A 224657-nucleotide genomic window follows, 5' to 3' on the forward strand; every position below is an offset into this window, starting at 1 on the left:
TCGTCATAATTTATACTAGATTGATTGTATTTAAGTTTTCGCTATCTGTCCTCAATATGTAACGCTCGATATGCTCAAACCAGAAAAATATGTAGATTTTCTTTAACACTAGCAATGGATGTCCATTGCTAGTAAACAGTTAATTGTAGTGTACAAGATATTGAACAATGTCGAATGTTATTGGAGTAACTCTTGAGATTGGTCTAGCAAGAGAATCAAACATGATGACCTAGACACTAGCTAGGGCGATAATTGTTGACCAAAAAAAAAAAGAAGCTAGGGCGATAATTAACTCGTTGATGAATGTGAAATAAAAATTAGAAAAAAAAATTAGTTTCATACGAAAGAAAGAGTTTAGTTTTTTTAGCATACATTGGACCCGGGTCGACAGATACCAGATTAGTCGTATGATGGAAAGCTAAACACTTGATTGGTAGATCAATCCTAGTTACTCGTTTTTTTTTCCACTAGTTTTTAACTGGGAGTAGCTATGACAAAAAAGATCCGAAAACGTCAAAATCTTCCTTAGTGTAATGCTTAGTTAGGTTGCATTCGTGTCTTAGTCGAAGTTAGACTATTTACATTATTGCACGAAATTTTACGTTGTATGTATTTGTAAAATAATAAATCATACGAAAACACTAGTTGTATTTGTATGAGCAGGAACATCACAGCTAATCAAGTCCAGGAATACAATAATAAATATTTGTCTCAGACCAACATTTTTTCTTGTAAAATTAAATCAGACAGAAAGTAGCATCTACAACACTAGCCATTCGTCGTTCGAATCATTAAGTAAAATGACTCTTCATACAGTATATAGTTAAGTAAATAAACTGTCAGAAGATTTTCTTAAATAGGATCTTATAAATTATAAAACTGGTCTATAAATTATAGTCAATAAATGAATACTATAGTCGCCAAGAATACATCTGATAATGTTTTCAAAAAAGAAAGAAAAGGGTACATCTGATAAAGGTTGGCCGACGTTGAACTCGAGACTACAAGTCTACAGTAACCTAATTTTAACATATCTATGGACAGAACAATTAAACAAAAACAATCAGTTTGAGAAGGAACAAAATGTATGTGTTGTTATAATTATGCCGATAAATCCCAACAAGAAAACATTAGAACTAGCTAGATCATCATCATTCATCACGTCAATTTACTTGAAAGTTAATTAATTGCTAACCAAAAAAAAATTGTTTACTTTGTCAAACATGAAATGCGTAAATATTTACTTAAAATGCTGCAAGGGTTATGTTGCTTACTGGTCAAGTCGTGTTTACTAACTCAAATTTGGCCGAAAAGATTGATTATACTCAAATAATAGGCCAACAAAAACCATTATCTTAATCCGTGCCTTTTGTCTGGCGAGAATCAATTCGTTAACTTGTCATAATATTCGAGCAACCTTATATATACAATTATACATACATGTATACCATATATATTCTCACAACTTTACGTGATTTATGAACTCTAAAATGTGCAACGGCATACATACATAAAAGTTTATTATTATAGTTGTGACACCCGTCACCTCTTATCTGGAGAATAGCGTGTCAGCAACAGTATCTCATAACACAATAGCCCATATACACGACTCCACTCACCCTAAGCCCAAATAAAATCCAAATAAAAAGCCCAGTAGCACCAATTCCGTCCAAATATCATATACTCGTCAGTCTCAGCTGAAAGGGAGCAAATGAAGGGTGAGTAACGGGGAAGTCACTCAGTGAGATATGAGATATTAAACCCGGAGTCCATGGACCCGGACAGAGCACTCCAAATAAATATAATTTAATTCTAACACGTTTCAAACACGGTACCTAAAGTACCCAGAGATCAAAAAATGGTCCTAGCGAGGTGCACACTCGCTGCCCACTAACAGGCCAAAAACACCACCGAATATGTGCTCGGTAACACACGCCCGTAGACGATTTATCGACCTCCAAGCCTTGGCACAACAGGTCGACTACGTTGTGCCGCACCATCCACCACACCCAATGTATTGTCTCCAGCCGATACATCCATGGTCGACTATCATCCAAATCACATCCATATACTATATATATATATATATATATATATATATATATATTATCAATTATAAATGAACAAGCATTGTTGAACCATCTAACACACTAGTTCCGGTTAAGCAAACAACCTAAAACTAAGCAAACAATGACAGACTCGATCTCACGTAGACGGAGTACATTAGAAATAAATTATACTTATTCGAGGTCTTAAGCCGTGTAAGAGAAGCTCGGGAAAAGACCCTCACCTTAGCTAATATTGGAGATGAATCACAAAAATGCTCCAAGATCTCGTCCAACAAAACTCAGTCCAACTTTAGAATTAATTACTTGAAATACAAGTAACACTAAAGTTGCATGATTGCATCCTGCGCGCATGTGCATGAATAAGGTTTACGTTATATATGTTTCTTGCGACACAAGAACCAAAAACAATGGTACTTAACCTCACGGCTTAAGCTTCTTGGACTCCGTCGACGGGAGCTGTGACTCAGGTGGCTCACGGTTCATAATGGTGCTGATCGGTGTTGGTAGTGTCGAGACGCTGACGGATCTGGTTTCACTCTCTCTTTCTTAGTCTCCGCATGTTCACGCTATCCATTGAATGGATCCGACGTGAGCCAAGAGCATGGTAACATCGATGGATCTATTGCAACAAGATTATGACAGTGGCATGACGACGGCTCCGGTGGTGATAATTAAGATGATGACTCCGGTGGTGGGACACGGCTTGATAATGGTGGCTGGATAAAACTCCGGTGATCACGGCACGAGTCCGTAGTGGCATGGCTTGCTCCTCCTTTGGCTCATGGTTAACGATGGTGGTGAATGGTGTTAAACGCCACAGCTCCAGTTTAGATCGTTCCTCCTCCATCTCTCGGTTAAGTCAGCCATGACGAGGGCTGATAAAGGCTCCGGCGCGGCAAGGATCTCAGACCCTCCTCCGGTGAGATGATCATTACGGTGGTGATCCTCTGATGAAGACTATGACGAATGGTGGTTGGTGATGAAAAGCCCCGCTGGTTTCCGCTTGTAAAAATGTCGGCTAGGTTAACATGAGGAAGGAGATGCATACGGTTTTATATATATCGCTTTGGTTTAGCGATTAGTTTGGTTTAGTCCAATTAAATAATCAAACCAATTTCAATATCGGTTTAGTGAAAACCGGGTCGTTACAATAGTATGCAAAATATTAGACCAAGGGAATCGGTTGAAAGGAGATGTGGATAAGATATTAATTAGTTTTGGCATATATATATTCTACCATACAAATTTACATAATTTCTCTTATTTTCCCTAACCGTTATTTATTTTTTGTAATCCGAGCATCATCTACACCAATACTCTAACGAATCATAGATAAGAATATATGAATGAATCTGGTTAGTTTTACATGATATCCAATTGAATAATCCATTTCGAGCGATTCATGATTAAAAAAAAAGGATATCTAGTTGCCGCCACTGAGAGAATTCAAAAAAATTGTCGAGCACAATAGCGAAGTCATTAGTAATATATTGACTAGATCTGAAATTCTGAATGACAAAAAATACTTTAATTTTTCATTAACCTTACATAATGTTACGAATAACGTTGGAGTCCGCATGATATAATTTGTAAAAAGGAAAGAAACCTTGAAATCCTTCATCCTACAATACATTCCACGAACTACAATCAAGATTATTAGAAAAAAAAATTCTTACGTTTCATACACACAATCACCATAGCTTGGATCGGTAGACGGTAATAATGTACATACTCGTATCATTGAAATAGCATGCTTCGTCGGTACGTCCGTTACTTTGGTAATACTCATTCATTACAAACGATGCATGATTTCTAAGAGTATTTGGCTCAAACCAGGGTCCACCAGGTTTGATTGGGTTACAGTCAACATTTCCTTGGCTACATCTGTCGCCGATAAAGCTGTCACACACCACTGATGCTCTGAGAGGTTTCTTACTCTGGAACTTGCAAGAGGAAGATAGTCGATTGCAACGATCGATAGAATCAGGAAGAGGAGTGTTGATGGCGGACACATAATTTCAGTGATATTCTTTGTTAGAAAATTGTTGAATATTTATGTGAATTTGAACAGTTGTGCTTTTCTTTATATATATATACTAGGGTAAACCCGCCCGTAAATAAACTGATAAAACAAATTTAATTAAAAATTGTATTATTTTAACTAAAAGTATCACTAAGGTTCATAATTGTTTGGTTCACCGGCTTACAACTTTGTAATCTGTGGTTGATGTTCCCTACATTCCCTTAGACCATATATAACTGCCTTTGGTTAACTTCTTGAACACCTGCCTTATATACACTTTTAGAGTGTGTAAGTCATTGATAGAAGGAAAAACCACCTGTTTTGCTTTGGGGAGGGTTTCTACTACATACACCAGAAAATAGTTCAGAGAAATAAAAATCTTTTTGAGGAATATGTTGAAACAATCAAGACATATATAAAGAACAATGATAAGACTACCACACCAAATATATATACGATCTTGTCTGAAATCATAAATAAAATGCAAGAGATTGTCTTTTACCCTTTTTAAAAAATGTTTCGGAGAAGTCAACTGTTAGAGCTTATGTACACATAAGTGAAGAATAATTGGTTGTAGATTCTTGAAATTTTTTTTTGTAAACGTGAAAGGCCAGAAGATCTTGAATAAAATAAAAACTCGGATCATTTAGCCGTGAATATACTTGAACCCCATTAAAAAGAATAAGCCAATAATTTTTAAGTATGTGAAAAAACCAGGAGAAGAATAAGAAGAACAGAGTAATAAGTGGATCTATGTAAAATCCTCAGTTCTGTTCCGCCTTTCTTTCCTCTGCATATTGACTCTTTTTGTTTTTTTTTTTTGTCAAACATGTCAGTATAAAGTTAAAAACTAATCCCATAATGTAAATAAGAGAAAGAAAATATCTAGAAGCTGATACCGCTGATTCTTAAGTAACCCGTTTTCTTTGGATACTAAAGAATTACGTATCTGACACACACCTATAAAGAACGTGGAATCATTATGTTCTATACATAACATAATCTGGAGTTTCACCAAACAACGACATTACTCAAACATCACCTTATAAGAGTTAGAGGGAGAGAGAGTTGTTCGGTTTTACCTTCATGAATTCACAAATTTCGCTCGATTTACAGGACAACACGCCAACAACATATGAAACCAGTGACACACATGTGGATACCGGAAAGAAGCTTCGTAAAATGAGACTTAGACTGCTTCTTCCGGTTTTCGACTTGTCATCAGCCACAACTTCACATGTAAATCACCAACCCAATCCAAATCAGCGAACGATAGAAACGTACGCGGAAACAAAAAACTTTTAGAAGGATGAAATGCAAAACGCTAACCTGCGGTCGTAAACTTCACCAAGCCTTCAATTGTGAATTTATGTTGGTATGAAAAAATAAAAAAAAATTTGAGCAACTGTAAATTCTATGTGCACGGGAAGAACGAAAAAGAAAAGTTTACTTACTGATTTCCATTAATAAGAATCTAGGATGATGATGAAAGCTTCTTTTGTTAGGGACTGAAACTCTCGGCCATGAAAACCCATAAGCTACCCGCCTGGAAAGGAGATAAGGAGCATTAAATGACGAATTGTAATTCATCTTGTAACGAATAGGGGAGATGAACCAAGAAACGTCAGGAACAGAGATTGAACCTTCATTGTTTCCCATTCTGTGCTTGAGAAAACGAATGGCCCTAATCTAAGGTCGACAAAGGAGAACGCCGTGACCTTGTCTGTCGATTTTTTCAAGCCCAAACGTTTAAGCCCTTTAACATAAAACAATAGTGAAGCTCATTAGAAAGATAGACACGTGTCAAGCTCTCATATCTCTATTTTATGACGTGGCTGTAGGAGGGTTGAGAGAATCTCTCCTTTATATAATTAGATTAGATTAGATATATATATATATAATGAAGAAAAATAAATATTCAAAGTCAAGTAAATCTATAACATATATTTCATTTCCTTAAAATAAAGTATAGTCAAATAATTTCTTTTTAACACAGAAAAGTATAATCAAATATTTCTCCTCAATTATGTATATATGTATAGTTTTTCTCTCTTCTAATAATATGACACATTAATATCATATATTTTTTTTTAATAATTTGAATAAACAGATATATCCCAATATATAAAAAAAGATTGGGAATGAGCTCTCATTCTATGAGTCTATCTACCTTATGAAATATAACCAGCCAATGGAGAGTTCAGAGATCAACAAGATGATAGGTCAATAAAAAGTTAGAGCCCAAAAACTGCTTCGTACACGACTTTTTATGCTGAATTGGGCTCTTTACAATATCTTTTTCTTTTATCTTCAAAGTTGGCCCATTTTTAATCCATTTACACACCTTCGTTATCTTCTCCCAGCTTCACCTTCATCGTCGTTATTCACATCAATTTCATTTTCATTCGTCAATGCCTCCCTCCCACTATCAACACTCATAAATTCCATTAATATTACTCCATCAAGAGACATGCAACAGTTTCGATCAAAACGAACTATTTCCACGCCTATATAGTAACAATTGCGCAATCTTTTAACCTCTTCCTAATTATACATATTATAAGTATTAAAACCATTTTTTCCTCAATCCGAAAAAATCAAAACTCGTATCTCCATAATGTATTATGTATGAACTAAAATCCACACAATCCCATTTAGATAGGTTTACTACTCAAAAATTTGAAACATAACCAATAACTAACCTAATTGAATTGATATAATCTCTCCTTTTTTTTAATTTACCAAATCTTGATCCGGAAGTTGCGTCAGATTTGTATTTGGATCTCAGGTTGGGTCAGATTTTAAATCCGATCCAAAACATACTAATTTGGTACCGGTTTATGTTCAAACCACCAAAAGTAAGCTAAACCTTTATTTATGGGAATACGAGTTTCAATTTTTTCTGATTCAAGAGAAATAAGAGAAATAAGTTTTAATAATTCGTGAATTTTTAATACTTTTAATATGTAGAATTAGGACTAAGTTAAAAGATGATGTGTAATTGTTGTTATACGATATTTCTAGTGCGTAGACGAGCATTTTGCCTTAGAATCTAAATAAAAGTTTATTGGGTTAAAAAGTAAACCATGTATGGGCCCATATAGGATAAAATTTAATAATATTATTAAATTATTTTTTCCAACATTCCCGTTAACCCAAAAAAGGAGAGGGGGAGAGAGGAAGGTCAAGCGACGAGAAAGACGAACCAAGAAGAAGAATATGTATACGAAATACGTACACTCCTGATTCTCTTCCACCCCACGAAAATACCTCCGATCGCGAACCTAAACCGTTTGACCCAAAAACGGTGTATTTGCTGGTGATGTTTGTTGGAATCATACAATAAAGAATCTAAAGATAAAGATTAGATTCTTGAGGTTTAGGAAAAATCTTCGTAGAATCAAATGAGAAAAATAACATCCAAGAGATTTTATTAATCAAAGATTGCATTACAAGAATGATTTCTAGTGTAAAGTGAATCAAATCAATACAATACTAAAAGGGGGATAATCTCAACTCTCAGCTATGCAACGTCATCAGAAATAATTGGCCAATCACAACATTTCATTCTCAGTTTGGGCTTCAATTTTTAATGTATGGGCTTGGAATTAGTTTTGATTTCGATTGAGCCTTTCACGTCTACGTAAACCTACGTCTACGGAGACCAAGTCGCGTATCTCTCTGCCTCTTCCCCATTTCTCTTCGTCTTCTTCCTTGAAACCTCAGCGTTTCAGTTCTGATCATCCCCTTCTTCACTTTCAGATTCTTCCCAATCAATTTCGCAATCAATTTTTTTCTTAAAAGTTTCGTTTCATCTTCCCCCTTTCCTCCTTCTTTATATAATGTTTTTTTTCCGATTACAAATCAAAACCGTATATTTACTCGAAACTCGATCGATGGCGATGAAACCACATGGGAAGTCGATTGTCTTCTCCGATTACGACGACAAAGTCGTGTTCTTCAAAGATCTCTCCCTGGGTCACCACGAAGCTCAGTTGCGGTTTTGGCTCATCCATTTCTGGGAGGCTTGGAACCCAGTTAAGAAGACGCTCAACGGCATGGAGATGCTACTCATCGACGAAAAGGTAGAAGACGCTCATCGGCATGGAGATGCTACTCATCGACGAAAAGGTACAGTAATGAATCGTTTGTTATCCTTTCAAAAGAATTATATCATTATCGTTCTTCACTTAATTATTATTTTTCCTTATGGTTGTTATCCTTTGAAAAGAAGTTATCGTTCTTAACTTATTATTTTTTTTATGGTTTTATTCGCAGGGATTAGTAATATGTTAGTTACTAAGATGCCGAAAGCGAATTCTTAATCATTCTCTTTTACAGTTACCGTCTATTTCAAAGGCTATGGCGGAAGTGACAGAAACCGTGGATCAGATGCGGAGGAATAGGTGGTTGCCAGGGAGAAGCGACTACTATATGTGTGGTGAGCCAGGTTACATGGTCAGAGACTGTTTGGAGGACACGGAGGCGGTGGTGGCTACGGTTGATGGACAGGAGGAGGTGGTGGCCACGAGGTGGAGTCAGGTACGAAGGTGGTCAGTATCAACAAAAATTTGAAGGTACTCTCAGTAATATTGCAAATTATGATTGGTCAAGACCAACTGAATTAGACATTGTTCTCTCTTTAGCCAGTTTCAGATCGGATCATACGTATATGATAGATCTTTTGCATTCGATTTAGCATTTTCTTGAACTGTGACTACCATTTCTTTCATTAAGATATCTTCACCTCAGATACAAACTATATCTTTGGTTTGTTCTGTGATAACCTCAGGGTCCTCTATACGATAAGCACTTGAAGCTACAAAGGTTCTTGCTGATGATTATCAATGCAATGGCACTGCTTTTTATCTTTGGGTAATTAGTTTTCTTCTTCTGCTCTTTATCCGTACATTCTCTTGATATCTAAGCAAGTCACCTACCTTGCTTTTTGTTCTCTGATTCAGGCAGTTATGTCACAACATTAACACCAGCCCCACTACTCTCCCCACTCTCCCTCAATTAAACATGATAATTATCATGAAAGCTAACCTTTTGGAGCTGTATATACTATAAATATGTTTCATCTCTGCGATGAAAATTCCAAACAGCTAAAAAAATCTAAAACTCCGCTATTTACAAGTGATGGATCGTTTGTGTCTATTAGCTTTTGTTTGGATGTTTACCTGATTTTAGGTGATGCAAGTGATGGATGATACCCTTTACCAGGTTCTAGAGTTGCGTCAACACCTGCTAAACCAAAAAGGCAAGAACTCTAGACTCCACTGGGGAGCTCACTAGCCACCACGGCTAGGAAACATACTAATATAAAAACCAGCTATCATAAAAAAAACAAGTTCAGTTCCATCGGATACAAATCAAACCTAAGAAAAACTTGACATGTTTTGGTCTTTTTCTTCAGATTTGAAGCTGCAGGAAGAATAAGGATATGGAAGAGGAGATAAACAAGAGAATAATGGGTGGGGAGGCTTTGACAGTAGAGGATGGTAATAAATCATGTTGGCATCTTTCAGTATTTATAATAACAGCAGACGTGATTCAAGCAACTCTTGAGATATTTATAAAATGTGAAATGGATGGGTATGTATCAAAACCCTTTGCAGCAGAGCAGCTATACCGAGAACTTTCTATCTTTTTCAATGACTTCAGATACAAAATCATAAGGGCTTGAAGAAGAAGGCTGAAGGAACACAAAACTCGTGTCTCCTTTGCATCTTGAATTAGTAGTAAGCCTATATATATGTATCTTCCCATCTAAACTAATCATACTTTCTCGATTGCCAGTAATGTCTCTGAACTTTCTTTAGGAAAGTAAAAAAAACAGATTGATAGTTGCAAAAGAGTGTATATAGGAAGGCATGTGTGACAATATTGTGGCCAGGCCAAGAAGTTAGAGTAGTAGCAGGAATCGATGTATATATTTTGGGTTGCTTTGTGTACCTATATATTATTTTGGCTGACTCTCGCTATGTTCTGTTAGCAGCATACCTATATATATGATTTATGGTTAATGTCACTGAGAAGCAAAAATAAATGGGGGAGAAAACTTTTCTGTGACAATATTGGATTGAAAAAGGTCCATTGATTGTGTAAGTTCATAGACTAATGAACTTTGCTCTTATCAAATAGCAGCCACTACTAGAGAATTATCCCCAAACCTTCATGTATTTATTTAATTATCCATGCGCACACATATAACAAAAAAAAACCAATTTTACATATATTTTTTCCTAAATCTACACATCAGTATTTTTTAATATAACACATCTTCCCATGAAAATCATTAATAAGTTGGAAGGTAATATTTGGAGCTAAAATACGAAGACTATATATATCTTATGCAATATGATAAAACGAAATATAAAAAAACTCAAAGAAAAAAAGATATTACATTTGAAAAAATAAAATAAATTACATTTTTCAAATAAAGTATTATTCTTTGTACTGAAATGCAAAATTAAAACATCATACAATTATTTCAAACATTTAATTTTAATATCTATTAAATCACTTTGCTCTTCGCAACAAAATAATGACGATGGATAAAAATAACAGTCTATATACAAAAATATTTCTCAAACCAATAAAATTATTAAATTTTATTGCAAGCAATAAAAATATAGCCAGAGAAAAATAAAATAAATTGAAAAAGTACATCTAAAGCATTAATAAGACTTATAAAAACAATATTTCAGTGTTTACCTATTTTAAAAATATAAATCAACGACATATAATTTCTAAGTTATATCCACGGAAATACATCCAATAACAAAAATTCTACGATAAACGTATCTAAGAAATATTCGATGGATGATGATGATGTAGTATTTGTTATCATATGCTTACTATAGTTATTCAAGAACTACAATTGTATTAATCATCAAATGTCATGCAAACATCTGTAATGCGTGTAAGCTTACAAAATTACAGTATATATTTATGTTTAAGACTATTAAGTATTATAGACTCAGTGTAATAGTATTAGTTATGAACTATTATCTTACAAAATTAAGTATACATATAATTTAAATATACTATAATTTTTTTAAAGTTATAAGAAAATTGTAAAAACTAATAAATATAAAATAATATGAATTTGAATTATCATGTGCGATACTTTATAGTTTTTGTTCAGGAAATTGGAGAAAAATAGTACCCGCTTCAACATCGAAAACAAAAAATTATTACAAAACATACTATAATAGACATTGTCATCGTCAGAAGTTAAAAAAAACATTAACATATAGAAAGACAGTTTTAAACACATCAGTTTGTTAAAAAGTAATTCATCAAATCAATAGCCAAATTATCCTTTCTAGACCTTTACAGTTTCTGATCAAATATCATGTAATTTTAAAAAAAAAACAATTAACAAGATTAACAAACTCAAAACATATAATATCAGCGTTTGCACTCTAATAATATGAACTTCATTTTATAAGTTATATTTTGTAACAATCGATATATGCATTATCTATATTCAAAAAATATAGTAGATTAAATTAAATTAAAATTTATATAAGAAAACTCGGGCGTAGCCCGGGAAAATCACTAGTAATGTATAAAATCCTTATAAGATGTGTTATAGGTAGAACTGGAAATTTTAGTTTTTACCCGCGGGTCCCGTTCCGCAAAAAAATTCAAAAAATAATATATTTTTTCATAAAAAATATATAAAATACTATAAAGTCAGAAAATAATATATAATTTAATTATTTTATTAGAAAATTAAGTATTATATAATTAAAATATAATTAAAATAATTATTTTATTAAAATTTATATTACCCAGGGGTCCCGCGGGTTATCCGCAAACTTGGGCGGGGCGGGTGCGGGTATGTGTATCTTTCTTTGTGGGTCATGCGGGTCGAAGTTTTGAGTGAAAAAATGAATCGACCCGCGGGTTGGCGGGGCGGGTTGACCCGCGAACCCAGCTCTAGTTATAGGTCTAAATGGAAAAGAGAGGATCCTTTGTAATAAGAAGGTAGCTCCTTATTTATAGAAGAAAGATATCTAGGGTTTCCTAACAAAGTAGGTCTAATTCATTGTCTTAATGGGCCTTGAGGGAGGATGTAAATCCACCCCCAACAGTAAGCCCCCCCCCCCCAAGTTCGTAGAGAGGGATGAAACCGATCTCTGCGAATTTTACGAATAGGGTTTATGAGACAATGAACTAGGCACATACTCATGTCGCAGACGATTTTCATGAACGGGTCGTCATGGTTAGGTTGCCATAGATGAAGTGTCATAGAAGGACCGTCTCGGGCGAGCTGTCATCGACATACTTCTGATTCCGATCAGACTTCTTACTCCGGGATGGTTGCGCGAACGATCTGTGAGGACAGTGTTCTGAACCACCGGAGCAAGTTGTCATGGATGAAGCGTCGATCGACAAACTGCCAAAGACAAGTCACCATAGACATCATCATGAACGTACCGCCATGAGCGAACCACCACAATCAAATCGCCACGGGTGGACGTGTCTTCGCGGTGTCACGTCATGCTCGAGACTTGCAAGCAATCCGAGTAACTGCGAGAGAGCTATCCATGACGAGTAACCGCAAGAGAGCGATCCGTGTCGAGTAACCGCAAGAGAGTGATCCGTGCCGAGTAACTGCAAGAGAGCGAGTCGAGTGACTGCGAGAGATCGATCCGAGTGACTGCGAGAGATTGATCCAAGCGACTGCGAGAGAACGATCTGCGCCGAGTAACTGCGAGAGAGTTATCCGTGACGGGTAACCACAAGAGAGCGATCAGTGTCGAGTAACTGCAAGAGAGCGAGTCGAGTGACCGCGAGAGATCGATCCGAGTGACTGTGAGAGAACGATCTGCGCCGAGTAACTGTGAGAGAGCTATCCATGACGAGTAACCACAAGAGAGCGAGTCGAGTGACCGCGAGAGATCGATCTGAGCGATTGCGAGAGAAAGATCTAGGCCGAATAACTGCGAGAGAGCTGTCCGAGTGAATGCGAGAAAGCGATCAACGCCGAGTAACGAGTAACCGCGAGAGAGAGAGAGATCTGAATTCTCCCAAGTTTGATATGCTTTGAAGATAGCTCTCATTGTTCTCCCTCCTTCTAGCGCCAACTGTTTGACCCAAAAACGATGTATTTGCTGGTGATGTTTGTTGGAATCATACAATAAAGAATCTAAAGATAAGGATTAGATTCTTGAGGTTTAGGAGAAATCTTCATAGAATCAAATGAGAAAAATAACGTCCAAGAGACTTTATTAATCAAAGATTGCATTACAAGAATGATTTCTAGCGTAAAGTTAATCAAAGAATGTATAAAATCCTTATAGGATGTGTTATAGGTCTAAATGGAAAAGAAAGGATCATTTGTAATAAGAAGGTAGCTCCTTATTTATATAAGAAAGATATCTAGGGTTTTCTAACAAAGTGGGTCTAATTCATTGTGTTAATGGGCATTGAGGGAGGATGTAAATCCACCCCCATCATAAGCGGTGGGTGTTTCCCGGAAAGGTTTATTGATGTTATAATTTTTTAATCTCATGAACTGGAACTTCCTACGCTTAGAAACATTTTTTTCTTACCAAATAAAGTCACTCCACTAACTGTAACCACTGATTTTGTTTCCCCAAGCTAAGATGTATTCAAGATCTCCAACAACTCAGTGGAAGAAAGACGCTGGGAACCAAACTGATGACACCGATTCTGAGCCTCAAATGAGCTATGAGAGTGTTGGTTCTGATGCTGTGGATACCGAGATGAAAGATGTTGTTGTCTCTTCTCCAGAGGATAAACTCACTCAGCCTGAAGGACAACCCTCTCTCTCTGATGCCACAGTTTGCTAGTGAAGCTTGTGCAGCAAGCAAGACAGCACGTGTAGTCAATACTACTTCATCTAAAGTCTCAAACGCTGGAGGTTCTACTAGTACTACGCTAAGCCTTGAATTCTTTCAAAATGAGATTTAGCGATCAGGAAGTGAGGATGAGAAATCTACTAAAGATGCTGTGACTCGTGGAATGGACGATAAACCGGTTTCTCACGTTGGTGACGTGCCAGAGGAGCTTCAGCTAGAGTTTGGCGATAAGAAAATGAGTGCTTCAGCCGTTGCTAGTGAAACAAACCATGATCATTCTGCTTCATCAAAATGTGAATTTATTTGAAAGTAGAGAAGAAACGGTGAAAGAATCTCAAATAAGGATTCTTGAGAAGTGGTTTAAATTTGCAAGATCAAAGTAGTTTTTGGTATCATTCAGAGAATCAGAAAAGAGCTTTAAGTTTTCCATGTTTTGTTTAGAAACTTAGAATAGTTAGCAAAATTATTACTCTCTCTCGTTTGTGTTTTTGCTATTTTGCCAACAAACACATAGTATATACTTTTGGCTAAATCTTTTCCCTTGGCATTTTTATGCAACTTTAGAGGTTCTTTCACAGTCCCATTTACAGGAAGAAATATGAAATAATTAAGCTCTTATTGTTGTGAACAGAGAGAAAGAAGAAATCAGTTAATCTTATTATTCCATAGGTCACGATATAGGGATACAACATTAGGGATTCAGAATCCTCTAGAACATGGGCTTATGGGCCTAATGGACATCCACATAATAGTTTATAACACTCTCCCTTGGATGTACATTAAAAATTATTTCCTAAAGCGCATAAGATGCTACATCATTAAAAATCTTACCAGGAAAACCCAGTGGGAAAAATCGTGGTGAAGAGAAAAAGAGTGCAGCGCGCATCTACTCCCCCTGATGAGAACATAACTTGATATATCTGAGAGGACACAATCCAATGTGATGAAGTAACTTCTTCGTCTTGGGGTTGGACTGGTTTACTTATATTGGCAGATTTGACACTCCTCACTGAAACTTGAATATCTTGGTGACCGTAGGATAAAATTACTTCAAACCACTTGGAAATCGAAGCTAACATCCATGTATAATTTTAGGCACCGATCTGGCTCTGTTAAGATGAAAATATCGAGCGGTATTAGGTATTCAGAGAGAGCTTGTACATGTCCCATGAAAACAGCCATATCTCGAGTTCTAATGACTTGATTCAAATTGGAGATGAAAATATATTCAAAGATCTTTCTCCGGACACCAATTTCATATTTTAATTCCATCTAGAAGGTCTCCTTTGATTCAAAAAATTTCGACCTTTGATTCTGTTACACGAATGGAATGTGTTCATCACTTGATTCTTCTTCAAGTATGACTGATCTTAATCTTTCTCTTCCTCTTTTCTCAATCTCAAAATACATTGGAAGATTGATAGATTTTTGTCACTTAAGTGATAAGATTCATTTTTAAGTATCTATCATTTGCGTGTTCTTTATTGCCTCGTTAAAACCTTGACATGGAAAACCCAATAGAACAAAACCAATGACAAGGAAAAAAAGTACAACCACATACATCATCATATTCTCCCCCTGAAAGCATCATCTTAGGGAGATGTATTCTCATCATATATACATAATCCTTTTAGGAATTGCTATAAGCATATTCTTAAAGATAAACTCGTTTGATTGTCAGAGGATCTCTTAGACCATTGGACTTCTTGTCCATAAAATTACTTTCACACAAAAGATAGTATTTTGGTCTATATTTGGACTCCATATGTACAAATTTCCTTTTATAGACAATCTTTTAAACTTTCATATTGTACATACTTGTACATACGAGTTATTCCCCTCTTCTTATGAATTTTACTAGTATGACCATTATCCTTGTCATACGAAATTACATCTTTCAATTATGTAAGAGATTAGTAAATTTTCAATATCATGGTACTTCATGTTCTCGAGAACTAGCACTTACTGCCTCTAACAGTCCAAATCCTTATGGGTTTACTGCTTTTTACAGTTTATATTCTTTTGAATCTTTCACATAAGTTTCATTGTTCCAGTGGCTCTCAGTTCTTTTTCTTTGTTGCCAGACTAAAGAAACTTGAAAGTTGATGCTTCCACCACATGATGATGTGTTTCTTTATAATCAATTACAGGCCTGTCACAATCCTTGTTACAACATCACATCTTATGATTTCATCATCACATCTATTTCACATAAAGATCTATTTATGTGCCAATGGTTTTACACTTCAGGTGTATGGACTACTTGCCCAAATACTCTTCTCTTTCGAAGATATCTAATCCTGCATCTATTGCTTATTTCCATATTGGCCAATCATTTCTTTGTGTGTGTACACTTTTCAATAGATGGTTCATGATCCTCATTCTCATCAACTGCTAAATTGCATGCATATTCACGACGTCGATTTGATATGGTTCCATATTGTTCAAACATGACATAGCTATTTGAGATTTCTTTATTCTCAGGTCCCTGAATATCTTTCTTGTCATGTTTTCTATCTCTTCTCGAGATCCTTAATATTTCATTCCTCGATTCTGCCATTCTCATTCATGCTCCTTTTCTTTTTAGAGGATTATTATATTTGGAACCGATAGGTCTTTCACGCTTCAAGCGCTCTTTAGACTCACTAGCAGTTTGATATTGTCATTCTGGGACATCCATTTTAATTGGAGCATTTACAGCTGGCACTTGTGACTTAATCACTTTCTTATGGTTAGTAAATGAGTCTGGCAACTCATATGCTAATCTTTGTAATAGAATTATCTCCATACATTTATTTTGGACTTCTATTTACGCTCTTTAGTCCGAGGATCAATGATAATTCATTTTAACTCATTCATTCTCCAACGTAACTGTTTATTTTCTCCCTCTATTGTTGGATAGACTAACTTTGAGTCTTTACATAAATCTTATAAAAGCTTCTAGATTTTATTATTAATGGAGATCATATCCAACATATTCATAACCTCCTTTGAGGTCCCATCTTTTAGTTGTATGGTGGAGCAATTACAACGTGTGCAAATTTTCTAGATGGGGATCTTTGGTGCCCGACCCAAAACCAATTTAATAGGGAGAGTTTATAATTACTCTTTGGCATTACGCGAATCATTGCTGCTGCATCTTACGTATGAACATTAGCTACAACATATTCATCATGTATTTCAACATGCATAAAATAATTATCAAAGGCTTGTGACTTCACCAGTATTACCAATAAATCTCGCAAGCATCAGGTTGCGGATCTGTGACAAGGATACATACGACCTTCTTGTCGATGCATTAATTATAAACACATGGTGGATGATCAGTCCACCAGTGGGTGATCAAGCCCACAAACATCTCCTTTTATTTATAGATTCTAAATCTATTTGACTGGTGAAAAACTGTATTTTTATATTGCTTTGTAAGCAAGCAGCATATATAATATCATCCTTAAGAATTTTCTGGTTTTTCAACGAATGTCCATATGATTATCTTTCGCATCATTATTAAACCGGAATGGCATAACCGGTTTGCCAAACATTACACTTTCGGTAAACTTTTGGTTTACTATTACATTTATCTTCATTTTCTAATCATTTGTGTAGTACAAAACAATAGTGTCTTGCGTAATACTTCTGATTGAAGGTATTCAACATTTCTCTTTACTTATTGTCTCAACATTATTAGATTTTAAATTCCGTGGTTTTATTTTATAAATGATTCATAAAGTCTATTTTCAGTCTGAATATACTTCTGGATGTTCTACTTATTAGGGATGTGGAATCCTCTAAAACATGGACTTATGGATATAATGGACATCCAAGTAATAGTTCATAACCCTTATTTGAATTCTGCAGTAGTTTATCTAGTAAAACTTCGTGAACCATAAATGTTGACATGGCCCATTTGAAAAGTTACGTCTTATGTACAAGAACGAAAAGAAAAAAAAATTGGATATATGAATTACTATTTTTTTTGGAAAATAAGCGTTGTCTTCTTTCCTTGTTACGAGTTAGAACTAAGATTATTATCTTAGTTATTTTTTAGTGGATCCTAATATTTGTCGCTTTTTGTAAACCATAACATATAAAAAAATGTTGAAGGAATAAAACAAAATAAGAGAAACTAATTAAATGGTAGTAGGTCCAAAACCAGGTAATCTTGAGTTCAGATCTGGACAAAGACAAAGACGTATCCAGGAGCGGATCTAGAAACGTTTCTAATCGGGGGCACAATATTTGAAACAGTAAAAAAAAAATTTGATGGGGGCATATTTTCAATTTTCTCCTGTAAACTAACAATAGTTCATCAAATTAGTTTATGTTACTTAAGAAAAAATAAAAATCAGTAAGGGGCACGTGATCCCGTACCGTTGTTAGTGCGTCCGCCCCTAGACGTATCCCAAAAAAAAAATGACATCTCAAAAGTTTTAAGTTCTTACTGGTTTAGCCCTTTGACGGTATTCAAAGGTTAATACGATGAAAAGTGTTTTGTTCTTTAAACTTTAGTTTTGTTCTTTATTTGTCCCATCAAAACTCAATTTTCTTGGAAGTATATACTTTTAGTTGATATTAGAAAAAAAAAATGAAAAAAGGGCTGATATTAGAAAAATTTTGATATTAGAAAATCACTTGACAAAAATTATATCATTATTGTTGATATTGAGTTTAAAGTAATCAAATAGTTTAAATTGTTATTGAGTTTACGAACCTCGTGAGATTTGGTTGGAGATTATAAATAGTTGTATTTATTCAATAATAGTGTCGACTAAAAAAAAAATCAGCTACTGTAACCAAATCTAACCGAAAAGGTATTGCCGGCAATGAAAAAAAATTGGGTGGTCAAACTCAAAAAATATGTGTGTAGCATTGACAATTCTCTAACACCTTTGTTAATTTTTAGTCTAATAAATGTCTAAAAATCCAAATATTGATAAAATTTAGCATAAATTAAATCATTTTATTTTTTATGTTCCAATGTGTACATTTAAAATGACACAATAACAACATATGGTAAATTCAACCATTATAACATGGTTATTTATATTAAATACTTGCGTATCTTGCTGACGCTAATATGGTTTAATGTTAAAGATGAATAACTTCTCTAAAGTGAAAGAGAGGAGATGCTTCTTTCTCTTTTGGGCGCAGAGAACATATATTAAAGAAAGTTTCTGTAGAGTAAAAACAAATTATTTATTTAATTATACCATTGGAAACAACGTAGACATATTGAAATATGATCAAACGGGTGATGCAATAACACATTGGTAGGCTTTAACCGCTCCTACAACAGCAACAACCACAACCACCAGGGCTGCCACACCCTCAATGATTGGCTTCCTCCATAGTTTTTCCCTCAATGAGCTAAACTTACTATGAGATTCACGTCCACACTTAGCTATATTACTCCCATCAGCATCCGATTTACTGACTCGAGTTCCTGATGTGTTTCCCTGAGAACCAAGATAAGGAGCCACTGCTGTGGGGCTTGTCTTTGGCATTGTCACGTATAAAACTCCCTTCGAGAACTTTGCACGAATCTCATTTCTGTTACAACTCTTTTCAACTTTCGTTTCTTTCCTAAACTTGATTGATTTGGTTTTGTCCACAGGACAGCTTCCTGTTATTGTTAGTATACCGGTGTTGCTAATTTGTATTTTAAGATGCTCTTTCTTCAAACCTATACAAACACAGTTCCGTTTTTTATTGATAGAAAATTGTAAGCGGTGGCCTAAAGTTTTGTTAGTAGATTTTAACTGATTTGGAAAATGAAACAAAATCATGTTTTGCTTGATTATTAGTTATTTATCTTACCATTATCAGGTGCTATCAGCTTAATGATTACATATAGTAGTAGAATCTGTGTTATTCTTTTATTGAATTTTGTTAGAATTTTAACAATTGTTTAATTAAGTTCATAAATTTTTTAACAGATTTGAAATATTTTAAAACTTAAAACATACATGTAAGGATGCAATGCAGTTTTCACAATATTATGATACTATTTTAATTTTTTACTTATGTAAACTTACAATATAAATATTGTTTCTTGTGTTTTTAGCGTCAATGAGTAATCAATTTTTGCAAGTTAAAAGATCGATATTTTTGTATTTTATGTATTAAAAAGTTATTTAATTATGGAAATACTATTATTTCTGTATTAAATCAATTAATTATGGTATTTGAAGATATTTTTTTCAAAAAAAAATGTTTGTCATAAACTTACTAATTGATGTACCTGAAGGAAGATGTAGCTCAACTATGTCGACGTCTTCCGTTCTCCTCCATCGACAAAAGGGTTCGATTTCCTCGTAAAAGTGCGTCGGTCCACCTTCCTTAGTTACTGCCATTATTTAAATATCAAAGAATGCAACAGATAAGCAAAATATTGCTGAAATTTGCCTCTTAATTCTAATTTTATCGGGGAAATAAACGAAGGTTGGTGATTGTGAGGATGATCTATCTGATAGCTTCTTATATTCTTTGTTCTTTGCAAGGGATTTGGATTTCCTCTGCGCTGAATGATTCGTTTATTGGGCATGAAGGTTTGCTTTAAATAATAATTTATTTGTATTCTGAATTTATACGTTTGATTGTATCTTGGGCCATTGGTGTTTCTTCACATGCACAACTATTTACTCTTTATCTCTTTTAATAATTGGAAATAATTGTATTTCTTACTATTTTTTTCAATATTGATTATTTAATTAAATTTTATAATAATTTTTAAAATATTATGATTTAATGATACATTAATTTCATTTTATGAAGATGTATTCAAAATATGATGTGTAGTTTTCCAACTTTTTTTGTTTATATAATTATTTATTTCTAATTGACTACCATTTTACTCTTTTGTGCTCATAAAGGTATAAATTATATCCATACCATATAAAAATGTAAGTTTTAAATATTATATAATTTTGTACATATAAACTGCTAATACGTAATTGTGAATATTTTAATTATACCAGTAGCTACATCTTTATTTGAATAACAAAATAATTAATCTATATGAACAAAGCATAATGTTCATTTTGACTTTGCATTTAGGAAAGACTCACAATATATAAATGCATGATCATAATATATTTATTTGGTGCACATTTGTATGAATGACTCTTATTTAATTATTTAAAATGTATATGATAGTTTTCAAATTTTGTATCCACATTATTATATGTAACTTATATGATATATAAATTCATTACATAGTGTAGATTTTAATATTAATATAAAAATTAAACGAAACTATTAATATAGAGCTGCACATAGTTTATATTAGTTAAGCTTATTTTCATTTTGTATGAAATTTTGATATTGTGATTAGGCTGTAGTTTTATACTCCCTCCATTTTCTTTTATATGACGTTTTAGGATGTGTGTTTTGTTTTTATATAGTTGACGTTCCCGGAAAACAATGCGAAGTATAATGACATTTGACTTAATTTACCCTTATACTATTATTTTTTTCAAAATGGAATGTTTGTTACGAGAGATGATAATTAATTGATGGAGAAGAGTAGAAAAGATATTTTATTATGTGCCTTAATTTGTGTGAAACTTATAGGCTTCTAATGGTAAAAGCAGTTCAAGCGGGATAGATCAAACAGATCATGCAGATCAAGCAGGACAAGTGCAGATCAAGCAGGACAAATGCAAATCAAGCGGATCATGCAGAAGAGAACCAGATCAAACCGATCAAATAATTTATTATAACTTATGAATGACAAAATCATTTAAAAACTATATATCATATATTAAAACAATAAAAATGACACCTAGATATCTAAACAAATATCTTAGATGTTATAGTATCGCCCGAAATACCTGTAAATGTTTTATAAGATACTTATACTTCTTTTATTTTCTTATTTAAAAAATTAAAAATTATATCACAAAAAATAATAAGTAGAAAATAATAATTTTGTATTGTTAAAGTTGTAAATAAAATAAAAATATTATATTCATAAAATTAGATAAATATATTTTTAAAGTTATGTGTTGTAACAAAGTTATTTATTGACCAAACAAAAAAAAGCAGATCAACACTACCAAATGTTGGCGGGTGAGATCTGCATACAGATCTCCTGCTTTTTCCACAAAAAGACAAAAAATATTTAACTGCATGCAGATCTCCCGCTTGAACTGCTTTTACAAACAGAAAAGAGTGAATGGTAAATGCAGTGCGGAAGAACTGCACTTGTCCCGCTCCTCCATTCTGACACATAGAACATCATTTAAAAGAAAACAGGGGGAGTATATTCAACAATAAATTAACCCTTGTATTTAAGAGATTGGCTAATTTAAAACTTAAAAAATTTCATGTAAAATGTATTTTATAAATTTATTTTATCGTAACATATATATTTATATGTAAACAAACTATCTTTTAAAAATACTAATATGAGATTAAGTTTGTATGAGGAGTCCGTTAAAAAAAATTATGTTCGAAATCAACAAAAATATCACTTAACTTATCGTAAAAGAGAAAATAATTATTTAATGTGTACGCCAAGAGAAAGTGGATATATATTGAATCTTGAGAAATGAACATGTAGCTTTGAAAATTCCAAGATCAAACGAAAATATTAAATCGCGACAAATATATAAAACTAAAATAACATCTTTCATATTTTCTGTAAAGTGAATGAGTTTGTTTCATAATAATAATTTAATTTAGTTTAATTTGTGTACTATTACGCAACTGATTCCGGCCTCAAGAATACGATCAGTTGATCCGCTAGCCAGTGAATACAACAACCTTCAAGATACAAAATTTCAAACTACACTCACTCTCACATCATATGCATGAGTATCATTGCTTCCTTAATTAATGCATGGATGAGAATCTACAAGTCAATGAAACTTCTTTACCATTTATCAAATAAGCTTCCTAATTTGTCAGTACATCAAACCAAAATGAAACTGACTTCTTTTAACTTCAATTTGTGAAACCATTTGGCGGAATCCCTATATATCAACAGCTTTCTCCATATCCACGATCCATATTTGGTATTCTCTCCAAATAGTTGTAACTTGATCCATTTAACCCACCATAATGGCTGCGAGATAGCTATTCTCCAAATCAGTTTCAAACAACATACTACTTTCACTTTCTTCACAGGTCTTAATACAACATACTACTTTCACTTTCTTCACAGGTCTTAATACCAATCCTCTATTTTTTAGCTTACACACTTCATTCCACGCTATTCTTGCTTTCTTAGTTTACATCAAGACAAAAAAAAGTTTAGATCAAGACCCAACCAAAAATGACGTAGAGCAATGTTCATATATATTATCAAACAATGTCGAAATTTGATATATGGGAAAATGTTCTCTCTCTTGAGAAACTCAGTTCTTCCTGGCTGCCTTCATCAAATCTATTGCTCGTAATATGAGAGGATTCCTCTATAAATTTTTTTTTGTAACAGCCTTCTTTTGGGTTTAATTAGCTCGGCTTTGTGGTGGTTCTGACCAACGGTTTCATGCAGCTACTTGGCAAAGCTTTTATATACCTCTTGTGATCTTTGAATTGTTAGAAGACGGTAATCTAGTGTTGGGATAACCAAAATGGTGGTTGCATAATGGTTCGGGAGTATTGGCATTGGTTCCTTTCTCCTTTCTTTTTCTTTGGTCTTTCTAGGACAAAGCAAGAGTTATTGGATCATTTGTTGTCTTTCGCTTTGGTTGTCGATGGGGTTTGTGATTTTGGTAAAGACGGTGTTGGATCTATAAACCTTGATTTTTTCCAATTTTTTGAAGCTTTAGAGGTTTTTGGGTGGTATGGATTTTAAGCTTTTTGATTATTAACTTTTTTTCAGAGGACTGAAACGGATTTAAGAAAATTCTCGTAGACTCAGATTCGTAGCCTAGAGTCGGTAACTTTATTTTTTAGATCAATATTTTTGTGTGCAATGACGCTAAACGTCTTTCAAGTTGTTGACGAAGCTTTGGCTTTGGTCCAGATTGCTTGAATGTGTCTTTGAATATTGCCTAAACTTTGTGGTTACTTCTTGGTCATGTAATTCGGTGAGGTTGAATGATTTCATGTGGCTTTAGCATGAGAATATTCTTTGTTTTTTTTTGTTTTGGATTTGAAAGTCTAATTGGGTATTGATATATTTAACTGTATATATATATAAGTATTTTCTTATAAAAGGAGTGAAAAATATCAAAAGTATCTTGGTTCACTCTTTGTTATATGTTTTTTGTCCAAACTTTTTACATCAAGTTTTAACTAATATATATTTTTAGCAAAAATGGAAGATTGAGTAAATGTTTTATTATTATTATTGAGCTAAATTTATTGAAACTTATCGTTGATTAGAACATTATACTTTCAACAATCAACATCCCATGAATTATGGTTGATTAATTCAACAGAAAACTCAAAAAATGAGGAATAGTGGCCAAAGAGTTTTTAAAATGATCAAGGAATTGCTTTCCGAATGAGACTGTGAAAAGGTTGGGTCGTCTTGCGTGCCATCCAAATTAAAATACATTTTATTGTTCGCCTCAATCATATTTAAATCACATTTTCCTAAAATAAATTGGTTTAAGAAAGAAAGCATGTGATACTGATTTGGAAAATTATGTCACAACTGCTAGAAAGCGGGATTTTAATAAAGGCATGTCAAAAACAGAACAATTTGGTAAAGGAAACGTCTAGGAATGTGCAACTATAATCTATTACAAGGTTAAGAGATACGCCTTGCACGAAATCAACATTATATATATAAATTATTTTATGTATTAAATATTTTTACATATTATAAAATAATAAATATATATTAAATAATTAAAAGTCAGTAACTATTAAAAATCTAATTAAATTGGTGCGAACAAATAAATCAATTGTATTAATCCAAAATTTTTTTTATTTGATAGGATATGTTATTTAATTTAAATGATACTAACATAGATAATATATTTTAGTATATTTTTAATATTAATGTCTATTAAATGATGATTTCTACTCATATAGTTTTTTGATCATTTGTATCTTTTATAGAAAAAAAATTAAATTACTGATAAAATTTTTTTTATTGTGGGATTAATAGTTTTAGTAATTTATAATTAAAAAAAATAAGTTGTCAATGATCGTTCAAAACTTTTATCAAAATAATTGTTCAAAGTAAATTTTGAAACTAAAATATTATATTTTATATGGTTTATAGTTTAATTTAAAACGATATACAGTATAACCTCTTTAAATTAATACTCTATAAATTAATATACACTAAAAATCTCCATAAAATAATATAATTTTATAGTTCCAAATCGAGTTTTTGGTTCAATTAGTATATTTATAAATTAATATCTCTATAAATTAATAAAAAAATTATAGTTTTGGTGTAGTCCCAATATTATTAATTTATAGAGCTTTCACTGTATATATTAATCTTATTAATTAATTAAATTAGACTTTTTACTTATATAATTTTTGTAATCATTTGTATTTTGTCATAACAAAAATTTTAAACCATGGATCATAAAATTTGAATGTGAGACTTTTAACAGTTTTAGTAATTTATAGCCGTTTGTAAAAATTCAAAATATAACATATACATAAAAATCTAAATTTTTATTATATGGTTATTGTGGTTGTTTAATTTATTTAATAGCTTAAAATTAAACAAATATGATAGAAGATACACTATTTTTTATCAAATCTTTATTATTCAAAATCATTAATTGCCATATATACTTTAGCCACATTAGGCAATTCCGTAAATTTTATTTAAGGAAATAATAAAGTACATTAATGATGAATTTATTGTTAGTTTAATAAAAAGCTTATTATATAATTAGATGGACCAACATATTTCTCTAATGATTCTAAGAATCATTTTAGTGAAGACATGTGGCTACAAAAAGAAGTTGTAATGGTTCTCAAATAATATATGGGGGATTCCGTTCATAAATTAGTGGACAAATAGCCACTCAAATCGTAATATACATTGATATTCGTAGAGAAGGTTGTCGACATGACAACATGTGAAGTCTCAAATAACTGAAATAAAAAACTTTGAATATATTTTGGCACGGTAAGGTTCAACATTAAGTTTTTGTTTCAGATATTTGAAGGGCTTTATTATGTGTCTGAGATATCACTTTTAAGACCATTTTCATTGTTACATATTATTTTAATTTTTTTTGTCAACGATTACATATTTTATATCTTAGCACAAAAACTTAAAATACATGTATATATATGCCTTCTCAGGCGTCCACGTGAGAGAAGGGGGAAAAGAGGACACATGTCATCCTCTCTTTCAAAGATAATTATTTTCCGGTTTGCCCAAATCTTAATCCTTCATTTCGTCTAGATTTTGCGAAACTTGATAGTCACCGGTTACAAATCAAAGGTTCACACACTTCATCCACTAATTAATCATTTACTCTCTCCCTTTAGTTTAGTAATCGATTCAGTTTTTGAGATCCCGAATAATGTGAGAGGATTTTTAATTATGATGGCGACTAATTTGAGGCGGAGGATTACCCAGAGATGGAAGGAAAGTGGGTAGGGAGGACGCCGGAGGGAGTGGGACTGGTGGTGAAGCTTGCTGGCGGCGATTAAGTAGCAGACAGGGATGATTGCGAAGGTGGCGCATTTTGTTGATCATAAAACGAGAGATAAGTATTTTTGTGAGTGACTGGATAGCTTATTTTCTTCGCAGTAAACTGTCAAAAGAATAATACTGAACAGAATTTGCAGTGTCACCACCTGCTAAAAAGATATGTGGAACTTTAAGTCAATGACAGATGATGATCCAATGAAGTTTGGGTTTGGCTCACCAGCAATCAAAGATAAAGAAGATTATTCTGTTCATATGCTTAATTAGTACACTCACGTGAGCTTCCCTTCCCTTTTTCACTATCTTATCTTGCTATGGTAAGAGCTTAATAATGTATAGAATGTGGTTACTAGCCTTTAAGTTGAAGGCATGGTTTCTGTATAATGTGTATGAAATTCATATGTGTAACAGAGATGATGAGCTTTCTGGATTGGAAGTGTGGGGGTCTTCTTTTGAGATGCCAAAACTGGATGTTTTGAGACTTTAATCTCTTTTCTATAAATAAAATCTGTTCTACGTGTACTCAGTCCTCACTACAGCCTCCTTTCTACAGGTGTAGCACATTATTGTACGGTTATGGACTCTTTTATTTTGTGTTTACGGTCGTGTTTCATTGTTTTGATCTTTGGTTCCAAACTATAGCCTGAGCATCTTAGAGAGCATGCCAAAGAAGGAACAAATGCAATTTCTTATGAATCTGATGTGGAGAAGACCCTAAGGAGAAACACTTCTTCGAACCCCTTTTGATATACCCGAAACCGCACAGAAATCACTCACTCACCCATCTTCTTCATGGTGATTCTTGCATAGATGAGAAATGATTAGCACAAGACGTTTGTTGGTTGTTTAATATTCATGCGGGATATTGTCTCCTTCTTCACTATTTGGTAAAGCTAGAGGAAACTGTGAAACAAATATACTATGGTTAAATTATATATATGATGGGGCTGATTATTTGAATTGGTTGAGCAGGAGATTTTTTCTTTGTCAACTAGCAGGAGATTTACTTATATAATTTGCACTGTGATGCTTGATTTACGTGATTTCTTTTTATGTAAGTTAGCAAGTAGGACAATATTTTCGTTTGATCAAACAAGTAGGACAATATACTCAAAAGTATTATTATCAGGCCAAGCCATTGATTTAGAAGAGTGAATGTTTAGCTGTGATAAGAAAAGGAATAAAACAATAAATCACCACAATGAATTATAGATGTGAATAGCAGAAACTCCAAAAAGAGAAAGCTTGATAGCATTTGAAGAAAAGGATGTATTGTCCTGAATATCAGAATTACCCATGGTTTAAGTAATCGGTGACTACCATCTCCAATTAGATGAGCAGTGTTTGGTGACAACACATCTATATATATATAATATTTTTGTTCATCTAAATAAATACCTAGAAATGAAAAGATATTTTGTGAAATCATTTTAGCAGTAATTAAAAAGCGAGGAAACAACCAAACTTATCTACGAAATAAATATCAGTCCCGTCTTTTACAACAATATTATACGTCTACCACCATAGTTTGAATTTGCGAGCATGTAACTTTGTTCAGCATGGACAATTGTGTAGTTACGGATACATATGAAAGAAAATACCTTCAATAAAATATCAATTATGACCACTTTATTTGACAAAACCACAGATCAAATCTAAACAACTTACATGGATTCATATTTTAAGTACACAAATATACTGAATGAATGAAATGTAAAAAAAAAGTTTCCTAAGCAATAACTCAGTAACTACAATCTATAGAAAGAAAATAAGAGTAACTAAAAATTAAAACAACACGGACATATGGCTATATTTTCTTCACCAACATAATAATTTTTGTATAACGTTGATATTTATCTATACGGTATAATAATAGAAAAAAACTCTACCATGATTCTTTTATTAAAATTGAAGTTAAAAAATTTTTTTGCATAGTTTGGATGAACTTGGTAAAATACAATGACCATACAAAAATACATAAATCTAACATGAATGTACATAACTTAATAAAGCGACTCTAAGAAAATAGCTCTTCGAGCATAAATCAAAACTGAACACTGCTCTCTTTCGAACCATTTAAGTATTGTATTATAAATTTAGCCAAATAAAGCGACCTAAAGATCTAGTCTCCTTACATTCAACAAAAAATCTATCCCTTGAAATTTAAAATTCACACATATAACCAAACAATAGAACTAAGAAAATAAAAAACAAATATCAAAAATAGCTAATGAATATAAACATTTTTTATTAAAATTAATGTTTATCCATTATTTGTTCGTTTATAATATCATTTTCAATCAATACTGATTTTAAAATGTATAATAAATTAATATAATATATATATTTATATTTATATAAAATAATTTTTAATATAAATTTCCGCCCGTAGGGCGGACTAACCCGTAGTATATATATATATATGAAAGCTAAAAGAGATGTAAAAGAGTAATTCCAGTGAATTTTCGAATAAGAAAGTTTAAGATACCCATGAAAAACTCCCTTAACACATATTTATTTATAAATATCCTAATTTATTTAAATAAAACTTAATTAAATAAGTAGATTAAAACAAAGTATTAATATTGTGAAATTAAAGTTCCTTTAAAAAAAACTCTACCAATGTGAATGATTTAATAAATCTCAATTGCCCAAAAGAAACGAATTAGACAATACCAAATGCAATATGAATTAAAAGTGCAGATAGAAGATAGTTTATTGAGCATTTTTCTATTCTTATTGTCACCAGCTTTGGCATGTGATCATATTTAAAGTTAAAGATTCACAAACACACACGAAATCCCAACTTTACATGTTTGAAAAGTAAAAAGGAGACATAATATTTTAAACAGTGAATTCAAAAGAAACCCAATTGTTAACTGAAAGCAATTGAAAGTGTGTAATCCCACTTGTCACAACAGACAAATTAATAACATTGACCATACGATGTGTATCCCACTCGTACACATCTCCGAAACCCGAAAATGGTTTCTTATTAAAGAGAAATTACTGCAGCCCTTTACCGTGTTTACTCATCCTTACTGGGTATCGTAAAATGTGTAATTACTTCGTATTAAAAAAAATCACTAAAAATGCGAGGGGAAACTATTATATAAGTTTTTCATATTATGGTAAACTTGGTGGGGTTTAAGTTTGATAATTTGCAATTAAAAACTTAGATATATAATTTTTCAAAAAGTTTTCGGTAGGCTTAATCGAGTGGTGCTTTGAATTAGTACCAAGAAACATGCCAATTGTCATCCAGGTCAAGCCCAATTTTCTCTTTGGCTACACATATAGTATTTTATTACATTATAATATCATATATGTGTAAAGCATATTATACAGCACAAACAAAATCAGTGGTGCTCAATATTCCCACCGAACTAGCTCGAATGAAAATCCTGAATGGTGAGCTTTTTAATAATTTAACTTTTTCTTTTAAGAAAACAGTGTGCTATTTAATATACTATAGTTTGTCATATAGAAAACAGCATCTAGTCTAGTGGTTTTGCGATTGTTATTTTTTATAGTTGTTGACCTAATTTAATTAAAGTTAAAAGTGATTTAGTGTGATCATTAATCATCCTATATACCTAATTTTATGTACGGATGATTTGAGATGATGTAGATGTAGATGTAGATGTAGATGTATAGAGCTCGGAATACATATTTTCTACTTGTGACTGAACATGTGAATCATTGTTTGTAAGACTAGCGTCCTTGCATATTTCTTTAACACAGACACACAGTTACCATTTACCAGCATACAATACAATTCAGTCGCATTAGAAACAAGAAAGATACACAAACGCATCTTGCTGCTACTAATATACTTGCTTGAACTTTTCTAGTTTCTACCGTCACTAAAATTAAAATTTCAAAATTAAACTGAAAAATCAATAATGCCAACTCATGTACATGGATAAGTTTTGTGCTGCTATATGTCTTGTAGACTAAAGTATATGCTTAGAGGTGGCATCATTTGGCATCATTTGTATGCTCTTAATGCTGTAATTTGCCACAAGAATAAATAAAAAGCATATGATATTATTATACATATACTTTTTATTTGACTCTGTAATTGATTTTATAATTTAAAGCCGCCTCTAAAGGTTGAAACTGGCGTGTAAAGCTATACATCCTGCTAGTAGTTTTTGATGGAAACAAAAAAGAATGAAAAGTGGAATTACCCCGCAATAATTTTCATACAACTCCATCTCCATGTGCTGCCTTCTAAAGCAACAACACACGAATATTCAATATAAATATGCATCTCTCTTTGTGTGCATGTAAATGTACATAAAAGTATTTTCAACGAGAAGATCGTCATCGTTCTATAGTGTGAGTATGGTGGATGATTAAATTAAAGTGTTGGGTAAAAGATAATCTAGTAGAAGATGGAATAATTAGAAGAATGATAAATAATAATAGTGTAAGAGATATATAACTTTATATATAAAGTTAGATATGTTTAACATAGACATGATAAGATGGCTAAAATTACAGTTTTGGTTTAAATTTTTCAGCCGATGTCAAGTCGTGTGGAGTTCCAGTTAGAGTTAATCGGTTTTGAATCCGAACCGGTCTCTGGATCGAGTACGAGTTGTGTCGAGTTTGTGCCTAGTTGTAGCGAATAAGTGTTGAGTCTGTGTCGAGTTCGTGCGGAGTTATAGCGATTTTTTGCTTACACCCTAACTGAACCTTTTGCTTCCATACGGAACTGAACCAAACCAAACTTATAATTCAAATTAATTTGAACTTTTTTAACTCGAACAAACCAAAAAACCAGATTTCTGAACCTAACCGTTTCTACCCAGTGCACAGACCTAGTACTGGACATAAAAACAAATGGAATAGAAGAGTTCCCCACTATGTAGACATTTGTCATTGTAACTAAGTAAGAAGGTTGTCTTGTTGGGAATAAAAGTGTTTGGTTATAACTTTTACTTTTCAATCACACTACAAGATGACAAACAAAAAGTAAAATAAGCATGAAAAAGGCCGAGACGTTTGCGTTAGAGACTAAGGAATCTTATTAATATGAAAAGGGACCTTTGAAATCACATGCCAATGAGATGATAGATTCTACAAAGAAAAGATTCGTTTTTCAAAAGAACGAACAATTAAGTACCTCTTATAAGCAGGTAGGTTTCCGGTACTTTGTTAAGTTTCTGAACTTTCAACTTAAACCCAATTTGCGGTAATTTTAGTGGTCCAAATCTTTCATATTACTTATGTCTATTGAAACTCGGATATGAAAACTTATATTCACACACTCTTTAGACATTAGATTTATGGTCTATTAATCTTTACATAATCCCAATATACTTCCTCGAGATAATGACTCTTCTAGCCTTGGATCTCGCAAACCATCATCATCGGGCTTGAAAGCACAAACAACTTTTTGGCCAAATTAAAAGTGGGTAGATTGATTACTAAATTTAGTACTTAGGTTTAGGACATCTGATAGTATGTTAAGTTTTTTTGCTTTCAACTTAAAATTAATTGACATTAAATAGAGTTTTCCAAATCTTTTATTATTCATATCCTATTGAAATTTCGATGTGAATCTATATTCACACACTCTTTTAAAAATTAGAGCTTATGGTCTATTAGTCTCTGTGTAATCCCAATAAATTTAAAATATTATCTAACTAATTTTGGATAAATGGAACTCTCCTTGATGATGTGTCTGTTTAAAGAAGGATTGTTGGAAGATTACTCTATCTCACTCATAACACTATCAAATATTGCATATGATGTCCATAAATTCAGTCAATATATGGCGAATCCAAGGTACTCGCATTTACAAACTGCTAACATGGTTCTCAAATCCTTAAAAATACATTGAGTCAAGGACTATTTGTTTTCTCCACATCGAAAAACAACCTCACAACGTTCTTTGATGCTGATTAGTTTGCTTATCCGGTACAGAAAGATATGTTATTTGATATTGTATGTTCTTCTATGAGTCTCTTGTTTTTTGGAGATCAAATAAACAACCAACAGTCTTATGAATCAGTTCTGAAGCTGAATACAAATATATGGTTGACGCTACTTGCAAGTTAATATGGATTAATTCACAGCCTTTTCAGTTATTTACATTATGCACCACCAGGACCAGCCACATTGTATTGTGACAATCGATATGCTCTGCATATTGCTTCTAGTCAGGGGAGGAGGCACTAAGAGACTTGTAGGTCAAGTGACCCCCCGCCCTCCTAAAATTAGGGGGGCAAATTAGTGTATTTAAAAAAAAAATACTATAATATTTAGTTACAGTCTGGCATTTGACACCATTAATATTAAATTTATATATTATGATCCTAGTCAAAAATATTTTTAGCTCTGATGCTGCTTCTAGTCATGTCTATCATGAGAGAATGAAATATATAGAAAATGACCGCCATCTAGTTGAGGAAGGGCGGTAAAGTGGTTGTCTCAAGACTACGTGTACAATAGGCAAATTCAACTAGCTAATGTGTTCATCAAATTATTCAACCTTAAATATTCAAGACTACGTGTACATGTCTTTTTCTTGAACTCTATTTTTTTGAATTTTTCTTAGTTTATGTTGTAACTGAAACTACTCAGTTATGGACATATGTACAATGTGGCCGTTTCTGTGGTGAAAGTCACGCATGTGAGGAGTTACTATAACAAGATGAACTTTCGTAAATAAAAGTCAGTTAACTTATATGTACACGTATATGAACCAGTCCCAACTGTAAATTAAATTTTGACTAACAAAGGAGAAAGAATTTTATTTACGAGAACTCATTTGGTAATAGTAACTCCGCCCATGCGTGACATTCACCACGGAAACGGCCACATTATACATATGATAACTGAGTAGTTTCAGTTGCAATATAAAGTTTTAAACTAAGAAAACTTAAAAAAATAGAGTTCAAGAAAAAGACATGAAAAACAAGAAAACCCGGTTACCGGTCAAAAAATATTTCTTACTTTATTTTATTACATTTTATTTCCACTGACAGAAAACTTAACTAATTTCTTTGGACAAAAAAAAACTAATTAAAGGTAAATTTTCTGATTTTTTGGATTTAATATTATTTATTTATCAGAAAGTTTCCATCTGAGTTTGCTTTTTCCCGGGAAAGGGTTAACGTCCATAAGACTAACCCAAACGTCGCTATAAATAGAGACCCATCTTCTTCTTCTCCTCCATCGTCCAACCACCAAAAATCTTTTTTTACCCCAAACCCAAAAAATAAACTCTTCCATTTTCAGACAAAACCCAAAAAAGATAAACTCTTTATTGTCTTACCTTGGAATGCACGTTGAGCTCCTTTTAGATCGTGTGATTTAGCAACGAGGGTTTTGCTCTGATCGGTGAGAAAAAATGGAGCAGAAGAGCGTGTTGCTGTCAGCTTTAGGAGTTGGTGTTGGTTTAGGGATTGGGTTGGCATCGGGTCAGAGTTTGGGTACATGGGCAAACGGGTCGGGTTCTGTAGAAGATGATCTCACAGGAGAACAGATTGAGCAAGAGCTGGTGAGACAAATTATTGATGGAAGAGAGAGTACTGTCACCTTCGATGAGTTTCCGTATTTCTTAAGGTATCTTCAAATCTAGCTCTCTTTTTATTGTTCTTTGTGCACTTAAAATATGATTATGATTAAAAAGAATCTTGAGTTCAATCAAAGATTCAATGCTTTTCTATGGACTTTCAGATCTATGGAGTTGAGATAAAGAGTGTGTTTGAAATATGCCAACTTGGCAAGTTGATTGTAATTTACATCTTCTTTGGAAAAAGATTCATTATATTTATACTGAAAAGGATTTAATATTGGTTATTAAAAAAGAAAATGATTGAATCTTTGGAAAAATGATGATCTTTTTTTCAGTAAGAACATATTGGTTTGATTTAGCATATTTTTATTGGTGGTGAAAGGATCTTTGAATCTCTGGGTATCTAGGTTCAAAGAATGATAGAGATGTGAAATTCTGGGAATTAAAAAGTTTGCTTTTTCATTTTTCCAAGAAAAATATTTAGAAAGGGAAAAAAAATGATGGAAAGTGGGGTAGGTTAGTTGCACAACAAGCATGTGGATGATTTGGCAAAGGAAGACAGAGAGAGACAGCAAAGAAAAACAGAAAGATTCTTACATGTGATTCTACTAATTTAGTTTATCAATTTCCATTAATTCTTTTATATTTTCTGCTAACATTGTTTTTTGGATTCACTTCTCCATAATCAAACAAGTTTTTGTATGCTTTCCAAGAAATGTAATAAGATTTTTAATATCAAGAATCAGTTCACTTAGTGAATTATCTCTCTTATGATAAGATTTGAAGATATATTCTAATCTGTAAAACCTGAACTTTTGCATTTGGCTATATTTATGTTCTGGGTAATAAGACGAAGACAGTTTATAACTAATTCAAGATATGTTTATTTTTGTATGGCAGTGAGAGGACTAGAGTGTTACTGACAAGTTCAGCTTACGTTCATCTAAAAGAGTCTGATATATCGAAGCATACTCGGAATCTTGCACCTGCAAGTAAAGCCATTCTACTCTCTGGTCCTGCGGAGTTCTATCAGCAAATGCTTGCAAAAGCTTTGTCTCATTACTGTGAATCCAAGCTATTGCTGTTAGATATAACTGATTTCTCTATTAAGGTAAATCAACCAACCAATCGAACGCAAATAGTTTTCTAATTTCTCACAAGTCCTAAGCTTTCTCTATTATATATTTTTGTGGAAACAGATGCAAAGCAAATATGGATGCACCAAGAAGGAACCTGTAAGTTATAGTCCTATATATGCTTTATTATGCTGATTGTTTCAGAGCAATGACTCTGTTTTTCCTCTGTTTCTTGGTTTATAGTTTCACAAGAGGTCTATATCTGAGTTAACATTAGACAAAGTGTCTAGTTTAATGGGTTCCTTCTCGATGCTCTCTCAACGCGAAGTTGATCCAAGAGGTAAAACACACAACAAAAGCTCTCTACTCTGTCTTTTATTACTTCAAACATGACCTAAAGAGAGTTAAAATTCTTGTAAAATATTAGGGACATTGCGTCGACACACCAGTGGAAATGATCTTAAATCAAGGTTTGTCTCTGTTTCCTTACAATGAACATATTTTTTTTGTCTTCGTGAGCTCACTAGTTCCTTTAACTGCAGGAGTATAGAGACTTCAAACCGTCCTCCAAAGCACAAGAGAAATGCTTCTGCTGCTCCTGATATCAGTAGCATATCCTCTGTTTCAGGTTTGGAAACTGTTTATCACTACATCTTCAAGTTCTTACATCTATTTGCTTCATATATGAATTTTTTTATGGCATTATAGGTTGTAACAAACGCAACACAAATCTATGTTTCGACGAGAAACTTTTCCTGCAATCACTTTACAAGGTAAACACACAAACTCTTCACAAGTATTCTAAACATTTTCGACGATTTTTCCATATTTGTTGTCTTTCTCTGGCAGGTTTTGGTCTCTGTATCAGCAACAACTCCGCTAATAGTATACCTCAGGGACGTTGAGAAGCTTCTTGAGTCAGAAAGATTCTACAAGCTGTTCCAAAGACTCTTGAACAAGCTCTCTGGTCCAGTCTTGATTCTTGGGTCAAGAGTATTAGAACCAGAAGATGATTACCAAGAAGTAAGCGAAAGGACATCCTCTCTTTTCCCTTACAACATTGAGATCAAACCACCGGAGGATGAGTCTCAGCTCATGAGCTGGAAAAGTCGTTTAGAAGATGACATGAAGATGATTCAGTTTCAAGACAACAAGAACCACATCGCGGAGGTTCTTGCTGCTAATGACATTGAATGCGATGACTTAGCTTCCATATGCCATGCGGATACAATGTGTTTGAGTAACCATATTGATGAAGTTGTGGTTTCTGCGATCACTTATCATTTGATACACACCAAAGAGCCTGAATACAGAAACGGAAAGCTTGTTATATCTTCCAAAAGGTAAGTACTAAACTACTAATGCATCAGGGCCGGATCTGGACTAAGCCAAACATTAGTCTTGGTCCTTCAAAATTTTGAAAGTTTTTTACATATGCATAGACACCTAAATTATGAAAAAAAATATTATGAATTTTTTATTGAAAAATGTTTATAGCTCTCAAATTCTCGGACCGCATTTACAGTTTTTGCCAGCTTACTAAACTAATTCATATGATGTTGAAACATTGGTTTAGGCCCCTAAATTTTTGAAAGTTTTTTACACATGCACAACCCCCTAAATTATGGAAAAAAAATTATTATAATTTTTTAAAAAATGTTTATAATTCCCAAATTCTCAGAACGGCCCTATAATGCATTCACAGTTTTTGCCAACTTATTAAATTGATTCATATGATGTTGCAACAGTTTGTCTCATGGACTAAGTATATTCCAAGAAGGTGGAAGCAGATCATTTGAGCTAGACACAAACACTGACTCTAAGCGTAAAGGAGGAGAAGTGTGTTCAAAGAGTGAGTCCAAACCTGAATCATCTGGTCCTGAACACAAAAACGAGTTGGAGAAATCACTTCCTTCAAACAAGAATGATAATCCATCACCTCCCAAAGCGCCTGAGGTTGTTCCTGACAATGAGTTCGAGAAGCGGATAAGACCAGAGGTTATACCAGCAAATGAGATTGGCGTGACATTTGCAGATATTGGTTCGTTAGACGAAACAAAAGATTCACTTCAAGAGCTTGTAATGCTTCCACTTAGAAGACCTGATCTCTTCAAAGGCGGTCTTCTCAAGCCATGCAGAGGGATCCTTCTGTTTGGTCCTCCTGGTACTGGCAAAACTATGCTTGCAAAGGCCATTGCAAATGAAGCTGGAGCTAGTTTCATCAATGTCTCAATGTCTACAATCACTTCTAAATGGTTTGGAGAAGATGAGAAGAACGTTAGAGCTTTGTTTACTTTAGCAGCTAAAGTATCACCAACGATTATATTTGTGGATGAAGTTGATAGTATGTTGGGGCAAAGGACAAGAGTTGGAGAGCATGAAGCTATGAGGAAGATCAAGAATGAGTTTATGACGCATTGGGATGGGCTTATGACCAAACCTGGTGAAAGGATTCTGGTTCTTGCAGCTACGAACAGACCCTTTGATCTTGATGAAGCTATCATTAGGAGGTTTGAGAGGAGGTAGTACTATAAGTAAAATGCAAAATCTCTATAATCATTCTTGATGAATATACTATTGTGACTGATTTTTTGTTTTATGTTTTGGGAATAACAGAATAATGGTGGGACTTCCTTCTATTGAGAGCAGAGAGAAGATTTTGAGAACTTTATTGTCTAAGGAGAAGACAGATGAACTTGATTTTCATGAGCTTGGACAGATGACAGAAGGTTACAGTGGAAGTGATCTAAAGGTTTTTTTTGAGACATCTCTAACCAAAAAAACTCAAAAGTCTTGTGTCAAATGGAAACTGACTGTTTGTTAAACATTTGTGCAACAGAACTTATGCATCACAGCTGCATACAGACCGGTTAGAGAGCTAATTCAACAAGAGAGATTGAAAGATCAGGTAAAAGGAGTGGAAGACCCTCTCTTGTGCTCTTTATTTATCGATTTCTTTACTGATTTTGACCATTCCTTGATGGTTTTAGGAGAGGAAAAAGAGGGAAGAAGCAGGAAAAGGCACGGAAGAAACAAAAGAAGAAGAAGAAGAAGAAGAAGCTTCAGAGGAGAGAGAGATTGTTTTGAGACCTTTGAACATGGAAGACATGAGAAAAGCTAAAAACCAGGTCAAACATCTTATCTCACTTTTAAGCAAAAAAAAAAAACATCTTATCTCACTTTGATAAGAAAAGGCAATAACATAAGCAAACCCTAACTAAGATATGTTGTGTGTTTTGCAGGTAGGGGCGAGTTTTGCATCAGAAGGATCTGGAATGAATGAGCTGAAACAATGGAATGATTTGTATGGAGAAGGAGGCTCAAGGAAAAGGGAACAGCTCACTTATTTCCTCTGAAAACTACTAAACCCTAAAATTGTGGTTGTATGTTGCTTGGTGCACAAGGTATCAAACTGATCCGTTTGGTCTTTGGCAAATCAAAAAAACAGAGAATCTTTTTTTACTTGTTAGGCTATTCCATATTCAGATCAAATTTTTAAGCCCATCTTCTTCTCTTTCTTCTTTTGGGTTCTTAAATTTTTCCTTAAAATTAAACTGTGATATTTTTCTTTATGTTCATAATTTATGTCATTGTGAAAGTGTAGTTTATGAATGTGGTAAACATATTTACATAAATATCTGCCTGCCTGGTCTTTTTTGCTTGTAGTTAATGTATGTAGCAAACTTACTCTGTCTTCTTAGTCTAGATTGATATTCTGAAAATTAAATTTCTAACTCCAAAATGTTAAACTGGAATTTAATTGAAGATTGCATATATCAAAGGTTTAAATGGTAGGATCACCCGCTTGCTTTCAGTGAACTGGGTTCCAAGTTATGTATTGAACAATACTAGGGTCTTCACCCTGCGCAAGCGCGGGGATAGAAGGAGTTCGATTTCTATGTAGTAAACAATTGTGCGGGCTATATATATTTTGTGTCTTATTGTTTTATGGTCCCATTTCATATTTATTTGCATATTTGGTTTCATACCACAATTATCTCTTGAATTGTCATTTCCATTCATCTCTCAAATCATCACACTTTTTATTTTCTCCTGCGAACTATTTGGTTTTCTCCAAATGGAATTACTTGGAATGTGCAATAGGGTTACGATGACCAAATGTCATGAACATATAACTATGATCAAATGTCATGAACATATAACTATGATCAAATGTCATGAACACTTAACACTTCAGTATAATTTATTGCTCTTTTTGTTCAAACTATCGTCCATATTTCTTGCTTATACTTCGGCCTCCGTTCTGATTTGATTTTACCCGCAAGATTATATAATCACATGCATGTGTTAATTTGTATTTTGTATGTTTCCCAGTATTTGTGATTCCTTTCCATTTGCAATGACACATATATCTATCGGTCAATTTTGCATAACTTTGTGTTTTTCTAGTCTTGTCTATCCAGATATTTTCTTCGGAATAAATCGTAGGTACCTGCGTGAGGTAACACCTTTGACATGGGTGTGGATACTAATTTTTTTGTTTTTTTAACTTTCTTGCTGAGACTACTAATGTCCTTTTTTTCCTTTCGCCAACTGATTTCACTACCATACAATTTAAAATGCAATTTCAGTTTCTTGAATCACAGATTCTCACAAATTGAGTTCATATCTTTTCCAATTATATACAGTATCATAATCAGGTAATATAACATTATGATATTTTCTGTCCTTTTTTATGTCTACATTTCCTATGACTACATTTCATTCTTAGCATTACTACCTCTTGTTGATGAATAAATCATGTCATGGGCACTCAGTTCTGTTGATAGTTTAACTGCAAATTAATCTTGTTAAGATGCAACAAAAAGTCAGGAGGCCAATAAGGACTTGAGCTAGTGAAGCTCAATGAATATTATTTTCTTCTCTTTTTCACTGGATATGTAGTAGAACATGTCTAAATTTAGGTAAAATTTAATTCACTTGTCTGCTCATTAGCCGATGCATAATGATTTTCAAAAGCCTTTGAACTGCTAAGCCAGATTATAGACATGTGTTTCTCAATGCCTCACAATTCACATATACAAACTAATTTAACAAATGTTTATAAACTGAAGCTTAACAGGACTGGAGTTGACCAAAACAATATTGTTTTCGGTCAATCTTGTGACTAACAAAACTTGTTGACGTGAGTATTACCTGCTCGTTAGAGTTGAAGATTAGCGTGTTTATATCTCCAATTTACACAAGCTCTTTCTTTTTGATCTCTTCCATGGTATCAACACATGGGAACCTCTGATGCTGCATCTCCCAAGCTGCAGGTTACACATAAGATGCCAATGATTAACAAACATTTAAATATGATTTCAAGCCAAGATAGAATGAGTCGTAACCTGCTTGTGAACTCTTTGATGGCAGGAATGTTGGTGTCATAGTAAAATTTGGTAGATGGTGTGGAGGTCAGATAGAGGTTACCTGTACAAGCAAGAGTGTTGCCTGACAAAATATATGTATGGAAAACAATGAATTGGGAAGTCGCATGTGGGAGAGCTTCAAATTTTGAGTGGCTGACGGCTGATGGGGCAACAGTAGCATCGGAGGATGATATGTCCGAAGAAGGGCTCTAGGTTTCGAGTGAAGATAAACTCAAAGAGCGTGTTTGTGAAGCTTGATTCCAGTCTTAGCCCCCTCTTATTTGTAGGGTTAGAGGTGTTCCTCGGTTTTCATACGCATCAGGCTATTTTAGAGCAAGGGAGACAGAGAGTTCGTGGGATTTATTGACTTAAATCTGAACTGAAAATTCATTGCAACATTCAACGGCGAGTGAGAAAGAGAAGAAAAGTTGCTTACCATGCGCCCCTCTTTCTCTCCCAAATTTTCGAGATCGCATCAGGTGGAGCCATTCCGGACAGTCAGGCCGGCTCCCACCCACCCCTCCTTCAGCGTCTGAGCTTACTGACAGAGTAGTTGGCGTCCGGTGACATTTCAGTGGTGCTTCTCTTCTCCCTCTTCCGATACCGTTTTTGGATCCATGGAGCAGTGGATCCATAGGAGAGCCTCGGGGGTCTTGGTGGGATCTACCTTAACACCAGCACTGGTGCAAGTTCTCACTGCTTCTCAGAGTAAAAATCGTCACATAGTGAACACATAAAACAAACCTCATATTTGCATGCCTACCTTTATACCAACGATAGCAAGCAAAGTCAACTCATCTTCTAGTAAAGACCATTTATCCAAGTCCTCCTGTTCCTTGGGAACTTTGTTCAGCTCTTGTGTTCTGCATGCAATAGCCACACACCGCAGGCTATTTTTCGCCATGGCATCAATAGCAAGTCTGAAAAACTCGTGTCAAATAATTTCCAAACCAGAAATGTTATTGATATTTGATATGAGAGCAAAGTACAGGCGAATCTTATAGTCCTCCTAATTTACTCTCTAGCACCAATAATAAGAACTTGGAGAGATTGGTAGTTACAAATGTTGTGTCACATCACCTTCTGGCTATCAGAATAAACAAACATTTGATACCTTATACGCGCAAGACAGAATAGCCTTCTCTGTAGGAGATCCAGAAATCTCCACCTCTCCACCATCCTACAGTAATAACGACATGAGCACTAACCAAGTGATGGCTCGTCGGTCGAAGGGGCTGCCTCTGCTAGAGGACGGTGGAGCCCCGGCGAATACCGCAAGTCAGTCACTGGGATTTCTATCGGCAGTGCTTCCGAGACGGCGGTTCTTTGAAGGTACACCGGCGACAGTTCCATCGGCTGGCATGGACACGCCACCGTAGTGATGACCCGGATAACTGAATCTCCTTCGTGTTCTTCCCCCATGTTCCTAATCTTTTTGTTTGAGATATGTGGTTTGTTGTGTTTCTTATATTTCCATGTAACCTAGCAATCTCTGTTTCATAGGTGTACAGTTTCTTGAGAAAGAGAAGAAGCCGAAGAGATAATGAAGATAGAAAGTCGAGAGATAGAAGATTTTTCTAACCCAGTAAATAATCTATACGAAAACGCGTTAGTAAAATAAATATATATTGTTTAAGTAGGACCCATTAAAAAAGAGACAAAGAGAGTTTGCTGACGGGCCCAACCAATAACATGTGAAAGCCCAAATCAAAACAAAACAAAACAAACCACACCGAAAGCTCACCCGAGAAACAATAAAACACGGGAGACCCACTGTCGACGTGTCGCCTCAGGGGGAGAGAAACTCTCCTATTATATACTAATAGATTTGGTAACTAGAGGAGAATATGATCCTGGGACGAGGGGACATTAACTACCCCAATCCCTGATTAGCACTCTTCCAAATAGTTTTAGAGTAGGTGCAATAAAAATTACAGATGATACTAGGACTCGTTTGTTGAGCAACATAACAAGCAAATAGGCTCCACATCCAGCCCCCAAGCCAACAACTATCAAGAGATGGATTTCTGTTCAGCAAAAATAGTTACTCCGAAATTGAGGATGAATGTTTGTAGTTTTTTAAACAGTTTCTGGTTTTTGATTTTCCAAAAACCATTTTTGACCCAATCAAAATTTTTGAGAATTAGATTTTCTAAAATTTAGAAAAACTAGTTTTTAGAATAACTACATATTTCTAAGCAAAAGCCAAAATCTAAGTTTTTCTAGTTTTATGGTTTAACAATGATTTTTTGAAAATATAAATACTGTTATTTAATAAATATTAATATAAGAAACAATATTCAAAAGATGAGTAATAAAGTAAATATATATTTTACTTGGTTGCTTACCGTACGAAAGTACTAAGTAATATTCACAATCACATACACATAAATATACTATTATATGTATATATATACATAGTTTTGGAATTTTAGTTTTAACAATATAGGTCCAGCCTATTTTACGAAATACTTTTGTAGTGAAGTCTATCACCAAATAACATTGTTTTAGAATTTTTGGATTTGTAGCTAATTTATTTTTCTTTGATACAAACATTTCAAAATAATTAATATTAAAAATTTAAACCTATCAATAAAATAATTTTAGTTCTTAAAGTAAACTATTACAAAATATTATGTATATATGGATGTTAATATTTATAAAAAATATATATAATAAGTTTATGTGTGTTTTGGTAATAATATTATGTGTGTTTTGGTAATAATATTCTATATTTCATTATTTCCAGAATAAATATTTTACCATTACTAAAGTTTTCATTTTATTATTTTAAAAGAAAAAATAAAAAACTAGAACTAAAATCTAAAATGACCAATCATGTTTTTTTTTAAACTAAAATCTACTGCAAAATTAAAAACCAAAAACCAAAATCTAAAATCGAAAATTCGAAAACGAAAAACGAAAAATGAAAATCTAAAATCTAGAAACCAAACAAACAATCATTACTAGAGCGATTCAGAATATATATAACTATACTTTATGCCAAATTAATGGACCAAGTAACATAAGGTTTGAAATACGTATTGCATCCAAAACTCCTTAGAACAGAAATTCATGAACACTTTGTGGTTAATTGACCCAGTGGGAATATCACTAGCATCACTACGGTTCACTAGCATGCCAAAGTTGAACCGTAGTGATGAAAGAGAGAAGACGTAGCCTATGTGTGAGGGATAATGAGGAACTTGAGTAAGCAAAAAGGGTAAATAAATGCAAGTCTACGCAATGTTCATTATGTACTATTATATATAGCCTAATGATATTTAGTCGTGGAAACCATTATTATTGTGTTTCAATTTTATGACGCAGAGTATTTTTTAAGGTAATAGCCAACGTTATATTATTTGTTCAAATTTTCTTTATTGATTTATCTACTTTTTAGCCCAATTCGTTCAATACCTAATAAAGATAGATGTAATGATGCATATTGCATACACAAATTCCATGACAAATGCGTGGATTTAGTTATTCACGTGTAGGCATATCTTTTGTGTTATATTCTATGTCATTTTTAGGTAACACTTTAGTCGGTATAGCTCAACGCTTTCCATAGAATCCTTATTCTATTTTTATCACTAACTATTATATAGTTTAAGAGTTAACAACAGCAAAATATAAACCAAGTTCTAAAGACAATTATGTTTAGTTATAGACAAAAAAAAAAAAAAAAGCAATCTGATGGAACTAGTCAAGTATGGAACGAAGGGAACTGGATTATTTTGCTTTGTTGGTTCATAATCATACGTTGCTGCAGTGAAAACAAGAATACTAGAACAAGAATGGGATCTTAAAATTGAACCCAAAAACATTTAAAAACAAAGCTGAAAAGTATAAAACATTGTTAGGCTAATCAATAACTTATTAAAAATAATATTTTGATTCTCATTTGTATTAAAGTTAAAAGAAAATGTGTTGAACAAAAAAAGTTACAAAGCAAACCGTTCTTTAGACCCCTTTTTTTTTGTGCACACCGTTCTTTAGACTTTAAAGTGAAAGAAGGTCGAAATTTTTGAAATTCACAAAAGAAACAGCTTTTGAAGTCAAAGCTTTTGAGGTTAAAACCTTTGGTCTAAATGTATAAACACATACACAATAAACAACTTATTCTTTCATAGTAGAGACAAAAGGAAAATTGAACTATGTAATGGACCAAATATACTTTTGTCATGGAAAGAACACGAACTTATCTTTTAACAAAAAGGTAAGAACGTCAGGGAGCCGAACTCTTCTTAATTTTCTAAGTAAATATGTATTTGTCATTCTTATTAATTAACTTCCATGTAACCATGTTCTTCGTTTATCTTCTTCTTTTTTAAAAAAAAAAACTTTCTATTTACTTGCAAGTAACCATTACAGCTATGACAAAGTCATGCAGTTTTTAAAAGTAGAGATAAGCGAGAGCTAATTAGCTGATGTTTAGAAGTAATACAAGTTCCTAATAGAGAAGAAGGGATAGAGTAAGGACCGAGAGTTCTCAAACTCAAGTACTTGGAGAGTTCATAACGTCAAAGACGAAATTATCCACGTCCACCTCTTTACCTCCACCGCGATTACCCCGTCCACGAGCTAGAGGATGCGATCTTTTTGCTACCTTAGGATATGAGTTCGTGGGTGCCCTCAAACAATTATAGCCAAAACATGTATTATGTTTTCGTTGTTATAGTTAACTATGTTTCAATGTTTTCACATTAATCCAAAATTTGATCAAACTATTGACAATTCTGACATGGTATTAGTATTTAGTACTAACGTATAATTGCATTTAAAATAATAATACTGACAAAAAATTATTGAGTTATTAAGAAAATTGCTTTCCAATTATGTAGCTTTTGGATAATATCTTGTAAGATTCAAAAAAAAAAAAAAGATTGAGCTCACATGTAAGTATACTGTATACATATAATAAAAGTTTTTAAGAAATGAGAAATTAGTCAATGAAGAAAAAAAAAAGTCGCTGGATAGGGATGGTTATACTTTTATTTGCTTGAATCTTCTAAGATTACAGCTGGACTAGGATTTGGATATTGAAGACTTGGCGGTTGCTTAATTATGTTTTGTCTACAGCTTTGGACAAAGGTTTCAGATTCCTGAACATGTTCTTGAAATCTTTTGCGACCATGCCTCCCCTAAGCATTTCACAGGAATTTGCAAATTGTTTTGTAATTCCTTTGATCCTATCATGTTGTTATATGTTTTCATGTTTTAACCTTGGTGTGGCTGTGTTTCTTTGCTTCCATCGTTTGGAACAATTTCTCCTATATGGAATGTAGCCATCTTAGCAATAATGCAATCGTTTGGCCGGTGCACACAAAAAGGGGAGGGATTTAGATTAAATAACTGAAATTCTCCAAATCATCAATCCAATAAGCCATCATTAATTATCACTGGTATATTTTTTGTTATGTTTTTTTTGGCTGATATATTTCTGTCCATATTATTGTGGTTAACCAAGTTTTTCCATTATTTTAAGCTCTTCGTATTTGGTTCGTTTGCTCTTCTTTCCAAATATAACTCATTGTTTGAGATGTAAATATTGTTATTTGACAGCAAAAAAACAAACAAAATAAAGCACTTTAGCTTACAAAAGCTACTACTACCATATGTGTGTTGTGCTTATAATGATAAACAAATGAAGACAATAGATGGAACAAATGTTTTAGCATGTGCATGTAAAAATAAAAATAATAAAGCAAAAGTGAAAAAGAAAAAGAAAAAGAAAAATAAAAGAGAAAAACAATAGAAGTAAAGAAAAGGAACGGTAATAAAAAGTAGAGAAATTTCACTATTCAAAAAAACAAAATTCATCTTAAATGCCATTTTCATTTATCTTTTTTCTCCCTTTACAAATTCTTTTTTAATAAAAAGATTATTTTCGAAAAGCTCAGCTTCTCTTTCTTCTCCCTTTAAAACCTTAACGTGCCCATTCCGTTGACAAAAGCCAAGCTCTTACTATCTCTCTCTCTCTCTCTCTCTCTCTCTCTCTCTCTCTCTCTCTCTCTCTCTAAATGGAAGCTCTCACCTTTATGAAATTCTGGCTAACCAACACCACCGTCAATAAACCCCGCCGTGAAACCAGAATCTCAGAATCCGCCGTCAGATCCTCCGTCGCACTAGAAGATTCCGAAGTTGATCTCTGCGAGGGAGATGATTCCTTCTTCGAGCTCGAGATCTCTCTCTCCGATTTCTCCTTGCATAAAAACAAAACCCCTGAAGAGAGAGAAGTAAAACAGACAACGTTTTCTCTCTCTAAGAGCAAAGTCATCCCTTTCGTCGAACCCACTTCAAAACCCCAATCTCCGACAACTCCACTAAACACCGGTCGAAAGTTTCGTGCTTTCTCCTTCAAGAAGAAAGAAAACAACAGAAGCCTCAACGTAATGTTCAAAAACGAAGACGAAACAACAACAAGAAGCTTAAGAAAAACGACGACCACTGCGAAGTCACAGCTCAAACCCGACACGATGTTCTTCGAGGACTCTGTTTCCTCTGTTTCTTCATCAAAGAGATTCTTTGACCTCATAAAGCCTCTATACAACAAAACAACCAAGAAACAGAGCGTCAACACTGTATCCACATCTCCTGCGTCTTCACCGGCGACGGCGAGGGAGAAACAGAGGAATAATAAACCGTCCGGGATTCGAAGACAGCTTGGGAAGAGCCGGTCGGCGTCTGCGACTTTGTCTCCGGCGAAGAGAGTCGACGAGTCTTTACAGGTGCAACAAGATGGAATTCAAAGCGCCATTCTCCACTGCAAGAAATCGTTTCAAGGGTCAGAATCGTATATGCTATCGCGATCTTGCAGTGAATCTTACTCACAAGAGAAGCTCAGTACTTCGTCGTCTGAAGGTAAATTATCAATTCTAATATTTGGATTATTTTATTTAGTTTAAGATAAATATCCGAAAATGCTAATTAAAATTCTTATGTTTTTTTTTTGTAGATTCGTATTTGTTTTCAAGATTATCAAGCGAATCAATGTCGGAGAAATCATTCGATAGCCTGACTTCAATCAAGGAACAGAGGGAGAAGATTAGCGATTAGTTTTTTTGTATTAAGATATTTTAGTTCCTTTTGAAAAATTAGTTTAATCTTGTTGCAGGATCAGTAATGTTTCAGATTAGTGATGTGTCTCATTTTTTTGCTTTATGTAGTGACGGATCATTATGTGAATCCTGACACCTAGAAAATCGAAAAATTGAAAAATAGTAAATATTATATATATTTTTATTACATAACTCTGTCGTCTTCGTCTGTCACACATCTCACAATATGCCATAATTAATCTTCACAGTAAGGAGCTAAAAATATTTCTTGGTAGAATTTTTTCTTTTTTGAGAAAGGGCTTTTCTTGTAGAAAATTGTTGCTTTGAGCTTTTGATTATATGATATGAGAGTATTATTAGTTATAAAAAGGATCGTTTATAGAGTGGATACTGAAAGTACAGTGCATTGAAAATTGAACGTTAGCATGTTAATATATGATTATGTATTTTGGCTTAATTGCCACAATAATATATGAATTCAGAGTAATACTGAATTTGCATGTCCCTGGTAAATATTACTTTCTAAATTGTAAGCAAAAAAATTCTTGGTTACTATATTAAAATAAAAATTACTAAAATTAAAAGATTAAATTACAAAGAAATATTTAAATTAATGTTAACTTTCCTCACTTGTCCATTTGGAAGTGACTTGACAGTCACTGGTCCACCGCCCACTTTCCAAGAAATATATATGAAATCTGACCGCACTGCTAATATTCATCATCTTTGACCTCTATATGGAGTAGTACAGTTTTGTCTGTATATCTATCAGGTTGCTCTCTTCAATCTGTCACCATTCACACAATCCATTAATCTGTACGGTAAAGTCGAAGTTCGAATTTATTTCGTAACCTAAATATTAAATTTCGAATAAAACACCAGCTCTTAATTCATTCATATTTTTACTCACGTTATGAATCATGAATTGGATAATCCATAACCTAGACGATACCAGTTCAAGACTAGAGTCCACTGGGAGTTTACATCCAGCCACATGGAAGATCCATTCAACCTTAGTCTTTATGAGTTTGACCATATCATTATGTAGAGTATCTTTGTAATCAATTCTCTCTTTGACTCCACCTTGTATGAACCACTATACCACTATATATAGTGGTGTAAACAATAAAAAATAGACAACACATTCTTACAAATCTTAACACGTTATCAACACGAGACTCTGTCCACCTGAGCAATCTCATCCGCCGGCGATCATCTCTTTTCCGGCCATCTCTTCCGGTCCTCAGCCTTGCTCCGCCGACCAAGTCTATCCCTCTCACGGTTTTCCGGCCAGCTCCTCCACCTCTCTCTCAACCAGCTCATCCGCGGATCAGCTCTCTCTCACGGTGGTCCATTCAGATCAATTTGGTGTTTTGTAAAAGGTAAACTAATCTATCCATAAAATCTAAGAGCACCACATATCTGAATCATGATTATTAGATCTATTTGAATCATAAAACTTATAAAAATCTATAAATCTAAAATTATCACAAATATTAATCTTGAATCTAAGATCTATATGAATCTTGATTCTAAAATTATTTGAATCTCTAAAGATCTAAGAATCTCTAAAAACTTATAAAACTTATTAATAATCTAAGATCTATATGAATCTTGTTTCTAAGAACTATTTGAAATTATAAAAGATATTAGAGAAAATCATAAACTCCTTTTAGCTAGCAAGCCTTAAAATCGGTTCCCATTTCTCCTATTTTGATCCGGCCTTAAATCCGGATTGACTAAAGGATTGAAACCCATAATCTTGCTTGATCTCATTTAATAAAATGATGATTGATCCTTATTCAAATTCTAAAGGGCCTTAATACCATATATATATAATCAATCCAATTTGAATTATAATTAAAAGGATTACTGGATGCAATGATCAATTGATCATTCTCATACTAAGACTGCTTAAGCAAATAGATTATATGATTTGGGGGAAAGCTTTATTGAAATCATATACATTGATTTATTTTATTGCTTACATAGAATTCTGAGTGCTTGAATTACTCGTTAAACATTCAGATGTCGAGATTTGAACCCTCAGATTACTCTGCCTTAAATCTCTCTGGAGATAATTACCTAGAATGGGTAAAGAATACTCTTGTTGCCCTGAGATCCAGAGGACTCGGACAATGCATCAATGAGTACAATGATATCATTGACAGTGAAAGGCATAGAGCTATAACGATTATTCGTTATCATCTCACTAAGGAATTAAGAGACTTGTATCTCCATGTTGAGGATTCTTGTGACATTTGGTTACAGTTAAGGAAAAGGTTCAAACCGGTATCGTGGCAAAAGGCCAACCATGAATGGAAAATCCTCATATTCCAGAATTTTGAATCCGTGGACAAATATAATTCTGCTCTAATGGATATTGCTTATAGTCTTGAACTTTGTGGTGAAAGGATAACACATTATTCTTTATAATATAAGACCTACTCCACATTCCATCCAAAGGATGTGCTGTTGCTACACACGGCTAAGAAGTTCACCACTTATAATGACCTTTTTCATATCTTTTGGCTTCTGAACAAAGAAAGCAGAAAATCAAAGATACCATCAACAGATTTGACAAGATTCAGAAAAGATACATTGAGTTAAAGAATAATGAGATGAGGCCTCCTATAGCTGATGAAGCTGAAGTTGAACGTCATATGGCAACACATGCATTGTGAAGGCCATATTATATAATTGTATTTTGACATTCTCATTTTAATGTTTCCTGAGTTTATGTTTCATGAATTGCTTTGATACTTTGCTTTATACGCGACTTCATTAATAAAATGAATTACTTTGAGTTCATCATTATCTTATTCAAACTGTTGTTTGATAAGAAACTATATATATATGCCTTTATTGTGCCAAGATAAATATGATTGAGGATTAATACCCCAACTCACTTTTCCAAAGAGTTCAAAGAAGCCTTTGACAAATGGCACGACATGCTCTGCCATCCAGTCTGCCATCCAGGCTCAGTTATAAGATACTCTTGAACTCAACTGGACATTCCTTGAAAGAAAGGAAAAGAAGCTCGACCAAGGCTTTGCCTAAATGGCATTATATTCACCCTATAAGGTCTATTGAATTAAGAAGAAAAATGGTTTCCAACAATTGACAAAAAAGAATAAGAGTACCTAAATTAAAATCGCCTAAGTGGTCGAGACTACATTCTCTATTGATCTAGTGATCAATATGATATTAGGCAAATAGCCAGGGCAATCATGTTTGATTAACCCACGAAATTTATCACTTAGATGGCATTACCATACTTAGCCATTCGGATTATGATTCAAATATTTAAAAGGGCACAAATGTTATCCCATAAGATCTCACGTGTGTGCAATATATCTATGCACAAGGGAATTTATTGTCCCAAGCACCACGAATTTGAGTATGTTCATGAGGGGGAGTGAGGACAAATCCCATGATACATGACCATATTAAAATCTGTGAAACATGGTCCACAACCATATTACATATTGGTTGAATTTGATATAAAGACCATTACCTATAAGGTTCAAATTCTAAAAGTTCATATGCTTGTGGACACTATGAGTTATAAAAGAATGAACCTGCATCAGACCATAGTAATTATATCAGGCCATATAAGTGATCATAGATATTCCCACCTCAGACTGATACGGGTCATGAGTCCAGACATATATCATCTTAAGATATTATGAAAGAATCCACCACAAATATAAGTGCCATCTAAGATCATGTGAACTTAGAATCTTATAAAGAAGATTGGAAATATATGTTGGATATATATTATGAATATACTTTATCCATAAGTTTAAAAGAAACCTTGAGCCAAAATGAGTGATCTAATTATAGACCAAGGAACAAGGATTACATAAGGTTTATGAATCCGAATATCCAACAATGAAAGGAGAAAAGTAATAAGATGGTATAAAGAATGATAAAGAATGGTATCTACCATCTGGTATCAACCATCAATGTCTTGGCAAAGATCCTCGGACTAAAAAATAATTTATAGACGTCCATATGCTACAATGATAGCAAAATAAAATGCCAGGCACATTGACCCGAGAGAAAGAATGACTATGTCATCCCAGCTTAGCACCACACGGTTTTGATGTCTTAAAGACACAAACAAGTTGCTACAAAGTCTATATAAGATAGACCAAATAAATGTTCCAAATAAAGTTCCATAAATTCTAAGTAACCTCGGAAAGAAAGAAAGGTGCATGAGATAAAATCCGAGTTTTATTAAAGGAAACCATTCCAGACATTGAGATATAAGGCTGGCCAGCTGAACAACTAGGTACCATACCATATAGCTTGGGACACCAAGTTATAAGGTTATTAAGGTCCTAGATAATGAAATCTCAAATTAATTTATACCATGTCTGGAACTAAAAGGAACTATATATATATATATATATATATATATATATATATATATATATATATATATATATATAAGTGTGTTGACACATACATTCATAGAAAATGCGCAAGTATGTAGCACATGAATACAAAGATATGTATCGAGGATCATAAACCCACACAAGAGTACTCAAAATGAATAATGAAAGAAACGTGGGGTTTAAAGTGACATATAAAAGGCGTATTGTATTGGCCATGAATATGTAAACGCCATATGATGCCCAGTGAATATATAAATCGTGAAAGAAGGATAAATCGTGAGACAGACCGGGAAAGGTCTATATAATCCAATGTGGTGGATACTACTACATATTTCACTACATAAGATGTCTGGAAGAAATTCAAAAGATGTAGTATGCTATATATGACTCACTGGATGATGATGATAATATTATTAGTACCAAAAGGTTTACCAAACGGTATTGAGCTCAGAATCAAAAGATGAGAAAAAAAGTTCTCTTGAACATCATTTTCCTAAAGTTGTTCATGAACTGAATTAAATTACTACATGTAAGCAAGTGAAGAGTTCTATAAGAACAATTCAAATCAGTCCATAGAGGAATTTTAAATTCCTTGTGTTTTATACTAACCAGCCTAAGTTAGGTTAAATGGTTATTCATTAAACCTTAGAAAAGGTTAGAGACCATCACCACAAATTAACCAAATTTTGGTAATACTTATGGTTGGTCGAATTCTCAGCATGAACCAACCAAGCTGTGGTATGAATGAATAAGCTATCATAAAGATAAGCTATAAGATCGAAGTTCATCTTTGAACAAAAGGTATAGGACCACATTATGCGTCCATATGCGACCCAACGGGTCCGACCATCATATATGAAGATAATGCAGCTTGCATTGCTCAACTTAAAGACGGGTATATCAAAGGTGACCGAACAAAACATATTCTACCCAAGTTCTTCTTTACCCATGAGTTGCAGAAAGCTGAAGAGGTCAACGTCCTTCAGATCCGGTCTATTGAAAATTCAGCCGACCTCTTCACCAAATCATTGCCCTCTTGCACATTCAGGAAGTTCACGCAACAAGATTGGCACGCGTAGACTCAAGGACCTTCAGTGATGTCCAAATCAGGGGGAGTAATGTGTGTTGTACTCTTTTTCCTTTCTCTGGTTTTCCTTTTTACCACATTGGGTTTTGGGTTTTCCGAGAGAGGTTTTAATGAGGCAACATTAGCATGTTACAAACCCTATATGGTTATGGCATCCAAGGGGGAGTGTTATGAATCATGAAGTGGATGGTCCATAACCTAGACCATACAAGTTCAAGACTAGAGTCCATTGGGGGTTTACATCCAGCCACATGGAAGACCCATTCAACTTTAGTATTTATGAGTTTGACCATGTCATTATGTAGAGTATCTTTGTAATCAATTCTCCCTTTGACTCCACCTTGTAAGAACCACTATATATAGTGGTGTAAGCAATAAGAAATAGACAACACATTCTCATAAATCTTCTCTCAAATCTTAACAGTTCCTATTATAAGCTTCAGATTTTGAGGGGCAATTAGGCCAGCACGATGAATGTTTTAATTAGGTTCATCAGTTTATTATGTTTCCCTGTGTGAATTACTCGTTCCGTTTCAAAAAGATACATATTTTAAATTTTTCACATATATTAAAAAAATACATTAAAATTTGATTGTGAATGCATTGTTTTTTTGTGAATAACAATTTTTTATAATTTTTAGCAAATATAAATTCAATAAATACCATTAATTTTTTTGAAATTTGCAATTTTTTATTAAATAATACATTGGAAGAATAAAAAATATATTTTTTTGAAATAATATTTTTTCTTATAATATAGATCTTTCTGAAACGGAAGAAAAGTGTATTTCAACTTTGAGTACAGTCAACTTATTTGTTAATTATGTGGAATTCATTCCTTTGTTGACTAGAATAGTATATTTGGGTTGATTACATGCGCTAACAAACGACCTAAACGAGTGACTATGTGACATATACTACATATTTTTAAGTTATTGTTTAAGTATATTAGAAAATCATGCAAGTTAGAGTTTGTGATCCCACCACAACAACCGACCGAAGTTCGAACACAAACTTTAAAAAGTCCAAAAAATAATAATTTTCTTTCTTCAAACGTAACAAGGGAGTATAAAATAGTTATCCAATTAATGGATGTAAAACCAGAAGAAACACATGAGACGACAAGAATTGACTAGCTTTGACAATGTGTGTCTTAGCTTTCATGTTATTAACCCATTGTTTGTTCAATAAACATTTTTACTAAGATACATCAAGCTAATTAGCCATTTGCAACAAAATTCAGTGGGGTTTTAGGTTGCTGGTTAGGGTTTTACTTTTCTTGAATATTGGCATACAAATATACATCTATATTATTAAAAGAAAAGTATCCATTTGAAAATGTTCTTACTTTATTAATTAAACTTCCTATTTTTTTTGTTTGTCTTTTTCAGTTGCATTTATGAAATATCCTAAAACGAATAAAACTGTCTAATTTATTACTTGTCTTTTCAGTTACATTAATGAAATATGCTTAAATGAATTTAAACTTCCTATTTTATTGTCTGTCTTTTTCAGTTACCTTAATGAAATATCTTTAAATAAATTTGGACATAATGTCATTTAATCAACAAAAAAACTCATGAGTTATCCTTACATGCATAATTTTAATAATGGAGATTTTTAAAAACGTGCATCATTAAAATGTTACCTAAAACATGCAGCACTAATATATAACATGCATCAATAAAACTAGAATTTGACTCACACAATTGTACGTATATTATTTTCAGTTGATAAAATTTAAAAATAATTATTAATTCAAAAAATATTTAAGAATGACTATGTTTTTAAAAATTATATGGTATTATTTGCTCATAACTCATTTGTCATTTGATAAATTGTTAGAAAGAAAATTTTAACATAATATAACTCAGTTGTCATTTGCTAAATTTATAGTTTTTATTTATATTTTTTATTATTTAATTATAATATTTTTTTTTATATTTGAAAGATAAATGAATTTTCTTTAAAACAATATTTTTGTAAATGTATTTTTTTTTAAAAATAATCAATTAAAATTGTTATTATCATTGAATATCATTATTTTTGACATAATTTGAGTTTTCGTTTACAACAAAACTTATCATATTTTATGATAATTTTAATTTAAAATGTAATTTTCATATTTTTCAAAAAAAATCTAAATTTTTTTTTAAATATTTTGTTATAATTGTTAAAAAAATATTGAGTTGCATTTCAAATAAAAAGGTAAAAATATTAAAAATATCTATATTATTAAAAGAGAAGTACCCATTTGAAAATGTTGTTACTTCATTAATTAAACTCCCTATTTTTTTACTTGTCTTTTTCAGTTGCATTTATGAAATGTCTTAAAATGAATAAAACTGCCTAATTTATTACTTGTCTTTTCAGTTACATTAATAGAATATGCTTAAATGAATTTAAACTTCCTATTTTATTGTTTGTCTTTTTTCCAGTTACCTTAATGAAATATCCTTAAATAAATTTGGACATAATGTCATTTAATCAAAAAAATATTACCTAAAACATACATCATTAAAAAACGTGCATCATTAAAATGTTACCTAAAACATACAGCACTAGTATATAATATGCATCAATAAAATTAGAATTTGACTCACACAATTGTACGGATATTATTTTCAGTTGATTAAATTAAAAATATTTATTTATTCAAAAAATATTTAAGAATGGCTATGTTTTTAAAAATTATATGGTATTATTTGCTCATAACTCATTTTTCATTTGCTAAATTGTTAGAAATAAAATTTTAGCATAATATAACTCAGTTGTCATTTGCTAAATTTATGGTTTTTATTTATATTTTTTATTATTTAATTATAATATTTTTATTTTATATTTGAAAGAGAAATGAATTTTCTTTCAAACAATATTTTTGTAAATGTATTTTTTAAAAAATAATCAATTTAAATTGTTATTATCATTGAATATAATTATTTTTGACATAATTGAAGTTTTCGTTTACATCAAAACTTATCATATTTTAGGATAATTTTAATTTAAAATGTAATTTTTATATTTTTCAAACAAATTATACAAATATTTTTTAAATATTTTGTTATAATTTTTAAAAAATATTGACTTGCATTTCAAATAAAAAATTAAAGATATTAAAAATATTCTAATTAAAATATGTAAAATTTAATATAGTTTTAAGGAAATGGTCAAAAAAAAATTACACATAAAAAAAATAATGATTTTTGTTAACTGGGCGGATCATTATTTATATGATATCGCAAACGAAAGAAAAATTTATGTTTTTACAATTATCTAATTAACTATGTATACTCATTTTTTTATATTTTTTATATGATATCACACATTCGTAAATAAATAGATAGTTTAAAATGCAAAAAAAAAATTACTTAATGAATATAATATGAATGAATTTTACAAATACATCATTTAATAAAATAAATAATTAAAACACTGAAAATTTATATCCGCGCTGGCGCGCAGATCAGGATCTAGTTTCCATTAAAATAGTAAATATGTCCATTCCATAAATAGTTCTCTGCTTAAACTCACATCATATTGCCTATTGGGAATTCATTTGTTTTGGGTTTTTAACTTTTTGGGAACACATATTTAAGTTTTATTTGAGTATCTATACTATTATATGAGAAGTGAATTTGTTGATTTGTCATTTTTTCCATGATTTTAGTCAATTTGTTTATTTGTCATTTTTTCCATAATTTTAGGATATTTTTCTCATTTGTCATCTTCTCCAAGATTTTAGTTAATTTGTTTACTTGTATCTTTTCCATAATTTTAGGATACATCATTAGTTTAATTAATATTATTATTTAAATTTTTATATTGATATCTATATATTTATCATGATATTTAATATAATTAATATATATTTAACTATTCAAAAGATATATATACAATTATTTTTTAAAAATGTATATATAATATATAATTATTATGATATTTAAAACATTTAATTATTAAATAGATATTAACAATATCTAGTGATAATATCATCATTACTTTTATCTTATATTAATTTTATAATTTTAATGACTAATATTATAGCCATTGTTTCTGATTTTTATTGGATTTATTGATCAAATACAGATTATTAAAAAAATTATATATAAGTATACTAACATATCTGAATTAATCGGTTTCATTGGTTTATTCGGTTTGATTGCTTAATATATTGAACCATATTCATATACTGCACTTTCTTAAAATAACATCCATTTGGTTTATTCAGTAGTACTAAATCCAAATTATTTTCTCTATTTCGGTTTTGTTTGGTTTTAAATAGTTCGGTTTTACCAGATTCAACACTTCTAAACTATCTTTATTTTGTTAATGTTTTATATTTGTGATTTTTATCATCCTTTCTGTACCACATCATTTTTTCAGTCAAAATACAATATATGTTAATTTCAATACAAATTTCGTATTTAATTATTATTATAGAAAAGATTTTGATCTAAAATCTACATCTTATAAATAAAAATATGAAACAAAGAATATAATTTAATACATTGATTACCAATATGAATATTAAAATTTTATATTTTATAATAATTTAAATTTTTTATCTAATTGAATTATTATTATTTTTTAAAAATAAAAGTTAGAATTGAAAATTGTTAAATATATTAATCCGCACAAGGTGCGGGACATCAGCTAGTTTATAAATAAGAAATTAGATTCCATTCAGATTTTTATAGGTACAATTTGGGATCATGTAAATGTTTATGTATGGATTTTAATAATAAAACCTTCCAATTAAATTAGGTTTGAATAAAAACCCATAAATTTAAGATTTAACGGTAGTAGCGTTTTGATGGTACCGTAAAGAAAGGGCCTTTTTTTCTCAATGTAAACATATGGTCTAATCCTTTAAGTAAACTAAGGTCGGAGGTTTTTTGAGGAATTTTAATATTGAAAATTTTTCCTATTAAAACTAACAAATCTTAAAGGGTGCTACTAGGGGTGGACGTTTGGGTCTTCGGGTCGGGTTCGGGACGATTCCTTTAGGATCCGGGTCCTAAATATTTGAATTCAATAGGTACTTAGAAATTTTTGGTTCGGGGGCGGGTCGGTTCTTTTCGGATCCGTGTCGGTTCGGATCTATAATTAAAATACCCATAAAATACGCGTAATTTTTCGAGTCTATATCGGATCCGGATTAGGTTCGGGTATTTAAGATTTAAAAGAACATGACATATACAACTCCATCATATTTAGTCGATATTTGTCATATATATCTAAAATTTTGCAAAATAACTTAAATGAAACTATTAATAATTAAAATAAAAAAAATTTAAATTCTAAATTTTACTTTTAAAATCTTCATATTACTTATAAAATGTTACAAAATAATAAGAATTGTTGTTAACAAAAGATATTTCAATTAAATCATAAAATAATATATATATAATAGAACACAGAAAATCATAGTTTTGAATATACATATTTTTAAGTCGGGTACAAATCGGTTTTTATCGGGTCGGATCTATTCGGCCCGGTTCTTTTCGGATCTGGATCTATTCGGGTTGGTTCTTTTCGGTTCCGTTTTTTCAGGTAAAAAAAATTTAGACCCAAAAAGTACTGGTAAATTTTTGGTTCGGTTCCGGATCGGATATTTTTAGATCAGCTTTGGTTCGGATTTTCGGGTCCTGGTTGAAATGCTCAGGCCCGGGTACTACATAATTATTCATTCAGAAGAAAGTAACAAAATAAAATAATGTGAGCTTTTAAAAAATACCACGTGGTCTTCGAAGCACATGCTAAAAAAGCGTAAGAAGGCTCGCAGATTAATGGGTAGACTAGAGCCACGAGAGGAGCCATTAAAAAATGGAACCAGTCAAAGCTAAATGACCGAGGTGTTGGTGAAAATTACATTTTCATAACTTTTGGTGATAGTAGAAGTATAATGTTTGGACTCATTGAGTGACAGTTAGGTGGATAATAAATGTGGATTTGAACTTTTCAACAAGAGTGATGACATTCATGTATTTGGGGATGTGTGATGTGTTGAAAGTGAAACACATCATTATACAAACATCTTTACGCGTTTCATAAATTTTTGCAACTTCTCCACTTCAGTTTGGCGTTCGTTTCAAGCTGTGACCATCGTGTCCTCCTCCATTTCCACTCATGCTTTTACTCGTATTTTATTTTCCGCCTCGTTACTTTACTTTCAATTTTTCGGCATTTTATATTTTAGTTTACCAATCCTTCAAGTTACAAGGAAACTGCATCGTGTATGAACCACATTAACTTGAGAAACATGTCAATAATTCTTACGTTAATGTCAATACATTTAAAAGGTGATCTGTTTCTGACATTAAAAAGTACATATATGGTCATCTTTTTTCTTTAACGTATGTTAAATATCGTATGTATTATTTTTTCGGAATAAAAGAGGAGATAGTAAGAGATCGATGGTGTGAAATTGTTGTAGGTATAGAGACTCAAATGTGTTGCGCCTAAAAGTCTAGGCAGAGATGATAACTACTCGAATAATATTTGACTTACTTCTCTCTTTGTAACTTTTTCTTTAAATTCATCCTCAATCCTCATATTGGAAAAGGTACCAAGAAAGAACATAGTGGAGGATTGGCAATAAATATCAATTGATTGTGTTACTATAGATATTCCAAGCAACCAAGTTTGATTAGTTTATAAAAGTTCATTTTCTCATTTTTTTACCAAAACAATCCAATTGACATAGCACATATAGTTCAAGTGTTTTTTTTTTTGGTAAAAAGTTCAAGTGCATTTTGTTAGAATGTGTTAATTTGAGGTGTGCATAATTAGGGGAATCAAATATTGAGATGATTCAATTCAAGAGACAATTTTACTGTGATATTTTTTAATATGTCTCTGTTCGTCCATTATTAAAAAAAAAATTTGTAACCAAACCTTGCATTGTTCATTTGATTTAGGTCACGAGAATAAGTCGCACAAAACAGAGAACTAAAACATAGAGAATGAATAATAAATGGAATATTGGTCAAAAAACGGAATAAATTTTCGATGATGTCATGATGAAGTAAAATATATTAACAACTACAAAATTTCATTATCACACAATAATACTATCGAACTTTGCTTCGACGAAACATTTAATAGTTAATACGGTCATAGTAACCATGCAAAGAACTACAAATGTTGATGTAACTAGACTGCAGAGATGAATAACACAAGATATATATACCAATATTTGGAGAATCAACGGATCAGCTTCAAACATTATGTACAAGAATTATAATACAAGATTCACTCTAAACTACCAGAAAAAACAAATTATTAACACTTCCATTTCTCTTATGTTTTGTTCTTCTACATCTAATAATAATCATCACTATCATGACAATTAATAAAATAAATAATGAACCCTGTCTATATCATGTCGAGAACATTCCACCTTACAAGGAAGCAAGGAGCAATCGAAGCCGTAGAACCATACACGTGCAATGTTAAAGCGCCACAGAAGAGGAAGAATACGTTGCACCATAGAAGCGACACTCACCGTTTTATACTACACAGAATAAAGCGAACTTCTTTTATCTCTTTTGGTTAAATTACCTAGACTAAAAACAAAAAGAAGAAGTAGATTTGATTGTCCCCTTCTTAGATTTTCATTAGATGCTAATGTAGAGCACATGTCTCCGACCAACTTAGCTTAATGTCGTTCGTAAATCTGTTTGCCCCGCGAAAATTTCCAACTGTCTGTTTATGTATATGCACAATGAGCTAATCATCACATACTGAAATACAAATGATCTGTATTTAGACATATATGTGATCGATAATTATACTTTATTAACGAGGATGCCAATTTGAGTTGAGGTTCTTTTACATTACTCGAGGTCTCTATGCTTATCATGGGACTTTGAATGCATTGCATGTGACTGTTTGTGATAAGATAATTAATGGAGTATCTTGTTATATCTAACCATAAGCTAAACATGTTAATAAAATAACGGAATACTTCATCTAAACAAATTGATGCTGAATAATAAATCATAAAACACTAAGATGTTAGTTTTTGTAGATTAGCTATATTTGTTATAGATTATAATGTCGTTTTAATTCTTATACGTGTATAATATAAATTGATAAAACGATTCATTTCTCGGTTTGGAATTTGTAAGACGATTAAATCAACATAATCGGTCTGTTAAATTGAAAATTCTGTAAGGATATTGAATTGCACAGGAGAACAGGAAATGTTTCTCTGGACGTCTGTGGTATCAGGGTTTGTACGAAACTTGAGAGCCAAGGAAGCAGTTGCTAAATTTCATGAGATGCTAGGTTTGGGTTTGCAACCGAATAGCTTTACATACTCTGCAATCTTGATCTTGTGTTCCTCTGTCCAGTTGGTGGATAAGGGCAAGAAGATTCGTTCACAGGCAATAAAGGTCGCTTGGAGGACAGCATTGATATCGAAAATTCACTTGTAGATATGTACATGAAGTGCTAGGCATCATAAAATGTCTGTCTCTTAGACAACGTTAATCTTAGGTCAAGCGGATTACGGATTTGAGCAGAATTGTTTTGAAGTGTTGATATAGAGATTGTTGCCCCAAAAAAATGTTAAGACTAGGAGTAGAACCTAATGTTGTTACTCTATCCATGACCGACCCGAGATTTTGAGAACCATAGACGATTTAGTAATAGTTTTCAATAATTTTTTTTTTACAAATTTGAAGATTCGTTTCTACTTTCTATATTATTTTTTCATAAATTTTGGAGACTATAGGCAATGCTTGACTGGCCCCGACTCTATCTGGTGTTATCTGAGCTAATCGGGTACCATAGAGTTCAAGGTAATCGGGTACATGTCTTAAAGAAAAGTAAATGCTCTTTGCAAAGGGGATGAAACATCATACGTTCTTTGAGAAGAAAGATAAAAACATTTATGAAACGAGTGATATTGTTCTAGTTTTCAAAGATTATTAACCAGTTTATTCATAGGCTCGCTGTCTCTGAACAGTGGCCAAACAAAGCAACAAAGAACACAAACAAACAATGTAGAACTGGAAGTTACTCACTCCTTCAACTGCGAATCAGTGGAGGTAGCGGCAGCTGGGATTTTTGTTTTGGACTCTGAAATTAGACCTTCAAGGGTTCTGTAGAAATCCTCAGGAAGAGGACCAGGTCGATGCTGAGGAACGTGCTTGGGAATGGGTGCATCGTTCTCAATTACTTCACACTCGTAGTCATCTGGAACACCCCAAGGGTCCCATTCTGCAATCGCAAATCAAAAGACATTACAGCTCCACGGTGATGAAAGTGTTTGTAAAATGAGCAAACTCAGAACAAAAGGTTCCAAAATTCGATGAACCATTGAAAGTCTGTTCCGTAGCATAATACAGCACAAGAAGGTGATAAGGGCTCAAACAGTAGCTACTTCTACAAAAGCCGGTTACAGAAATAAGATGCCTGAAGCCTAACTACTTAAAGGATCATGCAATTCCTGTGTTTTAGAAGGCGCCTGGCGCCAAGGCGAGGAGGTTAGAGCCTTGTGATCAAACATTTTCAAACACCATCATTATGGTAATTGTAATTTCTTCATCATTACACAACACAGAGATAACCAAACACGCCATGCAACCCAAGAAGTCAAACAAAGTCAGCGAGATCATTAAGCTTCAACAGATTCTCCAAAAAAAAAAGGCCCAAAATAGCTCAAGCATCAAAACAAGCCAACAACAACAAGATTAACAAAGACGAAGACAGCAATAACCTCAACAAAACTGGAACGGGAAGTAACTTCACATTTAGAACATGACCAAACCTATGTGACACTGAAGCAAAACCGTTCCAAACTAAAGCAAACAACGCAGACATTCACCCATACGCCCAAGTTAGCAAACATTACAAAAAGCTCAACTTTTGCATTTATTCAGTTTCAGTTTAAAATTTCAATACCCATGAATAACTCAATACTTTCTTTTCACTAACTTGACAGCCGATAAAGAGGACACAATGAAAATCAACACAAGAATGTGATGGGAGCTCAAAAAATAGTTACTTCTACAAAAGAAGAAGAAACGAAGATGCCTTAAACCTCACTTAAAGGATCATGAAACTCGAAAAAGAGCGGCTTTCGCAAGCATATACTACCAATTTAAAACACGACCAAACCTATGTGACAGTCACTGAAGCAAAAACCGTTCCACACATAAGTAAACTACACAAACATTCACCCATACGCCTAAAGCTAGCAAACAATAACAAAAGCTTGCCTTTTGCATTCCCTTACTTCCATTTCACACATACTTCCTTTCACTTAGCCTTTATAGCCCATAAAGATGACACCTTTGCAATCCCCTGTGTTGAGATTTCTCTACCTAACATTCTACAGCTCAAAGTTTTCCCTAACAAGAAACCTAAATTAACATTCTAATCTCAAAATCTCAATCTACATCCTCAAAATCAGATAAAATAGCAAAACGAATCGCATGATAATGCAAAGAGAAGGAGAGAGCACACGCACCGATCATCTTCGCAATGAGTGTGAGCTCATCTTGCGCCTCCTCGATGAGCTCCTCGACTTGACCGCAGCCAAGACGCTTCTCGATCGCCTCCCAGTCTTCCTCTTCCTTGCACACATTGAGACGGTGGCGCGTGAACGATTCCACCGCTTTACGGTATCCTTCGTCCTCCGGCACGGCTTGGATCTCCTTTAGGGTTTTGCTGTAGAGATCGATCAGCACCGCCCTCGCGTTCGGTACGACGTCGAGCCCCACGATCCCCGTCGTCTGCTTCACTTTGGCCAATAACGGCCGTCCGATTGCACGAAGGAACATCTCAGCCGTTGGATCTCTCTCTCTCACTCTTCTCTCGCCGGCGAAATCTCAGAAGGTTTGTTTGTTGTTTACAGTGTCAACTCTCACATTTACGAAAGCGAGATCCTTCTTTAATGGGCCAAAATATGGGCCTTTATTGAACTCTATTTGTGTATTCTTATATGGGCCTTGGTTTTAAGCATTTTATTAAATGCTTGAATTCGAATAATTTGTTAGTACTCCTGATTCATATGGGCCAACTCTTACGTTGGATATTTTTCCTAAAAAAGGTATTATTCTCTATTTGTTTTCATTTTTAGTGTATGTACTGATTTGCTTGATCTCAGTTTCAGAAAAGTATGATTTTTATGAGACTGAGACAAAACATTCACTATCCAACGCCGTGCAAAGAAAGGTTTACGAAACTGACATAACTAATATTTTTTCAACAAACAAAACTGACATAACTAATACACTATACAAGTTGAAGTTTTTTTTTTTTTTTAAACCAAAACGAGTCAGCTCTGGTGTTAAAGGAGTTGCAGCTGTAACTTCTGCCACCTGGACTCGATTCGCGCTAGAATAAACTATTTACATTGTTTGGGTTCCCGGCAAAGAGGTGAAAACAGCCTCAAAATTGAAGATTTTTAGTAATTGTTGTTATTTAATGAAAGTGACACCGAGATCATGCGATGGTAACATGCTATTCTATTACCACAAATTTATAGTTTTTTTTTTTGTGGGAATTCCAGATCTTGGACCAATTCTTCTTCTATACGCAGAATCATCTCAAAATGGCGGGAGTAAATCCCGAGTTAAAATTTCAACGTTTCCCAGGCTTCACGTTCAGCTTTATTGCATAGTTGTGCTTATTATTTTATTTTTATTTTATTTTGAACTTAGTTAGAGCATAATTAACCCACAAACATCATTGGGTCTCTTAATAAATATTTTACTAATTAAATGTAATTAAGAACCTTGTTTAAGAAACACTTTGATTCATACCCTCCAATGGTAGTTTCTTATTTAGGGGTTCCTAAAAAAATATTGTTTTTTATTGCTAAAAAAAAACAAGACCAAACCATGCAAATAAGCATAGCAATGAATACCCACAATGTGTTCATCCAAGATGTTATATATGAGGCAAAAGAGATACTGCATCCAAGATGTTCAATTCCATTGGTCCATATGAGTAAACATTTGTTATTTTAATTCACTTTGCAGTTAATATAAACAAAGACGTTGTTTTATACTAAAGAAGAAAAATGCAAGAACACACTTTACCATTTCAAACTAGGATCACAAGACATGGTTGGCTCCTGTCAAATGAATCTTGGTGTGCTGCAACTTCACTAAACGAATTCCAAACCACCTAGGCTTTCATTCAGCAAAGAACCTGAACAAACGGAAGTAATACAAAGGGAAAGGTCAAAACACAGCAAAAAAAAATCATCACAGTTCACATCTATACAAGTCTCCGATCATCTTGCACTGATTCCATAGATACAGAGACCAACCTAATAAACCATTCTCAGCTTAAAAAAAACATTAGGCTACAATGACACCAATCTTTTGTCAGCCCAAACTACAAAGATCAACACTTTTTTCATGACCAGATGATCATTAGAGCAAAACTCAATCTCAGCAATCAATACATTGCTTTTAAGAAACTAAAAAAAAAAACTTTGAATAAAGACCAGAGAGGAAGACGTACAAGTGTTAGCTGAGATGGATCTTGTTGTTGATGACAGTGCTGAACCAGCAACAGAGAAAGAAGCAAGGAGAAGCCATATCAACATTCCTTTCCCTCTGTTCAGCCTCTCCATAAGCTTTCTTCTATGCTTAATCCCGAAACCCCTAATTTCATTCCAGAAGATGGCGAGTCAGTTAAAAACCCTAATTTTTAGAAACAGAGAGAAGAGAAGCAAAGACCTGACGAAATCTATGGCTGGGGAAGTGAGATTAAAAATTGAGGAGATGGGTTTTGTTTTGGGAGATGTGATTGACTCGAAAGAGTGAAGCTTTATCCAATTTCCTCCTCACGAGATTCTTCAGAGATTGATCAAAGATCGCGAGATGGTTAAAGAATCAACTAGAGCCAGAGAGTTGTCGTTTCTGTTTCGAGAGAGAAAGCAAAGAACCAAAGAAAGGTCTGAAACTCACTAAATTTTGACACCTGTCTCCTAACATACGTTTCTTCCTTCTCCTAACTAAGCGACGTATCTTCTATTTACTTCTATTTTTCATTTTTTTAAAAATCTTAAATAGGTTAAAAATCCAGTTAAGAGCTTGCCTGCTCTTATTTTTAGAGAACACGTAATGAAAAAAGTGAATAGCCAATAACCTGACATCAAATATTTCACATATTTATCAATGGGATACTATACGAATAATTTATAAAAGGAATTGTTAATATTTCTAATAGTTTTATATAATGAAAACCTAGTCTATTTTAAAGTTATTATCAAGATTCGGTAAATTAGTTTTTAATAGATTGGTGTTCAACATTTTTTGACAATTGTGTATCATCGATATATATAATATATACGATATTTATATTAGTTTTGCAAGTTGACAAAAATAAATATTAGTTTTGCAAATTTTCTCAAGAAGACTTGGATTTTCTTGCGTCACTGGGTCAAGAAACGAAATGTCATCGTAAGCCTCATTCGACATGTGGGAACCCTCAAGTCAATATGTAGACTTTTGTATTTTCCTTCAAATTGTTTTTATTTTATTTTTTTGTAACTTAAAAATTGTTTATTTACTAAAGAAGACTTTCAGTCTTGACTCTTTCTTAGTCTCTTTATTAATTTTTACGATGTAATATATAACTAACTACAATTTGTTGGCCAAAAAAAGCTAACTACATATTATGTGGAAAATCTAGGTGTTAACAAATGATTTGAAATAACGACATAACTGTGTACAAATATATGTATCGCATTTGTATCCAGTTATGAACCGATTCACTCAACTAATCCCTCCCAACATATTTCATTTACTATTAGAGTACTAGCTAAAAACAAAGTAAGTATTTAACATAAGAAAAGGTCTTAAATGAATGAAACCGCGAAAAAAGATTATTGATTACTGCATGATTAAAAGTGAAAAGTTAATAAAACGTCACTAAGCTCAACTTCATCAAACATAAGCTAACTGTTTTTATTGAATAGACTCATACGGGAAATGTAGATTACAATACCCAAAAATACACTCTTCCATCAAAATTAAGTGCAAATATAACTAATATTATCTGAAATAATTCTAGGAAAATTTACAAAATCACACAAGGCCCTGGTTCCTCCACCACAACTCTAGAATACCCGCCTGGTGGACAATAAGAACTTGCATATATAGCAGGATGGTATTGGTACTGGTTGCTCCAATAGGCAAGCGGGTTGACAATAACCTCGGGTTGTTTCGGTTTCTCCGGTTCCTTTTTCTCAGGTGGTTTAACAACTTCTACCGAAACGATATCTGCGGTACAAATCTTCCTTAGCTTCTTTACGAGTTTTGGTACATCAACTTCTCCTACCACCGTCATTTTCCCGGTTTTGTCATCCATTGCTACCGAAGTAACCCCTAAAATATATACAAAAATCATGAAAATGCTTATTTCCCCAGTTTATTAAATGTTATTATCATAGTATTGTAAATGTTGAAATTTATAAAGATACCTGAACACTTAGAAACGGTCTTCCACGCTTTCTTCCTGATCTTTTCCTCGTGAACACTCAGTTGCAACACAGATTTCTGTCATTTTAAATCCGAGATCAGTATCGCTAATTGCATACTTTTTTATTTTAAGTATGATTGATGAGTTTCTATATATAATGATTACTCAACCATCAGTTAGACTAAATATAATTAATTATTTCAAGAGATGAAAGAGTGTACCTGCGCAGTCATGGCTCAAGAAAAAACTATAGAAGAGCTTCGGAAATTTCTGATATTTTTAAGAGAGAGACAGAGAGGAGAGATGATTTGAGACGTTGAAGCTTCTTGATGACAATTGCAGTTTCAAAGATTTCCCTATTATATAGAAATTTCACAGGAATTTACGAGGAATTTCATTAATATATGACTATAAAAAGTAAACGAGTCAATATCTATTAATTTTTTATTGTTGTAGGAATTATTTGAAAATTACGAGGCCGTGACGAAATCAAACGGAAAAATCGAAGAAGTGTCCACTACTCATAAGGCCGCGTGTACGACCAAGACACTGTTAGTTTTTTGACGCTATTTGACTCTTCGGTCACGTAAGAACTTCTTAAGCAAAAGAAAAAAAAATAAAAATATATATATGTTATAAAAAGAACTGGAATTTATTTGTATCGCAGGAATTTAAATAAGGGCAAAATTTTATACCCGTAGAATATTTTAACACTGATAGAAAGAGTGTATTAGAGAGAAGAGAAGGTTGAAGTGTGTTCTTGAAATGATCGAACTTGATCGTATATATAAAGAAAAAATCTACTGTGCAAATAGTGCAGCGGGCCCCACATCATTTATAATTTCAACTTATGCGGCGCTGTGTTCTCTGACTTTCATAACACTCCCCCTTGGGGGCCGGTGACACTATCCGCCCCCGCTTAACGTCTTTGTTGCCTCGTTAAAAACCTTTCCAGGAAAACCCAATGGGAAAAACCATAGTAAGGTAAAAAGAGTACAACTACGTAAGCTCCCCCTCGAATGAACAGTCATAGATCCTTCTGATGGCGCATCCCAATGTTATGGATGTGTTTTCTGAATACCGAGGTAGGGAGTGATTTTGTGAAGAGGTCGGCTGCATTGTCGCATGATCGAACATATCTTATTTCAATCTCTTTATTCTTCTCGAGCTCTTGAGTGTATGAGAAGAACTTCGGAGGTATATGTTTGGTTCTATCGCTTTTGATATATCCTTCCTTCGTTTGAGCAACACATGCCGCGTTATCTTCATATAGAATAGTTGGCTCCGCATTTTCGTCAATCCCACTGCTTGAACAGATGTGTCGGCTTATTGATCTTAGCCATACACATTCTCTACTTGCTTCATGGAGTGCAATGATCTCAGCGTGATTTGAAGAAGTAGCAACAAGTGTCTGCTTCTGAGAACGCCAAGATATGGCGGTGCCTCCAATTGTAAAAACATATCCTGTCTGGGATCGAGCTTTGTGTGGATCTGACAAATAACCTGCATCTGCAAAACCAATCATTTGACCTTTTGAACTTTTAGGATAAAACAAGCCTAAATCAGTTGTTCCTTGAAGGTAACGAAAGACATGTTTAATTCCATTCCAATGTCTTCGTGTAGGAGACGAACTGAATCTCGCTAAAAGATTAACAGCAAAGGATATGTCAGGTCGAGTACAATTTGCAAGATACATAAGAGCTCCAATTGCACTTAAGTATGGAGTTTCAGGACCAAGTATTTCTTCATTTTCCTCAGATGGTCGAAACGGATCATTTTCAACATTAAGTGATCTAACGACCATCGGGGTGCTAAGAGGAGTTGCTTTATCCATGTTAAAGCGTTTCAATACTCGTTTGGTATATGTAGACTGGTGTACAAATATACCCTTTTGAGAATGCTCAATTTGTAATCCTAGACAATATTTTGTCTGCCCGAGATCTTTCATCTCAAATTCTCCTTTCAGATAGTTTGATGCCTTTTGGATTTCGTTTTGAGTTCCAATAATATTAAGATCATCAACGTACACCGCGATTATCACAAATCCGGATGTTGTTTTCTTTATGAAAACACAAGGGCATATAGGATCATTCGTGTATCCTTCTTTTGTTAAGTGTTCGCTGAGACGATTATACCACATTCGTCCAGATTGTTTTAACCCATATAATGATCTTTGCAATTTTATTGCACATAACTCTTTAGGTTTGGAACTTAACGTTTCTGGCATTTTAAATCCATCTGGGATTCTCATATAGATATCAGTATCTAATGATCCATATAAATATGCCGTAACGACATCCATGAGACGCATTTCTAAATTTTCATTGGCCGCTAGGCTCATCAGGAATCTAAATGTGATTGCGTCCATAACAGGAGAATAAGTTTCCTCATAATCAATTCCTGGCCTTTGAGAGAAACCTTGGGCTACGAGACGAGCTTTGTATCTTGTAATCTCGTTTTTCTCATTTCTTTTTCGGACAAACACCCATTTGTACCCAACTGGTTTTACATTTTTGGGTGTGAGCACAATAGGTCCGAATACATTTCGTTTGTTAAGCGAATCTAATTCGACTTGAATTGCATCTTTCCATTTTATCCAGTCATGTCTCTTTTGACATTCATATACAGACTTTGGTTCTGGATCTTCGTTTTCTTCATTTATTTCCTTTGCTAAAAGGTATGAGAAAACGTCATCAATATCATCCATCTCATTTCGTTTCCATATCTTTCCATTATGGATGTAATTGATAGAAATCTCATGATTTCCTTCAGATTCAAGATGCTTTATATTGTCATTCGATTCACAATTTTCTTCGTCCAAAATATTTTCTGTTATTTTGGGAGTATCATGCTTTTCACATTCCTTACGTTTTCTAGGAAGTTTATCCTTTGAACCAATAGGTCTACCGCGCTTTAAACGTGTTCCTGATTCACGTGTATCAACTGCCGTTCCACCATTTTGTGGTATTTCAATACGAGCAGGAGTATTTGCAGCGGGTATATGTGATTTAGTTACCATTTTGGTATCAGCAAATGCATCAGGTAGCTGATTTGCTATATTTTGTAAATGCATGATACGTCGAACTTCTAGTTCTGACTGTTTCGTAGGAGGATCAAGGTGTAATAACGATGGTACACTCCATTTGATCTCTTTTCCTACTTGTTTATTGTCTCCCCCTAGAGTTGGGAATTCTTTCTCATTGAAATGACAATCGGCAAATCGTGCCGTAAACACATCACCAGTTTGTGGTTCTAGGTATCTTATTATTGATGGAGAATCATAGCCAATATATATTCCCAACCGTCTTTGCGGTCCCATCTTTGTACGTTGTGGTGGTGCTATTGGAATATAAACCGCACAACCAAAGATTTTTAGATGAGAGATATTTGGTTCTTTTCCAAATGCTAACTGTAATGGGGAATATCTATGGTATGCACTTGGTCTTATCCGAATTAGTGCTTCTGCATGCAAAATAGCATGTCCCCATACAGAGGTTGGGAGTTTTGATCTCATGATCAATGGCCTTGCAATTAGTTGCAGCCGTTTAATTAATGATTCTGCCAAACCATTTTGTGTATGAACATGAGCAACAGAATGCTCTACTTCAATCCCTGATACCATACAATAATCATTAAAAGCTTGGGATGTGAATTCACCAGCGTTATCTAATCTAACTCTTTTAATTGGATAATCTGAGAACTGTGCTCTTAATTTGATTATCTGAGTTAGAAATCTCGCAAATGCCATATTTCGAGATGATAACAAACAAACATGTGACCATCTACTCGATGCATCGATTAATACCATAAAGTAGTAGAATGGTCCACACGGTGGATGTATTGGTCCACAAATATCACCTTGGATTCTTTCCAAAAACTTTGGTGATTCTTTGTCAACTTTGGTTGGTGATGGTCTTATGATTAATTTCCCAAGAGCACACGCATCACATGTCATTTTATTACTTTGGTATATATCTTGGGTTTTTATTGAATGACCATGTGAGCTTTCAATGATTTTTCGCATCATTGTAGTGCCTGGATGACCAAGGCGATCATGCCATAATGTAACATCTTCTGGATTTCTTTTGATCACAAGATGTGATTCTATAGCATCAATATAAGTGTGATGCAATCCAGAAGGAAGTTCTGGAAATTTTTCCAGTACAAGGCCTTTGCCTGATTTTTCAGAAGTTATATACAAATACTTTTTTCCATTCTCAGTTGCAGACTGAGTGTTATACCCTTGACGGTATATATCTTTGAAACTCAACAAATTTCTCTTAGAATTTGGAGAATATAAGGCATTATCTATGGAAAACTTTGTTCCATTAGGCAACATAAAGTTCGCCTTGCCAATTCCTTCGATCAGGTCTGTAGGACCTGATATTGTGTTTATAGTCATTTTTACTGACTTTAAAGTAGAGAAATATCTCTTATCCTTCAGTATAGTGTGCGTTGTGCCACTATCTGGTATGCAAACTTCTCTACCAATTTGTTTAGTTGTTGTTCCATTTGCTTTCTTATCCATTTCTGTAACACACAGTTAATATCAATAAAGAAAATAAACTTTCATAAGTAAACATATTATGCATCAATAACAAGTACACAATAATTATACATTAGATATTTTGAAATACAACATTATTCTGAAAGTGAAATACATAATATTTTATGGCATCACTAGGCATTATTAAGCTTGATCAGTACAAGCACTTCAAATATTTTGATGAGTGGCCTCGTCGAAATCTCCCATAAAGTCAGAGGATTCGAGGTATGTCGATGTTGTACCCACAAGGTGTTCATTGAGATTTACTTCCTTTGCCTTGCCTTTAATAGATTCTTGGTACAATTGGCATAGATGCCGAGGAGTTCGACATACTTGAGACCAGTGTCCCTTCGATCCACATCTGTAACAGACGTTCTCATTTTTATGAGTAGGGTTTTCTTGGGTTTCTTTTCCTTTTACCCGATCAGATCGATTCCATGTGTTGGATCCCCTTCCTCTTGGGTTGTTACTCCTTTCATGGTTGCGGTTAAATCGATAACCACGACCACGACCAAAACCACGATTGTGACCACGGCCACGACCACGCCCACGATAGGAATAATTTCCTTTTTCCGGATTTTTTATATCCGTTGCATTTACCTCAGGAAATGCTTTGGTTCCCGTGGGTCGGGCATTGTGGTTTTTAATGAGGAGTTCATTATTTCTCTCCGCTATCATAAGCGCCACAACGAGTTCAGAGAACCTCGTATACCCACAATTTCTATATTGTTCTTGTAGAACATAATGATTTTTGTGGAACGTCTGGTAAGTTTTCTCGAGCATTTCTGCTTCCGAGACAGGCTTACCGCAATAATCTAATTGCGCCGCTATTCTCAATATAGCGGAATTGTACGTTTCCACTTTTTCAAAATCTTGAAATCGTAGATTTTTCCACTCATCAAGCATGGGGGAGAGTAATTTTTCTTTGGTTATCAAACCTCTCCTTCAGAGCTTTCCAAAGATCTAAGGGATCTTTGGTTCTCGCATAATCATGCGTAAGATTTTCATCTAGATGCCTTCTCAGAAATATTACGGCCTTAGCCTTTTCATGAGAGGTTGATATATTGCCATCTTTTATTGTTCCGAGTATTTCCTCGGAATCTAGATGAAGCTCCATGTTTGTAACCCATGCCGTGTAGTTTGTCCCAGTTACTTCCAATGCCGGAAACTGAAGTTTCTCGATTTTTGCCATTTGTATTTCTAAAGAACATAAATAAAAATTATTAGAATATTATTCATATTAAAAGGAACCGTTTACATTAATCATGCAAGCAATTACAAGGAGAAGCGATGTAAAGAAAAGTAAACCGATATTCATCCTAAATTCTCTTGGAGTAAATTCTCCAACGGATAAACCATAAATAGAAACACAAATAAAAATGGCACATAAAAACAAAAGTGCGCGAATCATCTTTCTTGAAATTCAAATCGGAGGAGAGCGATTTGAAATTTTTTTTTTTTTTTAGGAGAAGATGAAATATTTTGGATGATGAAATGGAGTGAAAATGAGTTGTATTTATAGATGAAAAACACTGTTCATAACCGTTGGAGAAAGGGGAAATTTTGAAAAAAATTTCTTTGTGACCGTTGGGGTTAAATCGAGTGTACCAAAAATTAGTCTGAAAATATCGTATTAAACGGTCAACCAAATCTATAAAATTTCATAAAAGTAAAAAATTATGACAATAAAATATTTATGTTATGACAACAAATCATGCGACGGCTCAGCCGATCAATGCAGAGTAATAAATAAATTGTACGGCGGCTCGGCCGACCAATTAATAATAAACAGGATATAAGGCGGCTCGGCCGACCAATAAATAATAAACAGAATATAAGGCGGCTCGGCCGACCAATAAATAATAAACAGAATATAAGGCGGCTCGGCCGACCAATTAATAATAAACAGAATATAAGGCGGCTCGGCCGACCAATAAATAAATTAAATTACTAGTAAATAATATAGGCGGTATTCCGACCATTATAACATGATATAAATAATAGTAGAGGCGGTATACCGACCATTATAACAGGGTATAAATGATACAAATAAATTTTACCGAATCGCAGAGTGATCGTGCTGATAACGTGTTATAAAAAGAACTGGAATTTATTTGTATCGCAGGAATTTAAATAAGGGAAAAATTTTATACCCGTAGAATATTTTAACACTGATAGAAAGAGTGTATTAGAGAGAAGAGAAGGTTGAAGTGTGTTCTTGAAACGATCGAACTTGATCGTATATATAAAGAAAAAATCTACTGTGCAAATAGTGCAGCGGGCCCCACATCATTTATAATTTCAACTTATGCGGCGCTGTGTTCTCTGACTTTCATAACAATATATATATATACACTAATTATATTCTTTTTTAGGAGGTTTAGCCGTTTAGGTCGAAATCCATAATCCTTCAAACCCAATACCATAACATGTAATGTTAGTTTTGTCTCAGCAATAATTTGAATTGGGACCTCTAAGACAATGTTCAGAATCCTTAGTTGAGCTAATGACCTCTTGTCTTAATATACTAATTATTAAGTGTTGAAACCTTTGCTTTCAACTTAGTCACTAATATAGATTATATATTTTTGTTTTATGTGGTCTTGTTGAAATTGATTTCTAGTCATTCCATTTGGTGAAATGTTTTAATCGTAACTAGGTTTGAACTACATTATAATATTATATGATGAGATCTTAGTTCAAAAAAAAAAGAAAAGAAGATGAGATCATGGTGTTTTAAATAATTGATTTCATGTCTTTGCGTTTTGAGTCTTAAGGTCGATCGTTTGAATCTGATTCCATAACCTCGCATTGAATGATCTTAGGCTTTCATCCTTATCATTCAGAAACCAACTCTTAGCTTGTTAGAACATCCACCTCACAACATTTTCAAACAAAAACACAAAGGCAGAGTCCTCCTTCTATGTGTTTGACACAATGACTATGGTCATTTAATGACCATAGTCACTCCATCACCGATAAAGTCTAGATATTAACTTACTACCTCATAATCCCCAAAGCTGACTCATGCATCTGTGGATAAGCTCTCCCTCCACGTCGTTTCTTCTCTTCCATGCATCAGTGGTGTATCTTAGATTCTTAGGAAACATGGCAAAAGCATTTCATTTATGATGAAGAAGATACACACACATAACGTAAAGATTTTTTATTTATTTATAATATTTACGTTAAATAACTAATTAAGAAGTACTTATTGTTACAGTTACATTTTAACAAATATTTTAAAAAAAAATTGTTACGTAACTGACCATAATTTTGTTAACGTATGTATCTATTTATCACACAGAACGTTGGTTATAAACTCTTTTGTAACATAAGTAAAAACCACATATAAATTTGACACTTGGGAACAAACTTTACAATAACAACAAAACTCACAAAATAGCAAATTGATTTCAATAATTCAAAAACATTTTATTGAACTTCCTGGAAAAACACGAAGACCAGCACTGCTTTGATTTTAACTTTTCTTGCTTTATCATGTAAGTTTATTTTGGCATATTAAGATGATATGTAAAATATTTTATCCTCTTTATTTACATCGTAGTTTAATAATTCAAAATATTTAAACATTCTATAGGTATCTATAATAATACAGGAGACTTACCATTCTTCTCATGCGTCCACGTCATATGGAAGGAGGGGACAAATGATGACACACGTCAGCCTCTCTTTTTCTTTTTGTTTCTGATGCTTACGGACTCAATATTCTCCAATTGTGGCCTATCAAACATTTGGCCCATTGATCGTTTGTTTAATAAAATCAGACCTGGTCCAGATTTATCTTTGCTATCTTTTGTGGGCGTGGACCCCGACTCAAGAAGCGTTCTTTTGTTCTGCGTCATCCTCTTCATAACCCTATAACAATTTTTTTGGCAGAGAGAAGGTTAGAGTAACGGCTGCAAATCACTTTTAAGTACACACCATTAATTTCACATTCAATTTCAATAAACCCGAGAACCCACTACTTCTCATTACCGTCCTGTTCAGCTTCTTTGCAATCTCACGCCTATAAAAAGGCATCCGCGGTGCCATGGTTTTTACAGATTCTTTTCTTTTCCACTCAACATACAGAGACGAACCTTGAAGAACAATGGCGACTTCCAAGATACCACTTTCCGAATTGAAGCCCAGGCGTTGTAGTCGAACCGTTGTCTCACGGTTCTTCGTTTTGGGAAGCTAAAAATGTGAAGAAAGGTGAACTTACATCGACATGCTGCTTTTGTATGATAAGTTAGTATTTCATTGATTTTGTTTTGTTATTGTTGTTACTTTGTTTCCTTTCTTATCTATCTATAATAATAAAGGAGACTTACCATTCTTCTCATGCGTCCACGTCATATGGAAGGATGGGGCAAATGATGACACGTCAGCCTCTCTTTTTCCTTTTGTTTCTGATGTTTACGGACTCAACATTCTCCAATTGTGGCCTATCAAACATTTGGCCCATTGATCGTTTGTTTAATAAAATCAGACCTGGTCCAGATTTCTCCTTACTATCTTTTGTGGGCGTGGGCCCGACTCAAGAAGCGTTCTTTTGTTCTATGTCATCCTCTTCATAACCCTAATATCAATTTTTTTGGCAGAGAGAAGGTTAGAGTAACGGCTGCAAATTACTTTTAAGTGCACACCATTAATTTCACATTCAATTTCAGTAAACCCGAGAACCCACTACTTCTCATTACCGTCCTCTTCAGCTTCTTCGCAATCTCATACCTATAAAAAGGCATCTGTGGTGCCATGGTTTTTACAGATTCTTTTCTTTTCCACTCAACATACAGAGACGAACCTTGAAGAACAATGGCGACTTCCAAGATACCACTTTCCGAATTGAAGCCCGGGCGTTGCAGTCGAACCGTTGTCTCAAGCTTCTCCGTTTTGGGAAGCTATAAATGTGAAGAAAGGTGAACTTACATCGACATGCTGCTTTTGTATGATAAGTTAGTATTTCACTGATTTTGTTTTGTTATTGTTGTTACTTTGTTTCCTTTCTTATGGGTCTCATTTTCACATAATCTCTTCTTGCCTACAGGCATTTTTCATCCAAGCCTCAGTAACGGTCCATCGCCTAAACACATTGAGACAAGCTCTTAGGGAGTGAGCTATATATGAGCTTATTGGGGTTTGATGTGAACAGAAGCAACAACGATTTCAAGCTTTTAGATTCAATCGTTGCGATCAGACTCCACGAGTTTACTAAGTTGGTCAAAGTCCATGATGCTGCTAATCACATCCCAACTGAGATGTTCATGTTCCGTGAGCTCGAGCAAGTCATTGCGTTGACAAATACAAATGTCGAGTTGCAGGTACATCTTTCTATTTTGTAGCTTCTGTTCTCAGTAGTTGAATATTTAAACATCTCATGCCAGCGACCTATTCTTTTTCAGACATCATTGGTGAGATTTGCGAGACCATGACAACATACGATGATCAAAGCCATACGACTCAATGTGTGATGGTGAACATCTGAGTTGATAAGTAATATCTTTGGACACAGACTATTGAATATTTTTCATGTATTTTAATCACCACTCCTGCTAATCTATATATATATATACTACGTACTTCCTGAGTAGGGACATGATTGTCTGCTTAAACGTTTTTGACAGCCTTACTGAACTCCTTCACAAGAGACTGGAAACTGGTGTCTGCCAGCCTAGAGTGATGATGTGATCAGCAACAACCCCAAGTTTGTAGGAGGTAAATGTTCTTGAAAGACAAGCAGATATTTTCACAAACTTAAGTTTCTCAAGAAGGCCTCTCACTTCCTGAATGCAAATTCTTGGACACACTTTTATTTTGACAAATATGTGGTGGCAAGTTAGAGTTTATTTGATGAAGAACCTTGAATGTAATGCATTAGATAGAACATGTTCACACATAGGAGTATAGGACCTTCTTCCTCAAGTTCTGCTTTCATCCCACTTTCAGATTGTGTGCCACAGCCGGTGGTGACTCCACCAGTGTGACACAGTAAGGTGGTGTCAAGGAGCCGGAGACTGTTTCATTAGCGGAGTTGACGACCTACTTTCTGGAGTCGCCACCACAAGTATGTTTTATTAATTATCACCTTCTCAATTTTTCTCATACTTGGAATATTAAACTCATGAACCTCATTCACAGGCAGGTTATTGAGTTTCTATACACAACCAAAGTTTTATAGGAACTACAAACAGATGGTGCTACATCTCATGTGCCAAGTGTTTCAGAAAACTACAGCGTGAAATTTCCTAACACAAGTGATGTTAATGTTCTCAGGTTCTCTCCTTAAGCATATATCTTAAACCTCTTAATATCACATAAGTCCTTTAATTATTTGAAACTCACTACTTTCTTTGAATTGAAACATTGATGCTTTTTAAGGTGCAGCGGGTGAAGATTCGGCTGTATTGTAGCATCTGACGCAGCTATGACTAATGTGACAAATGTTAGGGATGTAGAGGTTCCTCATCTAATGGTTTGTAATCTAACCATAATATAAGCATATACTATACTGTTTCATGTTATTTAGGATTTACTGATGTGTGCTTTGATGAACTTCAGGGACAAGGTGAGGAGCAAGACCCAAGGAACCCATCCAAAAAAGCTTGGACTTAGTTTCCTGCATTGAGCACATATCCATCGGTTTCTCCCATGCATTGGTTAATTGAACTCACTTTATGTTTTCCAAATAAGGGTTAAGACACTTAGTCCACCATCTAATTCAAGATTTCTCTCCCTTTTGGTTCGGTTACTTAGTAAACATTTGGAGTTGTTAATTTTACATATATATATATATATATATATATATATATATATCTATATGCAAGCACTCTTACCAAATCCACACTCGATATGAAAACAAAATTAAAAAATCCATTTACATTATATTTTCGTCATCTTTAGTCAAAAAGACGATCACCTAACACAAAAACTTTTGTAACATACTAGAATCAACTTAACACAAAAAAACTATTGTAACATATTGAGAGGTGAGAATCATACCACTCATACTTCAGTAATTTACATATAAAGGAAATCAAGTCTCTTCGTAGCCTAACTCTATTTTTCTTTAATGTAAGACTCTAGATTCGTTTAGAACGACAAAGACTAGACGATAAAGACTAGAGATTACTCTCTTCTCACTTACTAAACGATAAAGACTTAGACATTACTCTCTTCTCACTTACTGCTACTCATTTTTCCTAGAGGACCCACATAATGTTTGCCCAAAAATCACGCCAAGAACCTCCATTAACATACTTTGATTCTGTAGGTTTCCCCATGATATCTGAAAATAATAACGGGTAAAAGTTTCCGACTTCATGTCTACACTTGGGATGCAAGTAAACTGGAGTTAAATTAAAAAAAAAAATCAGAAAAAAGTAAACTGGATTTTAGAACCAGTGCCATAGCAGCTGAGTGGCCCACGTCTCTGATTGTACTCTAAGTCCAATTACTCCCAATATTCGTTATTGTTAATTTTTAGTTATTTACTACTGCAGTTACCCATCGATTGGTAGCAGCTGTGCATGTGGTTACCTTAAATTAGTAATGTCCACTAAAAAAAATCCTCTCTTAACCCAACCATCCAAACCTTACTTCCGTCACTTATAATCTTTATCAATGATCAAAGCATTCGGTGATTAACTTTCATGTTCGTTAAATTCCCTATTTAAACTCTCTTAGCGCTTTTATCCCATACTCTGAAGCATCAAGCCTTGCTTCTTTTAACTCGGCTTACATATGATCTTCACAAAATGACATGCGTACGTTGCCTAAATTTTATAACAAACCTGTAATACATCGCCTAAATTTTATAAGGAACCTGCAACCCTTTGTTTTTTGCAAACTAACCTGCAATCCTTCGTTCATGCACGTTCCTGATTATTATTTATAACATAGAAGAAGATGGTTGGAATTATGTATATGCTGACATCTTTGTGTGTTCTCTGCATATTAGAATCTGAATAGTAACAAAACGTGTATATATATAATATGGATATTTTGTTATTATTAATTTCGGTATGGCGTAGTTTTCGACGTTATCATTCAAAGCCTTAATCTCACAAACACAATAACACAAATTTAGAAACCCCGCGTGAAGCAATAATTCTAGATTAGTCAAAAACAAATAATATTTAGTTAAGGAAAGTTTTGAATAAAAACATTGTTAGAAACACACTCATAATCACGGGTAGAATACATTCAAATATACCACAATCAAACATAAAACTTTAACACACAACTGATAAAATATAATAAATTACTACATATATAATCTCATGCAAATGCAAAAGAAAAACGTATTTCCATTAAAAATATAAATGAAAATGAATACTGAAAACAAAATAGTACAATGACAAAAAATATATTTGATAACAAATAAAAATTCAGACACATAAGAATTATAAACAAAGGTCCAATGTTAACATAATAAATATAATCTTCAAAAAATAATTAATTTATAAGATGATCTTAGAAAACAAATATTTATAATATTCAATTTAGAGTAATTTTTTCAAATGATTTCTAAAATATAAATATATTTTAACATAAAATAATTTTGTTGTAAACTCACCCGCACTACGGGCGGGCCAACCCCTAGTCATAAATATGGCATAATCTAATTCTGAAAAGAGAACCCATTCTTCCAGTCCAGCGGTAACTCCTCAAACTGATTTTCCAATAAGAGATCTTATATTTGATAGTAAAAGAGCGGACGTATTTGCCCAAGATTTGTGTGCTGAATGTGTGCATCGTTGTCTTAGAAAGAAAAGATATATGCGTTATTGTAAAAATCGTCAATGTTATTGTGACGATAGTAGGTACACGTAAGACCATATCCTCCATGTTTTCCTCACCATCCGTAAAATAAAGATAATAAAGTTAATTTTGAATAAACCTATTTTTTTCTTTCTAGGTATTTTATTTATCTGTATACTGTCCATATAACATATATGCATTGAACATAAATTTAATGCAAAATCGGTCGGCATAACAAAACGAACTAATTTTACAAAAACAATATGATAAACCTTTTAATTATACTTTAAAATAACTTTGAGCTGTTCATTTTACACATTGATACGACTGCATTCAACTGCTTAGTAACTTGTTACATCTCATTAGATACACAAACAGCTACACAACATGTATATGTAGTAGATGTTTATTATTAGGTTTTTGGAGACTAGATTATTTTTCATTCATTTCATATGAATTCTTATTTTGATAAAGATTCTGAAAGAAATTGCAATTATACACAACTTGATACATCACAGTTACAGCAAAGAATATTGAGAGCAGCATTTGACTGCATCAATTCAAGAATCAAGAATTGTTTCACCCAAAAAAAGAAAGAAAGAAGCTTTTAGACAACATAAGACTGACTGATCCTCTCATAAATAGAAACCCATCGCTTGTTTCAAATTGTGAATTGTGGATTCGGCTATCTCCGTGGCTCTGTCCGCACCTTCTGACAATACTTTGTCCAAATAGGCTGACTCTGCTGTTATCTCCTCATAACGCACCTGCACAATGGAACAAACATAAACCAAACCAAATAACACATTACACAAAATGAAATGCTTATATGATATGAAATGAATTGGCAGACCTGGATTGGACTAAGATGCTCGATGACAGCATCTGCAAGGAGAGGCTTAAATGTGCCCCAGCTCATATCTTTGCATTCCTCCATCACTTCCTGCGACCCATTCAAAATATAACAGTCTAATATCACTTCTTGCCTTGTGATCCACAGTCTTTTTAAGAGTCAAAACCCATTATGTCTTTTCTTTATACCTCTTTTGTCTTGCCTGAAACAATCTGATATACGGAGAGGAGATTGTTGCATTCAGGTCTCTCGGCATTGTCAAATTCAAGGCTGTTGTTGGAGCAACAGGAAGCAGGAACTTTTTCAATATCTACTAAACTAACTAACTTGTGCATTCCATGTAAAATTTCTGGCGACGTTATTAGCACTTACCCTGCAAATGAGTCTGTCTTGCACCGTTTTATCTTATCCGCAATCAACTGCAAAAAAAAAAAAAAAAAAAATTGAGATTAGATATGGATTTAGTAGCAAACGAGATTCACATACAAACAACATGACACAGAGTTACAAGTATTAGAAACAATGGCGAGTTTCAATCTACTTACATCTTTTGAGTCAAGGAGATTGATCCGGGACTGATCAGAAGGTGCAGACTTGGACATCTACAAAGATTACATGACAGTAAGACCTCAGCAACAAGTAAAGAGATTCCTCTTATTATTATACCTTGGAAAGACCATCTGTAAGAGACATAACCCTGGCTCCAACTTGTGGTATGAGTGGTTCTGGTATCTACATATATGTTTTAATTCGAAAACCGATTAACCATCTGTGATAAAAGCCACACAATGAGGAGTAGACATAGTAGCATTGTGAAAGCCTCACCTTAAAGATAGAACCACCACGCCTAGAAATGCAAAAAAAAAAAAACACACCATTAAGAAACATGAAAATCATTGATCAGAAGCACTTGTTTGAATGGTATACTTTAATTTACTAATACTAAATGCAAAAATCAAAATTTATAATACCCTCCAAGCTTCTTCCACTTCCTTCCACCATATAAATAATTCACACGCTGTGCCAGGTCGCGTGCAAGTTCTAGGTGCTGCTTCTGGTCCTCACCGACAGGGACAAAATCTGACTGCAAGAGGCGTGTTTCAGAGTATAAGCATCAACAAAACGGTCATCTTACAGGCAATAAGCAGTTATCTACATGCACTTCTTTAAGAGGAAAAATAAATAAGCCTTAATGTTCCTTTTTCATTTCCATAATTTAAGATGAGACTTGACTCCTTTTAAAGCATCACCACCTTATACAAGAGGATATCAGCAGCCATCAGAACTGGATAAGTTAACAATGAGACGGAAGCATTCTCACCCCCCTGCCAATTTAAAAAAAAGAGACCAAAATGGAATCAGTAAACAGAATCCTTTATGTAAAGCAATCACATAATACTTTTCAGGTTTATGCAGCAGAAAGACTATACTGTTATGATGCCCAATACATTATAAGATTACATATATAGGCAAATCTCCCTTATATATTTGGATCACACAATGATGAAAAAAGAATTGTTATACAACATAAGGATACACAACAGAAACGCACCTCCTTGCGTGATTTCTCTTTGAACTGAGTCATCTTCTGTAGCCAACCGATAGGTGTGGATGAACTCAAAAGCCACATTAACTCCACATGAGCACGGACGTGAGATTGCACAAACACCGAAGCCTACAAAGGTCAGCTCTTTGATTGGTTATTATTGCACACATACACATTTTAACTGCTTTCACATAAAGAGTTAAAAAAAGAACCTTAGAAATATCTACACCACATGCTAGGTAGAGCGCTGCGGTATCCCTAGTTGCCTTTCTCAGTTCTTGCACGTCATAAGGTAATGTTATCTACAATATGTCAAGACACAAGGAAGTGTCATTACCTAAACTTAAAACTTTTGAAAGGTAGTGAAGATACATACCGCATGAAGGTCAACGATGAAAAAGAGTGTTTCGTATGTGTCCTACAGACATATAAACACAGAAAGCCTGAGAAACAGAAGAGAGACATACCCTTTTCCATAAAGCCTCGAACTTTACCAAAAAAAAAGCAGCTAAAGTTGATGAATTTTAGTAAAAGTCTAAAGCTTTATAGACTTTGACTATACAATAGCAGTGGATGGAGCAACCTAAGGATATAACAACAAAACCCATCTAAATTTGATGAATTTTAGTGAAAGTCTAAAGCTTTAACATAGCAATCGGAGCTACCTAAGGACAAATTTGAAGAAAGAAGATTGCATTAACCTGAAGAGTGACCCAGTTTTTGATAGCGCCGAGATAGTTTCCGAGGTGAATTGAACCTGTAGGCTGGACTCCAGAGACCACACGTTTCCTGCCATCAGAAGACTAAATGGAATCAAAAGAGAATTGTGAACTAAAGAAGAAGCATGAGGCAGAGACAAAGGGCTTTACTTTACAGAAGAAGAAGGGGGAGTCTCGTCGGAGCAGAAGCATCGGAATCGAGGAACGGGAAGAGGGTTTGCGTGTCTGAGAAATCTGCTGGTGCTGTAGCCGAGACGAGCGAACCTGGAGGAAGAGGGAGTTGATGAGCATTTTGAAGAGAGTAAAGGGAAGAGAGTGAGAGGGTAAGTAACCTGGAGGAGGAAGAGAGGATGAGACCCGTCGCGTGTGCCATTTTCTTTGTCTTCTCTGACTCTGGGCGTCTCTGATGGTCTACGGAAATACTCTTAACCGAAAACGAACCTGAATTTTATAAAACCGAATGAAATTAATCCAACTAACCAAATTTAAATAAAATACATACACAAATTCATTAATATTGTTATTTTGTAAATTTTTTTTAATCAAATACAAAAGGGCAAAAATTTTAATTATTACTTTTTGTCACAAAATAGCATAAGAAGTGGAAAATTCTCAAAATAGCATTTAGTAATTAGTAAAAGTATTAAATTATTCTACCTCCTAAATCTTAAACTCTAATCTCACCTCCCAAATAGTAAACTTCAAACTTTAGTCACTAAATCCTTAACCTAAATGTATAAATATATTTCTTTATTTAATAAACTTTATTTTGGAAATTTTCTCGTTTGCTAATTTTTAAACGAAAAAATTAATTTAGTATTTCTCAAAACAAAACTGAATTAAGTTTTTGAAACTAGACTAAACAGATCATAAAACATACATAGTAAAATCTACCTTTTCAATGATGAAAAAAATCTGAAAATTTATCAATTTTGTTAATTTTTATGCTGGAAAAAAGTATATTCGTTTATAGAGTATTTATCGATTATTAATATATAAAATTTTAAATGTATAATTTGTTAACTGTTTATTGAAACCTTGAATCCAGAGTTTCTACTTGGTGTTAGATAGATCAAGTCATTAAATCTTGGCTTCTCGTATACTGTACTTCTTTGAAGACCTCTTAAGTGTTTTTGTTATGGTATGCAGAATACAGTCTATTCTTATATGGATTTTATATGACTTTCTTCTTTGTATACAAAGTAATTTATTGTGCTCATTAGTTGACTAATTTAGAAACTACTTACAATATTTTCTATAATTCAGGTAATTTAGAAACTCTTTTACATTTGAATCCACAACAGTTATTTCTTTGTCGTCGGACAGCATCCAATAAAACACCCTTGATATGTTCTAAGTAAACATTATCATTCTAATAAGGGAGTTAGAACTGAACTTATAAGAAAACCCAACGATGAACGGGGCATTCCACAAAATTTAGGATAACATCCAAGAGAATATTTTAGGTTTTGTGAACTTAAGACTACTCAGAAATATCAATAACTAAGATTGCTAGGGGTTGGATAATCTACTAAATGCTGGTTAGTCTACTTTACAGTGCATTAAGTACTTCTCCCCCTTTCCTTTATTGATTGACTAACATAATTTAGTTTACGAAACTTTAAAGTGAACCAAAAAAATAATACCAAGATGTAAACAGACACCATATTATTATTCGAACATACATAAACAACATTTCACAGATGCCAAAAAAATCCAACATTTCACAAGAGATGAAATATCAACATACATAATACAATAGTTCATAGAACTCAAACTGATCACAACGACCTCAAAATCGATTCCTTTAAAAGAAACCTATCTTCCAACGACGGAAAGATGGGGCCTTCTTCACTATTGGTTCAGGCTTCTTAACAGGATCCGGATTTTTCTTCGGTTCTCCATCGTGTTCAAGCGCGATAATGTCAACATATTTGTATATCTTCTTAAGCTTCTTCGTCATTTGAAACTTGTCGAATTCTCCCGACACCTTTAGTTTACCTTTTTCTTTCACGTCTATCAACGTAACTCCTAAGTACAACAAAACTATCGTTTAAAAATTTGTAGTCGTAAAAAGATTAAATTACTTATCTTTCTATATAAACCGGATATCTTGCCATCAATGGTTTATTGATAAACCATTGCTTTATACATGTTGCCATACCTGGAAAATCACATACGACTTTCATAGCTCTCTGTTTGATTCTTTCGTCAAACACATCCAACTTGAATACAACTTTTTCCTGCAAAGATTATTTAAGCTTTACATTTTTATTGAATTTCTATAATTATAGAAATGGATATATATATTTTAGCAGGCTTTCTACGGCGGATAAAACCTGCTGAAATGAACCGTTCTGAAAATTTAAGTAAAACAAAAGACAACAAACCTGCATTTTCGGAAAATTATAGTTTGGCGATTACGAAGAATGAGAGAAGATTTAAAGGAATGGGGTTTCAACTTGGTGGCTTGCTCATAAACCTTGCCTTCCCCCGTATATATAGTGCTTTTAGCTAGCGAGTTTAAAAACGAGCAAGTCAAGTAATCGAGGCTACACAATGAAGTAGTCAATTTGGTACGAATAAACCATGATGAATAAATACATTTCGAGTCTTTCTATATAATAGAACGTTGTCTGCTCCTCTTTAGATTAGTATTTCATGGCTTCAACTAATACCGTGTTATCATGTATATATGTGATGTTTTCTGTCTTTTTCTTGTTAGTAGCAATGACATCATTCTGACGAAGATATGATAAAGAACCCTACAACTTCGTCGAAGGTATGAGTTGAATATCCAATTTGGTATGATTAAATGCTGAAAATATATGAAATATTAAAACGCTGATTGGCTGTGCATAATAAATAGTTATAATGCATTCAAGAGTAAATTGAAGAAAGGTGAAAAATAAAATAGAACAAAACTAAACAAGAAAATATAGACTATATGTGATATTATATAAATCGATTAAGTCGTGAACATTATTTGCGAAAGTATACAGGAAAAGCTTGTGTTGGTCTAGTTTCACTTCATGGCGTGGGATATACATAATGCAATACAAGTTTTCCTATTTTGATTATAGTTCTAATTGAATATAAGTACGAACAAAAACTATAAGTATGGCAAGCTAGCATACCACATACCAGGAATTACAAAAAGGGCTGAAAAAGAAGTTACCACAAGCCCCTGAAAAGTATTGAAGATTCAAGTAAACAATAAACAAATTGTGCCATCAAATAATGAGTTTTCAGCTACTAATTGGTGAATTGTCTTTACTAATGGTTGCACGTTCAGATTCTAGCTGTTAGAGCTTAACTAAATAGATTTTTTTTTAGTTGGATCTTTAATAATCTTCAGGGGCTTTACCACTTGCTTATTAGGAGGTTTTACTAATTTGAAGGCCATTACCCAAGCTTTTTCTGCTTTGGTTCAGGGCGTTACTAATAAATGAAGAAAAGTTGTACATGTTGGGTTGATAGTGAAATAGAAAGTTCCATCTAAGTTTTGGTTTTGTTTAAACTTTGTCTAGGGTATCCATTAAAATTAATAACTTATCTAATGAATCGCAGTTTCACTTATGTTGGTGATTAATTATGTTGAGCACATAAGACATATGACATGCTCAACTGCTCACTACTGTCTCATGAGAAGTTCATTAGCCCATGGAGTTAGGATTTTTTTCGAGTAAGGTAGATTCTGTATAAATGTATGTAATGAAAATCAGAGATGTAATTTTAGGGTAGCCACTTTGTGCAACTCTTCTGCTTTCTTTTTTTAATCTTATTGATAAAAAAATTGCTTCGTTTATTCTACATAGTTTTCTCCTTTCTTTATTTCTTCATGCACTAAATAAAAAGCCTTAATGAGCTATAATCTATTTAGTACTGCTCTAACAGCTAGAATCTGCTATTGCTTTGAATACATTTACAAGTTATATAGGTTTTGATGATAATCATAAATTTGTCCAACTGACAAAATGTCAGTCATGATCATGGATGTCATTGTAATGATCTCCGAGACATCTCAATACAGTTCCACTCTCTAAACAACAACGCTTAGCGCTAAGAGACTGCAAGTTTTTGGTCACGTGCAGTCCCACGATGCCGTCTCTTTTTTTTTTTTTTTTTTTTTTAAATATATTTTATTCATTTCTTCTCCGAAGGGCATCGGGACAGAACAATACAGCCGGTACGCCGGAGAAACTTCAATCCTAGGTTACAGGTGATTTAAGCTAGGCTAAAAATTACATGTTTAAGCATAGAAGATATAAGGTTGTGGGGAAGAAGACTGAGGAAGCACGCTCCCTCCTCCGTTAGACACCACAGCCACCAGATCCAGTTTCCAGAGACTTCTCACGGCAGGGGTGACGGAGGCCCGCCAGATCCATCGCCAGTTACCATCAACGGAGCCACCCACGGAGTGTCCCGCGACCACAAAGCGTCGACTTCAAAATGAGACCAACTCCAAAACCCTAACCGCCGTTAGCCGCAATAGCTTCACCGCCTCACATGTCCGAGAGATTGTGTGTACCTCCACTCTTTGCGGCGGAGAAAGGAAGAAGACGCGCCGGCGAGATTCAAAACATAAGAGAACCGCCATCCCGGATGTGAGATCCACCGACACCGACGAACAACCCTTTCAATCGGAGCTTAACCCTAGCCCCAATGACTGACAAGCGGGTTCCGGCTGGGTCACCATCGTCCTCTAACGGCGCACACCAACCTCACACCGACGAGTCACCAGAGCGGGATTTCTAGTGGCCACCGCTTTAGAAAACCCTCCCGAGTCACAGCAAAGAGAGAGGGCCACCTCCTAGTAGCACCGGGTCTTACCTATCCCGTCTCGTCGAGCAGTTTCCAGAGAGGGAGAGCCACTACGAACACCGACATCGCCGCCGGAGCACCGTAGTGTCTCCACCCTTTACAATCGGTGTTTGAGTTTTTGAGAGAACGAGGAGAGAAGCGTGTGTGTTTCAATGCCTCTCAAAGGCTTTACAACAATCTTCATGATGCCGTCTCTAGAGCCGTCGTAATCGTACCCAACCTCGAAGCACTTAAAACCGTTGCCTACTTTAAACGTTCTCTCGCCTGAGTTGTGTAAACATAACAGGCCCATCAAGCATGAAGAATGAAGAAGTGATGGGCTCTCAACAACAAGTGAAGCCCACTGCTTCACAGTCAAAAGACTTTAACGGCTAAGTCAGCAAAACGTAAAGACAACGCTTCCTTGGCTTCAGACAGACAGAGTACGAACTCTGTCATTAAGATGCAGAACAAATATGGTCTCCTTACTAATAACGAGTCTTGAATAGAGCTTTACAGCTGAGCAGAATATGCTACAGGATATTCCTTTAGGTCTACACAAGTTCCCTTTGTATAAATAAGTTATCTTGTAAAACTCTAACCTTTGAGGAAAATAAGAATGAAGAGTTTAAATCTTTGAAACATTCCCTTTGTTCATCTCTGTTTCTCTGTAACTTACATGGTATCAGAGCTCACGGCGATTCATGGCGACTCCAACTCCTTCAGATGTATTTACTCCGGCGTTACTCTCTATCACTCAAGTCGTTACCTTGAAATTGAGTGACATCAACTACTTGTTATGGAAGCTCCAGTTCGAAAAATTCCTTAACAGTCAGCTTCTCCTAGGCTACGTAAATGGCTCCACTCCTCGCCCACCACCCACGCTCACAGTTCGCAACGGAGATCAAGTCACAGAAGTCAACAATCCGGCCTTTCTTAAATGGGTTCACACAGATCAACTCATCATGGCCTGGTTGATAGGATCCTTGACAGAAGAAGCTCTCAAAAGTGTTTATGGTCTTCATACCTCTCAAGAGATCTGGTTTGCGCTTGCTAAGAAGTACAACAGAGTCTCAGCTACAAGAAGACTAGACATCCAAAGACGTCTTCAGACTACTCTCAAGGGATCCAAACCTCTGTCTCAGTATCTGTCTGAAATAAAGACTTTGTGTGACCAACTGGACTCCATTGGAGCTCCAATATCAAAACAAGAGAAGATCTATGGGGTTCTAAATGGTCTAGGCCGAGAATATGAAACCATTGTTACCGTGATTGAAGACTCTATGGACACACCTCCTGGACCATGCTTTGAAGATGTCATGTATAAGCTTATTGGATTCGAAGGCAAACTCCAGAAATATGAAAGTCCTCTTGAAGTCACTCAACATCAAGCCTTCTACACAGACAGAGGATGATATTCTAACTGTGGCAGAGGTCAGAATCGTGGAGGATACAGAGGAAGAGGCTACTACACGACACAAGGGAGAGGATTTCCTCAGCTGTTTGGGCAGCAAGCTGGACGAGGTTCTTCTCAGTCTGATCAAAGACCTACTTGCCAGATCTGTGGCAAGTACGGACATCCTGCTTACAAGTGTTACAGGCGTTTTGATCATTCATTTCAAGTTGAGGAGATGAAACATGCTTTAGCTACCATGAAGTTCTCAGATGGTTCTGGAGGCTCAGGACCTGATTGGCATCCAGACACGGCAGCAACTCATCACATTACAAATGATCCACAACATTTGCTTTCTGCGGTCCCATATGAAGGACATGACTCTGTGATCGTTGGTAATGGTGACTTTCTGCCTATCACTCACATAGGATCCATACCTCTCCCAGCTCTCTCAGGTAACCTCAACTTGAACGAAGTGTTAATTTGTCCAAACATCACTAAATCTTTACTATCAGTGTCAAAGTTAACAGATGATTACCCTTGTGAATTCACTTTTGACTCTACACATGTGTATGTTAAGGACAAAACAACACAACATCTTCTCTGTCAGGGAAGAAAGGATAAAGGTCTTTACCAGTTGGACAGTCCTCAGTTTTTAGCCTTCTACTCAGTTCGAGAGCAAGCTGCCTCTGATCAGGTCTGGCATAGAAGACTGGGGCATGCTCATCCTCAAGTTCTTCATCATCTATCTTCAATAAAATCTATCACCATCAATAAGAAGTCTCAGTCGGTGTGTGAAGCTTATCAGTTAGGAAAGTCTTGTAAACTTCCTTTCTTAGAGTCTGTTTTTCAAGCCATTAGACCTTTAGAAAGAATACACTGTGATGTATGGGGACATGCACCTAGTGTTTCAGTGCAGGGGTTCAGATATTATGTTGTATTCATTGATAACTACTCAAGGTTCTCTTGGATCTATCCTATTAAGTTAAAGTCTGAAGTCTTTTCAAAATTCAAAATATTTCAGCAACTAGTTGAGACTAGTTTTAAACAGAAGATTAACATCTTTCAGAGTGATGGAGGTGGAGAATTCATCAATAATCTGTTCATTTCTCATCTCACTAACTATGGAATCAGACATTACATTTCATGTCCACATACTCCCGAGCAGAATAGCCTTGCAGAAAGAAAGCACAGGCACATTACAGAACTTGGTCTCTCCATGATGTTTCAGGCTCACTTGCCTACAACGATGTGGGTAGATGCGTTTCTTACAGCAAACTATGTGATCAATCTACTACCTACAACAACAAACACAGATAAGATCAGCCCTTATGAAAGGCTCACCAACAACAAACCGATCTACACATCGCTAAGGGTGTTTGGAAGTGCTTGTTTCCCTTATCTGCGTCCTTACACTCAACATAAGTTTGATCCCAAGTCACTGCAGTGTGTCTTCTTGGGATACTCCGAGCAACACAAGGGTTATAGATGTCTATACCCTCCCACAGGACGTGTATATCTCAGCAGACATGTTCTGTTTGATGAAGCAGTCTTCCCCTTCTCAGATAGATACAGAGAGCTAGTTCCTCCTCAGCTCACACCTCTATCTCAAGCTTGGTGGAAAACCACAGAAAAAGAAGAGGAGGTTCAGACATCAACTCAGATAGTTCTAGAAGAAGAACAATGAGTTGGAAAGCAATCTACACCTCACACTGCAACACCAAATGTCACTACCACAGTAGAATCAAGTAACTCTCATCACTCTGACAGTTCAACTTCAGAACACATCACTGACTTAGAGACTAATGATGAGAATGAAGAACAGTCAGCTCCCATTATTGCCCCACCTCAACAAACCAATGAAAACAATGTTCACTGGATCAAGAGTGGGCATTGTTAAACCCAACCCAAGATACGTCATACATACCGTCAAAGGCATTCCTACGGAACCAAAGACAACTGCAGCAGCTCTTAAACACCCAGGATGGACCGGAGCTATGGTAGAGGAAATAGATACTTGCAAGGAAACTAACACCTTCAGTTTAATTCCTTTACCAACTGGTGTCAGACCTCTTGGAAGTAGATGGATTCACAGAGTCAAGTTAAACTCAGATGGTACTTTCAAATGTTTCCGATCAAGAGTGGTTGCTAAAGGTTATGAACAAGATGAAGGAATTGACTTCTTGGAAACTTATAGCCCTGTGGTTCAGACTGCAACAGTTAGAATGGTGCTGCACTTGGCAGTGACAGAGAGATGGGACATCAAACAATTAGATGTCAAGAATGCTTTCTTACATGGGGATCTACATGAGTCTGTATACATGATACATCCTCTAGGTTTTGAAGATAAAGATCACCCTGATTATGTTTAGAAACTACACAAAGCTATCTATGGACTCAAACAGGCTCCAAGAGCATGGTTTGACAAATTTAGCTCCTATCTCATAGAGTTCGGTTTCTTGTGCAGTACACATGATCCATCTCTGTTCCTATATCAAAAAGGGACAAACATCATGATGCTTCTCTTGTATGTCGATGATATGATTCTTACAGGAAACAACACGAACCTTCTGTCTGATTTTCTACAATCATTGGGTGAAAAATTCAGAATGAAAGATATGGGACAGCTAAGTTACTTCCTAGGGATCCAAGCTACATACACCGAAGAAGGATTATTTCTGAATCAGGAGAAATATGCAACTGATCTGCTTCAAGCCGCTGGCATGCTAGACTGCTCTGCAATGCCGACTCCCTTGCCATTACAGACTGGACAAGTACCGCATCAAAAGACTCTCTTCTCTGATCCAACTTATTTCCGTAGTCTAGCTGGCAAGTTACAATATCTCACGCTTACCAGACCTGACATTCAATATGCAGTTAACTTTGTGTGCCAGAAGATGCACATGCCAACTCTATCAGACTTTCAGCTCCTGAAGAGGATATTGCGTTACCTGAAAGGAACAATCTCAATGGGACTTTCTCTCACAGCTGATACAGACTTGACACTGCGAGCATACTGTGACAGTGACTGGGCAGACTGCAAGGATACACGCATATCTACTGGAGGTTTCTGCACTTTCCTTGGAACCAACATCATTTCATGGTCTGCAAAACGTCAAGACAGTGTTGCTCGATCATCCACAGAGGCTGAGTATAGGTGTCTATCGGATACAACAGCAGAACTGTCCTGGATATCAGCCATGCTCAGAGACTTTGGGATACAGAACCGTGATCCAGCTGAAGTATATTGTGATAATCTCTCTGCAGTTCACTTGACGGCGAATCCGGTGCTGCATAAAAGAACCAAACACTTTGAAACACACTTTCACTATGCCAGAGAGAGGGTAGCTAAGGGCTTACTTGTCGTCAAACACATTCCAGCAAGTCAGCAACTAGCAGACGTCTTCACCAAGTCTTTACCTGTACGCACCTTTACTAAGCTTCGATTCAAACTCGGAGTGGCAGAAACTCTCACCTCGAGTTTGCGAGGGGATGTAAACATAACAGGCCTATCAAGCATGAAGAATGAAGAAGTGATGGGCTCTCGACAACAAGTGAAGCCCACTGCTTCACAGTCAAAGACTCTAACGGCTAAGTCAGCAAAACGTAAAGACAACGCTTCCTTGGCTTCAGACAGACAGAGTACGAACTCTGTCATTAAGATGCAGAACAGATATGGTCTCCTTACTAATAACGAGTCTTGAGTAGAGCTTTACAGCTGAGCAGAATATGCTACAGGATATTTCTTTACGTCTAGACAAGTTCCCTTTGTATAAATAAGTTATCTTGTAAAACTCTAACCTTTGAGGAAAAGAAGAATGAAGAGTTTAAATCTTTGAAACATTCTCTTTGTTCATCTATGTTTCTCTGTAACTTACAAGTTGATGAACTAATATCAATTGGGGAGTTCAGAAATAAAGGAAAAAGAGCTTTCTATGATTTGTAAATGCATACAACTAACCCGTTTCAGAGATATATATTACATCAAAATCTCGAGCAGATCCATCATCGCTAACGACAATATTCCTCTTGCTCTCTCTTAAGGTTTATTAACAATCTTGATTTGACAAATTTCTCGATCAGTCAGTCATGTAGCTAAAACTACAGTTTACGTTTGACTAATTTTCATCGATTTGGTATTAAATTTGTTATTTTCAACGTAATTATAAGAACTGAAAAAGAAAACATCTACATTTTATTACAAAAAGAGGAGATTATTCATGTGGAGGAGTACAAAACAACACACCGTGTTAAATGAGGACCAAAGTAGGAAAATGAGAACATATAGGTGGTTGAGATGGTGTGAGAGAAGTACATAGGTTCTGGATCATTAAGTTAAAATTAATCTTAAGTTAAAAAAAAAAAAAAAAACAATTTTAACCTTTTTTCTTAACTCGCAAAACTCGAATTATTAAGATCAACGATCAGGATAACTCGAAAATAATAGGCCTAAAAATGGAGTGAAAACACAAAAGAGAAGACTTTATTTAAAAGGAAATCCAAACACGTGGCACGTTATAATTAGGTGAAGCGACCGACCTGAGACGAGCACACAAGAGTTTCATCGTGAGACACAAAATGCGCCTATACATACACACGTACACTATATATTATTATCTCTGCCGTCTTCCTCCTCCTCGTTACACATCTTTCAATTTTTTGGTCATGGTCTCTAGAAACCCGAATCCAGCAGACGGTTGTTTCTTGGATCCGAAGGCTATGACGGTTGTTCCTGCGATTGGACCCTTCGCGGCGGTGGCGGATGCGGCGGAGACGGTCTCTTCGGGGGAGGATCTGAGCAAGAAGATTAGGAAGCCTTATACCATCACCAAGTCGAGGGAGAGCTGGACGGAGCCTGAGCACGACAAGTTCCTCGAAGCTCTCCAGCTGTGAGTTTTTTTTCATCCTTTTTTTTTTTTTTTTTTGAGCTCACCATTTCGAGATTAGTGGCTATTGCGCCTTTGAAATTCACCATTTTCGAGATTCGATTGGATGAGAATTAGCCGCGATTTTGGCGAATTAGGGGTTTCTGAAGAATTAGGGTTTCAGGAATGTTTTTGTCTGATAAGCATTGAGAAGGTCAGGATGCGAAACACAAGAGAATGACTCTGTTGTTGTGAATGTGTTATTGGAATAGCTGAGATATGTCCTGAGGCGTCTGATGGGGGGGAATGATTTGTATGTTAGTGAAGAGGGTTTTTGTTGAAGACTGTCTTTGATGCTTTTTTTCTTTGCACAATTATAGTTTAGGGAGTAATTGAAGCTGTACTAAGGTTGGTAGTATATAAGAGGGAATGATCTTGGGTTATGTTCTTGTGGAGACTTGGAATTGCTTAAACTTCAAGGCATGTGTGTATAATGCGATGCATACATACAGCCTTATATGAGAGAATAGACGCATTTTTATATTAAAGCTTGTTTGGTTTGTGCTTATGTTTTTCTTTATCATTTTAGGTTTGACAGAGACTGGAAGAAGATTGAAGCTTTTATTGGGTCAAAGACTGTGATTCAGGTACAGTAAAAAAAAACGCAAAAATATCTTCTTCTGAGCTTCTTCTTTGGTCTACTTTAGTTGTTTGACGCTCTCTTGGGCCCTCTGTGTTACCTTGGAATGTGGTTGTTATCTCTCATTTTGATGTCTCCACAAAGTGTTCTTTTGGAATGACTTTACTGTCTGAACTATTAGTAGCAAGATGGGCACATGCTTTTGTCGCTGATCACGTTTATATATTAAATAAAGTGCAAACTTTGGATTTTCTTGCATTAGACAAGTGAGTTTGTCTGTAATATTGCAGATACGAAGTCATGCGCAGAAGTATTTTCTCAAGGTACAAAAGAGTGGGACGGGCGAACATCTCCCTCCTCCTCGACCTAAAAGGAAAGCAGCTCATCCATATCCTCAGAAGGCTCACAAGAACGGTAGCTACTGAAAATTGCATTTTTATAATGTTAGTTTTGCGTATTGAGAAACTATATTGATGCAATTTTCACGGCGTGTGCAGCTCAACCTCAAGTACCAGGTTCCTTCAAATCATCAGCACCTGAACCAATTGACCCGAGTAGTTATATGTTTAGGCCCGAGTCTTCTTCGATGCTGATGACTTCTCCAACCGCTGCTGCTCCGGCAGCTCCGTGGACTAATAATGTGCAAACAATCAGCTTCACACCTCTCCCAAAAGGTTTTACTCTCGTCTACAAGCAATCACTATTACCCTCTGTTATGTAATCTCCTTTTTCGAATTTTGCTAAATGTTGCTATGGAAACAGCAGGAGCAGGAGCGAACAACAACTGTTCTAGTAGCTCTGAGAATACTCCAAAACCACGATCCAACAGGGACACAACCGAGCAGGCGAATCCTGGCCATTCATTAAGAGGCAAAGCTTTGTTAAACATCTCTCCTATTTATCTACTGCTTACGGTTTCTTACCAGACTACTTCTTCTTTGTTTCAGTTTTACCGGACTTTGCCCAAGTTTACAGCTTCATCGGAAGTGTGTTTGACCCATATGCAAGTAATCATCTACAAAAGCTGAAGAAGATGGACCCCATCGATGTGGAAACGGTATGATTCTTTGTCTTTTTCAGTTTTACAAATGGAACAAATGAAAAAAAAAACTAATCGTTGTTTTTATTTGATTGCCCCTATCAAGCAGGTGCTACTATTGATGAGAAACCTATCCATCAACTTGTCTAGCCCTGATTTTGAGGATCATGTAAGAGTATCTTCCTTTACAAACTCAATTTTAAACTAGAAACCCTATGTCAGAGCTAACCTGAAAACTCTTTTAATTGATGTCGAGACAACAGAGACGGCTTCTCTCGGCTTATGATATCGGTTCTGAGGCAGCAACCGATCCTGGTGGAGGGAGTAAAACCTTGAATAAAGATCCACCCGAAATCTCTACTTGAAGTTAATAGAAAAGGGGGAGAATTATGATGTTAAGTGTCTCAGGTGAGCAAAACCCTGATTGGCTACAGAACACAGAGGTTCTGTTGTGGGTTTTGTTTGTACATATGAAGAATGATGAAGCTGACATTGAGCGGTTTTTGTTTTATATATATATATACATATTTTGGACCATGTATGGTAAAAGCAGAGTGTATTATCTTTTAAGTTAAATACCATTAGTCTTATCTCTGCCTATTCAGCTTTTGTTTAAGCATGTTACAGCCTGTCTGTGTCTGATGGAAGACCAAATCTCGCGTCTTAGGTTTTTCCTTTTCCTTGCGTTTCTATATAGTGTGTAACATAGGAGCCACATAAATTTAATTATATGGATTGTTTTTTCGTTTGCAAAATAATAATCCCTGCTCCTTTCCTCAACAAAAGATATATATATACCAAAATCCAAAAGTATCTTCTGGCGCGACAATACTGAGGATCCATTCCGTCCTACTCCGTAGTGGAAAATTATCGTTAATTCTATTACTATTTACTAAAACCATGGTTCGACGTGCTCTTATATCCCAATTCAGCCTTTCTGTCTTATGACAAGTTTTTGACCTGTATTCGCTTCGTTTTTTCAAGTACTCTTCGTTGCCAAGGCAAGTATCAAGTCATTGAGTTTTGCTACTTGCAAGTCCAAGATAAATAACAAGTATCACAAAAAAAGCTACGACTCGGCTTGATATTACTCGTTACTTGTTTTAGACCGACAAAATGATAACGAAACCATAAAAACCCAAGCCCTAAACAGATATTTCTTTGTTGTAGAAGTAAACAATACTTTAATATCAAAATATATGTATTAAGTTCTTCTTCTTTTTATATTAGGTGCAAATATTTTATTTATAATAACTCTTGTTTTTTTAACAAATCGAATAAATAAACAAACTTTAATAACCTTCTCTCATAGATTATTATCTATCAAGTAATTCTTAGAAACTTGGAAATATATTTAAATAATTAATAAGTACTCGTAAGTAATAAGTAATCGAACAAGACAAATAACTTGCAAGTAACATATTTTTGGACAAGTACTCGAAATAACAAGTATTCGTTTTCGAGAAGTCAAGTACAAGTCGAAAAAATTCATTACTCGTTCAAGGCAAGTCAAGTATCAAGTATATGTAAAAAAGCAAAGAGTCGCCTTGCGCCCACCCCTACTATTTAGTACTGTATTTATTAGTCACTGTTAATCTAGTAGTAGTAAGATTACTTTGTAGAATGAAATATGCTTTTATCACACATAAAAACACTAGTATTTGGTATTTTAACTAAAGCAAACAATCAGTTTCTGTTGTAAAAGAATGAGGAATTGTTTCCGTGTATTATTAATGAATCAATAGAGGTTCCTTATATAAGGATTACAAAGTATAGGAAAAAGAAATTATCCAAAACCTAATACAACATGAAATAGGAAAAGATCTAAAACAGATAAATTGAAACTTCCTAGATCTAAGGTCGGCCAAAGGATAGGCCGACTCTCTCTCCTCAGCCGCCGGCTCTCTCTCCTCTTGGGCCGCCGACTCTCTCTCCTCTTGGGCCACGGTTTGGCCTTGTCTTGGTCATGGTTATGGGCCATCCACATAATGATTTATAACACTCCCCCTTGGATGTCATAACCATATGGGTTTGTATCATGCACGACGTTGCCTCATTAAAACCTCTCTAGGAAAACCAAAAACCCAAGGTGGGAAAAAATGAAAACCGTAGACAGGAAAAAGAGTACAACACATGACACTCCCCCTGATGAAGGCATCACTGAAGATCCTTCAACTGGCGCATTCCTATCTGATGAACCAGCTTCCTGAACGTTGAGGTTGGCAGAGACTTAGTGAACAGATCGGCCGAATTTTCACTGGACCGAACCTGAACCACTTCGACTTCTTTAGCTTTCTGCAGATCGTGGGTGAAGAAGAACTTGGGCAAGATGTGTTTCGTTCTATCTCCCTTAACGTATCCATCTTTGAGTTGAGCTATACAAGCTGCATTGTCCTCATAGATGATCGTTGGTTCTTCCTTTTCCTTTCCCACGGCCAAACCACTTTCCCTTAGGATATGGCCGGTCATGTTCCTCAACCACACAAGCTCTCGGCTTGCTTCGTACATGGCTATGATCTCGGCATGATTAGATGATGTTGCCACTAAGGTTTGTTTTGTGGACCGCCAACTTACTGCAGCCCCACCGTGTATAAACACGTAACCTGTCTGAGATCTAGCATTGTGTGGGTCAGATAAGTACCCAGCATCTGCATATCCGGCCATGTTCTCTTTTGGCCGATCGGTATAGAACAATCCGAGATCGGTTGTTCCTTGCAGATATCTGAACAGATATTTTATTCCGTTCCAGTGCCTAAGTGTCGGGCATGAACTGAATCTAGACAGTAAACTCACGGCAAAACTTATGTCCGGTCTAGTATGGCTAGCCAAATACATTAAGGCTCCAATGGCACTTAGATAAGGTATTTCCGGCCCGAGCATATCCTCGTCCGGCTTCCTTGGTCCGAATGGATCCTTCTCAAAGTCTAAGGACCTCACGACCATAAGACTTGACAAGGAATGAGCCTTGTCCATATTGAACTGCTTGAGTATCTTCTCTGTATATGTCTTTTGATGCACAAGGATTCCATTATCCACATACTCAAATTGCAGTCCCAAACAGAACTTAGTTTTTCCTAAGTCTTTCATTTCGAATTATTTCTTTAGACATTCGACCGTTTGGGAAATCTCTCCAGGGGTTCCAATCACATTCAGGTCGTCCACATAGACAGACATAATCACGAAGCCCTTGCTGTCAAATCTCTTTATAAAGATACATGGACTTATTGGATCGTTCTTATAACCTTCTTTCATTAGGTACTCTGATAATCGATTGTACCACATTCGACCTGATTGTTTCAAACCGTACAAGGCTTTATTCAGCTTAATGCAATGCTGTTCTCGAGAACCTTTCTTATCTTTGAGCTCAATACCATCTGGAACTCTCATATGAATTTCATTATCTAGTGGACTGTACAGATACGCAGTTACTACATCCATTAGGCGCAGATCAAGCTTCTCTTTCACGGCCAGACTGATCAAGTATCGTAATGTAGTTGCGTCCACCACAGGGGAATAAGTTTTCTCATAATCTATTCCTGGTGTCTGTGAGAATCCTTGTGCTACAAGCCGTGCTTTGTATCTCACTACTTCTCCTTTCTCATTTCTCTTCCTTAGAAAGACCCATTTGTATCCCACTGGTTTGACATCTCTAGGTGTCACGGTTATAGGGCCAAAAATGCCTCTTTTCTTTAATGATTCTAACTCCACGTTTATAGCTTCTTTCCATTTGATCCAATCTGATCTTTGCATGCATTCATATATGGACGTGGGTTCCAGATCCTCATCTTTTTCCATGATCTCAAGTGCTACTTTATAAGCAAAAATATCATCGACGTCGATATCATTTCTGTTTCATTTCGTTCCAGACATTATATGGTTTATAGAGATCTCTTGATTGTCCAGCCCTTGTGTCCCATGAAGTTCGGCGTCCCGAACCCCATTATATGGGACGGTCGGATCATATGGCGTGGCTGGCTCACTTGGCTCGACCGTTCGGGTCGGCTCGGCCGGTCCATCAATGTCCTGGACGGTTTCCTTAGTGCTCTCGGATCCAGCACCTCTCTTGGATTTCTGAGGCTGTTTATCTTTGGAACCAATAGGTCTACCACGTTTGAGACGTTGTTTAGACTCTGTAGCCACTTGACCTTGTCCCTTTTGGACGTTTATATGTATTGGTGCATTACAAGCCGGGATATACGATTTTGTCACTCGATTTGGGTCAGCAAATGAATCTGGCAACTGATTAGCTAGCTTTTGAAGATGTATAATCTTTTGGACTTCCATATCACATTCTTTAGTCCGAGGATCTTGCCAAGATATAGATGGTCGAGACCATTCGATTTCATTGCTCAACCGGCCGCCGTTCTCTCCCCCTAAGGTCGGATATGTGGACTCATCAAACCGTGAGTCTACGTATCTGGCCTTAAACAAATCACCGGTTGTTGGCTCAAGATACTTTATAATACTTGGGGAGTCATATCCAACGTATATTCCCATCCTCCTTTGTGGTCCCATTTTAGTTCTCTGTGGTGGAGCAATTGGAACGTAAACGGCACATCCAAATGTTTTGATGTGGGACACGTCTGGCTCATGACCCGTGAGTAACTGGGATGGCGAATATCTATGCTCACTAGATGGCCTGATGCAAATCAGTTCTGCTGCATGTAATACGGCATGTCCCCACGCTGATACCGGGAGCTGTGACCGCATGAGCAATGGTCTGGCTATCAGCTGGATACGTTTAATGAATGATTCGGCCAAGCCGTTCTATGTATGTACATGTGCCACGGAGTGTTCTACACTTACCCCCATGGACATACAATAGTCATTAAACGTCTGGGACGTAAACTCACCAGCATTGTCTAGACGTATAGTCTTTAAAGGGAAGTCTGGAAAGTGTGCTCTCAGTCTTATTATCTGAGCAAGCAGGTGTGCAAATGCCAAATTTCGTGTGGACTGTAGACAAACATGCGACCATCTGGTCGATGCATCAATCAGGACCATGAAATACCGAAACGTCCCACAAGGTGGGTGTATTGGTCCACATATGTCTCCCTGAATCCTTTCCAGAAAATTTATGATCTCTTTATTAACTTTGGCTGGTGATGGCCTGGTTATGAGTTTCCCTTGTGCACATGCTGCACATGTGAGATTGTACGGGACAACTCCTTTGAACGTGTGCCCTTGTGAATTCATCATCAACTTTCGCATCATGTTAGTACCGGGATGGCCAAGCCGGTTATGCCATAGAGTGAAATTGTCGCAGGCATTAGCCTCGATCATACTGACCTTTGCATAGTATAGGCCAGTAGACATTGCAGGTAAGGTTTCTAGGATCCTTTTATAGCCTTTGGTGATCGAAATTATGTTAAGGAATTCTTTATTTTCTTCTTCCCATGTTTCAAGATGGAAACCGTTCAATCTTATGTCTTTGAAACTTAATAGGCTCCTTTTAGAGCTTGGGGAATACAAGGCATTTCTGATCTCTAGATGAGTGCCCTTAGGCATCAATACATAAGCCTGGCCGTGACCTTCAATCAGGCCGGCTACACCTGCAATGGTGTGTACGTTTGCACTTTGCATTGTGAGATTTAAGAAATATCTTTTATCTCTAAGAATTGTATGACTTGTGCCACTATCCACCACGAGTATGCTCATTTTGTCATTCATTTCTATAAATAATATTTCATTTCTCAGAGGCTTCAAAGCTTTTATTTATTAAAGTTGCAGAACACCGAAAATAAAAACACCAAATCAATCATAAAAACAATCATAAAGCAGTAAAAACAAGTCGTATCGAAAATTTAGTCTTTGAGACAATCAGAAGTCTCAAAATCCATAAGGTCGTCATTTGCAACATCAGATTCTTTATCAGCCTCATAACCGGAATCATGAACCATATGAGCCTCCGGGTTCTTGTCCTTAAGACTCTCTCGGTAGAGCTCACATAAGTGCTTAGGAGTTCTACAATTCTTGGCCCAATGGTTGCTCATCCCACATCTGTGACAAACGGATTTGGTCGAGTAAGACGGTTTGGATATACCGCCTCGACCTCGTCCATATCCGCCTCGGCCACGACCGGGATTGGAACCACGGCCACGGTTATTGTGGTTTCCTTTCCGGCCGGTCAAGTGTCTATCTCGACCGTTCGAGTAATTGTCACGGTTTCTGTATCCACCACGGCCTTTGCTATGTGATCTCTTATCATTCTGGATGTAATTGCACTCGTTGGGATTTTTCTTTTCAACTTCATTGGCCTCTGGTAACGGGGCAGATCCGGCAGGTCTAGCTTCACTGTTCTTCATCAGGAGCTCATTGTTTGCCTCGGCCAGAAGCAGGCACGAGATCAGATCAGTGTATGTGGCGAAGCCTTTCATTCTGTACTGCTGCTGCAGGATTATGTTTGAGGAATGAAACGTAGAGAACGTTTTCTCGAGCAACTCTTCTTCGGTTACTACTTCACCACAAAGTCTCAGCATTGAGACAGTCTTAAACAAGACCGAATTGTACTCATCCACTGACTTATAATCCATGAATCTTAGATTCTTCCAGTCATTTCTAGCTTTTGGGAGCAACACCGTTTTCTGGTGATCATATCTATGCTGTAAAGCATCCCAAAGCTCGAGTGGATTTTCCATCGTAATGTACTGATCTTTTAGACCTTCAATGAGGTGATGGCGTATAATACTTATAGCCCTGTACCGATTCTTATCAGTCTCATTGTTGTCCTTGATGATAGTATCACCAAGACCTTTTGACCTTAAGCTGATCTTTGTATCTAGCGCCCACTGTAAGTAGTTATCTCCGGAGAGATTAAGGGCTGCGTAGTCTCTATTTGAGATTTTGACATCTGTATCACATTATCATTTCAATTTAGGTTCAAAATGTGATCATGTGGCCGCATGGTTTAACAAGCTCGGCCACAAACTTGTCTTACGCATCTATGAAAAACAATCAATCTAATCGACCATGGAGCGGACAAACAAGCCGCACGGCTATGTGGACAGTCAATAGGATCGGACGTGTAAATCTAAATTGACCATGGTGCGAACAATCCTAACATTTGATTCTACATGTACCAGGGAGATTAATGCCACACGGCCATATGAATTTAAATGCAATCAGATTCGAATTCATATGTTTTCTACATGCTGGTCGATTTCATTAATCAATGCGAATGCAATCCAATTCAAATTCATATGTAATGCAAAAAACCTTAGCAATTAGATTAGGGTTTCTACTTTAAAAATCTAAGGCTGTCGGTTTTAAAGGTTTCAAGGCCTTTAGGATTTCAAGTTCTAGATCAGATTACTTCAATCAATCTAACAATCCTAAAACCTCAAATCAATCAATTCAATCAATAAAAATCGAATTTCAGCTCTTTAGGGTTTAGTGTTTCGATTCCTAAATTAGGGTTTTCTCAAAATCAAATCAGGAACAATCAATTCAAGTTCTAATGGAATCGATTTCTATCTTTCTAGTTTAAGAGATTGCCGATTTTAATCTTTGTAGGTTTTTAGGGTTTTGATCAAGATCAAAGTTTCCATAATTATGGATTAGGGTTCTTGATCAATCTAGGTTCTCAGATTAAGTTTATACCTTTGTTTGTAGGGGATTTAGAACCGGACCACCTTTAGAGAGAGAGAGAACCGATCGGATGCAATCGGGTCGCGGATGGGACGATCGCGGGCTGGAGGCGTCTCGGCTGCGAGCTGCGCGGAGATCGGGTCGGATGCGATCGCGTCTCGGGTGTGGATGCGAGCTGGACGGTTCTTCTGAGCTGGAACGTGATTTGAGAACTTCTAGGATTCAAGAGGGATCAACTGGGTTCTTGAATGAACTAAGAACAAGATTAGGGTTTAGGGTTGTGGTCGCCGGTTTTGGTTTTTAGGGTTAGAGGTTTCGATTTTGTCTCAGTGATCTAGAGACGATCGTGCTGATAACGTGTTGTAAAAGAATGAGGAATTGTTTCTGTGTATTATTAATGAATCAATAGAGGTTCCTTATATAAGGATTACAAAGTATAGGAAAAGGAAATTATCCAAAACCTAATACAACATGAAATAGGAAAAGATCTAAAACAGATAAATAGAAACTTCCTAGATCTAAGGTCGGCCAAAGGATAAGCCGACTCTCTCTCCTCAGCCGCCGACTCTCTCTCCTCTTGGGCCGCCGACTCTCTCTCCTCTTGGGCCACGGTTTGGCCTTGTCTTGGTTATGGGCCATCCACTATAAATCAATGATTTATAACAGTTTCAACTTTGTCCAAAAAAAAAAACTAATCAGTTTCGTAGAAGGAATAAAATTCAAAGGTTGATCAAACTAATCTAATAACAGTTGACTACGGCCGGATTATAAATACCCATATTTGATAAATTTTCAGCCCATTAAAGGCCCAAAACAAAGCATATAAAGTCATCGTCTTCTCAGATCCTGAAAACCCTAGCTCATTCACACACCCTCGAGTTTCCCTCTGCGTCTCTACTCGAAGAAAGCTCGCCCCCACAGCTCCAAAATGGTACGCATAAGCTCTTTCTTTCAATCTATTCAACCTCTTCTCATCATCCTTTGGCGAATTCTAACCATTTTCTTTCTTCCTTGTGTTTCAGATTATGTCAGAGGAAAACCGCAGAGAAATCTGCAAGTACCTTTTCAAAGGTTCGTGCTTTATCAACTTTAACACTCTCTGCATCCGTTTTAGCTGATTAGGATGATGAGATTGTGATTATATATATATATATATTTCTCATCTGTGTTTTTGCAGAAGGAGTTTTGTTCGCGAAGAAAGACTTCAACCTAGCGAAGCACCCTTTGATTGAGTCGGTACCGAACCTGCAAGTGATCAAGCTGATGCAATCATTCAAGTCCAAGGAGTATGTTAGGGAGACATTCGCCTGGATGCATTACTATTGGTTTCTCACCAACGAAGGGATTGAGTTCTTGAGGACTTACCTCAACCTTCCTTCTGATGTTGTTCCCGCTACTCTGAAGAAGTCTGCTAAGCCCATTGGGCGTCCCTTTGGTGGTGGCCCACCTGGCGATCGCCCAAGGTTTGATCTTTTTAAGAAACTCTTTTGCTTGGTGTGTGATAAAAGCTTGTTCGTTCCTTTGCGTTTTTGATTGATGTATTGTGTGTTGTTTTTTTTTTAGAGGACCTCGGTTTGAAGGTGGAGACCGTCCTAGGTACGGTGACCGTGATGGGTACCGCCGTGGTGGTGAAGGTGAAAAGGGTGGAGCTCCAGCTGATTACCAGCCTTCTTTCCAGGTGATTTCTCATTTCCTTTCGCCTTTTATTTGCATCTGTGACAGCATAGAACTATTGAACTGTGTCGGAGTCTTTTGGTTATATATATTTAGCTTATGTTTTGTGATTTTGAGCTCTCTTGTGTTGACATTCTTTTGCTGTTTTTTTTGTGTGTGTGTGTGTGCAGGGAAGTGGTGGTAGGCCTGGTTTTGGCCGTGGTGCTGGAGGTTACAGCGCGGCTGCACCATCTGGTTCAGGCTTGCCTTGAAAGAGAAATGGTTTTTAGTCGACAGTAAGAGGCTGTGGAATACTTTCTTGTTTCAGCTTTAAATTTTGCTTTTGTAATTCGAATTCTGGACTATCTTCATGTTTTTTTTTATCTGAGTTAAGTTTCGTTGTTGGAGCAAACATCCGTTCTTAAATTAATGATTCCCTTCCATCTTATCTCTCTTGTTCAAATAGTTTGTTTTTGGGCAAATTATATTTTTGTCTAGTCAAGTAGAATTGGGTTTTGGTTTATACTTAGTCTGACAACCTTCAGTGTCATCATTTTTCTTCACACTTGCTGTTGGTATCATATACTTTGATAAGTAAGAAAGTAGTAAAATGAAGAGTGTAGTAAAGCTGCAAAAACTAAAGAACACTCTAGTTGCAGAAACCAGAATTGTTAATTAGTTACTTAGCCAGGGTAATGTTCACTTGATAGTATAATGACAAAAACTGGACATGCAGAGTCGGCCAAATAGGAAAAGTAAGACCTTAAAACAATCCAAACTACCAGAAAAGTTTGAACGAATTCTGTTGAAACTCCAAGAGGCCTCTTCATCTTTTACTATTTGTTTCAAGATTCTTTGCAGGGTTATGACCAAGTAATATTGTGTCCATTGCATTATAATTTATCTTTGACCACGATGAGGGACTGGTTTCGCCACATTCTCCATTATAATTGGTATTCATCCTCTCATTGTATGTCCATGTATTCATATGAAACAAATTTTGACACCAAACAGTGCAATCAAAAATCTTAAATGTTTAATCGATTATCCAATATTCCTTCAATATTATATAAATTTATTAAGAGAAATTTGGAACTGCATAGTTTTTTTTTTTTGTCGTATATACATCTAAGCTAAATCAAGTGGAGAGCAGACGAGCCGATTCTCTGAGGAGCCTCTTCATCTGTCCGGGTCTGATCTATATGGGAGAAAATATAATCTCTGGTCCTTGCATCTTTTGCTAATCCATCTGCTCGGCCATTCCGACTTCGAGGAATATGAGACAGTCTCACATTCTCGAAGTTTTCCTGTAACCTCTGGAACACCTCAATATCTGTCGCGAAGGCTGGTCAGTCCATCGGGTTTGTAGTCATATCCACTAAGTTCGTGCAGTCCATCTCAAATCGTACCGAAGTGATCCCTTTGTCTCTCATACATGAGGCTGCCCAAAGTAACATTTCGATCTCGGCATGCAAAGCTGAGAGGCTCCTGTTACACGCCCGTAATCCGAAGTATTCTAAGCCCATTTGATCCTTAAGACTCCACCCTAAGCCACTGACACTGCCATTATTGATCCATGATGCATCAATTTGACAAGTAGGGATTCAGGGTATCCAAGGGGCATTGTCTCAATCTCTGTAGTAGGGGGATCTAACTGCATAGTTATTCATCGCAATATATGTTTTGTGGATTATCTATCAAATCCAATAAGACACTAAGATCAATAGGAACAATCACTAGGCCTGGGCGTTCGGGTACCCGTTGGCATTCGGGTCGGGTTTTTCGGGTTTTTGGATTTCGGGTTTACGCTTCTAGGTCCCATACTAAAATTTTATTAGTAATAAAATTTTATTAGTATGGATCGGGATCGGATAATAACACTTCGGGTTTGGTTCAAAATTGTATTGCATCATAAAACCCATAAAGTAATCATATATCGTACGGATTCGGGTTATATCGGTTCGGTTCGGATATAACCAAAGCAAAAAACAAAAATTTTGAAGTAAAACATAAAGAAAAACATCTAAATTAAATAAAAATTAATCTATCACATATAAAATTGATAAAATAACAATAAAATGTTAAATCAAGAATGAAAACAGACATCATTTGTAAACAATATGTATTGCCTTATAGAGAGTAAACTTTTTATTTCAATGAGCAAATTATAAAATACTTATTTATAACTAATTGTGTACTTAAAGCATTTATTAAAATTTTAATATTTATTATTATATATAATATTGCCACAAATATTGAATTTAATAATTGGAATACTTATATATATTTCAAAATATTTATATTGACTATTAATTTTGGATTTTTTGGGTTACCCGTTCGGGTTCAGTTAATAACACTTCGGGTTCGGATATTTTTTGTACCACTCTACAAAACCCGTTCGGGTATTTTTACGTTTCGGGTCGGATAACGGGTCAAGTTTTTCGGTTCGGGTTCGGTTCGGATTTCGGGTTCTGGATTTTATGCCCAGACCTAACAATCACCATAAGGGTATGTTTTGGTTAATATGCCGATAATGCCAAAAACGCGTTCATCACATATGATGCATGTTTTATGAGTTTATTGGGATTAAAACAGGATCCACCTGGTTGGATTGCTCTACAATCAACTCCTTGACTACATCCGAAATTTATGTTTAGTTGTAGCTGCAGTGGTGTCGAGTCTACACCTGCTACACAATAATATTGTGTGGAGCTCACTACAGGAAGGTGGTGGATCATGATGAAAGATAAGAGAAGGAAAAGAAATATCCACGTAGACATTTTTGCCATCTTTTTGAAAATGAAATATTCAAATGATATGCAAAAGAGTTATACTTGAATTTTGTATTGTGCGTATTACAATTTCTGTGCTTTTTGTACATAGTAAACTTAATCAGTATATTTATAACATTTCAAAATATTTCAAGAAACAGAAGAAAATCAAATAGAGTTGAAAACATTGTTTGAAATATTTCGTTTATAGAAATTAATCATCTAGTCAAAGGTTTAAAATTTCATACAAAAATAGAAAAGCAAAAATGGGTGAAAATCTCTACTTTTCTGAAGTGATGAACCTAAAGTTCCTGTGAAATAGCTTTATTTTGTAGGAAAAATAAAAATTGAAACATAGATATCCAATTTTAAGAAAAAGTTTATATTGAATTGAACATTCCACTGTTTTTTCTGTAATTTGAAAATTACTGACAAATAGATCTGATTTTCAACAAAAACAATGTCCCTGATTTTCATGTTTAATGCATGATGTTGTGACGTTGATTACAAAATATTTTACCAATGTGTAGCTCCTTTGTTCGGTTGACTTGCCATTTATTTTTCATTCTTCTCCTAATTGTTTCATTGCACGTTATACTTTGGAAGCAAAATAATCACATTAAATCCATGCATAGAAGATCCTTTCGTAGTGATATACTGATATTTTTCTTACAAGACTTCTATCGCAAATTTCTTGTTTCTTTGTTATTTTGAGAAATTACTGGATGATACCCGATAAACCAGGCCACACTATTGTTGTTTCTTGTTTGTATATGAAGTAATAGAAAGGTTAAAACGTGACGTACATATTATGATTCTTTTTTGTCAATAAAATAAAGACTCTATAGAAACATTACTAATACTAACCAAACCGGCACTCAACGATCAATGACGGTTGTTGACGACCACTCCGTGTACCTTGTTCGTCCTAATGTGAGGACTTCCTAGATTATGTATATAGATCACTAAAATACGTATATTAGTGGTATGTCTCTTTTTGTTAATATGTTGGATATATATACTGGATGTTTGATATTAGTTTCTTATTCATTTTATACACTAGTCTTGGCCATGTACGTCCTAGCATTTTGAGCAAAAGATTAAAACTGTACATCATTTATCTTTTTGAGCGATAAAGAACTGTTGAAGTTGAACAACTCTAAAACGCACTAGTTGTATTTGTCAGGTATTATGTTTCTTCGCAGCTCTGTTGTAAGTTGTAACATAAACTTGGAAAAATATATATGAGTGATTCACTTATTGTATAAATCAATTTTGAATATCTTGGAAAGATTTCTACAAGGGCCTTATCGCTTTACTGCAGATTTTTACACACTTATACAGAAAAAAAAACCAATTGGGATTGGTATATAGGAACTAGAAAGGAATAAAATACCACAGTGACTGAAGAAAGAGACCAAGTGGTAATGGTGTTGCGCAGGTATCGAGGTTGATGGAAATCTCCAACCTCTGATCTGCCCTTGTTTATATGTTTGCCATAAAGCGCCAATAATTTGTAACAATACTGAGAGATAAAAACAAAGGAACTTGAGCTTTTTAGCCTTTTACAGCTATAGTTTGCACGAATTTTACAGTAGTTTTACTGTTTGAAAAGTACACTTTTCACCTTCAATAATGATGTTATATAGCCCCCACATGTACGAGTTAAAGTTGCACTTTATGCGCATATTATAGCAAACAAAATACGCCACATTTGAAGAAACTCTGGAGGCAAAATAACTAAAGATGGAGAGAAAGGAAGAAGAAATGAAGTCTCATGTGAGAAGAGGGTTGTGGAAACCTGAAGAAGACATGATATTGAGAAACTGTGTCGAGTCTCATGGAGAAGGAAACTGGGCAGACATCTCTCGTCGGTCAGGGTTGAAGAGAGGTGGCAAAAGCTGTAGGTTGAGATGGAAGAATTATCTAAGACCAAATATCAAAAGAGGAGGCATGTCACCTCAAGAACAAGACCTCATCATCCGCATGCATAAGCTTCTCGGAAACCGGTATTTCATCTTTCTTTACCTAGCATTGATCCTCCTCATCACTTTCTTAAATACTAACTCTCTCCTGTATTAGATGGTCGTTGATCGCTGGTCGACTTCCGGGTCGGACTGACAACGAAGTCAAGAACTACTGGAATACACATTTGAACAAGAAGTCCAATTCCAGGAAACAGAACGCAACTGAGTCAGTGGAAGCTCCTACCGACAAGCCAGTTATGTCTACAGGAGTGAGAGATAGCCATGGAGATCAAGGAGAAGGAGAAGAAGGCACTACTAATTGGATGGAGGAGTCTAACTGTTTGGCTTATGACGACCACATAGGATCTCCCCTGCCTCTCATCTCTCATTACACAGACACTTTTTTGTTTGACCCATGTTTCGCCTTCATGGATTGCTTTCCTCTGCTTTAGGACTTTCCTGGTTTTATCTCTAAGGGATAAATTCTTGCATAGACTTTGCGAGTCATAATTTGCATTTAGTTATACAATTTAACATTGAGCGACGCAAGAATAAATCATGTATTTGTAATAAGCCTGATTCATTAAGGATCATATTCTACCTTTTTTTTTTTTTTTTAAACACAAACGATTATATTAAAACTAAAAAGAGTTTAAGCAATTACATTCGAAGCTAGGTTCAACAGTAACAAGATAGAACCGGAGGGATCCTCGATGGTTTGATGAACATTATAAAAACAAAACACTAGAACAAGGGACAACAAAGCTAACAAGAGAGTCTTGCTCGACAATTGGAGAACCATGGGAAGCATCAGCTGTGTCCCTGAATAGGTTACTACCACGAGCCTGAAATGGTCGTAATCGACGTTGATTAAACCAAACAGCAAAGTTTGGAAGGAGGTGGAACGAGCATGAACAGCTCTAGCTCTGACATCTTCGAAGTTTTCCGAAGAAACTAGGTGAATCTGTGATGGATGTACAAATAATGGCAATTTCAGCACAACATCACAGCTTTGGGCTAGGTGAACCCTTTGCACTAAGGCGCGATGGCGGACCGTGGACAGACATGATGCTTTGGAGGAGGAATGATGGCTCAAGTTTAAAACAATTGGCAAGTTTAAACTCCATAAATGGTTTTGGTTCAAACCAAAGCATGTGTCAGTTGAGTACCAACGGCTCTCGGAAGGGATTGGAATGACGGGGCGAGGCGGCGGAGAGGTGATACTCTTGACTATCAATGATGAGAGAATGTGAACTGAGGTCCGGCTGAGAAAGTGAATTCCGATATTACCGTATCGGGATCCATGGCTCTCGTCGGGACCTGAGCTAAACTGCAATCCCATTGCAACATATTGAAAACTCATATCAGAGGATCTGTCGGGGTTGAGAAAATATATGACCAGTGGTTCACAGAGTTGAGATGGTGGAGAGACGGGACAGAGGGGAGGAGACGCTTCAGGTACACATAAACCCTTAGATCTGGCGAGCCCATATTCGAGACGACTTGATCTGGTGGTTCTGCTTTTGACAGCCAAATTATAGGCTTTCTGAACTGTGAGATTCAGAGCGTCCGGCGGGGCAGAATGGAGACCAAAACGCCGTGGACAAGACCTTGCATTGTCAGATGAGTAATTGGTTACAGAGAGTTTGGCGGGGCAGCTAGCAAGCCCTAGTGAATTGTGGCGGTGGGAGGTGATGACAAACACGAATGGAGAATGGGGAGACTCCCTTGAGAACACAGATCCGGCTCCAAAGTTGAATGACGGGCTCGCCACTGAAGATAAAAACACCACCTAGAAGGATAGAGCCACTGCAAGGGGTGATTCGAGGAGACGTCTTGACTTCCTCCGTTGCACTGAACAAGGCTTCTCGTTGTCAATCTTCAACAACAGAAAGCATGGAAACAAGCAAAGTAACAAGTAAGAACATAACAGATCTACGAAGAAGATGAACGGATTCGTCTTGGATCATATTCTACCTTATTATCATCATAAAGAACTTTTCCAAGGATATTTAGATTTGTTATTGTTTACATTTTTTGACAAAACTACTTAAAGAACTAACTAGTAACGGAGTAACAAAACCAGAAACATAACTAAAAAACGCAAAACGAAACTTAAAACAATTAATCGAGAAAGCAAATAGTAAACGACGAGGGTATAAATGAGGAGGTGCGTCCGGACACACTCACAAGGGATATGCAAAGCGACTGGCTTCGTGGACCACATGAATCACGAGTCTTGTCCTAACTCGCATTCAACAAAAATTACCCTTCAACCCAGGAATCCTCTAAACTGCGTCCCAAACACGGACACGTACATGGAATCTGTATACTCAGAGGAGACGTCAATATGAACCACACTGACCGAGCCAGAGATGCCGACAAACTGAGTCATGTCGATAAAACCAAAGCCGTTACATCGTCTAAACAATTTCGAATTTTCAAATTTTTGATAATTTGTATGTTTATTCAATTTTAAATTTGTTCAAATTGTAAAACAATATTCCTCAAATTTTATTCTATCTAACAACTTTAATAGATTTTATTGATTTCGATTGAGATCATATGTATAGATATTACAAAACATATGATTAGCTCATTTCATCTCGAACCTGTTGGGATATGACAACAACATGCATGAGGAGTACACAAACCATAAAAAAAATTATGTTCTTTACAAAATGCAGTGCAGATTCTGTCGCCTCCATAGAAGCATGCTTCTGTTCCGCTGAAGCATTCGATATCCTTCAGATCTATGCCAAAATTTATTTATATGATAAAACTCATTAAATCAGATTCAATATATATATGTTCATTAAAATAAGAAAAGATTATGTCCACAATTATAAACGGAGGGTAAAAGAATAAACCAGTACTTGGAGTAGTAGCGGCTGTTGCACCATAGTGAATCGAGGATATGAAGAACATAGCAGCAAAAACAAATACGATTAAAGTCTTCATGGTGATATGTACTTTGATTTTTTTTTTTTTGAATGATACTTCCTAGCTATGATATTTGCTTTGCTCAGCCTTTTTTTTCTTTCATAAATCCCTCTTTGTTTAGACTACATATAGAAACCCAAACATACACAAAAGGTAACTTCTAGTAAAGGATGAAAACCTTTTTCAAAAATATCTTCCTTATATTATAGTCAAACTAAAATTATAGAGTATGATTTTTTACTTAATTTAGTTTATTCTTTTATACACAATTCAAAACTCAACTGATGAAAACAGATAGGCTGGTTCGATAAGAAATTTGTAATGCTGCTCATTTTTGGTTTGATTGTTATTGGTTTAGAAACTTCTTTAAGGTCACGTCCTGAGAGCGTCAAATTTTTAATAGCTCCCCAAAGAAGCAGTCTCAAGCGTACATGATCACTGGATACAAACTCATTCATAATATTTTCTTTGTGAGCTGAGCACATTAAGATGCACAACTTGTATCCAGCTTCGGTCGGATCTCTAGAAATCTGCTCTACAAGTGGTGTAAGCTCCTTATAACTTCCAAGCGATTCATCATGAGGGTAAGCAAGTCCTTCCATGGTTATTTCTCTCTGTCCCAAAAACAGGTTTAGAGCATCTCCAATGTATTACTCCATTTTCTACTCTAAAATGGAGTAACTCCAAAATAGAGTTAAGTTTTACTCCAATGTATTACTCCATTTCCCACTCCAAAATAGAGTTAAGTTTTACTCCAATGTATTACTTTCATTCAAGAAATAAACTATTTCATCATTTTACACTCTAAAACTTTAGAAAATGTCTATTCGTTCTCAAAGTTATTCTCAAGAAGAAGATAAACTGCTATGTCAAGTTTATATGGATATTTCTCAAGATCCAATAAAAGGCGTTTATCAATCATCCGATCAGTTTTGGTCTCGTGTGATGCAAGCTTATGCAAAAGGAAAAGATACAAGCTGGGCTGAACGTACAAAAAGATCTATGCAGTCTCGAGTTCAAACTATTGAAAAGGCAACAAAGAAGCTCCATGCATGCATCAAACAATGTGAAAATAGACATCAAAGTGGTGTTTCAAATGATGATATTGTAAGTTTTTTTATATAATTGGTCAATTATACTTATCTTTGTTTGAATAATTAATTTATTTTTATGATGTGTAGTTCAATCAAGCAAAGTTAATGGTAAGGGAAGATCCACTATTCAAAATTGGTTGGAAATTTGATCATGTTTGGAATATTCTTAAAAATTTCGAAAAATTCAATGGTGGTGTCTAAAAAAAAAGGTGTCAACTACATGTGGTTCCGACATGGAAACCGAAAATCCTACTATGGATTCTCCTACGCAAGCAACTCCAGGTCTGTCTTCATTTTCTTTGAATTCAAATCATGATGAAGACGTTATTGGTGAATCCCCATCTCAAAGACCAAGGGGGATGAAAAAATCCAAACTAAAAAGAAAATTTGATGATCAAACATCGGCGGTTATCAACAGTTTAGAAAAAGGAAATAAACAACTTTTGGAGCAACTAAACCAAACAAATGCACAAAGAGAACATCATTTTGAGATTCAAAAAAAAAATTATGCATTGAAAGAACTGAAGGAGGAAAACAAAATGTTATTTTTGGATTTGAATTCCGTACAAGATCCAAATATCCGAGCATATATTCAAGCTCAACAAGCACAAATTTTACAAAATCGAAGTCTTCAACAACAAGCTCAGCAAGCTCCTCCTACATCTACATCGTTTGGACAATATTTTAATAACTTTAATGGATCCAGAGGTGATTTACCGGATTATTAAGCAATTATCTTTGTTGTAAGATTTATTTTATGTTATTTCTTTTGTATGGTGCTTATCTTTTATTTTTTATATGTATGATCTGTTATGTTTTATATTATATATATTTTGTTGCATAAAATAGTTCATTAGATGCCTATATATATAATTAATAAATGTTAACAGTAAATTTTATAATATATATAGTAAAATAATATTAATATACTTATTTATAACAATTTTACTGAAAATGAAAATATTTAAAGGTGGATGACCATTTTATAAATAAAAAAGTTCAACTCCATTTTGGAGTAATGAGTTGGTTTACTCCATATTTGGAGTAATCATGTCTATTACTCCATTTTGGAGTGGGTTTTGGAGTGGGGTTGGAGATGATTTTACTGCAAAATGGAGTTTGGAGTGGGTTTTGGAGTAGGGTTGGAGATGCTCTTAGGTGACTGGTATCAAGCTCGTCTTTGTCTCGAGTATTGTGTTTGTACTTGAAATGCCACAAAACTTACCACACTTACTCTTCTTCTTTGAACCGAGCTCGTCTCTTAGAGCATCTCCAACCCATTGCTATTCCCACCTCTATAATAGCATATAGAGGTGAAATTGCTCCAATCCACCTCTATTTATTCCTCTATAATAGATATTTCTATTTTTTTTCTATTTATAGAGAAAGAAATAACATTCCTCTATTTATAGAGGAAGAAATAGCATTCCTCTATTTTTTACTCTACATTTAGAGATTGCTATTTTACAGAAATACATTGGAGCATATCTCATTTCTATTATAGAGTTCCTCTATTTAAGAGGTGAAAATTGTTGGGCCTAATTATTAAGCCTAATGGCTCAAATAATATATGGCAAAATGTGAAAACGAAATGGGCCTATGGGTTCTTATAAAAAGCCTTGTTGGCTTTAATGAAATGAAGTTAACAACATCCCATATTGGTTGGGAGAGTTGGTTTTGAGGAGTATATATATGTCTTCATGACATGAGAGGTTAAACAGCTTAGAGGAAGAGAGAGCTCCCCACGCGCGCGCCGCCGCCGCCGTCCGGCTGGGCTTGGGCTTGGGCTTGGGCTTGGGCTTGGGCTTGGGCTTGGGCTTGGGTGGAGGGCCTTTGGCCCGATAAGAACTATTCTTTTTGGACCAAGTTAAGCTCAACGTTTTGTCAGTTCTTTCGGGAAAAAAACAACATACAATTTTATTTAAAACGATAAGTAGTTTGTCTAAAAATTAAAAAAACGTCATGCATGTTATCCTCTCGAAAATTTAAAACGAGATAAGAGAGAGTCTTGAAGAAGAAGTTTTGGAACTCAACTTCCCTCGATCTCCGCGAGATTCTCGCCCACGTGCAGCAGCTGTTGCGGGAAGTGGGTCTTCTCCGGCTCTTTAAATATCGTATCTCCTCTTCCTTCATTTCTTAATTTTTTTTTTCCTGGTCGAAATCCAACAGCAAAAAAATCCCTCTGCGTAAGTCTATATTGCGAGAGTGTTTCGTAGAGTTTATAGTTCGATAGAGCGATCACGAGTGAGGCGTGATTCGTCTGCCATGGTTGTATCCTGGGACTCTATATTCGTACAGTCTCGTCTCACTAACGGAGCGAATATTTTGAGTTAAGGAAAGAGATCATATCTCGCCTCCATGTCTATTTGCGAATACGGTTTCTTATCGTCCTCGTATTCGTTTTTCTATATTCGTCTATTTCTTTAACTTCGCTTTTATTATATCGTTTACATCGGTCCGGTTTTCCGGCTTTTACAAAAATAACAAAATACATTGGAGATGGTCTTATGTTAATCTTTCCGTGAGAATTCACACATAAATCTTGATTTGACCTGCAACTAACAGCCCATTGTCACGAGCTTTGCCTCCAATGAAATCCATATGAATCAACTCCAACAGTAAACGAGCCTTGATATATATCTCTACTGAGGCAAACTTCTCCACTAGGACTGAACCTTCCTCAACTATATCATCTAGAAGCATCTGATTATCACCGTACAAACCAGAGACCAGTTGATAATTTGTGTTCCATTGACTTGTCCTTGAACTTGAATCGCCAAGATTTTGACCATTTGTACTGCCTTACTCTAGTTCTCAACAATTCTTCATGGGGAGACGTAGTGTCAACGAAATGGATCTGCACAATCCAGCTTCATGATAACAAACAAGTCCTGAGGCATCTCAACACCATTAGAGAAGCTACTCTATGCTTTTCCTTGTCAACTGCAATTCAGCGTCAACAAAGTAGCTAGCAGTAACAGCATTAACTTCAGTAGGTTTATCTTGGTCGGTAATATCTTGAACCATTGTTTTAACCACCTTTTGATCATCAACACTGTCTTCCACCATTTGATTTGCAGCAAGTCTAAAAGAAACCTTCATTTCCATTGGTGCTGATCTTCATTTCTAATCAAGGTTAACCAACAAGTCATGTCTTTGGACATCAGGAAGCTTCTGTCTCTTCAACATCAACTACCCTCTCAACAGCAGATTCCACTGACTTCTCGTCCTCAAATGGTTGATCATCACGTTCCTTGACCAAACTTTGGAACCGATTATGCTTCAACTGATGATCAGGGGTGTCTTGTTCTTCACACAAACTCATTTCCATGAGCGCCTTTCTCTTCCAACACTCGGTTGCTTGTGTCAGATCGTCCGCAGTTCAACCAACTCTCTTTCGCTATCGGGCTTTGGTTGGGCCATTTCTCTTCCCGATCACTATTGGGTCAAGACAACTACCGGGCCTTGACCAGTGATCTGGATCCATATTCAAAACAACTCACTTGTCTATACTAATAAAATACTATTTGAAACTCCAGTGCACATCAACATAAAATTCTTACTTCAAAAAAAGCCACGTGACATTATTACTAGAAAAATAATAAATGAAAAATAATAAATAAATAAGGGAATTTGTTAAATATACCAATAAAGGAATAATAAGTAAATATATAATAAAAAATAAATAAATAATAGGTAAATATAAAATATAATAAATAAAATATTATATTAAACATCTATCATAATATTATCATTTGATATAAAATCAAGAAAATTAATATAAGTAAATATATAATATAAGAAAAAAATAAGTAAATATAAAATTAAGAAATGAAAAAACTCAATTAAACATCTATGTGAAAAATGTATAGTAAAATAAATAATAAGTAAATATACAATATATAAAATTAAAATATTATGTTAAATAAATATTCATTATAAGAAATATAAATATTTCATTAAACATCTAACTTAATATTATCATTTGATATAAAAGAAAAAAATAGAATAAGTAAATATACAATATAAGAAAAAATATAAAATAAGTAAATATATAATATAAGAAACAGAAAAACTAAATTAAACATCTATCTGAAAATGTATAGAAAAAGAAATAATAATTAAATATATAATATAAAAATAAAAAAAAATAATACAAGAAACATCTATTATAATATTAAAATAAGTAAATATAAAATATAAGAAAATAAATAATAAGTAAATAGAAAATATAAAAAATAGAAAAACTACATTAAACATATATCTGAAAAAATTATAATAAAATAAATAATAAGTAAATGTACAATATAAAAAATAGAAATATTACAAAAAACATCTATCGTAATATTACAATTTGATATAAAAGCAAAAAAAATAGAATAAGTAAATATACAATATAAGAAAAAAAAAATAAGTAAATATACAATATTAGAAATGGAAAAAACTACATTAAACATCTATCTGAAAATGTATAGTTTTACATTTTTAGTATTTCCAAATATTTTTATCAGTAAATATACAATGTAAACAAACAAGCATATAGTATAAGAAATAGAAATATTACATTCAACATATATAATAATATTATCATTTGATATAAAATCAAGAAAATTAGAATAAGTAAATATACAATATAAGAAAAAATAAACAATAAGTAAATATACACTATAAAAATTGTAAAACTAAATTAAACATCTATCTGAAAAACGTATAGTAAAATAAATAATAAATCAAATATACAATATAAAAAATAGAAATATTACATTAAAAATCTATTGTAATATTAGATAAGTAAATATACAGTATAAATAGTAAATAATAAGTATATAACAATATTAAACAACTATTTGAAAAATGTATAGTAAATAATAATAAGTAAATTTACAATATAAGAAATAGAAATATTACATTAAACATCTATCGTAATATTACCATTTGACATAAAGGCAAGAAAGTTAAAATAATAAATATACAATCTAAGAAAAACTAAATAATAAGTAAATATAAAATATAAGAAATGTAAACTACATTAAACATCTATCTGAAAAATATATAATTTTTCTGATTTTTTTCTAAGGAAATATGTGAAAATATAAAATATTTGTAATTAGATACGTTTTGATATATGTTACTCATTGTACCATTATTTTCTATTTCGAGAAAAAATAAATGGTTAAACACCAGTATCACTTAAGTTAAGCACACCAACAAAACAAAATTCAAACGTCACAAAAAATTATCATATCAACATTATAATACAATAATTTCAGCCTAAAAATATGAAAACTGTTTTATTACGCAAACCATAAATACAAAGCACTTATTTATTCAGACAAACATACAATTCTAAATACAACACCAAACGAGTAATTATATAGTTAATGTTTAAAAATTAAAATAGATTAGCGCATAGTGTGGTTTAACCCCTAGTCTTTCAGTCAAAGGTACGTGATTAAGTAAGCAAAGCTGAGGAGAAAGTAGTTAGCCCAAACTCACCGATAAGTCTGAGTGGGAGACGAGAATGTTCTATCGTTTTTCATTAAAACCGATTTATATTTCTATTCTAAAGCGACACTTGTTTGTTTTTTTTGTTATTTCGGTAAGTAACCTGTTTATTTTTAAACCGGTTGGTGCTCAATGTTGTTACTAGGCCTTGGCACGGATCGGATATCCGGGTCTTTGAAGGTATTTGTGATTTGCTTCATATGTCACAGATATCTAATTTTTCGATTTGTTTTGCTTCGAAAAAATACGGATATTCAGAAAAACGGATATCCGGAAAATAAATAGATATTTGTGGATATTTACGAGTACTTTCGGATATCTCATATGTTTTGATTAATACAAATAATCTTAAAATTTTGATACAAATTTGTTTTGTAAAATATTTTTTGCATGATATATATGATAAAAATTAAAAGAAGTAGTGAATCTACATAGTTTATAAATTTTTTGAACTTATTTAACAATTATAATAACACAAAACTTAAGAAAAAAATTATTTGTCATAAATGTGTTCTCTTCCTTTTATGTAATACTTTTATATAAGTGATAATGTGAATTGAATTTATCAAATCATATGTTATAATAATAATTATATAATTTTATACATTAGAAACTTTAAATATAATCAAGAGATACATGTATTTATATATTGCCGGATCAGATCGAATATCCTAGTTGTTACGTGTGAATCCGTGAAGAACCGCGGCGGCTTTTGATATTCGTATATTTTGTTTCTATTTTTTAAAAGAGCAACCACAACGAAAACTGGATAATTATTATATGTTTTCAAAAATGTGAAATATAAATTAATTTTCATGAATATTTTTTCAAAATTTGAAAAATTATTTATACTAGTATTCAAAATCAATCTATACTTGATTCTGATAATATTTGAACTTATTTTCTTCAATAAAAATAATTTTTTGCTTCAAAGTTTATTTATATTTGATTCCAAAAGTATTAAATTTATCTTGGTTTGCTCAATATTTACTTTTCATTTCAAAAGTCTAATTTGATACTTTTATCAGTAGCATTTTTGGAAACCGATATAGTTAAAGAAATTATATGGAATAGGCCTATTATAATTTACCTTCATTAACTGCAATCATAATTACACACATATTATATTAGATATTAAGTCGTTTTGAAAATGTATATATTTAAAAATATATATTTAATAAATCTTCAAACTCTATTGTTAACTGTAATGAACTAGAAATATTCAATATTTATCACGTCTAAAATCTAAAAATATTAACCAAAATTGCATTGTAAATCCGGCCAGTATAAGAAAACAAATCATATATACAAAAAGGCTATTTTGAGTACAATTGAATCTGAAATATATAAAGCTTAATTATTTTAAATATAAAATATATATCCATTTTTTCACATATAAATATTTTGCAAACACTGAATTACTAAACAAAAATTGTGTACAAATATATTGATAAGGTGATATAAAACTATGAAGTGTTTATAATTAAAATTCTTAATTTTTGGTAACGTTAAAATCAGAATATACATGTGTTTAGACTGGAACAAACTCTATTACATTATTATTTAAGAGAAACCTTATTAGTATATAATAAGAAGACAAATCATATATTTAAAATTAAATGAACTTACATCATTTCGTGCGTAAGCATAACTTGGGTACTATCTGAGCGTCACGGCTACAGGTGAACAGTTAAGAAGAGTCTCAATTAGAGTGTTGTAGTTACCATCTTTCATTTTGAGATCGGAAGAGAGGAAAATATTCATATTTAAGAAACAGAATGACAAACAATTCCAATAAGACTAATAATTTATATTATTTAAGAAATTAAAAAAATTAATTTTTTGGAAGACAAACGATTATATCAAGTTAATAAAGAGTTTAAACCGTTACAACCGGATGTAGAGTCAACGAAAAAAGTATAAACGAAGACTACTACAACAAAATAAGAAATTATTCATTAAAATGGCGAAAAGATCCTATCGTGTTTATTAAGAATATGTCACTGATATTTACACTTAATTTCAATTATTCCTATGGATATTAGGGATAATGTAAATCTGAGATTAATCCATTACTATATAAATAACTAATATATATATCACATTTTTAATAGCCTATCACGAATTTAATGCAAAAGAACTTGTGGATCATCCATCTAATCTACTTATTGATGTACTTTCCTAACTTATGCAGGTTATATCAAATTTAATACCTTGTGTGTTTATAGAAGGTAGTTTATACATACCGATTTTATAATATAAAATTTAGTTATATTTTATTGTAAATTTTAATTTGTATTGTCATTTAAACTTATACTTTGTTATGTCAATACATTACCTATTCCTATATTATAAATAATAGTTATCTAATATATATATATATATATATATATATATATATATGTATATGTATTAATATATACATATATACTATATGTTTTTCACCTATACATTATTATATATATAAACCTTGTTTAATATTAATTTACTCTGATTAAATTGATTTGAATATAGCCATAAAATAAAATTTGAATTTGAATTTAATTTTATTTTAAGAACTAATTAACTCTTTGATATTCATATATTTTGTTTCAATATTTTTTTTTAAAAACAGCAACGACAACCAAAATTGGATAATTATTATATGTTTTAATAAATGTGAAATAGAAAATGAATTTTCCTGAATATTCATAAAAATGTTGAAAATTTATATATACTAGTATTAAAAATTTTATTTAAATTTTATTCTGATAATATTTGAACTTATTTTCTTGAATGAAACTAAACTTTTGCTTCAAATTTATTTTATATTTGATTCCAAAAGATATGAAATATTATTATTATATTTTTTCCTTCATTAACAGCAATCGTTATTAGATAAGCCATTTTGAAAATGTATATTTAAAAAGTTAAATTGAAGATAGCTTCAAAATTCTCTTTGTTAATTTTAAATGAACTAGAAATATTTATCACATAGAAAACTTTTTAAAAAATATTAACCAAAATCGTATTAGAAGTCTGATCAGAATAAGATAGCAAATCATATATATATAATGGTGATATATAAAATGTCTAAAGCAGAATTATTTTAAATATCAATATAAAATCCATTTTTGTCACATATAAATATTTTGCAAACATCGAATTGTCAAACATAAATTGTATACAAATATATTGATAAAGTGATATAAAAATATGAAGTGTTTATAATTAATTTTATTTTTATTTTTTGGTAACATTTAAAATCAAAATATACATGCGTTCAGCGTGGGACAAACTCTAGTACAATATTATTTAAGAAAAACTTATTGGTATATAATAAGAGGACAAATCATTTAATCAAAATTAAATGAACTTACAACATGTGGTACGTAAGCATAACTTGGGTAGTATCTTTTAGTTATTTTAGCTAAAAGACTATTTTTTGACATACCCTAACCCATGAATATTATTTCTTATTCTTATAGAAAAATTAAAAACATTTTATTGTATTTTAAATCATTTTCCATTGAAATACTTTATTTTTCCTTTGTTTTCTCTTAAATAAATTTCTCTTTATAATTTATTTTATTTTTTACTTTAATATAATATTAGTTTTCTGAAATAAAAATATAATTTTTTAGTTTTACTCTTAATAATTATTTTATTAAGTATAAATTTTCTTTCTTTCAATACATAGATTAACTAGCAACTAAACTGAACATTTTTATAATGAAATTGTTTTGCGAGATATGAAAATTATATTTACTGACGTTTATATTTACAGAAAATCTCGAAACGAAACAACTCTCAGCAGGTTCCTTCGCTCCATTGTTCCCAAAATCCAAGTTTATAAAGAAAAAACACAAAACTAAAACTTGTTTTCTGACAGGAACGCATTGGTGTATATATGCGGAGAAAGGGCCTTTGAACTCCATGATAGTTGTGATAATTAATATTATATCAAATTACTGCATGCAGTGGCCGAAAGCTTAGAGTGTTTGGATATGACACCAAGCTTCATGTGCCTTTTCTCGAGAGCAAGTTGCGGGATTATCTCTCTTCGTGCGGAAAGATCACGGATGTTCGTTTTGGCGTTATGTTTGTGTGTTTATTTTCGCTCCATTTTGTTGTCTTTTTCAGGTATGTATACTATTATTTGAAAAGTGAATTTGTTTACTTGTCACATTCTCCATGGTTTTAGTCAATTTAATTACTTGTGATCTTTTCCATGATTTTAGGATAAGTCATTAGTTTAATTAATATTATTATTTATTATTTATTTGATATATATATATATATATATATATATTTATCATGATATCTAAGATAACTAGTAAGTAGTAACCATTAAACTATTCTATTGATATATATATATACTATTATTTAAAAAAAATAGTTTTTAATATATAATTATCATGATATTTATCACATTCATTTAATAAATTGATAATAACCATATCTACCGATAATATCTTCATTACTTTTATCTTATATTTAGTTTATAATTTTAGTGCCTAAAATCATAGTCAGTTTCTCTGATTTTTATCTGAAATATTGATCAAATATATATTATTACAAATTATCTATATGAGTATACTAATTTATCTGAATAAATTGGGTTTTTTGGTTTATTCGATTTGAATGCTTAATATACAGAACCATATCCATATACTTTTGGTTTTTAAAAATAACAGTCATTTGGTTTATTTGGTACTACCAAATCCAGATTATTTTCTTTATTTTGGTTTGGTTCGGTTTTAAATGGTTCGATTTTACTGGATTGAACATCCTAGAATATCGTTATTTTGTTAATGTTTTATATTTGTGATTTTTATAATCCTTTCACTGCCACATGATTTCTTTTCAGTCCAAATACAATGTGTGTTTAATTTCAAATACAAATTTCCTAATTTAATTATTACTACTAGAAAAGATTTTGATTCAAAATCTACATCACATAAATAAAAATAAAACTATGAAACAAAAGAACATAATTTAATATATTGATTACTGATATGAATATTAAAGTTTTATAATTTATAATAATTTGAAATTTTTATCTAATTTAATTATTATATTTTGTTAAAAAAACATTAGAATTAAAAAAATGTTAAGTATATAGATAAATTAATTCGCACAGGGTGCGGGACATCAACTAGTTATGTGTTATATCCGTACTATTCCCTATATATTAAAAGAGAAACATGACAACATTTGAAGTTGCCATGTGTCATCACAGCAATGAGTTTTAAAATATTTAATGGGGGTTATTGGTTGTTGTATTTTAATAGATTTGAAAATCTGAACTAAATCTAGTGTTATTGGTTCTATGATTTTCAAATATGTATTAAAACCATGTGTTATTGGTTTAATGATTCATAAATTTTATCAAATCAAGTGTTATTCAATCGTAAGTATTTATTAATAAATTTGATTTTATAATGGATTTGAATGAATTTTTTTTGGATTTTTTTGTTAAAAATACAAATACTCAAATCCGAGGGAAAACCTCCGGATTTGTAAATACTAATCCAAAAAAATGTAAAAATCTGTATATTTTACTTGGATTTATAAATACTACATGAATTTCCAAATCAATCAAAATATATAAACCAATAAACCAATCAAAATATATAAACCAATAACACCTCCTAATAAATACTACATTGATTTTTAAATCAATCAAAATATAGAAAAATAGGTGGGTCCATCTAAATATATAATAACTTTTTTATTAAAATAACCATAAATTCATTATTAATGTTTTCCATTATTTTCTCATACGAAATTTCCTAATGTGGCTAAAGTATATATGAAAATTAATGATTTTGAATAATAAAGATTTGATAAAAATTAGTGTATTCTCTATCATTTTTCTTAATTTAAAATTAATAAAATAAATTAAACAACTACATTAACCATATAATAAAAATTAGATTTTTTTTGTATATGTTTTTTTTTTACATCAATTTAAAACATACTCTATGAAGACTCTGCAAACCAAACTGGTAACTTTGCATTCATATGAACAACGAAAGACGTTTGTTTTCTGGCACTCTATTTTTTTTTTGTATATGTTATATTTAGTAAAACTATTAAAAGTCTCACATTCAAATTTTTGTGATCCATGGTTTAAATTTTTTTGTTATGATAAAATACAAACGATTACAAAATCGTATAAGTAAGAAGTTTCATTTAATAAATATTAAGTGTAAAATATATTAATATTTTAATTTCGAAATTTGATTTCAACAACTTTTTTGGTAAAAGCTTTGAACAAATATTGACAAATTAATATTCAAATTTTAAACATAGCCTTGAATTTAAAAAAAAAATATAATTACTAAAACTATTAATCACATAATGAACTTTTTTTTTATTAGTGATTTAAAGTTTTTGTTATAAACATATACAAATGACCAAGAAACTATATTGAGTAAAAGCATCATTTAATATATATCAATATTAAAAATACAGAATATATATGTTAATGTTATTTAAAGTTAATTATATACCATATAAAATATAAATATTAATTATTTTGATAAATGCAATTTATTTATCTTTTCACACAAATTTAGTTATATATTAATAGTTGCTGACTTTTTAATTATTCAATATATATTAATTATTTTATAAATATCTAAAAGAGCATATAATAAAGATAAATAGTATATATAATGTTCGTTCCGTGCAAAGTGCGGATTTTAACCATGTATGGTGTTATTGTTGTTTCTTTTAAAGATGTGCTTGCCTCTATATTCGTGGAGATGGCGTAGTAGAGAAGGCGCTGGAACTCCCTGTGAGCGAGGAGCGGGGATTCAAAGTCGCTCATGAACCCAAGAGAGACCCTAGCCGTCATCCCCATGTTCGTTATTCCAGGCTCTTCTTTGTTATTAATAAAAATACATATAATTGTTATCAACAGATAAAAAAACTATGATTTGACATTGCTAATATCAGCCAGTATATTAAAACTTTTTCATTTTGCCTTGACACATTGTTTTTTTTTCATCCGTTAGACTTCTTCGTTTATTTTGAACCAAGTTCTTGTTTCAACATCTTCATATCTTTCGGTCATGATGCTACCAGAAGAGAAAATACAGGCTAGAGGGAGAGACTCTCGAATCCATCATTACACTATTATGACAAGTATATATAACTTTGTTCTTGATTCTCTTTAACAGAGTAAAACTTGTCATCAATTTTCTCTTTGTATAGATGCTAAGTTGATGAATTCTTTGAACCAGTTTAGAGGTTATCATTGATTATGACTATAAACATTTTATTTTCTCTATTTATGGCAGTGGAATCAAAGCAAATGAAACATTGATATAATATTAACGTTCTAAAATCCTATAAATTGGAATCAAAGCAAATGAAACATTGATATAATATTAACGTTCTAAAATCATTTCATCAAGTAGGAAACGAATAGAACACAAATACACTACCGAGTTAAATTTACCAAGTGGGCCTTTTATGGTTTTAACACTACGAGTCAATATTTTTGGTGCCTTTCAATCTTGCCTTGGAGGAGATGCAGCCATGGTCTCTCTCAATGTAACTACAACAACACAGTGGTCATCAGCAGTTTTGAAGAATGGGTTTAAGTAGTTAGAAGAAAGTATGAGAGAGAGAAAGTTCTGATGACATGCTAACCTTCAGGTTGGCTTTGTACAGCACGTTCTTGAGTCTGAGTTTGACCCTCTGTTTGGCTTTTACCAAGAGACGAAGCTTTGAGCTGCTCTTCAGTGATCTTGAGGTAATCCTCGGTTGTGTAAGCTTTTTGTGATTGAGCATCATCTGCTCATTTCAAAAAAAAAAATCACCTTCACTAAAACTCCATTCATGAATATGAATATGAAAGAACAATAACAGTGATTACAGATTAGCCAATGCAAGAAACAGACGAATCAAACCACCTATTGTCATATGTCTAGCCTCCTAGTTTGATAGCATATTTATAATAAACTTAAACCACTCACTGGGCTCACTTGCAGTCAAAGGATCTTCAATGTTTCTAACAGATGGTGGAGGAGAGCGAGCAGTGTTCATTCTGTTCTGGTTGTACACATCTGGCGTTGAGATTTCATCGAGTCCAATTTCACGCTCAAGGGTGCTTTTGAAATCTCTTGAAACATCCTATACCAACAACCAACGTAAGCAACATTTTATTTTCCTTAAAGAGTCTTCTTGAGATTAACAAATCAACCTGTAGCTCTCTAATGGTGGGCTGAAATGTACGCAGTGTTTTCCCAAGAGTTCTAGCTACCTACACGGATCATTAGGTAATTTAGATAAAGACTTCCACAGAGATTCAAACTCAACTTAGCCAAAAATTCAAACACTCCAATTCTTCAAACGATAAACTATTCACAAGTAGTAGCATAGAAGCTATATATACTAACCTCTGCAAGGCCTTTAGGACCAAAGACTAACAAAGCGACAACACCAATAACCAAAGCCTCAGGTGCTCCAACGCCAAACAAAGACGCACGAATCACTAAACCCTTACTACATCTTCTCTTCTTCTCTGCACAACAAAACTCACCCAATTACACACAAAAAAAATGAACAGATTCTTACAACAAAAAGGAACCAACTTTGTGAGGAGATAGAGAAATTCGACACCTGGGTTTGAAGATTTCGGGGAGATGGAGATGCCCATATGCTTTAAGCCAATGTAGGGAGAGAAACGAGAAGAAGAACCCAGGAGAGAAGCCCATGAGGAGAGCTTAAAGCTCGAAGCTTTACAGGAAGGTTGCAGAGGAGGGAAAGAGAGAAGGTGAGATTGTGTAATCGTTGGTGAAGATGAACAAGAAGAAGCTATAATCTGAAAGGCCATGGCCATTGGGCAGCAGCTTCCCAAGTGTATTACAAGTTTTCGTGTGTAGCTTTGAAGCAAACTCACGCACTTCATCACCAATCCATTTAGCGCTGGGGCATTCGACTCAAACGCAAACCGAAGTAAACCGAGAGTTTTCGGTTTTCCATCCGATTAATCTGAAGAAGCGATCCGTAAAATTTAAAATCAATTCGTTTCTCGGTTTGATTTGGTTCGGCAAGCAGAATGGGCCGTGAAGAGACGGAAGGATAGTAAATTACGTTACTTGGGCTTTGGCGGATATCCGTTTGCTTTGCCACTATCTGATTAGAGAACCTACATGAATTATGAAATTCTGACCAACGACGAGAACTATATTGTATACTTCTTTGGCTATGATTAAATTGCTTACCATAATTAACACTCCTTGAATTCTATAATGAGCTTGGCTATTTTTTACTGTTTTCTTGCAACAGTTCTTGTAGGATCAGGAGTATTATATCCATCATCCATACTTAACTATGAAGATCAGTCATAAGAACTTTCAGCTTAAGAAAGTTGTTGATCCATCGAGTGACATGAGCAACATCAGGCTCATCCCATTCTCATTTGCATTCGTACTTTAGCTTTAAATTAGTTCTTAATTTATTTATTTTATATTTTACTGTTTTGTAGTTATTTTTTACTTATGTTTTCTTATTTTTTACTTTTTAATTGAATAAGTTGGTAAAATGACATCACGCTCATAATTTAGCTTAGAGACTTATATTTTAAGTTGTAAAAAACGAACAAAAAAATATATATATAACAACAGATTAGTTAATTCGCTTTCTGTGTAACATTAACTTAGGTAATATCTGATTGTCACCGCTACAGGTAAATGGTTAAGAAGAGTTTCAATAAGAGTGTTATAGTTTACCATTTTCCATTCCAAGATTGGAAGGGGGGGAACTATTCAAATTTCTAGATCTGAGATTGGGACGTGAGGGCTATAAACAAATACATATACTCAAAATGAGCATTTTCGAGGTCTCGGCCTCCAATGGCATTAGGGCCCTCCTTAGACAATGCAGTGAATCTTGTAACAGATTCGGGGTTCATCTCAGACCGAATCAGTTCAACATCGTTGGAAAGCATTTCAAATTAGGAATTCCCTTTTATCTTTTGTGTTTAATCTCAGTTGTTTTCTTTTTTGTTTAATCTCATTCTCATTTACATTCGTAAAAGTAGTTTTTTCTATCAAATACTCTAAATTAGTTTTAATTTTTTTTTTGTATTTTACTGTTTTGTAGTTATCTTTTACTTAATTTTTACTTATCTTTTACTTTTAATTGAATAATTTGGTAAAAACATTAAGATGGTTTCATTCTTTCCCAGGAATTCCAGCTTTTACCAAAAAAAAAAAAGAAACACCACGCTTATAATTAGCTTAAAAACTGAGATTTTAGGTTGTAAAAAGAAGAAAGAACAACAAAATATATGACAAAATAGTAAATCCTCAACGAAAATAACCAGTTACCTCACGGATTCCCATCTTGAAGACTCTCTAGCATACTCTCATTGACGAAATTTGATGATAAAAAATTGTTGCTTGTGTTTTATTTATTAGAGTTGTTGAAATCACTTCTAGTGCGTTCATACGGATCTGAATATTTTGTGGAATCAAAACCAATTTGAATTAAAGAGAATGCCTTAGGTCTTGCGAGTAAAAGCTTTTAATAAATCACTTGTCCATTGATTCATCGGTTCAACCATAAACCGAGTTGATTGTCATCTCCACATTCTTCCATTCAATCCATCAAGCTATTAATTTTGAGTCCGTGTGATAAAAAAGATCATTACTTCTCTGATTCAATGGTACTCGAAGTATTAATATCAAAACACATGTGTACAGTTTTAAAAAGTCGAGAACTTTGGTTCTAAACTTAAAAAGCACAAAAAAATTTAATTTGTGTGTTATTGCAATTTTAAAGTGGTCGTACAATTAAGGGCAAACCGTAACCAGGTCTAAGAGAGAGCATATACTTCGGCGAATGGCGATAACCGGGAGAAACCAAGATCTCAAACCGTGACAAAACCAACGACAAGACAATCTTGTATTCCATGGTGGTCAGGTTCCGACCAATACACATTCTCCCTCCGAATCCAAATGGCATAAAACCCATCTTATTCTTACAACCACCGTGCAAACTGCCATTAAATCTCTCCGGCCTAAACTCGTTGACGTCGTCTCCCCACAACTCGGGGTCGTGGTGCATCGCCACCACATCAATCCAAATGTTCGTACCGTTTGGAATCACTCTGCCGTTCACCTCAATGTCTTTCCTGGCTTGCCGTTGTGCGTTTGGCGCCGGCGGATATAGCCGGAGAACTTCGTTCATCACCCAACTCATCTGCATAAATAATAGGAAGTTTTATTCGTTAGTATATAATATTCAACATGTAAGTGAATTAATCAACTAAAATGTGATTGTTAAATAAAATAAGATTACGTGTCAGAACGTTTTAGTCATGGATGACAAGTAGAATATTCATTAATATGGATCGATGTCATGTGGTTTGGGATTTAGTACGAAGCTGAGGTGGCATGTCTATAAAAATTGTCAGTTCATCCGTTGACTAGTTTTTGATCTAGAGGCGACGCGCCTCTTTGCAATAGTATTTGATTTCTATGTGACCCTTGACCTTGACCATGACCATCACGACCACGACCACGTTAATCAGATATTGAATTGTATATAATTAAACTTAAGTTTTAGTTTTCGTGTGATCCTTAAAACTTTAATTAAACTTATTTATGTACTGAGGCACATAATATGCTATCGTGCATTAAATAGTGTGAACATGCCAAATTGAACATATGTGAACGCGTTCAAATATAGATGCGATCTAGTGTATAGCATGCATATAAATTACCCACGTGGAGTACTTTTTTGGTAACGTACCTTCTTTAGTCCGGCAAGTTTGTTATACTCAATCTCGGAATCTCCGATGACTTGTCTTATCTCCTCTCTAAGCGTGTCTTGCCACTCAGGATGTATCGCAAGAAGCATGAACGTCCACGTTAGCGCTAAAGCCGTTGTCTCGTGGCCAGCGAAGAAGAACGTTTTGCACTCGTCTACAAGCTCTGTAGCCGTAAACTTCCCTTTATCGGCCTTAAGCAACATTCCGAGAAGATCATGTTGGTCGTCTCCATCGACCAAAGATCTCTTTCGTTCGTTTATGATCGACAAAAGGAGACCATCGATCTCTTTGCCTAACTCTCTAGCTTTGAGAGTTTGCTTGTAGGCCAAAATGTTGCTAAACGGTACCCCTACGTAGCGATTTGAGTTGAAGAGAGCGAATTGCACGGCTCTTAGGTTTTTGAGGACTTGAGCTCCGTTTTCTCCCTTGACTCCGAAGCTTGTCTTAGCAATGATCTCACCGGCTGTTCCTATGATCTCGTTCTCCATGTCAAATTCTGGATTGCCTGAGTTTATCTGTATGGCCCATCGGTCCAACATATTGGAGATTGATTCCACCATCATACTTGTCATGGCCTATTAAGACGGTCATTAAAAAGTAGTGAGAAAAGGAGAAACATTTTAGTACTAATCTTTGATTTGAACAAGTCTTTTCAACTCCATAAGACCATGAAATTTCTGTCATGGAAAATGGTGGCTCATGCTTTTAGAACATGGCTATAAAGTCTAACTTGTTGAACTAGATTAGTCACCCTAATAATTTTCTCTCTTTTAGACTCTTAATTACCAATGTAAACGATTTGAAAAAAGGGTTTAATTTCTAATTATACCTTAAGATTAATAGGGGCAAACGCAGGAGTAATGATGTGGCGATGTCGTGTCCAATCATCGCCTTCCACCATAACCAAACCGGTACCAAACATTGGCTCTCTGTCTTTCTTGAAAACATTTGGCTTTCCCCAACTCTTCCCCAATACACCTTTCGACATAATACTCAAGAATTCAGGATCGGCTACGTACACGAACGGCTCTATGCCTAGCCAGTACACAAATACTTTCCCTGCATTACATAACGAAAACCAATAATCTATGTTAAAATTTACATATTGTAATCTAAAAACGTTAGTAATTAACTAAACCGGTTATTGAAATGACGTTGTTTCACATACCGGCCTAAATCGTCACAAATAATATCTAAGACTCATATTAAATATTAAAAAAACTATGGTACAAATGTTAGGAACTAATTAAATATGAGAAATGAGAGTTATATTATATACCGTACTGTTGTTGCCAAAGAGCAAAATGTGGAAGTGCGGTGGAATGTATGTCATGGTTGATTATGGTGGACGATTTGCTCTTCTCCACCATTACCATGGCCGTCTTTAGCTTCTTCATGTCATTAAGATTTCCTAATGGAAAACTAGGAGGTGGACCGGAAAATCCGTTTTCTCTAAGTTTCTTTTGAGCTCGAACCGGCAATATCCAACAACGCAGGAGGAGCTTCAAGAACATAAGGCTGAGAACTAGGACCAAAACATTGATGAACATGTACCCAAATCGAGACATGACAAGCAGTTGATCCATCTCGTATATCTCTTCAAATATGTAGGAATAGATATATGCGTAAGTGTTTCTTTGGTGGAATACTGGATGTTGTATTCAGAATGTATGCAGATGAAACATGGGAATCAACCAAATGAGGTATTTATAGATGTTTTCTAGGTTCGGGTGTAGAAGAATGTCAGACTTGGACCAACGAAAGTCTCATCTCTCTTTTAATTTATTATATTTGTTGAATTTTATTTTATGTTGCTTCATAACGTTTCTTGACCATTTTCTGGTCAAACATTATCGGCATTTAGCATGCCTCTCTTATTCCTTTTTGGCTATAGTCTTGTGGAGTTTCTCCGGCTGCTTTTTTGAATGAATAACTGAAAGTGATATAAATGTATGGATGTTGTATTTTATAATCCTTAAAAGGTAAAAAGCTAAAACACAACTTACCTGTATTTTTTTTGTCACCAAAATAATATTTGTTTTTCCCTTAATCTAGTTGATAAATTACGCAGTTGACCAACGGAAAAAGGATGAATTAATTATTAATTATCTATACTATTAAAACAGCAACATGACCTATTGATAAAGGGTATGTCCAACAATTTATTTTCTTTTATTTAAGGAGCTTCTAATTAAGTAATTTGCTTAGTGGACACATTATGTAACGCCAATTTGCATAACCGTTTCTTTTTAGTTAATCTTAACCGTTTGATATTAATGCCAATGGAAAATATGAAATGCAGTTACGTCGTTTTTACGGTAATTTATTATTTGGACAGTTGGACCACGAAAAATTAAATCATACATGTAACTACATTAAATTGGTGACTTATTAAATTCCGTGTTCAAAAACGCGGCCGAGTTGCCGATTACTCGGCCGAGTACTCGCTAGGCGTCACCTTGCCGTAGAGAAAGCACCCAAGTCGGCTGGTCTAGGCGGTCAACGATTTATTCCCGCGTTTGACCGCGTAATACGAAAAATCGCCGCGTAATACGTTCGATCCGAGTAGGTCTAATTGGGCCAAACGTTTTCTATATCTATTTTCTGTAATAATAACAACACAAAGCCCAAACGTTTTTTTTTTCTATTTCTGTATAATTGTGCCATTTATCAGTGTTCTGATTTTTTTTAAATACTGAGTTGAGTTTGGGATTTTATTTGTCGAAGAAAACCCTAATATCACGAGCTCTCAAATTCAATCTAAGAACAAATCGAGTGTTTAAATCTAAGACCAAATCAGGTATTGGATATCTCTTTTCATTTGATTTCTTTCTCTGTTTCTTTATTTTTACTTGATTTCAATTAATTATTTTTTGGGTTCTTGTTTCGTCACGACTCGAGCTTAAGTGTTCGTACGTTCGTACGTTCATGTTTACTCATTGTTTGTTTCATTGTGTCACTTAGGAATCAATGGATAATTCACCAACAGATACACCTCCACCTCTTAAGCGTAACTCAAATGATGTAGGATGGGAGTATGGAGTCTTGTGTGATGCAAGAAGTCTAGACAAAGTCAAATGTAAATTGTGTGGAAAAGAGTTTTCTGGTGGTGTGTTTAGAATGAAAGAACACATTGCTCATCTGAAAGGAAATGTGTCAGCTTGTCCTGTATCAAGTAAAGAAGATCAAGAGAAGTGTAAGAAGGCGGTTCTTGAAGGAAAAAACAAGAAGAATCTGAAGCGAAAACATGAGGAAGCTTTGCGGGCAGAGGTGAACATAAGTAAAGACAGTGGTACTGAAGAACTGGAAAGAGAGCTTGGAGCACTTAAAACTCCTCACTCCCAAGGTCCTATTGATCAATATGTGAGCAGCATTAACCCTGAAGCTTCTTTGGCGGCACATACACGACAACAGAGTATCCACGATGCCATTTCTAAAGAGAAGTCACATGTTGTTCGCCAATACTGTTCTAGATGGCTTTACCACACGAGTATCCCTTTCAATGCCATTGACAATGATAGTTTCAGACTATTTTGTGAAGCATTAGGACAGTTTGGGCCTGGTTGGGTGCCTCCAAGTCAGTATCAGCTTAGAGAGCCATTGCTAATTGAAGAACAACAGAGGACAAAGGAAAAATTGAAGATCTTAGAAGAAGAATGGGAAAGGGAAGGCTGCTCATTGATGACCGATGCATGGAGTGACATGAAAAGAAGAAGCATAATGAATCTGTGTGTTAACTCAAGAGGTGGTACATGCTTTCTATCATCAAAGGATACATCAAAAGATTCTCACACTGGTGAGTTTATCTTTAACTATATTGATCAATGCATTGAAGATATAGGAGCTGATAAGATTGTGCAAGTTGTTACTGATAATGCGACCAACAAAGTTGCTGCCGCAAAGATGCTTAAGCAGAAGAGACCGAGAATATTTTGGACTGGTTGTGTTGCCCACACAGTTGACTTGATGCTTGAAGGGATTTCGAAGTTGTCTGGTTTTGCTAGAATAATAGATCAAGCGAAGGCTGTCACCATCTTTATATATGCGCATCATAAGACCTTATCTATGATGAGAGCATATGCAAAGAGAGACATTGTGCGGCAGGTGCAACAAGGTTTGCGACTTGCTTCTTGACACTGAATAGTTTGTACGAGAAGAAGGCACAGTTGAAGAATATGTTTGGAAGTGATGAGTGGCATGATTGCAAGCATTCAAAGTGTGTGAAAGGTAAAAATGCGAGTGATATTGTGATGTCTTACTCATTCTGGAATAGTGTGATGGTTATTCTGAAGGTCTTCAGCCCTCTTGTGAAAGTTCTAAGGTTGGCGGATGAGGAAAAGGTTCCATCTCTTGGGTTTATTTTTGGTGAGATCTTAGAAGCTAAGAAATCTATCAAGGAAGCTTCTGATCACTTGGAGAAGAATTACCTCCCTGTTTTTCGCATCATTGATGATAAAATGAAAGGTAGATTGGATACTCCATTGCATATGGCTGCCTACTTCCTCAATCCGTTTTATTTTTACAAAGAACCGAATATCCAACTTGACGTGGAGGTCATGGAAGGATTCCTTAGTTGTGTTGAGACTTTCTATCATGGAGACTTTGTAAAGCAAGATTTATGTGTGAATCAAGAAGTTAGTCTATATAAGAACAAAAGTGGTTCTTTTGGTAGAGCCTTGGCACTAAAGGGATGTGAAACAAAAGATGACAAATTTGATCCAGGTTTGTTTTCTCATTTCACTTGTTTTTATTTGATCATTTGTCTTTTATTTAATGGTTTTCACTTGCTTTCTCTTAAGGAATTGGTGGGCAACGTATGGATGTGGTGCACCTACTCTACAAAGGTTGGCAACAAGGATACTTGCTTTGACATCTAGTTCTTCAGGATGTGAGAGAAATTGGAGTAGCTTTGAAGGGGTTAGTCTATAGTCATCTAGCTTCTGTTTTTTTAATCTCATATTGCTTACACTTACTAATTTTTTTTTTATATTGTAGATCCACACAAAGAGAAGAAATAGACTAGGTGTCAATCGCTTGAACAGTCTAGTGTATGTTCATTTCAATGCAAGGCTACTTAACAAGCAGAAAAAAATCAGAGAGAAAAACACGGATGTGATATTTGATGATGGCAATGAAGATACTGTTGAAGACTGGCTTGTGGAACATGTGGAAGAACCAGATAGTGATGTTAATTTTCTGATTGGAATCCAAGCTCCAAGGGTAAGAGATTTATATGATGATGATTTTGAATCTGAAGAAGAAGAAGATATTGTTGACATGGAGTTTGAACCTGATGTCTTTCAAGACATTTTACTGTTTCCGGAGACACAAGTTGCTTCGTAAGGTCAGTTTATTGTCTTTTTCATTGCATATTGTCTCTGTTTTGGTTTACTCTTTCTCTCGATGTCTGATTTTCTATTTTTGTCAAAGTTTTGGTACAGAGATATGTGAGGAGCGTGATGTTTTGTTCTCAAGTCATGTTTTTGTCTTTGTTTGTTTCTGCTTTCAAAGTCAAGCTGACATTGTTTTATTTTTCTTTGCAGGTGTAACGTACAAGATATTCTAACACATCTTTCTACTACACGGTGATAACATGATCTTTGAAGATTAGAACTAACTTTTTGTACATTCTTAAGATCAAAACAATATCTTTTTGGTGTATCCCGTGTATAGAAATTAGCTTTTGTTTTTTGAACTCGATGTGTATTAGAAAAAATTTCAATATATTTTGGAGTATAAGCTTTATGTTATAAATTTATAATATATAAGCTTTATGTTATAAATTTATGAATTAATATATATTAATTATTAAAAATTACTCTCCGATTAATCTCCGATTAATCACCGCTTTTTTGAAAACTCGCTAGGCCCGACGTCGCCGCCCGACTCGCGCCTAGCGCAATTTCGAACATTGATTAAATCATACATAATTACATTAATCTGGTTAGTACACGTAAGATAGTTCACATTATATTGATGTTTCTTTGCATACAAATAATTTCTGGTTTAATTCGTCATCGGTCCAGACCATGCCTATTCACATGTAACTCCAGTTGTATAATAATGTGTACACATCTCAATAAATGTCGAAAATATGATAGACCATAGACTTACAATATAACTTTATCCAACAAACATTGGTTGAATTTGGTAACAATATGACTTCAGATTTTCAAACCAAAAGTGATACCAAGATGAAGGAACACAAATATATGTGATTGTGGTAATCAAACGAGATCACCGAATTCGAATTACATACGTGTTTGTTATTATATACAAAAGATATATACAAACATGAATCAGTTTATCATATTTTTATTCAAATATAATATTAGATAAGATGTTTTCTTTTCAAATCTGATTTTTTTTTCGTTTGATTTTGGTGGACATATACTCAAATATTAATGGCCTTAGATCTTAAATAATATAGTTCCTAACGTATTTATGATTTAAATGGAATGAATTCTAAACAAAACCCCTTATAAATAGAACAAATTAATTTATGTAACAAAGTATTTAATTTAATTTTATTAAATTTAGATATAACCCTACGTTTTTCTACAAATATATACCCTACCCACTACGTTATGATAATCATACGTTATATAATTGTATATAAATATTTTTTTTAATATATAAGAAAAAATTACATAAAAAATTACATATTTATAGAAACATAAAAAACAAAAAATAATAACAAACCAATATTATACTCGTGGGTCAAGATCTAGAACAAATAAATATGATTACAAAAAAAACGGGTATACGTACATATGATTACAAAGAATTGAGTGTATGCCGAATCAAATTTTAAATTGCTATTATTTTATAAAATAGATTTTGATTAAGATTTATATATAAATATAATTACAAAGAAAAACACAAATATGATTATATAGAAAAACACAAATATGAAAATCAAATTTCTAAAAAAAAGTTAAAACAAAAAATATAGTTAAAATAAAAATATAATCGCCCTTGAATCTAGTTAAGGTTAATATATCCCTAGGTTATAAGTGGTCATATATTTTTTCTAAAGCAAAAATGTTATTTTATTATTTTATCAACATTTACCAGCTTTTTAATAATCCAAAACACATTAAAAAATATCATTTTATAGGTTATCACATTTACCACATACTAATCCAACGAGGTTTTGCTGTATTTCACCACAAACTTCTTCGTTTAACAAAAATGAAACCATAATTATTTAGTTAAATCAAAAAGAAAAGTTTAAGATGTTGTATTAAGATTTATAAAGCCGGTTAATGAAAAGAAGAATACTTGGTTTCTAGGTCCAGTCTAGTTCCCAGCACGATGTAAAAAAAACGCGTTCAAACACAATCTAGTGAGATTGATCATGAGAAATCGTTTATCTTTGGACCCAATATGTGAAATCAATCACTTTCACCAACTAATTGCTAATTGTAACAGTGACAAAAGGTCTTCAAATGCTCTAACAGTTTAGTGTGAAACCCTTAGGCTCCAATCGGTTACCCCAAGATATATCAGACAATCTATCAATTTCTATATTTAATTTTGAAATCACGTCAATATACAATATATTATTTAAACCACGTAACATTGAAATATCTGGATTGGACACGTAGGGTGGGGTCTCTTTATCAGTAGAACACACCTTCGTCTTTTGTCCTTTTTCCATTTTTGGAGTTTTAGTATTTTAAGAGAGTCGCATGTGCGCTATAGTAGAATAAATATTAATTACGCAAGTTATGAACATAATATATTTTAAAAACTATAAATATAAGTTGGAGTAAAGAGAGTAGAGAGCAATAGTCAAACATTTCGCGTATGAACTACGAACAGTTTTTATAATCACACGCGTAAAGCTGATATGACTTGTGCGATGAACACTAGATCTGACAAATATGAAATAAGGTCTTCTTTAAACAGCCTCTTGTTGTTTTCTACCCAACAAACAATATTCTATCTTTTTGGTTCATGTTGCAAATTACATGCCAGTATTATGAATAACACACCATTAACACAATCAGTTTTGAAAAACTGAAATTCATCAATCAATTGTATGGCTTGTCAGTTCTGAACAAAGTATATACATTTACATGAGAAATAAACATATTTTTCTTAACATGTTTACAAAAAAAAAATACAGATTTTTTTTAACCTTTTCATGTCATCAGTATTTTCAAACATAAATTATTTATTTTTGAAGAGTTTCTCCAAAGAAATTAAATTTTCAATTCTCATAATTGTTTTGAAGAACATAAATGATGAATCATATATATGATAATATTAATCTAAATTCCTGAATATATTTGATATCTCGAAGAATTTTTTTTGGGTGTAAATATCTAACCAACTGTTAATTATTTTATAAATAACAAGAATATATGATCTCAAAAATATCCATTTATAGTTTTATTTTATTTTTGAATGTATATTTTTTATTTGCGTATTATTTGGTTAATATATATTTTTGAACTATAAATAAATCATCGAAACTGTATATTTATTTAAATTGCGATTAATATCCTATATGCTAGGTGTTAGAGCACTGTCAGACTAACGCTTCATTTTCTAGTTAACGGCTATAGCGATCAAATTCAATCGGTGACAAGCATGTGGCATAAATTTTCGTTATATATAAGATTCTAACAACAGAAATCTCATGTGAATGGAACCACTGGTAGTTGTTTGTTTGGGGTTCTTGAGGCGTGTTTTAGGTTTATGGGTCCACCAGCCTTCGATCCAATGCATTCACTGTTTCCTCATTTAAGACTGAACCGCGTAGATTGATCCGAGTGAGTTTAAGCACCCGACCACTCCTGTCTTATCCCCAAACTGGAAAATTAATTTAACATTGCATCTCAACACCGAGATTAAATTAGACAACTAGAGTTATGCAATGTTAAATTAATTGTGCACAAATAGAATTTTAACAGTCCTAATTTTGGAACACTTCTATCAATTTCTTTAAGACAAAAGTTCAAGAAAGCCATAAACTTTAAGCGATATATATTTGTTTTTTTGATAAAGGGTTTAACTTTAATTAAGCGATATTTTGCTAAAGAAAACATCGTTATTCAATTCTCTTCGAATCCGGATACAAGTTTAGCTCTATAAGCTACAATATTCAATTATCTTCGAATCCGGATACAAGTTTAGCTCTATAAGCTACAATAAAAGCACATATATAGCCGTTTAGCTCTATAAGCTACAATATTCAATTCTCTTCGAATCCGGATACAAGTTTAGCTCTATAAGCTACAATAAAAGCACATATATAGCCATATTCACTTATATCATATGTTCCCTTCCCGAACCATAACCAAAGTTATGTTGTATCTTGTCTCCTTCCGTTCGCCCACGTGCATCACGTTACCTAAATAAGTTTTCATTCTATACAACGGATATATAATATAGGTAATTTATTTTAATTTGCACAACTCAGCCATGTGGTGAGCACAAAGATAACTATTATTTCCCCTTTTTACATTAGAAATGTACCATATAAATAATTTCTAACTGCATTTTAAAGCTATATATGACACGTTCTCCCTATCTAAAACATGCATAATATATTTTGGTCATATGGATTATGTTCTATAAACTGGGGTTATACATGCATACATGAATCAGTTAGATCATATGTAAAATTGATGTAAGCTTTTGGAGAAAGGAGAGATTTATTTTCATTCACGAAGGAAGGTATTTATACAAGTATGCAAAATTTAATTTCAATATAATACATGCTAGTATATATTAGAGCAAAAATATGTTGGATTTTCGAAAGATGGGACGAAACTAATATTACATGATGTAGTTTCGGGTCCGGAGGATTAGGGATTCAGCTCGAACCTGTAATTCAAAAAAAAATTGTATTTCTTTTTTCAATATTCTTTTCTAAGGAGTTGGTGAAATGTTTTAAATTTCCAACTTGAAAAGTAGGTAAGCGTAGGACTGATAGTACCTTTGAAAGTAAATGATCATATTGTTTCTTGGTAAAAAACCTTCTCGGTCAATGATGAGCTTATGTAAATGGTACAATTTTGCCACATGGTCCAAAAAATGTTTTGAGACATATATTGTGGTCTCTTTGAATCCAAATGGTTATACAACTAGAGAAATAAAATAAATTGAGATCATGCATTTTCTCAAATTTTACAAATTACAATTAAAAAAATCATCATATTCTGCAGAAAAGGGGGTTTTGCTAACAAAACTTTTTTTTTTGGTTCATATACTATTCAAGAGAAATGTTTGGAGAACCAAGAATTTGAAAAAAAAAAATATTTTTATTTGTTAGGGGATAATTCTATATAAACATAAGACAAAATGTTACAAAGTCCAGCCCATACTAATTTCAGAATACGTCCTCTAAAATCTTTTGTTCTACCATGTGTATCGTGATTAGGTGAAGGCTGTTAGCTCAGAGAAACGGCAAAACTGCCAATCGGAAGCACACTTGAAAAACATTCAGAAGACTGTAAATGTGGTAGTGTCTTTAGTCAACTTGTGTCGCTACGGATTTTCCTTAACATGTACCATTAGCATAGGCACATTGCGTGTGCAAAAACTGTCATTATGGAATGCAATGATGAGTGTGTTATAATGACTTAAACAGGTTACAATCCTCGGAATGGCTATCAAGTACGGTGGGAAGTATGTGGACTCATTTCTAAAAGGTATAATCTCTTCCATAATTTCACACAAGAGTTGAATTACCTGACGTTTTGTTGGCTTATTTGAGATTTGAAACAACAAATGTGCAGTTTTTGATTTCCTGGAAGCACATTTTCAAGATCATAATGAATTAGTCTTCCAGCTGGTAAATTTGGTGTTCTTTGCCTTTTTCTTTACTGATCTCTCTGTCCACTGAAATTTCCACCACTGGCATTCGAATCAGGTCAAAGATCTCCAAAAGGCTACAAGAACATTACAGACTCTATGCGTGGTCTGAAACTAAGGTTAGTTTAACAAACCTTAGTTTAACTACGGTTAGAGATAGATGAAATGACTATATGAGTTTTTTTTTAAGGTATGAAACAATCAGCCATCACCAGCAAAATACCAGCAACAAAGAGATCTCCAGAGCGCTTTCTGTTTAACGTGAAGGCTCTTCTCCGTACAACTCACGAGGCTCCAACTTCTGGATGGGTACGACATGACTGCACACTAATCTCTCTTCAAAATCTCAATGGCTTTATCGTTACTGAATGCTGCGAACCATTTATATAGATTCTCCTCTAAAATTTTTACTTCCGAAAACTTGAAATCTAAATAGATCCGAACCAATTATAACCTTTTCAGTGAGCGGGTGAGAGGATTTGCTCCCAGGCACAGTATTCGAGCTAGTTTTCAACTGTTTGGTTTCTAGCACACTGTTTCTTCTCAAGCTGGTTTATTACCTCTTTTAGAACGTTTTTTCAAATTTTACCGCCTGGTAAAAGTCAAACCCGGGTTCATACCCCCGACTTGGTCGGAGGGTCGCCGTTTCCGACTCCTTTTCACCGGGTTTCCACCCCCTTACCCTATGGAAGACTTCTCTATTCCTCTCATTGACATTCCTCGGCTCTCTCTCTCCAGCCCTCTCTCAAACATGGAGCACCTGGAGGTGTCCCGCCCTTGAATCCCTACATTCTCCCTTGCTTACCTCACTGTTGAGGGACTATCGGAATTTTTGGTTACCACTTACCCACTATACATGCTCCTCCTGTCTCCTGTCGACTGCTTCGACTACTACCTCGTGCACTGAGGGGTTTGGGCTTACTGTGATTGAGACAGACCTCCTTCTCTGTCTTTTCCAGTAGCTATCTTTGTGTTTCTCACTACACTCCCTGGTTCGCTCTGCTCTATCTCTCAGCATGTCTCACCGCTACTCTAGAGCCGAAAAAGGAAAAGGCCTTGCGGAACACTCTAAGCCACGCCGCAAACTCCCTGTTCGTATCCCAGCTGAAGGGAATGTGGCACGCCTTGAAGACTTCAATCTCACCCTTATTGGCAGGGTTACAAACCTTGCAGCTCAAAATACAAGAGCGTTGGTGGACTTCTTCCTTCACCACTGGCATGTGGTGGGTACGATAACAGGGCGCGACCTAGGACCTAATCTGGTGCAGTTCAACTTTGAATCAGAACAAGATCTGCAGTCTGTCTTAACAAAAGCCCCCTACCACTTTAAACGCTGGATGCTCCTCTTAGAAAGATGGAAACCAGTTGTTTCAGATTCCTTCCCAGCCATGATTCCGTTCTGGATCAAAGTACATGGTATCCCACTCCACTATTGGTCACTAATAACCTTAGACACTATAGGTAGTGAACTTGGAGTGGTAGAGGCTAAAGATGTGGATCACTGCAGAGTAAGGGTCCTCCTAAATGGACTAAAACCTCTGGAGATGAAGATGGATATCAGTCTCCCATCAGGTGATGAGATTCCAGTAGAGCTCAAATACGAAAAGTTGGAGAAACACTGCTTCCATTGCTTCGCCCTCTCTCATGAGAAGAAAGACTGCCCTCTACTTCCTCCTGCCCTTCGCTCCTCCTCTAGTCATCTCGGAGTAACTCAACTCAACACTCTTGACCGTCTGGAAGCTAATAGAAGGAGGCTGGAAGATCGCAGACCTCCAAGACAGTTATCCATTTCGCGTGACAGGGAATGGAGAAGAGAACCTTCTCACTCCCTTCACAGGAGCTCCGACAAGACCTACGTCTCTGACTATATCAGAAGGGACTATAGGAAAAACTATGACTCTCAGGGTTGCTATGAGCGCGATAGGACCTCTCTTGCAAGAAGAGCTGATGATTATTCACTCAGTCGCTCTGAAAACCAGAGGAACCATACCGCTAGACCCCCACCAGGGCATCCCCCTCCTCCCACTTGGAGGCCTGTCACTATGGCTGGGAACTTAAAGACTCCAACTCAGTCGATTCAGTCTCAAGTTTCCCATACCCCCTCTCCAAGACCCTTGAGGGAAGTTTTGCTCCCTCCAGGTAACGCGACGGCTCGAAACACAGGAGATCATGAACCTCACTCTGGAGAAAGACGCTCCGCTTTTGAACGTATCTCAGTCCCTGGTCATGATACAGATAGGACAGAGGCACAACATGAAAAAGTATCCTCTACGAAATCTCTAGGAAGTCAGCAACATGGAACAGAGGAAAGGCGTTCTGCTCTTGAACGTCTAACCTAACCTATAACCCCAGGGCATGGGGTCATTGACTCTCAGCAAATGCATGACCCCTACCATGAGACCCCAGATGTACTTGCTCCTGGCGCAGGTGACAGACGCCCAGCTCGAGAACGTCTATCGGGTCAACCAACACGAGTTCCTCTTCTCCACAACGGAGTGGCCAATCTGGACTCGGGTCGCCTTCAGGAAGTGAACATTCAGTACCTGGAAGACACTCTCCCACCTGTCTCTGGGGGTCTCTCTCTAGGCTCAAGCTCGAGGGCTCAAACTTTCAACTTTGGTACTGTTAATGAAGCACTGCATGGCAACTCACCTATTCGTTCATTGAGTGAAGATCGCTTACATGTTGCCCTCGGACTAGGACCAGTGTTTTCCGACCCTGACGAGCACTCTGTTCCCGGTAACTCTCAGGCGCCTCTACGTTCTGCAAGAATTGCTCTCATAGCAGCCAAGGCAGCCAAAGCAGCTGGAAAAAAGAAAGTCTCCAGCCTTGCAACGAAAACAACTTCGAGGAAGAGAGGTAATCAAAGCCCTCTCCCTGGTATCTCCCTGAAGAAGAGAAGGGTTACTAAGAGCTCACCAAAGCGGCGGAGTAAGGTTGCGGGTTCCAAAGAAAATGCTGTGGCACAATCAAACTTAACCAACACTCAACCTAGAGCAATATTAATCCCAGCGACATCTAAGAGGGGAACGGATTTTCAGACCGTTCCAAGCTCTCTTCCTTAGCAAGTATGAGTTGGAACTGTCAAGGAATGGGAAGCGACTTGACAGTTCGTCGTCTAAAAGAGATCAAGAATAAGATCTCTCCTGACATATTGTTTCTCATGGAGACGAAGAATCAAGATGAAGCCGTCTTCAAGCATTTTCGGGGCTCAGCTTACACTAATCACTACACTGTTCCACCCATTGGCCTTAGTGGTGGCTTGGCTCTGTCTTGGACTGATAACGTCCATGTGGACGTGTTGTACTCTTCTCAAAACATTATTGATACTCACGTTCAATTTAATGGAAAATCATGTTTTGTGTCGTATGTGTATGGTGCCCCACAAAAGGAAAATAGAACCCTCTTCTGGGAAAAACTCTCCGAGATAGGAGACGCAAGAACCGAGGCGTGGCTCATTACCGGTGATTTTAACGATCTTCTGGATAACTCCGAGAAATTGGGCGGTTCAGCACGATGGGAAGGATCGTTCCTCGCTTTCCGTAGCTTCGTTACCCAGAATGGTATATGGGATCTGCAACACTTCGGTAACGCTTTCTCTTGGCGCGGGACACGCTATAATCACTTCATCCAGTCTAGACTGGATAGAGCCATGGCCAATGTCACTTGGTCTGAACTGTTCCCGGCTGGTCGTTGTGAGTACTTGAGATTTGAAGGGTCAGACCACAGGCCGGTGCTCACCTACTTCGACCAAAACCTGACAAAGAAGCGGGGTTCTTTCAGGTTTGACAGACGCCTTTGCAGTAAACCTGAGATTAGAACCCTGATCGATGACACTTGGAAGAGTTCTGGCGAAGACTCTCTCCTTACCAAGATCAACAGGGTACGAATTAAACTGGTGGAATGGACAAAAGCACAGAATGCTACCTCCAAAGCCCAAGTCTTAAACCTCCAAAATGTGCTGGAGGCGGAACTCTCTCGTACCACCCCTGACCAAGCCTCCATTGATGATCTAAAAGCACAACTTCTCGAGTGTTATGAAGAGGAAGAAAAATTCTGGCGACAAAGGAGCCGTATCCAGTGGCTTAACAGCGGTGATCGCAACTCGAGCTTCTTTCACGCAGTCACGAGGGGTAGACGAGCTCAAAATAGGTTCTCTGTCATTGAGAATGCAGCGGGCCTGGCTTTTTACAAGGAAGGAGAAATTGTTAACACGATTGCGGATTACTATAGAGACCTCTTCGCTTCTTCCTCAACTGGTCAGCTACAAGTAGTTCAAGAGGCGATCTCCTCACGAGTTACACCAGAGATGAACGAAGCCCTCATTGCCCTGCCTGATGATCAGGAAATAAAAGCAGCCGTCTTCTCTATTCACGCCGACAAAGCCCCTGGGCCTGACGGTTTCTCAGCAGGCTTTTATCAAAGCTTCTGGGATATCATTGGTGATGACGTCTCTAAGGAGATCTGGAACTTCTTTGCCTCTGGTTCTCTGCGCAACCGGCAAAACGAAACCCATGTACGTCTCATCCCCAAGGGGCTTGGACCAAAGCGGGTGTCAGATTACCGACCCATTGCGCTGTGTAACACTCAGTACAAGATTGTTGCAAAGATCCTCACAAAGAGATTACAGCCAATGCTGGACCGCTTGATCTCTGTACACCAGTCGGCGTTCGTTCCCAAAAGAGCTATCTCGGATAACGTCCTTATTACCCATGAGATCTTTCATTACCTTCGCACCTCGGGAGCCCGGGTTAGGTGCGCCATGGCCATCAAAACAGATATGAGCAAGGCATATGACATGATTGAATGGGATTTTCTTCGGGAAGTGCTAGAGAGGTTTGGATTCCATGAAATATGGATCGTTTGGATTATGAAGTGTGTCTGCACTGTATCCTATTCCTTCCTTATCAACGGCGCTCCCCAAGGCTTCGTTTTACCAACCAGAGGCCTGCGACAGGGTGATCCCCTCTCTCCTTATCTCTTCATTTTGTGCACGGAGGTCCTCTCGGGTCTCTGTCTCCAAGCGCAGGCGAATGGCTCTTTGCAGGGTGTGAAAGTAGCTCGGAATTGTCCCCCGATCAATCATCTACTGTTCGCGGACGATACTATGTTCTTTTGTAGATCAAATGTCACCAGCTGCACAACCTTCCTCTCTATCTTATCCAGATACGAACAGGCTTCAGGTCAATGTATAAATAAAGCCAAATCCTCAATCACCTTCTCTGCGAAGACAAGACCTGAAGTGAAAGCTAGAGTTCAGGAGGCACTGGATATCTCAAACGATGGGGGAATGGGCAAGTACCTAGGCCTCCCCGAACATTTTGGCCAAAAGAAGAGAGAAATATTTGCCAGCATTGTGGATAGAATTCGGCAACGCTCACACAGCTGGTCTACTCGGTATTTATCGAGTGCCGGGAAGCTAGTTCTTCTCAAAACTGTCTTGGCGGCCATGCCATCATATGCTATGTCCTGTTTTAAACTCCCAAAATCCATATGTAAACAAATCCAATCGGCAATGACAAGGTTTTGGTGGGACTCTTCTCCAGCGGTTAAGAAACTATGTTGGGTTGCTTGGGAAAGACTCACCCTCCCAAAATCAGCGGGAGGATTGGGGTTCCGAGATATCGAGGTCTTCAACGATGCGCTTCTTGCAAAAGTCTTTTGGCGGCTGCTCCAATCACCAGACTCTCTACTGGGGCAAACATTACTGGGAAAATATTGTCACTCCATCAGCTTCTTGGATTGTCCTATCCCGAGCTCAGCTTCTCATGGATGGAGAGGGATTTTGGCTGGTAGAGAAGTACTGAAACTGGGGCTCGGCTGGGTGGTAGGAGACGGGAAAAATATAAACGTGTGGAAGGACCCTTGGCTCTCTACTTCCTCACCGTTGCGTCCTATAGGTCCCCCGTGTGCTGATAACAAAACCTTGCGTGTTATAGATCTCATCTCCCCTGTCTCACTCGACTGGGACGTCACAGCAATAAGAACCCACCTGCCTCAGTATGAGGATACCATTCGGAAGCTGGTCCCGAGCCAAATGGACATGGCAGACTCTCTACAATGGCTCCCAGAGAAGAGTGGCAACTACTCTACAAGATCGGGATATGCTCTTGCAAAGTTACAGGCCTCGCCTGACCTACCTTCCCCTTCTTTTGCTTGGAAACGAAATGTATGGAACCTGCAATGCTCCCCCAAACTTAATCTCTTCCTCTGGAAAGCAGCAAGCGGAGCACTTCCCGTTGGCTCTGCCCTCTCTCGCAGAGGAATGACTTCTGATACAGCTTGCAAAAGATGTGGAGCAGTGGAGAGCGAGATCCATGTTCTGCTTCATTGCCCCTTCGCAGCCAAAGTCTGGGATCTGACACCGTCTCTCTCTAAACCATCTCCCTCCATCAACACTGTTCCCCTGCTGCTTCAAGCATGTTCAAAATTGGTTAATCTCCCTTCTACTGGGCTTTGCTCCCCCCTGTTCCTATGGATACTCTGGAATCTTTGGACATGACGCAACCAGTTAATCTTTGAGGATAAAAAGTACACTGAACAGGAGGTAGTGTCGAAAGCTCTTAGAGATACTCTTGCTTGGTCCAAAGCGCAGCTCCCTCGGCAAAAACCACGATCTTGTCCACAGATTGACCACCATAACCCCATCAATCACCTTACAAGAGGCTCAGGTAACTCTCTCTCGATAGAATGTTTCTCTGATGCGGCTTGGCAGGAGAGCAATGGTAATTGCGGGCTGGGTTGGACTTTCCAAACCAAGCTAGGGACTCCACTCTATAAAGGAACATCTTCCCGTCGCTGTGTGGTGTCTGCTATAGCAGCAGAAGCCCAAGCAATTAAATCTGCACTACTAGCTGCAGCAAATGCAGGCTACCGTGATCTAGAAGTCTTCTCGGATTGCAAAAGCCTTGTCACCTTGATCAACTCAAATGTTTCATCGGTGGCTCTGAAAAGTCTCCTCTACGACATCTCGGTGTTGAGTCGAAATTTTTCCTCTATCTCCTTTACTTTTACTCCTCGTGTGAACAATGTAGTTGCTGATGGCTTAGCTAAATCAGCCATGTCTTCTCTTTGTAACTCCTCCTTCATGGAATAACTATGTTGTTTGAATTTATATAATGAAGGTTTGCCCAAAAAAAAAAAAAAAAAAATAGATCCGAACCAAACTCGAATAGATATTGAAACGCCCACCCCTGCTTCACTCCAACAACAACAAAACACACCAATGTCAAATATCAGATAAACTAGCACTGAGTGAATGCTCGTATACAACCTAATGCCGTAGACCGTTTATATAGATTCGAGTTTACAGTTATACAACAAAATAGTATTTATTTTGGTTGCAAGAAAGAAACACAAATTAAAAAAAAAAAAAAAAAAAAAAAATCTGAAAAGCCTAATGATTTTCTTACGTATAAGAAACATTTGGGCCTATTTATAACTGGGCCGAATAAAGCCCAGCCCGTTCGAAGCAACACAACGTTGTTACCCCTAGTAAGAGCTTCTCTTTGACAAAGCCGACTTCGTCTTTCTTCCTCTTCACCGACTCTATCGCCGCCGCGTACTGAAGCCAATCGTCTCTCTCTCTCTCTCTCTCTCTTTTGTATTCAACTATGGTGAGCCAAAGACAAAGACTTGCGCGTAAGAGGTACAAGGAAGCTCACCCAGAGGAGTTCCCCAAACCAGAACCAACGCCTCCAAAGGATCCAAACAAGAAGAAGAAGAAGAAGAGCTTGTTCAAGAAAAAGAAACCTACCTCTTCCTCCGATAGAAAAGGCTCCTCCTCCACGAGGCATCCTCTCCGCGTCCCTGGTATGAAACCTGGAGAAGGCTGTTATATCTGCAAGTCCAAAACTCATATTGCTAAGCTCTGCCCCGAGAAGTCTGAGTGGGAGAGAAACAAGGTTCTTGCTTCCTTCCTCTCTTCTTTGGTTTTGATCGAGTTTGTAGATTTGACCCGTTTGTTCTGTTTTGTCTGTAGATATGCTTGCAATGTAGAAGGAGAGGGCATAGTCTTAAAAACTGTCCGGACAAGAGCGATGAGAGCAGCTTCGAGAAGAAGCTGTGTTACAACTGTGGAGATACTGGCCATTCACTTTCTCATTGTCCTAATCCTTTGGTAGATGGTAAAATCTCTCTGTGTATCTTGTCTGATGAGCTATATAACACGTGGTTCATGTTGATTGGAGACTTAACAGCAATGTTCAAAAAAAAATGCTAGGCTGTAGTTAGACATTTATTTATGAGATTATTGATTAGTCTGGTGGCTAGACCGATTTTTTGAATGTCTAATTCGAATTTTTTAAACTCGTTCTAGTAAAATCGATTTGCGGCGGCGCCTAGACCAATTTTTTGAACGTTATGCTTAACGTTACTGGTCTATAATGTTTTGGTTGTGATTGTACTATATTCATCTGTCACTTAGATTCTATTTGGTTTGCTGTTTTGATACTTTTGTAGGAGGGACGAAATTTGCAAGTTGTTTCATATGCAAGGGACAAGGGCACATAAGCAAGAACTGCCCACAAAACAAGCATGGAGTCTACCCAATGGTACATTACTCAAACCAGAACGAGTTTCTTCTACTTTTTCAGCAATATGATTTTGATGGGTTTTCTTTTGTAGGGTGGGTGTTGTAAAGTGTGTGGTAGTGTGGCTCATCTCGTCAAAGACTGCCCTGATAAACTCGACAGAGACTCTGCTCCAACTAAGAGATCAAGTAATATTTCCTTTTAATTCATGATTCGATGCAGTTTTCTTTATATATCTTTTAAAGACCATAACTTTGTCCCTTGCATGAAACGACAGGGTTCGATGCTACACCAAGAGGCAAACTCACCAAGTTCAGTGGGGATGATCTTGAGGACGATTTCTATGAAGAGCCTAAAAGCAGCAAGAAGTTGAAGACCTCCGATGCTACTACACCTGATGATTTAGATCAGAAGAGCATCCCGGAAAAGAAACAAGGTCCGAAGGTTGTCAATTTCTTTGGATGATACAAGAGGATCTAAAGGGTCTATCAATTTTGTAGGGAAAATATCAGACTTTTGTTGTTCTCTATCTTCCTCTAGAGTTTGTGTTGGGACAATTTGCTATTTAGAGTTTAACAACAGTGCATGTAATGGAACCAGTGAACCACAGTGCCACTTCTGTTTCAGATAATCTCTTATAGGCCTGAGCAAAAAATCCAATTGGACTGTAAATAAGATTTACACAAATAGATTTTGTAGTGTGATCTAAAATGTATATGAACTAGAATTATCATTAACCAAATTTGAATGAGTTTGAAAAGCCTAGAATTTGAAAAACACTAATTAACCTTGAAAAACTTTGACCCGAAAACCCAAATATATGAACCATGTGTGTTATTAACTGAATCCAAAATGAGCTTTGGATTCAAAATGAATACTAGACATAAATATAAAATATACCCAAAGTATTATCAGCTCAATCAGTCCCGAACAGGACTAACATACTGAATACAAAAAATCCAAAAATGCTAAATTCGAACGGATATCGGAATATCTCTTAACCGACCAGACAGACCAGATTGCAAATGGTTTTGTCAAACCAAACGCTAGACATAGTCCTCAATATTGATGGATAAAGATGTAACTATGCTAAAATTAGCTTGGAAAATTTTCCGAGAAGAATGGATGTGGTTAGGCGATTTGAAGGATAGGAGTTGAAAAAGGTGTAGGTTGATCTTAAAGTAAGAGAGGCATTAATGGTTGTCCGAGTTATTCTCCATTGGCCTATTCAAATCAAAAATTAAGAATCTCTTCTTCCCCAAAAAATTCATTTTCTTGTTGTTCGTCTCACAAAAGTGGACAAAAACAAAACATAACTAGAAGTTCCGTTTCTCTAATCTCATTGGTGTCTTAGGTTAACCTCCATCAACCGAACGCAATGGTATGCTTTCTCATTCTCTTTGTAGTGAAAATGTGTTATAGATGTTTGAAAATTGTTTCTTGTCATGCCTCGATTCATCAGTGGCGTTGTTCACTTATTATAATGGTTTCATTTCTTGTATATAACATAGAAATTGGCGTCTGAAACAATCGTAATCTTGAACTACGCTTTATCCGTGTACAATCATAAGCTTAAGTTTCTACACTAAACTTATGTTTTATGTGAATTAAAAAGGCTAACTCGGCGTCAGGAATGGCGGTGGAAGACGAATGTAAGCTCAAGTTTTTGGAGCTAAAAGCTAAGAGAAACTATAGGTTCATAATATTCAGGATAGATGGACAACAAGTGGTGGTTGAAAAGCTTGGAAGTCCCGAGGAGAACTATGACGATTTCTCAAATTCCCTACCGGCTAACGAGTGCCGCTACGCTGTGTATGACTTCGATTTCACCACTAACGAGAATTGCCAGAAGAGCAAGATCTTCTTCATAGCTTGGTAATACAAAACCCCTCATCATACATACTTTTCATGCTATAAAACATATATTATTCTTTATTATTAAAAACATGCATTATGCGGATTTGAGTGGTAGATACATGTCATGGTTGTTAAGCTAGATGGGCTTCCAACCTAAAACCATTTGGTGATAAGTGGAGTGACTCATCTATCTTATATATTACTTAGGATCCCTTCCAACTACCGATGTGTGACACTTTGTGTCTAATACGCCCCCTCGAGATGATGGCTCTTTGAGCGTCAATCTCGGAATGCTCGGGCAAGGATCGAAGGCCAACTTTGGGCCGGGTCGATGTGGATCGGGTTGGACTGCGTGGATCGGGCTCTGATACCATGTTAAGCTAGATGGGCTTCCAACCTAAAACCATTTGGTGATAAGTGGAGTGACTCATCTATCTTATATATTACTTAGGATCCCTTCCAACTACCGATGTGTGACACTTTGTGTCTAATAATGGTCACATACTCACATGTTATGACTTATGAAACCTATATAGATTAAGAAATATGGATGATGCATATATATTCGTAGGTCACCGGCAAAGAGCATAAATCAGTAGAATACATGTCATGGTCACATATTATGAAACATATACACATTAGGGATTATGGATGATGCATGTATATTCGTAGGTCACCTGATTCTTCGAGGGTGAGGATGAAGATGGTGTATGCGAGCTCAAAGGACAGGTTCAAAAGAGAATTGGATGGTATTCAGGTGGAATTACAAGCCACAGACCCGAGTGAGATGAGTTTTGACATCATCAAAAGTCGTGCTCTCTAGATTCATATATGCCTGATCTCTTATCATATATGCATAAATGCTCCATCATCATTATTCAAAGAACTTCTCCATGTTATGTTATGTAACTTTCTTGGTTTCATTCCTTCTTCTTCTTCTTCCTCTTGACTATTTTTAATCTTTTTCTATTTACATATTAATTGACATGGGTTTTATACTTTGGCTTTGGAGAAGCTTTAAAACCTGTAGTTTCTCGTGTAACAGCTGCATATTTTCGTTGAAAAATAAAACATAATATGTCTCCATTACGATCATTTTTCATATTTATGTCCGAGTGGTTAATAACATAATCGGTCCTGAGATTTTTACCCTAAAAAAATAGTATTAAATATTTTCAAATCGAAACCAATTATAAAAAAATAAAAAATCTATCAAAAGCAATTATTTTTTTAAAAAAATTAATCAAAATGTCAAAATTATATATCAACAAAAAAAATCAGCAAAAACAGTGTTTACAAGTGGGTAAATAAACAGAGTGAGACATCATTTATAAACTTGTGAATGGCGGAATATATATTTTATTATCTTTTCTTTAACAAAAGAGATATTCTTTCTAAAAAAAAAGATAATTCAAAAGCTCTCTATGCAAATTGGAAGACAGTAGTCTCTATTTATGCATTGGGGATGATGAGATTCTTTTGGGGAAGATGACGCAGAAGATTTCTGTCAAGAAAGATGGCTCTCGAACAGTGGAATGAGACATGAACCTTTGTATAATTTCTTGGCGTTTTACGTTGGTACAAAAAATTGCTTGGAAGAAAAGTTAACGTCCTTGCAGATAAAAAAAAGTTGACGCTCAAGGAATTGTTGGAATTCATGAGTGTTTGTCTCATGCCAAGAGAGTATTCAATTAACTTGTAACAGAATCCCCTTCAACCACACAACAGGAACTCACCATTAAAGATCAGAGACAACCAACTTGTGATTGAATCCTCACACAAAGCATAAATATAACCAAGAATCCTAAATAGTAAACTAATTATATAAGTCAGAGAATCTCTAGAATCTCTAGTTTGAATCTAATCCTTTAGAAGTAACACAACACTTTAGAGTTTGTGCACTTAAGATGAATGAGATTTAGAATCAGTAAGCTAGAGTTAAGAAGAGATAAAGAAGAGTTTAGAATGAATTTTATAAGTATTAGGCTGCCTTAAGAGAGAAGGAGTTAAGACAACCTCTAAACCATAATGCTTAACTCTCTACATTGTGAATATTGTTTAGACACAAGATAGAGAGAGAGTCACGAATTTAGACTGAAAGAAACTTGTATATTGATGCTAGTTGGTGTTACAAGAGATGGTGAAGGTCTTTAAATAGACAATCACTTACAATAAACAATTACTAAATCAGGAAAAAACTAAACAACTAATATAATGGGGAATTGGAAGAGGCCAAAAGGATATGGACAAGGAGATGCACAACCAGATGAGGAGAAAGGGACATAAGAGAGGATGGCACAGTCTGCTTGAGTGAAAGTGACATGAGTAAGGTGCATTCTTCATGGTTGGATAGTGACAAATCTGGTTGCTTCTCCAAGCTCCCATATGATTTCTTCTTGTCCAATTCTGACCAGAAATAAACCCTTTGCATCCAAACTTAGTTTACTTGAAGCTTAAACATATTTGAGAACTTTGGATTCGGCTGTCCACAATTCAGCTGTCCACTATTTATTGTCCATGGTCAAGTGTCCACGATTTGTTGTCCACAATTTGTTGTCCATGATTCAACTTCAACAATGGATCATTGGCTTCTCTTGATGAACTCTCGGTTGATCTTGAACTAACTCATTTACTCTTGGTTCTATTTTCTTCTTCATTTCAACAGGAATTAATACTAATTTATTTATTTAGTTAATTAGTCTTAACTCTTAACCAAACTAAAACTTAAATCTTAAATTCAAAATATTAAGAAACATAACAAATGATTTGACCAAAAAAAAAAAAACATAACAAATGTTAAAATCTGAAGAGATTTTGGCTTCGCTTGATAATTGGATCCGAAACTGATTCGAGAAAACGAATACACAATTTCATAAATCACATGATATATATATATTGTCTCATACGATAGTATTTTTTAAGTTTTTGTCACAAAAATAGGTTTCAAAGAAAATGACTAAATTTTTTTTATTAAAGAATAAAAATACATTTATCTCCTAGGGTTAACTAATCTAGACTTAAGATTTAGAGCTAAAGCTAAAATTTTGAGGATAGGGTTTCGAATTTTAAAAAATAAAAAATTAAAATTTTCAAAATAAAATGGAATATTTTAGTTTTTTTTTTTTCGGAACACAACTTTCATTCATCTAACTTTTTTCGGTACAAACATAAGAGGAATGATCTATCCTCTTAAATCAAAAGCATAAACTACAATAACAAGCCACATTAAGAAAGATAGGTCTTCCAAAGAAGATGACTGTGAATTCAAGACAAAGTTTGGATGTGTCGATAGAGCATTCCCGACAAAAGTGGGCAGCTGAAACTTAGTCACATGATGTTGAAGGCCAACTCTCATCTGCAAGACAACATATGGTAATCTCGGTTGCATCTTCTGGCCCCGTACAGACCGGTACGCAAGATAACAAACTAGTGGTAAAGTTGAAACCAATGTTCGGCAACGCCGAGAAAACATCTTTTTTTACAAGAAGAATGTATGGTAGAAAAATCCTATCCTCCAGAGAAAAGAAATAACTATTTGAAAAAATTGTCATATATTATTTACTTAAAAATTAAGCGACCAAATGTGACGATAATCCGAATTCCGAATGCTGACTTCTAAATTATGTATATGCATACAAGGATTATATACGACATGCTCACATGCACATGACAGCATGTTTCTCTTAGTTGCTTGCATAAGAAGAAACAAATTTCTTATCTACCTTAATGAGAGCACGTTCTCTTTATGTATCTTGCGGACGTACTTAGTGCGGCCAGCAGTTGATTACTGATTCATTAAGCAAATTTTATGTATATGTATAATGTATTAGGAACACATTGTGAGAGACAAGGTTTCACTTCTTAGATTTAGGTTAGGTCAAGAGAGATGAATGAGAATCGTGGGCTGAATCCCGTAAATAAACTTGAAGAATGAATATGATTTTATTGATGAGTTGAAAGATGATGAATACAAAGGAATGTATCTTGAGATGATTACTAAAGAATACGTAATGCTTTTAATCTAGTACAAAAGTTGATATATGGAAAAAAGATGGCTTGTCTTTTATCTTCTCCGTCTTTATATAGTCTAGGTTTCGTTGGCAACCCTTCAACTGTTCTCCGAGATATTCGGCTTCAATTACGGAACTCGCTTTAGGCTCCTCTTGACCGAGTCTCTTAAGGTGTTAGCTCACTTTCTGTCGTGACCTCTGCTATGATGTCTCCCAGGTCCAGTCGTCAGCTCGGCTTTCAGCTCCCTTTGTTATGATGGGCTTATCGCAACCCACATGCTAGCTCACGCTTATCGGTACCTCACCTGAGGGTCATATTCGGGTCCAACAGTTGCCCCCAGCTTCCGAATAAAATCCTTTGTCTCGGAAGCTAGAATCTAGCTATCGATCTTATCTTTTCGTTAAGATAATGATTAGTTCTTATCCTATTTAGATTCAGCTTACTCGATCTAACGGTCTTTATTACGTTTGGCAGAATCTACGGTTCAGATGGAGAGGGTTTGAAATGACTTTTCCGAATCTCGAGAGGTGATGGGATATAAAGCGGTGAACATTAACTGCTAGCCTCCCACTTTCTCCACGCCTCCGTTCGGTTTTCAAGGTAACTTCTCTCCTCTCTCTTTATTTTACTGCGATTTTTTTTATCTTCCTCGTTACTTTTCTCTGCAAATTCTCTCCCAAACCTTGCAATCGATTTTCTCCTTAACCTTCCCATACTATGGATCATCCGAAAGAAGGTTCCGGGGAATCCGGGATGCCTCCCTCTGCTTCTGGAGCTAAACTACTGAAAGTTAAGCAAGAAGTCGGAGCCAAGATGAGGAAGGGGAAAAAGACAGCCAGGGAGGCAATCGCGACCAGAGTTTCTAAACGGAAGAAGAAAGACGATTCTAGCGGGAGCAGTCCTCACTCGCCTTCGTTGCTGAAAAATCAAGACGTGGTTAACCTCATGGTTCAAGCTCTCGGCCAAAAGGAGCTTGGCCGTGCCTGTAATTCCGACGAAACCCCCGAGACCGCTCCGGAGGGTTGGTTCTGTTGCCATGAGAAGTACATCTCCAAGTCTCACTTGAGATTTCCTCTTCCGACCCTACTGCTTGATCTACTAGATCATTATCAGTTAGCCCTTTCCCAACTCTGTCCCTCGGTTATCCGGGTGATAAACGGCTTTATCACTAGGTCCAAAGAGGAGGGGGTTAGCGTCGGTCTTACCGAACTTATGAGCCTCTTTTCCCTGAAGGAAAGCGCCTCTAAGGAGGGTGGTACCGGGACCTACTACCTCCCTAGTCGTCCCAATCATGTTATCTTCAGATTCTCTAGTAGTGATGATGACTGGAGGAAGAAGTATTTTTACGTTAAAGTTGATCCTTCGACGGTTCCTGTGGGTCGGAACCTTAGGGTCACTTGGACTAATCCATCTGGTTAGGAATTCTAGGGATATGCTTTTTCCGTTTTATTCATTTATGGCCGAGTAACCTTTTTGCTCTGATTTACTTGCAGAAATCGAAGATCCTCCGAAGCTCTCTACCAAGCTCACCAGAGCTCTATACCGCAAGTTGCAGCAGAGTCCCTGTACCTGGGTAGCCTACACCACTTCTCGAATAAGTGCAGCCAGATTCCCAGATACCTACAACGCCTCTTTCCAAGATCCCATTCCTGCTGAGAACCTTGAGAGTAAGTTCTTGTTCGAACCTTTTTAATGATTTTATCGCTTTGAAGTTTTTAAACTTAAGGATTTCCATTGTTCCAGTTTCGGCAGGCGATTCAGTTGTATCGATCTCAACTGGTGCTAGTGCTTCGGGAACTGAAAAGTCTCAGCCAGGTGACATGACTCTGCGACCATCATTCCGTTCTAGGGGTAACCCCTCTAAAGCTGCCAGTGCTTCTCGTGGAAGCGACAGGAACCAAGGAGGATCGTTCCTTATCTCAATGAAGGAAGTTTTGGACGACGGAGGATCCAAACCTGTTGTCGAGACTACTCCAACTGAGGTTGTAGCTCAGGATGCTGCTCCTCTCCCTGAGGTCCAGGTGCCGGAGGCTGACTACCAGGCTCCGAAGGGTACCTCTGAGGTCGAGCCGTCGAGACACAAGAGGCCCAGGACCGATCAGGGCGGAGCTCCCACCCGTTCTTCTTCCTCGTCCTCTAGAGGAGGGACTGTTGGGTGGAGCTTTACCCATTCGAAGCCTGGGTCGATCCTGGACGACTCTTGGGGCCTAGCTGCGATAATGAGGCACCTGAAGAGCGTGGGATGTCCCCTTCCAGCGCTCAAGGACCTGACTAACCGAGATGAGTATCTCGATATTGCTCACTGTATGGGTCAGGTACGTGATCTCTATCTGTTCTTTGTTTACATTCTTTGGAGACGATGATATATATATTTTTTGGATTTATTGCAGTTGGCTGGGGCTGTTAACAGGGCCCAGCTCAGGTTTGAGAATGCTCTGTGTGCTGCCCCCAATGCTGGTGAACTTGCTGAGGTTACCGAGATGGTTAAGGCAGCCAAAGCCGATCTTGACCAAGCCCGGGTTCGAATTTCTGAACTCGAAGCCGAAGTGACGAGGCTAGGCTCGAAGGCCGATGCTCAGCAAGGAGAGATCGAGAGTCAAAAGCTCGATATCCAGGTGAAGAGCAGGAGGATCAATGATTTGGAGGCTGCTCGAAAGATAGCTGAGCATCAAGTACGTGAGCTCATTGCCTCATCCCAGGATAGCCAGAAGAACAAGGAAGCTGAAGTCAAGCTGGCTGTCAGGGAAGGGAAGAAAGAAGTCGCCGAAGCTTACGGCAAGATCCTGGTCTGTGTTAAGGAGAAGTTTGCTAGGAAGAAAGATGAGGTCAACGCCTTGGTGTACGCTCAGGAGCTCCAAGCTAATGCCGACCTCTTGAAGGATATGCTGAACAACAAGATCCAAAGCGTTGAAGAGGAGTACAACCAATTGGTGGCCTTATTACCAGAAGCGACAACTGCGTATGAGAAGGCTCAAGTCTCTGACTTCTCGGTCAGCAAGCTTCCTCTTCCCCAGATCTCGGAGAGTTCAGGTACTTTCGAGATTAACATGTTTAATCCATCCTTTTCTGGGGAGTATGGCTCTAATTTGGGTTTGATGGCTCCTGACTTAGCTCCAGTCGAGGCAGCTATAGGAGGTGATGGCAATGTGGTCGATGAGGGAGTTCCTGCCGGTGCTGGTGATCCGATTCAGGAAGAGAAGGAAGATTGAGAGCTACGGCTCTTTTAGCTTTATGTTTTGTGTTTTTAAGACTTCGGCCTAAGGGCTTTGTTTCGTTATGCATTATGACTTAGTGCCTGAGGAGGCCTTTAAACCTTAACACTTGCTGGATTTCAATAGCCTGGGGAGGCTTTTAAACCCTTTCTTATGTTTAAATCGTGGCTATTATTTCTGTTTTAAGTTTTTGAACTTAACCTCGTTTCATTTAATCATAGTGATTGCGAATCTCAGATGAGTTGTGTGCTGTCATCGTTGAGTCGGATTAGGACCTTTAGTCTTAATTTATGATAAGCATTTAGCTTAATGGATATTCGGTCGTGATAACCTTAAAGAGAAGTTCTTGATTTTAGCTCGGGGACCTGAGTCCGATTCGAAAGGTTCTGGGACCTGGTTGTTCAGGTTCGTAGGAACCTGGATTTAGATTCATAGGGACCTGAGTTAATTCGAAGGACTTCGAGGCCTTTGAAGTTTAACGGATGGAATTGAGGAATTTCGGGATTTTCCTGATTCTTTAGGATTTTAAGACCTTTCGATTTTGATAAGGGTTTCAAGACCTTTTGGTTTTGATTAGGATTTTAGGACCTGGTTGATTGTTAAGGATTTTAGGACCTTGCTGATTGTTAAGGATTTTAAGACCTTAGTTTATGTTAAGGATTTTAAGACCTTTGGGTGTATTAAGGATTTTAAGACCTTTGGGTGTATTAAGGATTTTAAGACCTTAGGTTCAGGTTTTCAGGGACCTGAATGTATTCGAGATTGTTGAGCTTAGGTCCCGATTTAGGGGGACCTAAATTTTCTTGGAGGGTTTTAAGACCTTTGATGTTTATGAAACTGAATCAATCGTTTTATTAATATCAGATATCAGAGAATACATGATTCAGATTATTTACACAGTAACTATTTTTAGGCTAAGTGTTCTTGGTAACACCTGCCCCTTTGGCTTAGGTGAGGAGGTTGGTGAGAAGAGGTTGGGGCTGCACTCATGACGGAGTTGCCTACGTACCCAGTCAAGGGATCAAGCCAAACGTAGTTCAGGGGTTTTAGGTACCTAATGATAGTATCTTTTGAGGTTCGTGGCATTCCACGATCGGATTTCAGGTACCCCGGTTCGTACCTTCTGGAGTTTGTAAACTCCGGGTCGTACTATGTGGATAATTCGGTAGGGTCCTTCCCAGTTGGTTCCTAACTTTCCAGCTCCCGGTTCCTTTGTTCCTTCGAACACTTTCCTAAGCACTAGGTCCCCTACGGCGAACTGTCGGGGCCTTACTTTGGAATTGTAGTGTCGTGCCATTGCTTGCTGATAATTTTGAATGCGAAGCAAGGCTTGGTCTCGTCTTTCCTCGATCAAGTCGAGGCTATCCATCAGGAGCTGGTTATTAGCTGCGGGATTTGAGGTGCAGAGCTCCCGTCTGAGGCTACCTGCGGTGGTTTCTGCTGGGACGACAGCTTCCATCCCATAAGCTAAGGAGAAGGGAGTTTCCTCTGTAGCTTTTCGTGGGGTGGTTCGGCAGGCCCATAGTACTTCGGGTAGTTTTTCCGACCAAAGCTCCTTTTGGGCTCCTAGGCGTTTCTTGAGGTTTGCTAAAACTGATTTGTTGGCAGCCTCCGCCTGTCCGTTCCCTTGAGGTCGCCGAGGTGATGAGAAGGTGAGGCGGATGTTCCATTTATCGCAGAAACTTTTGAAGTCGTGGGATATGAACTGTCCTCCATTGTCGGTTACGATTTCGTATGGGACGCCATGCCTGCATACGATGTTTTTCCAAACAAATCCTTCGACCTCGAATCTGTTTATTTGTTGGAAAGCTTCAGCTTCAATCCATTTCGTGAAGTAGTCGGTTAGGACCAGGAGGTTTAGTAACTTCTTTCCTTTCCCTGAAGGTACTAATGGACCTATAATGTCCATAGACCACCTCATGAATGGGTAGGGAGCTGATATGTTAGACAGCTTTTCCGCTGGTTGGTGTATGATCGGTGCATGCCTTTGGCATTTGTCGCACGATGAGGAGTAGACCTCACAATCTGCGATAATGGTAGGCCAGAAGTAGCCTTGTCTTTTTATTCGGATGGCTAAGGCTCTGCCTCCGGAATGGTTTCCACAGGAACCGTCGTGCATTTCCTTCATGAGTTTCATAGCTACTAGGCCGTGAACGCATTTTAGGTAAGGTCCGGAGACACTTCGTTTGTGGAGGGCTGACTCGATTATACAGTATCTTGCTGCTAAAGCTTTGAGTTTTCGAGCCTCCCACTTGTTGGGTGGAATTTTTCCCTCTAGGATGTAATCCATGATCGGTATTCTCCAGTCTTCTCTCCCTACAACTTTGTTGTGAAGAGAGGAGGGAGATTCCTGTTCGGGACCTGGTGCCGTGGTGCCCCCGGAGATATTCGTTGGAGTAGGTTCTGGGTTCTGAGGAATATCTCCAATTTCCTCGTTATCCCCTGTGGTTTGTGTAGCGTTCCTAGATGCGTTTTTAAGAGCGGTGCGGCTTCTTGTTTGGACTTTATAGACAAGTGGCTCCGAGGTCTGGATGGTGCCCCCGGAGGTACTCGTAGAGTTAGGCTCTAGGGAGTCTGAACTTCGGTGAGTACCTTCACTTTTGTCGTTGTTTTCCGGGTTCTGGGTTGCTTTCCTGGAGGTGTGCTTTCTAAAGCTGCGTGTTCTAGTTTTCGGGAACCAGAATGTCGTGAAAACTTGGGTAGCTACCGTCGGGAGGCTGTTATCCTCTATTTTTTCCTTTGGTTTGCTATCCATCTCAGCCTTGGTAGCTATGTCGATACTTGGCTTCTCGATTCCTTCCACGGGTATAATTCGTTTTACGAGAGGGTCGGATGTGGAAGCTAATGCGGCGAGCGCGTCTGCTGAGGAGTTCTCCCCTCGTGGGATCCTCGTTAGCTCGAACTTGTCAAACTGCTTTGTGAGGTTTAGGACGACCTCGAGGTATGCCCCCATTCTTTCGTCCCTTGTTTCGTATTCCCCGTGAAACTGGCTAGCTACCAGCTGCGAGTCGCTGTAGGCGTTTAGCTCCCGAATTCCGAGGCTCAGGGCGAGCTTTAATCCAGCGATTAGTGCTTCGTACTCGGCCTCGTTGTTGGAAGCGTTAAATCCAAGTCTATAGGATTGTTCGATGGTTTCTCCGGCTGAGGAGGTTAGTCTTAAACCGACACCGGAGCCTTGCCTTGACGAGGCTCCGTCCACGTATAGGCTCCATTTCGGAACCTCTGTTTCCTGGTCTAGATGTTCGGATGCTAGCTCAATAACGAAATCGGCGAGGACCTGAGCTTTTGCTGCTGCTCGGGGTCTGTACTCGATGTCGTACTCGCTGAGCTCTATAGCCCATTTGGCTAATCGTCCGGATTGGCTAGGGCTATGCAGAATCGTCCGTAATGGTTGTGAGGTCATTACGATGATCGAGTGCGATTGGAAATAAGGTCGCAGCTTCCTGGCAGCTGTCACGACTGCTAGGGCTAGTTTTTCCATGGTGGGATATCTCGTCTCGGCGTCTATTAAGCTTTTGCTAGTATAATAGACAGGTCTCTGTTCGTTTTGTTCCTCTCGTACTAGCACTCCGCTGACTGCAGCTGCCGACACGGCGAGGTACAGGTACAGTGGTTCTCCTACTACAGGTTTGGATAGTATCGGAGGTTCCGAGAGGTAAGCCTTCAGCTGTTTGAAGGCTTCTTCGCACTTTTCATCCCATAAGAACTTCTTATTATTTTTCAGAAGTTTATAGAATGGAAGGCATTTATCGGTGGACCTGGAGATGAATCGATTTAGTGCTGCGATCCGTCCGGTCAATCTTTGTACCTCTCTGGTCGTTTTAGGTGATGGCATTTCCAGGAATGTCGCTATTTGTTTCGGGTTGGCTTCGATGCCTCTTTCGGTTACGAGGTAACCTAGGAATTCGCCGGAAGGTACTCCGAAGGTACACTTAGCTGGGTTTAGCTTCATGTCGTATTTGTTGAGGATTTCGAAACATTCTCTTAGATGGGAGATGTGGTCCTCCCCCTTTGAGGATTTGACTAACATGTCGTCGATGTAGACTTCCATGGTTTTTCCGAGTTGTCCAGCGAACATTTTATTTACTAACCTTTGATAGGTAGCTCCCGCGTTTTTCAAACCAAACGGCATGACCTTGTAACAATAGGTTCCTCGTTCAGTTATGAATGCGGTTTTCTCTTGATCCTCAGGATCCATCATAATCTGGTTATATCCTGAAAAGGCATCCATAAAGGACAAGAGCTGGTGTCCAGCCGTTGCTTCGACCAAACGATCGATATGAGGTAACGGGAAGCTGTCCTTAGGACAGGCTTTGTTTAAATCGGTGAAGTCTACACAGATTCTCCATTTCCCATTCTTCTTTTTTACTACCACTGGGTTAGCTAGCCAATCGGGGTATTGTACCTCTCGGATGGACCCGGCCTTTGTTAGTCGATCGACCTCGTCGTTGACAGCTTGGGCTTTTTCTAGACCTAGCTTACGACGTTTCTGTTTGATCGGTTTAAAAGTAGGGTCTACATTGAGCTTATGAGTGGTGACATTTGCATCTATGCCTTTCATGTCGCTGGTGGTCCATGCAAAGGTTTTGATATTCTGTTTTAGGAATTCGACGAGCTCCTTTTTGGTTTCGAGAGGTAGCTCGGATCCGATGCTCACCTGTTTCTCAGGATTTGAGTCGTCGATGCTAACTTTTTCGGTGAGGTTCTTAGGGGGACCTCGGATATTTCGTTGCATTTCGCGACTCTCCTGGATCTGTAATTGCTATTGGGGGGATTCTTTTATGATCTCGAATCCTCCCAGGTAACAGATCCTTGAAATCTTTTGGCTACCGTGTATGGTAGCTATTCCGTTGGTTGTTGGAAATTTCACGCATTGGTGATAAGTTGAAGCTACTGCTTTCATCTTATGAATCCAAGGCCTTCCGAGGATTGCGTGGAAAGGGGATGGTTTGTCGACAACTATGAAGTTGGTCATTTTCATGACTCCGCCAGCTATAATTGGGAGCTTAATTGTTCCCAATGAGGTGGCTGTTTCACCTGAGAAACCTACGAGGTTGGATTTCTGGTCGACAATTTCGTAGTCGTCTATTTCCATTCCCTTTAGTGCGTTGTAGAAAATAAGATCGACGGAGCTTCCGGTGTCGATCATGAGCTTAGGTACCTCGTACCCTGCTATATTTAATGTTATGACAAGGGCATCGTCATGAGGTCTATCGAGGTCTAATGTCTCACTCTCCCAGAAAGAGATCTTAGTGTTAGACTCAGGCTTGGTCGGTTTGGACTGAGTGTTTGACACAGCTTTCCGTACGTGACTTTTAATAGAGTTAACGGAGTCTTGACACACATCGGACCCTCCAAGGATGTAATCGATCCTTGAGCCAGGGCTCGATTGGGGAGGTGGTTTACTCAAGAGGGCCTCGATTTGTAGGCTTTTTCCTTGTGGAAACTTTCCAAGGATCATATCGACTCTCTTTTTGGGAGCTGGGGGTGGTGAGTCTGTTTCTTTTTCAGGTGACCTCTCGCGTTTTGGAGAGCTATCTCTGGGACCTCTCTTCTGATAAGGTTGTGGCTTTTTGAGGTCCACATCTTTTATTTCTCCGGCTGCGAATTTAGCAGCCAGTTGTCGTTGGAGGTCCCAACATTCTTCGGTTGAATGTCCCTTTCGATCGTGGTAAGAGCAATGTTTGCTCTCGTCATAACCTTTGGACCAGGGGGCTTTAGCTGTCGCGGCGACAGGTTTTTCTTCCTTGTCTTCCTCGACTACGTAAGAATGTTCTCCCTGGGTCTGATTATTTCGGGAGCTACCTCTTTTGTGAGGTCCCTTTCCATCGGAGGCTTCGCCTTTCGGGTGACTCTGGGGTTTTCTGTGGAGCTTATCTAATGCTGCCATTTCCTCCTCCAAGGTAATGTATCTAGAGGCCTTATGGAGGGCGTCGTCGATAGTTGGAGGGGGATTTAGCGTTAGCTCCGAGAAGAAACCTGATTTATACCAGAGACCTCTCCTAAGAGCCTCAATGGCTACCTGATCGTTGGGATTCGAGAGTTTAGTTCTTACTGCTCTGAACTTTTCGATGTAGACTCGCAGTGAGTCTCCCAGTCCTTGTCTGATCTTCCAGAGGTCAGCCTCAGACGCTTGTTTCAGGATGTGAGTTGAATATTGCTTCATAAAGGCGTTAGCCAATTGATCGAAACTGTCTATAGAGTTCGGCTCGAGGCTGGAGAACCATTCGAGAGCTGTTCCGATCAGGTTTTCGGCAAATGTTCTGCAATATCCTGCATCACACTCTTCCTTTGTGAAGTGAGCTTTAACGATAGCTAATCGGAAGGCTCTTAAATAGGCCTTTGGGTCTGCGTTCCCATCGTATTCAGGAATCTTAATTTTTCGAGTATCTCTTATGTAAGAGTTGGCAATTCTATCGGTGAACGGAGTTCCACGAGTCTCCTCAATTAAGCTCTCGATTTCGGGAGCTGAGCTCGTTACCTTGTGAACTTGAGCTCCCAATTTCTGGAGAGCTGCGTGGGTTCGCTCCATGTACCTGCGAATTGCGTCAGGTCCCTCGAAGGGAAGGACATTTGGGTCATTATCAGATACTCGGCGAGCAGGTTCCTGGTGAGACCGAGCTCGGTCGTCTTCCCAGCTAGCTGGCGAAATAGGTCGCTCATTGGTCCTTAGGCTCCGAGCGAGGTTAGTGCGGAGAGCTGCAGGATCAGCATCCGTCCTTTGGTATTCGTCTGTGCTTGGGGTTGAAACCCTAGCTTGAAACACTGAAGCTGATGTTCTGGCCCCGGACGGTATGTTGGTTCCTGCTCCAGACCCGGAAGGAGGTGGCGGTGGAGGCAAACGGGTGCTCCCACCGGTGTTTCGATCAGGCATGGAGCTAGTTGTAGCTACATTGCTCCCCATGGTGCTGGTGATAGGAGGGGTAAACGCAGGAGCTGTCCTAGCGCGAGGCGTTTGGAAAGCAGGTTCCTGCCCTTCTGCACCTGGGCTATCAGGGGAGAAGTTCAGGCGCTCTCTAGGGAAGGAAGGGTCAGCTAACCGTTCATGGAAAGTGACTCCTCTTCCCTGGTGGACGGACGGTTGGGTCGTTGCGGATTGAGATCTGGTTATCTCTTCGAACTGTTGCTGCCGTTCGGCTAACTGTTGCACCGTTCGCTCGGTCTCTTGAGCTTTGTCCACTAACTGGAGCATCATCCGACGGATCTCAGAAAGCTGATCTTCCGTTTGGTTCGGAGCGGATTGATGCGATGGGTTATTGAGGGCTGAGGACCCAGAGTTGGTCCCTCCGGAGGCTCTCGGGTTATTTGCCCCCGGAGCAGTGCGATTCGGTGAGCTATTGCTCTGGTTCGATTGATCGGGGTTAGATGGATTCGTTCCGTCTAATGGATTCATCCTTTAAGCTTTAGAGAAAGGGATTCGATTATTTGTCCCCACAGACGGCGCCAATTGTGAGAGACAAGGTTTCACTTCTTAGATTTAGGTTAGGTCAAGAGAGATGAATGAGAATCGTGGGCTGAATCCCGTAAATAAACTTGAAGAATGAATATGATTTTATTGATGAGTTGAAAGATGATGAATACAAAGGAATGTATCTTGAGATGATTACTAAAGAATACGTAATGCTTTTAATCTAGTACAAAAGTTGATATATGGAAAAAAGATGGCTTGTCTTTTATCTTCTCCGTCTTTATATAGTCTAGGTTTCGTTGGCAACCCTTCAACTGTTCTCCGAGATATTCGGCTTCAATTACGGAACTCGCTTTAGGCTCCTCTTGACCGAGTCTCTTAAGGTGTTAGCTCACTTTCTGTCGTGACCTCTGCTATGATGTCTCTCAGGTCCAGTCGTCAGCTCGGCTTTCAGCTCCCTTTGTTATGATGGGCTTATCGCAACTCACATGCTAGCTCACGCTTATCGGTACCTCACCTGAGGGTCATATTCGGGTCCAACACACATGACGTAATCCCATTAAGTATATATGATAATAAACCAAATTTATTTTATTAATTAACCCCAATTATATTAAGATTATTCATTTAAATATATATAGTTTTTAGTATGCCATTCTAAATTATTTTGTTTTTGATTTTAATTTTAGATGTATGAATCTATAAAATTATATAATATCAACAATAAATTTTTGATTCATAGGTTAGAACTTAGAAGTAATTTCTTTTTGAAACTTACACTATAAGTGATTTATGACAAAACTTTATAACTACTTAATAATGTACAATTGTCAAACTTTGATAATACGATTCTTACAAAAATAATTAAATACAATTGGTTTAAGTCATTTCAAATATTATATACCGCAAACGAGTTGTTCTTGGATGTCACACTCATATGAAAAAAAGAACCATCAGTTTTATAGGCCAAGAAAACAACCCCTTTTGTGTACTATGGCGATGATCATTGGCTTACTTGACATCATCATAGCATTCATTTTCTTCCTCGTCTTGTATTGTCTTTTCCTCCACATGAGAACTCAAACGCCTTTCCCCACAAACTGGCCAGTCCTTGGGATGCTTCCGGGTCTGCTCCTCCAAATTCATCGTATCCACGACTGGCTCACCCAGGTTCTTGAGGCGGCCAATATGACGTTTCGTTTAAAAGGACCATGGGGTAGTGGAACGGACATATTGGTTACTGTTGATCCAGTGAATGTCCACTACATTCTAAGTTCACATTTCGTTAATTACCCCAAAGGTGAGGAGTTTCAGAAGATTTTTGAATTCTTGGGAGATGGGATATTCAACGTCGACTCAGGTTTGTGGGAGGAAATGAGAAACTCGTCTCATGCCATTTTTAGCCATCAAGATTTTAGAAGTTTCTCGGTGAGCACAAGCGTAAGCAAATTAAGACAAGGCCTTGTTCCAATTCTTGAAAACGCTTCTGAGAAAAACATCCTTGTCGACTTGCAAGATTTGTTCCAGAGATTCTTGTTCGACACATCTTCGATTTTGATGACTGGGTATGATCCAAGGTATCTCTCCACTGAAATGCCCAAGGTTGAGTGGGGCGCCGCCGTGGAAGGAGTTTCAGATGGGATTTTCTATAGACATTTCAAGCCGGCTTTCTTGTGGAGGCTCCAACACTGGATCGGTATAGGAATAGAGAAGAAGATGAGAAGCGGTATTGAGGTTTTCGATCAATGGTTAGGGAAGATCATATCGGCTAAACGCGAAGAGATAAAAAAATCATGAGAAAGGAGATGCCATGGACGTTTTAACGTATTACATGACCATAAACACGGAGAAATATAAACTCTTGAAACCGGGCGATGATAAGTTCATGAGAGACATTATTTTGGGGTTTCTATTAGCGGGAAGAGACACCGTAAGCTCAGCTCTCACTTGGTTTTTCTGGCTTCTCTCCAAGAACCCTGAAGCAATGGCCAAGATCCGAGACGAGATCAACAAGAAGATGCCAAAGTTTGACCCAACAGAGTTACACAAGCTTGTGTATCTAGAAGGCGCCGTGTGTGAGGCGCTAAGGCTATACCCACCAGTCCTATTTAACCACAAGTCACCGGCGAAGCCAGACGTGCTTCCAAGCGGGCATAGAGTCGATGAGAACTGGAAGATAGTAATCAGTATTTATGCATTGGGAAGGATGAAATCCGTTTGGGGAGATGACGCAGAAGAGTTCAGACCAGAGAGATGGATCACAGACAGTGGAACGTTGAGACATGAGCCTTCATATAAGTTCTTGGCGTTTAGCTCTGGTCCAAGAACTTGCTTGGGCAAGAAGTTAACGTTCTTGCAGATAAAGACAGTGGCTGTGGAAATCATACGAAAGTATGACTTTAAGGTCATTGAAGGGCACAAACCCAAACCAGTTTCTTCTGTTCTTCTTCGCATGCAAGATGGTCTCAAAGTGAGTGTTACTAAGATCTAGTGATATTTAATTTATCTGTTAATGGTAAAGGAAAATAAAAGGTCCATTGGTAAAATAACGAAATAAAATATTAATAATAAATAAAGATGATATTTCATATACTTCTTATTATTTTGCAGAGAGTCTTGTATCATCATTGCTTTTAAACAGCTAGTATTTCATGATATAAATTTCATGGATCGTTTCAGTTTATGTGCATGAATCTCTACTGGAATGTAAAACTTATTAATCAATAAAAGAACTTAAATGTAAAGTAGGATAAAGAAAATTAGAAAGTTGAGCTAGAGCGCATTGTCTGCTCTATGGTCTCCCATGTTTCCGATGGCAAGAGTTGTCCTCCAAAAAAATGTTTAGCATTATGAGAAGATATTGAATGTGTCCAAACGGCTAAACCGGAAGATCGATTTGGGTTGTTCATCTGATTATCAGTTCTTCAGCTATTATGAAAAAAATTCTTCTTTTTTTGAATACTAGTTTTATGACAAACTAGATAGCACTATTTATGAGATTAAATGTGTAGATTGATTTAGTGTTTTTGTTGATTGGTAAATGCTATTATGAAAGAAAAGCTATCTTATTTGTTTGAATACTAGTTTTGTGACAAACTAAAGAGTACTATTTATGCTAACACCCTTCTTTAAATTGTCCTTGGATTTGAAGTACAATGTTCTATAGCCATTAGATTGCAAGCAAATATTTCCATTTTTATTTTATTTTTACACAAAACAAGGATTGCATCAAAATACATGAAAACCACAGACAGAGCCATCAACCAACAACATACATTAAACATTCAAAAGCAAAACATCAATCTCAGTTTCCAGAAGCTTGAAGTCCCCTCTGCCCCGGCAGAGTTCCACCGGAATCCGAAAACCTACCCCGTAGTCCCTACCATTGCAACAAAGACATAAGCAAACCATAAATAATAATTACACCAAAGTCCTTAATTAAACAAATAAAAATGATACCAACGGTGGAGCCAAGTGACTGTGAAGACTCGTCCTCAACGGAATCTGAAGATTTCGGCTTCACGTGCTCTGTTGTACCACCTAGCCAAGAAGTGACAGCTCCTTTAACCTTCCCCACCATTCCTCCTCCTCCTCCTACTGCTTTTCCTTCGTCTGTGAAGGACACGCCTTGTTCTCTTCCCTCCAATATCTGGTCGGTAGGGATCTTCTCCACCGTCACTTCCACTTCCTTCACCGTTGTCCTTTTCTTATCTCCTCCGAGATGAAGTTTCTCAGCAATCACCTCCGATAATGCTTTGTCTTCCTCTCCAGGTCTCAGCTTCTCCGCCAAGTAGTCTTTAGTCGACACACCTTTTTCTCCCACTTGTTGCTTCTCCTCAGCTCCACTTCCACCTCCCGAAAGCGGCAACTTCGTCACCACGTTTGATCCCGTCTCTTTGACCTTTTCATCTCCAACGCGACTCTGCTCTTGTCCGCTTTCTCCGGAGTAACCGAGTTTTGAGGCGACAGCGTTCCTCGCCGCAACAGCTTTGTCGGTTACGAACGAAGTCGCTGAACCTATCTTCTCTGAGTAGGTAGTGGGTTTTGACTCGTGCGTCTCCTCGAAGTCATGTCTCTCTTTCGGACGAGAGAGGTCCGGTGAGAACTGATCATGAGTCCCCGTCGGTAAGTCTCTTACCAACACATTCTCTACTTTCACATCATCACTTATCGGCGGCAAATGCTTCTCCAGTCCAGGTCCTGTTTCCTCACCATATCCCTTGGCCGTATCCTTCACACCAAACTCATGGCTCTTCGCCGGAAACTCTTTCCCCAGCCCAGCGATTGATCCGCTGGCCAAAACCGTCGGCGAGTTCTTGTCTGCTCCAGAACCGTCCTCCCGACCAAACTCATGGCTTCTTGTCCGAAAATATTTTCCCATCCCATCTTCAGATTCCCCTCCAAATCCGATTGCGTGTTCGTTCTTCAGACCAAACTCATGGCTTCTTGTCGGAATCTCTCTTTCAAATTCTCGTCCTGATTTATGAACAGGCGACTCATCTGTCACTTTCATCTTACCCAGAGACTCAACAATCGCCGGTACTCCAGCTTCTCCACCTCCTAAACAACAAACAAAACAAAACACTTTCATAAGCCCTTAGAAGAACACGATCTTGAGTCCCGTAATAAAAGGTTCTTACCTTGATGAGTGGGATCAGTAACCTTGGTCTGATAATTAGATACAGATTCTCCTCCTGGAGCGCCCGGATCTTCCTCCAACCCTCTAGGTCTGCCGATGTTGACTCTCCGTTGACCGCCGAGATCTTCGTCGTCACCGGGAGAAAACGTCCTCGTCACGTCCTCCGTTGAAGAGAGGAGAGAGGCGGGAGTGTGCATCGGCATCTGATGATACTCTCTGCTCTCTTCTCTCTCCGACATGTCGAACACTCTGAGAGGATGAGATGGTGCATCTCTTCTCTCTCCCTTCTCCGAGATATAAGGATGAGACGGTGCGACGTGTTCATAAGAGATATCTTGTATTGGCTCAGGTTCAATGGGTTTGGTGTAATCGGTTGTGACGACAGGAAAAACCTTTGTCCCTGGTGGAATAATCTCTTCCGGTGCCGGAAGATTAGTTTCTCCGGGATGACTCAGAGACTCAGGGTGACCCGTGACGCCTCCTCTGACGGCAAATGACTCATACACTGTGCCATACAGATATGAAATAGATCGAAACTGTTAATGTCACAAAAACATAACAGCTTTACTAATCAAAAGGATATTACCTGGTGCGCCGTGCACTTCTGGATCTGGCTCGTCATATTCGTAGTCTTCTTCGTCCGCATCATGCTCATGCTCATGACCATGTTTAGTAAGAGTGTTCTTGATCTTCTTAGCTTTTTCTTTCACTTTCTGTAACACTTTAGTTGCTCCCTTATCATGATGCTCTTCTTCCTCTGTTAACGGAAGAGAACATGATATTGATCGGTTTGGTTTAGTAAATTTTTTGCTGGTTTAATGTGGTTATCGTTTTGTGTTACCTGGATGGTGGATTCTGATTGGATCCTCTGCTTGATCATGACCATAAGGACGTGTCATCTGCGACTGCATATCCATTTTTCAAAGCTGTTTCTTTTTTAATCAACCAAAATCTTTCTATCCGTTTCTGTGTATTTGTTTTTCCTTCCAGGCATGTCTCTGAGAACCCATGAAAAGGTTTTAAATAGAGGGACTTGAGAGAGAGGAAGATGACATATGGCCGAACCATCTCTCTTTGGCTAGTGGCTCTTCACTTCTGTAGGATACTGACACGTGCGATGTGTCCGTCCCGTCCCGCCACGTCTCAGAGATTTGATCTCTACGTGGCTATGTTGCCAAATAAATCTTTATCCTATAGAAGCCTGTCGACGTTACTTTCATTAAAAGTCGGTCTACGTTAATCATGTATTTGTGCTGTTTTAAATAAATAAACGCACGTCGTTCTTTAGTTTAATATTGAAAGTCTGAAAAGTGAAAACGGTGTGAAAGCCGAGTCAAACATGTCAAACCAAGCCAACATTTTTAATTTCGATTAAGGTTTAGATTCCATTAACTTTTTGTTTTCAAAATTAACAAAGTTACCAGTTCAATTTTCCGGTCGTCTAATTTGGTTTGTTTTAGTATCTTTTAACCAGAAAAGCTGATTTATGCCAATAAATCAATTTTATAGACCACATCTTAAAATATAAATCGAAAATTAAACTAACTGAACTTATATAAATTATTAGAATATAATAAACATTATCTGAATATAACTAAAATTTAATAAAACCCAATTTGGTATCAAAATTGAGAAACTAAATTAGCTGAAACTAAATCTTAAAATTTTAAAGTCAATTCAGCAAAATTTTAAGTATTCATATTAATTTGAAGACCGGACTAACCGATCACATATCTATTTCTAGGCATGGACATAAAATTTACTATTTGAGATGTGAATTAAACCTGAACTAAATCAGAATCTATGAGATATAACAATATATAAATAGATCTTGAAAGGTATTACAGCATATCTGAATCCTAATTGCTATTAACGGAATCTGAGTAGATGAACTAAAAATCCAAATTTTAAATTGTTTATAATGAATTTCTTGTTTTATTCGGATCGACGACTTATTTATACACCATAACTATCCTATAGTAACAGTTCGACACAAATTTTCACCTTCGTTCAAATTGCGCATAAATTAAATTTAACAGTCAATTTCTCTCTCATTATAAAAGTTTAAAACCCGTTTCCACACAAATCAAAATTTGGCTTAGTTTTAATGGTTTGTGAGATTAATCGACAGTAAACCAGTTGGTATCGGTTGATATTAGTACAATCGGATCCAAAACGAAGATCCAACTAGAAATCAATTAAAACCCGACCGAAACCCTATTAAAAAAACCCAAATCAATTTTATCCTTTAGAACCCTAAAATCTAAAAAACCAGAAAAGGGATTTCGCTTCCCATAAAGACAAACCCAGAAAGATGATGAACATGATTGTTAATGTATGCAATCTGAACCAAAAACAATAAATAAAAAGAGTGTCAGACTCACCTTTTTCCTTCAGTTTTGACGGCTAGAACCACCTGACTAGGGACGGCTCAATCTTCGAATTCAATGGAGCTTGGTCGAATCGCGAGAGAGATATGGAGATTGGGGTTTTAGGGATTTTGATATTATTTTGGGTTAATTGATCCACTAAAGCCAGTTTACTCTTTCTAATCGGGTTGTTAGAGTTCTAATTGGGTCGTTTTAATCTTATTTCGGGTTAATTAGATTATCCATTGGTTAACGTTTTAATCAAAGGCTTAACCAACAGTAAACCCGCTTTGTGTCGATTTTAATTCGTATATTAAAACATTATTAGAATCTAAAAAACATTAATATGAACTTGAACTTTATATTTAAAAAATGGACACACATAACACATAGAATATAAATCCATCTCTTTTTATTAATAATTTTCCATCGTCAAGGGCATAAATTGTTTTGTCATCATCGATACCAAAAACCAGTTCAGCATAAATATATGGTATATCATTTTTGATCGAGCTAGGGTCTATGGTACTAGCAACAGAATTGAGTCAATTGACACTAATGATTCGGCTTTGAGAAACTCGGATAAGCAAAAGGTGAAAAGAGTAGTGAAATGGAGCCAAATGATTCACTTGCAAGTGTTGCTCATATTCATCTCTTGAGAATTTTAGTGCACCTACCAAAATCAACATGCATGCTTATCTGTGAATGAGCCTACCTTAATGGCAATATGCAGAAAACATGGAAATCAAAATGATTTTTTTACATGTTCGCATTTTTGATATTATAGAACTTTTTTTGAAATACAACGGATTTACATTGTTCCGAAACGTTTAGATTAGGTTTATATATGATTATGTGTAATGTAGTACGGGAATCGACCGTGGCATAGTGGTTCCGGAGCTTCATTATCTTCAACTGATCCGGGTTCGAGGAAAGGTGAACGAGGTTTTTTTTTGTTATTTTCTATTCACTATTGTAGTCAAACCGCAAGAACCAACGTAACAACCGGTTTAAATTGTTCGGAAACGTTTAGATTAAGTTTATATATAATTATGTGTAATGAGATACCGAGAATCGACCGTGGCATAGTGGTTCCGGTGCTTGCATGATTTTCAACTGATCCAGTTTCGAGGAAAGGTGAACCAGGTTTCTTTTTGTTATTTTCTATTCACTATTGTAGTCAAACCGCAAGAACCAAAGTAACAGCCGGTTTATACGATGATTTATATTTTGATCAAACATTCAAACTCACTTCAAGTTCCCAATGTGGGACTTCTCTCATTCATTCATTTGACATTCTTTGGACTGTTGAGTCCCATGTCATTTTTGTTCACATCTCAATAAAGGCAAGGGGCATTTATAATTTGATCCAACACTGCGCTAACTACTTCTTTTTTTGGTAAAAATTGCGCTAACTAACTTTCTAATCCAAAATCGAATCTAAAGCAAAGAACGTTTTCATTTCCACACTACGAGCCCTCAGACTTGTGGCTCAGTTCCTCGTGCTTACCTAAACGGTAGATTAAGCTTCTGTTAAATGCAATCTATAAATTAGAAGGCTGACATGCTGATAATCTTATCAAACAAACAAAAAAAAAACATCTGAGATAGAAAAGAAACACAATGGAGAACTCGGACTTTGCAATGATGCCCGAAGAGTTGAAGGATGTCATTCGTTCAAAATTGCCTCCCAAGTCTCTGGCAAGGTGTATTGTGGTTTCTAAGGAATGGGAGAGGTCGATTGGGGACAGAAGCCTCCAGCATGCGCATTACCAAGAGTCCAAGAAACAACCCATGCTTGTTCTTCTGAGGCTCTGTCAACGAAGAGTCTGGAACGACGGCGAACCTCAATACGAGTCGTTCAATACCGTCAACCAAGAGCGCCCGCAGCCGATCGCTGATCCTCACCATGTGACAACGCTTCCAAACTCAGATTTCGCCGTCACGTCCGGACCTATAAGAGGCCTCCTCTGCCTGCATTCCGACAGGTATATTTCAACTTAATAGAACATTTTTTAAAGTCCATTCTTTTAATAATAGACATTAGCGCGCAATTGCTGTTAAAAAGAAACTAATTAATCCATTTAATACTTTTAGATAGGAGTTTAGTTGATATGATGATTAATTTATTATAAACAAATTCTGTAAGATATCGAGATGCTGTTATATATGTGTAAATGTGAAGACTAATGTCTTATATGTGTGTGTATATATATATATATACATATATTAGGTACCTCGTCCTCTGCAATCCGGCGATCAGAAAATGTCTGACGGTGCTCGAGTTCGAGCCGGAGCCGCCGCAGACCCGAAAGAGATTCAACCACCGAGGCTTTTTATTTGGATTTGACGAACAGTCCAAGGCTTTTAAAGTCATAAAGACAGAGGCCGGTGACCACAATTTACCTTGGCGCCATGAGATATTCACCGTTCAACCCGGAGAGGTCATATGGCGTCAGATCGACTGTCCTCGTCCCTACACGCCAATCACCAACTCGCTCTCCATTGAAGGTAACGTGTACCTGGGTGCGGTGCATAACAAGACATGTCTTGCAGTTACTGTGAATTTGACTACAGAGTCGATCTTGATTACGGAGCTGCCTACGGCTTTCCTACTTAAGCTTGGTATCACCAAACTGAGAAGTTACAATGGCCAACCATGTTTAGTTTCCGATTCTGCGCATGAGTTAGCTACTACGGGAAAGTTTAAGATCTGTGTAAAGGACAAGGATTCTGGACTCTGGGGGGAGAGAGAGGTAGAGGTTAAGGGTTGGAGCGAGAAGGTCACTGGCTCGTATTCCTTTGAAGGAACCATACCGTCTGGTGAATTGGTCTTCGCAAAGAAGAAGCTCGAGACTGGTTTTCAGATGTTACTCTACTACGACCCTCGCATGGAAACCTTCAACGAGTATCAGATTCAGACGGAGGAGGATTATGACTCTGCGGAGATCTTCCTTAACCACAAACCAAGCATCTACATTTAAAAATGGGGAAATTGACAAGTAATTAGTACTAAAATAAATAATTGTATTGGGATGGGATTGTCTCAACTATAAATAATCATGTTATTGGATGAAAAATAATTGATTTAGTTAAAATCTAGTATAGCTTTCTCCTCAATGCCAGAGATTATCAATATTTCAACCTTCTGATTATCAACATCACAAATCAATATGAAAGTGTTTCTATGAAAGAAAACAGAGTATTTACACAACTTATTTTATTGAATATGCAAAAGGAATTGTAGTTTTTACATTACGGCAACAAAGTTAAATAGAATAACAACAAACACACGACTTTAGGTTTGAAAGACAGGACTTTATGTTTAGAGAGACACAACTCTTCTCTAAATTGATCTGTAACTAACTTAATACAAATCAACATTACTAATATAACTAACTATATGAATGCTTATAAAATTGGAAACTCAATTATATTCAACATTCTGCAACAGATCAGTAATAATCTAACTCAAGCCAGACTACTATAACTAAGCTAGCAGGTATCTACAACTATCAAAGATCTAGCGCAATATCATGATTCCAGATAAATTGCAGAAACGAACAATCTTAGGGATTCAAAATTTCACCTCCAGTAACGGAGGATCACGATGAGATGAATGTAACAAACTTCATCTTAAGAGATGAACGAACATTTGTACAGTACTTGTATAAATATCTAGTGAACCGGTTTATAATAACATAACCGGTATTTAATCCAATTCTTGATACAGGCATAGCCGGGGCCCTTGGGCCAAGCCAATCAAGCAGTCGCTTCCAACAGACATATTTACAAATATTTATTCGGCAACTTAGTCATAATATTATTGGTGTTTTTAAGGTTAAGTGCTTATAATAATTAGTGGCCTGTTCAGTGTTCGAATATCCTGCGTTGCAATAATATGTTTTTTAATATATTTTACAATAAGGTTAATTGAAGTAAACTAAAAAGGAAATTTTGGTTATACCAAAAAAAAAAAATTAATCATAAATGTTTTTTCTTAAATAAAAATCAGCAATTACCTAATGTAGCTAAAATATATATGACAATTAATGATTTTAAATGATAAAGATTTGATAAAAATCCCTAAAAATTAGTCTTTTCTCTATCATTTTTTAAAATTTCAACTTATTAAAATAAATGAAACAACCACATTAACTATATAATAAAAATTTAGATTTTTTCATATATGTTATATATATATATATTTTTTTCAGCATATATGTTATATTTTAAATTTTTAAAAACGAATATAAATAACTAAATTTGTTAAAAATCTCACATTGAAATTTTTGTGATCCATGGTTTAAAATTTATGTTATAACAAGATACAAATAATTACGAAATTACATAAGTATGAAGTCTCATTTAATAAATATTATATATATATGTATATTAATATTAATATTTTTAAAAAAAATTATATACCATATAAAATACATAAGTATTTTAGTTTTGAATTTGCTTTGAATTTTTTTGATAAACCTTTTGAACAATTGTTGACAACTTAATATTTAGATTTTAAACTTTGCATTGAATGTTTTTGAAATTATAAATTACTAAAACTATTAAAAATCTCACAATTTTTTTATTTTTATCATTGATTTAAAATTTTTGTTATAACAAAAATAAACGACCAAAAAAAATATGAGTATAAAATATATTTTAACAGATGTCAATATTAAAAATGTAATATATATATTTATATATATATATATATATATCTATGTTAATATCATGTAAACTTAATTTTATAACATATAAAATAGAAAAAAGTTTTTGTCTTGATTAATAAAGTTTATTTAAGTATTTGTACCAGTCTAATTATATACGTAATAGTTACTAAATTTTTAATTATTCAATATATATTTATTATTTCGTAAGATGTAAAAAATATATAATACCTAAAAATAATTTATATATAATATTCATTCCGCGCAAAGCGCGGATCTTAACCTAGTGTAATTAATACAAAGTTAGAAATTACAACTTTTGAAAAGATCCTCAAATAATATATAGAAGATTTGGGCTAGTATATAGGATGCATTATAAATAAAATAGGTTTTCTTATTCATTTTGTAAGTTCCTTTTTTATTTCTCAAAACTTATTTTTCTATTCATAAAATGAGGTTTACGAAAACTGATATCTTGAAACAAAATTCCCAGCCCTACTAGAAATGTAAAAGTGAAATTACATTTCAGTGGTCGTGTAAATGACAGTAAAAAAAAAGCTAACGGGTAGGGTAGCTGAAGCTCTACCACGCAAAATCGACTGATCCTAGACACGGCTATATGCTAGGCTAAACGATTCGACCCATATGCTCTTCTCCTCCTACGCATTCCTCTGCCGGATTCTCCATATGCTTAGTAGCACTATAACTAACAAAAACCATCAACGGGTATAAAATAAAATCGAAAACAAGAAAAGTCTAACACCTAACTTGGGAAAGAAGAATCCTGTTTTATCAAATTATAGATCTTCAGAAAAGTTGGGTTTATTACCACTAGCTGCAGCATCAGCGGGTACTATCCAGCGAGTAGCAACAAGAATTGACATGTCAATCTGCAAATTGTGAGCAAAAAAAAAAACTTCTTAGTCCCTCCAAAACTGATAGAAGAAAACTAGAAGATAACAAGAACTACCTCGTCTTTGTTGTCCCTTAACTTATCAACAATCTTATTTATCTGCATTTGTCAACTTATGTTTCAGACAACACAATCCAGTTAAAAGAAGAATGTTATGTCTTGACTCTAGACTCACCATATCAAGCAATGCAGGAAGAGGTTTAAGTCTCAGCCATATAACCTAAGGCAATTATGTCCAGAAGAGCACCTTGTTCGACACCTTTCAAGCCCGAATCGATCTCTTCTTTGACAGCAACGTAATTAGGTCGGAGAAGGTCCATTGCGTCACTCTCACCCCAATCTTAACCATGGATTTGACATCATTGAACAACTCTTGCAACTCCAACTCAAACTCTGCCGTCATGTTAACATCGCTACTTGGAGTAGACCTGGACAGAACAGAGGAAAACACTCATTAAAAGTCTTTTTTTTTTTTTTTTTTCTAGTTAAGACAAATAAAGTTATCACCTTTGAAGTTCAGAAACGCTGGAAGTAGCACGAATTTTCAGCTCCTTGGAAGCGGCGTGCATCAGGTAGAGCTTAGGCTTGCGTTTCTGATCAGGAAAACAAAGACAACACGTGGAATCTCTCGGGGAAAGACCCGACTGAGAAGTTAACTGATTCGTGTAAATAGAAGCATTAAACACTACTCACTTTGTGTATTATGCAAACTGAAGCAGTGATGCAAACGAAGCTTACAATAGGAAAAGAAAAGAAAGATGGATAACTTCAGATCTATAATCAAAAATTGAAGATTCAGCTGTATTCATGAACCATCTAAAAAAAAAAAAAACATCAAAGCAGTTTTTTGGACAATGAATTAAAGCTATACAAAGAAAACTCAATGACAAAATGAGATACGATTGTAGAAGAGAGAGATCCGCATTACATGCACTCTCGGTTTAAGACGAAGTTGGAACGATTGAATAGTAAGAAATCGTTCCAACTTATTTGTTTATTTAACTGAAATCTATAGTAATTCTATATATTTGGTTGATAACCGAACTCCGCGTCACGAGCATTTTATTTTTATTTTTGTTCACCACAATCACGAGCATTTGATAAGTTTTTTTCAATCTTTATTGATAACCGAACTCCGCATAAGAACTTTAATGATTCGATCAGACTACAGGCAAAAAAAAATATTTAAATGAACTCAACATTGGTTCTGACCGGAGACATAACCTAATTTTCACATTAACAGCTGCTTGATTGCCTCGATGATACTAATTAAGACGTATCCATTGTCCAGAATTTTCAATCCAAAACCTGAAACAGACAAATCAATCGGATTCTAGATACAGATTCGTCGGGATGATCAACTAACCGATAATCTAAAGGTAAGATCTAGCTTCTATGGAGGAGTAAAGATCTAAGCTGAATCAAGAAGAGAAATGTACCACATAAAGATCGTGCCACGTCTTGGGAGTGTGTACAGTGACTCCCTTGTATCTTATTGTTATACCTCCGCCATCCATTTTCTCGAAACCCTTGACATTCCCGATTCGCACTGGAATTTTCAGACTCTCTCTCTCTCTCTCCGATCACGATCCTACCTGAGATTCAATTCAAGCAGCTCCGATACATAAGTTTTCATTTCCCACAACTCATATTGCTTAAAGGACACGGCCCAATTATAATACTTGGCCCATTTAAAGGACTAGGCCTATTTAAAGTTATAGTAGCAATTAAGAAGTTTTTATTGAAAAGTTATCATTTCCCACAACTCATATTGCTTATCCAAACTACTAACCAAACCTTTGTAAGTGGTTAATGAGTCTTAGTTTGGTTGGAAGGTGTCAACATAAGTTCGAACTCAGTAGTCATTGTTTCTATAGTTGTTACCTAAAGCTCTAGTGACTTGTAATGTATATTTTAATGGTTATTAGATTTTATTTTGCCACACATTGTTTTATACGAATCTGATTTGTTTTATTTTATAAAAAAATTATGATCCACCCAATTGACTGCTCCAGCTAAAATTAGTTTGTAGCTCTTAAGCTATTGAACATAAGGAGTTAAGACAATAATTAAGGACATATCACACAGACAAAGAGACAGTAGTTTAATTTCTTCTACCAATTGAAATTGTCTTCGATCTCTACAGCTTCTACCAACGCCATTCTCGCCCATGTGTCTTCATAGCGCTCCAAACTATTGGTCTTTAAGTGAATCCATTACTAATCATGACAGATATAATATGGAGATATTAATTAGGAGGTTATTTTAACAAGAATCAGTTGGTAAACCTCTAAGGTTGTAGAGATTATAAGTCTACCATCATATTCTCTTCTTACAATATTATTCTTAGTCTGGTTTCTCTACTGTGTCCTACTTTTGAAAAGAATCGCTTGGACATGATCTCTCTTTCAGTCCGCCATCTCATTGACGTACTTCAAGCATATAATATGAATACGTTTAATGATTCAACTGGAAAGTTATTATTTGTGGTTGAATTGCACGTACCACTAAGAAAATTTGAATGGCAGATGTTAGGTGGGTAATCCATGTTTTTGGAATGTGAACCAATTTTGTTCCACGTCCCATTCAAACATTTAGAAGTAAGGGGGGGGGGGGGGGGGGGGGACCGGTTGTTGAGTAAGAGTCCATCTTTGTGATTGTGATGGTAGTTGGAAAACTAAATATCACAGAAGAATAATAATGTGCTATAAAACCTCAAAAGTTGCAAGGAAAGATGATTTCTAAAAGAAGTTTAATTTAAATAAACAAAGAATATTATAACTAACTAATCTATGTCAGTGTTGGAAATAACATTGTGACTTTGGTAGGAAAAATGAACAAACAAATCTTTTATAGAAAAAAAAACAAAAGAAATGAAAATTGATTAATTAAAAATAATTCAATTTATTTTCATAAAATTTGTAGAAGAAAATAGTACTTCAGAAATATCTTTTTGAAAAAAAAAGAGAGATTCACATGTCAATAATTTAACAAAAAGAAAAATCAATTTAGTTAATATACAAATCTGAAAACATTGACTTTGTCATAATGTTATATATGTTGTAACTTGTAATTCAATTCATAAAGATATACTTCTTGTTTTTCTCATAAAAATATAGTAAGATATTAATATTATTATTAAAGAACTAAAAAATAGAATAATTAAAAAGATCATTTAATTTATTTTCATCAATATTAATGAAGAAAATATTACTTCATAAACATCTTCAAATTTGAAAGAGAAAAAAAAAAGAGAGAGATCCACATATCAATAATTTAACAAAAAAAAGAATCAGTTTAGTTAATACAAACTCTGAAAACAATGATAAGATGGTGTAATTCAATTCATAAAGATTTACTTCTTGTTCTTCTCATTAAAATATATTAGTAAGATATATTATTAAATAATATCATATCTCCATGGAACAAAAATATATTTATTGTACTTCATAATATCTTCAAATTTGAGAAGAAGAAAAAAAAAGAGATCCACGTGTCAATAATTTATCAAAAAGAAAATAATCAATTTAGTTAATACACAAAATCTGAAAACATTGACTTTGTCACAATGTTATATATGTTGTAACTTGTAATTAGATTCATAAAGATATACTTCTTGTTTTTCTCATAAAATATAGTAAGATATTATTATTAAAGAACTGAAAATAGAATAATTAAAAATTCACTTAATTTATTTTCATCAATATTAATGAACAAAATAATCGATTTAGTTAATACACAAAATCTGAAAACATTGACTTTGTCACAATGTTATATATGTTGTAACTTGTAATTCAATTCATAAAGATATACTTCTTGTTTTTCTCATAAAAATACAGTAAGATATTATTATTAAAGAACTGAAAAATAGAATAATTAAAAAAATCGTTTAATTTATTATCATCAATATTTAATGAAGAGAATAATCAATTTAGTTAATACACAAAATCTGAAAACTTTGACATAATGTTATATATGTTGTAACTTGTAATTCAATTCATAAAGATATACTTCTTGTTTTTCTCATAAAAAATATAGCAAGATATTGTTACTAAATAATATCACATAATATATATTTATGGTATAAGAGAATGAAAAAGAGGGGACTCTATATATATATATATATATTGTTTGTCTAACACCCTTTATATCTATTATCTCTTAACCTCAATTCTCTTAAGAAGATCTTTTACTTTTGCTCTTAATCAACCTCAAAGGTTCTAAAGTATTTTTTTTTAAAATAAAAATTGATTACCTTTGGATCTTGTCTGATTTTACTGTCTTTGCGATTGATTTGGCCCTGATTCATTGTGGGTCGGTTTAAGAATTTCTCGATTTGATAACTTCGTTCGCTACATGAATCAATTAGTGGCTGAAACCCTCTTTATAGTCGTGGCTTATGTTATATTATATGCTTTTTCTATGGAGAGAGATATGTATATCTGGATGGACCAATTAGCGTTGTTTCTCTCCTGACATAATATTATTCAGATATTACAATGCTTTGTTTACCGAATCTCAATTTTTGGCTATTCTGTTTCTGCTTGGTTCGTTATCTTTAAGCTCTAGTTTGGTGTCTTTTATATTCTAAAGTTCTGTTTTTTGTTTGTTGTTGTGGGTGTGGGTGTGTTTGTTATAGTCATGGCAGGATCGGCAACACAGTTTGATGATGCGCGTCAGTTTGATCAGGCACTCAGTGAAATGTAAGTCTTTTAACCTCTTTTACATTTAATTAGTACTTTGGCTAATTTTTTGTTCTTCTTTATTTTCTGTTTTGGTGCAGCCTGGAGGGACACGATGAGTTCTTCACCTCCTATGATGAGGTTTATGAGAGTTTTGATGGCATGGGTTTGCAAGAGAACCTTCTTAGGGGTATCTATGCTTATGGTATGTCAAGATGAATCATCAACAGTTAACATCTTTTTGATGTTTGTTGTTTGTTGTTTGTTGGGATTCTTGTTTAATTTTTAATGTTTGTTCCCTCTTGATATTTCTAGGTTTTGAAAAGCCTTCTGCTATTCAGCAAAGAGGAATCGTACCCTTTTGCAAGGGTCTTGATGTGATCCAGCAGGCACAGTCTGGTACTGGAAAAACCGCAACTTTCTGTTCTGGTGTCTTGCAGCAGCTTGACGTCACCCTTGTCCAGTGCCAAGCTCTGGTCTTGGCTCCCACCAGGGAGCTTGCTCAGCAGATTGAGAAGGTCATGCGTGCTCTCGGAGACTACATTGGCGTCAAGGTTCATGCCTGTGTTGGTGGTACCAGTGTTCTTGACGATAAGCGTATCCTCCAAGCTGGTGTCCATGTTGTTGTTGGAACTCCAGGTCGTGTCTTTGACATGCTCCAAAGACAGTCACTTCGCTCTGACTGTATAAAGATGTTTGTCCTTGATGAAGCTGATGAAATGCTCTCCCGTGGTTTCAAGGATCAGATCTATGACATATTCCAGCTTCTCCCACCAAAGATTCAAGTAGGAGTGTTCTCAGCTACAATGCCACCAGAAGCTCTCGAGATCACAAGGAAGTTCATGAGCAAACCAGTGAGAATCTTGGTGAAACGTGACGAGCTAACACTTGAAGGTATCAGACAGTTCTACGTGGACGTGGACAAAGAAGAGTGGAAATTCGAAACTCTCTGTGACCTCTACGAGACATTAGCCATCACTCAGAGTGTCATTTTCGTCAACACTCGTCGCAAAGTTGACTGGCTCACAGAAAAAATGAGAAGCCGTGACCACACAGTCTCAGCCACTCACGGAGATATGGACCAAAACACGAGAGACATCATCATGAGAGAGTTCAGGTCTGGTTCTTCTCGTGTTCTCATCACAACCGATCTCTTGGCTCGTGGTATTGACGTGCAGCAAGTGTCTCTGGTCATCAACTTTGACCTTCCAACTCAGCCAGCGAATTACCTTCACCGTATCGGAAGAAGTGGAAGGTTTGGGAGGAAAGGTGCGGCGATTAACTTTGTGACTCGTGATGATGAGAAAATGCTTGCTGATATCCAGAAGTTTTACAATATGGTTGTTGAGGAGCTTCCATCAAACCTAGCTGATCTGCTTTGAACCCTTGTTTCGCTGATGAAGAATAAAAGGTTACTTGTTTTGCAAGGTTCTTGTTTGGTTTTCTATCCATCTGTCTTCTCTTAAAGTATATTTTACCAACTCTTTGGAACATATGTCTCGTCTGACTAACCTTCATCTTCATCTCATGCAATAATATTTTTAGTTTCTGTTCGTGCAATATTTAATTAATCACTCATGCAAATGGAATATGCAAAAGGAATTGTAGTTTTTACATTACGGCAACAAAGTTAAATAGAATAACAACAAACACACGACTTTAGGTTTGAAAGACAGGACTTTATGTTTAGAGAGACACAACTCTTCTCTAAATTGATGTGTAACTAACTTAATACAAATCAACATTACTAATATAACTAACTATATGAATGCTTATAAAATTGGAAACTCAATTATATTCAACATTCTGCAACAGATCAGTAATAATCTAACTCAAGCCAGACTACTATAACTAAGCTAGCAGGTATCTACAACTATCAAAGATCTAGCGCAATATCATGATTCCAGATAAATTGCAGAAACGAACAATCTTAGGGATTCAAAATTTCACCTCCAGTAACGGAGGATCACGATGAGATGAATGTAACAAACTTCATCTTAAGAGATGAACGAACATTTGTACAGTACTTGTATAAATATCTAGTGAACCGGTTTATAATAACATAACCGGTATTTAATCCAATTCTTGATACAGGCATAGCCGGGGCCCTTGGGCCAAGCCAATCAAGCAGTCGCTTCCAACAGACATATTTACAAATATTTATTCGGCAACTTAGTCATAATATTATTGGTGTTTTTAAGGTTAAGTGCTTATAATAATTAGTGGCCTGTTCCGTGTTCGAATATCCTGCGTTGCAATAATATGTTTTTTAATATATTTTACAATAAGGTTAATTGAAGTAAACTAAAAAGGAAATTTTGGTTATACCTATACTAATCACCTTTTTTTCTGTTACTGTTGAACATTGAAACTCTAAACATATCCTTAATTGATATCATTTTCCTAATTTCTATTACTTGAATCATAGATTATTTTTTTCTGAAATTGTAGACTGAATTGTCATCTTTTCTTCTTCTTGATCCATCGTGGTAATTTCTTTTTTCTTTTTGAATTTTTTTAAATTTACTCATCTTAAAAAAAAAAATTTGTACACAAAACTACTATGTTTCTTTAATAAACAGAAAATTCAAACTTTGCTCATATACTTATTCTCTTCCAAACTAAACCTCCATTGTCTTTTCATACTTAGTTCCATTCTTTTTTTTCTAAGAGAAGTTATTCTGTTTCTCACCAGTTTATCCATTCTAACAATAAGGCAAGTAACTGGCTGCTCTGGTTCCCCAATTCTTCTGACGTTCCTCTCCATCCATAATGCATGTATTACTGCTTGAAAACAGTATCTCAACAGAAAAGTCGAATGTCTCTCTTGCATTTCATTCACCACTACTTACAACACTCGATTCATTACCAGCCAGTTTTCCAATAGTCCTACTCCACACTTCTCGTTTCTTGCTCCTGCTTACAAAGCCAACAAGTAGAGATGGCTAATGGATTCCATCTGATAATCTTGTCTCCCGTCGCTAGTCAATTACGAACAGCGAGCCAAGAAAGAAAGGCGAACCTCGGAGTGGCCTCTGGATACCAAATGCCTTTGCTCCACTGCACTTTAGATGAACGAGATCTAATGAGATTCCAAGTTTGAGAGGTGACAAACCCCGGCTTGAAATCCCCATTTTCCCTCTTCCATAGACACACATCCTCCATCATATTCATACCACTACTTTTCAACTTCAATACTTCTTGCTCAATCTGACGAAATACAGGAACTCTATGCATTCTGCTCCTATACATCTTTATTGCTCTCTCCACTGTAGTGTGCAGCGAAATACCCAGAGCTAAGCATCCACCTTCTCCTATTAGATCAATTAGTTTTCCCAAAGGAGACCAATTATCTAACCAAAAAGAAGTTGTAGCACCACTATTTATCTTCACTTAAATAAACTGATAAACGAATGGTCTCAACTTTAACAGTTTCTTCCACATCCAAGATCCCAAAGAATTTCATTATTTCATACTTCTGTTGTAGAATTTTGTTTGTTACTTTTAAAACGTGTGAACTTCTTTCAGCTTTGTAGAGTTAAATAAATATTTAGAGTTGAAGTTATGTTGTTTCACATAATTCTTTTGGTTTCATATATTTCCACAGATATCTCTATCCATGATTATTCTAACTCAATCAAGTATGTTGGGCGTGTCTAATTTCCACTTCGCTTCGCATATGTATAATATAATAAACCTACTACAACGTTTGTAAATAATTTTGAATTCAATGATATACAATAATATTATATGTTTGTGTTTGTGTTTTGGTATTAGTATATAAATTTCGATCATTTTCTTCTATATTTTTGATTTTTTTTTTTGAAAATGAAAAATTACAATCTTATAGATTTATGTGGGAGTTATAAATTAGGCACATTGACGGTTAAAGATTATGTTTATATATATTAGGAATATTTTGTGGAAATAAAAAAGATAGCGAGCATTTAAAATTTATTAACCATATGTTAGTTTAAGAACACTGGTTATAGTAACCAAAATATATGTATGGCTTATAAATTAATCGTCTACTCAGTCTCTAACTTTAAACAATAGTTTAGTCCACTGTTCGGAAACTCGTTGGGCGTTTCTTGTATGCTCGGGTTACGCCTAGCTATAACTTTTACGGTTTTTTATGTTTTTGTGGCTATAGATTATAAATATATCTATTGAAATATACTTATTGATATACAATAAAGAAAACTTGGCGTAGTGGCCAGGCCCTTAGGTTTCTAAGTTTGTGAGTTTTCGAGCTGGCCAGTTTGCATTTTTGCATTTTTGCATGTTTAATAATTTTATCTTTAATGAAAGGTGTTTACATCATTTATAATTACTGGTCGTTTTCTCCCTTAGGTTTCTAAGTTTTATGTGTTTTAAATTCGACGGCTGCATGGTTTTCCACGAGTTTTACACCATTTTTCTTCGTTTTTGGCTGATATCGTGAAAACTTCATGAATCTTCCGTCTATTGTTTGATTATAAGCTGAACTTAGTTAAAAAATAGTAATAAGTTTTAAGGAATTCTCGATTTTTTGAGCGAATCACTCTAATTTGACACGGTAAGATATTAAGGTATCTATCACGTAAAGCTTGATCTTTAAAAATATAGACAAAACAAAAGATCTGATCTTTAGAAATCACTGAAGATTTCACTATGTTAAGGAAAAATCAGAAAAAGTTTAGTTTTTTCTCTATGTGATATTTAGAAGAGAGAGAAAAAAAAAACCACGGTTTGATGAGAGATAAATTATTAAAATATTATTTATGAATGATTTAAATCTCAATGACATGCATACGATTGTAACTTTTAAGGAAAACTTAGAGTTAAGTAATAATTGTACTTTAATTTTAATAGATTAGATTAGAAGGTTAGAATAGGGTTAACATTAATATTTATTCTAGGTGTAGGAAAATCCATAAAATAATTTTGAAGGGACAATAGATGAGTCATTTTATTCCTTTTTTGCAAAGTTCCTTTAAGACTCTCTCTTAATTTTTAACTTGTTTATGTTTTTCTTCTCTGAACTACTGTTTCTGAATAATATCACCAAATTTATATCTGTGTAAATTGTTTAAACTTGCCAATTTTTTAAACTAAAATATGTACATTTGAATCATCACAAACAAGTGTTTGAATAACTGAAACCCGATATAGAACTGAATCCGAAGTTGAACGGATTCGACTGAGTTTTTAGTGTGTTATATCCAAACTAAACCCAAAAATACAAACCAATCTTTAATATACCACTAAACAACTGAAACCCGATTGAACCCATATCAAATCCGGTTAGATACATACCCAAACTCCCAAACCTATATACTCTCTTCCACATTTTGACTGTTTTTTTATTTTATTTCTTAAAATCGATCGGCGAAGAATTAAAGCGCCAATTTCAAAATAGCTCCTTCTTCGCCGTCGTCGTCTCCGTTGCAGCATTCTCACAAGTCACATCCACTAAGAATCCCCCCCGAAAGAGTACGATGCGAGGTCGATTTCTCAACATCGACTACTTCTCTACTCCGCCTTCTCAGGTTTACGAAGCCCTAGGCTTCCTCAATCTCCCAGCTCCCGATGATTTCCCGGCTCCTCTCTTCCGCGACCCGAGAGAAGAGTTTCTTCGATTCGAACCTATCGAAGGCTTCTCTCTCCCGATCGATAATCTCCCTATCGGAGATGCGTTGTCGAAGTTCCTCTCCGACGTGGTTCCCGATCGCGTCACCGTCGACTACGGAGCTTTCGAGATGGATTACTCTTCCCTCGGAGACGAGCTGAGGTTTATTCTCGGCCGTGGAGATCCTCAGTTCCTCGAGGTGAGATTTCGAATCCCTAGATTGTTCGTTTCTGGCATAGATCTGGAATCATGATAACGGCACAGTTTCCGTTGAATCTGCGATAGTTACAGTAATTGGAATAATCTAAGTACTGATCTGTTGCAGAAGAGTGAAGGAGAGGCCACTGAGGAGAAAGTTACACTAGATTTGAACATTGTTCAGCTGGAGACTCCAGAGATGGATTTAGAAATGGTATTTGCTCATTCATTGTAAACATGTGCCAGTTCATTGACTTCTCGTTCGTTGTGATACTGAGGTATCTTTGAAAATACAGGAGAATAAGCTCTCATCCAATATCGAGGATCTACAATGTCTCTCTAAAGTTCTAGAGATCGAAAATGAGCCGGTAACTAAACATTTTCATGGAAGCTTTGTAGGCTTGTTAAGCTACTTCTGTATCTGAATTTGGATAGTTTTCTTATTGCAGGTTAAGTTCGAGGAGTCAGATGTTATCCTACAGAACTCAAGCGACATCAAACAAAAGATTTATTCTGTTGATTGCATTTCTTCTGATTACTTCACAGAGAACAGTACTTCGGTGAAAGAAGATGAATGCTTCCGCAAGAATCGACCATGGTTCAGAGATGCTGTATTTCCCCTTCTTGAAGTGGATGAAGTAAACTTGAACGAACTATCAAGCTTGTCTATGCTTGATAAAATATTTTCTGTTCTCGAAACGATTGAGCCCAGAGATTTGGATACAGAGAGTTCTCTCGTTATCAACCCTAAGGAGCTTATAGGCTCTAAGGATTATGATCTATTGGATATCCTCTCCACGGATTGCTATTCAAACAAGAGTGTCCAGTCTGATGTGGTACCAGAGGAAATTGATATAGTGACTATCTTGGAAATACCAAATCCTGAGGAAAGCTTTCAGTTTGAACAGGGGAAGCTGGCTGTTGATGTGGTCTCGGTAGATTTTGAGGAAGTTCAGATCTTGGATGTGGAGATATCTGATGTTTTTGGTAGCTTCCTTTCTCTTCCACAAGCCGCTGAGCCAGAAATATGTCCCGGGATGTTCAGTGAAGAGATGAACTTCAAGAATTTCGATGAGTTAGTTGTCAGTTCTGAACTTGCCTTCGCAGATGATGCCTTTAAGTCTATGCCTACTCCTATCTTAAATGATTATGAGATAACAAGATCTCTGGAACTCATTTATGAGAATTATTTGTCAAAGATCAAGCCTCAAGAGTTTCCGGCATCAAATGACATATACTTGCCGTTGAACCTTCTTGAGGAGACAAAGCACAACCATGAAGCCCATTTTTGTGATTATCTGTCTGAAGAAATAGTTACATGCAACATTGATTATGATTTGGAATCTTTAGAAGGAGATAGATGGGTTTATGATTTCGTGCTCTCTGAAGATGTTTTCTGCGAGCCACTTGTAGAGAGATGCACTGAACCTTTTTATGGTATATCTACCCTTGATGAGCACCCTCCAGTCAATACTTCTCATGGGTTATTGGAACGCCTTTGTCCAGAAACAGGCTCCCGGGATTGTGGAAGGGATGATTATGCTAAAAAGGCTGCCCTGGTGTTCAAATCAATGTCTGCTTTTGATGACTTAACTTTTTTCATGGATCCTCAGAAAGCTGTGATTGAAGAGAATCTTGAGTCTAGAGTCGAAGCTGCTAAGACTGCCAACCATAAAATTACGTCCACTGACTCAAAGGCTTCATGTGTATCTGCTGGCATGCACCCAAGCTCGAAGACAGAGGATATGAAAGTTCACAGTGTTCGCCCTTCAGAAAATATTCTGGCCCTTGTTCGGGATTTTGAGAAGAGCTATTTAACTCTCGTGAAGGATGAACAAGAGTTGATTTCAACTTTGTCAGAAGATAAACTGAAGTTACTCAGCATTTCGAAAGGAAAGCTTATCGACTGCATACGAAAGGCAAATGTCCACAAAACACCGTCAGCTGATGATAAGACCTTCACGTTTGCATTGCTACTAGCAATTAAACAGATGTCATGGTATTTATGTTTCTTTGGTATCCGTGTGGCATATCTCTATCTTAACAAGCTATGTCGGAGCTCAAATCCCATGAAGCTAGGATTGCACACGCTTTACTCTTCATTTGAATCAGAACACATGTCAACTGAGAGAGACATCACTAGATCACATCCATCCCTAGCTGTTATCCAGGGGATTTTACAGTCAAAAGTTGTCCGTGGGAATTCCAAAGCGTTACTTTTGGCGGAGAAAGTTTTTTGGTCCTCGCTGAAGAGGCTATTGGTGTCCATGGGGTTATCTTACAATGAGCTCAACAGTCCGTCCCCAAGTGGAAATCAACTGAATCTTAATGAAGCAACAGCATCTTGTTCCCTGCCAACCACAGACTGTCTGCTTGTCGCTTACGAGTGAGTATCATTTATTGCTATAATATTATTCTCTCAATGATCATAGCCTTTGAAAAATGACTTTTATGGGAAGTGGACAGGGAAAATATTTGTTGATGGATAACGGTAGGGGTCTTTTATTATGATGATTGCAATAGCTAGATACTACTAAATACTGTTGCTTCCCAACCTCTGACATATTATGATGACATTTGCTAGTGTGAATTGCTTTTTTTTTTTGCTCTTTGGATCTTTTCATGCTAAGAAACATACCTTTATCTATTCTTGTTCATCATTTTCGGCTAAACTGTTCTTTTGGAGAGTAGGCAAGCTAGCTTACTAGTTCTTGCTATTTTATTCTAGGCGCATTTCTCCATCTTTTCCTGTGGAGAATTTCAGCGTCATTGTAGAATATGGAGGTCCAAATGCATCCCCCAGAGTCTCATCTCCTTTAAAGTTGGACTCCTTTCCTTGCTTTCATTTTATAAAAGTGGAGCTGGATATGTCCAGTGCGTCCGGGCAACTCTCTGCAGGTGTTACAGTACCTTATAGTCTCAAAATGGTAAAGGTAAGCAGAATTCAACGTTCAAACTTTCAAACAATAAAGATCACATAAGTAGATTGTATTGTTATAGTTAAAGTCTGAGTGAAGGGTTCTAATCCAGAGTAGATGAGCTACCTATATCACTAATAATGTTTTCAGTGTGTGTCTGGGAATTAGACAAGTTCAACACTATGTACTGTGGAATCTAAAATTGTTCACATTTCTTCCATAGCTGTCTGTAATATAACAGTTTGTTTGAATGTACATGTCCCGAATATGAACTTAGTACTGAACTTTAATGTCTGTTGTAGGGAGATGAATTTGAGATGAAAACTGGGTGGTTGGAAGAAGTGTTGAACTTTGTTCCACTTGACAGTTTGTGTTCCGCTGAATCTTCAGAATCTACGAAGGAATCTAAATTTGACTCCGTGCCTCAAGAATCTAGAAGAAAAATTTGGATAAATGAGCATGGAGTTCTCTCTGACCAAAGAGGTGTGATTGTAGTGAACACAAAAACTGTTGACAAGGAGATGATAATATCCAGAAGAAGTACATATCAAAAGGTCTTGGCAATGGAAAAAGAAGGAGTGCAAGTTGTGGAGCGCGATTCCGATCTACTTGTGGACCTGATGTTAAGTCCTGCGATTTGCCTAGTCTGGTATGATTGTGGAAAGGTTAGTAAAAAGTCGGATGCAACTTTTGGTGCTTCCTCAAGCTCACTTTCATGGATTGGGGATATCGCAACCAATGTTTTGACGTCATTGAGTTTCGGTTTCAGCACCTGTGTTATGGTAAATATCATTGAACTTTGCTTCCTGCCATTAATGTGTCTGCCATGGTTTCTTCTAAACTGTAGAATGAGTCCACAAGACATCTTAAAGAATGATTGTTATTTTATTTTCCTGCAGGTTTTTGAGGGGGAACCCACTTGCCTGGCTACAGTAATGGACTCTTCTGATGAACTGTATGCCGCAGCTGGCAGCTTGGGAATCAATTTACAGATCTTTTGTTCATCATCAGCTGACTTAACTGATGAGATAATACTGAGGTGTATCAAATCTTCTGTTAAATCTTCACAAGTCCATGCCAAAATGCCTGAGTCAGAATCTCTTGCAGAATCATTTCTCACCAAGTTTCCTTCCGTGAACCCGCTTACAGCTCATGTAATTCTGTCATCTTCTAGATCACTTCTCGAATTCATGAAGCTCCCACATAGTAACAAGGTTCAAATGTTGCAAAAGTACCATGTACCTGAAGAGAGTGTTGAACTCTTCAGTTCATTATGCAGATACGGTGCAAGGGAGGACTCCAAATCTGTAATGACAGACAGCGCTTCTTCTGTATCTTCTGGAGCTGACTCAGACACCCACCATCTCAATGTCCATTCTGATTCGAAAAGGAAACAGTACATTACTGGGAAAGATGAGACTTATATGGAAGACTCGGTCCATTGTGTTCCCTCGACAGAGTTTGCTGGTTCGAAGCGCAAGCCTTCAGGGGATTTCCAACTTGATGATCCTTGGTCATCTAGAGATCATGAGATGTTTCATTTTGACCCTGTCACTGAGTTCCCCGATGCACGTCTCAAACCTTCTGGGATCATTCATCCTAACGACTCTTGGCCATCTAAAGATCCTGAGAGGTTTGAGAACAAGTCAGGACCTGGTTCTTCATCAAAGGACACGTTCTGGGAGACTGATTTTGGAGTCGAGGATAACCTTCCTGGATTTGAAAGTTGGAGTTTCCCCGTTACAGATGAATCCATGAGTCAGAACAGAGGACGCAAGTTTCCTGTGATGGGGAAAGCTAACTTGCACGACACTAGAAACTCAGAGAACTTCATGGGAGACTACAAAGGTGAAGTTATCAACATAGAGGATAGTAAGTTTCTCGAGGAAGATTTCCCTCTTTCTCCTGGTTACAACAGGTTCTCTCCAGTAGTTTCTGATGTTGCTGAAGATCCGAGAAAATCAAAGTCTGCAAGGAAGTTATCTTTCTCTGAACCTATCCAGCCTATCTTCCCAACATCAGCTGAGATTAACTTCAGTTCTGAGAGGCTACCCTCCGGATCCACTACTCCTTGGCGTGGATATGTTGATAAATTCCCAGCAAAACGGCAACGGACTCTTCTGGAAGAAGTCTTAACACGGAGATCTGCAGTTTCCACAACAGATCATCCATTCCAAGAAGAGATATCACATTTTGGTGGATCTCCACTATCAAACGCAATCCGTTCTCCAGATCCAGTACAAGGTTCTCCTTGGACTGTTGATTTTCTCAACAGAGTCAGAGAAAGGAGTACAGAAAGGAAGCAGCAACTATCTCTTCTTTCTCATCTCACTCCCTCTACTCTGGAAACCCGATGTGACCCAAAGAAACCTAATATCAAGAGGAAGAGTCCTTCCATAATAGAGTTTTTCAAGCATAAAGGAGGCAACGCTCGTAGTAGCAGAGTTTCAGAAGAGAGAAAGCAGAAGCGGTTCAAGAATTCTTCAGCCTCGCCACAAAACGAGAGATTTGACTCGCTTCTTAGGTCGTATACGCCAGTTGATAAGCGAGCAAAACAGGTATCTGGTCTGTATGATCCTATATGTATAACTTAGACTCATTAACACCATTGTTTTTCATTTTTCTTTCCAGTCTCTATCTTTCGCTGGGAATGGATCTGGAGGCCAAACAAAACTGGTCTGGAAGTAATGAACAGTCAGAAATTCAGTGTGGACCAATCTTTATGTAAGTGTACTTTTATCGCTTTCTTGAAGATCATAATTAATGGACCATATTCATATAGTATTCCTCTTCTGTGATGTTACAAGAATAGTACTCGCATGTAACCATACAGATACTAAAACTACTTACCGTTCTTGAGGTTTCTGACAGCCATCACAAGTTGTTGTCTTTCTCATTCTACCTCTCCAAGGCTTTTCTCTGAATATCTCTCTTCCATTTCTGTCAATTCTCTCGCCATTGAATTGTTTTTGTTCTTATAATAAGCCAATTCATCTGATAGATTTGTTAGATTCTCCTCTTTCTGCCCCTTTTCCTGTGACCTTGCTTTCATCCTGTTATTGTCGAGTGAGAATCTTAAATAAGTCATGAAACATACTTAGTGTTATAGTTACATACCTTTCATCTAGGATTCTAGTCATGTCCTTTTCTTTCCTCTGGATATCGACTTTCAAGTTTGATACTTGTTTTCTCAGTTATTCGTTCTCTATTTTTTCTTGAACAGAGCTGTTTTGTAATTCACTGTACTGCAGGCTTAGACCTTCTACTTCTCTATTCAGATTATGTAGCCTGCGCTGCCTTCTTGTCTTCGTCTTTAGCTAAAGCAAAGTTTTCTCAAACTCATCTCTTTCTTTCTTCCCACTCTAGTATTATCTTCTCTGTTTCCGTAGCTGCTGCTTTTGATTCGTCTCTCATCTTGGTGAGCTTCGGAAACCTCACCTTCAAGCATCTGTTCTGGACTTTCATCGACAAATCTTTGTGCTTCTCTTCCACGTTTTTTGTCTCTCTCTGTTACGTAATCTAACTCTCTGCTTTCTCTTGCATTTCCTCTAGATTTTTGTTCTGCAGACGAAGGTCGTTTGCTTCAGCCAATTTCTTTGTTGTCAGGTTCTCATGCTCGTGATCGATCCTCGATCTCTTTCTTTAAACTCCTTAACCTGACTCTCCAGTTCATTGACCGTAATCAAACATTCAGACTACTCTAGTGATTAATTGTTGCTTCAGTCTAGATTCCAATGTATCTACTTGAGATTCACCACCTGCTGTTGAGCTTTCTTGCTGCTTAAGGACTCGTAAGAGTCTCCTGTTCTTCGTTCTTTCTCCTGTAGGATTCATTCTAACTCCCAATCCAAATCTTATCTTTGATCTGTTGCTTTAGCGTATCTATATATCCATTGTGTCCAGAAACCATTTCCATATCATAATTTTTCTGCCTCACACATCTTAGCATGTCTCCCAGGCCCTCCTAGTCCCTAAAGGACCGGCAATTGAAACTTTACTATAGATCGATGCATACTAGACTAGATTTCATCTGTGCTTCAGTTATTACTCAACCGGAAATCCAGAAGAAAATTAAAATCCAAATCAAATTTGAATTAATCATTTCAATTCTAAAGAAGAAAACTATTATTCTTTCCCCTCCCTTAAAGTTGTGTTTATGAACAGAAAATACCCCCCTCAAATCTTTACTTTCTTTTATTTTCAGTTTGTCCCCAAAGTCTCCATTCGTTAACTTCCGACCACCACCCTCTGTTTCTTTTCTTCTGCATACGCAAATGGAATATCTTCATCTACAATGCTTCTCCGTCTCTCTCTCTGTCGTTGTTTATATGTGAAAGTTACATGTGATGATCTATTTTGTGAATAGATCAAGAAACAATAATGGTGAAGCTAACTATAGTTGGTAGGGTTGAAGATGGATTACCTCTAGCACAAGATCAAACCTATGTAAACCAACAAGACAACGCTAGTTTCTTGTTCTACAAACAGCAAGCCGAACTACTCCTAAAACAAATATCCAAGGACCCATTGCTACATCCAAAGATGAGCATCTTGCTTGATCATCATTCTTTCCAGTATCATTCCATATTAATCAATAATTTTGTTTCATCCTTCTCATTTTAATATTTCAATTTAGTCATTTTAATCTTTTTGTTGTTCTGAAACTGTGTTGTGAAGCTTCCTGGTGGAGAAGAATATATGTTACATCGCGCTATCTGATTCTTCCTACCCAAGAAAGCTGCTGTTTCATTACCTGCAGGATCTTCGGAAGGAACTTGATAATTTTGGCGAGACAGCACTGATCCAAACAACCTCAAAACCCTATAGCTTCGTGAGGTTTAGTAAGATCATAGGGAGAATAAGGAAGCAATATATGGATACGAGAACACAGGCTAACCTATCGAAGTTGAATGCTTCTCGGAAACAAGAACTTGATGTAGTTACTGAGCATTTGAATGATTTTATGCAAAGACGACAACTCTCAGGTACTTGTTCTTGACTTTTTTTCACCGGAAGTTAGAAAACGTTTTTTTTCTTCAAAAGATTTAGTTTTGTTATCTTTTTATGCAAGAAACATCAGAAATATCGTCTTTGGATCCTCGAATGTCTGTTTCAACCATTTGGTGCTCACGATATCTTCAGGTATATGAAAAAAAACTCACATGCATGGTTCATCAAATAAGGAATACATTTATCACACTTGTGGATTTGTGGCTTTGGCTATAGTCACTTATGTTTGTACTTTATTTTATTACAAATTTTGCAGGATATTGCGTTAAAATGGACACCCGTGACGATCATTATTCTCGTTATTCTTGTTATTTTCAAATCAAGCTTTGATTATGACAGATGATTATTTAATTTCAAATACGATATGATCAAGTTATATAGTTATGGCTTCTCGTTAAAATAATTTGACTTTGAAATGTTCTACAACAATAGTAGAGTCTTTTTTACCCAAAAAAAAACAATAGTAGAGTCTTTGGACGACAAAGAAAAAGATACAACCAAATAAATAACACTGGCATATACGAATACATTATTCTATTTGTATATACAGATTGTCGTGAAAATAAATAACTAAAACCAGATATAAACAAAAATACAAGCTTTTCCCAGAAGAACTTTTATTTGTTCATGTTTTCTAAGAATTCATATATGGTTTCTTGATTGTGCCTTGTAACGCAAGTAACTTGATTGTCTTCTTCAAACAATCATATGATCTTGATTTACGTTACCTTTACATGTAAGTTACGTCGCTGTTGATGAAGAAATCCTCAGAAGTATAATAATTAGCATACTCATGATGAGGCTGTTGAAACTCTGTACGGAACATGACATCATCCTCAAGTGAAGAGTAGCTGTTCTTGATCATCATCAGTTCTTCGTCTTCATTTCTATTTTGAGTTTGATTAATATGCAATGAATCTGTAAATTCGGAGGAGTAGTTGACGCGAGGATCTGAAGAAGTGATCCACTCGGAGAAGAAGAGCTTAGGCATGTTGTTGCTGTTCATCATGTTTTTGTTGCTTCCTTGTGATGGTGGTGAATAAGGTTTCTCTGGAAGTGTCTGGAAGGAGATCACGTGGTCTAGGGTTTCTGGATTTCTTTTTCCGCAAGAAATTGGTGAAGAAGAAGATTCTGCCAGGTTTGACCTTTGAGTTTTGAGTGGTGGTTGAGATTTGAGACATCCCTTCTTCAGATATGAGTGCCAATAGTTTTTAATCTCGTTGTCTGTTCTTCCCGGTAAATACTTTGCAATTCGTGACCACCTAATCAGACCCAAAATTATAAAAACAAATGAAAAAAACTGCTAAAATGTGAAACTTGTAGCGTAATTAATTATCTATATTCATGTGCCGTAAATTATAACACAATCTGGATTTAGATTCATGACTGCATGTTTAAGTTATAGACAAGAAATAATGTTTTTCATTAGGGTTTTTTTCTTACTTGTTGCCCAAGGAAGAATGTAAGATCAAGATGGTCTCTTCTTCTTCTGCACTAAACGTCCCTCTCTTTAATCCTGGCCTTAAGTAGTTAATCCACCTTAATCTGCAGCTTTTTCCATTTCTTTGCAATCCTGCCACAATAATTACATTTAGTTAGGGCTGAGATTACAATAAATGGTGAGGATTAAGACTCTAATCAAAGATTTCAGAGATAAAGAATAAAAAACCAGCTAATATAGGAACAGTGGTCCAGCAAGCATGGCCTTGAGAGAGGATGAAACTCTTGAGCTTCTGGTCTTCTTCAGGTGACCATAACCCTTTCCTCTGTCTCTGTTTTGGTCTCTCTCCGGATTTGGTCATCTTCCCCATATCTTGATTTCTCTCTCAAGCTGTCCTAATTAAGAGAAAACTTGTGTAAATATGATGAATGAGAGAGAAAGACAGAGACATATAGAGAGAGTATAGCATAGTTAAGCATTATATTATTTTTTTATTATAGAAACAATTATTTGATAAGCATAGATAGAGAGACCATTATTTGTTTTCTGATGTAAACGCCAACGCACAAATAACGTTTTAATTAAACCAGAAAACCATAGTCTAGAGACTTTTAGGATATGGTTAAATGGGCCGGGGGCTGCGTCGTATAATAAAGACACAGGACATTCATATATTTATGCCATGCAGAATCAAATGAAATAAAGTGTCCACACGTGTATATATATGTATGTTATGTGTAAGTATAGAAGGTTGTTAGCTACGAAGCTGCCATGATAAAAGTCTGGAGGAATATGTAAGCAAGAATTAGTTGTAAACCCAAGTCACTTGGTTTAAACTAAAGTATTTAATTAAGATTTAGGACAAAGGGAGAATAAGGAATCTTTGCTTGTTTTTGTTTTCAAATGTCTTTTGTTATCTTCTTCTTGTTTTCTCTAACAAAGTCAATAATGCCTGATAAAATATAGTTATTGACAAAATTGCACTCACAAGGAAAATTTATGTTACGGTGATAATATGTTAAGTATTATTTAACCAAGTTGGTTATTGTCTGCTAATAGTTTGACCATTTTGGAACCAATCATTTCTCAGTATGTTTTCACCTAACGTTTTCATTGAAGTTTAGTAACGTAACTATCACAGTTTTTGACAAAATGAGACTAATGCCATCTTTAAGACCTCAGTTAATCTGAACTACTTAAAACTAAAGCACCTATTGTGAAAAGTGAAAACAAAAAGAGTACGATGATTTCACTTGTCATGGTCTCTTTATACAAAAGCAAACTCAAAAACACTATCAATGCAAATGGATTAGTGTCCAAAATTGACAATAAGTAAAAGTGATCAATACTTTTGTTGTGCGAAAGTGAAAATAATTGTAAATTGACCAATTATATAAATGAGTAAAGTGGTCCAGAGGGGGAAATTTAACGCTGACAAAACACACTTTGTCTGCTTCGAATCAATGATTACGAAAGGAAACGAAATAACTGATTAAAGAATGTAAAGAATCAATATGTTTTTTTTTTTGAAAAAAAATAAAAAATAAAATAAATAAAATAAAGAATCAATATGTTAAAAGGTGTACCTTCGCTAAGCTTATCAAGTGCGAGCAGACAGTTTGGACTTGCCGTTTGCGATGCCAAGAAACTTGGCCATGTATATTTGAAAATGCCTAGTAATTTTGTAAGAAAATAATATATATAATAATTGTTTGTTAGGATATTTTATGTATTTTGTCTTGGTAGGTGAGTCAACACTTTCCTCCTATTTGCTGCATCAAAACTTGTAATAGTATACAAGTTTACAATACATTACAAAAATTAAAAATATATATAAATAAAAGAATACAAATAGTAGTATTATACTAAATACATATTATACATTTTTGTAAGAAAGTTGTTGAATACATTGCAATTTAACAAATATGGTTTCATTTTGAGGGAAACTATTATTAATATCTATGTGCCACGACCCAAATGGGTTTGCTGACGTTTTCGTATTGAAATGCCCTCCATACTTGTTCTGACTCTCGCGTTTTCTTTTTAATTATTAATCTCCAAGCCATGTTTGTTTATCTATATTTGCCTTAAGTAAGACTTCGTAAGTTTTTTTTTGGTGTAAAGACTTCGTAAGTTGAACATTTGATAGAAGACGATGATCTAATGACGGCCACTAATAGTAAGCCATTGAGTATATGAAGCTTACTGGCCACGATATAATACTCTGGCGCCATCCTCGTGACATCTTCTGTTGTCACGGCCTGTTGCAAAGTTTTGTCCGGCCACTTTACCCAATGGATAGTTTGGGCCGGGATTCAACAATATTAGGTTTCCACAAATTTTAATATTCGTTCCAAACTTTGTATTTTTGCTTATAGCTGTAACAAAAATGTATGAACTACATAAGATACTAATAGTATCTGAAAATGCTTATGTAATTTTTTTAGTTAACCGCTAAAATGCCGACGTGAAAATTTTGGAACAGCTCCACTTGTTTTATATATATACGATATCATCATGATCATTTAGATAATTATTTTTTGAATCGGTTTCTAGTATTTGTCAATATTCATGCGTTTTCACTCTTTCAGAAGAGAAAAGAAACTAAGCGTAAATTGAAAAAAAATGGAAAATTTTAAGAGGTTATTCACTTATCTAGTAAGTACTTGGTGATACTTAACTGTTTGTTGTAAAAAAAAAAAATAGTTGGTTCTAGGGTTAGAAGTGAGAGTCAGTCGAGAAATTGTCTTTGGTCTAAGGTTTCCAAAATTGCATGTCACACCGGTGGAGAAAGGCGTTCTTTAATCGATTTATGGGTTGTTGTAATTTTATTCATGTTTAAAGTTTCTTTTTCTTGTTTAAATTTTGAACTATGTTGTAGCAGTTTCAAGATGCATATCAATATATCATATTCAAACTGTATGAACGATCAAGTATTTGCGATGTCTATCCATGTCTCTTGTTGTCGATAAAGTTATAATACAAGGTCACTTCTGTAGATGTATTTCATCAAAGGAGCTAGCTCGCACGTCATTTTTGCTACCATAATTGTTTGAAATCTCTTGTGTTCAAAAAATAAAAATTGTTTGAAATCTCGTTAATTGAGTTAGGAGCCGGCATAGAAAATCGTTTTAAACTTGAGGAACTTTTCATATTATGTAAATATTCAACGGTATTTGCAAATTATATTCGTGAATGCTGCTTAGAGAAACTCCATTGGGAATTTTTCACCATGGAATTCTCATCCCAAATATTTGTCTGTGTATATATAACAATTAAATAATGGATCTTAGAATTACAGGAAACCTAAAAAATATCTCAAGATGTTTTGGATTGGGTTTACCATAATTTTAAAATATTCATCTTATTAATTTATTAAATTTATATTGTATAATGTTTCGAGAACCTGTGGGTAGATATCCTCAGTAAGATTGCTCTAAGAGAGGAAAAAATAGTTGCTACCCATTATGAATCTCAAGTTCTTATAGAATCTTATATATTAAAACAGAAGTCACAACTTTGATTCATGTGTGATTTTTTAAAAAATGGATCTAATGAACTTATTCCTAGAAAGACATGTTACATTTAATCTCGAATCTTATCATTTAAATTTTTGGCATACCAGAAATTTTTATTGGGCTATAAATAATTGGATTTAAACAATAGATGAATATCCATTGGATTTATAGATAGTATAAATTAAATATATATAATTTAATGTTGTAATACTATACCTCCATATGTTAAATATTTAAATATTTGTCGATGTTAACTTTTAAAATTATAAAGATTTTTTTTAAATAACAAAAATCATATTATCTAACAATGATTAATCTTTATACTACCTTAAACCAATCAAAACAATTTTGAAAATATATAGTTTATTTTAAAAATTAAACAAAAAACTAAATGTTTAATTATTTACTCGATAATATAAATCTATGAAGCGAAAAGTTTAATTTTAAAAATTTTTTATAAATTTATGAAATGTTACAATATCTTTGAATATGACAATAAAAAAAATATTTTAATAATCTTTATATATATAGTTACGATTCTAATAATGAAATAATAATCCGAAAATATATATATATATAAGAAGATACAAATACATGTGAAAGTTTGAAACAATCTATTCAATGAAAAAAATATACTGTAAACTTATTACGTTTTAAAAATTGATAGACACATATATATTAAAAATTTATATAAAAATAAATGAAAAAAAAAATCTGCGCGGTTATGCGGGTCAAGATCTAGTGTGTGTTATTTCTCAATTATTCGAAATGCAATCACTGAACAAATTATCAATATATAAGTTTTTTTGTTTTTTGTTTTTTGTTTTTATATGTATATATAAGTTACAAACCTTTTAAAACATTAAGACGTTAATTATAGACACTTATGAAGTAATAAAACCAACTGCAAAACATATTTGTAATTGTAAAATCATGAGTGGAAAAGAAACAGAAAATATGTAATAGTATTGATTAGTTTCGTATACCCGAGAAAATCTCCAAAACCCCATCAGATCCTCCAGCCACAAGCGTGCACCAATCTTCATCAGTTTGTCTCCAACACACACTACTCACAAACCGACGGTCAGACCGGAACCGGTCCGTTTGACCACCCAACCCACGCACCCAAACCGGTTCTCCCCACCTCTTATCGTACACAAACACTTCATCATTCTCCGACCCAGACACAACCAAACCACCGTGCCTCCAAACGGACAACCCCACGAAGTTCCGGCTATTAACATGCCCTCGGAACGTGCGAACGACGAGCTGTCCGTTAGCTATATCCCACAGTTTCAAGCTCCCGTCGGTCGAACCCGTGACGATCGTGTGTTGATCCATGAAACGAGCGTACGTCACCGTTTTGGTATGACCGTCTAACACGAATATCGGGTCAACGAGTCTTCTGATGTCGTACACGTAAGCATTCCGATCAGCGCATCCGACGGCTAATAAATTTCCACCTAACGGATCAAACTCTACCGAACATATCGCAGCCGCTCCACCTCCGGGCCTAACCGTTTCCTCCAACCCTCCGTTCCGCGGGTCCCACATTTGAACCGTTCCGTCGTCGGATCCAGACGCGCCTAAAGCTGAACCGTTGCGGAGCGTGTAGTCAACGCTCCAAATCTTCCTCCCTCCGTGCTCGTCTCTCTCGAAAACAGGCACTCCTTTCTCCACGTCGTACTCGGTGACCACCCCGTCGTAATCTCCCGACCCGATAACCCGACCGGATAAGTCGGGTCTCCATTTGAGACTGCTAAGCTTAGCCGGCGTGCAGATACAACTCTCCACGTGATCATCATCATCATCATCACGTGACGTCCCTAACAAAGAGTTTAAACGATAGATTCTGATCTTTCTTGCGATCCCTCCTGTGGCCAAGATTTCTCCGCTCGGGTCGAACTCGATGGCTCCGATAGCGTCGGTTCCAGTGGAAGGGGAGGACACGACGGCGGAGAAGGAGAGATCCCAGTCGAATCTAGGAATGTTGTTGTCTCTGTCCATGGTTGTGGGAGATGAAGAGGAGGATATCATGCATGCTTATTGGCCATGTATATGATGAAGAAGAAGAAGAAGAAGAGGATCTTCTGATGTTGTTGTTGAGTATCTCGGAGCAGAGCAACGCCTCCATGGATGTGTTACGACTCGTTTAAGTTAAGTACACACGTATCTATTTAACATATACATACATCTTGTGCATGTGGTGTGACTTATAAGATATGGAGTGGGGTTTGATTATTTACCTGAATAAAAATGTGTTCTATATATTGGATTTAATGTTAGCATATCATACATATATAGCGAAGACGAAACCATATATATAGTGTCAGACTCATAGTATTTTTTTGATTTAGCAAAAAATTTTTTTTTGCTAAATTCACGATACGTGGAACTTTATTTTGTGTGGTTTTGAAATAGAAACGCATTCATGATTCACGACTTCACGTCATTTGTGCTTGTTGTTCTCCCAATGCTTCCAGCTAGAATATTAATTAGGAGCTGTCAAAAAAAAAAGAATATTAATTAGGAAAATTACGTGGGGTATATGCAAATTATCTGCATTTATTACAAAAAATTATTTATCATCCGAATAATGCTAAAAACCTGGATAATCTATCAAAATATGACCATGCAGGCATGCACACATGGCTAAACAACCACTCGAAGATCACTGAATAATGTGTAATGGTTACAGTATGTTTAGTTTACATTAGTATGCTTTAGAGTAAAATACCTTAATTTCGATTCCTCATGTAAGAGAACGGGATAAGGTAGTATGGGATGTACTTTTTAAATTGCAGTAATGTTTTCCTCATCTAAGAAAATGAATAAAAGTGAGCTAATGTTATTTACATTTTTGGGTTCAAGTAGAAATCGCATTAAAGAAGGAAGAAATGAAAACACGAGATTAGGTTTTACGTTAGCGTTGGTACAATATGAACCTCAAGTTTTGAAACCTCTCTCTTTAACGATTAGTTTGGTCGTTGTAGATCTCAACTCCTACGTGGTTCATTTTGTAGCCTCTTTATTTTATGTCTTGTTTTCAATTATTGGTGAAGACAAAGAAAGCGAATGCAAAAAGTACACGTCGATCGACGGTCCATTACATTTAGAGAATGCTAATGCGATAGAATAACTACATGTGCTTTGATATATTGGTGCATGTTTGGCTTAGTTTTGACGATTCCAATATATTTTCTGAGACTCCAGACTTTATCCTTAATATATATAGTTTATTATATGACAGATAGATGGCATATTCGGCCCATATGAAACTAATTTTTTCATCTAGGATAAGCAAGTTGGCAGGTTAAGTGAGTTCTTCCCACAATTTAGTCTCAGGTAACAAAGCAAAGCAGACCTGCTAGCTCGGAATGACGTAATGATATTTAGTGTTTTTCTTTTAATTATTAAAAACGTCTGTTTCTTATTGGTTATTTCATGTAGTAGTGCAGATGAAAAAAAATCGATGAATGACATGAGTGCGTGACAAAAAAAAAACAAATTTAAAGAAGATTGCTACACCTACTCATCATGCAACAACCCAAAAAAATGCAACATTCTGGTCTGTTTCTTTTATCTACAAAATGGTTTGAGAATCTCTCCAATGTCTAGGAAGATGGGACAGGAACATATCCGGTACGAGCTCTCAGTGTTTCGGTTCTTTTGCTTCTCTCCATCACACCCACCAGCCATTCTACACTTTCCTTGATTCCTCTTCTGCTCCACAAAAACATTTAAAAGTTCCCTCACTGCTTCAATCATTTACTATTGAAGCTTACAACATTCCTGTGATTATTACTTACCCATCATATCCAGAAACTGGTTCAAACATGTACACCCTTTCGTCCAGTTTCTTCAGATCCAAATATCGATCCAGTTCCTCAGCCGAAACAGCATTTGAGAGATCCTAAGATTCAAGACTTATCAGAAACAACAGCATATCTCTGGAGAACTTAATATAACAAATGAAGACAATGCAATATCCCTACTTGCTTGTTTGCCAATATCAAAAGAGGCGCTCCTTGCAAATCCTCATGCCGCAGAGCTTTTTCTGGTTGAATGCAAATTCATATATTTTTAGCTTCATAAATGCTTGTTTGGAGGTCAACTTAAACTTTACCTAGAGCAGATTTAGACTCTTCAAAGCGGGAAGGGCAAGCCGCATCGATCAAATATATCAATGCGTGTGCTTCTTCATAATACTTCTCCCATATCGAGCGCAAACCAGGCTGCCATTAGATAATCAAATACATACTTATTTGACTGCAAAGACTAATCCTTTTTGATAAATAATCTACAATATTAGGGAAGGGAAGAGATAAAGCTTGGGACTGTTATTACCTGACCGCCGAGGTCCCAAAACACAATTTTGGCATTAGAGACTTCAATACGACCAATGTTAAGGCCAACAGTGGGAACAATTCGATCATGTGGAAGACCTTCAGAGATTGAGTAGATCGTCTTCAACTTCTCCAAGAACGTCTAATAAAATTACGAGCAACGTACATTAGAGATGAATCTTGAACTTTTTGATTAAAGTAGAAAAAAAACGGTACCGTCTTGCCAGCTTTGTCGATACCAAGAATGAGGACATGGAACTCAGTCTTGCTGAACATGTAACTCCACAGTCCATGCATCAGTGAAAACATCACTTCCTCCAACCCTAAACAAAAAAAAAATAAGAGTGTAGCTTAGTTACTTAAGCATAACAGAAGAATCAACAAGTAATAGGATTATCACAAGATAAAATACATTCCCGGATCTAATTTCCACAATGCAAATATCATATATTCACCGAGTCATACCACATTAACATCAAATCACCAAAACCAATTTGGATCACACTCCAAATCTCCAATATCATCAACAAAGATAAAGTAGAGATCACAGAATGCTATATAGAGATCAAAAACAGTGAATCACCACATTCGCATTCACACAACATTTAAGATCAAATATCATAGTGAGCGAAGATCTATATTAAAATACAATCTACAGAAATTGATAAAATAAAAAAAATCAGGATGAAGATTCTTACGGTTCTGAAGAAGAAAAATCAAAGATCCTTTTGCAAGTTGTGAAGAATCGTTTTTGCACTCAACTCTGTTGTTGTCGGTCTTCTTCTTCGATTCGATCCAATCGTCCCCTTCATTCCTCAAAATGCCAAATTCCAAAACTACCCTTATGCGTTAGATCCCGACACGTGTCAATAAGGATCCACATGGCGAGATCTAAATGCCATCGCAGTCAAAGTCAAAGTCAAACAAAGGGACGGCTTCGTAACGCTGGAGGGGGTAAATTCGAGAAATCCCAAAACCCCAGTCTGCGAGCTACCGATCGAGGAAAAAAAAAAAAAAAAGTTAACTGGAGATTGAAGAAGATGACTGATCCAAAGAAGTAAGTGTTCGTCGGCTTACTTACTTTCGGAGAATATTTGATACTCAATCCATCGATTGATTAGCTCGATTTCTCAAATATGGGTTAGGGCTTCTTACTCATGTTACTTTGTTGAATTTGCTTATAGGTTTGCTCAACTAGATGCTTCCTTGTTCTCAATTCCTTTCGATTGCCCATGTTTTTTAAAATGATGTAGTTGGTTATGTAACACTTGGTGTGACCGAGCTGCTTCTTTGTCTTTTAGAGGTTTATGATTTGAGTTGCTCCTTTTTATTTTTTTTGTGCATGTTTCTCTGGAAAGTTAAGCAGATTTTGCGCTCAATTAGGCGGAAATAGAATACAAGCAGCCGAACATGAAGTATATTTCTATACTTGGACCGTAGCATCAGACCGTTACCTAGCATAAGCTTTTACAATATGATTAGCTTCCGGGGCAATGAGCTTCTGTTAGTTTTGTTGATGGATAGATATCTATAGACATGAAGTTCTAATCCTTCTATGGCCATACATGGACTGGAAGCATAAAATAGATCTTAAAAAAAAAAGGAAATTGGAAGAGTGAGGTCTAGTTGTTAATGCATTTTTCATATTCCCAGCAGAATTGGTTTGCTGTAAGGTTATGTGAGTTTATTGTGTGTTAGTTAAAGGCTCAGATAATGTAGTTTTTGTTCTCATGGGGTTGTTTCTATCAGTTTGCCTGTCGCTAATTACTAGTGTCTCTTGGTGTCACATTAAAGATGCTAGTTTTTTTTTTTTTTGGTGGCAGGGGGCGTGTACAATGGGATGAAGCTAATATTGTGGAGATTGAATCTAACAAGCCTGTTAGGCAGAAGATCACTGAGCCAAAGACTCCTTACCACCCCATGATTCATGATGATGATGATTATGATGATGATGGTTTGTCTATTTACTTTTAGTTGGTTTCTGTTTGTGTTTGCGCAGAGCTTATGAAACACTTATGAACGTGCGTATTTCAGACATACTTTTTTTTTTCTTAATTGTACCAGGTTCTCTATCTCCAAGAGGAGGAAGATCGTTTGACGAATGCGTTGATGATATGCAACGTGCAGAAGAACTGAAGAATGCTAGGTTTACTAGCCAGGGGTCTGGTTCTGGTGGTGGCGGCTGGAGCTCGGCTGAGGATGAAGAAGCAGATCCATTAGATGATGAAGGTCCTCCTCTCAAAGCCAAACAAACATTAACTTTCATATTCTTTTGTTTGATCTCATGTTTCTGTTTTTATGCAAAAACACACAGGTTTGGAAGGTGAGAAAAATGAGAGGTTCAGTGAACTCAGAAGAGTACATTACGATGAGTTCCACAAGGTGAAGGAACTGAGGTCCCTAGGGTCCTTCTACGAAGAAGAAGAAGAGGACGAGGATGATGACGCTAGTAAAAAAGCAGAGACAACAACCTCACCACACAGCGAAGGCGGCGTTACCAAAGAGGTAGAAGCAGCGGAGAAGTCATCTTCATAAACATCTGTTCAATCAAATGTGTACTACTCTTGTCCAGGTTTTATAGAGCTCTCTATTTAAACCTTTTTTAAAACGAAAAGGAACAAGAAAAAAAAGTTAAGATTCTGAAACACTGTGTTATATTGTTACACCAACATTTTAATGCAACTGCTTACAGTCAGTCGCTCTTCTTTTATTCAGCAGTAACGAAAAAAAAAAAAAAGTTTTCTCTATGCGTCGTCGTTTTGACAAAGCTGTATAAATGTGGTTCATATTGCACGAATGAAGTTCATATAATATCATCATCACTCGAACTTGATCTTTCCACGCATCAATGGCGAACGAGAAACGCCACGAAATGTCGAGACTATCCTCTCAAATCTGCAACCAGATCTCCTCCGTCTTCTCTAACCCTACCGATCCACACCCACCGCCTTTGGATCTCCTCGTGACGGAGCTCGCCGGAGTCTCCCGCCGCGGCGCTCGCGTCTTCCTCCACGGCGTTGGACGCGAAGGCCTCATGCTCAAAGCCTTCGCGATGCGTCTCTTCCACCTCGGCCTCTCCTCTCACTTGGTCTCCGACATGACCACGCCTCCGATCTCGTCTCCCGATCTCCTCATCGCCTCCGCCGGTCCCGGAGGATTCTCCACCGTCGACGCGATTTGCTCCGTCGCGAAAGCTGCCGGCGCTAAGGTTGTGCTCATCACCGCGCAGCCGGAGACTGGTTCTTGTGTGAAACACGCGACGGATGTTTGTTATGTCCCGGCGCAGACGATGGCGAGTGACGGTGGAGGTGCGACGGAGAAGGGAGAGAGGCCGTTGTTGCCGATGGGGAGTGTGTACGAAGGAGCGTTGTTCGTGTTGTTCGAGATGGTTGTTTACAAACTGGGTGAGGTTTTGGGCGAGTCCCCTGAGTCAAAACGGTGTCGTCACACCAATCTGGAGTAGCAACGTTGCGTTGTTTTCGCGTTTCAGTGTGTAAATGCTTGCTGTTTTGTTTGTATTATATGCCACGAGTTGTTTCGGCATTCCGGTTGAGAAATGCTCGCTGCCCGAAGAATTCATTTATCAACCATTCGAATAATTTATAATTTCGCTTCAATATTATTCATCTTTTTATTCCAAACGCATTGGTTTTTAAGCGGCAAACATAAAAAAAAAAAAAAAAAACTACAGCTCAAACTCAAGAGTCTTTATTCTTAAATATCTTATCTCCATGATCTCTTCCCATGCTTCTCCTGTAAGTAGACAAAATCGAGAGCTAGTGGTTAGATACATAAAGAGAAATTAGTGTTTTAGACGTTATAGTATATGTGATCTTACATAGATATATATAATAACGTCCATATCATCAGCTGCACGAGAGTGTAGGGATGCTGCAGCGAGTGGGGAGCCTAGAGGCAATGCGCATCGTGTTGCAAAGGCATTCGCTCGGCACTGCCTCGAGAGCGCTGCAACACTCGGCACTCGGGTTCGTCTTGTCGGCTCCAGGAACGACAAACTCACCACACACGTTCAGTCCACTCAAGTGCCTATTGCAGCTCTGTCCGTCCACCTCAGTCGCCACCAAAACCAGTGCCACGGCCAGCGCGGCCACCTTCATGATCATGGCCAATGAAGACTTGGAAGAGCTGGAGGATGATGCCATCTTCTTCTATATCTTTTTATGTATTATGAAATATATTAAGAGTTAGATTGTTGTATATTAGATCTATTTAGTGGGTTAGGGGTTTACTTATGTTTATATAGAATCGAGGAGGGTTCAAAGAATGATATATGGTGATGAGGGTTTATGTTCAGAATTCGTGAGCTACCTAACGAGAGAGCTCACGTTAAGGTGCAGTTTTGTGTGTGTCAGTGTGTGTGCAGGAGAGTGTAGAGAATATGCATGTTTGTGATTCCTGAATATTTTTATGATATATCTATTCTATTAAATTAGAAACGGCTGATATATGTTTAGTCCAAATTTTGTAACTTCCATTTTTGTTCCAAAATTTTCGGATCCAATTCTGTCAAATACGTAATATAAGGTTATGAATATCAGGTGAATACTTTTATTTTTTCGGATACATAAAATAAATTCAGTTTCAGTGAATACTCTCACTAATAAAATAATTTTGTAACTACTTCTAAAATGTATGCATATTTTGTAAAGTCATCCTTTAATTCCAAAATATTAGTGATCCACTACTTTCGGTATTACAAACTGTCGACTACCATACAAAGTCCAATAAATAAAAATTATGTCATTTGGAAACAATAATATTGATACAATACTTTAATAAATATTATTTTCACCATACAAATTAATGGGAATGAACTAAGGTTTAATTAATGTTTTAAACACTGACTTTTTTTTTTCTTAACGCTGGATTCATTCAATCAAAGTTTGAGCAAAAATCTCAAACCAAAGCAAGCCACAAAGTGAGAACAAAGGTTTCAATGAGCTAAAAGAAAACGCCATAAAACATGATATACGAAATAAGGAAAAAGAAAACCACCAGTAGGCATTACAGCATGCCAGAGCTTTTCCACGGGGACAAGAAGCTCCTTATTGTGGAGGTACTACAGCTTCTTGATTTAAAAGCGCTTGTAACCAAGAGGGGCCTCCTGACGCAACAAAAGATTGATAGCGGTGTTCCTTAGTAACACTTGAAGCGATTAAAGAAGCAGCTCTGTTGCTATCTGGTTCCACATGTTCCACTCTCCATTCTCCAAACCCATTCAAGCAATTCAAGATATCATTACTTTTCGGTCATTGGGTTATTAATTGACCGTGGATAACTATGTCAGTAATTTAATTTATTTTAACATATAATTATAAATATATCAATATTAAAAATAAAAGAAAAATCTGTGTTTAAAAACATAGGAAAATTTAAAAATTTAAATTATTTATTTTTCATTTCACATAAAAATATAATTTAAACAATTTTTATAACAAGTTAGAGTTACGACATATAATAAAAATAATAATATCAAAAGTATTAATTATTTAAATATCTAATTCAAACATTGAAATTAAATTTTAAAATTTAAAAACAACAATTTAAACAAAATTGGATTATATATCGATCATCCATAAGTTCAACATGCAGCCTCTGGTTTTAGCGGTTTTTGCAGGTTATCAAGTTTTTAATTGATGGATATTTCTTAAAATCTAAACCGGATTACATATTGAATCACTGGATTTATAGGTTCAACCATAGATCCGAATTGGATTTAAGACCGCTGATTTAAATACAAAAATATTTTAAATAGACAAAATCCTTACAAATTAACATAAATTTGTAAAATTATTAATGAAGTTTTACATAAAATATCATGTGCTTTCAAGTTCGGGTCAAAATATAGTTTATGTTATTAAAACATGATCATCCTTATTTTTATCCGCTTAAATATATAGTCGACTGCTAGATCTTTTAAGTTGGTGATATTGTAATATTTATTAATAATGAAATATGAAGTTTAATTATGTGATGAGATTTTGGTTTAATTCTATTCATATTTCAAATTTTTGGAAGTAGTGATTAAATCTCATGTAGATATTTATAAATTTTGTTTCAGTTCATATTTTTACGAGTTTAGTCTGGCTTTGACTATCTGTTTAAATCATATAAAATTCTATAAACTAAAATATACCTTATAATTTTCCAAATTCAAAAATAAAAACAACAAATGACATATAAATTTTATAATACATGAACAAATACCTAAATTTAACATAAAATTACTTTTGTTTAAATCTTTGGTTAAACCCCCAATAAACATTTCAAATATCTCCAGTATTTTAAGCATTTGGATTACCGTTGCAGCTTTTACATGTTTTTGTACAAAAAATTTGTAGCTACAAACTTATTTTAGATTATGATTATTTTTTTCCAATTGTATCTAAAAAATTAAATTTCTTGAATTAATAAAGAAAAATTAAAACAAAAATATACCCGTCCTTTAAAGGGCGGGTCCAAATCTAGTTAATTGATTTAAATACGGAGAAATTGCCAAATTATTAGGAATGCATTCTTTTAGAGAATGTATACATAGATATATTCAGATGCATACAATATTCACTAATAAGAGACGGTGAAAGAACTTTTTAGTAGTGTGGTTTATGAAACAAAGATGAGAATTGGCAGGAGATTAGTATTTTGCAGCTAGTAAAAAGTTGAAACAGAAAACAATATCAGATTATATGTAAAAGTATACGACGTGGTATGTCTAATGTCTTTAACACATCCTAACCAGCTTTCATGGTGTTTTCTTTAAGTTACAATTGATTAAAATAGGCGTGAAAGAAAAGAAACTTTTGAAGCAATACTGAGTCTAAAGTAGAAGCATGCAAAGACATGTAGCTGAGCAGTTGAAAAAAGCTCATCTTAACCAGCTTTCATGGTATTTTCTTTAAGTTACAATTGATTAAAATAGGCGTGAAAGAAATAAACTTTTGAAGCAAAACTGAGTCTAAAGTAGAAATCATGTAAAGACATGTAGCTGAGCAGTTGAAAAAAACTCTCCTGCAAATAGAACATTCGTTTCTTAAGGACTAATTGATCTTCTCCGAAATTGGACGTGATAGAGTAATTTGTATTTGTATTTATGAATAGGAAAGAAGAATCCAATGTTCAGGAAACACCGATTCAAGAAATACAATGTTAAGCAACTAGTCAGACTAGCGACTCAATCACTGGATTTTCCAGGAAAGTAGAAAAGAAAAGAAAATAAAATGTTCATACTACTCCAATGAATGAAAATGAAAGCGTCCCTCTCTTTTTAATTGAAATCGTAACAAACTTCTTCTTGCGTCCTCTCTCTCTTCTGACGTGGCTGATGACGTGTCCCGCACCACTTGAATATCTGTATCAAATCCTCCCTGTTTAGACAACCTTGTCCACAAGGTTTGTATCAGGAAAGCGCTTCTCCAGATCATACAAAAGCTCCCACGTTGAATCCTCTGCAGGTCTATTCTTCCATTTCACCAAAACCATCGTTGCAGGTTTGTTCTGCCTTTTAACCATTTTCCTCTCAATGATAAACTCCGGTTCCTTAACCAACAACTCATTGTTAAGAGAAGGCAAAGCCGTTGAAGTATGGACATCCCCCACCACTATCTTAAGTTGTGAAACATGAAAAACCGGATGGACTTGAGAAGACTCCGGAAGCCTCAACTTGTAAGCAACCTTCCCACAACGATCAATGATCTCATAAGGCCCATAATATTTTGGTGCTAGCTTCTGATTACTTCGGTGAACTACGGAGTTTTGCCTGTAAGGTTGCAACTTCACAAAGACATAATCACCAACATTGAAAGACCTGTCAGTGCGATGATCATTAGCAACCTGTTGCATACGATGCTGAGCTCTCAAGAGATGAAACTTCAAGACCAATAACATCTTCTCCCTTTCTTCCAACGACCGAGCTACCACTGCCACTTTAGTCTCTCCAGGTAGATAAGGTAAGTGTTGTGGAGGAGCTTGACCATACACAGCTTCAAAAGGAGACATCTGAATAGCTGTGTGATAGTTCGTGTTGTACCAAAACTCAGCTAGAGGCAACCACCGACTCCAAAGATGTGGCTCATCACTACACATGCACCTCAAATATGTCTCCAAGCAGCGATTAACCACCTCAGATTGTCCATCACTCTGAGGATGGTACGCACTTGAGTAATTCAGTGCTACACCCTGCAAAGCAAACAGCTCTTTCCAAAAATCACTTAAGAAAACTGCATCACGATCGCTGACAATAGATCTTGGGAAGCCGTGTAACTTGAACACATTGTTGAGAAAAGCTTGAGCCACTGATGCTGCAGTATACGGATGAGAGAGAGCAATGAAGTGAGCGGCCTTAGATAACCTGTCAACCACCACCAAAATCACTGTTTTACCCGCAGAAGAAGGTAATCCATCGATAAAATCCATGGAAATGTCTGTCCAAATCAACTCAGGAATTGGTAAAGGTTGGATCAGACCAGGATAAGCTGCAGTGTCATACTTGCATCTTTGACAAACCTCACAGCTGCGTATGAAAGCTTGAATATCTGTGGTCATGCCTTTCCAATAAAACAGACCTTTCACTCTCTGTCTCGTAACTTCACGTCCGGAATGACCTCCACCGCAAGAACTATGCATCCAATCTAAGATCTTGTTACGCAGAATAGTATTATTCGGCACAACCAGCTTACTCTTCCTCCTTAATATCTCTTGAGACCATGTAAAGTGTTTTTTACTTCTCGGACTCAACTTCAACGCTTCAATAATCTCCTTTGTTGTTGGATCAGAATCATAATTTTGTTGAATCTGTAACATCAAATCACACTCCAAAACAGTCATTGCCATGTGCAACACTTCAGAACCTTCCTTCCTTGATAAAGCATCAGCAACAAGGTTCTCTTTACCCTGTTTATACTGGATCTCATAGTCAAATTCCAAGAGTTTTGGCAGCCATTGTTGCTGAATAGGAGTATTCAATCTCTGTTCAAGCAAGTACTTCAAACTACGCTGATCCGTTTTGATTATAAAATGACCAGTAAGAAGATAATGACGCCATTTTTGAACTGCAAACACCACTGCCAAAAGTTCTTTCTCATAGATAGAAAGATGCAGTTGCTTACCCTTAAGATGACGACTGATGTAAGCAATAGGGTGGCCTTCTTGCATTAGCACCGCACCTATACCCTCTCCACACGCATCAGTTTCAACAACGAAGGGTAAGTCAAAACGAGGCAGCGCTAACACTGGAGCTTCGCACAGAGCTCGTTTCAAATTATTGAAAGCTTCTGTTGCTTCTTCCGACCATCCAAAACAATCCTTCTTGGTCAAAGCTGTTAAGGGTCTAGCAATAATACCAAAACTCTTGACATAGCTTCTGTAATACCCTGCTAGACCGAGAAACCCCCGTAATTGCTTCAAAGATACCGGAATAGCCCACTCTGCAACAGCCTTGATCTTATTAGGATCAGTTGAAATTCCTTCTGCCTGTATGTAATGCCCCAAATACTCAACTCTGTCAGTGGCAAAGGCGCATTTACTCATCTTCGCAAAGAGCTTGTTACTTCTCATCAATGCAAAAACGCTTTTCAAATGCTCTTCATGCTCTTCCATTGATGAACTATACACCAATATATCATCAAAGAAGATCAAAACACACTTCCTTAAGAGACTTTTAAACACTGTGTTCATTAGACCTTGGAATGTAGCAGGTGCATTTGTGAGACCAAAAGGCATTACAAGATATTCATAATGGCCACTGTGAGTTTTAAAAGCAGTTTTATGAATATCATATGTGTTCATCCTCACTTGATGGTAGCCTGCACGTAAGTCAATCTTGGAATACACCTTTGATCCTCCCAGTTCATCCATTAAATCTGCTATTAACGGAATAGGAAAACGATCCTTCACTGTCATCCCATTCAGGCCACGGTAATCAACACATAACCTCCAAGACCCATCCTTCTTCTTAACCAAAACCACAGGAGAAGCATATGAGCTTGAACTAGGTTGAATAGTCCCTGCATCCAATAACTCTTGAACCAGCTTGTCTATTTCATTTTTCTGATACACTGCATACCGGTATGGCCGCTGATTAATCGGATTAGACCCTTCCAGCAGTGGTATCTTATGGTCATGATTCTTGCGAAAAGGAGGTAGAGCTTTTGGTTCCTCAAAAATATCTTGAAACTCTTGTAAAGCGTTTGAAATACCAGGATATAATTTCTCTGTGTTGGTATTCTGCATCTCCATAGTGTATGCAGACGCTTGTAATTCAGTATCAATTCGCTGCACCGATATCATTGCTAACTGAACCTCGGATTCTCTCAATCTGTTCAGCTTAGCTGACTTCACTTCTCGAACAGAACCATCTTTAATCCCATGTAACAAAACGCCCTTCCTCCCCATCTTAAACTGCATTGTCAGATTCTGAAAGTCCCACGTGATAGGTCCCCATTGTTGTAACCACTGAACTCCAAGAACCATATCACAACCTCCCAAAGGTATGACCATAAAATCAGCTTTGAAAGAGATACTCTGAAAATTCCATTGAAAGTCATCAATCTTATTACTCACTCCCAACTTCCTACCATCAGCCACTGCAACTCTCGAAATACCAGTTGGCTTCAACTCACAACCCAACTTCTCAGCTACCAATGCATCCATGAAATTATGAGTTGAACCAGAGTCAATGAGAATGAATAATGAACGTTTTCCATGAATTCCTTTCACTCTCATCGTTTGATAATCAGAAATGCCTGCTACTGCATTAACAGAGATATGAGCAACCTCTGATTCTACTTCGTCACTCAACTCCACTTCATTCTGCAACACTTTCTCCTCTTCCTCACACTCAAGCATAAACAGTTGTGTTTTTTTATGTTTCAAGTAGTGGCCTGGTGAATATTTCTCATCACAGAAGTAGCAAAGACCGGCAGCTCTCCTCTTGCTCATTTCCTCTTGTGAGAGAAACGGTCTTGGCTTATCAGGAAGTTTATCTGCTACTTTCTGAAATTCCATTTTTGCTTCTGTATCCTTTTTTACTGGTAATAACCCTCTACTCTGCATTCCACCCTTCTGAGGCACCCACCCTTGAGAAACGACCTTCTTTGGATGTGCCTTTTCATATAGACGACCCAACATTAAGCATTGACGGACTGTTTGTGGTTGAAACATCCTGATGTGCATTTGCGTATCAACTCTCAGTCCTGCAAGATATGCACTGACTAAGTACTCCTCAGAAAGCTTGACTCTCGTTCTGATAAGCTCAAACTTCCCATGATAGTCAACAGTACCATCAGTTTCCTGCAATGCTTTCAACTCTGCAATAGGATCATCTAAAACTTCCTCAAATCTCTCTTTCAACAACTCCTTGTAGAACGGCCAATCCCGAAGGATATCATGACTTATCTCAGATTGAATCACCGCCTGATGCCAAGTAGAGGCTAGACCATCGAAATGTATCGATGCTAAACCCACTTTCAACTCCTCAGGTGTATTATCCATCACAAATAGCTGTTCTACTTTAGATAACCATTCCTTCAAGCGTTCACCATCAAATCTGGGAAAATCCAATTTCGCCATACGAGTGATACCTGCGTAATTGTACGGAAAACCAGATCTGCCTCTCGCCATCTCGTTTGAACCGTGTGGAAGGATCGGAGTATGAGAAACTACCGGCGATCCTCTACCAGTGTTTTGTTCATTACTTGTCGACGCCTGATGTTTGCTCCCTTGGATCAAGCGAATCGCTTCGAACATATCTGCGATATTCTTATCCATCTTCGTATTCTGATCCGCCACCGTAACCTCTAATTGATGTGTTCTCTCCAGCATGTGATCGATTCGCGATCCCAAGCTTTCTTCTACACCACGAGCTGTTGCTTCCTTCATCATAGTTTGAGCTCGTGTTTCCGCCATCGCCGAGAATCGTCGAAGCTCTGATACCTTTGATAGAGTAATTTGTATTTGTATTTATGAATAGGAAAGAAGAATCCAATGTTCAGGAAACACCGATTCAAGAAATACAATGTTAAGCAACTAGTCAGACTAGCGACTCAATCACTGGATTTTCCAGGAAAGTAGAAAAGAAAAGAAAAGAAAATGTTCATACTACTCTAATGAATGAAAATGAAAGCGTCCCTCTCTTTTTAATTGAAATCGTAACAAATTTCTTCTTGCGTCCTCTCTCTCTTTTGACGTGGCTGATGACGTGTCCCGCACCACTTGAATATCTGTATCAGGACGGTCCGTGCTAATAATTTTTTTAGCGAGAATTTTAGATCGATTGTTCTATCCGAGACCGAACGGTCCAAAGAGTAGACAATCTCATCTTTTCATTAACTTATTCTGACGAAACATATCCAGAAATAAGAAGAATGAGATCTCATAAACAACCTCGTCTTTGCTTATTCTAACGAAACAGATCTGTTCTATAAGAAAAAATGAGAAGGACTCACACCAACATATCTCCACCCGAGCAACCATACGAAGGGGAGAAAGGGGAAATTATGTAACAGATATGCCATACCTGATGGCTCATAGACATGAGAAAAAGCAAAGAGAAGAAGATTAGCGCGGTGGTTGTTGCAGCCGGCAACACACGGCCTAGGTAAAAATAAAAGGATCTTAGGGTTAATCCGAGGAGTGGGCATCTCATTTTTCTATTAGACTAGTCCAGAGAATGTCGCACTAAATTTCATATGAAATCTAAACAACATCTTCATTAGTGGTTAATAAGAATAAGAATAACACGCATTGAGAGCAACACAGGCTAGCTAGGAATTACTAAACAATAAATTGTCTCTTTAGATTAATCATATCCCTAACATGCATGCATGTAGCCCGTATCTGTGACAAAACTGCAAGGAAAATAAGCATTACGTACAATAAAATGAAATCCTTATTATCTCCAACAATATAAAAAGTGTAAATAACATAATCAACACAAAAGAAAACTTAATCATAAAGATCTAATTAACATAATCAACACAAAAGAAAAATATGTAAGAAAGTTGAAATTGTTGCAGTGTAAATTCGCAAACTCCATAATGTATGCTCTTGATAAAAGTGTTTTTAATAAGTATTAAGTAAATATTCACGCTACGCTGCGGGTAAACTATATAAAACTTTATTAAATAGTTTGTTAAATTGAATTTATGGTCTCTCTATCTTTTTTTTCTACATAGATACTTGTAAAACATTAAACTATTTATTTTTCAGTCAAACAAATAGATGAATGATTAACCTATGTTGGCATTGTTTCCTTTTCAGGCCTTTGCATGTTTCTCTCACAGTGGCTATGGAGACTGAAAAAAACTTAAACAATGGAATAAGAAATTATTCACTGACTTTCACTCGAGTTAATTATCACCTTAGTTTTCTTCACCTAATACATCTATTAATCCCGGAAAATTGCTGAAAACAGTACATTCGTAGTGCCACTTTTCATATTTAACTTAACCACTTTTACTTTCACTTTTAAAGAGAGAAAAAATATTTATAACCCTATGGTTAACTAATCTAGACTTAGGGTTTAGAGTTGAACGGTGGGATAGGGTTTTTGGAATGTGGAGTTTATAAATAAATACTTAAATTTTTTTAAGAAATTTTAACAATAGTTTCACAAAGATTTTTCGAATTTTAAAAAGAAAATTTGAAAAAAAATTTTTATAAAAAGTTCGAATTTAAAAAGCATAATTCGAAAACATAATTTTTTAATTTTAAATAATTATTTATTATATATATATATATAGAGTAAGTGTATTAGATTCTTTTACTTCTTAATTAAGAAAGTATTTTTGAAATGGGTTGGATTGGTTTTTTTTTCACAAAGTGTATTAGATTCTTTTGCTCCGAGGAACACCGACCAAGCCGAGGAACACCTCAGATACCCTCCACTTCAATTGGTATTTTTTTTCACCAGATGTGTCACATTTTATTCACGAAATGGGTTGGATTGGTATTGATCGAGTGCATCCCAAATTGATTGAAGGAGGAACAAAGAGATAGGAATAGGAATTATAGTACCATTGGAAAAAGGGGCACCCCGTATAGACGCGAACCCCCTCGTTACCGTAAACATGAAAATTTCCCATTAATCTTCTTCTCCAACTACTTGACTTACGTCTCCACCTCCATTATTTTGCTATTAAGCTCTTGTCTAACTCCATAAGCATCACTACAAGAAAACAGGGGGATTCTGATGGCCGAAATCGTCGGAAATTCGTCGGAATAGACCGATTCCGACGAATTTCCGACGAACCCGTCCGTCGGTATCGTTTCGTCGGAAAAAAAAATTTCGTCGGAATTTCGTCAGAACTTCCGACGACTTTCTGACGAATACCGAGAAACGTCATTCTGACGAACTTCCGACGATATTACGATGCGGATACACGAGACCAGAGTTCATCGGAAAACTACGTACCGACGAAGAACGTTCGTCGGACAATTCCGACGTAGAGTGTTCCTCGGTTTATTCCGACGAACTTTGGGCGTCGGAAATTACCGACGGACAACGTTCGTCGGAATATACCGACGAACCAAGTTCGTCGGTATATTCCGACGGAAATGTGGTTTGTCGGTAAATTCCGACGGATATATATGTCCGTCGGTATATTCCGACGATTATTGTCCGTCGGTATATACCCATTTTTTTTTACAAATTAATTTTGCATTTTTATATATTTTTTGATATTAATAAATTTAAAAAATCGGAAATTTAAAACTAATAATATTATAAAATTTAAATTCATAAAAACCGAAATAGGAAAAAAACATTCATAAAGTTTAAAATTCATACAAACTGAAATAGAAAAAAAAAACATTCCGAAAGTTTTAAAAAGCCGAAATAAACTAAGATGAACTCGAAGACATCAAACGATCTAGCTTCTGCATAATCTCGGTGTTGAACTTCTTCTGGGATGCCAACTCAGCAAGGATAGTGGCATTCTCCGAACGGATAGTGGCATTCTCCGAAAGGATAGTGGTGTTCTGCTCCTCCAATGGCCCAATCCGTTCATCTTTGTCATGTAGCTCCTCGAGAATCATGGGATCGGCATACGGAGCTTGCGAAGAAGATGCCGGACACGAAGAAGCACGACGGGCCAACCCAACTAAACGGTCTTCTTTCCTTTTAGGAACCGCCTACAAAAATATTTAAAGTAAGTAAATAGGGACAAGTAAGTAATCGACATTATAAAAAAATATATTAATAAAAAAAATTACCTTTTCAACCATCTCATTTATTTGCAATAGAGACAGGTTGGTTGAAGCTCCCGTGGAGTCGCCGTCATCAGAGAGAGGCTGAGATTGAGAAACTATCTTAGCTTCCACCAAATCAACTACACCTTTGATCACGGGGTCCTGAATTTGACCCGTCGTCTTGTTAGTGTGAGCCACCTTAATGAGTTGGAGACGATCAACGGGATTACCGTCATTTGCTTCGATCTAAAAAAACCGCCATTATTAGCCAAGAAATATATAAAATATTTATTTAAAAAATATAAAGATAAATAATAATAAAAAACTTACAAGTTCATCCTCCTTAGTAGACATGGAGCAAGCGCCGAGGTTGTGCACATACATACCTTTCCCGCCACGATCGCTCTTCCGGTTCCTGGAGTTCCTAGAAGACGTCTCTGCAGTGTCTTCCTTCTCCCAATGAGCTATCAACTGCTCCCACACCGTCCCGTTGATGAACCGTGGCTTCTTGTTCTTCTGCCAAACTGTCTTCCACGCGTTTATCTGCTTTGTGTAAGAGTCCATGGCCTTTTCGTTGAATTTCTTACGGACTGTTTCCGTAAGATCGGAGTGCCAGTTGAACTCTTGCTACAAAACAAACACAATTTAATAAGTAAATATATGTAAAAAAATGTAAAAACTTTAAAAAAATGAAGAGTTACTATACCGCAAACTGACGAAACCACAACTCTCGTTCGTCGGAAGGGATCACACTCCACTTTGGATATCCAAAACGGAGCATGGAGTACATCATCTGGTTGATGCTCCGGCTAATGCCATTTTTCGACTTGGTGAACCTTTAAAAAAATACAAGTTAGCAAGTTAATTAAAGGAAAAAATATAACGGTACAAATAAAAAAAATACTAACCAAGTGCTATGGCCTCGTCGTGGGTTGGGTTGGAGAAACGGGAGATGCTCTCGACCTGGTTGTTGAACCAATAGATGAACCGGCATGACCCCCGGATCCTGTTGAGCAGCAGCGTGAGGGGCAGCGTGAGGGGCAGAGGGAGCTGGAGCGGGAATATATGCGGGAACCGAGTCATGAGACGATACCGATGCACGGGAACCGCTCACCGAACTACGTCGAAGACGGGCTGCGGGGCGGGCTTCATCCTCGGCCCTAAAAAAAAAAAATTAACCCATCAAACATATTTTCATTTATATATTTACAAAAGGTTTTATAAACGTTTTAAAAAAAACTATTAAACCTTTTATATATATATATATATATGTATACAAAATTATAAAAAATTTATAAATATAGAAAAATGTTGTT

General features: G+C 35.8%; 29 protein-coding genes, 4 long non-coding RNA genes and 4 pseudogenes across 56 annotated transcripts; 18 read left to right on the forward strand and 19 right to left on the reverse strand.

Moving 5' to 3' along the window:
* Nucleotides 1-1750: 1750 nt before the first annotated feature.
* LOC106437500 lies at nt 1751-6193 on the reverse strand. 5 transcript variants are annotated; one of them, XR_007321207.1, is made up of 5 exons: nt 5736-6193; nt 5547-5638; nt 5422-5434; nt 2489-5323; nt 1751-2410 (listed from the first exon to the last, which is right to left on the reverse strand). XR_007321207.1 is itself a non-coding variant. In XM_048752360.1 (4 exons), the coding sequence occupies exons 1-4, from the start codon at nt 5680-5682 to the stop codon at nt 4304-4306; spliced, it is 360 nt and encodes a 119-aa protein (XP_048608317.1). In that variant the 5' UTR covers nt 5683-5729; the 3' UTR covers nt 3583-4303. The 5 variants fall into 5 exon arrangements, 3 of the variants coding, with proteins under 3 accessions (XP_048608317.1, XP_048608316.1, XP_048608318.1); XR_001287279.3 differs by having other exon boundaries at nt 1755-2410; nt 5422-5445; nt 5736-6184; XM_048752360.1 differs by lacking the exons at nt 1751-2410; nt 5736-6193 and having other exon boundaries at nt 3583-4354; nt 5175-5323; nt 5422-5445; nt 5547-5729.
* A 1399-nt stretch (nt 6194-7592) lies between these two features.
* On the forward strand, nt 7593-10126 carry LOC106392195. Of its 4 annotated transcripts, XR_007321208.1 has the most exons (4): nt 7593-8223; nt 8434-8669; nt 8885-9596; nt 9714-10126. It is a non-coding gene; the product is annotated as an uncharacterized LOC106392195 (long non-coding RNA). The 4 variants fall into 4 exon arrangements; XR_001278731.3 differs by having other exon boundaries at nt 7598-8177; nt 8371-8669; nt 8885-10126; XR_001278729.3 differs by having other exon boundaries at nt 7599-8223; nt 8371-8669; nt 8885-10126.
* A 3405-nt stretch (nt 10127-13531) lies between these two features.
* On the forward strand, nt 13532-17094 carry LOC106441667 (annotated as a pseudogene).
* Nucleotides 17095-19095: 2001 nt separating this feature from the next.
* Nucleotides 19096-20474, reverse strand: LOC106394655. Its single transcript, XM_013835221.3, has 2 exons — nt 20176-20474; nt 19096-19617 (listed from the first exon to the last, which is right to left on the reverse strand). The coding sequence occupies exons 1-2, from the start codon at nt 20285-20287 to the stop codon at nt 19178-19180; spliced, it is 552 nt and encodes a 183-aa protein (XP_013690675.1). The 5' UTR covers nt 20288-20474; the 3' UTR covers nt 19096-19177.
* A 13201-nt stretch (nt 20475-33675) lies between these two features.
* LOC106390846 (putative cell division cycle ATPase) lies at nt 33676-38733 on the forward strand. The gene is made up of 13 exons (XM_013831383.3): nt 33676-34101; nt 34955-35165; nt 35254-35289; nt 35374-35470; nt 35558-35600; nt 35673-35758; nt 35839-35903; nt 35980-36473; nt 36879-37652; nt 37747-37882; nt 37970-38038; nt 38121-38258; nt 38373-38733. Exons 1-13 carry the CDS (start codon nt 33887-33889, stop codon nt 38484-38486), a joined length of 2478 nt encoding a protein of 825 aa, XP_013686837.1. The 5' UTR covers nt 33676-33886; the 3' UTR covers nt 38487-38733.
* A 1364-nt stretch (nt 38734-40097) lies between these two features.
* LOC106390847 lies at nt 40098-42102 on the reverse strand. Of its 4 annotated transcripts, none has more exons than XR_007321209.1 (5): nt 41617-42102; nt 41266-41422; nt 40939-41201; nt 40482-40825; nt 40098-40403 (listed from the first exon to the last, which is right to left on the reverse strand). It is a non-coding gene; the product is annotated as an uncharacterized LOC106390847 (long non-coding RNA). The 4 variants fall into 4 exon arrangements; XR_001278378.3 differs by having other exon boundaries at nt 40939-41198; nt 41617-42101; XR_001278377.3 differs by having other exon boundaries at nt 41266-42101.
* A 4353-nt stretch (nt 42103-46455) lies between these two features.
* Nucleotides 46456-47758, forward strand: LOC106394472 (membrane-associated kinase regulator 5-like). Its single transcript, XM_013835042.3, has 2 exons — nt 46456-47369; nt 47464-47758. The coding sequence occupies exons 1-2, from the start codon at nt 46529-46531 to the stop codon at nt 47562-47564; spliced, it is 942 nt and encodes a 313-aa protein (XP_013690496.1). The 5' UTR covers nt 46456-46528; the 3' UTR covers nt 47565-47758.
* Nucleotides 47759-61880: 14122 nt separating this feature from the next.
* LOC106390849 (probable NADH dehydrogenase [ubiquinone] 1 alpha subcomplex subunit 5, mitochondrial) lies at nt 61881-63944 on the reverse strand. The gene is made up of 2 exons (XM_013831384.3): nt 63537-63944; nt 61881-62284 (listed from the first exon to the last, which is right to left on the reverse strand). Exons 1-2 carry the CDS (start codon nt 63847-63849, stop codon nt 62085-62087), a joined length of 513 nt encoding a protein of 170 aa, XP_013686838.1. The 5' UTR covers nt 63850-63944; the 3' UTR covers nt 61881-62084.
* Nucleotides 63945-66968: 3024 nt separating this feature from the next.
* On the reverse strand, nt 66969-67979 carry LOC106394408 (heavy metal-associated isoprenylated plant protein 13). The gene is made up of 3 exons (XM_013834981.3): nt 67729-67979; nt 67509-67584; nt 66969-67413 (listed from the first exon to the last, which is right to left on the reverse strand). Exons 1-3 carry the CDS (start codon nt 67738-67740, stop codon nt 67106-67108), a joined length of 396 nt encoding a protein of 131 aa, XP_013690435.1. The 5' UTR covers nt 67741-67979; the 3' UTR covers nt 66969-67105.
* Nucleotides 67980-81290: 13311 nt separating this feature from the next.
* Nucleotides 81291-84405, reverse strand: LOC106390850 (tryptophan--tRNA ligase, chloroplastic/mitochondrial). 2 transcript variants are annotated; one of them, XM_013831385.3, is made up of 15 exons: nt 84270-84405; nt 84088-84201; nt 83920-84007; nt 83595-83636; nt 83431-83520; nt 83225-83347; nt 82926-82997; nt 82644-82756; nt 82498-82519; nt 82339-82404; nt 82218-82274; nt 82045-82091; nt 81861-81942; nt 81673-81762; nt 81291-81586 (listed from the first exon to the last, which is right to left on the reverse strand). In XM_013831385.3, exons 1-15 carry the CDS (start codon nt 84308-84310, stop codon nt 81455-81457), a joined length of 1179 nt encoding a protein of 392 aa, XP_013686839.1. In that variant the 5' UTR covers nt 84311-84405; the 3' UTR covers nt 81291-81454. The 2 variants fall into 2 exon arrangements, with proteins under 2 accessions (XP_013686839.1, XP_022554644.1); XM_022698923.2 differs by having other exon boundaries at nt 83920-84021; nt 84270-84387.
* A 231-nt stretch (nt 84406-84636) lies between these two features.
* LOC106395844 (heavy metal-associated isoprenylated plant protein 10-like) lies at nt 84637-86333 on the reverse strand. Its single transcript, XM_013836187.3, has 3 exons — nt 86328-86333; nt 86102-86180; nt 84637-85968 (listed from the first exon to the last, which is right to left on the reverse strand). The coding sequence occupies exons 1-3, from the start codon at nt 86331-86333 to the stop codon at nt 85745-85747; spliced, it is 309 nt and encodes a 102-aa protein (XP_013691641.1). The 3' UTR covers nt 84637-85744.
* Nucleotides 86334-92001: 5668 nt separating this feature from the next.
* Nucleotides 92002-92505, forward strand: LOC106393786 (uncharacterized mitochondrial protein AtMg00820-like). Its single transcript, XM_013834453.1, has one exon. The coding sequence runs from the start codon at nt 92002-92004 to the stop codon at nt 92503-92505; it is 504 nt and encodes a 167-aa protein (XP_013689907.1).
* A 2160-nt stretch (nt 92506-94665) lies between these two features.
* On the forward strand, nt 94666-97277 carry LOC106390852 (protein REVEILLE 6). Of its 2 annotated transcripts, none has more exons than XM_013831388.3 (8): nt 94666-95022; nt 95588-95645; nt 95929-96052; nt 96136-96312; nt 96401-96508; nt 96586-96695; nt 96787-96846; nt 96941-97277. In XM_013831388.3, the coding sequence occupies exons 1-8, from the start codon at nt 94712-94714 to the stop codon at nt 97040-97042; spliced, it is 1050 nt and encodes a 349-aa protein (XP_013686842.1). In that variant the 5' UTR covers nt 94666-94711; the 3' UTR covers nt 97043-97277. The 2 variants fall into 2 exon arrangements, with proteins under 2 accessions (XP_013686842.1, XP_013686843.1); XM_013831389.3 differs by having other exon boundaries at nt 94678-95022; nt 96404-96508.
* A 5204-nt stretch (nt 97278-102481) lies between these two features.
* LOC106393787 (U3 small nucleolar RNA-associated protein 25-like) lies at nt 102482-102982 on the reverse strand. Its single transcript, XM_013834454.1, has 2 exons — nt 102721-102982; nt 102482-102609 (listed from the first exon to the last, which is right to left on the reverse strand). Exons 1-2 carry the CDS (start codon nt 102980-102982, stop codon nt 102482-102484), a joined length of 390 nt encoding a protein of 129 aa, XP_013689908.1.
* Nucleotides 102983-105066: 2084 nt separating this feature from the next.
* On the forward strand, nt 105067-106365 carry LOC106390855 (40S ribosomal protein S10-3-like). Its single transcript, XM_013831393.3, has 5 exons — nt 105067-105195; nt 105287-105335; nt 105442-105727; nt 105828-105942; nt 106109-106365. The coding sequence occupies exons 1-5, from the start codon at nt 105193-105195 to the stop codon at nt 106187-106189; spliced, it is 534 nt and encodes a 177-aa protein (XP_013686847.1). The 5' UTR covers nt 105067-105192; the 3' UTR covers nt 106190-106365.
* Nucleotides 106366-110172: 3807 nt separating this feature from the next.
* On the forward strand, nt 110173-111201 carry LOC106390854 (transcription factor MYB82-like). Its single transcript, XM_013831392.3, has 2 exons — nt 110173-110697; nt 110771-111201. The coding sequence occupies exons 1-2, from the start codon at nt 110435-110437 to the stop codon at nt 111105-111107; spliced, it is 600 nt and encodes a 199-aa protein (XP_013686846.1). The 5' UTR covers nt 110173-110434; the 3' UTR covers nt 111108-111201.
* Nucleotides 111202-111307: 106 nt separating this feature from the next.
* Nucleotides 111308-113050, reverse strand: LOC106393788 (annotated as a pseudogene).
* A 127-nt stretch (nt 113051-113177) lies between these two features.
* LOC125584229 lies at nt 113178-114404 on the reverse strand. The gene is made up of 2 exons (XR_007321210.1): nt 113532-114404; nt 113178-113408 (listed from the first exon to the last, which is right to left on the reverse strand). It is a non-coding gene; the product is annotated as an uncharacterized LOC125584229 (long non-coding RNA).
* Nucleotides 114405-127542: 13138 nt separating this feature from the next.
* On the reverse strand, nt 127543-129125 carry LOC106394419 (sec-independent protein translocase protein TATB, chloroplastic-like). The gene is made up of 6 exons (XM_048752363.1): nt 128814-129125; nt 128591-128715; nt 128395-128454; nt 128168-128324; nt 127842-127985; nt 127543-127746 (listed from the first exon to the last, which is right to left on the reverse strand). Exons 1-6 carry the CDS (start codon nt 129100-129102, stop codon nt 127700-127702), a joined length of 822 nt encoding a protein of 273 aa, XP_048608320.1. The 5' UTR covers nt 129103-129125; the 3' UTR covers nt 127543-127699.
* Nucleotides 129126-130832: 1707 nt separating this feature from the next.
* Nucleotides 130833-133912, reverse strand: LOC106395964 (cytokinin hydroxylase). The gene is made up of 4 exons (XM_013836268.3): nt 133250-133912; nt 132800-133029; nt 131952-132545; nt 130833-131399 (listed from the first exon to the last, which is right to left on the reverse strand). Exons 1-4 carry the CDS (start codon nt 133554-133556, stop codon nt 130974-130976), a joined length of 1557 nt encoding a protein of 518 aa, XP_013691722.1. The 5' UTR covers nt 133557-133912; the 3' UTR covers nt 130833-130973.
* Nucleotides 133913-134622: 710 nt separating this feature from the next.
* Nucleotides 134623-137724, forward strand: LOC106391085. The gene is made up of 5 exons (XM_013831652.3): nt 134623-134770; nt 134935-136692; nt 136770-136887; nt 136966-137314; nt 137514-137724. Exon 2 carries the CDS (start codon nt 134941-134943, stop codon nt 136102-136104), a length of 1164 nt encoding a protein of 387 aa, XP_013687106.1. The 5' UTR covers nt 134623-134770; nt 134935-134940; the 3' UTR covers nt 136105-136692; nt 136770-136887; nt 136966-137314; nt 137514-137724.
* A 12579-nt stretch (nt 137725-150303) lies between these two features.
* LOC106391249 (uncharacterized protein C683.02c) lies at nt 150304-151962 on the forward strand. Its single transcript, XM_013831851.3, has 5 exons — nt 150304-150704; nt 150782-150926; nt 151261-151352; nt 151426-151519; nt 151609-151962. Exons 1-5 carry the CDS (start codon nt 150414-150416, stop codon nt 151794-151796), a joined length of 810 nt encoding a protein of 269 aa, XP_013687305.1. The 5' UTR covers nt 150304-150413; the 3' UTR covers nt 151797-151962.
* Nucleotides 151963-152522: 560 nt separating this feature from the next.
* On the forward strand, nt 152523-154285 carry LOC106391251 (actin-depolymerizing factor 12-like). The gene is made up of 3 exons (XM_013831852.3): nt 152523-152712; nt 152947-153206; nt 153861-154285. The coding sequence occupies exons 1-3, from the start codon at nt 152710-152712 to the stop codon at nt 154009-154011; spliced, it is 414 nt and encodes a 137-aa protein (XP_013687306.1). The 5' UTR covers nt 152523-152709; the 3' UTR covers nt 154012-154285.
* A 4195-nt stretch (nt 154286-158480) lies between these two features.
* On the forward strand, nt 158481-160597 carry LOC106393790. 3 transcript variants are annotated; one of them, XM_022698925.2, is made up of 4 exons: nt 158481-158866; nt 158943-159514; nt 159590-160229; nt 160317-160597. In XM_022698925.2, exons 2-4 carry the CDS (start codon nt 159020-159022, stop codon nt 160406-160408), a joined length of 1227 nt encoding a protein of 408 aa, XP_022554646.2. In that variant the 5' UTR covers nt 158481-158866; nt 158943-159019; the 3' UTR covers nt 160409-160597. The 3 variants fall into 3 exon arrangements, with proteins under 3 accessions (XP_022554646.2, XP_048608323.1, XP_013689909.2); XM_048752366.1 differs by having other exon boundaries at nt 158485-158866; nt 160311-160597; XM_013834455.3 differs by having other exon boundaries at nt 158485-159514; nt 160311-160597.
* Nucleotides 160598-160674: 77 nt separating this feature from the next.
* Nucleotides 160675-165146, reverse strand: LOC125584230. The gene has a single exon (XM_048752364.1). It carries the CDS (start codon nt 165144-165146, stop codon nt 161466-161468), a length of 3681 nt encoding a protein of 1226 aa, XP_048608321.1. The 3' UTR covers nt 160675-161465.
* Nucleotides 165147-167378: 2232 nt separating this feature from the next.
* LOC125584231 lies at nt 167379-171082 on the forward strand (annotated as a pseudogene).
* On the reverse strand, nt 170994-173542 carry LOC106392437 (low-temperature-induced 65 kDa protein). 2 transcript variants are annotated; one of them, XM_013833252.3, is made up of 5 exons: nt 173300-173542; nt 173045-173215; nt 172460-172963; nt 171283-172379; nt 170994-171198 (listed from the first exon to the last, which is right to left on the reverse strand). In XM_013833252.3, exons 1-5 carry the CDS (start codon nt 173373-173375, stop codon nt 171124-171126), a joined length of 1923 nt encoding a protein of 640 aa, XP_013688706.2. In that variant the 5' UTR covers nt 173376-173542; the 3' UTR covers nt 170994-171123. The 2 variants fall into 2 exon arrangements, with proteins under 2 accessions (XP_013688706.2, XP_013688707.2); XM_013833253.3 differs by having other exon boundaries at nt 171279-172379.
* Nucleotides 173543-176353: 2811 nt separating this feature from the next.
* On the reverse strand, nt 176354-182059 carry LOC106411850. 2 transcript variants are annotated; one of them, XR_007321211.1, is made up of 7 exons: nt 181853-182059; nt 180921-181721; nt 180589-180841; nt 180471-180512; nt 180330-180390; nt 177065-177801; nt 176354-176801 (listed from the first exon to the last, which is right to left on the reverse strand). It is a non-coding gene; the product is annotated as an uncharacterized LOC106411850 (long non-coding RNA). The 2 variants fall into 2 exon arrangements; XR_001282448.3 differs by lacking the exons at nt 176354-176801; nt 177065-177801 and adding an exon at nt 179953-180206.
* Nucleotides 182060-184490: 2431 nt separating this feature from the next.
* Nucleotides 184491-186648, forward strand: LOC106437542 (eukaryotic initiation factor 4A-1). Of its 3 annotated transcripts, none has more exons than XM_013878444.3 (4): nt 184491-184630; nt 185053-185116; nt 185197-185300; nt 185411-186648. In XM_013878444.3, exons 2-4 carry the CDS (start codon nt 185055-185057, stop codon nt 186475-186477), a joined length of 1233 nt encoding a protein of 410 aa, XP_013733898.2. In that variant the 5' UTR covers nt 184491-184630; nt 185053-185054; the 3' UTR covers nt 186478-186648. The 3 variants fall into 3 exon arrangements, with proteins under 3 accessions (XP_013733898.2, XP_048608325.1, XP_048608326.1); XM_048752369.1 differs by lacking the exon at nt 184491-184630 and adding an exon at nt 184651-184960; XM_048752368.1 differs by lacking the exon at nt 184491-184630 and having other exon boundaries at nt 184641-185116.
* A 220-nt stretch (nt 186649-186868) lies between these two features.
* LOC111204379 (protein SHORTAGE IN CHIASMATA 1-like) lies at nt 186869-198735 on the forward strand. Of its 2 annotated transcripts, XM_022698926.2 has the most exons (9): nt 186869-190905; nt 191032-191118; nt 191201-191272; nt 191354-193290; nt 193633-193837; nt 194125-194604; nt 194722-196380; nt 196454-196546; nt 198500-198735. In XM_022698926.2, exons 1-8 carry the CDS (start codon nt 190576-190578, stop codon nt 196508-196510), a joined length of 4827 nt encoding a protein of 1608 aa, XP_022554647.1. In that variant the 5' UTR covers nt 186869-190575; the 3' UTR covers nt 196511-196546; nt 198500-198735. The 2 variants fall into 2 exon arrangements, with proteins under 2 accessions (XP_022554647.1, XP_048608324.1); XM_048752367.1 differs by lacking the exon at nt 198500-198735 and having other exon boundaries at nt 196454-196702.
* On the forward strand, nt 196865-199208 carry LOC111204380 (25.3 kDa vesicle transport protein-like). 2 transcript variants are annotated; one of them, XM_022698927.2, is made up of 4 exons: nt 196865-198396; nt 198500-198807; nt 198894-198964; nt 199089-199208. In XM_022698927.2, exons 1-4 carry the CDS (start codon nt 198203-198205, stop codon nt 199173-199175), a joined length of 660 nt encoding a protein of 219 aa, XP_022554648.1. In that variant the 5' UTR covers nt 196865-198202; the 3' UTR covers nt 199176-199208. The 2 variants fall into 2 exon arrangements, with proteins under 2 accessions (XP_022554648.1, XP_022554649.1); XM_022698928.2 differs by having other exon boundaries at nt 198903-198964.
* A 96-nt stretch (nt 199209-199304) lies between these two features.
* LOC106387962 (transcription factor LAF1-like) lies at nt 199305-200882 on the reverse strand. The gene is made up of 3 exons (XM_013827907.3): nt 200502-200882; nt 200276-200405; nt 199305-200094 (listed from the first exon to the last, which is right to left on the reverse strand). The coding sequence occupies exons 1-3, from the start codon at nt 200641-200643 to the stop codon at nt 199563-199565; spliced, it is 804 nt and encodes a 267-aa protein (XP_013683361.2). The 5' UTR covers nt 200644-200882; the 3' UTR covers nt 199305-199562.
* Nucleotides 200883-204586: 3704 nt separating this feature from the next.
* LOC111203924 lies at nt 204587-206297 on the reverse strand (annotated as a pseudogene).
* A 944-nt stretch (nt 206298-207241) lies between these two features.
* Nucleotides 207242-208961, reverse strand: LOC106413774 (ADP-ribosylation factor-related protein 1). The gene is made up of 7 exons (XM_013854516.3): nt 208836-208961; nt 208354-208460; nt 208139-208279; nt 207918-208026; nt 207787-207848; nt 207601-207704; nt 207242-207514 (listed from the first exon to the last, which is right to left on the reverse strand). Exons 2-7 carry the CDS (start codon nt 208444-208446, stop codon nt 207406-207408), a joined length of 618 nt encoding a protein of 205 aa, XP_013709970.1. The 5' UTR covers nt 208447-208460; nt 208836-208961; the 3' UTR covers nt 207242-207405.
* Nucleotides 208962-208977: 16 nt separating this feature from the next.
* Nucleotides 208978-210832, forward strand: LOC111204381 (protein phosphatase inhibitor 2). Of its 4 annotated transcripts, none has more exons than XM_048752371.1 (5): nt 209137-209194; nt 209496-209552; nt 209961-210078; nt 210201-210366; nt 210452-210832. In XM_048752371.1, the coding sequence occupies exons 2-5, from the start codon at nt 209548-209550 to the stop codon at nt 210670-210672; spliced, it is 510 nt and encodes a 169-aa protein (XP_048608328.1). In that variant the 5' UTR covers nt 209137-209194; nt 209496-209547; the 3' UTR covers nt 210673-210832. The 4 variants fall into 4 exon arrangements, with proteins under 4 accessions (XP_022554650.2, XP_048608329.1, XP_048608328.1 ...); XM_048752370.1 differs by having other exon boundaries at nt 209148-209194; nt 209961-210091; nt 210202-210366; XM_022698929.2 differs by lacking the exon at nt 209496-209552 and having other exon boundaries at nt 208978-209194; nt 209961-210091; nt 210202-210366.
* A 117-nt stretch (nt 210833-210949) lies between these two features.
* Nucleotides 210950-211778, forward strand: LOC111204386 (3-hexulose-6-phosphate isomerase-like). Its single transcript, XM_022698943.2, has one exon. The coding sequence runs from the start codon at nt 210986-210988 to the stop codon at nt 211598-211600; it is 615 nt and encodes a 204-aa protein (XP_022554664.1). The 5' UTR covers nt 210950-210985; the 3' UTR covers nt 211601-211778.
* A 225-nt stretch (nt 211779-212003) lies between these two features.
* On the reverse strand, nt 212004-212300 carry LOC106412934 (protein 108). Its single transcript, XM_013853802.1, has one exon. It carries the CDS (start codon nt 212298-212300, stop codon nt 212004-212006), a length of 297 nt encoding a protein of 98 aa, XP_013709256.1.
* Nucleotides 212301-224657: the final 12357 nt, after the last annotated feature.

The sequence above is a fragment of the Brassica napus genome, chromosome C3 (assembly GCF_020379485.1).
Source record: "Brassica napus cultivar Da-Ae chromosome C3, Da-Ae, whole genome shotgun sequence".
Lineage (NCBI taxonomy): Eukaryota > Viridiplantae > Streptophyta > Magnoliopsida > Brassicales > Brassicaceae > Brassica > Brassica napus.

What these genes read in the sequence shown, in the direction of transcription:
- LOC106437500 (XM_048752359.1), bottom strand. Translation starts at nt 5,682, where the DNA reads ATGAATTACAATTCGTCATTTAATGCTCCTTATCTCCTTTCCAGGCGG. An exon ending in ATTCTTATTAATGGAAATCA is followed by an intron (nt 5,446 to 5,546) that starts GTAAGTAAACTT and finishes TCACAATTGAAG; the next exon opens with GCTTGGTGAAGTTTACGACC. An exon ending in AAATTTGTGAATTCATGAAG is followed by an intron (nt 4,432 to 5,174) that starts GTAAAACCGAAC and finishes TGTATGTAGTAG; the next exon opens with AAACCCTCCCCAAAGCAAAA.
- LOC106394655 (XM_013835221.3), bottom strand. Translation starts at nt 20,287, where the DNA reads ATGGCAGTAACTAAGGAAGGTGGACCGACGCACTTTTACGAGGAAATC. An exon ending in TGAGCTACATCTTCCTTCAG is followed by an intron (nt 19,618 to 20,175) that starts GTACATCAATTA and finishes GTGTTTGTATAG; the next exon opens with GTTTGAAGAAAGAGCATCTT.
- LOC106390846 (XM_013831383.3), top strand. Translation starts at nt 33,887, where the DNA reads ATGGAGCAGAAGAGCGTGTTGCTGTCAGCTTTAGGAGTTGGTGTTGGT. An exon ending in AAGAGAGATTGAAAGATCAG is followed by an intron (nt 38,039 to 38,120) that starts GTAAAAGGAGTG and finishes TGATGGTTTTAG; the next exon opens with GAGAGGAAAAAGAGGGAAGA. An exon ending in TGAGAAAAGCTAAAAACCAG is followed by an intron (nt 38,259 to 38,372) that starts GTCAAACATCTT and finishes TGTGTTTTGCAG; the next exon opens with GTAGGGGCGAGTTTTGCATC.
- LOC106394472 (XM_013835042.3), top strand. Translation starts at nt 46,529, where the DNA reads ATGGAAGCTCTCACCTTTATGAAATTCTGGCTAACCAACACCACCGTC. An exon ending in CAGTACTTCGTCGTCTGAAG is followed by an intron (nt 47,370 to 47,463) that starts GTAAATTATCAA and finishes TTTTTTTTGTAG; the next exon opens with ATTCGTATTTGTTTTCAAGA.
- LOC106390849 (XM_013831384.3), bottom strand. Translation starts at nt 63,849, where the DNA reads ATGTTCCTTCGTGCAATCGGACGGCCGTTATTGGCCAAAGTGAAGCAG. An exon ending in ACTCATTGCGAAGATGATCG is followed by an intron (nt 62,285 to 63,536) that starts GTGCGTGTGCTC and finishes TTGCGATTGCAG; the next exon opens with AATGGGACCCTTGGGGTGTT.
- LOC106394408 (XM_013834981.3), bottom strand. An exon ending in GACCGTTTCTAAGTGTTCAG is followed by an intron (nt 67,414 to 67,508) that starts GTATCTTTATAA and finishes TATATATTTTAG; the next exon opens with GGGTTACTTCGGTAGCAATG.
- LOC106390850 (XM_013831385.3), bottom strand. Translation starts at nt 84,310, where the DNA reads ATGGCACACGCGACGGGTCTCATCCTCTCTTCCTCCTCCAG. An exon ending in AAAACTGGGTCACTCTTCAG is followed by an intron (nt 83,637 to 83,919) that starts GTTAATGCAATC and finishes ATATGTCTGTAG; the next exon opens with GACACATACGAAACACTCTT. An exon ending in AAGACAGACTCATTTGCAGG is followed by an intron (nt 81,943 to 82,044) that starts GTAAGTGCTAAT and finishes CTCCAACAACAG; the next exon opens with CCTTGAATTTGACAATGCCG.
- LOC106395844 (XM_013836187.3), bottom strand. An exon ending in AGTCGTATGTGATTTTCCAG is followed by an intron (nt 85,969 to 86,101) that starts GTATGGCAACAT and finishes TGTTGTACTTAG; the next exon opens with GAGTTACGTTGATAGACGTG.
- LOC106393786 (XM_013834453.1), top strand. Translation starts at nt 92,002, where the DNA reads ATGTTCACTGGATCAAGAGTGGGCATTGTTAAACCCAACCCAAGATAC.
- LOC106390852 (XM_013831388.3), top strand. Translation starts at nt 94,712, where the DNA reads ATGCGCCTATACATACACACGTACACTATATATTATTATCTCTGCCGT. An exon ending in GGTCAAAGACTGTGATTCAG is followed by an intron (nt 95,646 to 95,928) that starts GTACAGTAAAAA and finishes GTAATATTGCAG; the next exon opens with ATACGAAGTCATGCGCAGAA. An exon ending in TCAGAAGGCTCACAAGAACG is followed by an intron (nt 96,053 to 96,135) that starts GTAGCTACTGAA and finishes CGGCGTGTGCAG; the next exon opens with CTCAACCTCAAGTACCAGGT.
- LOC106393787 (XM_013834454.1), bottom strand. Translation starts at nt 102,982, where the DNA reads ATGAAGAACAGTGAAGCTAGACCTGCCGGATCTGCCCCGTTACCAGAG. An exon ending in ATATGGACGAGGTCGAGGCG is followed by an intron (nt 102,610 to 102,720) that starts GTATATCCAAAC and finishes AGCTCTACCGAG; the next exon opens with AGAGTCTTAAGGACAAGAAC.
- LOC106390855 (XM_013831393.3), top strand. An exon ending in CCACCTGGCGATCGCCCAAG is followed by an intron (nt 105,728 to 105,827) that starts GTTTGATCTTTT and finishes TTTTTTTTTTAG; the next exon opens with AGGACCTCGGTTTGAAGGTG. An exon ending in ATTACCAGCCTTCTTTCCAG is followed by an intron (nt 105,943 to 106,108) that starts GTGATTTCTCAT and finishes GTGTGTGTGCAG; the next exon opens with GGAAGTGGTGGTAGGCCTGG.
- LOC106390854 (XM_013831392.3), top strand. Translation starts at nt 110,435, where the DNA reads ATGGAGAGAAAGGAAGAAGAAATGAAGTCTCATGTGAGAAGAGGGTTG. An exon ending in CATAAGCTTCTCGGAAACCG is followed by an intron (nt 110,698 to 110,770) that starts GTATTTCATCTT and finishes CTCCTGTATTAG; the next exon opens with ATGGTCGTTGATCGCTGGTC.
- LOC106394419 (XM_048752363.1), bottom strand. Translation starts at nt 129,102, where the DNA reads ATGAAGTGCGTGAGTTTGCTTCAAAGCTACACACGAAAACTTGTAATA. An exon ending in CCCGAAATCTTCAAACCCAG is followed by an intron (nt 128,716 to 128,813) that starts GTGTCGAATTTC and finishes TTTGTTGTGCAG; the next exon opens with AGAAGAAGAGAAGATGTAGT. An exon ending in GTCCTAAAGGCCTTGCAGAG is followed by an intron (nt 128,455 to 128,590) that starts GTTAGTATATAT and finishes TGATCCGTGTAG; the next exon opens with GTAGCTAGAACTCTTGGGAA.
- LOC106395964 (XM_013836268.3), bottom strand. Translation starts at nt 133,556, where the DNA reads ATGGATCAACTGCTTGTCATGTCTCGATTTGGGTACATGTTCATCAAT. An exon ending in TCTTTGGCAACAACAGTACG is followed by an intron (nt 133,030 to 133,249) that starts GTATATAATATA and finishes TATGTAATGCAG; the next exon opens with GGAAAGTATTTGTGTACTGG. An exon ending in TTGCCCCTATTAATCTTAAG is followed by an intron (nt 132,546 to 132,799) that starts GTATAATTAGAA and finishes CCGTCTTAATAG; the next exon opens with GCCATGACAAGTATGATGGT.
- LOC106391085 (XM_013831652.3), top strand. Translation starts at nt 134,941, where the DNA reads ATGGATAATTCACCAACAGATACACCTCCACCTCTTAAGCGTAACTCA.
- LOC106391249 (XM_013831851.3), top strand. Translation starts at nt 150,414, where the DNA reads ATGGTGAGCCAAAGACAAAGACTTGCGCGTAAGAGGTACAAGGAAGCT. An exon ending in CTGAGTGGGAGAGAAACAAG is followed by an intron (nt 150,705 to 150,781) that starts GTTCTTGCTTCC and finishes TTTTGTCTGTAG; the next exon opens with ATATGCTTGCAATGTAGAAG. An exon ending in TGCTCCAACTAAGAGATCAA is followed by an intron (nt 151,520 to 151,608) that starts GTAATATTTCCT and finishes ATGAAACGACAG; the next exon opens with GGTTCGATGCTACACCAAGA.
- LOC106391251 (XM_013831852.3), top strand. An exon ending in AAGATCTTCTTCATAGCTTG is followed by an intron (nt 153,207 to 153,860) that starts GTAATACAAAAC and finishes GTATATTCGTAG; the next exon opens with GTCACCTGATTCTTCGAGGG.
- LOC106393790 (XM_013834455.3), top strand. Translation starts at nt 159,020, where the DNA reads ATGACTCTGCGACCATCATTCCGTTCTAGGGGTAACCCCTCTAAAGCT. An exon ending in TTGCTCACTGTATGGGTCAG is followed by an intron (nt 159,515 to 159,589) that starts GTACGTGATCTC and finishes GATTTATTGCAG; the next exon opens with TTGGCTGGGGCTGTTAACAG. An exon ending in CCAGATCTCGGAGAGTTCAG is followed by an intron (nt 160,230 to 160,310) that starts GTACTTTCGAGA and finishes CTCCTGACTTAG; the next exon opens with CTCCAGTCGAGGCAGCTATA.
- LOC125584230 (XM_048752364.1), bottom strand. Translation starts at nt 165,146, where the DNA reads ATGCAACGAAATATCCGAGGTCCCCCTAAGAACCTCACCGAAAAAGTT.
- LOC106392437 (XM_013833252.3), bottom strand. Translation starts at nt 173,375, where the DNA reads ATGGATATGCAGTCGCAGATGACACGTCCTTATGGTCATGATCAAGCA. An exon ending in TACTGATCCCACTCATCAAG is followed by an intron (nt 172,380 to 172,459) that starts GTAAGAACCTTT and finishes TTTGTTGTTTAG; the next exon opens with GAGGTGGAGAAGCTGGAGTA. An exon ending in CACAGTCACTTGGCTCCACC is followed by an intron (nt 171,199 to 171,282) that starts GTTGGTATCATT and finishes TTGCAATGGTAG; the next exon opens with GGACTACGGGGTAGGTTTTC.
- LOC106437542 (XM_013878444.3), top strand. Translation starts at nt 185,055, where the DNA reads ATGGCAGGATCGGCAACACAGTTTGATGATGCGCGTCAGTTTGATCAG. An exon ending in GATCAGGCACTCAGTGAAAT is followed by an intron (nt 185,117 to 185,196) that starts GTAAGTCTTTTA and finishes GTTTTGGTGCAG; the next exon opens with CCTGGAGGGACACGATGAGT. An exon ending in TAGGGGTATCTATGCTTATG is followed by an intron (nt 185,301 to 185,410) that starts GTATGTCAAGAT and finishes TGATATTTCTAG; the next exon opens with GTTTTGAAAAGCCTTCTGCT.
- LOC111204379 (XM_022698926.2), top strand. Translation starts at nt 190,576, where the DNA reads ATGCGAGGTCGATTTCTCAACATCGACTACTTCTCTACTCCGCCTTCT. An exon ending in GAGATCCTCAGTTCCTCGAG is followed by an intron (nt 190,906 to 191,031) that starts GTGAGATTTCGA and finishes GATCTGTTGCAG; the next exon opens with AAGAGTGAAGGAGAGGCCAC. An exon ending in GTTTCAGCACCTGTGTTATG is followed by an intron (nt 194,605 to 194,721) that starts GTAAATATCATT and finishes ATTTTCCTGCAG; the next exon opens with GTTTTTGAGGGGGAACCCAC.
- LOC111204380 (XM_022698927.2), top strand. Translation starts at nt 198,203, where the DNA reads ATGGTGAAGCTAACTATAGTTGGTAGGGTTGAAGATGGATTACCTCTA. An exon ending in GCAAAGACGACAACTCTCAG is followed by an intron (nt 198,808 to 198,893) that starts GTACTTGTTCTT and finishes TTTTTATGCAAG; the next exon opens with AAACATCAGAAATATCGTCT. An exon ending in GGTGCTCACGATATCTTCAG is followed by an intron (nt 198,965 to 199,088) that starts GTATATGAAAAA and finishes CAAATTTTGCAG; the next exon opens with GATATTGCGTTAAAATGGAC.
- LOC106387962 (XM_013827907.3), bottom strand. Translation starts at nt 200,643, where the DNA reads ATGGGGAAGATGACCAAATCCGGAGAGAGACCAAAACAGAGACAGAGG. An exon ending in CACTGTTCCTATATTAGCTG is followed by an intron (nt 200,406 to 200,501) that starts GTTTTTTATTCT and finishes TTATTGTGGCAG; the next exon opens with GATTGCAAAGAAATGGAAAA. An exon ending in CATTCTTCCTTGGGCAACAA is followed by an intron (nt 200,095 to 200,275) that starts GTAAGAAAAAAA and finishes GGGTCTGATTAG; the next exon opens with GTGGTCACGAATTGCAAAGT.
- LOC106413774 (XM_013854516.3), bottom strand. Translation starts at nt 208,446, where the DNA reads ATGTTTTCACTGATGCATGGACTGTGGAGTTACATGTTCAGCAAGACT. An exon ending in TTTGGGACCTCGGCGGTCAG is followed by an intron (nt 208,027 to 208,138) that starts GTAATAACAGTC and finishes ATCTAATGGCAG; the next exon opens with CCTGGTTTGCGCTCGATATG. An exon ending in AGAGTCTAAATCTGCTCTAG is followed by an intron (nt 207,849 to 207,917) that starts GTAAAGTTTAAG and finishes GCATTCAACCAG; the next exon opens with AAAAAGCTCTGCGGCATGAG.
- LOC111204381 (XM_022698929.2), top strand. Translation starts at nt 209,019, where the DNA reads ATGGCGAGATCTAAATGCCATCGCAGTCAAAGTCAAAGTCAAACAAAG. An exon ending in TGATGATTATGATGATGATG is followed by an intron (nt 210,092 to 210,201) that starts GTTTGTCTATTT and finishes TAATTGTACCAG; the next exon opens with GTTCTCTATCTCCAAGAGGA. An exon ending in AGATCCATTAGATGATGAAG is followed by an intron (nt 210,367 to 210,451) that starts GTCCTCCTCTCA and finishes AAAAACACACAG; the next exon opens with GTTTGGAAGGTGAGAAAAAT.
- LOC111204386 (XM_022698943.2), top strand. Translation starts at nt 210,986, where the DNA reads ATGGCGAACGAGAAACGCCACGAAATGTCGAGACTATCCTCTCAAATC.
- LOC106412934 (XM_013853802.1), bottom strand. Translation starts at nt 212,300, where the DNA reads ATGGCATCATCCTCCAGCTCTTCCAAGTCTTCATTGGCCATGATCATG.